The 206,782-nt window shown below is 43.5% G+C and overlaps 1 protein-coding gene across 2 annotated transcripts; it reads right to left on the reverse strand.

Moving 5' to 3' along the window:
- Positions 1-54,958: 54,958 nt before the first annotated feature.
- Positions 54,959-191,129, reverse strand: LOC147124248 (prolow-density lipoprotein receptor-related protein 1-like). 2 transcript variants are annotated; one of them, XM_085984223.1, is made up of 68 exons: positions 190,960-191,129; positions 189,699-189,821; positions 188,719-189,087; positions 188,009-188,128; positions 187,799-187,921; positions 186,922-187,041; positions 186,721-186,846; positions 182,058-182,229; positions 179,174-179,395; positions 178,535-178,653; positions 178,316-178,455; positions 177,250-177,391; positions 176,400-176,546; positions 174,517-174,642; positions 161,979-162,101; positions 160,865-161,236; positions 157,585-157,707; positions 157,389-157,505; positions 154,458-154,577; positions 153,482-153,610; positions 151,147-151,318; positions 150,444-150,662; positions 149,361-149,479; positions 149,141-149,280; positions 138,118-138,259; positions 137,451-137,594; positions 134,536-134,658; positions 129,863-129,985; positions 127,678-128,049; positions 125,614-125,736; positions 125,420-125,536; positions 121,672-121,788; positions 121,461-121,586; positions 119,505-119,676; positions 118,887-119,111; positions 118,185-118,303; positions 117,956-118,095; positions 117,047-117,185; positions 115,189-115,335; positions 114,021-114,143; positions 112,193-112,315; positions 103,883-104,251; positions 102,733-102,855; positions 102,513-102,635; positions 101,052-101,171; positions 100,847-100,972; positions 96,559-96,730; positions 95,689-95,913; positions 93,174-93,292; positions 92,950-93,089; positions 92,165-92,300; positions 87,773-87,922; positions 81,263-81,385; positions 80,113-80,235; positions 78,405-78,779; positions 67,765-67,887; positions 67,563-67,679; positions 64,497-64,613; positions 64,294-64,419; positions 61,639-61,810; positions 60,440-60,661; positions 59,696-59,814; positions 59,475-59,614; positions 59,002-59,143; positions 58,145-58,294; positions 56,152-56,268; positions 55,373-55,447; positions 54,959-55,100 (listed from the first exon to the last, which is right to left on the reverse strand). In XM_085984223.1, the coding sequence occupies exons 1-68, from the start codon at positions 191,024-191,026 to the stop codon at positions 54,994-54,996; spliced, it is 10,476 nt and encodes a 3,491-aa protein (XP_085840349.1). In that variant the 5' UTR covers positions 191,027-191,129; the 3' UTR covers positions 54,959-54,993. The 2 variants fall into 2 exon arrangements, with proteins under 2 accessions (XP_085840349.1, XP_085840344.1); XM_085984218.1 differs by having other exon boundaries at positions 67,563-67,685.
- Positions 191,130-206,782: the final 15,653 nt, after the last annotated feature.

Raw genomic sequence — 206,782 nt, forward strand, 5'->3', positions numbered from 1 at the left:
GAGATTGTTCATTTGTATAGAACTGGTTAGAATGGAAGGCATTCTTTAAAATGAACATTGACAATTTCTTGTGAGATTTAAAAAAAATTAATGAATGTTTAACCACCTCCATACATTGCAGCATCCGATTAAAATGATCCGAGTGGCATTTTCAATATTTGATGTGTCTGATTATTCATGCATGTATTACTCTGTCTGTATACTCGGATGGATATGAAGTGGTGCGATTAATAAGGAATGATGAGAGGAGTAAATTAATAATGGACGTCTACTTAAAAGTAGTTCAAAATATTAGCTTTGATTATGACAGTACATGATGAACTTAAAGGCAACCGAGGTGTTTTATGAGAGTAGGGCAATATTTACTTTCATAAATAAATTGTATACAAGATAGACAAATAATTCAGCATTTGTAGCACAACACATGTTACAGTAGATAGGTTTCTCGTGCATTAGTCGATTTGGGCAATCTGTAAAACACCAGGCCTTAAATATTTTAAGAAGTTGTTTTAATCAACAAAAATAGATGGTGTTGAAATGACAGCATATAACAGTACAATTTATATATAGGGAGCGAAAAGACTAAGGGATTTGACTTCTCGCCCCAATAATGAACTGATAACTCAGCAGCCACAAAGTTATGGATGACTTGTAGCGGTGGTTTACAAATGTTTCTATGAGGGGGAATCCATTAAATGTTAATATTTAGATGGGTCCCCTCCTCAGAACCGTTTTGACACAGACCTCAGGATCTCCCTTCTGACTTCCAAAAGACAGTGTCAGCTACCAAAAGTGAAATATAATTATGGAAAACATGCTTTATTTGTGTGTTTATACAGTATATAGCAACAGAATTAATGTGCCAGTAAGTCAACAAACAAAACAAAAATCAGGACCCCAGTTTTGGAGACCCGGCCTACAGATTGCCACAGATCTGACATGAATTAGATCCCGTAAGTCTGTATAATGTACAATATGTTAACAATTGATTCTAAAAGATTGGTTTAATAGTGCACTATATTTCTTTTGTGTTTTGATTCCAGTGCAACTGGAAGCAGTGTGAATGCTAATTAGTCAATTGTTTTGTGAACAGGTTGTGAATGATTATATATTCCACATTTTCTTACTCTATATTTATAATGCAGAACTGCTTCTGGAAGAAGCTTCATTTACAGCTTAACCCACCTGCTGGTAAGACAGCCTTGTTCACTTTGCAGTGCAGTTTCCCCAACTGGAGGGGAAAAAATTTAAGCCAAAAATCATGTCCATGCTGTTTCTCCCTGTGCTGCAAAGCAATCTATTTTACAACTACTTGCTGACACCATGGCTCTCTCTGGATTAAATTTGAGGAAATAAAAACATGTTAAAATAAAGTAGGAGTGGAAGTGTATATTTTTGGAAAAATAAAATATCTAGGGGGAAAAATTCAGTTGCTTTGTGCCTCCCGTTAGTGCCTTAAGAGGGCGCTAATGGGCCGCAAAGCAACTAGCGCCCGTGCGCGGCGATGTTTGCGCCGCTCACGAAATGAACTAGACATTTTGCGGCAGCACTAAACATTACCACCTCGATCTCCTGCGTCGGCAGATCGTGACGTCAGTCGAGTGCGCAATGCCCCGGTAGCGCCCCAGAGCAGATATTGAGTGGTGCCCCCTGCCTTACTGCCTGCTGCTAGCAACGGCAGGTTGAGGGGAGCGTTTTGCAGTCGGGAAGGGACTGGGTGAGCGCTATTTAAAGGTGGCCGCTTCCTGCCTTTTTTTGTTGGTGACATTTTTGCACCACGCATTCTGAGAGAGAGAGAGAGAGACTTCTGGAGAGATTCAACGCTGTGGGAAGGAGTTTTGGGTACTGAGCAGCACTTTGCAGGTTTATTTTGATTTGCCCTTCCTTGCATCAATTTAGAAGAGATTGTGGGGGTCTGCACTCTGAGCTCTTTCCCATGGACTCTCCATTGTTCTTTCCAGCAGATTTGACGTACAAGTCTCTCCAGGCCGAGATTCAAGGCTGCAATGAACAGGATGTGGATGGAGAGCAAGATCGACTCTCCCCTTTAAGAACTGGCTGGCGCCATTGTGTCTGTGTTCCATTGTTGATTGACATGACATGAGCTTCGCCAGCGCTCTGAGATAGCGCCTCGCTCCTCGGCCTTTGCGCCTTAAGACAGGTGTGTAGTGCCTGATTTAGTGCTCCAATCACCTCCAGGGCGATAAAAGCCAAGTTTGCTGCCGGAGGCGATAATTAGCGCCAGGCGCTAAATTTTGCGCACAGCCGATAATTGCGCCCCAAATGGGGCAATGCTGAATTTCCCCCCCCTATTTCCTCAACCCGAAATCGCAGACATTTGTATATTGTACAACATTGGTTAACTAGCCCCTCCTCCACCCTCTTCAGAAAATGTTGTGGCCTTGTAACCATTTATTTATTTAGAATTAACATTCTAAAGTGCCAAATTGTTTACATACTTTATTCTGGTAATTAATATTTGGTCATTGCAAGCTTCTTCCAAAGATCACTTAACAGTGACTTATTTAGAGTCTTGCTGTGTTGCATGTGTATGTCGATATCAGAAATGCCCACACATTTTCTCTGCAGATTGGCATCAATAACTGGTGTTTACACATTATCACTTTCCTCTTATTGACAGACATAATGTTAAATCTGGTCAATATTTAACTGGTTTCATAATCCAGTAGATTTAACTCTGACACTTAAAGCAACACGACTAGTAAAACAAAAGCAAAATACTGCCGATGCTGGAAATCTGAAATAAAAACAGAAAATGCTGGAAATACTCAGCAGGTCAGGCAGCATCTGTGGAGAGAGAAACAGAGTTAACGTATCAGGTCGTGACCCTTCATCAGAACTGGAAAAAGCTGGAGACGTAACAGATTTTAAGCAAGTGTAGGGGCAGGGAAAGGGGGGAGGGGAGGAAAGAACAAAAGGGAAGGTCTGTGATAGGGTGGAAGGCAGGAGAGATTAAGAGACATTAAGAGATGGTGCAAGGCAAAAGGAGATGGTAATGGGACAAGTTAAGAAACAAAAGATGGCTCTAGATGAAGTGTAAATGGCACTGGCAGAATGAAAGACAGCTAACATGTGGGAGAGAGAAAAAAATAAATGGAAAAAAAGGATAGGGGCAGAGGTTATGGTCTGAAATTGTTGAAATCTAAAATGCTAGTAAAATGCCGTTTGTATATTGTAAAATACTTATGTTTTTCAGTTGTTAATTCTGAATTGGGATTGTGCTTGTGAATTTGGCATTGTAGTTTTCCTTTAAGGGTGTCTCTCTGCACCCGCATGTAAGTGCATGAATGCAACAATATGTACAGTATGGGAACAATACATCCTATTGTTAGGTAGACATTAAATTCTTGAGAGGAGAGCATCTTACTCACATATAGTATGTAGCCAGTGGTCAAAGATGACTGTGCTTTTTTATCTGTTAATGAGTCTTTATTGCACATTTGCTCATAAGAAGAAACATAGAAACATAGAAGATAGGAGCAGGAGTAGGCCATTTAATGAGATCATGGCTGATCATCCAAATTCAGTACACTGTCCCTGCTTTCTCCCCATAACCCTTGATCCCTTTAGCCTTAAGAAATATATCTAACTCCTTGAATATATTTAATGAATTGGCCTCAACGGCCTTCTGTGGTAGAGAATTCCACAGGTTCACCATGCTCTGTGAAGAAATTCCTCCTCATCTCAGTCCTAAATGGCTTACCCCTTATCCTTAGACTGTGACCCCTGGTTCTGGACTCCCCCGCCATCGGGAATATCCTTCCTGCATCTAGTCTGTCTAGTCCTGTTAGAATTTTATACGTTTCGATGAGATCCCCTCTCATTCTTCTAAACTCTAGCGAATATAAGCCTAATCGACCAATCTCTCTTCATACGTCATTCTTGCCATCCCAGGTTTCAGTCTGGTGAATCTTCGCTGCACTCCTTCCATGGCAAGAACATCCTTCCTCTGATAAGGCGACCAAAACTGCACACAATACTCAAGGTGTGGTCTCACCAAGGCCCTGTACAACTACAGCAAGACATCCTTGCTCCTGTACTCGAATCCTCTCGCTATGAAGGCCAACATACCATTTGCCTTCTTAACCGCCTGTTGCACCTGCATGCTTACCTTCAGCGACTGGTGCACAAGGACATCCAGGTCTCGTTGCACTTCCCTTTTTCCCAATCTATTGCCATTCAGATAATAATCTGCCTTCCTGTTTTTGCCACCAAAGTGGATAACCTCGCATTTATCCACATTATACTGCATCTGCCATGCATCTGCCCAATCACCCAACCTGTCCAAATCATACTGGAGTTTCTTTGCATCCTCCTCACAGCACTCACACCCACCCAGCTTTGTGTCATCTGCAGACTTGGAGATACTACATCTAGTTCCCTCGTCTAGATCATTTATATATATATTGTGAATAGCTGGGGTCCTAGCACCGATCCCTGCAGTACCCCACTAGTCACTGCCTGCCACTCGGAAAAAGAGCCATTTATTCCAACTCTTTGCTTCCTGTCTGCCAACCAGTTCTCTATCCAAGTCAGTACCTTACCCCCAATCCCATGTGCTTTAACTTTGCACGCTAATCTCTTATGCGGGACCTTATCGAAAGCCTTCTGAAAGTCCAAATACACCACATCCACTGGTTCTCCCTTATCTATTCTACCAGTTACATCCTCAAAAAATTCCAGTAGATTAGTCAAGCATGATTTACCTTTTGTAAATCCATGTTGACTTTGTCCGATCCTGTCACTGTTTTCCAAGTGCTCTGCTATTACATCTTTTATAATGGACTCTAGCATTTTCCCCACTACCGATGTCAGGCTTACCGGTCTATAATTCCCCATTTTCTCTCTACCACCTTTTTTAAATAGTGGGGTTACATACGCTACCCTCCAATCCATGGGAACTTGTGAAGGAATAAGCCATCATATGAACAGAATTCTGATTTTATTAATACATGATATACTGGGTATAAAAATCTAAAGTCTCAACGACACAAGCTGCGCAAACAGGCTTCTGAGATAAGATGATGTGTTAACACACAAGCTTTTGAAATGGGAATTGGTTATAAATACTAAAACAATGGCCCTATTGAAATAGCAATTTGGCACTTCCAGAAGGTCTGGAGTTTGGGAGAAACACAATGGAATGACCCAAGTAAAGTGTTAAAAACTAACACTTCGAACAGGAACACAGAATATTAAAAAACCACATGCCTTTGTAAAAGTAACATCAAATGAAACAGGAAACACGATATAATATAACCAACCAAGATCGCTAGGAAAACAAACACCCTAGTTGAAGTGTCTTTAATTTACATGTTATAAATATGATACTAACAGAGCACTTTGAAGATACGACTTCAATATATGCACCAAGCAATCACACGGTTTTTGTATTGAACTTGGAACACCACGGAGACAGAAGTCTATGGTTGTAACCAGATAAGATGGTTTTAGAATTAAATGGAAGCCCTTTGATAAGAATGGCATCAAAGAGATAAATCTGTAATAACAATTTTATATGATAAGTTTTTGGAACACCTAAAGGTAGAGACATAATTATGCATGCAGAAGCTAAATTGACAGTAAGTATAGAGAAACGTCAACAGGAAGATGACTAGAGATAATTAGCTTACATCAGCAGAAAACCTCAAAGGATAAACCACTAAAAAAAGGTATAAAAATAGAGCTTTTCTGATAGACAGTCAGAAGTCGCTGGAAAGGGGCAAAGCGATTCTCTCAACATCAGAGGCACGCTCTGTAAGTTTTTAACTCTGTGTCTCGGGGATCAAGGTACTTTTAATTTGATTTTGGTGGATATTCTGGATTAGAATTAAGAATAAGAAATGTAAAAATGTATGAAGTTAAGATTTGAGAATAAGGATCTCCGAGGATAAGAAATGTAAGCTTTTTGTTTTTGAACTGTTAAAGTTGCGATTGACTCACAAGCTGTTAACTGTATATCAGTTCTTAAATAAATCTATATATTTTTAGAATTGTCTCAAGAAGTATTTCTGCATCAATCTCGCAAACTCAATTTCTGTACACTCTTTTGTGAGGAGTTGCAGAATTCTGGGGGGGTTTCTGGACCCTCATAATATCCGGAAGGTTACAGTCTAGTTAAACTTATTAAAAGTGCTTTCTGGAGGATGGTAACATCTTCACGTTGTTCCTTTCCTTTAGGGAGAGATAGTCTGAACATTTAGACCCAATTAAGCGCCTTATAGAATTCGGCTATCTTTAACTTTAGTTGAAGGTGAACATCTGGGGAATACGCCTGATCTGGGGTAGCCTGAAAAGGGCTAGGACTAGTAATTATCCCTTCAAACTGTGCCAGAGTCTATAGAATTTTGGAAGATGACCAGCAATGCATCTACTATTTCTAGGGCCACTTCCTTAAGTACCCTAGGCTGTAGATTGTCAGGCCCTGGGGATTTATCAGCCTTCAATCCCATCAATTTCCCTAAAACCATTTCCCTACAAATACTGATTTCATTCAGTTCCTCCCTCTCATTAGACCCTATGGCCTAGAAATTCAGTGGCCTGCGCCATCAGTTTGCGCCCAAAGAGGGCTTTTGCGCCACTGTGCAAACCTACCGCGATATTTAGCGGGGCGCTAATGGCGGTGTTAGCCATTAGCGCTGCGCCGCCACCGATGACGTCATCGGTGTGCGCAGCGCCCCGCTATCGCCCCGCTGGCCATATTTGGTTGCTGCCGCCTCGCCCGCGCCGGCCGCAAACAGCGACCGGTACACGGGGCCTACCTGTGCCGGTACTGGGGCGAGTTAAGGTGGAGGTGCGGCCGGCCGCTTTTTCGGTGGCTGGGAAGGCAGAGCAAATATGTGAAGGCAAAAGGGAATATGGCAGGGCTGGAAGGCATTTATTTTAATGCAAGGAGTCTTGCAAATAAGGTGGATGAACTGAAGTTGTTGTTGAACACATGGGAGTACGATATTGTTGCTATCACGGAGACATGGTTGAGGGAGGGTCAGGACTGGCAGCTCAATATTCCGGGGTATAGAATCTTCAGGCGAGACAGAGGGGGGTGTAAAAGGGGAGGGGGTGTTGCAATATTAATTAAGGAGTCAATTACTGCTGTAAGGAGGGACGATATATTAGCGGGTTCCTCTAATGAGGCCATATGGGTAGAACTTAAAAACAAAAAGGGGGCAAGCACTTTGCTGGGAGTGTACTATAGGCCCCCAAACAGTCAGGGGGAGATAGAGGAACAGATATGTAGGCAAATCTCAGAAAAGTGCGAAAATAATAGGGTAATAATAGTGGGGGATTTCAACTTCCCCAATATTAATTGGTATAGTCAGAGTGTGAAAGGCTTAGAGGGTGCAGAATTCTTAAAGTGCATCCAAGAGAGCTTTTTGAGCCAACATGTAGAAAGTCCTACAAGAGAGGGGGCGGTACTGGACCTAATTCTAGGGAATGTAGCCGGGCAATTGGTGGAAGTGTCAGTAGGAGAGCATTTTGGCGACAGTGACCATAATTCGGTGAGATTTAAGGTGGTCATGGAAAAAGACAAAGACGGCCCGGAAATAAGGGTTCTAAATTGGGGGAAGGCCGATTTTAATATGATAAGGCAGGATCTGGCCAAAGTGGACTGGGAGCAGCTACTTATAGGAAAATCCACATCAAAACAGTGGGAGACTTTCAGAAGGGAAATAGAGAGAGTACAACGCCAACATGTTCCTGTAAAGGTCAAGGGTGGGACCAACAAGCAAAGGGAACCTTGGATGACAAGGGATATACAAAAATGCATTAGGAAAAAAAGGGGGGCTTTTGGCAAGTACAAAAGACTAAAGACGGAGGAAGCCCTAGAGGAGTATAAAAAGTGCAGGGGCATACTTAAAAGAGAAATTAGGAGGGCAAGGAGGGGCCATGAAATAACACTGGCGAGCAAAATAAAGGAAAATCCTAAGATGTTTTATAAGTATATTAAGGGCAAGAGGATAACCAGGGAAAGGGTTGGGCCCATTAGGGACCAAAGTGGCAATCTGTGTGTAGAGCCAGATGATGTAGGCGGGGTTTTAAATGAATTTTTTGCATCTGTGTTCACTATGGAGAAAGACGATGCAGACATAGAAATCGGGCAAGGGGACTGTGACATACTTGAACATATTAGCATCGAGAGGGAGGAGGTACTAGCGGTTTTAGCAGGCCAAAAAGTGGATAAATCCCCAGGCCCGGACGAGATGTATCCCAGGCTGTTGTGTGAGGCAAAGGAGGAGATTGCAGGGGCTCTGACACAAATTTTCAGAACCTCTCTGGCCACAGGGGATGTACCAGAGGACTGGAGAACAGCTAACGTAGTACCATTATTCAAGAAGGGTAGCAGGGATAAACCAGGGAATTACAGGCCAGTGAGCCTAACATCTGTGGTAGGGAAATTATTGGAAAAAATTCTGAGGGACAAAATTAGTCACCACTTGGAGAGGCAAGGACTAATCGGGGATAGTCAGCATGGCTTTGTCAAGGGTAAATCATGTCTGACCAATCTGATTGAATTTTTCGAGGGGGTGACTAGGTGTGTGGATGAGGGAAATGCTGTGAATGTGGTTTACATGGACGTCAGTAAAGCTTTTGACAAAGTCCCGCATAGGAGACTGGTCAAGAAGGTAAGAGCCCATGGGATCCAGGGTGCCTTGGCGCGTTGGATCCTAAACTGGCTGAGTGGCAGGCGGCAGAGGGTGATGGTCGAAGGTTGCTTTTGTGACTGGAAGCCTGTGTCCAGTGGGGTACCTCAGGGATCGGTGCTGAGTCCCTTGCTGTTTGTGATCTACATAAATGATTTGGATGAGAATGTAAAAGGTATGATCAGTAAGTTCGCAGATGACACGAAAATTGGTGGGGTGGTAAATTGCGAGGAGGAAAGCCTCAGGCTACAGGACGATATAAACGGGTTGGTCAGATGGGCGGAAAAGTGGCAAATGGAATTTAACCCTGAAAAGTGTGAGGTGATGCATTTTGGACGGACAAATAAGGCAAGGGAATACACAATGAGTGGTAGGACCCTAGGAAGTACAGAGGGTCAGAGGGACCTTGGTGTACATGTACATAGATCCCTGAAGGCAGCGGAACAGGTAGATAAGGTGGTTAAAAAGGCATATGGGATACTTGCCTTCATTAGCCGAGGCATAGAATATAAGAGCAGGGAGGTTATGATGGAGCTGTACAAAATGCTGGTGAGGCCACAGCTGGAGTACTGTGTGCAGTTCTGGTCGCCTCACTATAGGAAGGATGTGATTGCTTTGGAGAGGGTGCAGAGAAGATTCACCAGGATGTTACCTGGGATGGAGCGCCTCAGCTATGAAGAAAGGCTAAACAGGCTGGGGTTGTTTTCCTTGGAGCAAAGAAGGCTGAGGGGGAACCTGATTGAGGTGTACAAAATGATGAGGGGCATCGATAGGGTGGATAAAGAGGAACTTTTCCCCTTAGTAGGGGGGTCAATAACAAGGGGGCATAGATTCAGGGTAAGGAGCAGGAGATTTAGAGGGGATTTGAGGAGGAACTTTTTCACCCAGAGGGTGGTTGGAATCTGGAACTCACTGCCTGAAAGGGTGGTAGAGGCAGGAACCCTCACAACATTCAAGAAGCATTTGGATGAGCACTTGAAATGCCATTGCATACAAGGCTATGGACCAAATGCTGGAAAATGGGATTAGACTGGAAAGGGATTGATGGACGGCGCAGACACGATGGGCCGAAGGGCCTCTTTCTGTGCTGTAAAACTCTATGACTCTATGACCTCCTTCCCCGGCCTCCTACCCCACCCCCCCCCCCCCCCCCCGCGGCATTGCCGGCTGTTTCCAGAGAGCCCGGCACTTCTCCTTGGTGCCGGGCTCATTTGCCGGCACTCGCGAGCGGGGATCGCGCTGTTGCAGGCACCTCCCCCTTAAAACTGAGAGGAAGGCCTGCAGTACCGCAGGCTGCCATGCCACAGCGGGTGGCGCTGCGGCACTTTGCACGCTGATATTCAGTTTCAGCGCCCCAAGCGGGGCGCCGAAACCCTTGTTTAGCGGCCGGCTTCCACTTGGGGCGCTGAAAGTGAATTTCCCGCTGGCGCAAGTGGCTCCGCGCGCAGCGGTAATTCCGGCGCCCAGGCGAGCTGGGCGCCCCTAACTGAATTTCTAGGCCTATGTTCCCTGACATCTCTGGGAGGTTATTTGTGTCCTCCTTTGTGAAGACAAAACCAAAGTATGTATTTAATTGGTCTGCCATTTCTTTGTTCCCCATTATAAACTCCCTTGAAATAACAACAGAAAATGCTGGAAATACTCAGCAGGCCAGGCAGCATCCGTGGAGAGAGAAACAGAGTTAACGTTTCAGGTCTGGGACCCTTCATCAGAACTGGAAAAAGCTGGAGATGTAACAGATATTAAGCAGGTGCAGTGACGGGGGGTGGGGGGGGGGCGGGGTTAGGAGGGGAGGAAGGAATAGAAAGAACATCCTGTACTTTTGTAAGAGGCAGGAAAGATAAAATGTTGCAAATGGGAATGGCAAAATCATACAGCATGAAAAATGGGGGCAGGGATAATTATCTGAAATTGTTGAACTCAACATTAAACTGCTCCCAATCCTCAGGTTTGCTGCTTTTTCTGGCCAATTTATATGTTCTCTCCTTGGATCTTATGCAATCCCTAATTTCCCTTGTTAGTCACGGTTGAGCCACCTTTTCGTTTTATTTTTATGCCAGACAGGGATGAACAAATTCTGTAGTTCATCCATGCGATCTTTAAATGTTTGTCATTGCCTATCCACCGTCAACCCCAATCCATCCTAGCCAACTCACGCCTCATACCATCATAGTTTCCTTTATTTAAATTCAGGACCCTAGTCTCTGAGTCAACTACTTCACTCTCCATCTTAATGAAGAATTCTATCATATTATGATCGCTCTTCCCCAAGGGGCCTCACACAACAAGATTGCTAATTAATCCTTTCTCATTACATAATACCCAGTCTAAGATGGCCTGATCTCTAGTTGGTTCCTTGACATATTGGTCCAGGAAACCATCTCGTATATACTCTAGGAATTCCTCCTCCACAGTATTGTTACTAATTTGGTTAGCCCAATTTATATATAGATTAAAGTCACCCATGATAACTGCTGTGCCCTTATTGCACGCATCTCTAATTTCCCATTTAATGCCATCCCCAACCTCAGCATTACTGTTTGGGGGTCTGTATACAATTCTAGGTTTCTCGACCATAACTCCTATTCCTGCTCTGAAACCCCGCCCCAGTGAATATCGGGTGAATAAAAGAGAAATGTTTAGTAAAACCCCTGGAATACCCATTTTTAAATTCGGATTTTAAATTTTCCTTTTATGAACTTCTTTTCCCTGTTGCTGATGGAACTTTTTCAGTTTAAATTTATCCCATTGGCAGCATTCCCTACTGGGCCCTACAGGTGCAATGCTGCTGCTCACTCCCAGTTTTCCACATTATGGCCCCGATATTCACTGGGGTGGGGTTTCAGAGCAGGAGTAGGAGTTATGGTCGGGAAACCTGGAAGGGTGGGTTTCCCCAAAGGCCATGGAGTTTTAACAGTTCTCCAGAAAAGGCTGCAGCCCAAGAGTGGGTAAGTTTTGTGGTTGTAGGGTGTAGAGATTGCGGGGGGGTGCGGGGGGAGCAGGGTATGGGGAGAGGTGGGTACAGCGCGGTTGCGGGGATTGGGGAAGAAGTTGGGCCGGGAGGAAACACTTCTGTTCCTCCTGGCCCACAAGCAGTGCTGTAAGGACACTTACCTGATGGATCTGGCCCTTCACGCCTCGTTTTACCTGCTGGGTTTCTCAAGGCCCAGGAAAACAGTCCAAATAGGTTAAAAATAGAAACTCTGTAAAAATAGATGCACGCAGCCCCTTTAAAAGGTTTCAATGAATGACCCGCCTCCTGAGAGCGGATTGGTCGCCTGTCCCTCCTCCCGCCTCCATTATAACGGGAAGTGGGTGGGTTGGGTTCCTGTTTCAGATTTGTAATATTTTAGCCTCCCACCCAATCCAAACTCACCCATTTTTGGGGATTAGAATTACCCCCTATGTAACTAATCTGCAGTAACCCCTGGGCTCGGATATCTACGGAGATGTGGGGAGGGTGTGGGGAGGGGGGGGTGGTCGTAGTGGCCATGAGACCCGGAAATGTGGGTAACACAGAGATCCTGCCAAATTTAATGATGGTGCCTGATTAAAATGTTTTTCTCTGTTTCAAGGCAGGCAGCCGGCAGATTGAAAGGCTGTCGGGCAGGAAGGCTTGTCAAGGGGGATCGAAGTGTGGGTTGGGGGGATCGGAGCGTGAGTTGGGGGGATCAGAGCATGGGTTGGATGGATCAGAGCGTGGGTTGGGGAGATCGGAGCGTGGGTTTGGGAGATCGGAGCGTGGGTTGGGGAGATCGGAGCGTGGGTTGGGGAGATCGGAGCGTGGGTTGGGGGGATTGGAGCGTGGGTTGGGGGGATCGGAGCATGGGTTGGGGGGATCGGAGCGTGGGTTGGGGGGATCGAAGCGTGGGTTGGGGGGATCGGAGCGTGGGTTGGGGCGATCGGAGCGTGGGTTGGATGGATCGGAGCGTGGGTTGGGGAGATTGGAGCGTGGGTTGGGGGGATTGGAGCATGGGTTGGGGGGATCGGAGCGTGGGTTGGGGGGATCGGAGCGTGGGTTGGGGGGATCGGAGCGTGGGTTGGGGGGATCGGAGAGTGCGTTGAGGAAGATCGGAGCGTGGGTTGGAGGGATCGGAGCGTGGGTTGGGGGATCGGAGCGTGGGTTGGGGAGATCGGAGCGTGGGTTGGGGAGATCGGAGCATGGGTTGGGGGTTGGGGGGATCGGAGTGTGGGTTGGGGGAGATCGGAGCGTGGGTTGGGGGAGATCGGAGCATGGGTTGGGTGAGATCGGAGCGTGGGATGGGGGGATCGGAGCGTGGGTTGGGGGATCGGAGCATGGGTTGGGGAGATCGGAGCGTGGGTTGGGGGGATCGGAACGTGGGTTGGGGGAGATCGGAGCGTGGGTTGGGGAAGATCGGAGCGTGGGTTGGGGGAGATCGGAGCATGGGTTGAGGGTTGGGGGGATCGGAGCGTGGGTTGGGGGAGATCGGAGCGTGGGTTGGGGGAGATCGGAGCGTGGGTTGGGTGAGATCGGAGCGTGGGTTGGGGGGATCGGAGCGTGGGTTGGGGGGATCGGAGCGTGGGTTGGGGGGATCGGAGCGTGGGTTGAGGAAGATCGGAGCGTGGGTTGGAGGGATCGGAGCGTGGGTTGGGGGATCGGAGCGTGGGTTGGGGAGATTGGAGCGTGGGTTGGGGGGATTGGAGCGTGGGTTGGGGGGATCGGAGCGTGGGTTGGGGGGATCGGAGCGTGGGTTGGGGGGATCGGAGAGTGCGTTGAGGAAGATCGGAGCGTGGGTTGGAGGGATCGGAGCGTGGGTTGGGAGATCGGAGCGTGGGTTGGGGGAGATCGGAGCGTGGGTTGGGTGAGATCGGAGCGTGGGTTGGGGGGATCGGAGCGTGGGTTGGGGGGATCGGAGCGTGGGTTGGGGGGATCGGAGCGTGGGTTGGGGGGATCGGAGCGTGGGTTGGGGGGATCGGAGCGTGGGTTGAGGAAGATCGGAGCGTGGGTTGGAGGGATCGGAGCGTGGGTTGGGGGATCGGAGCGTGGGTTGGGGAGATCGGAGCGTGGGTTGGGGAGATCGGAGCATGGGTTGGGGGTTGGGGGGATCGGAGCGTGGGTTGGGGGCGATCGGAGCGTGGGTTGGGGGAGATCGGAGCATGGGTTGGGTGAGATTGGAGCGTGGGATGGGGGGATCGGAGCGTGGGTTGGGAGATCGGAGCGTGGGTTGGGGAGATCGGAGCGTGGGTTGGGGGTTGGGGGGATCGGAGCGTGGGTTGGGGGAGATCGGAGCGTGGGTTGGGGAAGATCGGAGCGTGGGTTGGGGGAGATCGGAGCGTGGGTTGAGGGTTGGGGGGATCGGAGCGTGGGTTGGGGGAGATCGGAGCATGGGTTGGGGGAGATCGGAGCGTGGGTTGGGTGAGATCGGAGCGTGGGTTGGGGGGATTGGAGCGTGGGTTGGGGGCGGGGGAGATGCTTAGCCTGAGTTGGGGGGGAGATCGAAATATGGGTTGCATTGGGAGATCGGAGCATGGGTTGGGGGTGTGTGATCGGATCATGGGTCGCGAGGGGAGATCGGAGCCTGAGTCGGGGGTGGAGATCGGAGTGTGGGTCAGTGGGGAGATCGGCTCGTGGGTCGGAGCCGAGATCGGAACCTGAGTTGGGGGTGGGGGGGGGGGGGAGATCGAAACATGGGTCGTGTGGGGAGATCAATGCATGGGTCGGTGGTGAGATCAGAGCGTGGGTCGGTGTGGAAGATCAGAGCGTGGGTCAGTGTGGAAGATCAGAGCATGGGTCGGTGCTGAAGATCAGAGCATGGGTCGGTGTGGAAGGTCAGAGCGTTGGTTGGGGTGGAAGATCAGAGCATGGGTCGGTGTGGAAGATCAGAGCATGGGTCGGTGTGGAAGATCAGAGCGTGGGTCGGTGTGGAAGATCAGAGCGTGGGTCGGTGTGGAAGATCAGAGCGTGGGTCGGTGTGGAAGATCAGAGCGTGGGTCGGTGTGGAAGATCAGAGCGTGGGTCGGTGTGGAAGATCAGAGCGTGGGTCGGTGTGGAAGATCAGAGCGTGGGTCGGTGTGGAAGATCAGAGCGTTGGTTGGGGTGGAAGATCAGAGCGTGGGTCGGTGTGGAAGATCAGAGCGTGGGTCGGTGTGGAAGATCAGAGCGTGGGTCGGTGGTGAGATCAGAGCATGGGTGGGTGTGGAAGATCAGAGCGTGGGTTGGGGTGGAAGATCAGAGCGTGGGTCGGTGTGGAAGATCAGAGTGTGGGTCGGTGTGGAAGATCAGAGCGTGGGTCGGTGTGGAAGATCAGAGCATGGGTTGGTGTGGAAGATCAGAGCGTGGGTTGGGGTGGAAGATCAGAGCGTGGGTCGGTGGTGAGATCAGAGCATGGGTCGGTGTGGAAGATCAGAGCCTGGGTTGGGGTGGAAGATTGAAGCATGGGTTGGTGTGGAAGGTTAGAGCGCGGGTTGGGGTGGAAGATCAGAGCGTGGGTCGGTGTGGAAGATCAGAGCGTGGGTTGGAGTGGAAGATCAGAGCGCGGGTCGGTGGTGAGATCAGAGCGTGTGTCGGTGTGGAAGATCAGAGCGTGGGTCGGTGGTGAGATCAGAGCGTGGGTCGGTGTGGAAGATCAGAGCGTGGGTCGGTGGTGAGATCAGAGCGTGGGTCGGTGGTGAGATCAGAGCGTGGGTCGGTGTGGAAGGTCAGAGCGTGGGTCGGTGGTGAGATCAGAGCGTGGGTCGGTGTGGATGATCAGAGCGTGGGTCGGTGTGGAAGATCAGAGCGTGGGTCGGTGTGGAAGATCAGAGCGCGGGTCGGTGTGGAAGATCAGAGCATGGGTCGGTGTGGAATATCAGAGCGTGGGTTGGGGTGGAAGATCAGAGCGTGGGTCGGTGGTGAGATCAGAGCATGGGTCGGTGTGGAAGATCAGAGCGTGGGTTGGGGTGGAAGATTAAAGCGTGGGTTGGTGTGGAAGATCAGAGCGTGGGTTGGGGTGGAAGATCAGAGCGTGGGTCGGTGTGGAAGATCAGAGCGTGGGTCGGTGGTGAGATCAGAGCGTGGGTCGGTGTGGAAGATCAGAGCGTGGGTCGGTGTGGAAAATCAGAGCATGGGTCGGTGTGGAAGATCAGAGCGTGGGTTTGGGTGGAAGATCAGAGCGTGGGTTGGGGTGGAAGATCAGAGCGTGGGTCGGTGGTGAGATCAGAGCGTGGGTCGGTGTGGAAGATCAGAGCGTGGGTTGGGGTGGAAGATCAGAGCGTGGGTCGGTGTGGAAGATCAGAGCGTGGGTTGGGGTGGAAGATTAAAGCGTAGGTTGGTGTGGAAGATCAGAGCGTGGGTCGGTTTGGAAGATCAGAGCGTGGGTTGGGGTGGAAGATCAGAGCGTGGGTTGGTGTGGAAGATCAGTGCATGGGTTGGGGTGGAAGATTAAAGCGTGGGTTGGTGTGGAAGATCAGAGCTTGGGTTGGGGTGGAAGATCAGAGCGTGGGTCGGTGTGGAAGATCAGAGCGTGGGTTGGAGTGGAAGATCAGAGCATGGGTCGGTGGTGAGATCAGAGCGTGGGTCGGTGTGGAAGATCAGAGCGTGGGTCGGTGTGGCAGCTCAGAGCGTGGGTCGGTGTGGAAGATCAGAGCGTGGGTCGGTGTGGAAGATCAGAGCATGGGTCGGTGTGGAAGATCAGAGCGTGGGTCGGTGTGGAAGATCAGAGCGTGGGTCGGTGTGAAAGATCAGAGCGTGGGTTGGGGTGGAAGATCAGAGCGTGGGTCGGTGGTGAGATCAGAGCATGGGTTGGAGTGGAAGATCAGAGCGTGGGTCGGTGGTGAGATCAGAGCGTGGGTCGGTGTGGAAGATCAGGGCGTGGGTCGGTGGTGAGATCAGAGCGTGGGTCGGTGTGGAAGATCAGAGCGTGGGTCGGTGGTGAGATCAGAGCGTGGGTCGGTGGTGAGATCAGAGCGTGGGTCGGTGTGGAAGATCAGAGCGTGGGTCGGTGGTGATATCAGAGCGTGGGTCGGTGTGGAAGGTCAGAGCGTGGGTCGGTGTGGAAGATCAGAGCGTGGGTCGGTGTGGAAGATCAGCGCGTGGGTCGGTGTGGAAGATCAGAGCGTGGGTCGGTGGTGAGATCAGAGCGTGGGTCGGTGTGGAAGATCAGAGCGTGGGTTGGGGTGGAAGATTAAAATGTGGGTTGGTGTGGAAGATCAGAGCGTGGGTTGGGGTGGAAGATCAGAGCGCGGGTCGGTGTGGAAGATCAGAGCGTGGGTTGGAGTGGAAGATCAGAGCGTGGGTCGGTGGTGAGATCAGAGCGTGGGTCGGTGTGGAAGATCAGAGCGTGGGTCGGTGGTGAGATCAGAGCGTGGGTCGGTGTGGAAGATCAGAGCGTGGGTCGGTGGTGAGATCAGAGCGTGGGTCGGTGTGGAAGATCAGAGTGTGGGTCGGTGGTGAGATCAGAGCGTGTGTCGGTGGTGAGATCAGAGCGTGTGTCGGTGTGGAAGATCAGAGCGTGGGTCGGTGTGGAAGATCAGAGCGTGGGTCGGTGTGGAAGATCAGAGCGTGGGTCGGTGTGAAAGATCAGAGCGTGGGTTGGGGTGGAAGATCAGAGCGTGGGTCGGTGGTGAGATCAGAGCATGGGTTGGAGTGGAAGATCAGAGCGTGGGTCGGTGGTGAGATCAGAGCGTGGGTCGGTGTGGAAGATCAGGGCGTGGGTCGGTGGTGAGATCAGAGCGTGGGTCGGTGTGGAAGATCAGAGCGTGGGTCGGTGGTGAGATCAGAGCGTGGGTCGGTGTTGAGATCAGAGCGTGGGTCGGTGTGGAAGATCAGAGCGTGGGTCGGTGGTGATATCAGAGCGTGGGTCGGTGTGGAAGGTCAGAGCGTGGGTCGGTGTGGAAGATCAGAGCGTGGGTCGGTGTGGAAGATCAGCGCGTGGGTCGGTGTGGAAGATCAGAGCGTGGGTCGGTGGTGAGATCAGAGCGTGGGTCGGTGTGGAAGATCAGAGCGTGGGTTGGGGTGGAAGATTAAAATGTGGGTTGGTGTGGAAGATCAGAGCGTGGGTTGGGGTGGAAGATCAGAGCGCGGGTCGGTGTGGAAGATCAGAGCGTGGGTTGGAGTGGAAGATCAGAGCGTGGGTCGGTGGTGAGATCAGAGCGTGGGTCGGTGTGGAAGATCAGAGCGTGGGTCGGTGGTGAGATCAGAGCGTGTGTCGGTGTGGAAGATCAGAGCGTGGGTCGGTGTGGAAGATCAGAGCGTGGGTCGGTGTGGATGATCAGAGCGTGGGTTGGGGTGGAAGATCAGAGCGTGGGTCAGTGTGGAAGATCAGAGCGTGGGTTGGAGTGGAAGATCAGAGCGTGGGTCGGTGGTGAGATCAGAGCGTGGGTCGGTGTGGAAGATCAGGGCGTGGGTCGGTGGTGAGATCAGAGCGTGGGTCGGTGTGGAAGATCAGAGCGTGGGTCGGTGGTGAGATCAGAGCGTGGGTCGGTGTGGAAGATCAGAGCGTGGGTCGGTGGTGATATCAGAGCGTGGGTCGGTGTGGAAGGTCAGAGCGTGGGTCGGTGTGGAAGATCAGAGCGTGGGTCGGTGTGGAAGATCAGCGCGTGGGTCGGTGTGGAAGATCAGAGCGTGGGTCGGTGGTGAGATCAGAGCGTGGGTCGGTGTGGAAGATCAGAGCGTGGGTCGGTGGTGAGATCAGAGCGTGGGTCGGTGTGGAAGATCAGAGTGTGGGTCGGTGGTGAGATCAGAGCGTGTGTCGGTGTGGAAGATCAGAGCGTGGGTCGGTGTGGAAGATCAGAGCGTGGGGCGGTGTGGATGATCAGAGCGTGGGTTGGGGTGGAAGACCAGAGCGTGGGTTGGTGTGGAAGACCAGAGCGTGGGTCAGTGGTGAGATCAGAGCGTGGGTTGGGGTGGAAGATCAGAGCGTGGGTTGGGGTGGAAGATCAGAGCGTGGGTCGGTGGTGAGATCAGAGCGTGGGTCGGTGGTGAGATCAGAGCGTGGGTTAGGGTGGAAGATCAGAGCGTGGGTCGATGGTGAGATCAGAGCGTGTGTTGGGGTGGAAGATCAGAGCGTGGGTCGGTGGTGTGATCAGACCGTGGGTTGGAGTGGAAGATCAGAGCGTGGGTCGGTGGTGAGATCAGAGCGTGGGTCGGTGTGGAAGATCAGAGCGTGGGTCGGTGGTGATATCAGAGCGTGGGTCGGTGTGGAAGGTCAGAGCGTGGGTCGGTGTGGAAGATCAGAGCGTGGGTCGGTGTGGAAGATCAGCGCGTGGGTCGGTGTGGAAGATCAGAGCGTGGGTCGGTGGTGAGATCAGAGCGTGGGTCGGTGTGGAAGATCAGAGCGTGGGTTGGGGTGGAAGATTAAAGTGTGGGTTGGTGTGGAAGATCAGAGCGTGGGTTGGGGTGGAAGATCAGAGCGTGGGTCGGTGTGGAAGATCAGAGCGTGGGTTGGAGTGGAAGATCAGAGCGTGGGTCGGTGGTGAGATCAGAGCGTGGGTCGGTGTGGAAGATCAGAGCGTGGGTCGGTGGTGAGATCAGAGCGTGGGTCGGTGTGGAAGATCAGAGCGTGGGTTGGGGTGGAAGATTAAAGTGTGGGTTGGTGTGGAAGATCAGAGCGTGGGTTGGGGTGGAAGATCAGAGCGTGGGTCGGTGTGGAAGATCAGAGCGTGGGTTGGAGTGGAAGATCAGAGCGTGGGTCGGTGGTGAGATCAGAGCGTGGGTCGGTGTGGAAGATCAGAGCGTGGGTCGGTGGTGAGATCAGAGCGTGGGTCGGTGTGGAAGATCAGAGTGTGGGTCGGTGGTGAGATCAGAGCGTGTGTCGGTGTGGAAGATCAGAGCGTGGGTCGGTGTGGAGGATCAGAGCGTGGGTCGGTGTGGATGATCAGAGCGTGGGTTGGGGTGGAAGATCAGAGCGTGGGTTGGGGTGGAAGACCAGAGCGTGGGTTGGTGTGGAAGATCAGAGCGTGGGTTGGTGTGGAAGATCAGAGCGTGGGTCAGTGGTGAGATCAGAGCGTGGGTTGGGGTGGAAGATCAGAGCGTGGGTTGGGGTGGAAGATCAGAGCGTGGGTCGGTGGTGAGATCAGAGCGTCGGTTAGGGTGGAAGATCAGAGCGTGGGTCGATGGTGAGATCAGAGCGTGTGTTGGGGTGGAAGATCAGAGCGTGGGTCGGTGGTGTGATCAGACCGTGGGTTGGAGTGGAAGATCAGAGCGTGGGTCGGTGGTGAGATCAGAGCGTGGGTCGGTGTGGAAGATCAGAGCGTGGGTCGGTGGTGATATCAGAGCGTGGGTCGGTGTGGAAGGTCAGAGCGTGGGTCGGTGTGGAAGATCAGAGCGTGGGTCGGTGTGGAAGATCAGCGCGTGGGTCGGTGTGGAAGATCAGAGCGTGGGTCGGTGGTGAGATCAGAGCGTGGGTCGGTGTGGAAGATCAGAGCGTGGGTTGGGGTGGAAGATTAAAGTGTGGGTTGGTGTGGAAGATCAGAGCGTGGGTTGGGGTGGAAGATCAGAGCGTGGGTCGGTGTGGAAGATCAGAGCGTGGGTTGGAGTGGAAGATCAGAGCGTGGGTCGGTGGTGAGATCAGAGCGTGGGTCGGTGTGGAAGATCAGAGCGTGGGTCGGTGGTGAGATCAGAGCGTGGGTCGGTGTGGAAGATCAGAGTGTGGGTCGGTGGTGAGATCAGAGCGTGTGTCGGTGTGGAAGATCAGAGCGTGGGTCGGTGTGGAAGATCAGAGCGTGGGTCGGTGTGGATGATCAGAGCGTGGGTTGGGGTGGAAGATCAGAGCGTGGGTTGGGGTGGAAGACCAGAGCGTGGGTTGGTGTGGAAGATCAGAGCGTGGGTCAGTGGTGAGATCAGAGCGTGGGTTGGGGTGGAAGATCAGAGCGTGGGTTGGGGTGGAAGATCAGAGCGTGGGTCGGTGGCGAGATCAGAGCGTGGGTTAGGGTGGAAGATCAGAGCGTGGGTCGATGGTGAGATCAGAGCGTGTGTTGGGGTGGAAGATCAGAGCGTGGGTCGGTGGTGTGATCAGACCGTGGGTTGGAGTGGAAGATCAGAGCGTGGGTCGGTGGTGAGATCAGAGCGTGGGTCGGTGTGGAAGATCAGAGTGTGGGTCGGTGGTGAGGTCAGAGCGTGGGTCGGTGTGGAAGATCAGAGCGTGGGTCGGTGTGGAAGATCAGAGCGTGGGTCGGTGTGGAAGATCAGAACGTGGGTCGGTGTGGAAGATCAGAGCGTGGGTTGGGGTGGAAGATCAGAGCGTGGGTCGGTGGAAGATCAGAGCGTGGGTCGGTGTGGAAGATCAGAGCGTGGGTTGGGGTGGAAGATCAGAGCGTGGGTTGGTGTGAAAGATCAGAGCGTGGGTTGGGGTGGAAGATCAGAACATGGGTTGGTGTGGAAGATCAGAGCGTGGGTTGGGGTGGAAGATCAGAGCGTGGGTTGGGGTGGAAGATCAGAGCGTGGGTTGGGGTGGAAGATCAGAGCGTGGGTTGGGGTGGAAGATCAGAGCGTGGGTTGGTGTGGAAGATCAGAGCGTGGGTCGGTGGTGAGATCAGAGCGTGGGTTGGGGTGGAAGATCAGAGCGTGGGTTGGTATGGAAGATCAGAGCGTGGGTCGGTTGTGAGATCAGAGCGTGGGTTGGGGTGGAAGATCAGAGCGTGGGTCGGTGGTGAGATCAGAGCGTGGGTTAGGGTGGAAGATCAGGGCGTGGGTCGATGGTGAGATCAGAGCGTGGGTTGGGGTGGAAGATCAGAGCGTGGGTTGGTGTGGAAGATCAGAGCATGGGTTGGGGTGGAAGATCAATGCGTGGGTCGGTGGTGTGATCAGACCGTGGGTTGGGGTGGAAGATCAGAGCGTGGGTCGGTGGTGAGATCAGAGCGTGGGTTGGGGTGGAAGATCAGAGCGTGGGTCGGTGGTGAGATCAGAGCGTGGGTTGGGGTGGAAGATCAGAGCGTGGGTCGGCGAGAGATCAGCGTGTGGATCGGAGGCAGAGATTGGAGCATGGGGAGAGGTGGAGATCGGAGCGTGACTCGGGAGTGGGTTAGTTTGGGGGGCCGAGAGGAAGTACTCTTGCTCCTCCTGGCCCACAAGCAATGCCAAGCCCTAGGAAACCTGGCCCGCAGCCATTAAATCAGAAAGGCGGTTAAAATTTGAGGCACACAGCCTCATCAACATATTCAACAATCATGTGTTGGATGCAGCCAGAAGGGGCAGTGTCTGCTCGAGGAATAGCTGAAAGAATTGTGTCACTACTTTTCACAAATAATGTGTTGTTAATGGACTCACCTGGGGATCTAATGTGCTCTATTTACCTTCTTGAACAATTAGCTAACCACTGGGATAGGGTGGTAACTGGTGAGTATCCCCAAATCTTCTTCTTAGGCAGTCCCTCAGAACCGAGGATGACTTGCTTCCACACTAAAAATGAGTTCTCAGGTGATTGATGAGTCCAATGTAGGACCTACAGTCTCTGTCACAGGTGGGGCAGACAGTGGTTGAAGGGGCGGGTGGGTGGGGTGCTTGGGTTGACGTGCACTCCTTCCACGGTTTGCGCTTGGCTTCTGCTTGCTCCCGGCGAAGAGACTCGAGGTGTTCGGCGCCTTCCCGGATGCTTCTCCTCCACTTTGTGCGGTCTTGGGCCAGGGATTCCCAGGTGTCGGTGGGGATGTTGCACTTTTTCAAGGAGGCTTTGAGGGTGTCCTTGAAGCGTTTCCTCTGCCCACCTGGGGCTCTCTTACCGTGTTGGTGCTCCGAGTAGAGCGCTTGTTTTGGGAGTCTCGTATCGGGCATGCGGACGATGTGGCTTGTCCATCGGAGCTGATCGAGCGTGGTCAGAGCTTCGATGCTGGGGATGTTGGCCTGAGCGAGAACACTGACGTTGGTGCGCCTATCCTGCCAGTGGATTTGCAGGATCTTGCAAAGGCAGCATTGGTGGTACCTCTCCAGTGCTTTGAGGTGCCTGCTGTACATGGTCCATGTCTCTGAAGCATACAGGAGGGCAGGTATCACTACTGCTCTGTAGACCATGAGCTTGGTGCTGGGTTTGAGGTCCTACAGTAATAGGGACTATGGACTGCTCAAGAGGGATCTCAAAGGTTAGTTATTTGAAGAACCAAATGCATCTATCCCAGTTATTGATTCATAGTGGCATGGAAGGTCTTGATGGATGTCACCTCTAGCCTGATACAATTCATCACACTTATTGAATAGGAGAACGTATGCTTATATATCTAATATTTATTGTCTATCAAGATTGGGCTGCTCAGAGACAAGCTGATGTTGCTGAAGTTCCATGGGCTAGTATTGAACTCCAGGCACTGAATGGGAGGGCAGTGGGTAGAATGTTTGCCCATTCTTGCTGGTGGGAGGCCTGGTCCATTACCATGCTGCTGGCGAGCTGCACACTCCAAACAGGAGGCTGACCCAGCCAGCAGACAGTGCAGCAAATGTTAATTTTAACTGACTTCTATTGAGAATGAGCTCGGTTGCGGGATAGGTATCATGGGCGAGGGAACCCCCAACAGCAGTAATGCACATTAATCATGTGGAGCCTGGAGGAGGACTCCTGTTCTTTCTGGCTTGACAAAAATAATTAATTACTTAAGCCTCTTGGCTGCCCAGTTCAATTGGGTGGCGTGTGCATGGTGAACCCTACACCCAGTTGTCCCGCTAAGTTGCTTTGGGGTTCTGTGTAGGTCATAGGACCCTGATGTGCATACAGTAATGAGGCATCCACCTGATTCCAGCTGACACCCGAGTTGCCCAGTGGAAGGGTGGCAGTGCGATAATGGGGCAGTAAATGGTGTACTGTGATTTTAATTCCACTACCACCTGTTTCCGCTGGGTAGGCGGAGTTAAAATTGGTCCTCATACATCCACATGGTGGATGGAGTGGGTGAGGTATGGTGTGGTTTCTGTGGTGTCCATGTGCTGAAAATAGTGGTCTCAATACATCTTTTATGGTGATGAGTGGCACTCATGAGGAGTTCCTGGTACCTGCTGTCTATCTTCAAAGAAATAAAACACAAGCTTGCCAATTATTTAATGACCTACTAGTGATTATTCTCCTGCATTGAGGAGGGGATGGAAGAAGGAGCAGCGAGTGAGGCCTAGTTAAGGTTGAAGGGACTCCAGGATTCTATGCATGGTGATGGAACATCAGAGCTGAGTTAACCCTCTCAGGGTTGGCTTGGTCATTCAATACTTGATCCAGAAAGATTTGTAATAGAAAAAGATTTGCATTTATATAGCGTCTTTCACAACCCCAGGACATCCCAAAGCCCTTCTCAGCCAATTAAATAGTTTTGAACTGTCGTCACTCAAGTAATCTAGGGTAATGTGGCAGCAAATTTTCACACAACAAGATTCCACAAACAGCAATGAGGTAAATGACCAGGTAATCTGTTTTAATGGTGTTGGTTGAAGGATAACTGTTGGATAGGACAACCCAAGAACTCCCCTGCTCTTCTTTGAATAGTGCCATGGCATCTAGTATGTCCACTTGAGAAGGCAGACAGCACCTCCATTTAACATCTAATCTGAAAGACGACACCTCCAACAGTGCAAGTGTCAGCTGGTGTGGAGCTTGAACCTATGACTTTCTGCTAAAGTCTGCTAAGATGGTACTCTCTTCCATTCAAGCTGATATTGGTCTCTCCCTACCGCCCACCCCCCCCATTCAAGCTGCTACCCTTTTCCCTTTCCAGTTCAAGATAGCACACTTTCCTGGCCTTAATTCAAGCTGACACGCTTCTCCTCGCTCAGTTCATTCTAACAGCATTTTCCCTCCCCTTCAGTTACTGCTGGCACACCCATCTTCTCAATTAATAATGAAACCACCCTTCCTTCACAACACAAGTGTCACTCTCAGCTCCTCTCCTTTTCCCTCTCCCTTTCATAGAATGATACAGCACAGAAGGGGGCCATTCGGTCAATCGTGCCTGTGCCGGCTCTTTGAAAGAGCTATCCAATTAATCCCACTCCCCTGCTCTTTCCCCATAATCGTGCAAATATTTCTCCTTCGAGTATTTATCCAATTCCCTTTTGGAAGTTATTATTGAATCTGCTTCCACCACCCTTTCAAGCAGTGCATTCCAGATCATAACAAGAAGTTCATTGCCATGCATTTTCTCCATTCCCTCTTGGAGTGCTGCTTCTACCTAAGTCTTTCCACTAACAGAAGTAATTCCAGCCCTTGCATACCGTAGGGGAGAACTCTTTCTCTCTATAGACTGCTTCTAAAAAAGTGCTTCTTTGCCAATTCAAGCTGAGTATTTAACCCCAATTTCTCATTATCTTTCCTTACTGCACTAATAAGATGGTCACCACTTCCCAGAACAGCCAAATTATGGGGTGTTTGTGGATAAATGCCAGTAAGAATGGATTCATGTTCAGACTTGGTTACTTGGGGGGGGGGGGGGGGGGGGGGTGGCGTAGAGGGGTAGAATTTCCACAGATTCCTTCTGGTCTCCTGCCATGACTTTGGTAGATCGGTGGAAACCCTGGAGAAACAGCCTAGATTTGAACTTAGGCCCCAAAAGGTGCAAAGACAGTAGGCCCAGAATATCTTACATCGGTGCTATTGACAACTTATGGTGAAATTTCCTGAGAATTGCATTAACATACACTGAAACATATAAACTGCCGTGAAACCTTGGGCACGGAAGTGGCATAAGTAATGAGGAAATGTCAGCAGCACTATAAAAGAATCACAACAAATGTCATTCCTCATTGTGAGGCTTGGGAGTTGCAGGTAAGTGAAGCATGGTTTCCTCTCTTTTGAGGAAAATTAATTTATAAATTGTTTCCAGCATCTCAGCAGCATCTCCATTTTCACAGAGGTGTTCACTGAGGAGACAGAAGCCAGGATGAGGGCCAGCAATTTGTTGAAGGAAGATCTGCAGGCACTCTTGGAGGAGATCGAGCTCAGGAGGGACAGGTTGCTCAGTAGCAAGGACATCAATCCATCCCATAAAGTTAGCCAGGGTGCTAAACAACAAGAAACGTTACATTGGAGAGAGTTTGGAGGTGAGAAGTGAGAAGACGACCTATTACAAAGCAAGCTTTACTCGTTTCATTTACAGGATGTTAGAGAGGTATTAGAGGTATTCAAATAATAGGGCAAGTACAGTCTACTCTGCTCAACAGCTCCGTTTAATAACAGGTTTGATCCATGGTGCAAATTGTGTGACACCCATGGACCCCTAAACAGGGTTGTAAGAAATGTAACAAACTGACCAGAGCTGGCCAGGTAAGACACCCACCATGCTCGCCCTTTCTTTTGGTGAACAGAAATGGTCATAAACAATTTAAAAATGTTCTGAGGAACAGCTACCTAAAAAGATGTTAGCCTTCCAGGAAAGCCTCCTGCTGAACTGTGCCTCCAAAGGCAGGTGACGGGTCTTAAAAATGCAAGATGACCAGTTGTTTTCCATAGTGTTAGATCCGTGTATTTTTTATGTAGTGTGTCCTTCAATAACTAGACACGAGACTGCAGGAACAATCAACAGGTATTTACTGGATGAGGGTTACTCTAAAACTAAACGTACAGATCCCTACTCAGGGTTTATATACAGGTGTGGTCACTGCCGGTACTACAGTATACAGGAGCTGTAAAAAGTAGTTCTCCCCTTAAAGGTACATACACTACAATTCCTCCCCTTTTAGATTGACAGTACCATAACATTCATTTAACAATTAACACTTTTAACATGCACATTAACTGAAAATAGTCCATTTATAAATGCAGGCTTTGGGGCGGCTTCCTGATCCTTTCTGGATAGCGCCTTTCCTGAGTGTCTTGTTCTTGGTGCGGAGGCCCCCTGTCGTCAGTTGGTTCATCAGCTTCCGATGCTACTGTTTCTGGGGTAGATGCTACCTGTATGTCGGATTCATCACCAGATGCGCGAGACATGGGGTTGACTCATTCCTGTGACTCTGGGATCTGGTCGGCATGGCGTCTCACAATGTTTTCCCCAACATCCACTGTGTACATTAGTGGCCCCTGCCGTGTGCATATCGTTCCTGGTTGCCATTTCTCTGTTCGGTAGTTGCGGGCCAAGACTGGTTGCCCTATATTGAAGCTCCTTGTCGGCTTCTCATTGATGTGCTGGAATTGCTTATTCTCAACATCTCTTCGTACATTTGGTCTGAGCAAATCCAGACGAGATCTCAACCTTCGGTTAAAGAACATCATGGCCGGGGTCTGGTTGGTGACAGCCTACAGAAATGTGACGCATGCAAACAGGAAATTGTCCACCTTATGCTGCAATGGAATGTCGTCATCGCACATGGCCCTTACTGCTTTCTTAAAAGGTTTGTACGAACCTCTCAGCCAATCCATTTGTGGCTGGATGATACGGGGCGGATGTGTAATGCCTTACCCCATTCCTTTTCATGAATCTTCGAAACTCTTCGGACACAAACTGTGGTCCATTATCAGAGCAAATCTGCACTGGCAAGCCGTTCCTGGCAAATATGGTCCGTAGGACTGCAATAGTTTTCTCCGTGGTGGTGGGCGACATTTTGATCACCTCTGGCCATTTCGAGTGCGCATCCATGGCTATTAGAAACATTGAGTCCATGAATGGACCAGCAAAATCAATATGCACCCGTTGCCATGGAGATGAGGGCCACTCCCATGGGTGTAGAGGGGCATGTGGTGGTGCATTTTGGAGCTTCTGGCATCCTGAGCAGCTCGTCAGGTCCTCGATTTGCTGATCGATCCCCGGCCACCACACATAAGCCCTAGCAAGGCTTTTCATTTTTACCCCTCCCAGATGGCCTTCGTGAAGCTCATTGAGCACTCTCTCCCTTAACTTGGGTGGAATTACCACTCGGGATCCACACATCAAGGTCCCCTGGCATACTGACAGCTGTTCTCTTCTGGATGAGAATGCTGGCAACAGTGAGTCGCCATGTGTTGGCCATCCCTTCACCATCAAGTCATATACCCGAGGCAGTGTTGGGTCATTTCGGGTCTCCTTCTCTATATCAGCGTCAGTTACTGGCAAGCGTTCAATTATAGTCGAATGAAATATTTCGACAGGGTCCACTGCTGGTGCTTCCTCCGCAGTAGGCAGTGGCAGGTGTGATAGCCCATCAGCGTTTCCATGCTGTTTCGTGCCCTTATACTCGATTTCATATTGGTTTGCCCCTAGAAAAAGCGACCATCTTTGTAGCCGTTGCACAGTCATCACTGGCACGCCCTTCTTTGGATTAAAGATGGAGACAAGTGGTTGGTGGTCCATCAGCAAGGTGAACTTCTGCCCGTGCAGATAGTGGTTGAACTTTTTCACTCCCCACACGAGGCCGAGGGCCTCCCTGTCAATCTGGGCGTAGTTACGCTCGGCTGAGGTTAGTGACCGAGACGCAAAGGCTACCGGCCTCTCCGAGCCGTCCGGGAACTTGTGCGATAGCACCGCTCCAATGCCATAGGGTGATGCATCACACGCCAACCGAATTGGTAGTGCTGGGTTGAAATGAGCCAACACCTCTTTTGATGTGATCAATTCTTTGCACTTCTGGAAAGCTCGTTTACATTCGTCACTCCACTTCCATGGTACCCCCGTTTGCAGTAGGGTGTTCAGTGGGTGTAGTACTGTAGACAAATTCGGCAAGAACTTATGGTAGTAGTTCACCAGCCCGAGGAACGACCTCAGTTGTGACACATTTTCTGGTGCTGGAGCCTTGACTACTGCCTCAATCTTTTCAGGGGACTTATGTAACCCCTCTTCATCAATAACGTGGCCACAATACGAGATCTGCTCCTGGAAAAACTCGCATTTGTGGCGATTTGCTCGGAGCCCATATTCCTTCAATCTAGTGAGCACCTGCTCCAGGTTGGCAAGGTGAGCACTGTCATTTTCGCCCGTGACCAGGATGTCGCCCAAATAACACTGGGTCCCTGGAATCCCTTGCAGGACTTGATCCATTGCCCTTTGCCAAATAGCCGGAGCTGATGCTACCCCGAACACCAGCCGGTTGTATTGGTAGAGACCTTTATGAGTGTTGATCGTGAGGTACTGTTTCGAGGCTTCTTCTACCTCCATTTGCAGGTACGCCTGGGCCAGATCAATCTTAGTGAAGCGCTTCCCTCCAGATAGCGAGGCGAAAATATCTTCAATCCGCGGAAGCGGATATTGTACCGTGTGAAGGACTGGGTTCACTGTCACCTTAAAGTCCCCACAGATGCGAACTTTCTTTGGTTCCCCAGGCATATTACTCAACGACCTCTTCATTACAGGAACGATGGGTGTGGCCCACTCGCTCCAGTCCACTTTGGACAGTACTCCTGAACGTTCCAAACCTTCCAGCTCTGCTTCGACGGCTGGGAGGATCGCATAAGGCACCGCTCTGGCCTTAAAAAAAACTTTGGGCTTGCATTTTCCTCTATTTTGATCGTCGCTGTTATACCTTTTAGTGTTCCAAGTCCCTCCTGGAACACTTCTTGTGCATCAGTTAGCATTTTTGACAGTCGTCCAGGTGTGGCGTCATCATCCTTTTTGGCATCTACAGTCAGTGCTTGTATGGAATGCCAATCTAGCTGTATCTTCCGGATCCATTCACGTCCTAGTCGTGGTGGTCCTCCATCTGGCAATACATATAGGTCCATTTTTGGTGTTTCCTTGCCGTTATATACAACGTTCACCCTTATTTTTCCTTTGGGGTAGACTTTTTGCCCCATGTACGTCTTCAAGACAATCTCTGTATCTCTCAAGGGTATATGTGAGAATAGCCGCTTGTAGTCCCTTCGGTTTATGACTGTTAGGGCTGATCCTGTGTCCAATTCCATTTTCACTTGGACTCCAGCTATCTTGAGCATGACCCAGATAGTTTGATGAATCCTCCATTTGGATCACCTTATGTAGTTTCAGACAAACCAGCTCCTTGCTTCTGGAGCCTGTATCACTTTTCTGTTCGTCTGAACTACTCTCCGTCACCTTATGTACCTTCTTGTACTTCTCCTGTGGAGATTTCTTGCTGCTGGTTTTCTTTCCTGACCTGCAGACTCTTGCTATGTGTCCTACTTTTCCACACTGTCTGCACACTTTGTCCTTAAACCAGCAATCATTATGGTCGTGTGTTGTTCTGCCGCAGCGATAACACTTCACTGTTCCGTATGACATTTCATTTGTGCCATATTCTTGCGGTCTCCGTTGTATCTCTGCAGCGCCCCGTGCGGCTGCTTTGTGTGATACTGCCATGCTGAAAGCCTTTTCCAGCGTAAGGTCCTTTTCAGATAAAAGCCGTTTCTGGGTTCCTTCACTTTGAAGCCCACACACAAACTTGTCCCTTAAGGTATCTGCCAGTCCTGCTCCAAACTGGCAGTGTTTCGATAGCTTATGCTGTTCCGTTAAATACTCAGCATTACTTTCATCTTTATGCTGGTTCCTTTTGTGAAACTTAAATCTTTCTGCTATCAGCAGCGGCGTGGGGTTTAAGTGGTTCTGTAGGGTTGACACTATGTTTCCAAAATCCTTGTCCACTGGCTTCTTTGGGGTTACTGGTTTTCGCAGTAAGCCATACGATTTTGCACCCATGGAAATCAACAATACCAGTGCTTTCCCCTCATCTGGCACTTCATTCGCCTTGCAGTACACTTCTATGCGTTCAACATATGTCGTCCAATCTTCGACTTCATTGTCGAACGCTGTGAGACTGCCACTCTTCGGCATCCCTGGGTGTGGTTAGACTGGCTCAAAATGGCGTTTTCCCATGCTTCCCTTCTTCTCCGCTGCGGCTCAAAATGGCATTTTCCCGCGCTCTCCCTTCTTCTCCGCTGCGGCTCAAAATGGCGTTTTCCCGCGCTCTCCCTTCTTCTCCGCTACGGCTCAAAATGCCGTTTCCCGCGCTCTCCTTTCTCCGCTGCGGCTGCTCGGCCCTTGAACACTGGCTGTGCTCTGCGCGTTTCCCTTTCTTCCCTCTCTCTCTTCTCCTGTCGATGCCGTTCAGTCCTGAACATCGGCTGCGCCCTGTGCGCTCTACCCTCTCTCTTCTCCCGTCGACGCTGCTTGGCCTTTTCTGTGCCGTCGGTCGGCTCTAGCCGCCGCTGTCCGGGAAGGGTCTGCGCCGTACCTGTTGCCAGCCCGTTTCGCTGGACCACCGTGACTGGAGAACCAAGCCCAGCTCTCAACAGCCTCTCCTGCGATGCTCAATCTCTGCTGGATGACTGGGCGGTTGCTCGTGGTCGACGCCCGTGCTTCTGGCCTCAACTTTCTTCCACTCTTCTCCTGGAGCGAATCCCTGGGAGGTAATGCAGAGTTGCAGGTAGGTTCGAATCTGCCTTGTCGCCACTGTTAGATCCGTGTATTTTTGATGTAGTGTGCCCTTCAATAACTAGACACGAGACTGCAGGAACAATCAACAGTTATTTACTGGATGAGGGTTACTCTAAAACTAAACGTACAGATCCCTACTCAGGGTTTATATACAGGTGTGGTCACTGCCGGTACTACAGTATACAGGAGCTGTAAAAAGTAGTTCTCCCCTTAAAGGTACATACACTACACATAGCTTCTAAGCAGTGGCCAGAATGTGTTAGCTATGTTTGTTTACTCAGGAAGACACCTAGCACCCTGGTGTGAAGAAGCCCCTTTAATATATGTTGGTCAGGTAGAAAGAGGTTTTTAAAAGGACATGGACACCCTAAAGTCAACCAAGCAGCAGCAAGCTGCAAGGGGAAAACCTGGCTTAAGGTTACGTCAGTTCCTCAATCATGAAGTACTTTCACCTTTAAAGCTCTCTAATAACACAGCAACCGACTAGCACAATTCCCAAACAAGCAGGCACCATAAAATCTGCACTCTCGCACAACAAGCCAGTGAACTATAAGCCTCACCTACATTCTCTCTGCAATCCAAGTTGGCACACAATATGCAGGAGAGGAAAAGCACTGGGGAAACCCCATACCCAAGAACCCTGACTAGCCCCCCCACGCCCCCTTCATGAGGAGAAAGCCCTCCAGCTCCCTGGCTGCCGCAGTCTCTGATGCGGGCCGAGGTCGGTGGTATCAAGCTGTAGCATGGTGAGTTCCTATACCCCTGGACTCACTCCACCGCAGCACCTTGCGCCAGAACACGGACCCAACCTTGCAGCACCCCCCTGAAATGGAGACTGCATCACAGGAGGGACATGCGCAATCATTCTAACCTCATGCCCAGCAAAGCCCAAGCACCCAGTATTGCATGGGGGAGGAGTACAGGGAAGAAGGGGATGAGGAGGAGATGGAGGAGGAAGACGAGGGAGGAGGAGGAGGGCTGGAAGGAAATTGAGGAGCAGCTCCAGGGGCAAGTGGTGAGAAGAGGCCCAGGCCTTCTCATTCCCACACACAGTGAGGGTGATGTGGAGGGAATAAGCGCACCCGTCCCCTCTCTTCCTCTGGGAGCGCTACTTCCTCACCACCTCCTGGCCCGATGACCCAGCAGCATCATCCTGTTTTCCTGCCACAGGCATCCAGGTACAGCTGGTAAGACAAAGCCCAGTAAATAACCAGGCTGACCAACAATTTGGGGGATCAGGGAGAGCCAAAGAGGGGCGGGTGGGGGGGTGGTGGAAAATAATGTGGCAGCATATATACGGAGGCAGGGTAGAAGGAGGAGAAGGAGCAAAGAGGCAAGGGACGCAGACTTTACAGGCCTGCCCCTTAAAAGACAGGTGCTCTGGGAGAATCACAAATAGGTCTCTCCTTTGGGGATCATCGTCAATCAGTTGTGGCAGCTCACAGCAACATCGTAGAGCCCTCCACGGAAGGCCTTACTGCAGCACTGGGCGACAGGTTGAAGGCAAGTTAAGCTATGCCCTCCAATCTTTAACTCAAGCTGTCACTCAGGGCCTTCAGCTACAGCACTAGCTGTTCAGCTGCAGATCCAGCAACCAGTGGGACAGCATTGGTCCCAATCCAAGAAGCAGATACAGCTGACTCTCAGGATGGCAGCACTTCAAAGGACTTCCTTCCTTCCCTCCCCCACCCCAGCAGCAGGCTATCTGGCTGAAAGGCTCATCTTGGCACCCGGGGGGGAGAAAGCACAGTGACTCGAAGAATTAGAGCGAGTGTCTGCTTTCTGTACCCACCTCCTCCTGCTACTTTTCACCTTGAGGGGCTGCTTTGCACTATGTTATAACAGAGGGATCAGTTTACTGTTAATTGTGTTTGAATTCGAGTATCCCCGATTTTAAATTGCACAACCACTGGCAACCATGCCTTCAGCTGCCTAGGCCCTATGCTCTGGAATTCCCTGCCTAAACCTCTCTGCCTCTCTTTCTTCCTTTAAGACGTTCCTTAAAACCTACCTCTTTGACCAAGCTTTTGGTCATCTGCCCTAATATCTCCTGATGTAGCTTGGTGTCAAATATTTTTTGTCTTATAACATTCCTGTGAAGCACCTTGGGGTGTTTTACTATGTTAAAGGCGCTATAACAATACAAGTTGTTGTTGAATTGCTGACTCTGGCCAGTTTGTTTTTGACCATTACTGTACAGGGTTTACTTTTGTCTGCTGACAGTCCCACTGACTTTTTGCACCTGTAATTAGTGAACTGTTTAATAATACTGGTACTCTGTTTCGAATCTGATGCAGCCCTGTTTGTCCAAGGAGTGTTATTTATTAAGGTTGAACAAACATTTAAAGTGTTTACAGGAAAATATTTTTAAATTTGTGATATATTTTACAGTTGCTAATCAACTACTGCTGCACCGTCATTCATGCTGGCCTTTTGACAATGGTCATATCTTAGTTAAGGTAGAATGTTTACATATTGCACTGAATGTCAGAACTTATGACAGTTCACCTGTTCTATTGCTATCAGCAATATAGAAGAGTCTGGGCCTCGCCCTCTGGGTTTTCTGTTTAAAAGTTTGCTTTTTTGAGGTTTGTTGTTGATTGAAGCTGGTTTGCTGAGTAAAAGTTCAAAGTCACAATAATTTTCTACATTGGTTAGTCTGTTAGACTTTGCAGTCACAATCCCACAGTAACGGCCCACATGGATAGTTGAAAGTTTCTGATGCTGCTGATTTCAGTTCACTGCTTTGGGGGGAAAGAGAGGAAGTGGGGGGGGCAGAGAGGTGGGTGGGGAGGAAAGGGGGGTTCTGAAGGTGGGTACAATCAGTTGCTGAACACCTATGCTAGGAGCTGCACCGACTGTCCCAGCAGCTGAATGTTCATCACCTCTTGGGCCCAGGATGTCCAGGTTGGGATCCTCTGGCTGTTGTGCTTTATGCTTATTTCTAGTTTTAGTTCGAGACCTTCAATGAAATGCTCCACACACCTCAATTCCCCTGCGGTCAGGCTTTATTTTATGTAGCTCCCACAATAATACAACTCATCCAAAATGAGTGCAAGCTATTCATTATGAGAGATTCTACAAAAGGAATACTTATTGTATAATAGTTATAAAGCAAGATCTGTAAACAAACCTAACTGTTAGCAGGTCCAGGAGGCACCAGAAGATATTCTACCCTGGCTGTAGCTATGCATGATCATATCTTTGTTCTACAGAATCCATCCAACTATTTGGCCCTGCCTGCTTAGTAAATCATTTACGGCTGAATGGAAAAGGATAAAAGGGGTCATGGCAGTTTCCCAGATACTTCATGTTGACATGCAGAATAATCTGCACGTAGTGGAACCCTTTCCTGTCAGTGAATGTTTATTCCTGAAACTTATCGGAAGCGGGGTAGGGGGAAAAACATATGATGTAATTAAATCAATGTATACAAACAACAAATGTGCAGTTAAAATTGGAGACAAACAAACAAAATACTTCCCACAGGGGCGGGGGGTGATGCAGGGCTCGCCAATCTCACCGACACTCTTTAATATTTACATAAATGATTTGGCAAAACTACTTGAACAATCTACAGCACCCGGCCTCACCCTATATGAATCCAAGGTTAAATTCCTCCTCTATGCAGACGACCTGGTTCTACTGTCACCAACTAAGGAGGGTCTACAGGAGAACCTGGATCTGCTGGAGTCGTACTGCCAGACTTGGGCCCTGACAATAAATCCCCAAAAAACCAAAGTCCTTGTGTTCCAGCAAAGATCCAGACATCAGGGACCCAAAATAAATTTCACACTAGGAACAACCAAAATTGAACAAACCACTAACTACACATACTTGGGCTTAAAAATCAGTTCTATGGGAAATTTCAAACTGGCTGTGAATGAACTGAAAGAGAAAGCAAGAAGGGCTTTCTATGCCATTAAAAAATCAATCCAAATAGAAATCCCAATTAGCATTTGGCTCAAAATTTTCAAATCAGTAATTGAACCAATTGCACTCTATGGCAGTGAGGTGTGGGGACCGCTAACACAACAAGAATTTGCAAAATGGGACAAACACCCAATTGAGATCCTACATGCAGAATTCTGTAAAAGTATCCTCCGGACTCAAAGGAAAACCGTAAACAATGCATGCAGGGCAGAACTAGGCCAATATCCATTAATAATCACTATCCAAAAAAGAGCCACCAAATTTTGGAAACACCTAGAAATGAGCAACCCCCAATGCTATCATTACGAAGCCCTGAAATGCCAAGAGAGGACCATAAAGAAGAATACCCTCAGTCAACTAGTCCTGGGACTCAGTGAAGTAACTACTAACAATAACCAGCCCCAGGACAGTGACAGCGTAACACAAAGAATTCGACCCAACACAATCGTCGCTAAGCAAAAGGAAAAATATCTGTCATATTGGGCAGAAACAACAAAAACCCAAAGCAAACTCAATTGCTACTTGGCCCTAAACAGACAATACAACATGGCTGATTACCTGACCATGGTAAAGGATAGCAAACTGAGAAAAACTTTGACAATGTACAGACTTAGTGAACATAACCTGGCGATCGAAAAAGGTAGACACAGGCAGACCCGGCTACCAAGAGAGGACAGGATATGCTCCCACTGCAGTCAGGGAGTGGTGGAGACAGAGATGCACTTCCTCACAGCTTGTAGAAAATATCAGGGCATAAGGGAGAATTTCTACCCAAAATTCACAAAAATATGCCCGGAATTCAGAAATTTGAATGACGACCAAAAACTCCCATACCTACTAGGGGAAGAGAGAAATTGTGTACCACTAGCGGCACACTATGTTACAGCTTGCCATAAACAGAGGGACAACCACTAAATATAGGAAATGAGTATATATAAATTATATGAAAGTATATTTATACACTCAGGGATATATCTGTTTATACACTGTATGGATAGATCTGTATTTTTGTGAACAAACATGAATGTTTTTCGATGCTTTGGCAACATAAGATGTAACTTGTCATGCCAATAAAGCGATTTGAATTGAATTGAATTGAATTGAATGTGACTAGGTCCAGAATTGGAGCTTTAAGCACTATTGGAGCTCCATCGATAAGGCACCTGCCCCCTAGGAAAGCCACAGAGCTGGTAGAAATTGATCACGCCATCTTTGCTCTGCAGGGGTCATTTCATATGGGATGAAGTCAGATGGCCTTTAGAAGAGAACTTCAGTCACCTGTTGAATACAGACCCTTGAGCTCCCTGGCTAACCATCACAAAGATCTCTGGTGCAGAATTGAAAAGATGTGGAGCTGTACATATACAATGCCATTAAAAAAAAAGCAAACCAAGCACTTGGGATAATTTCTAGAGGTATAGAATGGAAAAGTCGGGAAGTTGTACTAAACCTGTATCGAACCTTGGTTAGACCACACTTGGAATACTGTGTACAGTTCTGATCACCATATCAAAAAGATATAGAGGCACCGGGGAGAGTGCAGAGAAGATTTACAAGGATAATACCAGAAATGAGGGGGTTGTGGAGGAGCCACAAGAGACTCAGTGTACTTTAGTATAATCCCCTTAATTGTATTATAGTGCCGCCGGGGACTGCACCTTTAAACTGATTGTTACCTTTACAGTGTGTGTTTGCCTTTATCCTGCGTGGTGACGTCATGACGCCGATCACGTGAGCGCCAGTGGCGCGAAGAACGCGGGGACGTCATGACGTCAGCTTAGAGAACTTTCCAGCAGTCTTCGACTACCTGGCATCTTGAACGAACGTGTTTTGATTTCCTCCTTGTAACATCCAGCAAACTTCGTTGTTATTAAATTCCAGTCTTTTAATCCATCGAGTTGAGCTGAATTATTTAGTTAGGAACCTCCATTCCTACATTGGTGACCCCGATCACGTCGAACAAACTTCGAAGAGAATTCAACATGAGCACAAATGCCGTCGCCCTCAAATTGCCTCAGTTCTGGGAGCAGCAACCAGAAGCTTGGTTCCTACAGCACAGTTTCACCTGCGGGAGATCGTAGCGGATTCGACCCGTTATTTTTACGTGGTCTCCGCTCTCGACAACGCTATGGCCTCGAGGGTCGTCAGCCTACTGAGCAGTCCACCAGACGAGGGCAAGTATGAGGCTCTCAAAGCTCGTTTACTGCAAATATTTGGCCTTAACAAATCAGAGCACGCACGCAGGCTCATTGCTATGCCAGGCATCGGGGACTCAAAGCCTTCGGAATTAATGAGCCAAATGCTAACCCTACTTGGTTCGGAAGACCAATGTTTTTTATTCCGAGAACTTTTCCTCTGCCAGCTACCTGACGCGGTGCAGACAGCCTTGGCCAGCTCTGAGATCACCGACTGTGTTAAGCTTGCGGCAGAGGCAGACAAAATTTTTGCAGTCTCACAGCAGTGCTGTGCAGCCACGAGGCACCCTTCTCCTGCGCGTGCGAAGCCCAGCCCTCCTCCAGCAGGCTGGTGCACGTACCACGCCCGTTTTGGCGCCAAAGCTCGATGCTGCAAGCCTCCCTGCAGTTTCTCCCCCCCAAAAAATCCTTCAGCAAGCCATCGCCCTTCGAAAAGGACGACAAGCCCTGAAAAGCGCGTTCAATTTACCATGGCGGTCGGTTCAACGGGGAAATTACTTTATGTTGCGGATTCCACAACGGGGAGGCGATTCCTCTGCGACACTGGGTCCCAGTGCAGCATTTTGCCAGCTTCCAGGCTAGATCTACAATCCAGCGGCCACGGCCCTGCACTCGAGGCAGCCAATGGCGGTGATTCGCACTTTTGGGAAACGGACGGTTACCGTTACTTTCGGCGGTCAGCAGTTCCTCTGGCAATTTATCACTGCCACAGTATCACAGGCCATACTAGGAGCCGACTTCTTTTGTGCAAATGGTTTTCTAGTCGACGTCAAAAACTGCCGCCTTATTCACGCGTCCACTTACCACACGGTGCCCTGCCACCGCAGTGTCCTGGTCGGTCGCCTGTGCGGTACCAGTTCAAGACGGGTTTACACGCCTACTCAGCGAGTTTCCAGAGCTCACCCGGCCTACCTTCTCGGCAGCAGTCATGAAACATGGTGTGGCACACCATATCACCACGAATGGATCACCGGTTTACGCTCGGGCGCGCAGGTTAGAACCCAGCAAACTCACGGCGGCTAGAGCCGAATTCCAAACAATGGAGCGCCTCGGGATCATCTGACGCTCCGACAGTCCTTGGTCCTCTCCACTGCATATCGTCCCCAAACCAGGTGGAGGGTGGCGGCCTTGCGGTGACTACAGACGACTAAATGATGCCACGACTCCCGACAGGTATCCCATACCTCATATCCAGGATTTCTCAGCACATTTGGCTGGAAACTCAATATTTTCAAAGGTGGATCTCGTCCACGGGTATCACCAGGTTCCGGTGCACCACCAAGATGTTCCCAAGACGGCAGTCATCACACCTTTTGGCCTTTTCGAATTTCTGAGAATGCCTTTCGGGTTAAAAAATGCAGCGCAGGCTTTCCAGCGGCTCATGGACTCTGTTTTACGGGATTTGCCTTTCCTTTTCGTATATCTGGATGATATACTCGTCGCTAGCAAGAACCCCAAGGAACACTTGTTACATCTACGCCAGCTCTTCACTCGGTTAAGCCAGCATAGCCTCATTGTCAACCCGGCCAAATGCCAATTCGGTCTCACCAGTATCGATTTCCTGGGGCACAGGATAACATCGGACGGCGCCGTTCCACTAGCCACCAAGGTCGAGGCTGTTACAGCTTTTCCACGTCCCCTCGCTGTTAAGTCCTTGCAGGAATTCCTGGGGAAGGTTCATTTTTACCATTGTTTTGTCCCCAAGGCAGCGCAGTTGATGCAACCGCTGTATGAAGCACTGAAAGGGAAATCTGGCAAAGACCTCATCAACTGGACTCCCCAGATGGACCAGGCCTTCCTAGATACCAAAGCAGCACTGGCAGATGCAACCATGCTGGCACACCCTATTCCAGGTGCAACCATCGCTCTCACGACGGATGCTTCGGACTACGCCATTGGAGCGGTGCAGGAGCAGTGGGTAGACGGGACTTGGCAGCCGCTGGCCTTTTTCAGCCGCCAACTACGCAAGAACGAACGCAAGTACAGCACGTTCGATAGGGAGTTGCTCGCCCTGTTTTTGGCTATTCGACATTTTCGCTTTCTGCTAGAAGGACGCCCGTTCACCGCGTTTGTGGACCACAAACCACTCACGTTTGCCACAGCCAAAACGTCTGAACCTTGGTCAGCGCGGCAACAGTGCCACCTCACCTTCATTTCGGAATTCACCACCGATCTACGACACGTCTCAGGCAAGGACAATCTCGTGGCCGATTGCCTCTCCCGCACTCCTGTCCTGGCAGTTAACCTGGGCGTCGATTTCGCTGGCTTAGCGGAAGAGCAGTTGGCTGACCCCAAAGTTCAAGCGTACCGGACCACGCCTTCCAGTTGGCAAGTCGCTGATGTTCAGTTCCACTCAGCAGGAACCACCCTTTTGTGCGACACGTCCATGGGAGTGCCTCGTCCCATAGTGCCGGTCGAGTGGCGCAAGAAAGTCTTTCGGGCGATACACGGGTTGTCACACCCAGGGATGTGAGCTTCGCAACGTCTCATGTCCCGCAAGTTCGTGTGGAAGGGCTTGGACAAACAATTGTATTGATTGTCAAAAAGTGAAAGTCAACCGGCATGTTAAAGCCCCTTTGACTGAGTTTCCAGTGCCAGAGCGATGGTTTGACCACGTGCACGTGGATCTAGTGGGTCCTCTCCCCGGTTCACAAGGTTTCACGCATCTCCTCACAATAGTGGACTGCACCACCAGGTGGCCAGAGGCGATTCCGTTGGTCGCTATCACTACAGCGGATATTGCCAGGGCATTCCTGTCATCGTGGGTGGCTCGCTTCGGCGTCCCATCCGGCATATCATCGGACCGAAGTCCACAATTCACTTCCGAATTATGGAACGCCGTTGCACACGGTTTAGGTACCAAGCTACACCGTACCACCGCCTACCATCCGCAGGCGAATGGCCTGTGCGAAAGGTTCCATCGGTCGCTTAAGGCATCCCTTCGTGCCAGCCTGCGCAGATCCAACTCGGTAGACAGATTGCCTTGGGTGATGCTAGGGCTAAGGACGGCTCCCAAGGAAGACCTTCAGTCTTCATCAGCTGAGTTAGTTTACGGGCAAACCTTGAGGGTCCCTGGTGACTTCCTGCCTCCACATACAGAACCGTGGTCTGCAACTCAGCAGCTTATCCAGCATCGCGAGGCGGCCAAGAACTTCCTGCCCATTCTGACCTCGCATCATGGCTTAGAGGCCTCACGTTCCTGTGGACCTCATGTCCGCTGATTATGTCCATCAGGCACGACGCGCACAGAGACCCACTTAAACCACCATACGCCGGCCCATTTCGTGTCATATCTGCCGGTGAGAAATATTTCACCGACGACGTAGGCGGCAGACCGGACACCGTCTCCATTGACCGTCTGAAGGCCGCGCACCTCGATCACACTGAAACAATAATGCCCGCCTAGCCACCTCACCGAGGACGACCGCCGTTGCACGCCGATTCATCATTACAACAGCCAGCCGTTGAACCGCCTACAGATGCCTTGTCGTCGTTTTCGCAGTCAGACACTGCGTTCGCCGCACCTGACACGCCGCAACAACCACAGCCAGGCTCCACGCTTTCTCCTGATGTTCCACTTCCGCCGCCTGAGGGTCGTCGATGCTCGGAGAGAACCATCAAGCCCCCTGTTCGTTTGACACTGGCCATTAACGGGGATTCTAGGGGGCGCCTGTGGAGGAGCCACAAGAGACTCAGTGTACTTTAGTATAATCCCCTTAATTGTATTATAATGGAGCCAGGGACTGCACCTTTAAACTGATTGTTACCTTTACAGTGTGTGTTTGCCTTTATCCTGCATGGTGACATCATGACGCCGATCATGTGAGCGCCAGTGGTGCGAAGAACGTGAGGACGTCATGACGTCAGCTTAGAGAACTTGCCAGCAGTCTTCGACTACCTGGCATCTTGAACGAACGTGTTTTGATTTCCTCCTTTTAACATCCAGCAAACTTCATTGTTATTAAATTCCAGTCTTTTAATCCATCGAGTTGGGCTGAATTATTTAGTTAGGAACCTCCGTTCCTACACGGTATACATATCAGGAAAGGATGAACAGATTGGGTCTCTTCTTTTGAAGAAAAGATGGCTGAGGGGTGACCTACCAAGTCTTTAAAATTAATGACAGATTGGATAGGGAATGTTTCCACTTGTGGGGAAGAGTATAACTAGAGGCCATCAATATAAGATGGTCACCAAGAAAGTCAAGAAATCCAAGAGGGAATGCAGAAGAAACTTCTTTACCCAAAGAGTGGTGAGAATGTGGAACTCTACCCCAGGGAGTGGTTGAAGCAAATAGTATAGGGGAGGCTAGACAAGCATATGAAGGAAATAGAGGATTATGCCGATAGATTTAGATGAGAAAAAAGACAGGAGGCTCATGGAGTATAAACACCAGCATGGACTGGTTGGGCCAAATGGCCTGTTTCGTGCCATATATCCTATGTAATTAAAAAGAGGGCCCTGGTGATCAGCATCGCCACTGATAAATATCCTGTGGGAAATAGACCATAGCTTCAGCCTGTAGAATTTCACACAGGAGGCCAATTGCTTCTCTGGTGAAGTACAGTCTCCATCTGAACTGCTCCATGTCCTAATGCCTTTGCACTGCACACACACTGGAGCAAGAGGGTGCAATGAGTGTCTGCTGCTGACTCTTAGCCTAGTGTCTAACTCACTGGGTCCTGAACCTCTGCTCCTCATCCTCCATTAAAAAGCTGAACACAGGCTTGAACACTGCAGCTCCTTTGTTCTTTTGTTCACATTGAGAAGGAGGGGAGTCTGGAAAAATCTCTGGCTCAGAGACTCCAAACTGTGATCAAAAACTAGAAATGTCAAAGAAACAAAGTCAAAAAAAGTGGAGGCAAGGGAAAATCCTCAGCACCAAGCATCGTAAATTACACTGGCAGGTGACTTTGGGCCCAGCTGCTTAGATTTCTTTACAACCACCAGGAAACCAGCATACATCCAGGAAAGCTGGTCTTTTGAGGGGGGGGGGGGGGGCAGAGTTATGTTAATAAGCAACAGAGGGCTTGCAGAAGTGAGAGAAAATTAGTGCAAGTCACTTCTGTAATGTATACAACATTGAAGGGACTACTTTGTTTTGCGGATGTACATCCTTAGTTGCGAGTGTATCTAACAGACGCGTTTCGATTTGTATCGTCAGTGCTGAAGTTCCAGTTAACCAGTAAAGATCACTTGAAGTTACTCTCAGTCTCTGCTGCTTTATTATATGTAGTTGTGTATAGCGGTCCGAACACAACAAATTGGCGACGAGAATTATGAACCTACGTCTTCCTATTCTGGCATCGCATCCAGAGGACACCGAAACTTGGAAGAAAGGAGCGAGAAGGTAGAGAAAACAGAGCACGCTTGCTAAGCTAGGCAGGGGATACATAAGTCAAGTGAAAAGTGCACAGGACTTGCATGACGCTAGCTAACTAGTAAAGAAAGAAAAACGGGTTTGGGGGAAAAAAATGGCGATAATTGGCACTATTGCAGCATTTGATAGCAGCATTGAAGACTGGGCAACTTACTTTGAAAGAGTGGAGTTGTACTGTGAGGCTAATGGAGTGGAGGTAGAAAAGAAAGCCACTGTTTTGCTGAGTGTTATGGGCGCAAAGACATATGGGCTGCTACGTAGTTTATTAACCCCTGAAAAGCCAGCAAACAAAATATTCAAACAAATAGTGGACACACTCCAAGACCATTTAAGCCCCAAACCACTGCTCATAGCTGAAAGATTTAAATTCCATAAACGGAACCAGAGCAAAAATGAAAGCATTTCTGAATATTTGGCAAAGTTGCGCAAATTATCAGAACATTGCCAATTTGGAGTGGGCTTATCAGACGCATTGAGGGACAGATTTGTGTGTGGCATGCAAAGTGAAAGCACACAAAAGAAGCTCCTGTCTGAAAAAGACCTCACATTGGAGAAGGCTCTGGGTATTGCAATATCAATGGAAGCAGCAGCACGTGGTGCTTCAGAAATTCAACAAAAATCCCTGGAATATTCAACAAATAAAATGTCACTGAAACAAGAAAAGTGGTGCTATCGCTGTGGCAAAATGTCACATGACCACAATGACTGTTGGTTTAAAGATAAAGATTGCAGACAATGTGGCAGACGAGGGCACATTGAAAGAGTCTGCAAAGCAAATAAGAAGCCGAAAACTGATACAATACAGAGTAACAAGGTGGTACATCAAGTGACTGAAAACAAGAAACCTTTCAAAGATAGATACAAGAAGGTACACCACGTGACTGAAGACAGTTCAGATAAAGGAAAAAGTGACAGACTCAGAGGAAGAGGATCTGGCTTGTCCAAAACTACACAGTGTGAAAGAGACAGGGGATCACAGAATAATATGGGTTACTCCAGAAGTGGCAGGAGTTAGGCTGAAAATGGAGTTGGACAAAGGCTCATCTTTAACAGTGATCTCTGCACATGACTACAAACGACTGTTTTCACACATACCGCTAAGGCCAACTAAAGTACTGTTAAAGGCATACACAGGACAAAGAGAGTGTGCCCCAAAGGTAAAATAAAAGTGACCGTGACATACAAAGAAAAAAAAATACCGCAATTGAACCTCTATGTAGTGGAAAATGGAGGACCACCATTACTGGGATGCGAATGGCTCAGGAAAACACAGTTGGATTGGCACACCATCCAAGCACTGTTTGCAACACCACTCCTGAGAGACTGTCACAAATACTCTGACTCTCAGGAAGTGTTCAAGAAGGGAATAGGAACACTTAAGGGCATGAAAGCAAAAATTAAGATTGAGGAGAACGCAAATTCAAAGTTCCACAAGGCCAGACCAGTGCCTTATGCAATTTGCCCTTCAGTAGAAGCAGAGCTGGAGAACTTGGAGCAGTTAGGGGCCCTGTCCAAGGTGTATTGGAGTGAATGGGCCACACCTATAGTTCCAGTGATGAAGAAAACCTCCAGCACAAAACCAGGAAAGCCAAGAAAAGTGCGCATCTGCGGAGACTTTAAAGTGACTGTTAACCCAGTCCTCCACACAGTACAGTACCCATTGACTCGCATTGAGGACATCTTTGCTTCCCTGTCAAGAGGGGAATGCTTCACAAAGATTGACTTGGCCCAGGCCTATCTCCAAATGGAAATTGATGATGCATCAAAGTACCTGACAATAAATACGCACAAAGGCCTTTACCAGTACAATCGGCTGGTATTCGGAATAGCATCAGCTCCTGCAATCTGGCAAAGGGCAATGGACCAAGTCCTGCAGGGGATCCCAGGTACTCAGTGTTATCTTGATGACATCATCATTACTGGCAAGAATGACAGCATCGCCACTGATAAAGATCCTGTGGGAAATAGACCATAGCTTCAGCCTGTAGAATTTCACACAGGAGGCCAATTGCTTCTCTGGTGAAGTACAGTCTCCATCTGAACTGCTCCATGTCCTATAATTATGGGGGATTTTAACTATCATTAATTGGGCAAATCAAATTGGGCAGGGCTGCCTTGAGGATGAGTTCATTGAGTGTATTAGGGATGGGTTTCTTGAGCAGTATGTAACTGAACCGACCAGGGGGCAAGCAACCTTAGATCTGGTCCTGTGTAACGAGACAGGATTAATTAAAAATGTCCTAGTAAAGGATCCCCTTGGAATGAGTGACCATAACATGGTTGAATTCCATATTCAATTAGAGGGTGAGAAGGTTGGATCTCAAACAAGCATGCTAAGCTTGAATAAAGGAGACTATGAAGGTATGAGAGCGGCATTGAGTAGAGTGGATTGGGAAAATAGATTAAAGGGTAAGACGATACATGATCAGTGGTGTACATTTAAGGAGTTATTTTACAACTTCCCAAAAAAATATATTCCACTGAGAAGAAAAGGGTGTAAAAGAAAAGACAGCCATCCGTGGCTAAGTAAAGAAATTAAGGATAGTATTCGACTAAAAACAAGGGCATATAAGGTAGCCAAATCTAGTAGGCGGATAGAGGATTGGGAAAACTTTAAAAGACAGCAAAAAATAACAAAAAGATTGATTAAGAAAGGGAAGATAGATTATGAAAGTAAATTAGCAAAAAATATAAAAACAGATAGTAAGAATTTTTATAGTTATATAAAAAGAAAAAGGGTGGCTAAAGTAAATGTTGGTCCCTTAGAGGATGAGACCGGGAGATTAATGGTGGGAAATATGGAGATGGCAAAAACACTGAATGAATATTTTGTATCAGTCTTTACAGTAGAAGACACTAAGAATATCCCAACACTGGACAAACAGGGGGCTATTGGGGGGGGGGGGGGGGGGGGGGGGGAGAGGAGCTAAACATGATCAAAATCACTAAGGAAGTGGTACTCGGTAAAATAATGGGATTCAAGGCGGATAAATCACCTGGACCTGATGGCTTACATCCTAGGGTCTTGAGGGAAGTGGTGGTAGGGATTGTGGATGCATTAGTAATAATTTTCCAAAACTCCCTGGACTCAGCAAAGGTCCCGGCAGACAGGAAAACTGCTAATGTAACATAGAAACATAGAAGATAGGAGCAGGAGTAGGCCATTCGGCCCTTCGAGCCTGCTCCGCCATTCAATGTGATCATGGCTGATCATCCAAACTCAGTACCCTGTCCCCGCCTTTTCCCCATATCCCTTGATCCCTTCAGCCTCAAGAAACATATCCAACTCTTTCTTGAATATATTTAATGAACTGGCCTCCACCGCCCTCTGTGGCAGAGAATGCCATAGGTTCACCACTCTCTGGGTGAAGAAATTCCTCCTCATTTCAGTCCTAAATGGCTTACCCCTTATCCTATGACCCCTGGTTCTGGACTCCTCGGCCATCAGAAACATTCTTCCTGCATCTAGTCTGTCCAGACCGGACAGAATTTTATAGGTTTCGATGAGATCCCCTCTCAATCTTCTAAACTCCAGTGAGTATAAGCCCAATCGACAATCTCTCCTCATACGTCATTCCTGCCATCCCAGGTATCAGCCTGGTGAATCTTCGCTGCACTCCCTCCATGGCAAGAACGTCCTTCCTCAGGTATGGTGACCAAAACTGCACACAATACTCAAGGTGTGGTCTCACCAAGGCCCTGTACAACTGTAGCAAGACATCCTTGTTCCTGTACTCGAACCCTCTTGCTACAAAGGCCAGCATACGATTTGCCTTCTTAACCGCCTGCTGCACCTGCATGCTTACCTTCAGCGACTGGTGCACAAGGACACCCAGGTCTCTTTGCACTTCCCCTTCTCCCAATCTATTGCCATTCAAATAATAATCTGCCTTCCTGTTTTTGCCACCAAAGTGGATAACCTCACATTTATCCACATTATAGTGCATTTGCCATGTTTCTGCCCAATCACCCAACCTGTCCAAATCGTACTGGAGTTTCCCCGACATCCTCCTCGCAGCTTACCCTCCCGCCCAGCTTTGTGTCGTCTGCAAATTTGGAGATATTACATCCAATTCCCTCGTCCAGATCATTAATATATAGTGAACAGCTGGGGTCCTAGGACCGATCCTTGCGGTACCCCACTAGTCACTGCCTGCCACTCAGAAAACGACCCGTTCATTCCAACTCTTTGCTTTCTGTCCGCCAACCAGTTCTCTATCCAAGTCAATACCTTGCCCCCAATCCCATGTGCCTTAATTTTGCACGCTAATCTCTTGTGTGGGACCTTATCGAAAGCCTTCTGAAAGTCCAAATACACCACATCCACTGGTTCTCCCTTATCTATTTTACCAGTTACATCCTCAAAAAATTCCAGTAGATTAGTCAAGCATGATTTACCTTTTGTAAATCCATGTTGACTTTGTCCGATCCTGTCACTGCTTTCCAAGTGCTCTGCTATTACATCTTTTATAATAGACTCTAGCATTTTCCCCACTACCGATGTCAGGCTTACTGGTCTATAATTCCCCGCTTTTTCTCTACCACCTTTTTTGAATAGTGGGGTAACATTAGCTACCCTCCAATCCATGGGTACCGTTCCAGAGTCTATCGAGTTCTGGAAGATGATCAGTAGTGCATCTACTATCTCTAGGGCCACTTCCTTAAGTACCCTGGGATGTAGACCATCAGGCCCTGGGGATTTATCGGCCTTCAGTCCCATCAATTTTCCTAACACCATTTTCCTACAAATACTGATTTCTTTCAGTTCCTCGCTTTCATCAGATCGTATGTTCCCCGGCACCTCTGGGAGGTTATTTGTGTCCTCCTTTGTGAAGACAGAACCAAAGTATGCATTTAGTTGGTCTGCCATTTCCTTGTTTCCCATTATAAATTCCCCCGATTCTGACTAAGGGACTTGTGCTCGACTTCACTAATCTTTTTCTCTTCACATCTATAAAAGCTTTTACAGTCAGTTTTTATGTTCCCTGCTAGCTTACTCTCATATTCTATTTTCCCTTTCTTAATTAATTCCCCTTGTCCTCCTTTGTTGATTCCTAAACTGCTCCCAATCCTCAGGATTATTGCTTTTTCTAGCCAATTTATATGTCCTCTCCTTGGATCTTATGCTATCCCTAATTTCCCTTGTTAGCCACGGTTGAGTCACCTTTTTTGTTTTATTTTTACGCCAAACTGGGATGAACAAATTCTGTAGCTTATCCATTCGGTCTTTGAATGTTTGCCATTGCCTATCCACCGTCAACCCTTTGAGCACCATTCCCCACTCAATCCTACCCAACTCGCTCCTCAGACCATCGTAGTTTCCTTTATTTAAATTGAGGACACTTGTCTGAGTCAATAACACCCTTATTTAAAAAGGGCAGTAGACAGAAGGCTGGAAACTATAGACCGGTTAGCCGAACATCTGTGGTAGGTAAAATTTTGGAGTCCATTATTAAGGAGACAGTAACAGGACATTTGGATAATCATAATTTAATAGGACAAAGTGAGCATGGTTTTATGAAGGGGAAGTCATGTTTGACAAATTTGCTGGAGTTCTTTGAGGAAGTAACATATAGGGTGGATAAAGGGGAACCAGTGGACGTAGTGTATTTAGACTTCCAAAGAGGCATTTGACAAGGTGCCACACAAAAGATTATTGCTTAAGATAAAAAAAAATCACAGGATTGGGGGGTAACATTCTGGCATGGATAGAGGATTGGCTATCTAACAGAAGGCAGAGAGTTGGGATAAATGGTTCATTCTCAGACTGGCAATCAGTAACTAGTGGTGTTCCGCAGGGGTCAGTGCTGGGTCCCCAACTCTTTACAATCTATATTAACGATTTGGAGGAGGGGACCGAGTGTAACATATCAAAGTTTGCAGATGATACTAAGAGGGGGGGGGGGGGGAAAGTAGTGAGTGAGGAGGACATAAAAACCTGCAAGTGGACATAGACAGGCTAAGTAAGTGGGCAGAGATTTGGCAGATTGAATACAATACTGGAAAGTGTGCGGTTATGCACTTTGGCAGGAAAAATCGTAGAGCAAGTTATTATCTTAATGGCAAGAAACTGGAAAGTACTGAAGTACAAAGGGATCTAGGGGTCCTGGTGCACGAAACTCAAAAGGTTAGTATGCAGGTGCAGCAAGTGATTAAGGCCAATGGAATGTTGGCTTTCATTGCTAGGGGGATAGAATATAAAAATAGGGAGGTATTGCTTCAGTTGTACAAGGTATTGGTGAGGCCGCACCTGGAATACTGCGTACAGTTTTGGTGTCCATACTTAAGAAAGGACATACTTGCTCTCGAGTCAGTACAAAGAAGGTTCACTCGGTTAATCCCAGGGATGGACATATGAGGAGAGGTTGAGTAGATTGGGACTCTACTCATTGGAGTTCAGAAGAATGAGGGGCGATCTTATTGAAACATAAAAGATTGTGAAGGGTTTGGATCGGGTGGATGCGGGGGAAGATGTTCCCGATGATGGGTGAAACTAGAACTAGGGGGCATAGTCTTAGAATAAGGGGCTGCTCTTTCAAAACTGAGATGAGGAGGAACTACTTCACTCAGAGGGTGGTAGGTCCATGGAATATGCTGCCCCAAAAAGCTGTAGAAGCTACATCATTACATAAATTTAAAACAGAAATAGACAGTTTCCTAGAAGTAAAAGGGAATTAAGGGTTACGGGGAGCGGGCAGGAATTTGGACATGAGTCTAGGTTCGGATCGGACATGGCCCTGTGGGTAGCGGAGTGGGCCCAGGGGCCGTGTAGCCTGATCCTGCTCCTATTTCGTGTGTCTAATTCTGTTAGATTCAGGAGATGGTTCTGTGATAGTAGATTGGCGGTTAGGATCAGATCAGCCATGATCTTATTAAATGGCGGAGCAGGCTCGAGGGGCCTATTGGCCTACTCCTGCTCCTATTTCTTATGTTATGACCACCTTTCCAACCTCGAACAGGTGCTCATCAGGTTACGGGAGTACAGGCTCCGAGCGAACCGAGACAAGTGAGAGTTTTTCAAAAAGGAAATCTCATACTGTGGACATGTGATTGACAAGGACGGTTTACACAAGTCTCCAGACAAGATTGAAGCTGTGATTAATGCACCAACACCTGAAAATGTGTCTCAGTTGAGATCATATCTTGAACTGGTGAACTACTATCACAAGTTCTTGCCCAACCTATCCAGTGTTACATCCACTAAATGCACTGCTACAAACAGGGTCACAATGGAAGTGGAGCGACAGCTGTGAACAAGCTTTTCAAGAGAGTAAAAGACTCATTACTTCAGAAGAGGTGCTAGCTCACTTTGACCCATCCTTACCTATTCGACTGGCATGTGATGCTTCACCCCATGGCATTGGTGCCGTGTTGTCACAAGTTCCCAGATGGCTCAGAAAGACAGATAGCCTTTGCTTCAAGATCATTGACTACAGCTAAACACAATTATGCACAGATTCACCGAAAGGCCCTGAGCCTTGTGTGGGGAGTCAAGAAATTCAACCACTACTTGTATGGTCAACAGTTTACACTGTTAACTGACCACCAGCCTCTCGTTTCAATCTTCAACCCAAGGAAGGGCGTTCCAGTGATGACGGCACAACGGCTGCAACGATGGTCACTCTTCCTAGGGGCTCACCTGTATGATATTGAATACAAGGGGACCAAGCAACATGGCAACGCCGATGGTTTGTCACATTTACCACTTCGGACCTCAGAACTACAACAGTTGACTCAGCAGAGGTATTTCACACAATAGTTGAGCAGCTACCAGTGACAAACTCCCTCGTTGAAAGAGAAACACGCAATGATCCTATATTGTCAAAAGTTTATAACATCACTGAAGGGACGGCCAGCACATGGTGACTCATTGTTTCCAACATTCTCAGCTAGGAGGGAGCAGTTTTTAGTGTGTCAGGGAACACTGATGTGCGGCTCAGGAGTTGCGATTCCTCCCAAGCTTCGTAACTGAGTGCTAGATGAACTGCATGAAGGCCACTTCTTAGGTACGGTAAAGATGAAAAGCCTTGCCCGTGGATACGTGTGGCAGCCGGGAATTGACAAACAGATTGAGGACCTGACAAAAAGCTGCTCAGGATGTCAAAAGGTCCAGAACGCACCACCACAAGCCCCTCTCCATCCATGGGAATGGCCATCACCATGGCAACATGTGCAGAGACTTTGCTGGACTGTTCATGGACTGCATGTTCTTGATTGCAGTTGATGCACATTCCAAATAGCCAGAGGTCATTAAAATGAAATTAACCACAATTGAAAAGATCACAGTTCGGAGGACCATGTTCGCTAGAAATGGCCTACCAGAACAAATCTGCACAATGGATGACAATTTGTCTGACAAATTCCAAGGTTTCATGAGGAAAAATGGAATCAAGCACTACACATCTGCTCCATACCATCCAGCTACAAATGGCTTGGCAGAAAGATTCATAGACTTTCAAGGCCATCAAAGCAATGTACAGCGAGAATCTACCACTGCAACACAAGATAGATAATTTCCTCTTTGCTTATCGGAACACAGTACAGCAGCCACTAATCAGACTCCAGCGATGATGTTTCTGAACAGGAACCAGAGATCTCGCATGGACATTCTTAAACCGAATGTACGTCATGTAGAGAACAAACAGTTCAAACATTTGAATGCTAAGCCAACAAGAAGCTTCAGTGTGGGATAGTCAGTTCTTGCTCGTGATTTCCGGATGGAAAAGTGGCAACCAGGCACAATATCCACAAGAGAGGACCACTGATGTATACTGTGGATGTGGGAAGAGAATGTTTTGAGAAGTCATGTGGACCAAATTCTGGATGTTCAGGTGAAAAACACCTCTATACCTCACCCAGACATGGAAACAGACACTCCGGATTCATCAGCACCAGCCTCATCCACAGCTGAGAGCTCTACCTGTGCTGATAGCTCACCTGATGCATCTGTACCTGTACAGTCTCATTCCCCAAAGCGAGAGAGTCTGGAGAGACGTTACCCAGAGAGGCAGAGGAGGCCTCCCCAGAGGCTTGACTTGTAAAAGGGCTGTTGACAAAATAAAATGTTGGCATTTGAATTTTGTTACTTAAGAAAACTCAGGTTACTGCAAAGACAGGCTCTGTTAATTATATAAATTTTGCATTAATATACTATTAAACTAAACGGGGAGGAAGTGTAATGTATACAACATTGAAGGGACTACTTTGTTTTGCGGATGTACATCCCTTAGTTGCGAGCATATATAACAGACGCGTATCGATTTGTATCATCAGTGCCGAAGTTCCAGTTCACCAGTAAAGATCACTTGACCCGGCTACCGACCATGGAGCACATATACCAGAAACGCTGTTTACAGAGGTCCGGACCATCAAAGACCCTACCCACCCCAGCCACAGTCTGTTTGCCCTCCTGCCATCTGGGAGACGCTACAGATGCATTTGCACCCGAATGACCAGATTTAGGAATAGCTTCTTTCCCAGGGCTCATCCTACTGAACGCCACAAAAACTATAAAGCCTGCACATCTTCCAATGCACTTTATTATGGTTATGTTAATGTATTACAAGCCAAATGAATGTTGAATGTTTAAATGTCTTAATCTAAATGTACACTCTCGGGAGCCGCAAGCCTACATTTCGTTGTACTGCACTTGTGCACTAACAATGACAATAAAGTTGACTATGATGAAAGTTACTCAGTCTCTGCTGCTTTATTATTTTATGTAGTTGTGTATAGCAGTACAAACACAACTTCCATGAAAATTTCCTTCATTTTTGCACTGAAATATCACCATTGCACCTTCATTACATAATAGGGAGCAGGAGTAGGCCATCTGGCCCCTTCAGCCTGCACCGCCATTCAACAAGATCATGACTGATCTTCTACCTCAACTCCACTTTCCTACACTATCCCCATATCCCTTAATATTCAAAAATCTATCTCTGCCTTGAATATACTGGACGATTGAGCCTCCACAACCCTCTGGGGTAGAGAATTCCAAAGAATCGCCACCCTCTGAAGAAATCTCATCAGTCCGAAATGGCCAACTCCTTATTCTGAGACTGTGACCCCTGGTTCTAAACTCCCCAGCCAGGGGAACATCCTCCCTGCCAGAATTTTGTATGTTTCAATGAGATCACCCCTTATCCTTCTAAACTCAAATGTAGGCCTAGTCTACTCAATCTCCTTATAGGACTATCCCCTCATCCCAGGAATCAGTCTGGTGAGCCTTCGTTGCACTCCCTCTATGGCAAGTATATCCTTCCTTAGGTAAGGAGACCAAAACTGTACACACTACTGCAGGTGTGGTCTCACCAGGGCCCTATGTAATTGCAGTAAGACATCTTTACTGATACTCAAATCCTCTTGTAATAAAGGCCAACATGCCACTTGCTTGCTATACCTGCATGTTAACTGTCATGAATGCAAGGTAACCCAGGTCCCTCTGAACACCAACATTTCCCAATCTCTCTCCATTTAAAAGATACTCTGCTTTTCTATTTTTCCTACCAAAGTGGATAACTTCACATTAATTTGCCAGGTTGTTGCCCACTTATCTTGTCTATATACCCTCTTGAAGCCTCTGCATCCTCCTCACAACTTACATTACCACCTAGCTTTGGATCAGCAAACTTTGATAAATTACATTTGGTCCCCTCATCCAAATCATTGATGTAGATTGTGAACAGCCGAGGCCCAAGCACTGATCCTTGTGGTACCCCACTAGTTACAGCCTGCCAACCCAAAAATGACCTGTTTATTCCTATGAGGACAAAGTTACTGGGGGAGGGGGGGGGGGGGGGGGGGGGGGGGGAGAGGAGTTGCTGCCATGCAGTAATTTTGTAACACTGAATTCCAGAATCAGATACAGGCTGAATAGGTGTATGCATTTAGAAGCTTGCAGCTCAAAACCCAAGTTTAATTAGTTGTAAAGCTTTTAAACTAGTGGGACAAAATACATTAGCCAATTCATTGGAGCAGTGTACCAATTTTAGAAACACTGCCATTTTTGAAAGTCATAATATACAAAAAGGAGGTACAAGTCATATTTGCATCAATAAGTCACCCAAAATGTATCCAGACAGATGGAACAGCAAACTTATTGAACACTAAATCAGGCTATTTTCAGGGGGCTGAGGTAGAATTACATTATAATGCTGAATAACTTGCATTTATATAGCATTTTTGGCCCACAGGAGCATAATCAGAAAAATTGGCACAGCCAAGGGAGGAACCTTTAACCAAGCTTTTGGTAACCTGTCCTAAAGGAGGTAAGTTTTAAAGGAGGGTCTTGAGGAATGGTGGCAGGGTAGTTCCAGAGCATGGGGCCTAGACAGTTGAAAGAACATCCACAGATGGATGTGGATGGCCTGGTTTTTGGGGGGGGGGGGGGGGGGTTGTGGAAATGGGCAAGTGGCCACAGTTGGAAGAATGCTGAATTCTCAGAGGGTTGTAGGCAATGTTTCCCCTAAATTTGTGTGCACGCAGCCCCTTTAGGTGCTGCACAGCCCAAGATTTTGCAAATGCCTTCACATTTGAAAAGCAGTCCTGGGCTGCGTGGGACCAGTAGACAGCTGCGCGGCTTAGAGGGAATGTTGGTTGTAGGAGGTTAGAGAAAAGGGAGGGGCAATGCTATGGAGGGATTTGAATGCAAGGATGATAACTTTAAAGTGGAGGTTCTTGGGGACTGGGAGCAAGTTAGGATGAGCTTATGAAGTTTATCAAGTTTATCCTACAAAATAAATAGTTGTGCAATATTGAGGGGGAAATTACACTAGCACCAGGCAAGACATCCTACAATGAATAAATTAACCTCAAGAAATAATGACTTACATTTACAAGTGCCATCAGCTCCCAGTGCACATCTTGTGTAGCGGACAGTAAATGTAGCTAGCTTACATTAGGGCTCCCAAAGTCATCTGCTAGGACCTCCCAAATATATCTTATAGGACAGATGGAGGCCATTCAGCTTGTCCTTGTGTCAGCCCCTCAAGTTATGCAATTAGTCCCACTCCCCTGCCCTTTCCCCGACAGTTCTGCAAAATTTCCCCCCCCCCCTTTTTAGTATTTATCCAATTCCCTTTTGAAGGTTACCATTGAATCGGTTTCCACCACCCTTTCTAGTTTACTTTGACAGAGACCTCTGCTCGTCATCAGGAGCTCATGTCACTAGCACGGCTCAGTATAAAAAGCTTCGTTAGACTTGCATTCCCAGAAATAGCATGTTAGCAATTGGAGTTTCCCCATCTACAGTTGGGATGTATTTGAAAAGGCAGTCAATGGAAGAAAAACCACTGGACAGTGTGGAGCATAAACATCTGGTTATTTATCTTACTTGTAGTAATTTTATTTACTGTAGGAAAGTAATTGCTGCAAATAAGATTGTATATTTCAATGCTATGTCTGCCATATCAATTTTGAACAAACCAAAATCATTGACCAGTTATCTTTATACAATGATTTGAAAAGTTGTGTCATGAAGATTCCACCCTCAAATTGGAATGAGAAACCAAGCTGGACTGCACTTTTAAATGACTTCAATATTTCATTGTTCTGCTAACTACTAAAATAATTAAACTGACAAAATACACTTAAAAGTGAATTGAATTTTATTTGCTTTCTACAATCAATCAGACTGAAAGGCTGGGTTCTCAAAATACATGCTCTGCTGGGTCTTCCTTTTCCAGTCCTGCCACTTAAAGTAAACAGCTAGACCAGCCATGGTCAAGAGCACTGAAATATAAAAAAAAAGCAGCATTAGGTAGCTCAGGAACAGAATGCATTTTCAGGCTTTGGCTTTTAAATTTGACTGTTCAGTTCAAGAATTATGGTGGTCCTTTAAGAACTTAATTCTTTGATCGAGTCCTCCCTCTTCCAATTTCCTTAAATTTTAGCTGTACAATTGATATTTAATTGAGTTGTACAAATAAAAAAAGTGCAAGTAATTTTCCTACCACTAAAGAGGTAAAAGCCAACTGTTAGTCAATTTTCTATTGAGATCTTACTAATAGCAAGTGCAATCCAACCAGCTCCAGAGCCTTTCTGCAATTTGTTCGTGTCATCGAGTGTAGCATTTGAATCTGTATGGAAATAAATGTGGTAATTGAAGAATTCTACTGAAAGATTAATTTTCATAAAGCTACAAGGCAGCTTGTCATTTGATGGAGTAAAGCACAAGTGAGATTTAGATCGTAATTCTGAGTGCATAGAATCAGAAATTTACAGCACAGGAGGCCATTTGGCCCATCTTGTCCGTGCCAGCTATCCACCCTAAACCCACTTTCCAGCACTTGGATAGGCACTTGAAGTGCTGTAACCTACAAGGCTGCAGACCAAGTACTTTTTAAATGTGATGAGTGTTTCTGCCTCTACCACCTACCACCTTCCAGACCCCCACCACCTTCAGTGAAAAAGGTTCTCCTCAAAGCCCCTCTAAACTTCCAACCAATTACTTTAAATCTCTGCCCCTGGTTATTAACCCTTCTTCCAAGGGAAATGGGTCCTTCCTATCCACTATCTAGGCCCCTCAATTTTATACACCTCAATTTGGTCCCCTCAGCCTCCTCTGTTCCAAAGAAAACAACCCCAGCCTATCCTCAGCTAAAATTCCCCAGCCCAGGTAACATCCTCGTAAGTCTCCTCTGCACCCCCTCTAGTACAATCACATCCGTTGGAGTAACAATAATAACCTTGTTGAAAGCCAAGACTGATTCAAGGTACTGACCACATGTTGTAAATTCAAGAGATTAATATTCATGTATACATCAGATGCAATTTGCATTACCTCTAGAATGGGGCCTAACTGTTGTGTACAAATCAGAAGGCAGGTATTTTGCAGTACCGGAGGACAAGGTAGACACCAGTGTAGTTGTAGTTGCTGTAACAGTTGCATGTACCATTGCTGAAAAGGAATATGAAAAGCAGACTTATGAATCATTACCTAAAATCCAGTAAGATAAAAAAAGATCACATTTTAGCACAACTGGGGTGAAGGCACAGCTAAATTGCCTTTTAAAAGCTCAAACCTCAATTTAGTTTTTATTTCGTGCAAGGATTACAACCACAGGCTTTTAAAAAAAATCTAAAATGGAGGTAGCTTGCATGCATGCAAGTTTCTGCGTAGTGTCCGACATACAGAAACCCAATCGCTGTGGAAGAGTCTCCAACCCAAGCAATTAAAATCCACACAAGTACAGTTTGTTTACCCAAGAAATACAAATCATTTCCCCATCTATGCAAGTCAAGACAGCAGAGTCAGATTGGAAGGACCCAGGCTTAGGGACCCTGGCGTGCACAAGGTTACTATTGGACTTTAGCTAGTTAAAATTATACAACAAAGCAACAGAAAGCACTTGCAAGCTTCATGCAGATTGTCCAACCAGAACCACCTTATCCATTAAGGCACCAACTTGTAAGATTATCTGGAGACAAGTGGGAAAAACTTCAGCCTCAAGTGACTGGTCTACCCTTGTAGGCAAGAGTGAGCTAGCCTGGGTGGTCACTCAGCAGCACTCCGGATACCATAAACCTGCTCAAGTCTGGCACAGGCAGCTGACCTGATTCTGAACTTCTCTCATTAGACACATCATCCTAGAGCCACCAAGACAGCAGAGACCCTATTTATCCCTCTAGGTGATCTAATTTTTCTTTACCCTCAATATACCAAAAGAATGAGATTTTAAAAATTCAAATTGCAATTCTCTCATCTGTTCCCCACACCCAGGTTTCTTCAATATTCTGTAACTGCAGAGAAATCATCCTACACAGCTTCCTTTGATTTGAAGGGTTATGGGGAAAGAGCACCAAAGTGGGAATAATTGGAGAAGTCTCAGTCAGCACAGGCACAATGGGCCAAATGGCCTCCTGTGTTGTATTACTTGAAGTTTGCATGTAAATATTCTATATGTACACTTGAAGACCCAGATTACAACTGTTTGTTTAATTTTAAAACAACTAGCATTCAAGTACCTGTACTTTCTAAAAATAAAAACTACTTACGTGTATACAACTGTAAATATCATGCTTTTCACTATTCTAAATCATAATGGGCCAGAATTTACTTTAAAAAATAACTGAGGAAAACCACTCACCGTTATTTACATGCAAATTGTACAACTTCAGGCTAGGGCAGAGGCACAGTTAAATGCAAAAATCAGGATGTTGCTGTCAGAGATTCACTGCTCTGCCTCACCATTCAAATTCATTAAACAGCATGAAATTCTTGTATTTTTATGGTAGATATGAACTAGCCACAGATAGTTGGGGCTTGTCCATTTCAATCCAGGTACCCTCTAATGGTGTAATAAGTCTGATTACTGCAAAACAACCATCTGTGGCACTGATTACAAGTGTGGAAACTCAACTTCAGCTTTTAATTTTTGGGAGCTTTTAAAAAAATTACATTGTCTTTCACTTACAATTTCTCACTTTCTGCACCGATTTAACATTGAATTAATCATTCTAACTTACACCTCCTGGTTCAGACTCTGCCCTGTTCATTGCACAATATTTCAATCAGATTGGTTAAGCAGATTCACAGTTGCTTGCTCAGTTCACAAATCCAGTTTCAATCTCCTTACAGCAACTTCCAGTGAAATTAAACAGCAAAGGGCAAATCAAGGGCAACATTCTGGGCATTAACCAAACTTGTTAAAAAAATAATTTAAAAGGCTTTATTCCCAACTTCAGAATATAGATTAAAAATGGTGTCCATAAACTTCATTCATGGTGAATCTATAAAGCAGGTGCTAGATAAACAGTATAAACTTCATATATACCCGTTCTACAGAGTTGTCCATTGTGCTCCAGCTCCTTTCCAGATGGACACACACAGGTGTATTTAGGTGACTGACTGTTAAACCAAGGAGCAGGAAGACACATGAATTCACAGCCTCCATTCTTCAAGTTTTTGGCACACCAGTTTTTACCTGTGAATAAAGTATAGATCTTCAATTCATGAGGGGGAGGGGGAAATGTGCTGTAAACAAGTTTAATCACAGTTCAATCTCCCCATCCAAGAAAAAAAAAAGTCAGATCAAAATAAATTAGCAAATCATGCATTGGAAATAGAATGTTTCCCACATGTCCTTGAAATTTGCAATACTAGAAAAATCAAAGTTGCATGAGTAAAAAAATATGCAATGTTCAGTATTTATACTAGGTTAGGTTAAACTTTGCTATCACCCTATTGCCTAGAATATTTTTTTTTGCTGGGTAAGAAAGGTGAAGAGGAAGTAGATATTGAAATGCTACCCAGACAGCAACACGTCAAAGGAGTGTGAGTGGTATTAACAAGAGGGGAGGCAGGGGAGAAAGTAGCATGCAGCCCAAGTACTCCAGAAATTTGTGGATATTTGTGACAGGAAGTAATCAACAATTGAAAACAAGTCAAATTGGTGACCAATTGTTTTGGTACCACAGAAAATTCATTTCATGGTCAACCAAAGTTAACATAGATGTGGTTCTATAGTTCACTAGCAAGTGGTTGTCCAAAAGAATCAAAGCATAGGGTGGGGCTAAAGCAACAGGCCACAGCTTTAAAATTCCATTGCAATCAAATGGATAGATACAAATAGAAGATATGAATTTCCTTTTGCAATGTACTTAAATCCATAATGTGAATGACAAATCATACCAGATGGTTGCAACAGCTCATTGTAAACAATGATGTCCTGAGGCTCATTAAGGTTGGAGGCTAAAACCACCACATCATCTCCTATATACTTGTTGGCTCCATAGATTGTTTTGCTCTCCACATCAGTCCAGAAGACACTATCCTGGAAACAAGATCATTTTTACTTGAGAAACACAGTAGCCCATGCACTGGTCAGCTCAGTACACTTCCTGAATATGAAATTTGATTTTAATTCAGATTAAAAAACACGAGAGTGAATTTCAGTCCAATAATACAGCATGAGATCAGAAAGAAGTTTGGCTTATGGCCTATTTTGTACTGTTCTGAACTAACTAGCTACAATTAATTTGTACATTTTAATGCAATGATTAATCCAATAGTACAATAATCAAGTATTCTGACTAGTATCATAAGTTAAAATGTTTACATTTGAAATTATAAATGAAAAGTTCCAAAATAGAAAAAAGCCTTACTTCAAATACTGAGACAGCAGAAGGATGAATGAGGAATTCCAGTGACCACAGCACTGTTCTTCTATCCTGACCATTTAGGCCTATACTTGATAATGTGTGCAGCTTTGAATCAACCCAATACAAGCAGCTTTTCACAAGATCTGTGGACAAAGTTTAAATGTCTAAACCAGTCTAGTGAAAAAGGTACATCTTACCAACTTCCTGAATAGAAATCTCCTTACCAAGAGTAATGCCACTTGGCCACTGAATCTCTCTGCTAACAAGTTGCTGGCGGACAGCACCATTCATTCCTGCTTTTTCAATCACTGCTGGTTCACCACAGTCTGACCAGTAAAGAAACCTTCAAAAGTCAAAAACATGTCAATCAAAACAGAGTTTTTGATGGGCCTTAAATTGAACTGTCAATTAACTGAAACCATAACATTAACCTCATCTAGTTCTGCAAAGGCTATGGAGAAACTTCAAGTGTTAACATTTCCACGCTCAAGTATACAAAAGCCAAGTGGCACCTTCCAACTAAGATTTCAGATCAGTAAATATTTGCAAACCAAAACCTAATTTGGGGCAATGGCAGACCTAGATGTAATTATTTTGACCATTTGATATTTTACCATATTCCATCTTGCTTTTTTTTTTTTTTTTTTTTTACAGCCAGAGTCTCAGCTAGGACAGGATACAGGCCTTTCCAAAGTTACCAATATTGCGCCCTTTAGTCAGGATAGGACAAACCCCCTGCCACTCTCCAACCACAATACATAATATAAATGGTGTCAATAAAAGCAAAAAAATGGAATATTCATAATGTTGGCATTTTCCCCAACACTCCACTTGACCACAGCAAAATTGTATTCATCAATCCAAAGTGGATATGGCATACATTTTCTAAATAGCATTTTAACTATACATTTGTGAATCATGCACACCAAGCCATACACACTTGCACATGCATATTAACATTTCATTACCCAGTTATTGGATCAACTGCGACAGAAGCTGGTTCCCTTAAGTCAGTGTCAAAGAGTGTCTTCCTTTTGGTTCCATCAAATGTAGCCACCGATATTGTCTTAGTACCCAGATCGGTCCAATAGATGTGCTTGTAGATCCAATCCACTGCAATTCCTACTGGGATTCCTAGATCCTTAATTCTGGAAATCCCAGTTGGGTGTTCCCATTTATCCACAGACACACTGCAAAAAGGTTACATTGTTTATTGAGTCTCCAATATCTTTTGACTAAAGAAAAACATGCATTTTGTATAGTCTTGTCTCATCTAAAACTCAGACATGTCATTTCTTTTGAAGTGCAATTACTTGTGTATGGAAATGCAGCAACTAATTTGCACAGCGAGAGCCTACAAACACCAATGAGATGAATAACTAGTTGATCTATTTTGGTGGCATTGCTTGGAGGTCAAAGGATTATCCAAGACACTGGACAAACTCCTGCTCTTTCAAAATGCCACCAGGATCTTGGCATCCCACCTGAAGAGACAAACAAGGCCTCAGTTTTAAAATTTTATCTGAGACACCACCTCTTGACAACACAGCACTCACGTATTAGTGGAGATGTGCTCAAGTCCTAGAGTGGGATTTGAATCTTTGGCTCCAATGTGTTACTAACAGAGCCAAGCTGGTCAAACTAGATACTGAAATTACTCATTTTAATCCCAGTTGTACACCAAAATTGACAAATCCAGAAAGCCAAGCTTTAGCACATTAACTAGAAGTTGGAGTGACTGCAGTTTTTCCATATCAACACTAATATTTTATGGTTTGAGAGATCCCACATCTCATTGCAATCAGTAAAGAATGTTGCACTATATAGATATGGGTTGCCCATATTATTTGTCACATGTAGTTTGCTGTCTGCAGGTTTGGGCATAAAGGACCATTAGTTGAACTAGCATGCAATGGCAGCTTTTGAGAATTTACTTTTAAGGTATGTTATATGGGCAAGTGGATGGATTGTTGCCTGCTGAATTTACTGAAGTAGCATCTTAAACCTAACCATTATGGAATTCTAGTAAATTTATTCAGTGATATTAAACACTTTATAAGCAAGCGTTTGTTTCAAACAGAATCTTAAAATAGCAAAGCAGTTGCATGAAAGATGCAACAAGATTTTGTATTGCAGTCTGTAGTATCAATTCAAGATTTAGGATTACCTGAAGATTGCCTGCTGACTCAAGTCAGCCCAGAAGATTCTCTGCTCTGCAATGTCAGCATCCAGTGCTACAGCATTACTCAGCTGCACAGCTACCTGGGTGTACTCTTGGCGATTCAGTCCTAGCTTCCGGATATCATGGCGATTAGTGAAGATCAAATAAGGCTCTTTTCCTATGCAGGATTTATACAAGTACAAGAATTTTAAAAAAATCCATAGCAGGTTGTTTAAGCAATACTGCTGCAAAGAAATCTACTTGCATTCTTGTCTTGGTTCTACAAGCAGACTGGTTGTACAGTCCAAACAGAATCTCAACAGCAACTTCTGGAAACCCAAATTACAGCAAAAATACTGAATGTTACAAATCCAGTGAAACTATTGTGCACCTTTTGCATGAAGTTGAACTGAATTAGTTAATGCAGGTCAGATGGAAAAGCTTATCTACTAGCATTTGCAGGGCTCATCTTGGGCATTTTGCAATGAACAGGAGTATTTATTCTTGCCATTTGCAATAAACACTTGGCATCAAGATTCATTTTACTTACAGGAGGCTATAGACAATTCTACTGTAAGGAAAATAATTCTATTGCACATCAGTTTCTTCATTAGAAAACCCAGAAAAACAATTAACATTGTGCTAAGCAAAGTATGACTCAAAGATGGAATGAAACTGTTCATGCACATTACATCCAGATATGCAAAAAGTAGTAAATCAACATGCATGGTTAGAAACAGCATGTACAAAAGAATGGAACTTTTAAAAAATGGATATAATCCCACTACTGTTTCACTAGAGTGGATTAATTGAGCTATCAGGGTCTTTCTAAATTAAGCCATTGCATTCCATTACAAATACCCTGGCTGCCATGCTTTCATTTAATAAAAAATAAATGCAAGTTGCCCTATGGCTATGGAGGAAATGGAACAGCTGTTTAAAATCTAAGTAGGAAACTGTAAACTATACAAGTCAGTGTGACTGGGAACTCAAAGATGCTTCACAAACAAGATAAACAAGCTCATTGTGTCTGTTAAAATGTGTAACCTTTGTGCTCCACAGAGTAGCCAATTTCAGGAAAAAACTGGGAGATGCCTCAAAACTACCCAAGGCAATTAGTTATTGGCAGACTAGAGTCACCCATGATGCATCACTAGATGACTTAATTGTGTGGATTCTACAATCATGAAGAAACTGAATAATGCATTTCCAACAGCTAGTATAGTCCCTTATAAAAAGCTTGGATAAGCACATGCAATGGACAGTCGAAGTTCAGTCACAAATGACATCCTTTGTGACTATGACAAAGGTAAGCTATCCCTCCTCATCCTTCTCGACCTGTCTGCAGCCTTTGACAGTTGACCACTCCATCCTCCTCCAATGCCTCCACTGTCATCCAGCTGGGTGGGACTGCCTTCGCCTGGTTCCATTCTTATCTAATCGTAACCAGAGAATCACCTACAATGGCTTCTCTTCCCGCTCCTACATCATTACCGCTGGTGTCCACCAAGGATCTATCCTTGGCCCCCTTCTATTTCTCATCATCCAAAAACACGGCACCAGTTTCCACATGTATGCCGATGACACCCAGCTCTACCTCTTCTCTCGACCCCTCCACGGCGTCTAAATTGTCAGACTGCTCTGGATGAGCAAAAATTTTCACCAATTTTGGGAAGACCAAAGCCAGAGTTTTCAGTCCCTGCCATAAACTCCATCCCTCACCCCAACATCTGAGGCTGAACCACACTGTTCGCAACCTTGGTATAGTTATATTCGACCCTGAAATGAGCTTCCAACCACATATCCACAGCATAACAAAGACCACCTACATCCACCTCCAACATTGCCCATCTCCACCCTTGCCTCACCTGCTGCTGAAACCCTCGTCCATGCATTGGTTACCTCTAGACTTGACTATTCCAACACACTCCTGGCTGGCCTCCCACATTCCACCCTACGTAAACTTGGGCAGCCAAAACTTGGCTGCCCATGTCCTAACTCACATCAAGTCTTGTTCATCCATCACCCGTGCTCGCTGACATACATTGGCTCCTGGCTAAATAGTGCCTCAATTTCAAAATTCTCATCCTGGTTTTCAAATCCCTCCATGGCCTCGCTGCTTCCCATCTCTAATCTGCTTCAGCCCCACAACCCCCCCCAACCCAGAGATATCTGCGCTCTTGAGCATCCCTGATTATAATCGTTCAACCTTTGGTGGCTGCGCCTTCTGTTGCCTAGGTCCCAAGCTCTGGAATTCCTTGCCTAAACTTGTCCACCCCTCTCTCCTCCTTAAAACCTACCTCTTTGACCAAGTTTTTGGTCACCTGCCCTAATTTATCCTTGTGGCTCTATCAAATGTTTTGTCTTACAATACTCCTCTGCAGTGCCTTGGGACATTTTATTAAGTTAAAAGTGCTATATAAATACAAGTTGTTGAATTGATGGGGATTTGTACAATATAGAGTTATTATGTAGCCTTTTTACAAGTCTTAAAAGCTCAAATATTAATGATCATCTGAAAGTTTTGAAAATGCATCAGTTGGATGCAATGCAAAAGATAATGTCTAAAATTACTTCCATTTCTGGCAGGAACCATTCAAAAGTAATGTCCAACTATCACCTTTTAACCGAGCAGACTGCTTTCACAAACTTTCGACTTACCTACTGCCTTGCAAACCCAATTAGCTGGACCCATGTGATATCCTGTACGACATTCACACTTATAGCTTCCTTCCAAGTTGATACAAATTTGGCTGCAGGTTCCAGGATTTTGACATTCATCAACATCTGAAAATAAACCAATATCACTTTAGATTCATAAAGGAAGCCAATTTTAAGGATCTATAAAAAAAAACTCAACTTGCCTTCACACGTTTTATCAACCAATTCAAAACCAGTAGGGCAGTCGCATTCGTAGCCAATGACAAGGTCGTGACAAATGTGAGAGCAACCTCCATTGTTAGACAAACACTCATTTACATCTGCAAAGGGAACAAATAAAGTACTGTAATGAGTATCCCACTCCTCAGGATCACTTCTAGTCCAGAAGTGCAATCTGCATTACTGGGCACATTATGTTAAAGATTCATCATACGATTGAGGAATAATTATGTCTGCTATATGGCGGAGATGCTGTTAGAATGGTTTACAGTTACAAGGCTAAAATTGAAACTTTGTTTAGGTGCAAACATGAATGCATTAACTCACTTCTCAGAATACACAAGACATTTACAAGTTAATTCCCAGAATAAAAGCCAGTAACCAAATCAAGCATATCATTTTAAATCCGGTCTACCATTTGATTGAGTTTAATTATTAATGCTTACCTATAATAAATGAGACTGCTTATTTTTCAACTAAAATTGGAAAATTTGCAAAAGATGATTGACAAAATGCTGAAAATATGTTATGCTCAGTGAAAGTGAAATTAGTACAAAAATCTGCAAACACGAACATGGGAATGAACAAAAGTACCCTGGAAGGAATGGGCCTTCTGGAAAGGGTGGTTTTGGGGGGGGGGGGGGGGGAAAAGAAGAGAAGAGGGGGAGGGAGGAGGAGAAATAGGTGGGGAGGAGAAGGGGGAAATGAGTTTACTGAGATCATGTAGGGCCTGGTGGGGTAGAAACTGAGGATAAAGGCAACCCCAATACCAGATGGCTTGTGTGTGGGAGGGGGGGGGGGGGGGGGGGGGGGAAGAGAAAGAGAGAGGAATGGAGAGCAAGATAGTCCAGGGGCAACTGAAGGATAACCTGGTGTTTTCTTTGGTGTGTGGTTTTGGGGGGGGGGGGGGGGGGGGGGGGGGGGGAAAAAGAGAAAAAAAAAAGAGCACAAGAGGGGGAAAAAAGAGATACATTTCAGAAGGTCTACTAGTATTCCTGCTTTCTCAATGAGGTGAGCATGCTCACTTCAGAGGTCAGAAGGCTGTGGGTTCAAGTCCCACTCCAGAGACTTGAGCACAAGAATCTGGGCTGACACTCCAGTGTAGTACTGAGGGAGTGCTACACTGCTAGAGGTGCCATTAAACAGAGACCTTGTCTGCCCCCTCAGGTGGATGTAAAAGATCCTATGGTACTCTTTGAAGCCCAGCCAATATTTATCCCTCAAATCAACATCACAAATAGATTATCTGGTCATAATCACATTGCTGTTTGTGGGAGCTTGCCAAGCACAAATTGGCTGCTGTGTTTCCTACACAACAGTGACTACTTAAAAAAAAAAGTACTTCATCAGCTGTAAAGCACCCAGTGGCAGTGAAAGGCACTATATTAAATGAAAGTCTTCTTTCTCAATAGGCAATTCCGTAGCCACCCAAACTTCCTGTAATTGTAACATCAGTTTTGTTTTTTTTTTTTTTTTAAATTCAGCACTATTTAGTACACATTAGGTTTCAGTTGCCAAAGGGTCCATGCCCAGAACATTGATCTCTCCTTTACAGATGCTGATGGACCATGTGTGTATTTCCAGCTTTTCTGTGCAAGTGTTTGCAGATAAATGCACAGAGCAATGCAACACCAAAGTCCCATTTCAGACACCCAGTTTTGGCATTAAAATGATTTCCAGATCAGATGTAAAGTAAGCCAGTTACTCTGCCCAATAGTTTAACACTGACCTAGAGCACAACCTACTAGAAATTTAGCATTTTCCATACAAACCACCCTTGTGGCCTCCAAGCAAGATTGCCATTTTAGTATCAACTTAAGGTAGTTTGGGCTGAGAGCCCACACCCTCAGCTGGTTTGACACTACCAAGTTCATTTTACTTGTAACTCAAACCTAGCAAACATTGAGTCAAGTTTGATCTGGATTCAAAGATACTGGATGTGTAAAGAGTGGTCAAACCAACTCCATCTCCACAAGCACAGATCCTTTGAGGGGAATCTCAAGTATTCAGTTATCAGAGTGACAGATGAATGCCCTTGAATTGAGTAAAGCATTAATTGTGGCACCAACACAATAGTACATTGCCAGTTAATTGTTGATGGCTGACTTAAACTAGTAGCAATGCTTTAACTACAGGATTAAGGCTGGCCAAAGTGCTTAATTCACAATCATGCATTCCCTTCATCAGGGAAGAATCATATTTCTCTATAGTAATTTTCTCCCATGTCCTCCCACCCTTCACCTACCTGCCCCACCCACAGTTAAACTTTGGGTCAAGAGTTCTGATAACTGGCCTCATTAGCTCAATTAGAACTTGGGTCAAATATTTCATACGAGACTTTAAAGCACTTGTAAGATTTGATGAGCATAACATATTCACACTAAGATATCATGCAGGGGAAATTTTCCCTGATGTTAGTACTGCACAATGCCAGTTCTGGACTTTGTACAATTGCCCTAACTCAATAGTCAAATTTAAAATGCAGGTTAATTTAGTGGTTTGATCAAATAAAGCAGTCAAAAAGCATCTAGATCACTCCTTTGCCTTTCTTTCAGATTGAGATTACAACTCAAAAGGTCTTACAATAGCTAATCTCTTATCCACATGCAGTTAGTGTTCATAAATCTTGATTATTTGTATTCAACAATTCACAGCACTATTGATCCTGCTGCAATGTCATACTAAGATGCAAGTTAAGAAATACAGAAAGCCATTAAATACTAGGATGTTTTGCAACAGAACCAGATTAGGAAGCAGCTTTTCCAATATCATTTCATTCAACATTTATATTGCGATTACCAAATTAGTCGCTTAACTACAACAGCAACCAGGCAAACTAATATCCGCAAGGTGCTGGGATAATTTTGCCAAATCAATTTCTGAAGTGGCATACTACAATAAAGATAAATTATTCAGTTTGATTTGACTAGTGCCAAACTTTCAAAGACCAAGAAAATATTTAAAGCCACAAGAGGTCATACCTTGTAGGTAACATGTTTGAGAAACAGGACCAAACAATTCAGATTAGATTACCTTTACAAGGCACTTACTGCATTTCTCCAGGAGTTCATCACTCCAGTCCTTGCAATCCTGCTGTTGATTACAGACTTGCTTTAAATTTATGCATTCACCACTTTGACACTTGAAGTCCATGGGTCCTGTACACTCTGCAACTGCCAAAAGTAAAATATAAAATTGAGTTTAATACCTCAAAATATTTAAGTCACTAAAAGAGTATATTGGTGCACTCACCCTTCTTACAGTTGATTTCATCATCACCATCAGTGCAATCTCCAATTCCATTACATTGGCTACTTCCTGGGATACAGCTACCATCACGGCAGCTAAAGTGATCTGGCCTACATGTTTGAGTAGCTGAAGAATCAATGAAAAACCACAATTGTGCATTACAACTACAAGAAATAGGACTTTCATTGCACATTACAAAGCAATATAGTTTGCAGACAATGCTACAGCACAGAAAAAAAAAGACATTCTCCACAAAAAGTCACCAGATAAAAATACCACACCCTTCAAGTAGACATGGAGATAAATGTTGGCTCATTTGGGTGACAGCAGGGGTGTAGATGAGGCTACAGATTTTGGATCCAGAGTTGATGGAGCAAGCGAGGACAAAAAAAAAAAAAAAAAAAGTGGGTTTCTGCAGAATGCCATACTAAAGTTGAATTTTTGTAACAAAGTGGAAGGTTAAAAACTTCAGGCCAGATTTTGCTGCAAATTAATGGTGTCTGAACACCACATGCCATTAGTGATGCACAAAAATCAGCCAGCAACTTGTAGCTAGGAAGAGAGATACCGTGAATTGCAAATCACCACAAGTTGCTGGCTGATTTGCACCACTAAGTTAACTTTGCGAAAACAGCTTAATCTACTTGATCTTAGGAAGTTGCTGCATTTACGAATTAACTGCCCATTAAGCTCACCACAAAGTCAAGTTAAGCATCAGCAAACTTACCCTTTTAATAGGGTGATAGTTAATGACTGCCAATCAACCTCTTGCCTAGAAAGTTAATAAGCAAGTTTAATCTACATGATTGGGCTAACCAAATTAGTAACAATACTGTGGAGGAGGAATTCCTGGAGTGTTTACAGAATGGTTTCCTGGACCAATATATCGAGGAACCAACCAGAGATCAGGCCATCTTAGACTGGGTATTATGTAACGAGAAATGATTAATTAGCAATCTTGTTCTACGAGGCCCCTTGGGTTGGAGCAACATGATAGAATTCTTCATTATGAAGAATTAAGTAGTTGACTCAGGCTATGGTCCTGAATTTAAATAAAGGAAACTACAATCGTCTGACGCACGAGTTGGGTAGGATTGATTGGGGAATGTCACAAAGGTGGATAGGCAATGGCAAACATTCAAAGACCGCATGGATGAACTACAGAATTTGTTCATCCCAGTTTGGCATAAAAGTGACTCAACCATGGCTAAGGAGGGAAATTAGGGATAGCATAAGATCCAAGGAGAGGACACATAAATTGGCCAGAAAAAGCAGTAAACTTGAGGATTGGGAGCAGTTTAGGATTCAAAGGAGGACAAAGGGATTAATTAAGAAGGGGAAAATAGAATGAGTGTAAGCTTGCAGGAAACATAAAAACTGACTAAAAGCTTTTATAGATATGTGAAGAGAAAAAGATTGGTGAAGTCAAGCATAGGTCCCTTGCAGTCAGAATCAGGGGAATTTATAATGGGGAACAAAGAAATGGCAGACCAATTAAATACATACTTTGGTTCTGTCTTCACAAAGGAGGACACAACCTCCCAGAGATTTTGGGGAACATAGAAGATAGGAGAAGGCCATTCAGCCCTTCGAGCCTGCGCCACCATTCAATGTGATCATGGCTGATCATCCAAATTCAGTACCCTGTCCCTGCCTTTTCCCCATATCCCTTTAGCCTCAAAATATATCCAACTCTTTCTTGAATATATTTAATGAACTAGCCTCCACCGCCCTCTGTGGCAGAGAATTCCACAGGTTCACCACTCTGGGTGAAAAAATTCCTCCTCATTTCAGTCCTAAATGGCTTACCCCTTATCCTTAGACTATGACCCCTGGTTCTGGACTCCCCAGCCATCAGAAACATCCTTCCTGCATCTAGTCTGTCCAGACCTGACAGAATTTTAGGTTTCGGAGATCCCCTCAATCTTCTAAACTCCAGCGAGTATAAGCCCAATCGACACAATCTCTCCTCATAAGTCATTCCTGCCATCCCAGGTATCAGCCTGGTGAATCTTTGCTGCACTCCCTCTGGTAAGGCAACCAAAATTGCACACAATACTCAAGGTGTGGTTTCACCAAGGCCCTGTACATCTGTAGCAAGACATCCTTGTTCCTGTACTCGAACCCTCTCGCTACGAAGGCCAACATACCATTTGCCTTCTTAACCGCCTGCTGCACCTGCATGCTTACCTTCAGTGACTGGTGCACAAGAACACCCAGGTCTCTCTGTACTTCCCCTTCTCCCAATCTATTGCCATTCAAATAATAATCTGCCTTCCTGTTTTTGCCACCAAAGTGGATAACCTCACATTTATCCACATTAGTGCATTTGCCATGTTTCTGCCCAATCACCCAACCTGTCCAAATCATACTGAGTTTCCAGACATCCTCCTTGCAGCTTACCCTCCTGCCCAGCTTTGTGTCATCTGCAAATTTGGAGATATTACATCCAATTCCCTTATCCAGATCATTAATATATTGTGAACAGCTGGGGTCCTAGGACCGATCCTTGCGGTACCCCACTAGTCACTGCCTGCCACTCAGAAAACGACCCGTTTATTCCAACTCTGCTTTCTGTCCACCAACCAGTTCTCTATCCAAGTCAATACCTTGCCCCCAATCCCATGTGCCTTAATTTTGCACGCTAATCTCTTGTGTGGGACCTTATCGAAAGCCTTCTGAAAGTCCAAATACACCACATCCACTGGTTCTCCCTTATCTATTTTACCAGTTACATCCTCAAAAAATTCCAGTAAATTAGTCAAGCATGATTTACCTTTTGTAAATCCATGTTGACTTTGTCCAATCCGGTCACTGCTTTCCAAGTGCTCTATTACATCTTTTATAATGGACTCTAGCATTTTCCCCACTACCAATGTCAGGCTTACCGGTCTATAATTCCCCGCTTTTTCTCTACCACCTTTTTTGAATAGTGGGGTAACATTAGCTACCCTCCAATCCATGGGTACCGTTCCAGAGTCTATCGAGTTCTGGAAGATGACCAGTAATGCATCTACTATCTCTAGGGCCACTTCCTTAAGTACCCTGGGATGTCAACCATCAGGCCCTGGGGATTTATCGGCCTTCAGTCCCATCAATTTTCCTAACACCATTTCCCTACAAATACTGATTTCTTTCAGTTCCACCCTTTCATCAGACCCTATGTTCCCCAGCATCTCTGGGAGGTTATTTGTGTCCTCCTTTGTGAAGACAGAACCAAAGCCTGTATTTAGTTGGTCTGCCATTTCCTGGTTTCCCATTATAAATTCCCCTGATTCTGACTAAGGGACCTACGCTTGACTTCAATCTTTTTCTCTTCACATATCTATAAAAGCTTAGTCAGTTTTTATGTTACCCGCTAGCTTACTCATTCTATTTTCCCTTTCTTAATTAATCCCTTTGTCCTCCTTTGTTGACTCCTAAACTGCTCCCAATCCTCCAGATTATTGCTTTTTCTAGCCAATTTATATGTCCTCTCCTTGGATCTTATGCTATCCCTAATTTCCCTCGTTAGCCATGGTTGTCACCTTTGTTTTATTTTTATGCCAAACTGGGATGAACAAATTCTGTAGCTCATCCATTCGGTCTTTGAATGTTTGCCTATCCACCATCAGCCCTTTGAGCGCCATTCCCCACTCAATCCTACCCAACTCGCTCATCAGACCATCGTAGTTTCCTTTATTTAAATGGAGGACCCTTGTCTGAGTCAACTACTTAATTCTCCATCTTGAAGAATTCGATCATATTATGATCGCTCCGACCCAAGAGGCCTCGTACAACAAGATTGCTAATTAATCCTCTCGTTACATAATACCCAGTCTAAGATGGCCTGATCTCTGGTTGGTTCCTTGACATATTGGTCCAGGAAACCATCCTGTAAACACTCCAGGAATTCCTCCTCCACAGTATTGTTACTAATCTGGTTGGCCCAATCTATATGTAGGTTAAAGTCACCCATGATGACTGCTGTGCCCTTAGTGCACACTTCTTTAATTTCCCTTTTAATGCCATCCCCAACCTTCACCTTGCTGTTTGGAGGTCTATATACCACTCCCACTAATGTTTTTTTCCCCTTAGTATTTCTCAATTCTACCCATAGATTCCACATCAGAGTTAATATCCTTCATTACAATTGTATTAATCCCTCCTTTAACCAGTAATGCTACCCCACCTCCCTTTCCTTTTTGCCTATCTTTCCCGAATATCAAATACCCCTGGCTGTTGAGTTCCCAGTCTTGGCCATCCTTGAGCCACGTTTCTGTAATCCCAACCAAATCGTATTAGTTTACCTCTATTTGCGCAGCCAATTCATCCACCTTATTACAAATGCTCCTTGCATTAAGACAAAGCCTTCAGGCTTGCTTTTTTTTTTTTTTTTTTTAAATAAACACTTAGACCTATTGGAATTATTATTTACTGCGGCCACGTTTGATTTAAACCATTGATTTCTGACTGCCACTTTTGTTTTTCTCCTTCCTATCTTTTGCTTTTATCCTGGTTTTCCTTTCTTCTGTCTCCCTGCTCAGGTTCCCAACCCCCTGCCATTTTAGTTTAACCCCCCCAAACAGTGCTAGCAAACCTCCCCACAAGGATATTTGTCCCGCTCTGGTTCTGATGAAAGGGAGGAACTGAAAGAAATCAGTATTTGTAGGGAAATGGGGTTAGGGAAATTGATGGGATTGAAGGCTGCTAAATCCCCAGGGCCCGAATCTACATCCTAGGGTACTGAAGGAAGTGGCCCTAGAAATAGTAGATGCATTGCTGATCATCTTCCAACATTCGATGGAATCTGGAATAGTACCCATGGATTGGAGGGTAGCTAATATATGTTACCCCACTATTCAAAAAAGGTGGTAGAGAAAACGGAATTACAGACCGGTAAGCCTGTCATCAGTAATGGGGAAAATGCTAGAGTCCATTATAAAAGATGTAATAGCAGAGCACTTGGAAAACGGTGACAGGATCGGACAAAGTCAACATGGATTTACAAAAGGTAAATCATGCTCGACTAATCTACTGGAATTTGAGGATGTAACTAGTAAAATAGATAAGGGAGAACCAGTGGATGTGGTGTATTTGGACTTTCAGAAGGCTTGATAAGGTCCCGCATAAGAGATTAGCATGTAAAGTTAAGGCACATGGGATTGGGGGCAAAGTATTGACTTGGACAGTGAACTGGTTGGCAGACAAAGCAAAGATTTGGAATAGACGGGTCTTTTTCCGAGTGGCAGGCAGTGACTAGTGGGGTACTGCAGGGATCGGTCCTTGGACCCCAGCTATTCACAATATATATTAATGATCTAGACAAGGGAACTAGATGTAATATCTCCAAATTTGCAGACAAAGCTGGGTGGGCGTGTGTGCTGCGAGGAGGATGCGGAGAAACTCCAGGATGATTTGGACAGGTTGGGTGATTGGGCAGTTGTATGGCAGATGCAATATAATGTGGATAAATGTGAGGTTATCCACTTTGGTGGCAAAAACAGGAAGGCAGATTATCTGAGTGGCAATAGATTGGGAGAAGGGGAAGTGCAACAAGACCTGGGCGTCCTTGTGCACCAGTCGCTGAAGTTAAGCATGCAGGTGGTTAAGGAGGCAAATGGTATGTTGGCCTTTGTAGCGAGAGGGTTCGAGTACAGGAACAAGGATGTCTTGCTGCAGTTGTACAGGGCCTTGGTGAGACCACACCTGGAGTATGGTGTGCAGTTTTGGTCACTATGAGGAAGGATGTTCTTGCCATGGAAGGAGTTCAAAAAGATTCACCAGGCTGATACCTGGGATGGCAGGAATGACTGAGGAGAGATTGGGCTTATACTTGGAGTTTAGGAGAGGGGATCTCATTGAAACTTATAAAATTCTGACAGGACTGGACAGACTAGATGCAGGAAGGATGTTCCCGATGGTCAGGGAGTCCAGAGCCAGGGGTCACAGTCTAAGGATAAAGGGTAAGCCATTTAGGACAGAAATGAGGAGGAATTTCTTCACCCAGAGAGTGGTGAACCTGTGGAATTCTCTACCACAAGGCGGTAGAGGCCAATTCATTAAATATATTGAAGGAGTTGGATATATTTAAGGCTAAAGGGATCAAGGGGTATGGGGAGAAAGCAGGGACTGGGTACTGAATTTGGATGATCAACCATGATCACATTGAATGGCAGAGCAGGCTTAAGGGGCCAAATGGCCTACTCATGTTTCTATGAGTCTCATTCATTCAGGCTGTGAATTGGAGATTTAAGTCAAATTTTATTGTTTTACTTCTTAGTCTGTCATTCAATCCAATTTCTTTCCCTCCATTTCTCTACTTGATTTGACATTGAATTCACCCACTCTTAATTCAACCTTCTCGGCTTCCTCTGTTCACTGCTTAAATCTCATTGGAGGAGAAACAGTTGGTCCCATTGGTCACCAAAGTCCCAGATGCCCTCATTGTGCCATTAACAGTTCACACTTTTGGCAACATTGGGCAAAAACTTAAAACCTAAAGCAGCAATTTAAGTCTAGATAGTGGGGCACACCACAAGGTGCCTCACTCCAGCAAAATCTGGCCCATCCACTTTGCTCCTCATTAAATTGAAGCCATGAGCACCAGGCATTTAAAGGATGCTTTTGGGGCAAGTGGTCAGATGTAAATATTGACAAAGCAACTGTAGACTATATACACATCCTTTTATTGAATCACTGCAATTAACTTGCTCAGTTCTATTTTTATATGTACAATAAACCTTCATCCCTGCAGGCAGATTTTAGGGAGTTGAGATTAAAATGCAGGAACTCAAAAAAAGGTAGCAATCTCTGGATTACTCCCAGTGCCATGAGCTATTGAGTATATAGAAATAAGGATAGAGCAGATGAATGCATGGCTGGAGAGATGGGACAGCTTCAGATTCCTGGGACATTTATAGGCCACACTTCAACAGAGCCAGAACCAATGTCCTCGCAAGGGGTGGGGGGGGGGGGGGGGGGGTGGTGGAGGGAAATAGGCACCCAGATATAGCATTAGAAAAGAGAGGCACCCAGATATAGCATTAGAAAAGAGAAACAAAGTGCACAAAGCATTGGGAGACAGACAGCACTAGAGTAAGAAAGTCAGGTATTGGGTGGGGTCAGACTAATACAAGTTCTAAGATAGATTTACAGTGCATGTGTGGAAACACACAAAACATGGTAAAAAGGTTCGTGAGCTGCAGGTGCAAATAGACATGGGAATATGAGGTCATGGTGATTAGAGCAGGATTGGATTGAGAGAGAGAGAGAGAGAGAGAGGAGGAAGGAGAGAGGGGGAGAGAGGAGAACAAGAATGAAACTGGTGCAAGAATGTTGGAGTAGTGGTGATAATGGGGGACTTTAAATTATTGTAATATAGATTGCAATAGTAAGTGTAAAAGGGCAGAGGAGGAAAGAATTTCTGAAGTGTCCAGGAGAAATTTAGATCAGTATATTCCTAGCCCAACAAGAAAGGAGGCATTGCTGGATCTGGGGAATGAAGTGGGTCAAGTGACAGTAGGGGAATATTTAGGGAACAGAGATCATAGTATAAGGTTTAGACTAGCTATGGAAAGGACAGGGAACAATCTAGAGTAAAGTTACTTAATTGGAGGAAGGTAAATGTCACTGGGTTGAGAACTGATTTGGCCTGGGTAAATTGGAATCAATGATTGGTAGGCAAAACAGTCAATGGACTGCCTTCAGAGCAGAGATGGTTTAGGTACAGTCAAGGTGCATTCCCACAAGGGGGAAAGGTAGGGCAACTAAAGCCAGAGCTCCCTGGATGACAAGAGTGCAAGATGAAACAGAAAAAAACACATGTAGACAGATGTCAAGTTGAGAATACAATATAGAAAGTTCAGAGTGGGAAGTGAAAAAGAAAATATATGGGGCAAAGTGTACGAGAATAGCTTGGCAGCTAACAAAAGGGAATTCAAAAGTCTTCTAGGCATATAAACAAACATGTAGTAAGGAGGGGTGGGGCCAATTAGGGACCAAAAAACCCTTGCATGGAGGCAGAGGGCATAGCTGAGGTACTAAGTGACTACTTTGCATCTGTCTTCAAGGACAAAGATGCTATCAAAGTCAGTGAAAGAGGAGGTAGTGCAGATACTGTGAGATAAAAATTGATAAAGGAGCTACGAGAAAGACTGGCTGTACTTAAAGTAGATAAGTCACCAGGACTGGATGGGATGCATCCTAGGATGCAGAGGAAATTGCAGAGGTACTGGCCATAATCTTTCAATCCTCCTTAGATATGGGGTGGTGCCAGAGGACTGGTGAATTGCAAATGTTACACCCTTGTTCAAAAAAGGGTGCAAGGATAAACCCAGCAACTACAGGCCAGTCAGTTTAACCTCAGTAGTGGGGAAGCTTTTAGAAACTAAATCAGGGACAAAGTTAATCACTTGGACAAGTGTGGATTAATTAAGGAAAGCCAGCATAGATGTGTTAAAGGTAAATCATGTTTAACTTGAGTGAGTTTTTTGATGAGGGCAATGAGTTTGATGTGGTGTACATGGACCTCCAAAAGGCATTTGGTGAAGTGCCACATAATAGGCTTGCCAGCAAAGTTGAAGCCCATGGAATAAAAGAAACTGGCAGCATGGATACAAAATTGGCTAAGTGACAGGAAACAGTAGTGGTGACTGGTTGTTTTTCAGACTGGAGGAAGGTGTAGTGGTTTTCCCCAGGGGTCAGTACTAGGACCACTGCTTTTCTTGATGTATATTAAGGACTTGGGTGTACAGGGCACAATTTCAAAATTTGCAGATGACAAAACTTGGAAGTATGGTGAACAGTGAGAAGGATAGTGATAGGCATCAAGAGGACATAGACAAGCTGGTGAAATGGGTAGACTTGTGGCAGATGAAATTTAACGTAGAAAAGTGCAAAGTGATACATTTTGGTAGGAAGGATGAGGAGAGGCAATATAAACTAAAGGGTACAATCCTAAAGCAGGTGCATGAACAGAAACCTAGGGGTATAATGTGCAGAAATCATTGAAGGTGGCAGGGCAGGTTGAAAAAAGTGGTTAAACAGCAAATGGGATCCTGGGCTTCATAGAGTACAAAAGCACGGCAGTTATGATGAGCCTGTATCGGCTCGGCCTCAGCAGGAGTAGTGTCCAATTCTGGGCACTGCACTTCAGGAATGATGAAGGCCTTAGAGAGGGTGCAGAAAAGATTCACGAGAATGATTCCTGGGATGAGGGGTTTCAGTTACGTGGATAGACTAGAGAAGCTTGGGTTGTTCTCCTTAGAACAGAGAAGGTGGAGAGGAGATTTGATAGAGGTGTTCAAAATCATGAGGGGTCTAGGCAGTAAATAGAGAAACTGTTCTCATTGGCAGAAGGGTAGACAACCAGAGGACACAGATTTAAGGTGATTGGCAGAAGAACCAAAAGGAGACATGAGGAAAAACTTTTAAAAAAATATAAATGCAGAGAGTGGTTAGGATCTGGAATGCACTGCCTGAAAGGGTGGTGGAGGCCAACTCAATCATGGCTTTCACAAGGAATTGGATAAGTACCTGAAGGAAAAATATTTGCAGGACTACAGGGAAAGGGTGGAGGAGGGGGACTAGCTGATGTGCTCTTGGAAAGCCAGCATGGGCTTGATGGCCTACTGCATGCTATAACTATTGAGATATTCTATGATTCCACAACACATATTGGAGCAGTTGGGAGCCTTATGAATTTTAGATCTGTGATGAAATATTCCATTCATCACTCATCAGTATTTCTCTGCTTGTGACGGTGGTTGGTTTCAGTTTCATTTCCATTGTATTGTACTGTGTAGGGCTCCGCCCATACCTGGCTCCTATGTAAGCTGGCCCAGCCTGCAGCACATCCAGTACGGCAGACCTCTGGATGGAAGATACATTCTCCTCTGTGTTACCTTCTAAGTCAATAAAAGCCTTGTTTTGTTTCGCTAACAGAGTCTCGGATTTATTGAGGCACATCAAGATCTGTTCCATGATTCGGCCTTACTGTGTGGCTGACTGACACTGCTTATGTCTAATTCAGTTGGTCAAGTGTATAACTGCACCACCTTGGAGAACAAAGTATATGACCTATCCAGTCTTAGAGGTTCCACACTTGCTATTTGATGCTGCATGGCATTTTGAACCATGTATATGGCAAGATTAACTAGATTTGACTATTCCCAAATTATAGCCAATAATCCAAGGGCTTGTTGGCTGTAATTTGGGAATTATTCCAACAAGCTTAGTGGAAAATGAGTCTTGGGGACCCCCTTTCCAGAATGTGAACTTGTAGATGTAGGCCACTCCACATCCTAATTGTTTTCTTTGTTATTTTACATTGGGTGCTTATCTTTGCTAACCACCTTACAAAACATTGGCAGTTTCCCTTATATTCACTCAGGATGGGACCTGCAGTGACTTGGGATATTATGGTTTAGGAAATCTTGCCACCAGAAACAACATTACCCTCACCCCATAATGCCCATTTGGGAAACAAGATTTGTGAAACAAATTGACAGCAGGTACATTGCTGGAGTCAGAAAACAAACTTTACTCCACATGTGGCTGTTCTGCACAGAATCAGTGTCGGTTGTGCCAAAAGTTCCTCTAATAATGTCCTTCAAGTAGATGAAGGAAATAAGCATAGAAGTCATTTATAGAAAATAACTTACGACAGTTGGCTTCGTCACTTCCATCTTTACAGTCAATATCCCCATCGCAGTACCATTTATGCTGGATACATTCACCTGAACCACACTGGACTGCATTAGGAGAGCAGGTGACAAGTGGAGCTGCTGTGTACCCACAGTTGTCTGGGGATTCATCAGACCAATCAGCACAGTCGGCATGGTGGTCACACACCCAATTCAAGGATATACACTCTGAAGAATTACTGCACTGAAACTCATGTGGGCCACAGGAAGGTGGAGCACAGTTTTTCTCATCACTTCCATCACCACAGTCATCGGCACCATTACAGATAAATTCCTTGGAAATGCATCTGCCACTGGAGCAAGTGAACTCTACTGGACTACAAGTAAGGTGGCCTGAAAAAAAGGGATGACGACAATATTTTAAAAGGGGGAAAAAAAAGTCATGTTTAAAAGCCATTTAAAAGTGTTTAAAAGACTTAAATGCCTTCAGAAATGGAAAATCGTTAATGCAATTCATTGTTAAATCTGTTACCCAATGTTAGAATTTACTTGACTATATTTAACTGAATTTTAAGTGAACCATTTTGCTATTAATCACATTACTTGAGCCTAGGATATATTTACACAGTATGGATAAAGAGTATTGAGAGCTTCAGGATACAAAGATAACACATTATGTCACAGGCTGGACACAGTTTAAGCCTGTGCCAAATTCTTCATGTGTTGCATGGGAAGAGCATCTCTACCAACTTATTAGTTACCAAGAGTGGCGTTGGTAGCAGCCTGGGAGCCAATTATCTGCAGGAGGTACACAGGCCAGAGGACCAGTCAAGTCTCCATAATTAGAGAATGAGCCATACAGCTATAAATGCTCAGCAACAAAAACCAAAGGTCTTGTCCAACACCAATTAACTTGAATATATCAAGTCAAGGAATAAACAGCTTCTCTACAAATGTAACTTCGTAATCCTACGGTAGTGTAGGGCTGATTACTGGACTAGTAATCCAGAGGCCTGGGCTAATAGCCCAGACAAGAGTCCAGTTTGATCATTTGAATTGTTTAAAAAACCTGGCAATAAAATTTTAAAAACTGCTATCAGTAAAAAACACGAGCTGTTGGATTGTCATACAAACTCAACTGGTTAAATGTCCTTTAGGGAAGGAAATCTGCCATCCTTACCTGGCCCAGCCTGGCGGAGACTCCAGTCCCACGCCAATGTGGTTGACTCCCAATTGCTTTCTGACATGGCTTAACAAGTTGTATTAAACACTTAACTGCCCTCTGAATTGGTCCAACAAGCTACTAAGTCAAGGCAATTTAGGGATGGGCAATAAATGCTGGCCTTGCCAGCAGTGCCCACAGCCTGAGAATGTATTAAAATCAAATGCACTATGCAAGACCATTTTCTCCAATTATGCAAACAGATCAGCCATGCAAGCAGAATGCTGCAGACAGATTACCTTATGAATACAAGATTGTGAAATGTTACTCAACACTAAATGGGCTGAAGTGGAAGGAGTAGAAAATGGGCACCCATGCACTATTTGGACACAGTTGTGCTGGAAAACATCACCCATGTACATCAAGAAAGCATAGCACGTAGTGTCAATCTTCCAATTGTGTAACCAGCACTTTGAGGGTGAATTGGAAAAAGGAGAACATAAAGGGGCCAGGCAGAAAGATGAAACTGAAGAGACCAGAATTGAGTTTCCTCAATTAACTTACCACAGTTTTCTTCATCATCACCGTAGTCACAGTCCTGTACTCCATTACATTTCCAGGAAACTGGAATACACTGAAGAGATCCAGAGCCACATTTAAATTGATCAATGGGGCAGCTTTTCAGGTCTGAAATAAGTAATCAGGTTTCAGTTTAAGTGCTTGGCTTTCTTTGCCTGGAGTGTAGGGTTGCTTCATGATAGGCATTGAAGAATTATAGGAAATTCAAGGGGAACAGTTTAGACAAAATTTAAAAATAAAGTTTGTACCAAGATACTAATCTTTAAAAGAAAGTCAGCACTGATGTTGAGCAACACTGGTTCTATCCTTTCCCCACCCTAAAAAGCTGTACAAGCATCGATTTCCACCCCCCCCACCCCCAGTTAGCAGTACTTTAGTCCTTTTTGCTCACTATATAGCTCAAATAGCCTGTTTTCCATTTATAGTTTCTACAGTAAAAGACGATGAACATTGAATTTTCTACATTTACAGAAACATCTCCCTGGATTAATGCTGGTTCTCTTGCCTGTTGATTTAAAAAAAAGAAATTGGGAAATGTTAGAAATGGCTCATCTTTTTACTTCCATTTAAAAAAATCTAATCTCAAATAAAATTTTCAATGGCTCGAACTAGAATTCTGAAAGCCAGATTCTGTAGATTGACAGCTGATGATCATTTTACTACAACCACTTGCAGTTAGAGTACCTTTAACATTGAAAAACAACAAAAGGGCTTGCTGAGGCACAGGAGCTCATTTTAGAAGAGATGACCAAAAGCTTGGTTAAAGAGGAGGGTTTCAAGGAGGGAATGCCACAGCATGGAGCCTAGGTGATTGAAGACATGGCTATTAATTTTTTGGGCAGGGGAGGGGGAAAAAAAGAGGAAGAGGGGGTGTGAAGGTGAAGGAAGCACAAGAAGCTAGAGTCAGAAACAAAGTTTGATGGATGTTGCAAGGCAAACGAGTCGGGAGTAGAGGAAAGCCACCAAGGAGTTAGCTTTGCTCCACAGAAAGCAAAATGTGGACATTTGAGGTTACCTAATCCATGCAGACTCCAAAGTACTGAAATAAGCAGCAGATAAATATAAACCCTCATTAGGGAAAATACTCCCACTAAGTTTTATAATAAATAGATTCCATCTAGGTACAGCTACTTACAACAAACTTCTTGACTTTCATCAGAGCCATCATGACAGTCAGCTTCACCATCACATTGCCACCCATTAGGTATACATTGTCCATCATAGCACTTGAACTCAGTTGCTCCACAGGTAGTTTTAGCTAGTAAGAGACATTTAATTTAATTAGAAACATGTACATTGAATGATGTGCTATCCAACATTACTAGTAAAGTGAAGAGCAGCTGATTGATGAGCAAGTTTTATTCAGATTAAAAATGGAAATTGTGCAGGGTTTAATCTAGAAATGCCAATTAAAATTAATCTAAATCTGTATAACATGCCAACTTTCAACCTCGTTATCCTTCCGTTATTTCACTAGTTAGTGGAGTCAGTTTAAAAATTCAGGTGACAAATTTTGCAGTACAGTATTAAGGTTGTAAAAGCAAAAATTGATGAATTAAAATTTGACTTCAGCAAATAGCTATCTTTTCTTCCCTGAAGGTGTTGAATCCTTCCTCGGGTATAGTTCAATAAGTGAACCCATTGCCAATACCTTAGCGGAAACATTTTTTTAAAAATCCAGTTTGCCAAGAATGGATAAGCTACGGACCACAACCAGGCTTGATCCAGACCTTCAACATCCACACCAGTATACTTCCAGCAAGAAAATCACAAGCAGAATCTCTTCCCTTTCTTTACTACTACCCTCAAACTTAATTGAGGTACATTCAAGCCAATTGCAGCACCTCCAACTGACCATAGCCAAGATGGGAATAAGTTCAGTCCAGGATTGTCTTGGACTCTATGGCTGAATTGTTCATGGTCAAATAATAGGGAGCTAATCACTTGTTTCATTGGCAAATTTCCTACAGGAAGTGCTCCCCCCCAAAAAGACTGAAGGCAATCAAAAATCTACAATTTTATAAGAAATTGCATTTTCAGAAGCCAGCATGTCACGGACTCCTACATTTGGCTTTTAATACTGCTGCACCCAATCAGGAGGTGTTCAGTCCTGCCAGTGATCTGCCCTGCAGAGAGTTTCCTGCTGCTATAATTAGGATGCAAATGTGTGAGTAAAGCTCATCAAATATAGTATTCAAACTGCTTAGAGGGCAATGCAGTAGCGTGACAAAGCACAATTTATGGCCTTTATTCGACCAAGGCATTGTTGAAAATTGCACTAAGAAAATTTCACACAAGCTTTTGATATTCTGCTCAGAGAAGCTGCAGCTGAATTGAAGCTATATAAAATTCAATTTAAAAATTCATAGATTAAAGTCAGATCAACCTACACATGCCTGCAGGCATTCCAATTCAAAGTGAGATTTGACTGCATTAACTCAGACAGCAACTAGAAAATAAAAATACTGCAGTTGTCACAAGCAACACCTTTGCAGCTTTAGAACCTACTTTTTATTCATGATTAAGAGACTTGCAGTATGTACAAATGCCAAAGCATGCATCACTAGCAAGGTCCCAAGTTGTACACTCCCAACTGCATAAATCCTCACCATTAGATGTTTAAGCAGGGTCTCGCTGGCACCGAGGTAATATTAGGATGGGAGATTTTTTTACCAAAGCAATGTGGCAGACCTGCCTGGCTGAAGTACTGATTACCATGTTCCAATGCTACAGATAGCTCACTAACATCCACTTAATTCAGAAATGAGCAACCTCCCACATGGTCCTAGCTCAAAACAGGAGGAAGCTTCCTAGTACTGGCCAGTGTTTGCCCAAATTATCTGGGCTTATATAGCTGGCAAGTGTTCTTAGAGAGAGAATGGGGAAAATGGCTTCTGAATTTGTTTATAGTTTCGTCTCAGACTCAAGCATGGTGATCCCACTAGTCTTAGCATTTGGGAAGTTTGCCAAGCACTAAATTACTTTGCAGTATTACTACAAGAAAGGTTGAAGCAGTAAGCGCATGCATCTTCAGACAGGTTCTCAGTAAGTGCATTTTAGGTCCTCTAGCTTGAGCTGATTACTCCCTGGAGGTCAGTCAACTCAATTAGATGTTGGCTTTAAGGAGAAATATTAATCACTGGCAGGGACAGATGGTCACATTAAGCTTACATATACCAATCAAGCATTCAGAAACAGTACAACAGGGCATAGAAATTCAAACAGCCTTCAATGATTACATCCATCAACACTGATATGAAGCATTGAGCTGGTCAGTGAAGAAAAGTTCAGCAGCAAGTGACAATGGTTCAGTAGACTAGATGAAGCCAGATTAGATTGTCTACCTTAAGGTAGACAAACATTTGTCTATTAAAAAGTTGCACTAATACCATGGTTTTCCAGAACCCAATTGCTTCCCATTGAAGTTAAAGATCTAATCACTTATCAATGGAATTGTTATTTTCCTTATACTTGTAAGTGAAGCAATGACACTTTCCATTCGGACCAAAGCCAAGATAAATGAAGTAAAATTAGACAATTCACAGCACCATTCAATGGATTAAGTCATCCAGAATTTAGGAACACTGCTTCCCATGTCCTAGTATTTCTATAGAATATATATTTCACTGCACAGTACTCTGCCATGATTGTAGGGATACCCATGATACTGGAGAGGCCATTATCCTTTGCATAACTAGTTACAAGTTTAGGGTCACACCACAATTTAGGAATGTACCCATGCTGTTCACTAACTAAATAGTAATGAAACTCGGGTGTAACAATAACCCTGGTGACCTGAACTGGAGCTTCACATCTTTTGCACATGCCCCCAATCTTTGAATGTGGGCTGAAACCACATGGTAAGAAAGCCAGATACAAAAATTAGTAAACTGCTTTAATTTGGAGCAAAATGATCAGGCTCACTCAATGCAAATCAGTACAAGTTATCTTCATGCAATACAAAAATGGAGACATAAGAACATTAGGAGCAAGAGTAGGCTGTACGGCCCCTCTAGCCCACTCCTCCATTCAATAAGAGGATGGATGATCTTAAACCTCAACTCCACTTGCCTGCCCGATTGATTCCTGATCCCTGTAGAGTCCAACAATCTATCGTCGCCTCAAATATACTCAATGACTCAGCTTTCACAGCCCTTTGGGGGTAGAGAATTCCAAAGATTCACAACCCAGTGAAGAAATTCCTCATCCGTCTTAAATGGCCAACCCCTTATCTTGAGACTATGCCCCTAGTTCTAGGCTCACCAGCCAAGGGAAACAACCTCTTAGCATCTACCTGGTTGATCTCCCTCAATCTTATATTTTCAATTCTTCTAAAGTCCGTATAGGCCCAACCTACTCAATCTCATAGGGCAACCCTCATCCCAGGGATCAAGCGAGTGAACCTCTTGCACTGCCTCGAAGGAAAATATATTGTTACTCAGATAAGGAGACCAAGGCTGCACAGTACTTCAGGTGTGGTCTCAAAGCCTTGCACAATTGTAGCAAGACTTCCTTACTCTTATACTCCAACCCCCTTGTAAATAAAGGCCAACATTCCATTTGCCTTCCCCATTGCTTGCTGTACCTGCATGCCAACTCTTTCTTGTACACCTAACTCTGAACATGTGTCCCACCATTAAAAACTCTATTCTTCCTACCAAAGTGAATAACCTCATACTCCATCTGCCACCTTATTGCCCACTCAACTAGTCTATATCTCTGCAGACTCTTACTTGCTCATCTAGATTTGTATCAGCAAACTTGGATACATTACTCAGTCCCTTTAAGTCATTATAGATTGTAAATAGCCGAGGCCCAAGATGCTACATTTTCCTACATCAGTGGTTATCTTATTTGATTAAAATAATTGCCAGCTATCCTTCTGTATTCTAAATCTGTCTGGTGAAAACTTGCACTTTTCTTTACAACTTGTATTTATATAGTGCCTTTAACATAGTAATACATTCCAAGGCACTTCACAAGAGTACTCAAACATAAAATGACAATTTAAAGTGAGTTCTGAAGGTCATTGACCTGAAATGTTAAATGTTTCTCCACAGATGCTGCCTGACCCACTGAGTATTTCCAGCATTTTATTTTTATTCAAGTTTCCAGTATTTGGCATTTATATTAACATTTTAACCCAGTTGCAGAAACTTGTGAATACTCTGAACAGAAAATTGCATTAATATAGCACCTTTAACATCAAGACTGAGGCAAGAGGAAAAATAAACACTAACCCAAAAGTTAGGTGGAATAACAAAACATGGCCAAAGATGTGGGTTTTTGAGGAGGCAGGAGTTTAGGGAGGGATTTTGAGCATGGGGCTTAGGCAGATGAAGGCACTGCTGCCAAAAGTGGGGTGAAGAGGATGATGAACAGAACTTGAGAGTGGGGGCAGCTTTAGGGCTGAAAATGGTTAGAGATAGGAGCAAGTGAAGAGTGTCAAGTTTGATGCATATGTTGTGGGGGGGGGGGGGGGGGGGAGGGGGGGGAAAGAGGAGAGGAGAAAGGAGATCATGAGCAATGGGGACACACAAGGGTAAGAGTTTCAGATGAGCTTAAGCTGAGGGGGTGGGTGTTGGGAGGCTAGCCTGGAGCGCATTGGAATAGTCAAGTCTGAAGGTGACAAAGGCATCAATGATGTTTTGGCAGCAGATGGACAGAGACAATGTTAAGTGAAGTAGGCAGTCCTTGTGATGGAGGATATGGGGGTCAGAAGCTTAGCTCAGGGTTGAATAGGATGCAGAGGTTGCAAATAGTCTGGTTCTGCAGAGACAACTGCCACAGATGGAATTGGTGGCAAGGGTAGAGTTTATGGCAGGCATTGAAGATGGCGGCTTTGGTCTTACCAATGTTTCATTGGAGAAGACCAACTGGCTGACATGCAGTCTGATAGGAGGCAGTAGAAGGGTCAAAAATGGTAGTGCAGGAAACTTGAGATAGTGTCACCAGTGTACATGTGGAAGCTAACCCCATGTCTGTGGATGATGGCACAAAGGGTCAGCGTATAGATAAAGAGGGGCTCGGAGGATAAATCCTTGGAGGACAAGATAACAGTGCAGGGTCAGGAAGAAAGCCAATGTCAGATACTTGTACAATCATAGCCAGTGTGAAAAATGAACCAAATGAGGTTAATCCAGAGCTGGATAGCAGAGGGGGAAAAAAAAAAAAAGCATTGGAGGGTGGTGTGGCTACATAGAATTCACAGCAGAAACAAACCATTTGGCCCAACTGGTCAATGCTGATGTTTGTGCTTCCTCCCACCCTACTTCATCCAAATTCTATCTGCATATTGTTCTATGCCTTTCACCCTCGTGTACTTATCTAGCTTCCCTTCTATGCTATTCACCTCAACTATTCCATATGGTAGCAAGTTCCACATTCTAACCACTCTGGGTAGAGTAGTTTCTCCCGAATTCTTTATTGAATTTATTAGCAAGTATCTTACATTAAAGCCTCAATTCTGGACTCCCCTACAAGTGGAAACATCTGCTTCTAACCCATCAAACCCTTCATAATTTTAAAGACCTCTTAGGTTATTCATCAGCCTTCTCTTTTCTATATTCATCAGCCTTCTCTTTTCTAGAGAAAAGACAGTCTGTTCAGTCTTTTGACAGGTACAACTTCAGTTCTGATAGACTTGTAAACCATTTTTTGTTCCCCACACCTTCTCGTGTCTCTATCCTTTGTAATAGAGACTAGAACTGTACACTACTTCAAAATGTGGTCTAACCAAGGTTCTATACAAGTTTAACAACTTCCCTGCTTTTCAATTCTATTCCTCTAGAAATGAACTCTTGCTTAGTTTGTATTTTTTATGGCCTTGTTAATTTGTCACTACATTTATGATTTGTACATTCATATCCCTATACTCCTCTACTCCATTTAGACTAATTATCCAGAGAGTATGGCCCCCTTATTCCCCTACAAAAAAGTGTACCACCAGACACTTGCCTATATTGAAATTAATGTCATTTACACCCATTCTGCTTTTATTTTGTCAGTCTTCCCCTCAATTACACACCCCAATTTGGTATCCACAAATTTTGAAATTGTACTTAAGATTCCAAATAATTTGTAAGTGAGGAACAGCAATGGTCTAGCACATATCCCTCTGGAACACCACTCCCTGCCAGTCTGAGTAACTACCTTTAACCTATACTGTCTTCTGTTCTATAGCCAATGCTAGCCATTCTACTTATCCCCCCTGACTCCACATGCTCAGACCTTAGTCATGAGTCTATTATGCAATACCTTGAAGGTCTGTTGAAAATCAGACTGCATTACCCTTGTCTACTCTTCAAAGAATTCAGTAAGGTTGGTCAAGCATGACCTTCCCTTTTGAAATCAGTGTTGACCATTTGATTTCTAGATGCATTGTCTAGGTTTACCCAGTAGTTGTAAAAGAGGCAGAGCAGAATGAAAAGGAAGCTACACCAGTCAGTTTGAGGCTGTAACTCATGACTTGGTTTAAGCCAAGACATTTAATTTTGCAAATCTTGTCATGTTTGGAATAAGAACATAAGTGGGATTTCCTGCTCTACATCTACTCTACCAATAGATGACTTACTGTGGAGATTAGATGTATCTAGGTAATAAAGCAATTGTATGAAGTAGCAAATAAACCACTTCATGCTCATACCCATTCTGCAGTGCTGTCCATCCTTCTGCAGCACCATTCCAGATGGACACACACAGGTGTATTTTGGAGAGTGACTGTTGATCTGAGGAGCTGGGAGACACATGTATTTACACCCTCCATTCTTCAACTTCTCATTGCACCAGTTTTTGCCTGCAAACACAAGTTTTCAAAATCAATGTTGACAGAAATCAGCATTCTTCTCATGCAAGACAGCTCAAAGTCCAAGATATTGATAGCCAGATCTAATCTTGTAGCCAACAGGCCAAGCTTCAAAGTATTGCAATACAAGATTTGCTTTCTCTCATTGGAAGAGTTTATTTCATACATTCCCAACTGCATATAGCAGTTAGGTTAGTGATTACTTGCTACAAGCAATGGATGGCAAAACCAATCACATCAAAAACTGATTACCAATGCCGCATGATTGAGACCAAACAGCAAAGCATGTACAGTTTAAATCAAGCAAACTGAAATTAATGTAGTCTCATTCATCTTCATGCATTCCATCAAGGCTAGATTAAAACTTGCAATATGTACTCCAGTCTACAAGGTCTGGCTTTTGTAATACACTAGGTTCTAGCGTAGATATTTTAATCCAATCTTAGTTTGCTCCCATACAACTCATTTAATTCTGAACAGTGTCAAAAATTCCCAGTGTATAAAATATGAACATCACAGATAGAGGGGCGTTAGTTAAATCTGCAAGATTAATGAGCAGTGAAGAACTCAAACTGCCAGAAATAGCCACTCGCTTAATGGGGTAAATTGGGCAGTGTAAATTGCACTGATTTAAGTTTCTCAACTTTCCACTCATTTGCATATCACCAACCACCAAAATTGGCCATGGACCAGTGTAAATCAGGCAACGTTTGCAATATGCAAGTTTAAAAAAAATTTGCTTTAAAAATATTCCAGTGCACTAACTTATTGGTTATTAATACAGCAGTAATTGGTTTACCCCACAAAAATTACTTTAATCACTGTTGATCCACCACATAAGTAACTGGATTTTAAAGTCACTGACTGACTTCATACAGAACCATTTGCTAGTTACATTAGGGCACAGTAGTGAAAAATGACATTCAAAAGCTTTTAAACACATGCCAGTGTGTCCTTGCACCCAAAAGAACCAGCTTAAGAGCCTCCTCAAAGGCCTGCAAACAAGTGAAATTAGCAGAAACTCCCAATGGTAATTAATTCATCCTGGGGGTGCGGTCAGGGCTGGCTTCTAGCACAATGGTTTCTAAACCAGTGCAAGAGATCGGAAACTATTTGCGCTTAAAATTCTGTGAACCTTTGCTTGCATTATGCTGATTTCAGGTTAATTGCGCAGACAAAACTAGCGCAAGAGTGGAAACACTACCAATGTTAGTTGAGCGCTGCCTCTTCATTTACTATGGTACTGGCAAATGGCCATCACTGTCAGATATAGGCAGCTGCCTGTGATAAATGTGGATGGTAGAAGTGTTGGGGACTGGATTAAAATTCTCAAACTGCAGGCATTTTGCTGCCTGAAAATTCAGGCTCAGGTTTCTTTAAAAAAAATAAGTTTGATGTTAAATTTGGCATTTCTTGCCAGTTTTAATGCAAGATCAGCAACAGGAATTCACCAAAAAGTCAGTTTATTTTCTTAAACCTGGAGTACTAAAATTATATATTTTAGTATTGTTACATTGCATTTACAATCCTTCGATGAGGGGAAGGCTAAAAGCAATCTTTGAATATTTTGTTCAAAGACCAACAAATGGCAGTGTCAGTAGTTAAGCAGAACAGGGTAGCCAAAACTCTACCATTTCCTTTATCTATAGTTAATATGCTGAGTGGGGCAAACTTGCATTAAACATGGATATTCGGAACAAAAAAAAACATATCATCATGTGGTGAGCAGAATCCAATAATGCATATTTGCATTTTGAAACATAAAAATAAGAAATTGGCCCATAATGTGTGATCAGTGGCAAAGCAAAAGCATTTGCCACTGGCCCCGAAGTAAGCTTCCCATAAAAATCTTAGTGATCTGTGGCAAGAAGTTTGGCTTTTCAGATATGCAATTGAAATAAACAAATTAATGGGGAATCCCTAATGCGAGCTGTAACATCAACAGGCTGCCTAAGGAGTCAGTCAAAATGCAGAATTCTCAGACAGCAAACCAGGAAATTGTTCTTGTTAAAATTTATTCCTGGCATGTGGGCATCACTGGCAAGGTCAACATTTATGGGGTGGGGTGGGGGGGGGGGGGGGGGGGGAGACAGTGGTTAGACTCTCTTATTGGAGATAGGTAGAGTGTAACACTTGTGCCAGGCAATGACCATCAGCCCAAGCCTGAATGCCATCCAGGTCTTGCTGCATGTGGGCATGACTGCTTCATTGAGTTGCAAATGGAACTAAAGAAACACTGCAATCATCAGCAAACATCCCCACTTCTGACCTTATGATGGAGGGAAGGTCATTGATGAAGCAGCTGAAGATGGTTGGGCCTAGGACACTGCCCTGAGGCAATTGACCAACAACCACTTTCCTTTGTGCTAGGTATGACTAGCCAGTGGTGAGTTTCCCTCCAGATTCCCATTGACTTCAACTTTACTAGGGCTCCTTGATACCACAGTCAAATGCTGCCTTGATGTCAAGGGCAGTCACTCACCTCTGGAATTCAGCTCTTTCATCCATGTTTGGACCAAAGCTGTAATGAGGTCTAGTGCAGAGTGGTCATGGTGGAACCCAAACTGGGCATCAGGGAACTGGTTAATGGTGAGCAAGTGCCACTTGATAGCAGTCAACGACACCTTCCATCACTTTGCTGATAGAGTAGACCGAGAGCGGTAATTGGATTTATCCTGCTTTTTGTGGACAGGACATACCCTGGCAGTTTTCCACATTGGCTAGAGGCACGGCTAGTTCTGGAGCACAAGTTTTCAGCATGACAGCCAGGATGTTGTTGGGTCCCATAGCCTTTGCTGTATCCAGTGCGCTCAGCCATTTCTTGGCATCACGTCGAGTGAATTGAATGGGCTTGTGATGGTGGGGACTTCAGGAGGAGGCCAAGATGAATCATCCACTTGGCACTTCTGGCTGAAGCTGGTTGCAAATGCTTCAGCCTTGTCTTTTGCACTCACGTGCTATTAATTGAAGGTGGGTATATTCATGGAGCCTCCTCCTCTCTTAATTGTTTAATTGTCCACCACCATACATGAGTGGATGTGGCAGGATTGTAGAGCTTTGATCTGATCTGTTGATTGTGGGATCACTTAGCTGTCTATAGCATGCTGCTTCTGTTTAGCATGCATGTAGTCCTGTGTTGCAGCTCCCCCCCCCCCTCTCTTTTTGGTACACCTGGTGCTGCTCCTGGACTCATTGAACCAGGGTTTGTCCCTTGACTCGATGGCAATGGTAGAGTGAGGGATATGCTGGGCCATGAGGTTAGATTGTGGTGGAATACAAATCTGCTGCCCCTCATGGATGCCCAGTTGAGCTGCTAGGTTTGTTCTGAATCTATCCCATTTAGCAAGTTGGTAGTGCTACACATGGAGGGTGTCCTCTGAAGAGTGGACTTAGTCTCCACAAGGACTGTGGTAGGCACTGCCACCAATGCGGTCATGGATAGATGCACCTGCAACAGATAGATTGGTGAGAACAAGGACAAGGTTGGATTTTCCCGAGCGTTTGTTCTCACCACAAACCCAGTGGCAGCTATACCCTTCAGGACTCTGCTACCGAGTCACACTTTGTAAGCTCCTTTGATTTTAATTTTTAAAAATATGAGTGCAAAACAGAGGTTGGGGCTCACATGGGGAAAAAGGCAAACCTGAAATAATGAAGAAACTATTAAGATAAATTTGACACCTTACAATAAAAGTTAGTGTTTCAGGGCCAATGTCTGTAGCAGTCAATATGCTGTTAAAACCCCTTTGGATTAAAGTGTAATTGGGTCTAACTTTTAATGGGGTATTTAACAGCAGAAGAGCCAAAGTTAAATTAGTTTCCAATTGATAGATTACACCGATTGCCAGCTGTCCAGGGTGGGTGGTCCCCACAGCGCAGCCAGTGTTGGAGCAGTGAATGACTGACGCAACTTCATGATTCACATTAGGATGCACATGTGCAACATCCTGGAGGTTGGTCAGTTTCCCACCACAAATGCTGGGCCAAAAAATGTAACTGTAGGACAATTCAGAATTTGGAGATCTAATTTTGATCATTTTATTGTTTGCAAATGCAACCATGGCTGTCAAAAAACTGGTTTAATTTCTAGCTAGAGAGAGGCTACTATACATTAAGTGACTGATCCATGAAACTGAACAGTAATGTTACCATAGTATAATCTTATTTTGAAAAGACTAATTTATAAGCAGTTTTTCCCCATTTAAATTGATGTTAAATTGCTTGACTTCCTACCTGATGGCTGTGCTAGCTCATGATAGACAATGATGTCCTTAGGTTCCTGAAGGTTGGAGATTAATGTAATCAGATTTTTTCCTGTGAATTTATTAGCTCCATAGATAGCGTTAGACTCAGTCCAGAAGATACGATCCTGAAATAAGACCACTTTCAAAGTTCATATCAGGCAAATGGAGTCAATGTTAATCATGAAAATCCACATTCCAGTGGTGGATACATTTTCTAACTTCACATGCTTTGCACTATAGCTAGGGTTACTGGGTAGAATTGCTGTACAGGCATTTACAATTAACTTTACAGAGTTTGTGTTCACTTTTATAACTGATGTTTAGTAGAGTCACCTAGAATGCATCACGTGAAACTTTGCCCACACTTTCTAAAAGCCAAAATCCATCAATCGCTACACTCAATATTACAATGCTCCACACTACAGTTAATGTACATGAATATGGACCAGCAGCCATAAAGATGCTGAGTAGAGGCCAGATGCTCCTGAAGGACAAGATTGTAATCATCCTTGTGCAGCCTCAACAGACCATCTGCCCTCTTGGCTGTGGGCAGTTGGGTATTAGAGGAACAGACAAGAATGCAATTCACAGAAAAAATTCAGATGTATCCAATACAAGCTGCTCAGTGGAGTTTCAGTAAAACCCAAGAATCTTCCAAAACTTCATAGAATCTCAAGTATTATTTCTTAATTTTTTTTGAAACTGGAATATTCAGATATAGTAACTTATTTAATACTGCTGCAGTTATACAAACTTTAATATCAAATACCTTACCTCAAATATTGACACACCAAAAGGATGAGCCAGAAATTCATGCGAGGAAAGCACAGTTCTTCTATCCTGTCCAGCCACATCGACACTCGACAGTGTGTGCAGTTTAGAGTCAACCCAATATAGACGGTTTTTCACATAATCTGTAGGCAAGTGGAATTGAATAAACCAGGCTGTAGTTTTAAAACAAAACCAAAAAAAATCTGTCCTTTCAAGAGTCTACTCACCAAGTGCAATGGCATTTGGCCATTCAATGTCTCTAGTAACTAGGAGCTTGCGATCAACACCATTCATTCCTGCTTTTTCAATTACTGATGGTTCACCCCAGTCTGACCAATAAATATACCTGTAAATAAGTAGTAACAATTAATGCAATCAGAGTTGTCCTTGATGACTAGAACAGTAGAATTTAAGAAATAACATTGCTGTTCCACCTAGTTGCTGCATTACACTTAATGGTGGCACACCAACTTTTGATTCCTACCATCTGAAAGTCAAGGTATACACCATACATCAGTGTAGCTCAATGAGATTACCATATAAGATTGAAAATTGAACTGTGCTTCAGATTACTGGTTTGAAGATTTTGGCATAGCTAATTTACAACTTCAGATGAAGTGGGCACAATTACTTTGCATGTTTACATGGTTCCAAGTGTGTATAATTTCCTACTTAAGTATACAAGTTTCTTTTCCCCACCAAGTGAGTGCTTTGCTATGGTGATACATGCAACTCACTCAAGAACTTGGACAAAAGCAAGTAACTGCAGTGATGAAAGCTACATATGGAATCCAAGTCCAAAAAATGTAATATGAAGCCAGAAATGGAGATGCCCATGATGGTTACACAAAGTCAACCTAGAAAAAACCAGAACAGCTTAAAGCACACCATCAGCCAAGGAAACTGCTTTTATCTTGGGGGGGGGGGGGGGGGGGGAGGATTGGGTGAATTGGTTAAATTCAATGGATTTTCTTTAATGTTTTGGGGATATTCACACATTTTAGTGTAAACGGACTCCTGGACATCAGAAAATTAGTTAAGAGCTTAGTGGGACACAAGCTCATCATAACTCAAAATGATGGATAATGGGTAAACTTGGTTGGGATTGCAAAGGATGATCTGCATATACAGCCTCTAAATTGATTTCAAATTACTTTGTTGCATCTTCCAGCATGGAGATCTAATTTTGAAGCAAATTTTTTGCCAGAAATCTGTAACCCATGCAAGAGATTGGATTTTTAAATGCAAATTGTTTGGAAACTAGTTTCCAATCTTTTGCACTAAAAGCCAGCCTTGTCCACAAAACTGGCCACACCCCCAGGGTGAATTACCATTGGGAGTTTCCACTATTGCACTCATTTGCCAGCCTTCAAGGTGGCTCCAAAAAATTAAGTTGGTTCTTTTGGGCACAATTTAAAAGTTTTAGAATGGATTTCTTTTATTTACTAAGAAACTGACTACTGTACCTCAATGTAACTAAAAAACAACCATTTGCTAGTCATGACCAGTAATTTAAAATCAGTTACTCAAGTGAAGTGACTGATTAAAATGCTTAGTAAAAAACCTTCAGTTGTATTAACAAGCTGCACAAAGTTACCATTTTTAATAGATCAAGGAATTTTTTTTGAAAGCAAAATTTAAATTATACTATGCTACCTGATTGTGCTGGTGCATTCCAGATTGTCTGTTCAGTGATAAGTGAGTTTGAGCAGAAACTAGGTGGAAAAAACTAATATAATCTGGGCATAAATTGCACCCAAAGTGGAAATTCTAGTGTCTAGTAGATCGGATTTAAAATAATTTTGTAGCATAAAAAACAGAACAGTGCAGCATGCATATGCTACAGCGGTGTGATAATTAAGCAGATCCAGGTCTTCCAAAAAGGGCTGCTTCTAGCCCATGTGCAAGCGCTGAACCATGTCTTTGAACTAATCTCTCTGCAAGTTCCAATGCCGATTAAGATAAAAAGATCAATGCACTCACTGCACAGCATGACCCTGAAGAACTGCACAGATTGAAGTTGGTATCAATCAGAAACTTCAGATACCAATATAAAATTAATTGGATACAGATATAGATGAAAATGCAGCTAGAAATAGGCCATAAAGTAAGTGGCATTCTACATTTTATCCATGGAGCAATGAATGTAAATGCAGGGAAGTGATGTTGAATTAGAGCAAGATACTGGTTTGGCTACAGTTGGGAATGTTGTGCGCAGTTCTGGGCATCCTCTTTATAGGAATCATTAGAACCATGGAAGATGTACGAAAGATTCACTAGAGTATGAATTGAGTGGTCAGTTATGAAGGCTAAAAAGGGTTTTCATGGATAGAAATAAGGCTAAACAGGTTTTCAAAATTAGGAAGGTGGTTTTGGTTAGTAAATCAGGAACAGACTGAGGATTAAGTGAAGGGGAAGTTAGAAATAATTAAGGGTTATGATAACAAAATGCTTTACAAGTGGCTATTGAGGTACAGACCAGTCATTTAAAAAGGGAACGACATTAATTTGAATATAAAAATAAGTGTGCAAGGAAAGACAACTCCTGTCCAAGAACAAGCATCAGCACCTGCATAAAGGGGGAAAATGGCTCCCGTGCTGTAAATTCTGTAATACAAATGCCGACTTTCTGCATAGTTAGCATCTGTGGTTATCTGATCAAAAAACAGTCTTAAATACTTAAAACTACATGTGCTTTGAATTGCATGTCAATACCCTGCAGAACATTTAAGAGCTTCATACCCAGATAGTGGATCAACTGTTACAGAAGCTGGCTCCCTCAAGTTGCTGTCAAAGAGAATCTTCCTTTTGATTCCATCAAAGCTTGCCACAGATATGGTTCGAGCACCCACATCAGTCCAGTAAATGTTTTTGTAGATCCAGTCCACAGCAATTCCCACGTGAATTTGTACATTGTTAACAATCCTGGAAATATCTGCACTGCCTTTGTGCTTATCCATCAGCATACTGTGGAAAGGCTAAATGGTTAGAATCTGTTTACTCCAAATTTAAAAATTAATACTCTTGAACTGGGGTGAAGTCATGTTAATTCATGACTGAAATGCACAACACAGTGCCAGTATAGTTATAACTGATCTAGGTGTGTCCAAGTCATCACCATGCAGGCTGCACCATTACCAGATATTATGCAAAGAACACAGCCATAATTTTAATCAAAAGATGAACCACCAACTGATTTCCCTCCCCCACCCCAAAAAGATAAGCAAAAATTGAGACATGTCACAAAAGGTTTGTGGCACATTTAGCATTAAACCATTTTGAATGTTCTCACTGGGCCACTTAGTTTAGATCGTGGATGCGATAGAAAAAGTTTAAATAAAACTTAAGGCACAATTCAAAGTAAATTTAGTATGCCACTGGGATTACTAGTCCCATTTAAAATGCCAATAAACTACCATTTTGACTCAATTACAAATCAGCCAAGAGAAACTAAACATCTGCAATTACAACAAAAATCAAATCAAAGCAACTATTCAGCCATAAAGTGTTCAATACAAAAAGTAGGCACTTTGTCGATGGAGCTGACTGAACAAAAGTTTACAAATTGGATCTTTTACAACAGCTACAAGGATTCAACAACATTTGAATTACCTGAAAATTGCCTGCTGTCCCAAGTCAACCCAGAAGATTCTCTGCTCTGCAACATCAGCGTCAAGCGCCATAGCATTTCTCAGCTGCCCAACCACCGGACTGTACTCTTTGTGGCGCAATCCCAGTTTCCTGATATCATGGCGATTAGTGAAGATCAAGTATGGCTCCTCTCCTACAAAGAAAATTTAAACTGAATACATGAAAGTGGCCCTAAAAAAAAGTAAAAATCAGTTCCACTGCAAACTTCACTCAATGAACTGACATGTAGCTTGGAACCAAGGCATTTGTTCCTCTTGCAGAAGAACAAAAAGCAATTCACAGTAAACCGACATGAAGTCCAAAGTGACAAGTTAGATGAAGTGAGCCATTAAATTAGTTTATTTGCACCAAAGTCCTCATGCTGTGCTCATTAGAATCAGGCAAGTAAAGCTGGAGGAATTCAAGAGTCTACCAGAAATTTCTATGCAGGAAGACTGTGCAAAATGCCCAAGGCATTTTCATTCCTATTATTCTCTTGGCACTAGAGAGATTGATATACTGGTGAATTGTCTACACTGAAGCAATTACATTAACCTATGCCCTGCAACATCTGGTGAAAGTCAGCTTGTGGGGGAAAAAAAAAGCTCAGAGCAGCTCAGAAATATTACTTGCATTGAGGAAATAATTGTAACTTAAATGAGCAGAGATTGTGCTTTTTTAAACTCGTCACATTGTACCAGAACTTCACACCCCTCCCATGATCATATCTGCCCCTTTGTTTAATTGAATGAGAATATAATTTAAACAGTTTAATATAACCAAGCAAAAAATTCTGCAAACTGAACAATGTACAAATAATTGGCCACTTAAGCCAAGAAACAGACTGGGCAGAAGTCAGCTCAATACTTTTCATTCGGCTGAGGTACACGAAGTAAATGAGATACCAAGGAATACTTTTCACAGTCAACACTCTAAAATAGGCTGGCGATGTTTGCTGAGCATGGATTTGCTGCAAGCATTCAAAAAGGGATATGGACAAATTCCTGCAACCAGAAGTCAGTAATGGGAAATAGGTGGGCTAATGGGGACTAGTGATTAATCACTGGCCTCCTGGAGCTTACTTGATTGCCTTAGAGGGTCAGAGTGCAGTTCCCCAGGAGTTTGTTTTCCTGTAATTGAAAAAGGTTTTTTTGCTTCTCCCAGGAGATTGCTGCTCTGTGCAAATTGCATGGTCAGGATGGAACAGACTTGATGGACCAGCTAGTCATCTCCTGTCCAAATGTAGTTCCTACAGGCAAGGTCAGCATGGTTTCAAGAAGGCATGAAATGCCAGGGAAAGTGTTGGCTTTTGAGGATAAGTGTGTTAATTGCATCAAGTACCAGTTTGCTAGTGATGAAATCCATGAAAGCTAAAGTGCATATGGTTACAGGGGGGGAAAAAAAACACTAAACATTTTGCATTGGAGGAAAAAAGGCAGGTCATGTATGAAATCACACCTTGCCCATAAAAGGTATCATTCTGAAGTCATTCAGACTATACAAAGTTACCAAAAACATCAAGAGCCCAATATATACTACAGGTTTGTTTAGAGACTATTTAACTAGTTATATACAAATGCTAAAAAGGGATCACAAGAGATGCCCTTTATGATCATTGAAGGGGGAAGGGGCCATTAGAAATTCACAACAGATTCAGAAAATAGGTCCTGCCTTTTGAGTAAGTCACTAGGGTAGTGGACAAGGACAATCTGGTAGACATGGTCTAGCTGGACCTTCAGAAAGCCTCGATAAAAAAAAGGTACTGGGGGAGTGGGTCACATTAGCAACCAGCATTTAATCTAGATAAACAATGTCATGCACATTGGTAGGCCCACAGAATATACACAATTTCCAGCAAACAATACTGAAAGTAGTATTATTGTGCACAGATCATTGAAAGTTCATGACTAATGTAGAGAACTGTAGCTAAAGCCAATAGGGTATTGGATTGTTTTAATAAAACCAGTGTAAAGCAAAGGACACAATTGTCACTGTACAGATTGCTGGTCAGACTGCATATGGAGTACTGCACCCAGTTTTGGTCCCCTCACATGGTGGGTGATAGTGGCCTTGGAAAAAGTCCAGAGGGGGAAAGAGTTACAAAAATGATTCCTAGCTTAAAAAGACTCTCAGCTACTCAGATAGGCTCAAGGACCTTAGTCTATTTACTTTAGAGCACCATAAAGTTAGGAGACCTGATGAGGTCTATAAAATAAAAAAGGACTGGATAACACCCAGATTGATATTATTCCAGTTTAATAGATTTTTTTTTTTTTGGGGGGGGGGGGGGGGGGGGGGGGAAGGGAGGCAAGGTGGTGTTTCATCATCATGTGGGGCAGGCTTGATGGATCAGCTTGCCTTTTCATTTTCATATGTAAGCTATTTGATGCTCAAGCAGTGATGTCAACATCAAGTACATCCAAGCCAGGTACATCACATCTATCTTCAGAAACAGATAGGAGCAGGAGTAGGCCAGTCGGCCCTTTGAGCCTGCTCCGCCATTCAATGAGATCATGGCTGATCATCCAAATTCAGTACCTGGTCCCTGCCTTCTCCCCATATCCCTTGATCCCTTTAGCCTTAAGAAACATATCCAACTCTTTCTTGAATATATTTAATGAACTGGCCTCCACCGCCCTCTGTGGCAGAGAATTCCACAGGTTCACCACTCTGGGTGAAGAAATTCCTCCTCATTTCAGTCCTAAATGGCTTACCCCTTATCCTTAGACTATGACCCCTGGTTCTGGGCTCCCCGGCCATCAGAAACATCTTTTCTGCATCTAGTCTGTCCAGACCCGACAGAATTTTATAGGTTTCGATGAGATCCCCTCTCAATCTTCTAAATTCCAGTGAGTATAAGCCCAATCGACACAATCGCGCCTCGTACGTCATTCCTGCCATCCCAGGTATCAGCCTGGTGAATCTTCGATGCACTCCCTCCATGGCAAGAACGTCCTTCCTCAGATAAGGTGACCAAAACTGCACACAATACTCAAGATGTGGTCTCACCAAGGCCCTGTACAACTGCAGCAAGACATCCTTGTTCCTGTACTCGAACCCTCTTACTACGAAGGCCAACATACCATTTGCCTTCTTAACCGCCTGCTGCACCTGCATGCTTACCTTCAGCGACTGGTGCACAAGAACACCTAGGTCTCTCTGCACTGCCCCTTCTCCCAATCTATTGCCATTCAAATAATAATCTGCCTTCCTGTTTTTACCACCAAAGTGGATAACTTCACATTTATCCACATTATAGTGCATTTGCCATGTTTCTGCCCAATCACCCAACCTGTCCAAATCGTACTGGAGTTTCACAACATCCTCCTCAGTGTACCCTCCCACCCAGCTTTGTGTCGTCTGCAAATTTGGAGATTTTACATCCAATTCCCTCGTCCAGATCATTAATATATATTGTGAACAACTGGGGTCCTAGGACCAATCCTTGCAGTACCCCACTAGTCACTGCCTGCCACTCAGAATACAACCCGTTTATTCCAACTCTGCTTTCTGTCCGCCAACCAGTTCTCTATCCAAGTCAATACCTTGCCCTCAATCCCATGTGCCTTAATTTTGCACGCTAATCTCTTATGCGGGACTTATCGGAAGCCTTCTGAAAGTCCAAATACACCACATCCACTGGTTCTCCCTTATCTATTTTACCAGTTACATCCTCAAAATTCCAGTAGATTAGTCAAGCATGATTTACCTTTTGTAAATCCATGTTGACTTTGTCCGATCCTGTCACTGCTTTCCAAGTGTTCTGCTATTACATCTTTTATAATGGACTCTAGCATTTTCCCCACTACCGATGTCAGGCTTACCGGTCCATAATTCCCTGCTTTTTCTCTACCTTTTTTTGAATAGTGAGATAACATTAGCTACCCTCCAATCCATGGGTACTGTTCCAGAGTCTATCAAGTTCTGGAAGATGACCAGCAATGCATCTACTATTTCTACTGAGGCAGTTTTTATCTGCCTCAACAGCTTACTTGAATCCCAAATTCAGAAAAGCAGTCCTACTGCACAAGTGGAAGTGTTTCCAATTCCATGTTAGTCTTTTCAGCCAGATTACTAAATACCAAATTGTGCACAGGTCTGAGTCACTTGAGTTAAAATGGAGTGAGCATTTCATTGGTCCCCTTTACAACTAAACAGCTTCTCAGTCTGGGCTAGTTTCAGATAAAATTCCTAGTTGTGAAAGAGCAGTGCACCAACCAGTTAATACCCAATATCCTTAACAGATTTCAACTAAAGATATTGTACTTGCCTACAGCCTTGCAAACGCCATTGGCTGAATCCATGAGATATCCAGTTTGGCATTCACACATATAGCCTCCTTCTAAATTGATGCAAGTTTGACTGCAGGTTCCAGGATTTTTGCATTCATCAATATCTGCAAATAAAGCACCAATAACCCTTGAACTTTATGAAGTGAGTCACTAACTTCTTGTAGGACAGCAAAGTCAACTTACCATCACAGGTTTTCTTATCAATTAACTTGAAACCAGTGGGGCAATCACATTCATAGCCAATGACCAGATCCCTGCAGATGTGAGCGCAGCCTCCATTGTTCACTAAGCACTCATTCACATCTGAGGAAAGAATGAAGTTACTTAATACTCCTCTCCCAGGATAAAATCACTCCTACTAAATAAAGTACATTCAAGGGCTTCATAAGCTATAAAACTAAACATACTTATTGCATGATTAAAGTTTGAATATCTCATACATTCTGATGTACTTTCAATACCATAACCTACAGATTTAAAGCTGGTCCTCATCAGTGCCATGCATCTCTGTACTGGTGAACAAATACCTCAGTGTAGGGCTAGGTACAAAGTTGTAAACAAATGTGAAAAGAATTCCAGAGTGCTGATTGCTAAATATAAGATGCAACCTAATTTTTTTGTCCAGTTGCAGAATTCATGACCTAGCTAGAAAACATGTAAATAAAAAAAAGGTTGTGTTCCATAGATATCCTGCATAGGAGTTCAAAATGAAACCATGCATGCTAACTGAAGTCCAATATTGCCAATTTGAATTTTACTTTGCCAAACATTTTTGAAAAGGAATTTGCAATACAAGTTTACTGAAAGTCAGCAAGTCCTCTATTACATTAATTCTTAATCACACCCAAAGCCTTCAGGCTTAATCTGCTTGTTTTCAGAGATGGGAATGTTAGGAAAAAAGATCTGAAAGACTGCAATAGTGCTACTGTGGCGGTACCACTGGTTGTACCTTACATGAAGACAATTCCCTTTAACTTAGCTTTTGGGGCCGTTGCCCCTTTAAGACACGCCCTAGCGCGCTGACGTCACATCACGTACAACGCGAGTGCGGTGGCTGCTGGCCCGACCTTCCAGGACAGCCGCCGGCACAGCCCAGCCTCTTCTGCCTCAACGGCTAGCGACGCGCATCACGTGACGCCCTAAGCGTGGGAAACGTGAAGTCACAACAAACGCAATGACGTCATCACTCCACAGGACTGCAAACTCAGTCCTCGTTGTAATGATATCAATACACTCGTGGAGTCCCCGCTGGGACAAGACCTATACCACGGTGCTCCTACAGTCAGCCATCTTACCTGATGTAATTAGTCTGTTCCTGTAAATAAACAACTTGTTAATAGTTTGTCGAAGTCAAACTCTCTAGTGGCGATCTACACGAACCGCTACACTACACTTAAATTGCATCTTTTTGTAGATAAATCAATTTTTAATGAAAACCAAGGAAGATTGTCATTTAAAAATAGATTTGGGATAAATCAAACTACATCTGACTGCAGAATGCTAGGCACAATAAAGTTAACCATTAAACTTGTTATAGCCAAGTACTATACAGGGTTTGTCCCTCAGCAGCAATATTAGTTTTAAAACCAGCACACTAGGAATTAAAGCTTTGTATGCCTGCATTATAACCAATTCACTACTTACTACATTCTTTGGAAGATTCATCACTCCAATCCCTGCAGTCCTGATGCCGATTACATGCTTTTGTTATATCTATGCATTCTCCACTTCCACATTTGAAGTCAGTGGGTCCTGTGCACTCTGTAGCTGCAGAAAAGAAAACAAACAATTTTTAATGAAGAGCTTGTTAACAGTCAGTCAGTCAGTCAGTCAGTCAGTCATTCTAATGATGTTGTACACTTACCATTTATACAGCTGGATTCATCACTGCCATCAAGACAATCGCTCAGTCCATTACATTTCCTGTCATTATGGATACAGGCACCATCGCCACATCTGAAGTAATCTGGTCTACATGTTTGAGGAGCTAAAAAGCAAAGTTAGAACAGCTTGCTCACATTTAGGTATTCCAGCCAGTTAAACTACTAGTGGTTAAACAGATGTACAATATCTGAAAGCAGTAAATGCTGTTCCTGCTTCAGCCCCACCTGAAATCAGAAGCTAAACTTTCTGGTCCTCTTCAGGACAGCTTTTGAAACTCAAATTATATTTGATAAAAGGAGCTAAAATCTCAATTACATTTTGGTACCATGGTTGCTAGAACCATCCCCAGGATTATTCTTGAGCACTTCAACAAATACAAGTAGAGCAAAGAGGCAGCATTAATGTGAAGGTAGGTCATATCTGACTAATCTAGCTCAATTTTGAGGATGTCACCAAGTTGCTCGATAGGCAGTGTCTATGGATGTTCTATCTATATTAGAGACTTGCAGAAAGCATTTGATAAAGTTCCAAACAAGAGCCTAGCAGCAAAAATAAAAGCACCCAGAATTGGAGATAAACTCATGACATGGGTAGGTAGGAGGGAGAGAGAGAATGTTACTGTATAAAAAGTGATGTGCCCTAGGGATTTATACTGGGCCTCAGCTTACTATATAAAATGGTGATTCAATAGGGCAGTTAGAGGTAGAGAAACAATTTTCACTAGTGGTGGAATCCAGAACAAAGCATGGTCTTAAAATTCAAGCTAGGCCATTTAGGAGTGAATTCAGGAAGCACTTTTGCCACAGGATAGTGAATCTGGGATCCTCTTTCCCCAAAAAGGCTGTGGGTTCAGGACAATTGAATCAGTTTTTTAAAATTAGGAAACAGTATATGGATCAAAGGCTGGTAAATGGAATGGTGACAGATCAGCCATGAAGTAATTGATTGGCAGAACAGGTTCAAGGGGCTGAATGGCCTAATCCTAGGTTCTTTGGATTTGACCATTAGGTGGTGCCTGGGTTAACATTTGCTGACTTTTTCACATCACACCTAGAAGACCCACAACACTGCTGAACTGAACAGGAAATCGTTCTTTAAATACCAAAAGCAGAAAAGGTTGGACAACTTACAGCAGTTGACTTCATCACTTCCATCTTTGCAGTCAGCATCTCCATCACAGTACCATCGACTATGGATGCATTCACCTGAACTACATTGAATTTCATTTGGAGAACAGATCAGAGGAAGATGGATGTGCCCACAGCGGTCTGGAGATTCATCAGATTGGTCAGCACAATCAGCATTTGTGTCACACACCCAACCCAAGGGGATACATTCCAAACTATTGCACTGAAACTCATGTGGGCCACAGGAAGGTGGGACACAGCCTTTTTCATCACTTCCATCACCACAGTCATCCGCACCATTGCAGATAAATGCCATGGAAATGCATCTGCCACTGGAGCAGGTAAAATCTGTTAAGCCACAAGTAAAAGTACCTGAAAAATGATAAAGACAAAATTAAGATGGCTTGAAAGATAGATATGTCTATTATTTGAGTAACTTCAAAAGACACTTACTTTTCAAACCAATTAAATGGACAGTAGAATAAAAAGGCATTGACATTGTCTTGAGCAGTCTTATTTGGGTGGCAAATGGGTTATTTATAACCATATTAATTGTATACAGGAATGCATTTGCAACATGTAGTTTGAATGGCAAAATTAGATTCCATTAGCACTGGCGCGAGATCAAACTAACCATATTTTGTACCTACTACAGATTTAGAGCATTGTTGTCCTACTCTATGGTAGAGCTAGCAAAATTAATGGGACTAAAGTCAATAAATCCCAAGGACCAGATGATCTACATCCTAGGGTTTTCAAAGATGTGGCCATTGGGATAGTGGACACATTGGTTGTCATCTTCCAAAATTCTATAGATGCTGGAACAGTTCCTGCAGATTGGAGGATAGCAAATGTAACCCTGCTATTTAAGGAGGGAGAGAAAACAGTGAACTACAAACCTATTAGCCTCACATTAGTTGGGAAAATGCTGGAATCTATTATAAAGGATGCAATAACTGGGCACTTAGAAACTAATAGTACGATTGGGCAGTCAACATTGATTTATGAAAGGGAAGTCCTGTTTAACAAACCTATTGGGGAACAAAGTTAGGGCACATGGAATTGAGGGTAATATTAGCATGGATTGGGAATGGTTAACAGACAGAAAACAAAGTAGGGATAAACAGGTCTTTTTCAAGATGGCAGGCTGTGACTAGTGGGGTACCGCAAGGATCAGTGCTTGGGCCCCAGCTATTCACAATCTTGATCAATGATTTGGATGAGGGGACCAAATGTAACATTTCCAAATTTGCTGATACAAAGCTAGGTGGCAGTGTCAGTTGTGAAGAGGCTTCAAGGGGATCTTGACAGGCTGAGAACATGGCAGATGGAATATAATGTGGATAAATATGAAGTTATCCACTAAAAACAGAAAGGCAGAGTATTTCCTAAAATGGCAAAAGATTAGAGAATGCAGATGCTCAAGGGACCTGGGTGTCCTTGTACATGAGTCACTGAAAGTGAATGTGCAGGTGCAGCAAGCCATTAGGAAGGCAAATGGTTTGCTGGCCTTCATTACAAGGGGATTTGAGTACAGGAGTAAAGAAGTCTTACTCCAATTATATATGGCCTTGGTGAGACCACACCTGGAGTAGTGTACAATTTTGGTCTCCTTACCCAAGGAAGGATATTCTTGCCATAGAGGGAGTGCAACAAAGGTTCACGAGATTGATTCCTGGGATGGCAGGACTGTCGTATGAGAAGAGATTGAGTAAACTAGGCCTGTATTCTCTTGAATTCAGATGAATGAGGGGATCTCATTGAAACATACAAAATTATTACAGGGCTGGATATGGTGGATACTGGGAGAATGTTTCCCTTGGCTGGGGAGTCTAGAACCAGGGGCCACAGCCTCAGGATAAAGGGTAGGCCATTCAGGACTGAGATGAGAAGACATTTCTAGAGGATGGCAAATCTTTGGAATTCTCTACCCCAGAGGGCTGTGGAGGCTCAGTCGTTGAGTATATTCAAAACAGAAGTCAATAGATTTCGGACTAGCAAGGGATATGGTGATAGGGCCGGTGAATGGAGTGGCCAGTGAATGGAGTGGAGGCAGATCAGCAATGATCTCACTGAATGGCAGAGCAGGCGCGAAGGATGGAATGGCCTACTTCTGCTCCCATTTGTTCTTCTGTATTAAACAAATTTCCTGAAGTAACTGCTTAGCTGGTGTTAAGTCAGTTTCTCCCCTCCACCCTTTTTAAAAACTCTAGTACTAGTGGTATTGAAATGTGCCACCACAATTAAGCACCTCCATTTGAAATTTGGCACAGAAACCCATTTTTACACTTAGTCTTCACAAAGGAGGACACAAATAACCTCCCAGAGATGTCAGGGAACATAGGGTCTAATGAGGGAGGAATTGAATGAAATCATTTGTAGGGAAATGGTGTTAAGGAAGTTGATGGGATTAAATGATAAATCCCCAGGACCTGATAATCTACATCCTAGGGTACAGAAGTGGCCCTAGAAATAGTAGATGCATTGCTGGTCATCTTCCAAAATTCTGGAACAGTTCCCATGGATTGGAGGCTATCGAACGTAACCCAACTATTTAAAAAGGGTGGTAGAGAAAAAAAAAGGGAATTAAAGAACGGTAAGCCAGACATCAGTAGTGGGGAAAATGCTAGAGTCCATTATAAAAGATGTAATGGCAGAGCACTTGGAAAACAGTGACAGGATTGGACAAAGTCAACATGGATTTACAAAAGGTAAATTGTGCTTGACTAATCTACTGGAATTTTTTGAGTATATAACTGGTAGAATAGATAAGGGAGAACCAATGGATGTGGTGTATTTGGACTTTCAGAAGGCTTTCAATAAGGTCCTGTGTAAGAGATTAGTGTGTAAAGTTAAAGCACATGGGATTGGGGGTAAGGTAGTGTCTTGGATAGAGAACTGGTTGGCAGACAGGAAGCAAAGAGTTGGAATAAACAGGTCTTTTTCCAAGTAGCAGGCAGTGGGGTACTGCAGGGATTGGTCCTTGGACCCCAGCTAGTCAATATATAATGATCTAGATGAGGGGACTAGATGTAATGTCTCCAAGTTTGCAGATAACAAAGCTGGGTGGGCATGTGCTGTGAGGAGGATGCCAAGAAACATGACAGGTTGGGTGATTATGTGCTACTGCCCAATGTGGATAAATGAGGTTATCCACTTCAGTGGCAAAAACAGGAAGACATTATCTGAACGGCAATAGATTGGGAAAAGGGGAAGTGCAACAAGACCTGGGTGTCTTTGTGCACCAGTCACTGAAGTTAAGCATGCAGGTGCAGCAGGCGGTTAAGAAGGCAAATGGCATGTTGGCCTTTGTAGGGAGGGAGAGTACAGGAACAAGGATGTCTTGCTGCAGTTATACAGGGCCTTGGTGAGACCACACCTGGAGTATTGTGCGCAGTTTTGGTCACCTTATCGGAGGAAGGATGTTCTTGCCATGGAAGGAGTTCAGTGAAGATTCACCAGGCTGATACTGGGATGGCAGGAATGACGAGGTGTGATTGGGTCAATTAGGCTTATGTTCAATAGAGTTTAGAAGAATGAGGGGGGATCTCATTGAAATGCATAAAATTCTAACAGGACTAGACAGACTAGATGCAGGATGTTCCTGATGGTGGGAGAGTCCAGAACCAGGGGTCAGTTTAAGGGGTAAGCCATTTTAGGACTGATGAGGAATTTCTAGATTGGTGAACCTGTGGAATTCTCTGCCACACAGGGCAGTTGAGGCCAATTCATTAAATATATTCAAGGAGTTGGATATATTTAAGGCTAAAGAGATCAAGGGATATGGGGAGAAAGCAGGGACAGGGTACTGAATTTGGATGATCAGCCATGATCTCATTAAATGGTGGAGTGGGCTCAAGGGGCCAAATGGCCTACTCCCATCTTCTATGTTTCTATGTAAAGTAGACCAGAATCACTGCCAACACACTTCTAGCACCATACTTGGGGAATGGAGAAGGAATTAACATAGGAACAGGAGTAGGCCATTCAGCCCCTCATGCTGGTTCCACCATTCAATTAGATCATGGCTGATCTGTGATCTAACCTCATACCAGCCTTTGGCCCATATCCCTCAATACCTCTGGTTAACAAAGCCATCAATCTCAGATTTAAAATCAAGTGATCCAGCATCAATGGCCGTCTGCAGAAGAGAGTTCCAAACTTCTACCACCCTTTGTGTAGACGAGTTTCCTAATTTCCCTGAAAGGTCTGGCTAATTTTTAAGACTATGCCCCCTAGTCCTAGAATCCCCAACCAGTGGAAATAGTTTCTATCTATTCCCCTTAATATCTTGTAAACTTTGATCAGATCACCTCTTAACCTTCTAAATTCCAGTGAATACAACCCTAATTTGTATAATCTCCTTGTAACTTAACCCTTGAAGCCCAGGTATCATTCTGGTAAACCTACACTGCACTCCCTCCAAGACCAATATATCATTCTTAAGGTGGTGCCCAGAACTGCACTCAGTACTTCAGGTGTGGTCTAACCAGGGTTTGTACAGCTGCAGCATAACTTCTACCCCCTTTTATTCTAATCCTCTTAGCCTTTGATTTTCTATACCAGTTCATGACATTTTAATGATCTATGTACCTGGACCCTCAAGTCTCTTTGGACCATCACTATTTAGAAAGTATCCTGTTCTATCCTTTAGGTCCAAAGTGAATGACTTCACATTTGCCTACATTGAGCAAAACTATGGCAAATGGATTTCATTCACTTAATGTCAATATGACTGTCTATGCAATCATCCAAGTAGTTAATAAATACTGTGAATAGTTGAGTCCCCAGCAGATCCCTGCAGGACATCACTAGTCACCTCCTGCCAATTGGAGCAACTACCCATTATCCCTATTCTATCTACCATTCAGCCACTTTCCTAATCAGGTCAATAATTTGCCCTCGATTCCACAGGCTTCTACTTTAGATAACAGTTTCATATGAGACTATCAAATGCCTTCTGGAAGTCCATATAAATAACATCCATAGACATTCAATCAGGTTTGTCAGGTATGACTACTTTTCACAAATCTATGCTGGCTCTCTGCTAAAGTCTAAGGATAGGGTGACAGAACACCACAAATTTTCAGTTGATCAATGTCCCAACAGATGTTAGGCTAACTGGTCTAGAATTCCTTGGTTTCCCTTTCACCATTTTTAAATAGAGCGACATGCACAATTTTCCAAACTAAAAGGAATGGCTCCTGAAAGAAATTTGGAACATTATATATACTTAGAACATCTGCAAGGTACTCTCCTACTTCCTTTATAGTCATGGGATGGAAGCCATCTGATCCTGGGGATTTGTCACTCTGGTGCCATTATTTTCTTCATTAGTTATTTTACTTACATTAATTTTTTTTGAGTTCCTGTCCCCAATTTAGTTTTGAGATTTCTGGCATGCTTTCCTCTGCTGTAATAACTGACAAAGTAATTATTTCCTTATCACTGCTTTTAAGGGGCCAATATTGCACCTTCTTTCCTAATAATTGTAAGAAAGTGTTGATTGCTATCCCTTGCAAGTTTCCTTTCATAATCCCTTTTTGTAGCTCTTACCATCAGATCTGTGACCCTTTGCATCTTTGCCCATTTGCCAGAATCAGAGATTTGCATTTTTGTATGCTTTTGTTTACGCTGTCCCTTATCTCTTTAGTAATTAAAGGCTGTTTTAATTACTGTTATTTAATTAAGTAATAAAAGGTGAACTAGACTGCAGTTATATTCTGATGGATGGTCAGACCTGAAATGTGAACTTCTTTCCCTCCTCACAGATGCTGCCTGACTTATTCTCAGCATTCAGTTTAGATTTCAGATTTCCAGCATCATAGTATTTTGTCTCTTGCATTTTTCATAAAACTAGAAAGCAGTTTCAGGTTCACAAAAACAATGTAGCAGTAGGTCAGTCAACTTCGGATTGGATTCAATAAAAACTTAAGCACTCGTATCAATTGGGTTGGGCACAGGCTAGAATATATTGTAGACTGGTATAAAGTGGGTGGTTCAATGGACCTCCCAGGTCTTTTTAAAATACATATGGTACATTAAGATTACATAGCCATTGGGAAAGCCAAGTGCTAGAAACCTTCAAGTGCAGGATCTCTGAAAAGAGTACAAGTCATAGCCTCCAGTATAAACTGGGCCATGCTGCAGCCTTGGAGACTTGATGCGCTAAAATTTAGCAAATCACAGGAATGCAGTTGCCACTGCAAATTCAGTGGGATGCAGAATAGTAAGAGTTTGAATTCAATAAAAAGACAATATTAAAGCTAAATTGGATTAATTTGGAACAAGTTTTTAGTCTCTGGATAAATGGTTGAGTTTTTTTCCCCCCTGGTGACAGATCCAGAGGCACACTGTTTTAATTTACAAGAAAATTAAGTTTAGGTAGGCTCTGCACTATAGCAGTTTACAAATGGTTCGTCTCACTGCTTGGAGAAGGGAAGTTTGCCTGTATGATGCTAGAATACAGATGTTTAGGTCGAGGCTCCTTATTCAACTATTCCCCTTTCTCTTTCCTCAGCACCATGCCTCCCTCAAAGCTATTCACTGGCAGAAGGCAGGCTGGGCAATGGCAACCACCGTCTCAGACTTCAGCCCTTTCTAAGAGCTCACTACTGCCCTCTATCCTTTGCTATATCAACCATGGCATGCCGTCCCCATCTTTTGGCAGTTACTCTTCCACTGTCCTGCCCTACACTTGCAGCAATGGCTTTTCTTTCCTGCATCACTAGCTCCCTTTTTCCTCATCCATGTGCTGAACTTGTGACATCAGGGGCAAAGTCAGATTGTACATATGTCAACACCTAGCTCCATCAATCCACCACTGTTCTAGACTCCACAACCACTTCCAGGTCATTAGACCACCTGACAGCAAGTCCTGGATGAGTAGGGACTTCTTTAGCTGAAAGTAGACAAAAGCCAATGTTCTTGGCACTAGTCACAAACCCACTGCCTCAGGCTGCAGACCTTGGCATCTTGTGACTGAGTTGCACTTTAATCCCTGCCATTTCCATCAGCAAAACAGCTTATTTCCATCTCAACGCTGTCTATCTCTGCTCCCCATCTTAGCCCCTCAGCTACAGAAATCCTTATTTGTGCCCTTTATCACATCCAGACTCTTGCTAGTGCTCCCCTTGCTGGTCTTTATCCATGTTCCATAAACTACTGAAATTGCAGTTGCCCATATTTGATCTTGCACCAAGCCCCACCTTGCAGAACTATATTGGATCCTTGTCCCACAGCACATCAATTAAATTTAATATCTTTATCCTCACCTTTTGATGGCCTCTCCTCACCCTAGCTCTAATCTCCTGCAAATTTACCTTTCTTACTGCACCCTGGCCTCATACATTTCTTCCCCTCCCCACTGCTTTCATGCCACTGAGTCAACATTCCTAAACTCTTCCAGACAGCAATTGGTTCCTCTTCATCAAATCATACAGCACAAGAGACCATTTGGCCCAATGTGCCAGCGTTGGCTCTCTGAAAGCTATTCAATACAGCTGCACCTGTATAGTGCCTTGGGGCATTTGTAGGATTAAAAAGCATTATACAAATGCAAGTTAATCATTTTAAATTAGTGCAGAAAATATGCGTGACTGAATTAGGCTAGGTAGAAGTAATCTTGCCCAATCTGAATTATGCTGAAACTATGTATAACTTTGAACTAGGTTAAGGTAGCAATTTTCTTGATAAGTTCAAGAGTCATTATCTGCAGGTCAGTCAGCTATATCCTAAGCTAATGTTTATGCTTTGTTAAAGTATTAGATACCCAAGACCTAAATTAGGTGTAGATCAATATTCAGCTGATGTAGATTTTGGATTAACAGCCTGTAATCTGACCAATACCCATGAAATCTATTTTAGATTTAGTACTATGTCAAAAAGGAAACAGACTGCTGGCCCCTACATAGATTGGACACTTAGGACACTTGGATCATCATGGACTTGAGCTTTCATTGTACTTGGAACAGATGGTGTTAGCTACTGCAATCCATCAGTTTCGCTCTTGCTTCTGTAATTTTATTTCAAAAAATTAGTTTTTGCCCAAGCTACAGTCCAACATCATATTTGCCATGGAGATCCAAAGCAGTAGGTAGGTCACATTACTTCTGGTGCATTCCCAAAATGGTAGAACTGCTCATTTACCCCATGTCACCAGTACTACAGATATTTCACAAGGTCAAATTTCAGTTCATGGGCTCGTCTGCTCTTCCATGGCACACAAAATATTGGAAAGAAACCAAAAGTGACTACACCCCCTTCCCTACCCCTAGAGCAACATGTCAAAAGTTTTGTTCAAGGTCATATTACCACAGTTTTCCTCATCACCACCATTATCACAGTCCTTTTTGCCATCACACTTCCAAGAGACAGGAATGCATTGGAGAGATCCAGGGCCACAGCTGATTTCATGGATATGACAAATTTTCATATCTGAAACAACCAAAAAATTTTTAAGTGCAAGATTAGTTATTTTAGAAAAGCACATGTACACCAAATAGGAACAGAAGCAATTTGCTTTGTATGACTGTTTACATGGCCAAAGGGAAAGTTTCTGGTGCAAAAAATATATTGGAAACAGCAAATCTATCAGCATCTGTAAAGAGAAAAGACAACACTTTGATGTAGACCCTTCAGATCCAGGCAGGATACAGCAAAGGCTATGGGCTGTCAACATCCTGGCTGTAGTGCTCCAGAACTAGCCAAACTGTTCAGTACAGCTACAACAGTGGCATCTACCCAACAAAGTGGAAAATTGCCCAGGTATGTCCAATTACCACCCCGTCAGTCTGCTCTCAATCAGAAAAGTGATGGAAGGGGTCATTGACCATGATATCAAGCAGCACTTACCAATAACCTGCATACCAATGCTCAGTTTGGGTGCCGCTGGGCTGATAAATGGCAAGTAACATTCACACCACACGTGCTGGATGACTATCGCCCGAGAGCGAGAGCGTCTAACTACCTCCTTGACATTACTAGTCAAATCCCCCACTATCATCCTGGGGGTCACCATAGACCAGTAATTTAACTGGACTAGCCACAAATACCATGGCTACAAGAGGTGTCAGAGGCCAGGTATTTTACAGCAAGTGACTCACTTGACTCCCCAAAGCCTTTCCACCATCTACAAGGTACAAGTCAGGAGTGTGATACTCTCCACTGCCTGGAGTGCAGCTCCAACACTCAAGAAGCTTGACACCATCCAAGACAAAGCACTTTGCTTGATTGGCACCCCATCCACCATCTTAAACATTCACTACCTGCACACCACATCTGCAATGTGTACCATCTACAAAATGCACTGCAGCAACTCGCCCAGGCTTCAACAGCACTGCCCAAATCCAATGACATCTACAACCTAGAAGGACAAGGGCAGCACCACCTCAAAGTTCCCCTCCAAGTGTCACATCATCCCGACTTGGAAATATATTGCTGTTCCTTCATGGTCACTGGGTCAATATCCTGGAACTCCCTCCCTAACAGCACTGAGTGTACCTTCACATGGACTGCAGCAGTTCAAGATGGTGACTCCCCACCACCACTCCAGGACAATCAGGGACAGGCAATAAATGCTGGCCTTGCCAGCAAAGCCCACATCAAATGAATAAACAAAGACAGAAAGTTCAAGACCCAATATGTTAACTTATTCTTTGTTTATAGACTGATTGGTGTATTTCCAATTCCCAGATTTTCTTTCAATTTATTTCTATTGTTAGAAATAATGGAATTCACAATTCAGTATGTGCATTATTGTGGTCATGTGCCACAAATCTTAGTGTCTGCTTAGTTGAGTAATAGGTCAGTATTGAATTGCTCACATTTCAGCTAGTCATTTGAAAGCTTGTGTCTCACCTGATGCAATAATCACTTCACATGTGGACACAAATAAATATTCCACTGGTTGATTTGAAGGATTGCCCCATTAAATACCAATTAGTGCAGGTGGATCAAAAGGTTAAATGCATATTCTGATCAAGAATACAAAATTATATTTAATTTGAAGCAATGGAAGCACATGCAAAGCCACCATTGGTAAAAGTACTAAGACTTTGAAAGTAAAAAAGGCAAAAAACCAAGATCAAATATGGTATGTATAAGTTATATCGTGCCAGTTAGATACAAATTTGGTACTTACGACAGATTTCTGGATTTTCATCAGATCCATCTTTACAGTCAACATTGCCATCACAGTGCCATTTATTAGGTATACATTGTCCATTGTGGCACACAAAGTCTGATGGTCTACAGGTCATCTTAGCTAGTGAATAGAAGCCAGAGTGTTAAAACCATACCTTTTATTCTGTAAACTTATGCTATCCTATCATTTTGACCACTAAGCAATGACAAATCACAGCTGCTACAACCAGTTATAAAACAACCTGCAAATGGAACGTGTCAGTTTGCAGAAATTAATTGGATATTCTTTTCCTAGAACTCTGGTATTAATAGGTAGTGGATATAAGTGAATAAATCTGCCACTTAAGCCTTGCTCTCCTGAATAAAGCAAAGGTTAAAAAAAAAAAAGGGATGTGGACCATAAGGATTGCACATCAAGATGGAAATTGAGAATACTACTATAACCATTGCAGACAAATTTAGTTTCTAAATACAAATAGGAGCAAGCCAAGTTAATGCAAGAGGCCAAGGATCTACATGTTGAATTTAAGACTAAATGCAAACATTAAACCTATAAATTCAACAGCAAGACCAATTTTACTTTGCATTATGAACAGTCAGGTGATCTAGATTTTATGCTCAAGATGACTGCAGATCAGGCTTCAGAATTAGCATATGCAAATGTTGCACCCCCCCCCCACCCCTAAGGCATCTATACCAAGTCACTTTCTCCAGATTGCAAGTCTCAACAGGGTACAGTAGCATAGTGGTTATGTTACTGGACTAGTAATCCAGAGGCCTGAATTAATGATAGAGTGTTCAAATCCCACCACTGGCAGCTGGGGAATTTAAATGGTTAATTAAATAAATCCAATTAAAAAGCTGGTATCAGTAATGGTGACCATGATACTACTGTTGTAAAAACCCATCTGGTTCACTAATGTCCTTTAGGGAAGGAAATCTGCCATCCTTACCCAGTCTGGCCTATGACTCCAGACCCACAATGTGGTTGATGCTTAACTGCCTTCTGAAATGGTGGCTCACCACCTTAAAGGGCAATAAATGCTGGCCTTGCCAGCAATGCCCACATCCCATGAATGAATATAAAAAACCTTAATGTGCTGTTTGGTTATCTCCTTTCTTCAATTTTGTCATAGACATTGTACAAGAAAGCTGCTCATATGTACCTGGCCTACAATACTGTCCACCCTCCAGCAACATTCCAGATGGACACACACAGGTAGATTTTTCTGAATAACTGCTAATTTGAGGAGCAGGCACACACATGTATTCACAGCCTCCATTCTTCAAGTCCACATTGCACCAGTTTCTTCCTGTTAAAGAAAGTTTAGATCAACCAACAGTTGGACATGTGAAAAGTTGAGAATTAGTCTACTTTGTATCTTAAAGCAACAGGTTTTCCTGGAAGTGTCATAAAAGGAATGCAGTGTCAGGCTTTCCAAAATAAACAGGATGACATTGAAGTGTCTAAGGCATTGCTTCTGAAATGCAAAGTGCTCAAGTAAGGTAATGTGTTAGTGATGACATCACCTGTTAATGTTTAGTTTTAGGGTAATAAACATGGGAAGTAGGTATCCATTTGATACAGAAGTCAAAGATGCTAGAAAATGTCAGGAAGTCAAATGGTTCCGAGGTAAACAATTGCAAACTGTTTACATAGATATACTTGCAGTAAGATTAAAAAGTGAGCGTAACAGGGCACGTTTAGTAGAACGCAATTGCAGCAGCAAAATGTGTAAAGATGTACTAATTATTCTATGTTTAATTGCAGAAATGACCATACCAGTTTAGAGAGATGAAACTTACAAAAAGACACTGACATAACCCTTTTCTGGAAAAACAAAACTTAGTAGTGGTCAAGAGAAAGAATGACTCGTTTCTCAGAAATCACATGTCCTGGATGACTCATTTCCAAGAAATCAGAGGGTCTACAGGCCCCTTCAGTGAAAAGTGAAACTTGTTATAGGCTACTTTGTATAAGTTAGACACACCTAGTTAGTGATTAATGTATAGACTTTTAAATCGATTGGATCTCTGAAGGAGGGATTGGAAAATGTGTACAATTGTGTGGACTTTGAGAAGCTTGTTAGAGTTCGATTCAGACATGATCTGGAGGCTCTCCTCAGGCCTGAGTAAACCGTTGACTTCAATTAGTGGTCTGTCTTTCGACAAGCTAGTGACGTCGACCTTGTATATCACTTGGTCTGCACTTCGGGGGCTTACATCAATACTTTTCCCAAATCCTCTGGAAACAGACTAAGTCAGACATTTTCTTTTGTTGTAGTCAAAATATGGTGTATAAAAGGAGCATGGTTTAGTTTGTCAGTGTACTCAAAGATAGAAACTGAATATCCACACTATGCAGTTAAGACTGATCATCTTTAGTCATCAATAGTCTGTTCCATATACCCCATTACAAAGTCTCTTGCTTACTCAAAATGTGTTGTGAACTAGAGAAAGTAGGTTGCTTAACACCAACGATGCCAAAATATTTAAAATTGAAGTACATAAAAAAAGTGAATCAAATTTTGATTGCCAAACCCAAAAGGACAACTTTCATGCTATTGCACATCAAGCTTGTGAAAATTTTACAGATGCTGGCTGTATCATTTGAATCACAATTCAAGATCAGGGAGATTTACAACTTCCAATTATAATTGATGGATTTACAACATTTTTGACAAACTAGCATAAAGCCATTTCCAACTTAATGTGACAGCATTACCAGTCACAAAAGTGACACTTCCACAATTGCTATGGTACTAAAATCAAGGAAGCACAACATATGCTCCTTAATGTCCACTCCTCCTGCCCCACAGAATAAGAACTGTTCTAATTTATCTGAAATTAGGACAGCAACATGCCATTGGCAAAAAGACAAAGCACCCAGGTCTGCAGAAACCTCACTTCCTTAATAGTGACTGTCCATGAAGAGTGACAGTCCATGAAGGGTTTTTTTAAAAAATTGCGCTGTAAATGTACAAGTCTTGCTTTCCCTTTATTAAAAAAACAGCCCAAACTTACCAGATGGCTGCATTAACTCATGATAAATAATGAGGTCTTGAGGTCCATTCAGATTAGAGGCCAAAGTTACTAGATCTTCACCAGTGAACTTGTTGGCTTCATGGATGGCTTCATTCTCATCAATCCAGAAGGCACTATCCTGGAACAGAAATTTTCTAGTTACTTCAAGCTCATTAACCAAAATATTTCCAGTGCCCCATTCCATGCCCAAGTTTGAGCAATAGGTGCAACCCTTGTACAGTTGCATATCTAAATCAGCACTGTATCCCAGAAGTAATTGAATCTAAAATGAACATAATCCCTAAATGACTACACAAGTAGCAAGCACAGCCAATTGTGTAGTGTCCAAGGTGCATATTTTTGATAATAATTGTACCCAAGTCAGAATGTTGTGTTTGAACTTCACAGGACCTACAGATGGCAATGGTCTTAAAAAGCACCATGCCATCATCAGGATCTTGCAGTAAAGTGTTCCATGCAAAGCTTTGACCTAGCCAGTTTGATGATTGTAAGTTTTGAAATAGATTAAATATCATTGTAGGATTTAAAGAGTGAAATAACTGCAGCCTTTGGTACATGCCAGGAAGAAAATGTCTTGCATAGTATGAACTTTAACAGCTCAGTAATTTCAGATTTCTGGAATTGCAGCATTTACTCAGGTCATTTTAATCTTATTTTGGATCACAATACATTCAATATTTAACACCCCACCACCCAGTATGGTTATACATTTAGCAGCATCATTGTTCTAGACAGAAGAGTCATGGCAAGATTTGAGACGTAACAATGGAGATTCTAATTAAATTACTGAATTAACTACCCACAATAAGTTTAATATGCAATCTTATTCAATTATAAAAATTAGTCTACTTTACATATTTTGGTAGAATTTCTAACTTGCAATCTCACCTGAAATACTGCAACAGCAAAAGGATGAGCAAGGAATTCTTGTGACTGCAGCACTGTTCTTCTATCCCGACCATTTAGGTCTATGCTTGACAACACATGCAGCTTCGAGTCAACCCAATAGAGACGGCTTTTCACAAGGTCTGGGGGCAAAGCAGGTGTTTAAGTCAAGTCAAGTTTCAATTAGGTGTTAATTATGTTTATCTCGTAAAAGCAGGTTTTAATTACTTACCAAGTGCAATTCCATTTGGCCATTGAATATCTCTGGTAACCAGGAGCTGCCGAGCAGCACCATTCATTCCTGATTTTTCGATCTTTGCTGGTTCACCACAGTCTGACCAATAAACAAACCTTTAAAATACAAGAGTCAAAAAGGATGTAACCTACATTGAAGTACCAAGCTAAACAATGTTTTGCTGCTTACATCTAAACTTAAAGCAATTGCAATATTTGGAGTAGGAAAATCACATCCAGCTAGTGCTAGGGATAGTGCTACCCAATGTTCAATTGAAACAGGCTTATGGCTAATGAACCTTTTGAGAGAGGGGGTAAATATAACTGGTAAGCCTTTCTAACTCATATTCCAATCACATTTGCATTCAAGCCAGTGCATCCAGCCTTCAACTAACAGCTGATGAAGCTGCTTTTGACTGGGAGGTCAGTAAACTCGGACAATACTAATTACACCTCCAACTGCACTACCTTCCCGTTTCCATGTGTTCATCTACAGTTCCAAATCACCGGATATTCAAAAGTAATTTAATTAGCTTCAATATGCTCAAGTGAAGGCTCAAGAGTCAGTGTGAACATGCAATTTGTACCAGTTTTGGGCACAAAATCTTCCACCTTTTACACAAATTCAGATTACATTAATCACAGCACTAAATGTATCTGAACACTAGCACTAAAATTATAGAAGGTAAAACATTCATACCCCGATAGTGGATCAACTTCTATAGAACCTGGCTCCTTTAGGTCAGTGTCGAAGAGGATCATCCTTTTGGTTCCATCAAACATAGCCAGAGATATAGTTTTAGCACCACGATCAGTCCAGTAGAGGTGCTTGTAAACCCAATCCACAGCAATTCCCACAGGGATGCCTACATCCTTGACTACTATGGAAATACCAGCTCTGCCTTCCCACTTATTGATGGATACACTAAACAGGATGAAATTAATTAACTTGAGCATTCAGTTCATTTAGAGATTATACCAAATCAAATGCTTCATTTCAATGTGACACCTTAATTAGTTCCCTCTTAAGCAGCTTAATGCAGAAAAATGCAAGCAATTTATGCCTAGACAATAGTTGGTGTTGTGTAGTTACTGTGGGAATCTGTGATCCATTGCCACACCAAAGAATCAGAAAGCATGAGTTAAAGGACAGGATTACCAGACCATGGGAAAAATTGCTATAATTAAGATTGGTAGTCAATGGTCTTGATCTGAAATTCTCAACATCCAGCACACCACACATTAACTTGAAGGCTGCACAAATAAGGTAGGCAAGTTTTAGCATTAGTCTAGTATTCATGCTCAGCATTTCATTTACCTGAAGATTGCCCTCTGGCCCAAGTCAGCCCAGAAGATTCTCTGCTCTGCAATGTCAGCATCCAATGCTACAGCATTCCTCAGCTGTCCAGCTACCTGGGTGTACTCTTGGTGATTCAGTCCTAGCTTCCGGATGTCATGGCGGTTTGTGAAGATCAAATAAGGCTCTTTTCCTATGCAACATTAAAAATACATAACTGGCTTGGAAAGCCAATACTTAAAGCAAAATCCCAATGCAACTTAACAAAATGGTGCATTTGGAAATAGGCTGAGCAGTAAACATTAGGATCACAGTCAAAAACTAAAAGCAGGTAGCCATTACTATAGCTCCAGTAATTTCATACTGGATACAAGAACTGATAAGTAGAAATTGCAAGCTGAGCAAAAAAAAAGTTTATTTTTCCACAACAGTTATGCTGAATGGAGACAAAAAAAAGGTTCCCATGTCCAGTCTATCCAGCAAGTAGCCAAGTCTCATACCAGAAATCCCAGGTTCAACCCTTGGCTGTGGTCAGCCTCAAGTGCTACCAGGCAAGGTAGAAGAGGAGAAAAAAAAATGATTCCTGCTCATTTTCTAGTGACCTCTGCTGGATGTTGCACATGTGGACATTGGGCAAGAACAGAGCAGGCTTGGCTATAATGAGATAATAAAACTAAGTGCAAAACATGAGCAGTCTTAAATAAAACAATTAATGCAATCAATGAACTCATTCTAAAGCAGCAAGTACTTGCACATGATATCCATGTTGTTGGGACTAGCATTGAATAGTTGAGCTGAACTAAGTCTGGAGCTTCACAATTTCCTTTGCAATTAGGGAATATTTACATGATATGGGTTTCAAAGGGCAAATTGTGTATGGAGCAAGTAATACCTTTCATGTATACCCATTTCATGGAGAAAGTGAAATTGAAGATGGTTTTTCCAAATTAGCTGGGAGCAGAGCAGAAATCAAAGTCACTGCACCTGGTGTAGGGGCTTCCCTGTTTAAAGGCACTGGGGACAGGATAAATAATTGCAAGGGCTGTTGGAGGCATTTCAAAACTATAGCTGGTTGTGGATTTTTATCCAGAATTTAAAAAAAAAAAAAAAAAGTGTTGATCATTTATACAGCTGGGTCAGATCAAATGGAACCACACAATTTAAAAAAAATCAAAGCATTTCAAAAAAAGGAGCTTGACTAGTTCCTTATTGTAATTAGTATCACTACATACAAAGGGTAGGGAGGCTGTTGGGCCTGTACCACATGGTCAAGATCATCTACATTTGTTTAGATTTCCAAGAGGTCAAAAAATATTTTCCTACTTTGTTTCCCTGAATTGGCAGAGTTTAAATTAGATTTTTCTCAATTGATTACATAACTGCTGGTAGGAGGGAACACTAGGGATGGTTGTGATGCTTGGTTGCATGTGACTGGTACAGGTGCTATTGACTAGCCTGTCTTTTCTCATCCATCTTCATGTTTGTATGTGTTTGTGATTAGTTGAAACTGTAGTCTTGGCTGATCAACTGTCAGCAAAATCAAAATGGAGCTGGATTCTCCAAATCTCCTGCCATAACTTCAGCAGAAACACCAGAGAAGTGCTATAAATGGCCATTTCTCCATTGTTTCCACTGAAGATCAACTGAACCCTTGCAGAAATTCTACCCTATGTAGACGCTGTTTATTTCGGCCAGCAAGAAATGTCGCTGATTTCCCTCCTCCCTGCAAGACACTAATGGTATTACTCACTTAAATAGATGACAAAAAAATTAATGTAGAGATTTGTTCATTTACAGCCAGAGATCCAATTCCTGAGACTTAGTCTGAATCTGGATAAATACTGAAGCTTGCAGACTGCACAAGTATTTACAGGCTAGACAGAGATGGAAGCTCTGACAAATCAGAAACTGGTGTTGATCAAGCAATTTAAAGTTACTTAAATCTTCAACTTACGCAAGCAACTGAGTTGTACTTACCAATTGCCTTGCAAACCCCATTAGCTGGATTCATGCGATATCCTTGATGACATTCACACTTGTAGCTTCCTTCTAAATTTATGCAAATTTGACTGCAGGTTCCAAAAGTTTGACATTCGTTAATGTCTGAAAAAAAAAAAAATTAAACTCACCAATTTCATATTGAAGAGGACCCATTTTCCATTAGCCTGTTTATAGGAACTCAACTTACCTACACAGGCCATTGCAGACAATTGAAAGCCTGCAGGACATGCACATTTGTGACCAATAGGGAGATCCGTGCAGATGTGAGAGCAACCTCCATTGTTCATTAAACATTCATTCACATCTGCAAAGACAAGAAATCCAGATAACTTCAATATGTCCACTCCCCCAGAAGAGTCTTACTCCACATGGTCCCCCGATGCAGTGTTTGAGTATATTTATAGTCTTCAAAAGCTGTACAAAATGATAACATTGCTTATTAAAAGTTTGAATTTTTAAGTTTTATGTAGTTATGCCCTGTGTATTCATAATTTAAAGAATGTTCTGGGGTAGTTGCATCCTATCTAGAGGCAGGTGGCAAGTTGGTTAAATAATAAAAGTTGTACTGCAATTGCAGGAAAGTGTAAAAAGATCAAACCTCCATAATTTAAATGTTGCTCAAAATCTAGAGGAGTTTGTAATAATCAGTGTAGTCAAGGATTGTAGTAACCCAATACCAAGTCAGCAGCTTGAATGATGTGCAAGACTTAAGCTAGAGCAACTGCCAAGACTAAATTCCTAGCTATCCTAGGATCAAGATCACTGGTTGAGATGCATCTGGAAGCAAAAAAAGTCCTGCAGTTGATGGCAGAACCATGAGTAATGTATTACTGGAAACCCCCCACCTGAGCAATGGTTAAGGTTAATTCAGTAGCAGAAAGAATAAGTTTAGACATTTGAAACCAAGAGAAAAGTGAGGAGCCCAGTTGAGAATGGTCAAAATTGAATGTATCCTAGAAGGATCAGTTGGGCTCAAGTCCATTTAGGGTGGGGGGGGGGGGGGGGGGGGAGACATTGCATGAAGGTACCATTAACTAGTAGAAAGAAATTTACAATTTTGTTTAAATTACTATTTGAGCCATTGCAATTAAAAGACTGCACAAGGTCCTTGGATAGCCAGTATCAGTTGAATCACCACTAGTTTGACTAAGTTCAACCAAGGATCAAGAACAGTCAATCCACAAACATGGATTATTTTTTTTGAAAGGGTTAAAGCCATTACTTGTATAAAAAGGACTTTTCTATATTTTGAAATCCCAATTCAAAACTCCTCAATGGGTAGTTACATGCTCTAAGAAATTGAGGATATGCATCTTCTGAATAAAATCTGTCAAAGCCTGTACAAGTCTGGCTTCACAAAGCAAAAGCCAGAGACTATGGTGATGAAAGTCAGCAGAGAGAAAATATACCATCCAGCCCACAGACAGACAAGGAATTCTAGTCATAGGTGGTCAGTGTATAAATCCACAAGAGCAAGTTAGGTTAGGGGTGAATTGTAGCTTAAAATAGGATCACAGGAATTGCTCCCATAAGATACTTGGATTAGATGCTACCTGGGAGATCCAATTTTTCCCCAGAATGTCCTTCAACCCCTCCAAGATTCAGATCAGAAGGCTGAAATGGACATTTTGGATAAAACTAAAGCAAGCACAGCAATGTCAAATAAATAGTGCAAAAAGACACTAGCTGTTGCTACAGTTAAGCTTTATGGTCACTGCTAGAATTTAGAAAAGTTTGTATCTTCAACACTGAGGATCCAAGGTTGTTCAATTCTTCTTGCTTCCTGGCTGAACTAGAACAGAAGTTTCCATAGATGCATACTTTTAGAAGCTGAACTTCAGTAAGGTTAGGGTGGAGGGTTATCAAAAGGAAGATAGATTCTTGAACTATGGATTGGATGTGGGCCTAAATATTTGCAGATAAATACTGTGGGCTGTATGTTCCGATGCCTACGGGTGTGTACACACCCATAGGGACATTGGAAATGCCGGTTTCAGGCATGCAAAGTGCTGAAAACTGGCATTTCCGATCGGTCAAGAAAGCTCCCGACAGATGGGACGCCTGCCCTAGAGAAGGGCCTCTGCGGACAGAGTTCTGCTTTCTGGAGAACATCTGCCTGCAGAAAACCCCTTAGAAATCTTACGCCTGGTAAAAGGTGCAAGGCCTGCTTTTTACTAGCATAGGAGTTGAAAAGAGTTTTAAAAATTTAAATTGTTAAAATTTTGCCTTGTAAAAAGCTTTATTTTCAAAAAATTGTATATTTTCTAATTTCAACTCATTCTTAAAAAGTGTTTAATTTATTTAATGTTTGTTTTTTGGGTGATCTCCATTCATATTTGACAGGCCTGTCAGTGTATGAAGGGAGATTCTCCTTGATTGGCTCCCCATGGCCATGTGATCCAGGGATGCTTGCAAACCACCTGCACCTCTGGGATACGTGGGCCCTGCACATCAAGTGGAGGGGCCCAGGAGCAGAAGTATATGCACTTCAGGAGCCCTCCAGTAAGTTTGTAGATTTTTTACAGATACGAGGCCTCTGCACGCAGGAAGCCTCCGATCGGAAAATACAGGCCTGTGAGTTTCTGCCTGGCATTGACCCAGAGACCCTTCACAAATTAGGTGAAGGGGATAACCATTACATTACAGAAATGGGCAGAGATAAATATTTATGTACATACTTGGTGATGCTCTACTTTGGCCCTACAAGGACAGAAGCAAAAGGTTCAACTAGGTGCTGGGCTTAAGAATTCAACTAGCTCCAGAACAGAAGGATCCATCTGCTGGGCTAAGGAATTTAGAAGTTGCAGCATTTTGGATCTGATGCCTTGGATGGATTACAGCAAAAGCATTTTTTGTTGAATATATCTGTATAATTCAGTGCAATCACAGATCACAAATGTTGCAAATCTAAGAATCAAAGGATCCAGGGGGGGGGCACTTCAATATAAAACCACCTGAACTTAATTTACTGTGGTACAGACTGAAATTAGAAAAAAAGACATCTGCCTTTTGTTAATTACCTCAGTTAAACTATAGCTCAGACTCATGGGATTAAAAGGCATGCCTGTAATGGAAGTTACCTTGAGCATCCTCAACCCAATCTAAATCAGGCATAGGGCCACAGCATAAAAATTGCCTGTAACTATGCATTGGCCACAGCATAAAAATAAAATTGCTTGTAATTTTGTAATCTCAGGACAGTTAGTGAGGGTAATTGAAAATGTTAGTGAGCAGGTGCTTCCTTGGAAGTTGGAGCAAAGGCCGACTCAGGAATGTATGACAGCCACTATAATATTGGATATTTCACCATCTACGACTAGAGCCCAAATTTTAAATAGACCAAAACATGGGAAATGGTCTTTAATAGACTTGATCTGAACACACTTTACCCTGGAAGGCCTCAAAATTTCAACAATCAGCACAAAGTTAAATGCTAGTTCTTGCAGATGTGTCTAAATATTTCAGCTGCTGAACTCAATTGTGATTTGATTGAGTAAACAGCATTGAAAGTGTTATTCAGGAGTAGTATTTATTTGCAGAGTATATACACCATATTGCTTCAATGGGGAAAGATTCTAGTAGGACTAAGGTCTTTCCATTGACTGACAAGACCATTTCACATCACCATGTGTCAAGGCCTATATTCAGGACTAGTAGAGCAGTCAATTCAAAGCTAGGTCAGCTCCTGCTAGTTTTCCCAAGTTGACATGCTTGGAGCAAGTTTGTTTACAAAAACCAAATAGGCAAGCAAGTTCTTTGAAAATTTATTACCAATTTTACCTTCAATGGAAATTTAGAGCCAAGGAAGAGTTTGTACAAGGCTAATTAGATTTACTGATCAGATTAGGAATTGGTAAAATACTCACTTTCAGCAAATCTAAATTCAGAACCATTAGTCCCAACAGTGGCTACAAACTAGATTTAAAACCACTTACTACATCCTTTAGGGGGTTCATCACTCCAGTCCTTGCAGTCTTGATGTTTATTACATACTTGAGACACATTTATGCATTCTCCACTTTGACATTTGAAGTCATTGGGTCCTGTGCATTCTAATAGAAAAGAACAAGCATGTGAAAGTGCCAAAAATGTCTTAAATGTTAATTATTTTAGTGAATTATAAACCTACCACTCTTGCAGTTGAACTCATCACTACCATCAGTACAGTCCCTAAATCCATTACATTTTTTACTTCCAGGGATACAGTTACCATCACCACATCGGAAGGCATCTGATCTACACGTTAGAGGTGCTGAAATCAAAATGGAGACCATTTGTAATGTTCAATTTATAGCACTGGCTATTCAGTATTTGTAGATATGTACTTCAACTATCCAAACTTGATTTGTTTGAAATTTCATTGCTGTACTGAGAATGTAATTTAGTAATGACTAGCATTGACAAGGATACCACATTTGATCAAGAAAAAAAAAAGTGGACACTAGCTTTGGCAGTTATTGTGGACACAAACATACAATTTTGGCCGGGGGGGGGGGGGGGGGGGTTCATTGAACAAGTGAAAAACTTTATTTTCAATTATGGTCTATGCACAAGGAACTTAACTGCATTCTTAGCACATTTTTACCCTGTAATTATGAACTAAAAATGTCCTAAAATTTAGAATATTCACTTGGATTGCATCTCAGAAATGTGAACCACCTCTATTCCCAAAACTGCTGTATTCATGCAGAAAGTTTAAAACTGCAAAACAAAAATTCTTGGTTTAAATTTGGAAGCAGTGAATGTTGGAACATGGATTTCCAGAAAGCATTTCACAAGATTCCATATTAAATAGCTAAAGTAAGGAGTCACAAAATAATGGATAAAATGCAGACCTAAAGAACACAGCTTACTCACTATGTGGAAACTTTCAGCCTAAAGTGGTTGAATATCCAGACAACCTACTGTCTTGAAAACCAGATGATTGGGGCACATCAAGGCAAGAATTTAGATGGAGCCCTAAAAACATCTGAAAAAGGCTCTCCAGTTAAGGGTGAGCTGATTAAGAACATGGGTCCATGCTGTCAACCAGAAATGAAAGACTCAAATTTAGGCTTCCCCACTGCATGATACTTCTTGCAAGACAGAAGGCTGGAAATGCTGCTGCACACAGGTGAAGTAAGCAAGTTGTAGTACCATGACAAGGTCAATCTTGACTTCTGCTCCTTGTAATATGACTATAATGAGGACCTCTTAATTCAAAATTTGCAGATAGCAGCACAGTAAATGTCCAATGCAACTAGGTTCAGATGGATTTACATTTAATCCAACTGGGCCAATAAATGGCATACACTGTTCAATGTGGATAAGTTGAAAATTGTAAAGTTAGCAGTAGGGCAATGAACTAATAAAAGTGTATGCATTAATGGAAGTGAGCTGAACTGGAGCTATTCTGGATAAAATGCATGAAACATCCAGCTAACAGCTGGGCTGCAGTGAAAAGGAAAGATAGTATTAATATATTCTAATTAGAGATTTATTGTTGCTGTATAAAGAGATGTCATACATATTAGATGACCAGAATTGTGCGCACTGAGTACAGAAGGATTAGATGATGCCAGGAATTTAAATTGAGGAAAGGTTAGAGAATATTGACTAGTTTTTCCCCCACAAGGTGAAAAAAGCTATAGCTAAAATTTTAAATGACAAGATTGTGAAATCTTACTATTCTCTGGTTTTTAAATCCTTTACAAGTTTAAAGATACATCAGAAGTTGTGTGGCATTGAAAAATAAAGTTGAGCTAAGTTACCAGAGAAGACCATGCCAAGAGATCATACAAATGGTTTCAATTGACAATTCTATCCATTTCTGTAAAAGGGATTGAGTGTTGGTGATTCTGCAGGTAGATGGATTGAGATCACAAGATAGGAAACTAGCCTTTTCCTATTTGTTCTTAAAGTTGCACACAATGCCACCCCCCAACCTGGTAGCCAAAAAGTACAATTAACTGATGAACAAAATAAATCATAAGACATAGTTTAAGAGCATCCACCCCCCCACAATCTCTTCTAAAGATTAGCATGCCAGTTACACTGCAGAGAGTTACAAATCTCTTGCACCCAATCAATCAATGGTATTCTTGGTGGCTGGGGTTAAATTACCTACATATTTTCCTCCACTATGGAGGGCAAGTCACAACCAGCAGATTTATGCAAGGAGTGCAGATCATGAAAATCAGATGTTAGAACTTACGGCAATTGATTTCATCACTTCCATCTTTGCAGTCTGCATCACCATCACAGTACCATTTGTGGCGAATGCATTCACCAGAGTTACACTGGAATTCACTAGGAGAGCAGGTCACGGGAGGAAGGACGATGTGCCCACAGCGGTCTGGAGATTCGTCGGATTGGTCAGCACAATCAGCATTGGTGTCACACACCCAACTTAAGGAGATACATTCAGAACTATTGCACTGAAACTCATGTGGGCCACAGATAGTTGGAGCACAGCCTTTTTCATCACTTCCATCACCACAGTCATCTTTACCATTGCAGATAAATGTTTTAGAAATACATCTGCCACTGGAGCAAGTAAACTCTTCTGCACTGCAAGTAAGGTTACCTGAAAAAAAGGATAGCACTATTAAAATTGAGGGTTAGCTTTTAAGTCTATTACCTGATGGGTGTCAGAATTTTGACTCCTAATATACTTCAAATTCAGAACTTGTCAAAATTCTCAAGTACATATGCTTTAGATTAGTGCTATTAATTGCTGAAGCTAGATATTAGCATTGCCTGGAGTGAGGAGTGGGAGAGATCAAGAACCACTAAGCCAGCTTCCCCATTTCAATTGCAGGCCTGGATTAGAAATTTGAATTGGTCTGTGCATCAACCCTCAACTGCTCTTGTCCTTTCCCATTTCACTTTTCCCCCATCCTCCACCCAAAGACAACTTGAACACATTCTTCCCTGGCCAACCCCACAACCTAGTGGTGAAATTCAGTCACCTGAAAGACTGAGGTAATAGTTACACATTCAATTAACATAAGAAATAAGAGTAGGCCATTCAAGCCTGCTCCACCATTCAATGAGATCATAGCTGATCTGCTTCAACTCCATTCACTGGCCCCAATCACCATATCCCTTGATGCCCTTACTAGTCAGAAATCTATCGACTTCTGTTTTGAATATGCCCAATGACTGAGCTGCCTCCACAGCATTCTGGGGTAGAGAATTCCAAAGATTCACCACCTGCTGAAGGAATTTCTTCTCATCTCCATCCTGAATGGCCTACCCTTTATCCTGAGGCCCCTGGTTCTAGACTCCCCAGCCAAGGGAAACATTCTCCCAGCATCCATCCTATCAAGCCCTGTAATAATTTTGTATGCTTCAATGAGATCCACTTGTTCTGAATTCGAGAATACAGGCCTAGTTTACTCAATCTCATGACAGTCCCGCCATCCCAGGAATCAGTCTCGTGAACCTTTGTTGCACTCCCTCTATGGCAAGTATATCCTTCCTTATGCAAGGAGACCAAAATTGTACAGTACTCCAGTGTGGTCTCACCAAGGCCCTATATAATTGGAGCAAGACTTCTTTACTCCTGTACTCAAATCCTCTTGTATACCATTTGCTTTTCTAATGGCTTGCTGCACCTGCACTTTCCATGACTCATGTACAAGAACACCCAGGTCCCTTTGGACATCTGCATTCCCCAATCTTACCATTTACAAAATACTCTGCCTCTACCAAAGTGGATAACTTCACATTTAGCCACATTATATTCCATTTACCATGATCTTGCCCACTCACTGAGCCTGTCAAGATCCCCGTGAAGCCTCTTCACAACTGACACCGCCACCTAGCATTGTATCAGCAAATCTGGAAAGGTTACTTTAGTCCCCTCATCCAAATCATGGATATAGGATTGTGAATAGCTGGGTCCCAAGCACCAATCCTTGTGGTACCCCATTAGTCACAGCCTGCCATCCTGAAAAAGACCCATTTATCCCTACTGTTTTCTGTCTGTTAATGCACCAGACACTCATGGTAGGAGTATGCCATTACAACCCAAAAAATTTTACTTCATGTTCCAGGTTTGGGACAATGGGTTATTCCAACAGCTGATGTTCTGCCAAGGAGTCTACATCAGCAGATTAAACAAGTTCATTACTTAGTGTTGGTGTTTAGTGCTAGATCTTAGCTTAGATGGTACTTTTGGCAAAATGCTTAATTGTAGCCAAGTTAAAAATTACCAAATTGCATATCCTTAAAAATCAAAAACAAGATTTGTATAGTAGAATGCATTTGCTCAGTTTTAAATTGAAGCATTTTCTTCTCTCCCCTCTTGTTGGAATGTCCACTAACACTTGCAGGCTACTGACAAATCTGAATGTACTTGGTGAAAACTTGTGTTAAGGCTAGTATTGACCTACCACAGTTCTCTTCATCACTGCCAGTATTACAGTCCTTTTCTCCATCACATTTCCAATACACAGGAATGCACTGAACAGATCCAGAGCCACAGCTGACTTCATTCACACGACAGATTTTAATATCTGAAAGGCATATTTTGGAATCAATTTAAAATTAGGCTCAAGAAATACAAGTGTACAGTGATGGAGGCAAACATTCAGTTGATCAAGACCAATACAGAAGCTTGCCCAATGATACACAAAGATGACTCAGTACTCAATGCAATGTGTGCAGCCATATAGGTGTCCAGGATCAGGTACTTTCCCATCAGAATACCCATAACTGACTCAGTTAGGCAACCTTAGTACAGTTTCTTTCCCGAATTTCAAATAGCTCTGGGCCAACATATGGGGTAATTTCAATTATTGCCTGACGTAAAACAGACTAGTGAATCAGCTCATTTTACATAGCTAGTCAATGGAAAATAAATTTTAAAATTGGGGTGTATAAAAGGCAGCCGATTCACTATTGCCCAATTAAAATTACCTGTGAGTATTACTCATTTTTGCATCCATCTTTCTACCCATTATTGGTCCAAATTAGCAGTTTGATTTTAAAATCACAGTAAAAAGCTGAGGGGGAGGGTGAACAGCCAGTGGTCGTGGTCCACATTGGTACCAACGACATAGGTAAAAAGAGGGATGAGGTCCTGCATCAAGAATTTAGGGAGCTAGGTAACAGATTAAAGAGCAGGACCTCAAAGGTTGTAATCTCTGGATTACTCCCAGTGCCACGTGCTAGTAAGTATAGGAATGGGAGGATAGAGCAGATGAATGCGTGGCTAAAGAGCTGGTGTAGGGGGGGGGGGGGGGGGGGGGGGTTTACTTTCCTGGATCACTGGGCCTGCTTCTGGGAAAGGTGGGACTTGTACAAGTCGGACGGGTTGCACCTGAACCAGAGTGGGACAAATATCCTTGCGGGGAGGTTTGCTAGCACTGTTTGGGGGGGGGGGGGGGGGGGGGGTTAAACTAACTTGGCAGGGGGATGGGATACAGAGGGGAGCTGAAATGGGGGGGGGGGGGGGGATGTGCTGCCAATTATAGAGAAAAAAAAACAAGTCAGCTTGGTAGACAGGGCAAATATAAGGGCAAGGCTGGATGGCATCTATTTTAATGCAACGAGTCTTGCAAATAAAAAGGTGGATGAACTGAAGGTGTTGATAAACACATGGAGTATGATATTGTTGCTATCAGAGACATGGTTGAGGGAAGGGCAAGACTGGCAGCTCAATATTCCAGGGTACAGAATCTTCAGGCGAGACAGAGGGGAGGTATAAGAGGAGGGGGGTGTCGCAATATTAATTGAGTCAATTACTGCAGTAAGGAGGGATGATATATTAGCAGGGTCCTCTAATGAGGCCATATGGGTGGAGCTTAAAAACAAAGGGGGCAAGCACTTTGCTGGGAGTGTACTATAGGCCTCCAAACAGTCAGGGGGAGATAGAGGAACAGATATGTAGGCAAATCTCAGAAATGTGCAAATAATAGGGTAATAATAATGGGGGATTTCAACTTCCCCAATATTAACTGGGATAGTCAAAGTGTGAAAGGCTCAGAGGGTGTAGAATTCTTAAAGTGCATCCAGGAGAGCTTTTTGAGCCAGCATGTAGAAAGCCCTACAAGAGAGGGGGCGGTACTGGACCTAATTCTAGGGAATGTGGCCGGCCAAGTGGAAAAAGTGCTAGTAGGTCAGCACTTTGGTGACAGTGACCATAATATGGTGAGATTTAAGGTGGTCATGGAAAAGGACAGGGATGGGCCGGAAATAAAGGTTCTAAATTGGGGGGGGGGGGGGGGGGGGGGGGGGGAGGCCGATTTTAATAGGATAAGGCAGGATCTGGCCAAAATGGACTGGGATCAGCTACTTGTAGGAAAATCCGCATTGGAGCAATGGGAGGCTTTCAGAAGGGAGATTGAGATCATACAATGGCAACATGTTCCCGTAAAAGGTCAAGGGTGGTTCCAAAAACCACAGGTAACCTTGGATGTCAGGGGATATACGAGAATGGATTAGGAAAAAAAAGAGGGCTTTTGGTAGATACAAAAGGCTAAAGATGGAGGAAGCCCTAGAAGAGTACAAAAAGTGCAGGGGATACTTAAAAAAGAAATTAGGAGATCAAGGAGGGGCCATGAAATAACACTGGCGAGCAAAATAAAAAAGGAAAATCCGAAGATGTTTTATAAGTATATTAAGGGTAAGAGGATAACTAGGGAAAAAAATAGGGCCCATAAGGGACAAAAGTGGCATTCTGTGTGGAGCCGGAAGATGTAGGAGGGGTTCTAAATGAATTTTTTGCATCTGTTTTCACTATGGAGAAGGACGATGTAGACATAGAAATAGGGCGGGGGGACTGATATGCTTGAACATATTAACATTGAGGGGGAGGAGGTATTGGCGGTTTTAGCTGGCCTAAAAATGGATAAATCCCCAGGCCCGGATGAAATGTATCCCAGGCTGCTGTGTGAGGCAAAGGAGGAGATTGCGGGGGCTCTAACACATTCAGGACCTCTGGCCACAGGGGATGTGCCAGAGGACTGGAGAACCGCTAATGTAGTACCATTATTCAAGGGTAGTGGGGAAAAACTGGGGAACTACAGGCCAGTGAGCCCAACATCAGTGGTAGGAAAATTATTGGAAAAAAATCCTGAGGGACAAAATTTGCCTCCACTTGGAGAGGCAAGGATTAATCAGGGATAGTCAACATGGCTTTGTCAAGGGAAGATCATGTCTGACTAATTTGATTGAATTTTTTGAGGGGGTGACTAGGTGTGTGGATGAGGGTAACGCAGTGGATGTGGTATACATGGATTTCAGCAAGGCCTTCGATAAAGTCCCGCACAGGAGACTGGTCAAGAAGGTAAGAGCCCATGGAATCCAGGGTGCCTTGGCACATTGGATACAAAACTGGCTTAGTGGCAGAAGGCAGAGGGTGATGGTCAAAGGTTGTTTGTGACTGGAAGCCTGTGGCCAGTGGGGTACCACAGGGATCGGTGCTGGGTCCCTTGCTGTTTGTGGTCTACATTAATGACTTGGATATGAATGTAAAGGGTATGATCAGTAAGTTCGCGGATGATACAAAAATTGGTAGGGTGGTAAATAGCGAGGAGGGTAGCCTCAGTCTGCAGGACGATATAGATGGGTTGGTCAGATGGGTGGAACAGTGGTAAATGGAATTTAACCTGGAAAAGTGCAAGGTGATGCACTTTGGGGGGGACCAACAAGGCAAAGGAATACACAATGAATGGAAAGACCCTAGGCAAGACGGAGGGTCAGAGGGATCTGGGTGTGCAAGCACACAGATCCCTGAAGGCGGCAGAACAGGTGGATAAGGTGGTAAAAAAGGCATATGGGATACTTGCCTTCATTAGCCGAGGCATTGAATATAAGAGCAAGGAGGTTATGATGGAGCTGTATAAAACACTGGTTAGGCCACAGCTGGAATATTGTGTGCAGTTCTGGTCGCCACACTACAGGAAGGATGTGATTGCGTTGGAGAGGGTGCAGAGGAGGTTCACCAGGATGTTACCAGGGCTGGAGCACTTCAGCTATGAAGAGAGACTGGGCAGATTGGGTTTGTTTTCCTTGGAGCAGAGGAGGCTGAGGGGGGACATGATTGAGGTGTACAAAATTATGAGGGGCATAGATAGGATGGATGCTGAGGAGCTTTTTCCCCTTAGTAGAGGGGTCAATAACTAGGGGGCATAGATTCAAGGTAAAGGGCGGGAGGTTTAGAGGGGATTTGAGAAAGAACTTTTTCACCCAGAGGGTGGTTGGAGTCTGGAACTCACTGCCTGAAAGGGTTGTGGAGGCAGAAACCCTCACAACATTTAAGAAGCATTTGGATGTGCACTTGAAATGCCATAGCATACAAGGCTACGGGCCAAATGCTGGAATATGGGATTAGATTAGACAGGGCTTGATGGCCAGCGCGGACACGATGGGCCTCTATCCGTGCGGTATTACTCTGACTATGACTATGACTATGGTTCCAGACCACTGAAGAAATCAAGTTTGTGTTTGAAGAAAAGCCCTACAGCTAAAATTCATAGTACATCGAGATTTTGCTTTGTACTGTAGATGGCGCCAACTGTTCAATTTTAGTTCCACTCCAATTGTGCAGTGAACTAAAAGCATGCAATTCAACATAGACCAAAAGACTAGTTAACTTCTCACCATTAACCAAGAATTCAATAAACAAAACTAAGGAAGCTAATCCAGTTCTCAAATGGAGATTAAAAGCAGACTAGTGGTCAAAGTTAGTCAAATGCAGTGGTGTTGAGACTAATCTTTTGTAGAAAGATAACTGGCAATAGACATTCCATCATAGCACACATTTGTCAGCACCATTAGGTGAACACCAAGGACATAGAAACCTAGGTAGAGGAACACTACACAAACTAGTTCTTAAAAGCAAAATACTGCAGATGCTGGAAATACACCAGTCAGGCAGCATCTGTGGAGAAAGTAACATTTCAGACTGATGACCCTTAGTCAGAATGTTCTGACAAAGGGTCATTGGGTCATCAACCTGAAACTTTAACTTTCTCTCTCCACAGATGCTGCCTGACCTGCAGAGAATTTCCAGCATTGTGTTAGTTCTTGATCTTACCTAGATTAAGTAGAAAATACTTACGACAGACTTCTGGGGCTTCATCAGAGCCATCTGCACAGTCAGCATTACCATCACACTGACACTTACTAGGCACACATTGCCCATCATGGCAAATAAAGTCAGATGCTTGACAGGTTGCATTAGCTAGTGGAGGGGGGAGGAAAAAAAAAGGGAAATCTTACCTTAAATTCTATTCAAAGCTATAATTTTAAACTAGTGCTGACTGCAATTGACTCAAGGTACATTGCCAAGTTGAAAATTTAGCAAGACTGCACAACTCATTCCTTATTCAGTATCAGCAATGGTCAAGCTACATGAACAGAAGCCATTGCTTAAATTCAACATGTTTGGCCTGTACCTTTGCATTTACCCCAATCCAAAAAGGCAAAAGCCAAAAAATGCAACATTGCTGAATTCAGAGTGCAAAGCAGTACAAATCTGCATTTAGTGATATAGCAACTTTTAATACAAGGTTGAGGTTAACAGTTTGTTGACTGAGTTTACTAAATTTTCCATGTGGTTTTATTGGCTTCCTTTCAGGGATTTAAACTTGCCTAAGTCAGTTGAAGCCTAAAACTTCATTTGGCCATTGTTACATTAGCCTCAAGAACAGTAGGGGTGTTACATTTGGACTCAGCTTTGCAAAGCAGGAGAGTCAGGGCAACTGCCTCATCAGGTATACAAGTCTTTTCAATTATTCACAAGCCAATGCATCAGGCAAGGCCAAAATTAAGCTAGGCATTTTGGTTGAATAGTTTACTAAACCAAAATCAGTTTTCCTATGAGAAATGTTAATTTGCAAAAGCTACCAAAGATCTTCCAGCATCTGTGGAGCCATATCATCTCAGCTCCTGGGCATCGCTACAAGAGGCCTTTATGGCAGTGTCCTAGGCCCAACATTCTTCAGCTGCTTCATCAATGACCTGCCCTCCCAACAAAGTCAGAAATAGGGATGTTTGCTGATGACTGCAGTGTTCAGCACCACTCAACTCCAGATAATGAAGCAGTCCATGCCCACATACAAAGACCTGGACGACATTCAGGTTTGGGCTGAGGTGTGGATGTTACTTGTCACTTAAGTGCCAAGCAATGACTATCTCCCAACAAGCGAGTCTAACCACCACCCTTTGGACATTCTATGGCATTACTAATCACAAAATCTTCCATCAACATCCTGGGGGGGTCACATTGACCAGAAACTTAACTGGACCAGCCACATACAGGTTGGAGACTAGGTATTCTGTTGAGTGTGTCTCACCTGACTTCCCAAAGCCTTGCCACCATCTACAAGGCACAAATAAGGAGTGTTATGGAGTACTCTCCACTTGCCTGGATGAGTGCAGCTCCAACACAAGCTCAAAACCATCCAGGACAAAGCAGCCCACTTGATTGGCACCCCATCCACCACTTTAAAACATTCACTCCCTCCACCACCGGCATACTGTGGCTGCAGTGTGTACCATCTACAAGATGCACTGCAGCAACTCGCTAAGGCTTCTTCGGCAGCACCTCCCAAACCAGTGACCTCAACCACCTAGAAGGATAAGGGCAGCAGGCACATGGGAGGACCACCACCTCCAACTTCCCCTCCAAGTCTCTCACCATCCTGACTTGCAAGCATATCACTGATCCTTCATAGTTGCTGGGTCAAAATCCTGGAACTTCTTACCCAACAGCACTGTGGGAGTACCTTCACCACACTGACTGCAGTGGTTCAAGGCAGCTCACCACCACCTTTAAGGGCAATACTGGCCTGGCTAGCAATGCCCACATCCCATGAACAAAAACATTTGCACCAAAAAGTGCCAGGTAATGACCATTTAAAAAAATTCAGTCAAGTTTAGCATTGTGTTTTATTGTTCCTATCTGCAGAGTTGAAGAACTTACAATATTTTCAGTTTGGGCTGGGAAGAGTTAAAGTTATGGCACTGAACAAAGCAGATCTCAGTTGGGGTAGTTATTGGCACCAGTACCCCCAAGGCAATAGTGGAAATTACACCAGGGTTCTCACCGATCTCTATCCAGTGACTTGCAAGTTCTGTAGGAGCATTAAATAGGCAGGATTCCATTTATCCATGATGCTCCCACATTTGGTATCTCGACTGAGACGTGGGTAAGGTACAAGAGTGCAATCTGCAGCTGCAGAGCTCTAACCTACTTTGGGGAATTTGAGAGGGGGGGCAGTAATTCTGGCAAGGGATATTTCTTTTGTTTAAAGCAAAAAATTCCAGCCTGCTTATCCTTCTCCCTCACAGGCTATGTATAATTAACATTACAACATTTCCAATCCCAAGGAGCAAAATCTTTATACACAAAATTTCATTAGATAAATCAGCTTGTCCAGTTATTTTCTGCAACTGATTGTCCATGGTTTCTGAAAGGAACTATGTGTATGGAGCATTGGAAATTCTATAACCTTCAATACCATTTTTTCCACCCCAACTACATACTGACTTCTCCAGTCTCCTCACTTGAAATAAAGTTTAAAAAATCATAGCCCAAGTCTAGCACTGGATCAATCACCTGCTTGCAACATCCAAAAGCACACTGGTTTTTGCATACAATACCTACTGGAATTAGAGGCATGAAGTTGGAAATAATGAAAATTCCAGCCATAAAGTGAAATTATAGATCTTATGCAGGAATGAATGTGAAGATAAAAAATGGAAATCAATTGAGGTTGAACAGCAATAATGGAGCAGAGTCAAGTTGAATTTTCACTGAACTGCTATAATTGAGTTGCTTCACACCAAGTCTCCGGTTGTGCCAAATGGCCTGTTTACAGGTTATTTCTCTATCTCTTCATGCAAATTTTAAACAACTTGTCAAGCTCAAGAATTTGGGATCTACTTCATTATATTCATGCAACATGCTCACAATTTAGAACCTATATACCTCCCACTGCAGTAGTGAACAAACTTCAAACCAATATTTACCTGATTCACACCATCTTCCAGCCTCCAATTCCATTCCAGATGGGGACACGCAGGTGTATTTTGGCAACTGACCAATGTGCGGAGCAGGGAGGCACAGGTATTTACAGCCTCCGTTTTTCAATTTCTCATCGCACCAGTTTTTGCCTGTTAAGAGCAAGAATGCAAGTTTTCAAAGTCAGCAATTCAGAGATAAGACCCCACAAGATAGAAGTTCTCAAACTGAACCAAACATTGGGTGATATTACAAAATTCAAAGTTACACCAGTGTGCCTCAAATTCCATAATTGATACACATTTTGCAGTGGGATGTCAAATTTGTAATCCAAGAGTCAACAGTATTTGCAACTTTAGTCATACATGAACAATTCCAATTGAGAAGAAAAATTGGAACAAAAGTTATGTTAGCTATAAGACAAATATTCATTCTATACAATTGGGATATTTGATTCTACATACACTATTCAGATAACTGAAATGCAAGCAACAGCCAGCTTACTAGTTCTAGAACAGCACTGACCAAATCTGCTGATCTCCAGCTATTGGAGAGTTTACACAGTAGCAGTTAGCATCATTTACCTTGTAGCACAATTGAGAATATTGGAAATACACAGCCAACAATTGCAAAAATCTTCCTAAAAAGGTTTTAGAAATTTGCCATATTTCCTACCAGGTGGCTGTATTAACTCATGATAAATAATGACATCACGAGGCTCATTAAGATTGTAAGCCAAAGTCACCACATCTGCTCCTGTATACTTGTTGGCTCCATGAATGGCTTCGTCTATTGCATCAATCCAGTATACTTGATCCTGAAACAAGACCACACATATTTCAGGGTAAATTCAGTCAGTTGACAAAACAACTTATTTTGAGCCTTCAGGAATTTACAAGATTGTGCTGCAATAAATTGGCCATTTGTGCCACAAACTATAAATCAGACATCTTAAAGATGCCCCATGTGAGATATATTGAAATCTAAAGCAGATACAAGAGATACACACATCTTATGCATTCGGCTCAATTTGTCTCTTGCTTTTGTGCCAGTGATTTGTCTCCATTTATATTTTCCAACTAATAACTAATTCTGTCCAAGAAGCCACCAGGCAGGCAACTCCTTGCCAGTCTCCTTTCCAACCTTATCCATCACTATCCCTAGTCTCCCCCATTGCCCATCACCGTCCTTCAGGTGGAAGCTGCTTCCAGTCAGGATTTACTCACCTTCTGATTACCAGAGACTCTGCTACTAAACTAGTAGCCTGCCTGTCAGCTACTGTTAAGTAACACTTAGTTTTACTTCAATTTATTGCCTGGGCTGAAAACATCCTTAGCCCAGGAGCCAGTACACTGCTATACAGTTCTCTGGGGCTTCAATCCTGATGCAAGGATGAGAGGGGGGGGGGGGGTGGGGGGAGGTGGTGAAGACAGCTATTGGTCTAGAAACAGTAGAGCAACAATCTCTGCTGGCTTCTGGTCCATGCTTCACTCAACATCTACTCCATATGTTTCCACTTTAAGTCCTGGATGAATTCACATTTCCCCACCAATATGGGAATCTCCAAAACCATCAATTATGACCATTAACTTTTTTTTATAGGGCTGAGTCACTCATTCACAGTGCACAACCATTTGCTAAAAACCAGCACTGCATCCCCTTTCAGAAATCTGCACTGCCAGCCTATGTCATAGCTGCCAGGTTGTTCAGCCAAAATAAAAAACTCAAGGCTTTCTAATAACAATTAAACACCTCACCCATTGAGAGAAGTTAAAAGAACTGATTTATATTCTAAGAATCAAAGCTAGCTTAACATCTTAATTACCCATAGCTTTGGCTGAATACATGGATTTTAAAAACACATTAAGTAACTTTTCCAAATCCATTGTGGAAAATGGCCAAAGAGCCCTGAAACATTATATAAATGCAAATCATTTCAGGAAGTGATGTAACAAAAGTTGTAGGTCTTAGTAGGAAATTAGTGCAAGAGCTTTGATTGAATGTTATTATTTGATGCCCAAATTAGATATTCAAATGCCAATCAGGCATTAAAGAGTGACACCTAAATAACTGGTAAAATTGCACAAATTATAGGCAATGCAAGTCATGTCGCTGCAAAAAGGCATAATCGGAAGCACAATGAGGAGGAATTAACCTTTTACTACTGCCTCTTAGTAGTAAAGATGAACATTTAGATTGTATCAAGACTAAAGTTTACTGGCACAAAGTAATTAAGCTTGGATCTAGACAGACATTGCATAAGAATTAGCTGCAGGAGTAGGTCATACAGCCCCTCAAGCCTGCTCAGCCATTCAATATCATGGCTGAACTTAGACCTCAACTCCACTTTCCCACCTGATCCCCATATTCCAATTCCCTAGAGTCCAAAAATCTATACTTGACTCAGCATTTCCAGCACTTGGGGTAGAGAATTCCAAAGATTCACAACCTTCCGAGTGAAGAAATTCTTCAGTCTTAAAAGGCTGACCCCTTATCCTGAGACTATGCCACCCCTAGTTCTAGGTTCTCCATCCAGGGGAACAACTCAGCATCTACTCAATCCCCCTCAGAATCTTTTGTTTCAATGAGATCAACTCATTCTGCTAAACACCAAAGAGTATAGGCCCAATCTACTCCATTTCACCTCATAGGACTACCCTCACCCCAGGGATCAATCTAGTGAATCTTTGTTGCACCATCTCCAAGGCAAGTATGTCCTTCCTCAGATAAGGAGACCAAAACTGCACAGTACTCCAGGTATGGTCTCAAAGCCCTGTACAATTTACCAACACTTCCTTACTCTTGTACTCCAACCCCCTTGCAATAAAGGCCAACATGCCATTTGCCTTCCCAATTGCTTGCTGTACTTGCATGCTAACTTTCCTGTACAAGGACACCTAAATGTTGAGACTTTAGTTTACCATTAAAAAAATGGTTTTTCTATTCTGCCTACCAAAGTGAATAACCTCACATCTCCCCACATTATACTCCATCTGCCACCTCATTGCCCACTCACTTAACCTGTCTATATCCCTTGGCAGCCTGTGTCCTCCTCACAGCTTACTTTGCCACCTGGCTTTGTATTGTCAGCAAACTTTGATTACAGTCCCTTCATTTAACATTATAGATTGTAAATAGCAAGGCCCCAGCACTGATTCTTCTGGTGCCCCACTACTTACAGCCTGTCAACCCAATAATGACCAGTTTATTCCTACTGTTTGTTAGCCAATCCTCTATCCATGTGAATATTACCCCCAATCCCATGAGCCCTCATCTTGCATAACAACCTTTTATGTGGCACTTTATTGAATGCCTTTTGGAAATCCAAATATGCTACATCCAATAGTTTCCCCTTTATCTACCCAGCTAGTTACATCCTCAAAGAACTCAATTTGTTAAACAGGATTTCCCTTTCATAAAGCCATGTTGACTCTGCCTAATATGATTTTCTAAGTGACCTGTTAACACAGATTCCACCATTTCCCCCAACAACTGATGCCAGGCTAACTGGCCTGTAGTTCCATGTTTTCTTGCTCCTCACAGGATTACATTACCTTCCAATCTGCTGGGACCATTCTAGGGAATTTTGGAAGATCACAACCAATGCATCCACCATCACTGCAGCTACCTCTTTCAGAACCCTAGGATGCAGGCCATCAGGATTTGTTGGCTTTTGTCCTATTAATTACTTTAGTTTCCTCACCATTAGCCCTTTGGTTCCCTACCATTTTTGGTATGTTTTTTATTTCTTCTACTGTGAAGACAGATACAAAGTATTTGTTTAACGATTGTCATTTCTTTAATCCCCATTATGATTTCTCTCATCTCAGCCTACAAGGGACCAACACTTCTTTGCTACATACTTTTCATATGGGTAGTACCAAAGCAAACCAAAATGTCAATATCCAAGTCAGATATCCAGGCCAAAGTGGATATCTTGTAGACAGCTTGTGAATTTCCTGAGGGCAGTGCTCAATGATGTGCTCCAAGGTCTGATTAGGAGCCCCAGTCACATGATGGGTATGCTTTAATCTTCCATCTATGGAGAAGGTGGCAGCATCTACCATGACTAGTTGGGAGGTGGTTGTCCACTGTTTGCAAGGAAGGTTTGATCCTTCAGGTTATACTGTGGGGTCCTCCAGAGGGAATCCATTCCATAGGTTAGTCTTTCCAAGCATTTTGCCATCAGTCAAGGCTGTTGAGATTGCTGAAGGGCTTTGGCGACCATCCAAAATGGCCTTCTGGATTGGAGAGAGACAGGTGGGTGGTAGGTTGTTAGTTGGCCTGAATTGGCATGTCTGCTGGTGTAGCATTACATTCTCTGGAGACTTCATATTCATGGTGCAGGTGTTGAGGTTTGCCAGCACAGGCAGCCAAGGTGTTGGTTGATAAAAGCATACTGTAATAATTCAGCAGGACATCAACAGACAACATGGCCATGCTGGAGAGCAGTACTCCACTTAGAGTACACTAGGGCAAGTGCTGCCTTAGGGTTTTAATGTCTGCTCCCCATATGGATCTAGCAAGTTTAGATCAAGTTGACCCTACTCTTTAGTTTCTTCCCAAGTGTCTGGAGATGCTGTCTATACGACAGGGTGCTATCGATCATGACTCCTAATTAGGAGGGATTTTTCAGCATGGTGTACCTCTGCACTGCAAAAGGAGACTTAAGCTAGATTTGCTTGATGGTGGAGGTTGAATATTGAGATGACAGTCTTTTGCAGGTTTGGCCAAAGTCATTGATGGAAGTAGGCCTCCATCCTCTGCATCACCAAGGAGACCCTGACCAGTGATTTTCACAGATTAATGTTGTGTGGCCAAGGCAATGTCATCAGCATATACAAACTTTGGGACTGGCAGGTCACTGGTGTAGTGTATGTACCCGTCTACCTTTAAGAGAACTATTGTATGTAACCGTTCACCTTTGAGAACTATTTTAGGTGTGGCACTACTTTGTTTGGCTTCTGTATACGGTAATACCGACAGTGACCACACCAGTATACAAGTGTTGTGCCAGGAGTTATTGGGCAGATTCGCCCTGACCTTGGAATAGTAAAGTCCTGTTTTAAGTTACTCTTGGAGTCTGTATTAATTAACTAAACAACCCACAGACTTTACAACTGGTGTAAATGTTGAACAGGGGTGCCAGGACATAACCCTGTGAGAGTCTGTTGTTCAATGTCCTATATCTGCTTGGTACTACAATCTGTTTATATTGCTAGTTTACTCATTCTATTTTCTGGTCATCCTTTGCTGGTTCTAAAGCTCTCAATTCTCAGGCTTACATACAATTACATAGGATATACACAGAAACAGAAGATAGGGGTAGGCCATTTGGCCTCAAGCCTGTTCTGCCATTTAATGAGATCATGGCTGATCATCCAAATTCAGTACCCTGTCCTGGCTTTCTCCCCATATCCCTTTAGCCTTAAGAAATATATCCAACTCCTTGAATATGTTTAATGAATTGGCCTCAACTGCCTTGTGTAGTAGAGAATTCCACAGGTTCACTACTCTCTGGGTGAAGAAATGCCTCCTCCTCAGTCCTAAATGGCTTACTCCTTATCCTTAGACTGTGATCCCTGGTTCTAGACTCCCTGCCATCAGGACCATCCTTCCTGCATCTAGTCCTGTTTGAAACTTATAAAATTCTATGAGATCCCCTCATTCATCTAAACTCTAGTGAATATAAGCCTAATCGACCCAATCTCTCCCTGCCATCCCAGGTATCAGTCTGGTGAATCATTGCTGCACACTCTCCATGGCAAGAACATCCTTCCTCATAAGGTGACCAAAACTGCACACAAGACTCCAGGTGTGGTCTCACCAAGGCCCTGTACAAGATATCCTTGCTTCTCTCGAATCCTCTCGCTATGAAGGCCAACATACCATTTGCCTTCTTAGCTGCCTGCTGCACCAGTATGCTTACCTTCAGCGACTGGTGCACAAGGACACCCAGGTCTTGTTGCACTTCCTTTCCCCCCCCAATCTATTGCCATTCAGATAATCTGTCTTCCTGTTTTTGCTACTGAAGTGGATAACCTTCCATTTATCCACATCACACTGGAGTTTCTCTGCATCCTCCTCACAGCACACATGCCCACCCAGCTTAGTTTAATCTGCAAACTTGAGATATTACATCTAGTTCCCTCATCTAGATAGTGAATAGCTGGGGTCCTAGCACCAATCCCTGCAGTACCCCACTAGTCACTGCCTGCCACTTGGAAAAAGATCTGTTTATTCCAACTCTGCTTCCTGTCTGCCAACCAGTTTTCTATCCAAAACAGTACCTCGCCCCCAATCCCATGTGCTTTAACTTTGCACGCCAATCTCTTATGCAGGACCTTATCAAAAGCCTTCTGAAAGTCCAAATACACCACATCCACTGGTTCTCCCTTATCTATTCTACCAGTTACATCCTCAAAATTCCAGTAGATTAGTCAAGCATGATTTACCTTTTGTAAATCCATGTTAACTTTGCCTGATCCCATCACGGTTTTCCCAGTGCTCTGCTATTACATCTTTTATAATGGACTCTAGCATTTTCCCCATTACCAATGTCAGGCTTACTAGTCTATAATTCACTTTTCTCTCTACCACCTTTTTTGAATAGTGGGGTTACATTAGCTATCCTCCAATCCATGGGAACTGTGCCAGAGTCTATTGAATTTTGGAAGATGACCAGCAATGCATCTGCTATTTCTAGGGCCACTTCCTTAAGTACCCTAGGATGTAGATTATCAGGCCCTGGGGATTTATCAGCCTTCAATCCAGTCAATTTCCCCAACACCATTTCCCTACAATTACTGATTTCATTCAGTTCCTCCCTCTCATTAGACTCTATGTTCCCCGACAGGTTATTTGTCATAGAGTTTTACAGCACAGAAAGAGGCCCTTCGGCCCATCGTGTCTGCGCCGCCCATCCATCCCTGTCCAGTCTAATCCCATTTTCCAGCATTTGGTCCATAGCCTTGTATGCAATGGCATTTCAAGTGCTCATCCAAATGCTTCTTGAATGTTGAGGGTTCCTGCCTCCACCACCCTTTCAGGCATTGAGTTCCACATTCCAACCACCCTCTGGGTGAAAAAGTTCCTCCTCAAATCCCCTCTAAATCTCCTGCCCCTTACCCTGAATCTATGCCCCCTTGTTATTGACCCCCCCACTAAGGGGAAAAGTTCCTCTTTATCTACCCTATCTATGCCCCTCATTATTTTGTACACCTCAATCAGGTCCCCCCCTCAGCCTTCTCTGCTCCAAGGAAAACTCCAGCCTGTCCAGCCTCTCTTCATAGCTGAGGCGCTCCATCCCAGGTAACATCCTGGTGAATCTTCTCTGCACCCTCTCCAAAGCAATCACATCCTTCCTATAGTGAGGCGACCAGAACTGCACACAGTACTCCAGCTGTGGCCTCACCAGCGTTTTGTACAGCTCCATCATAACCTCCCTGCTCTTATATTCTATGCCTCGGCTAATGAAGGCAAGTATCCCATATGCCTTTTTAACCACCTTATCTACCTGCTCCGCTGCCTTCAGGGATCTATGTACATGTACACCAAGGTCCCTCTGACCCTCTGTACTTCCTAGGGTTCTACCACTCATTGTGTATTCCCTTGCCTTATTTGTCCGTCCAAAATGCATCACCTCGCACTTTTCAGGGTTAAATTCCATTTGCCACTTTTCCGCCCATCTGACCAACCCGTTTATATCGTCCTGTAGCCGGAGGCTTTCCTCCTCGCAATTTACCACCCCACCAATTTTCGTGTCATCTGCGAACTTACTGATCATACCTTTTACATTTTCATCCAAATCATTTATGTAGATCACAAACAATAAGGGACCCAGCACCGATCCCTGAGGTACCCCACTGGACACAGGCTTCCAGTCACAAAAGCAACCTTCGACCATCACCCTCTGCCTCCTGCCACTCAGCCAGTTTAGGATCCAACGCGCCAAGGCACCCTGGATCCCATGGGCTCTTACCTTCTTGACCAGTCTCCTATGCGGGACTTTGTCAAAAGCTTTACTGAAGTCCATGTACACCACATCCACAGCATTTCCCTCATCCACCCCACTAGTCACCCCCTCGAAAAATTCGATCAGATTTGTCAGACATGATTTACCCTTGACAAAGCCATGCTGACTATCCCCGATTAATCCTTGCCTCTCCAAGTGGAGATTAATTTTGTCCCTCAGAATTTTTTCCAATAATTTCCCCACCACAGATGTTAGACTCACTGGCCTGTAATTCCCTGGTTTATCCCTGCTACCTTTCTTGAATAATGGTACTACGTTAGCTGTTCTCCAGTCCTCTGGTACATCCCCTGTGGCCAGAGAGGTTCTGAAAATTAGTGTCAGAGCCCCTGCAATCTCCTCCCTTGCCTCCCACAGCAGCCTGGGATACATCTCGTCCGGGCCTGGGGATTTATCCACTTTTTGGCCCGCTAAAACCGCTAGCACCTCCTCCCTCTCGATGCTAATATGTTCAAGTATGTCACAGTCCCCTTGCCCGATTTCTATGTCTGCATCGTCTTTCTCCATAGTGAACACAGATGCAAAAAATTCATTTAAAACCCCGCCTACATCCTCTGGCTCTACACAGATTGCCACTTTGGTCCCTAATGGGCCCTACCCTTTCCCTGGTTATCCTCTTGCCCTTAATATACTTATAAAACATCTTAGGGTTTTCCTTTATTTTGCTCGCCAGTGTTATTTCATGGCCCCTCCTCGCCCTCCTAATTTCTTTTTTAAATATGCCCCTGCACTTTTTATACTCCTCTAGGGCTTCTTCTGTCTTTAGTAACTGCCAAAAGCCCCCCTTTTATTTCTAATGCATTTCTGTATATCCCTTGTCATCCAAGGTTCCCTTTGCTTGTTGGTCCCACCCTTGACCTTTACAGGAACATGTTGGCGTTGTACTCTCTCTATTTCCCTTCTGAAAGTCTCCCACTGTTTTGATGTGGATTTTCCTATAAGTAGCTGCTCCCAGTCCAATTTGGCCAGATCCTGCCTTATCATATTAAAATCAGCCTTCCCCCAATTTAGAACCCTTATTTCCGGGCCGTCTTTGTCTTTTTCCATGACCACCTTAAATCTCACCGAATTATGGTCACTGTCGCCAAAATGCTCTCCTACTGACACTTCCACCACTTGCCCGGCTACATTCCCCAGAATTAGGTCCAGTACCGCCCCCTCTCTTGTAGGACTTTCGACATGTTGGCTCAAAAAGCTCTCCTGGATGCACTTTAAGAATTCTGCACCCTCTAAGCCTTTCACACTCTGACTGTCCCAATTTATATTGGGGAAGTTGAAATCCCCCACTATTATTACCCTATTATTTTCGCACTTTTCTGAGATTTGCCTACATATCTGTTCCTCGATCTCCCCCTGACTGTTTGGGGGCCTATAGTACACTCCCAGCAAAGTGCTTGCCCCCTTTTTGTTTTTAAGTTCTACCCATATGGCCTCATTAGAGGAACCCGCTAATATATCATCCCTCCTTACAGCAGTAATTGACTCCTTAATTAATATTGCAACACCCCCTCCCCTTTTACACCCCCCTCTGTCTCGCCTGAAGATTCTATACCCCGGAATATTGAGCTGCCAGTCCTGACCCTCCCTCAACCATGTCTCCGTGATAGCAACAATATCGTACTCCCATGTGTTCAACAACAACTTCAGTTCATCCACCTTATTTGCAAGACTCCTTGCATTAAAATAAATGCCTTCCAGCCCTGCCATATTCTCTTTTGCCTTCACATATTTGCTCTGCCTTCCCAGCTGACTTGTTTTTCCCCTCTGTATTTGGCCGTAAATCACCCCCTACTATAGCTCCACTCTGTACCCCAACCCCCTCCCCAGCAGTGCTAGCAAACCTCCCCGCAAGGATATTGGTTCCCCCCTGGTTCAGGTGTAAACCGTCCGACTTGTACAAGTCCCACCTTTCCCAGAAGCAGACCCAGTGATCCAGGAAACTAAAGCCCTCCCCCTTGCACCATCCCTTTAGCTCTCATTAGACTCTATGTTCCCCGACAGGTTATTTGTGTCCTCCTTTGTGAAGACAGAACCAAAGTATGTATTTAATTGGTCTGCCATTTTGTTTCCCATTATAAATTCCTGATTCTGACTGCAAGGGACCTATGCTTGACTTCAATCTTTTTCTCCACATAGCTCAAGCTTTTACAGTCAGTTTTTAATGTTCCCTGGAAGCTTACTCTCATTTCCCCCCTCCCTCTTAATTAATCCTTGTCCTTTGCTGAATCCTAAACTGCTCCAATCCTCAGGTTTGCTGCTTTTTCTGGCCAATTTATATGTCCTCTCCTTGGATCTTATGCTATCCCTAATTTCCATAGTTAGCCACGGTTGAGTCACTCATTTTATTTTTATGCCAAACAGGGATGAACAAATACAGCACAAACAGGCCATTTGGCTCAACTAGTCCATGCCAGCATTTATGCTCCACTCAAGCCTCTCCCATATCTATCAGCAAGACCCTCTATTCCCTTCACCCTCATTAATCTAGCCTCAAATGCATCTACACTATTTGCTTCAACCACTCCCTGGGGTAAAAGTTCCACATTCTCACCACTTTACCCAAAGTAGTTTCTTCTGAATTCCCTATTGGATTTCAGAGTGACCATCTTATATCGATGGCCTCAGTTATGCTCTTCCCCACAAGTGGAAACATTCGCTCTGTATCCACTCAAAACCTCAATTTTATTGACCTTAGGTCACCCCCTCAGCCTTCTTTGAGAAAAAAAGAAATCCAGCCTGTTTCTTTTCCTATATGTATACCTTCACATTTCTGGCATCATACTTGTAAATCTTCTCTGCACTGCCTCTATCCTTTTTATATGGTGACTTGAACTGTATGCAGTACTCCAAGTTGGTCTAACTAAGGCTTGATACAGGTTTAGTATAACTGGTCTACTTTTTAATTCTATCCCTCTAGAAATAAACCCTAGTGCTTGGCTTTTTTTTTTATGGCCTTACTAACCAACCAGTGTTGCAACTTTTAATGATTTGTTTTTGTACACCGATCCTTTTGTTCCTCTACCCCACCTAGACTCGCTTCTCCAAGTAATAAGTGACCTCCCTATTCTTCCTATGAAAGTGTAATACCTCATTTAAATTGGTGAACTTAATTTGCTAATTATATGCCCATCCTTAAAGTTTAATAGTAATTTGTTGCTGTCCTCTTCAGTATGGACAATCCCCAAATTTCAAAATGGTGTTCGAGTCCAAAGTCTAAAAGGCTTAATACTTGACATAAGCCTCAATCTAATACTATCCTTAATTTTAATTAGCCACATCTGGTTCACTGCCAGTGGAGTTTATTTCTCAATGGAATGTTTTAGTTGAGAATATTTCCTAAATGTTTGCCACTGCAGATCTACCGTCATACCTTTTAATCTAATTTCACAATCTACCTTAATTGGCTGGATGATTACTGCATACCATGACCTTAAGGGCAAACTTGGCCGAGTTGCTGGCACAACCACTAGATACAGGAAATTGTCCTCTCCAGCAGCACCAGTGATTCAGAATGATAATCAAAATATATTGCAGATTAATTTAGACCAAGGCTGCAAATTTTAGTAACACTACTTCTTGCATCAAGTATGCCCAAAATCCAGGGTGTACTAGAAGCAACAAATACACAATTTCATCACATGATTTGATCAACAAATGACATTTTACCTCAAATACTGAGACAGCACAAGGATGAGCAAGAAATTCATGAGAGAAAAGCACTGTTCTTCTGTCTTGTCCATTGAAGTCTACACTGGACAACGTGTGCAGCTTTGAGTCAACCCAGTAGAGTCGGCTTTTCACAAGATCTGTGGGCAAAGTATGAAGTATTATTAACCAACCTCAATTTGGAAAAGGAGAAAAAAAAATTGATTACTAGCCTACTTACCAAGTGCAATACCATTTGGTGACTGGATCTCTTGGGTAACCAGAAGCTGCCTGTTCACCCCATTCATTCCTGCTTTTTCAATCACTGATGGTTCACCCAGATCTGACCAGTAAATAAACCTTTGAAAAGCAAAGGACCCCATTTAGTCAAAAAACATCACCCTGAATTTTCTCAAGGTGAACAGGGGCTGCTCAAGTCAAATATAATTTGCATTACATCATGCATTATAACTAAAAATTTAATACAAGTTTTAAGATATAAATTGAGGGAAGTTAATGCTGGGGAATTGAACACTTTCAGGCACCCAATGTCAGCATCAAGCCTAGTTTAGTTGGATTCAATACTTCACTCTACTTGGCCCCAGAGCAGAGAACAGAAAAAGCACCTTGCCTGTACCATTTCCTAATTCCTGCATCAGCTACCTTGTGGTTTTCAACAAAAAAACCTGTGTTTATAGGCCCATGATCTGCAACAGAAGACCTCCATAGCTAGAGAAGACTTCCAGCCAATTGGACTGGCTAAATTTGAACCAGTAGTGAAAGACTATCTAAATTCATTGCATCTAGTTCTTTATTAAAAAAGTTATACAAACTTAGCGGCTATGACTTTGCCCTCTTCCTCAAAATATTTTCCATAACACTTAGCAAGAGAAAAGGAAATTGTTCCACTTTAATTGCCTTCCAGGAAAACACTAGTGTTTAGGACTGCAAAATATTAATGGATTATTTGATCACCAGTTCTGCAAGCTGAGCATGGAGGTCATCAATGGAAAGAAGCCAACCAATATCTGATGAAAGGTGCAAGTAGAAATTAATTCTAGAGTAGAACTAACTAGGTAGAATGGCCTATTGTCATTCCAGAGAATGCAATCCCACTGATGAGCACTGGAGTTCTTGCATATAGCTCTAATCACTTACACATCCCTGATCAATTCTGGCTAGAGATTCACCTATGTCCCATCTCTTCCTATAATCTCACCAGCACATTTAAAAAAGACCCATTACAGATTTGAACAACAGTACAGGGTGTGCTATTTTACAAGAGTCAAGAAACTTTAGCACTGTAAAAGGTAAAATTCAGTACCCAGTTAGTGGATCAACTGCCACAGAAGCTGGTTCCCTTAAGTTGTCAAAGAGAGTCTTCCTTCCAGTTCCATCAAGTTTAGCCACAGATATAGTTTTAGTACCACGATCAGTCCAGTAGATGTGTTTGTAAATCCAATCCACAGCAATCCCCATAGGAATATCTACATCAAGAACTTTAGAAACATGAACTGTGCTTTTCTTTTCATACATTGATAAACTGTGGAAGAAAAGGAAACAGGTGGCCAAATTTGGTACATCAGCTATACTAGATTTGAGTCTCAGCACTTGGAAATCTTCACTACCAAAAATGAAGTTGAATTGTGTTTTTCCCTCATTTAACAAATCCCCTTAGACTGTACATATGCAAAATGAAGTAATGCTGTAATAAGTGATCACTGTTGGAAGGCATCTTAAGCTAAAATGTAAACAGGCAGACTTTAAAATATTAAAATTAGATGCTGTAGTGTGATTGCTGAAAGTTCTAAAAGATTTTGCAACAAGACAAAATCTATGCAGTTTAACAAAGTACTCATGACACTGGATTAAGATCAGTTAAAAGTAGTAATGACTGCTCTCATGTTACCCACAGCAAGTATATGAACATTTTACCCAAGGCAGTAGCCTTGTATGAATGAAATAGTTATTTGAAAGGCAAAGTTCAATACTGCAATTGGCACTCATAACAAGTCAGGATTCATTACCTGAAGATTGCCCTCTGACCCAAGTCAGCCCAGAAGATTCTCTGCTCTGCAATGTCAGCATCCAGTGCTACAGCATTTCTCAGCTGCACAGCTACCTGGGTGTACTCTTGGTGATGTAGTCCGAGTTTCCGGATATCATGACGATTGGTGAAGATCAAATAGGGCTCTTTGCCTAGGAAAGGTCAGAATTACATGATTTAAGAGAACAAATGCTTAAGGATCACTTTCCTTGCTTAAATTTCATGGGGCTTTTGAAGGTAAATTCAGGAATAACCTTCAACATTTATAAATTTGAGATTGTGTATTATGTATAGTCCAAAGATAAATCCATGACAGCTACTTTGCCTTAGACCCAATTTCATGGTAACCCTAAACTAAAATTCCATGCAACCAGTAAGGTAGATATCTAGTTAGTTTTCCCCTTAATTGCTACATGCTGTGCATTCACATGGCAAGATTTTCAACATCTCCATTGAACTGTAGCAATACCCAAGGTGCATTATGCATTTAAAGGAGACATAAATCAAAAAATCTCCACTTGCTTAAAAGGGTGCACTAGATGAATAGCAGATTGTTTGGATGCCAACACCAAACTTCTTCAGCTAAATATTTAAGCCAATTGTGAAGTTAGATTTTAAAATACTCATCCTGGTGTTCAAATCACTCATCCTTCAAATCTCAGCCCTACAAACTTCAGATTTCCACACTGCTCCAATTCTGGCCTATTGTGCATCCCTGATTTCCTCCACTATTGGCAGCCATGACTTCAGCCATCTAGGCCCCAAGCTTTGGAGTTCCCTCCCTAAACCCCTCTCCAAGTCACTCCTTAAAAACCTGCCTCTTGGTCACTGGTTCTAATATTTGTTGCTCGGTGTCAAATTTTGCCTGAATGTGTTAAAAAGGTGCTATATGTTGGGAGCACAAAAGTTGCATTTCAGACATTTGAGTTTCCATTTATGCAACTAGTATGATTCAGGGACAAGAGAACCATTTACATCCAAATTATGAATCATATTGGTCTCAAGCACAGCTCAAGATGCAGAGACATTTGATTTCCAGGAATGTGCGCATCTGGAGGCAATGCAGCATAGAATTGGAGGGGGACACATACAATTGGAGAGATTGCACTATGGTTTAAAATGGAAATGTTTTCAGCAGATCATGAGTGGACCACTTTTCTAGCCTTCACAACAGGACAGGAATGAAACTGCATTCCAAAGTTCAGCAATCCATCACAGTAACTCACTGCATCTTGACATTGTTACAAAATACTGCAGATGCTGAAGTCTGAAAAATAAAAGCAGAAAATGCTGGGAACACAGGTCAGCCAGCATCTGTGGAGAGCCCAGACATTTTTTGCTTCCAATATTCTACAAAATCAGCTATTTTTCCCTTCTCTTCCTACCCAATATTTATTGGAATCTAATGTACCAATTTTTCATTCATGCCCTCGTCCTACAAGGGATGTTTAAGCAATAACCCAGGTTTACTTCATCTGTCATTTTTATAACCTAGGAAGACCTTTTAAAGATTGTCTTTTCAACTTATCCCATTACACAGTTATACTTTTCTAAGGGGGTTTTTAAATCTTGTGACATGTTAATCAATACCAGTGTTCCAAGTATGGCCTGATTAGTGCTTGCAAAGGCCTGTGGCCTTGTAATTTAGTGTTAACATTGTAACATTACTTGCCATATTGTCCAAACCATGAACATGTGTTACTATTGCTGCCAAATTCATTCAAGTCTCTTGACCTCTGTTCCACTTCTGCATGGTTTAAAATTAATTTACCTAGTGTCTGGTCAATTGCATAATTTACATTATTCTGCCCTCAGTCTTTACTGCTTTAACAAAGGATGCCTTAATATTGGAATATATTCTACAAATGTCAAGATTAGACATATGAAGTTACTTAATCCTGCCAAAGTGTGATAAGTGCATGGTCTGATATGCATTACCCATGCAGATTAGAAATGTTCCATGTTAATTCTAATCGTGCTTTTAACTGAAGCAGGGGTGGGGCAATACTATTGATGTTCTAGGCTAGGGATGGAAAAAGCACAGCAAACACTTTTCTTGATTAATCTATTTCAGGCAATGTCAACAAGCATTCTAAGTAAGGTATTAGATGTAGCACAAAACTTTTGCTTCAACAATGTGCCTCAGCTCCAGCCGGAGGAACACTCCTTGCTGCACTAGTGTCAATTACCTTTCCCCCCCCACATCAAGCATATTTAACAATTTTTCCACTTTGATATAGCAAGTGAAGCCACTTCAAAGCTGCCTCAATTTAAAAAAACTACATTTTGTAGTCACTTGGAAATGTAGTACTTGCCTCCTACTGCCTTGCAAACTTGATTAGTTGCATCCAGGCGATATCCTGCAAAGCATCCACATTTATAGCTTCCTTTTAAATTAATGCAAATTTGACTGCAGACTCCAGGATTTTGACATTCATCAATATCTGTTAAAAAAGAAATCATTTGTGAAGGAGGCAAACCAACTGATCTGCACTTTTCCAACCAGTTAATCTGGGCTAGGTTCATGTGACTTTCAAAGTCACGTAAAAGTGACCCTATTCAGGTTTGTCACTACCTCCCAAAGTGCTCTCCAACCTTCAGATCACTTTTCTTTACCCAGAGTTAAAGTTAACACTGCATCTGGTCTTGGCTATGTTTTAACATTAATTTTGCCCATCTAGTTGCCCAAGGCAGTTGCTTTCTTGAAAGACTGCAATCCATGTGGAGAAGGTGCTTCCACAATAGTGTTAGGTAGGGCATTCCAGAATTCTGACCCAGCGATGAAGGAAGGGAGATGCATGTACAAGTCAGTATGGTTTGTGATGGAGAGGACTGTGTTCCCATGAAACTGTTCATCTAGGTGGAGATCATTGGCTTGCAAGGTGCTGCTCAAGAAGCCTTGGCAAGTAGCTGCAGTGTGTCCTACAGAGTGTACACAACTTGTGGCAAGAGGCTTGGGGATTCAGGTGGTCAGCCACTCCCTGCAGTATCTCTAGCCTTTGACCTGCTCTAGTAGCTATAGCATTTATGTGGCTGTTGCAGTGGAGTTTGTAGTCAATGTGACCTTCTGGATGTTCAGACTAATGGCAGTACCACTGAATGTCATGGGTAGGTGTTTAGGCTCTTGGTTTGGCCATTGCCTAGCACTTGGGCTAGTCAGAGCACCACCCCCTCTTCCTCAATAATTACATCACTTACTACTGCAAATCTCTAAACTGCCTACAAAAATCACCTGCCTTTCAGTATGTGGTTTGTAGTATGCACCAATGTGGTGATGGCCAGTTATCTTACCTCCACAGTTTTGTCCATCAATCAACTCAAAGCCAGCAGGACAGTCACATTCATAACCAATGACAAGATCTCGGCAGATGTGAGAACAACCACTATTGTTCATTAAACATTCATTGAGGTCTGCAGAGAAAAAAATCATTTCAACTCAGGCCAATTTAAAAAAAAAAAAAAAACCAGTATATACACAGCATAAACAGGCTATTTGGCCTAACCAGTCCATGCTGGCATTTATGCTCCACTTGAGCCTCCTCCAGTCTTTCCTCATCTAACTATCAGCCCTCTAGTCCCTTCTCATATGCATCTAAACTATTTGCTTCAGCCTCTGCTCGCTCTTCCAGATTTTTAAAATGTGGGGATGCAATCCATCCAGACCAGGAGTTTAGTTCACTTAATATTTTTCCTCTATTTTAAATGCATTATATCTTTTCTAATATCTTGATATCATGCCCACCTAATCAGTCTCCCTGGTAAATACTGAGCCAATGAAGAGCACTTGCCATTCCCTCTAAAGGGTTCTGTATGTTTTCTGAATTTGAGGGGCAACTATACACAATCTTTAGTTCAGAATTCATTGACAAAGATTGCTCAAGTACAGCCCTACAAGATATTCTTTGTCAAATTATTTTGTCTATGGTAATCTATACATTTCATATTTACTTGTAGCAGGATTTCAAACTTAGCTACCCAAGCAGAACATGAGAAATAGGGTCTTGCTTGCAATCTTTGCTGTAGCCTTGCTAAAGACAAATGACCTCATTGTCAGAATCAATTACTGTATCTAGATTCTGTAAGTTTGTATAGGACCAGTTACAAATTCAGATTTGCCACAGAACCTGCTCATGTTGTGCTTTCAAGGGGAGTGAGAATTTACTCTTGTATATTTGCAATAGAACTGATGATCTGAACCACATCTTTTGCAGATTTCTTCAATTTCTCTGAAGGCATACCAAGTTACCACTATGAAGTTATTCCACAGCAAGGTGAAATGGACAGAGTAAAGGCATGCTCAGATTCACTTAGTTCAATTACTTGGCTTCATGCAAGTAATGTTAAAATGATGGGATGCTATCCAATTGGTGGGTTGTCAGAATAACTTGCTGCACAAAAGTGTAAAAAAAATGGGCAGGGACCTGTGAAATGTGCACCTATTTCAGTTCCCAACACAGTTCTGTTGAAAAGTCAGGAAAGGGTCTTGAAGTATCAATCATTCATGCAATTTAGGAAGTTAACAAGGAAGCCAGAAGCTAACATGCACAATTTTTAAAATGCAGTGAGCAAGATTACAATTTCATTGCTAGGACAAAAAGGAACTTTTTTGATGTCAGATGAGCTTGAGCATTGACAGAAACTCAGCTGCACATATGCCCCATTGTTCATTAACATTTAGAATGTGGCAAGACAATCAAGTGGAATTCACTGTATTATGGGTAATGTCCCAGTTATATATTTAGTCTTGGCAGGGGGACAAGGCACATCACAAAAGCATAAATCAGAATAAAAGGACACAATCAAAAAGGAGATTATAAGAGGGGTGGCTAAAAGCATGATTAAAGGGGGTTTTAAATATAGTCTTAAAGCAAGCCAGAGGTTTAGGGAGGAAATAGCCTAAATAGCTGAAGCCACACTGCCAATGGTGGGGATGCACAAAGTCCAGAGTCAGGAATGCAGAATTCTTGAGGTTTGTAAAGCTGGAAGAGGAGAGGTGCAAGGCCAGGAGGGGGTTTAAAAACCATGAACAAACATTTTAAAAAATATGAGGCATTAGGGGAAGCAGGAGCCAATGCAAATCAGTGATCACAGAAGCAAGTGAGATTTGGTGCAGAATATACAGGTAGAGTTTTGGATGAGCTGAAATTTATGGAGTGGAGGATGAGAAGCTGGCCAAGAGCACATTGGAACAGTAGAGTCAGGAGGTGACATGATTGAGTGTTTCAGCAGATGGACTGAACCAGGGGCAGGTGATGTTTGAGGTGCAAGTCAGTTCTTGGAAAGGATATAGGATCAGCTCAGCTTGGCGAGTTGGGCAGAGGAGCGCAGCACAATGAGCAGCAGCAGACTCACGACATGCTGCAAGTCAGCCAGCAGCTCCATTTCAGGTAACTCGCAGTCCAGATGGGAGGGGAGCCGGGCATGGTGGCCAGAGCAGGAGAAGCAGGCCACCACATGTGGAGCCGGCAACAGTGAGGAGGCCACAGTGAAGGAGGACAGAGCGGCTGAGGGACATTGGCTTCCCGTGGGAGCACTTTGTATGGACTCTGAATGTGGCGCTTATGTATAGCTGACATGTCCCTATGGGGAACAAGCATTCCATTGTACTTGTTACATATGGCAAATAAATTAATCTGAAATCTGATGCTGAGGTTGTGAACAGTCTGGTTCAACAGAAGGCAATGTCATGGAACTGGTGGCAAAAGTACATAGTGTATCAGGAGCCAAAAGATGGCAGCTTGTCTTCAAGGTTTAACAGGAGGCAACTCATCTAGGCTTGGATGTCAGACAAGTAGTTGGACAACACAAGCAGTGGAGGACTGGATAGAGGTAGAGATGGTGTCATCAGCATACATGTGGAGCCAGACCCCATAACAGATAAAAAGATAGATCCTTAGGGGACTTGAGGCAATAGTGCAGGGCAGGAAAAGACTGGAGATGCTCTGACAGATTGTCTAGGCAAGAGTGGAACCAGAGAGAACAAGCTCAAGTTAGACAATATAGAGGATAATGTGGTCAGTGTCAAAGGCTAAAGAGTTTGAGAAGAATGAGTGATGTGCACCAATTGCAGGATGTAATTTCTGACTGATTAGGGCAGTTTCAGTGCTGCAAGGGTAGAATGCAGATTTGGGATACACAAATGCAGATTTGGGAGGAAAACCATGGGCAAGTTCAGAATCAATTTTTAAAAACAGCTACAAGGCATATCTAAAAACCACTTACAGCATTGTTTGAGGGGTTCGTCACTCCAGTCCTTGCAATCCTGATGCCGATTACATACTTTGATTTTATCTATGCATTCTCCACTTTGACATTTGAAGTCATTGGGTCCTGTGCATTCTAGATGTGGAACAAACCAGGTCAGTAACTCAGAGATGAGATTGTTAATTCTAGTTGTCTAGTGGAATTGTACACTTACCATTCTCACAGTTCAACTCATCACTGCCATCAATGCAGTCTTTTAACCCATCACATTGCTTGCGTTCTGGAATGCAGCTACCATCACCACATTGAAGATAATCTGGTCGACATGTGAGAGGAGCTAAAAAAAAAAAATGACCATTTGCATTTATGGTGCTCAATCCATTAATAGGAATTGAACAGCTTTACAAGAGTATTTTTCTAGATGTACATAATTTGTCAATCTCCATTTGTCTGGCATCTTACTGTTACAAATTCCAGGATAGGGAGAGCAAACGCCATGGTTCTTGCTCCTGATCAGTATCCACTGAACAAGTGAGCAGAATCAAGTTGGGCTATCCTATTCAAATAACCCACCAACACCTCACCACTTATTCCATCAGATTTAAGCTATGTCATGGAGTTGATAGAAGACCCAGCTGACAGCTGCCATCTTGTCAGAATGTAAATTGAAGGAATGTTCTGGTAACCTCTTGCATTGGAAAGTGAATAGGGGTCTGAACCCCAAACTAGATCAATCACTAAACCACAAGTCCATTTGATGTAGCTGGTATTTACTTATGCTGAGCATCCATTGCTTTGTCCAAAGGAAGAACCCAGTGCAGAATATGCACAACCCAACTCCTGTAGCAACTTAGTCATCTATCTACATTCAAATCTTAGCTACAGAAGGAATGTGTATAGTAGCTGCATCAGTCTGGGTAGCCAAAATGGGTAGTTTACAAAAAGATGTTATACCCAATTAACAGGCACAAAGTAGAGCATAACTAATGAACAGAGATCTATTATGCTAGATTTCTGTCTATTATTGTGCTCCATCCTCTAGATATTTCATCAAGACTAGACATTCCCACCAGATACAATTATATTGAAGTTAATCCTAATGACCACAAAATGTTCCTGCATTTTTGCTGGTAAAACACTCAGCTGTCTTTTGATGTTCAGAGCTTTTGGGTGAGTGTTTTAAAGAACCCTAAAGCAGGATTTGCAGTAGAAGTCATTTCTGAACTCAGTTTGTTTCCACTTCTAGTTCACCAGGAAGCTGTGTGCCAGGGTATATGGGTTTCCTAGTAGGAATCCTCCTGCCCAAGAAAGGGAAGCCATTACAGGACAGTGATTATCTAGATACCTGCCCACCCACAATATTCAGCAGAGGCACAGTTAATGTGTATCCAGTTTTGCAGAATCCAAGCTTCAGGCTAGTAGAAAGCAAGATGCAGAGCTGTTGCCAGCAGCTGCAAAGATACCTGCAGTCAACATGCCAGCCATTTTTTGATCCAGGCCAATTGTGCAGTAACTGTCAGCTGCATCCTCAAGTGCTGTACCTCCTTCCAGGCATGCTGGAAGTGTCCTATGGGGAAGGTAGCCTGGAGTAGAAAACAAAACCCTCCCCAAACCAAACACCCTGCAGCCCCCCCACCCCCACCTCTATTATGCCAGCTATTGGTATGATGCAAATAGTTTGCAAAAATAACCTCTGCCAAAGTGGAAATAGAGCATCAGCAGCTTCTAAATGTTAACATTTTTATCCTCATGCTGCCAAACTTTAAATGGTCCCCTCAAATTAAACCACAAGTTTTGTAAGCAGTTCTTTCCCAATAAGCTCCCAACTCTAGGCCCACAAGTGGATGCTGCAAAAAAAAAAAAGTCAGCACACCAACTAGCAAATGGTCCATTTAGTGCCCACCTGACTACACCCAGTTTGCAAGTCTATTCCACTAGAATCAATGAAGATTACTTTGCCTCGGTAAATCCCAACTTTTCCTTGGCTGACTAAAATGTGGAAAAAATACAAAACTTCTCCCCAATTAGCCATGATTATTGAGATAGCCTAAAATTGCATATCAACCCAGTTCCACAAGTGGAAAATCACCTTATGAACATAAAGGGGTATATCCAAGACTAATTGCCTTGTAGGAAGGAGTTGCCCCATTTGTATGTGGCAGATACACAATTTTGGCTATTGAACATTTTGTAGCACAAGCACTTGCATGAAACCATTTACTTAAAGCTAGCCCAGGAATTTGGAAAAAATACCTGGACAAATGATTTTTGAAAAATCTGGGTAAACAAAACCTCTATTTTCAGTTCTTCCATTACACCTCAACCCACATGCCTACAACACAATTCAGCAAAGAGCATCTTTGGAACCAGAGGCATGTACAACCTGAAGTACATTTAGGCAACTTATTTCAAAGATTTGCTAGGGATGGTGTTTCTATAGCTTAATATTGGAAGTCTTCATGAAGACTTTCATAAATCAAAGTAAAAAAGGGAAATTACATTTATAATAAAGGGAGATGTTTAAACATTTACTATTTGTGCCTACTAATGAACCTATCAATATTTATAGGAAGAATTGGATTGGCATTAGCCATTTTGTACATGTCATTACTTAAAATTGCAATAGTTTGGTTCATGAAGTGACCTGCATAAACTCAACTATGATTATCACCACAATGCAGTACTGAAAGATTCACTCTCATTCTTACCACACTTGATCAAGGACATCTTAACTTGGATTAGCTAATTAAATGCATCAAGGTTTAAAAAGTCCAAAATGTTACTGATATGCTTTCTGATCAAGTATCTGTTTGGCTACCTCACTTAACATCCTCAATCTTAATGTAAAAAACCCTTCTCCAATCTCTGAACATGCAGCTACTACAATTGACCACCTCTTGATTAGACCAGTTTAGGAGGGAGGGGGGGGGGGGGGGGGGGGAAAAGAGAGAAATCTGAAGTTGTAGATGTCAAAAGTTCATCAGTACAATTTTGACTATTACTGCATCCATTTGGTAACATTTTAATGAGCCAGATAACTGCATCAGCTTTCTCTACATGAAAAATCAAATGTAATGGGAAGACAAGGATATCCTCATCAAGATAGATATCCTGGCAATTGATATTCCTTATCCACTCAAATTTCAAGTATAAAATGAAATAATGACTTATTAATTTTCATTTGACTAAAATTTTACTATTCCACTTAAAATATTTGAAACAATTGACCTCAATTCAGTCCATAAGCTTTTACCAAAGATCTTCTCAGTTTGTGTCAGTCATTAAAATAATTACTTCTGTTCAACACTACCTAGTGTGACTAGCACTGGCATTCTGGAAACATGCTTGGTCAAGGTGATCAATAATTTGCATTTATATAGCACCTTTAATAAAATGTTCCAAGGTGCTTCACAGGAGTGTTAAATAAAATTTGCTCAATGAGGGATACATACAAATAAAAAAAAATAAAAAAATAAAAAAGTTAGACCACTTACGGCAGTTGACTTCATCACTTCCGTCTTTACAGTCAGTATCGCCATCACAGTACCATTGACTATGGATGCATTCACCAGAATCACAACGAATCTCATTAGGAGAGCAAGTCACAAGAGGAGGAAGGATATGGCCACACTGCACTGGAGATTCATCAGATTGGTCAGTACAGTCAACATTGGAGTCACACACCCAATCCAAAGGGATACATTCAGAACTATTGCATTGAAACTCATGTGAGCCACAGGAAGGTGGAGCACAGTTTTTTTCATCACTTCCATCACCACAGTCATCCTCACCATTACAGATAAATGCCATGGAAATGCATCTGCCATTGGAGCATGTGAACTCTACTGCACTGCATACTAGGTTGCCTGAACAAAAAAACAAAAAAAAAAGTTGATTACAAATATTTTGGCATCAAAACTAGAGCTAAGTGCATCTTCCTTGCCACATTTTCAGTGAGCAATTCTAAGGATAGCATTTTTTTGAAGGACACCGTTTACTATTAAAAAAAACATTTTAAAGATTAATTTAGAAACATTTTAAATCTTGGTTATGCCACAATTAGAATGTTAACCATTTTGGGCACTACTTTAGAAAGGGACAAGACACCAGAAAAAAATAACCAGGGATCAGAGACTTTACCACAGGACTGGGGCTATTCACAAGGGAAAGAAGGTGTACAAAATTTAAAGTTATTTTGATAAGGTACAGAACCACTTAGTGAATTCAGGGGGTTACAAGTTTAAGATCACCAGTGATAAAAGGAGTTAGGAAAGAAGTTCCAAAAATACACTTGTTCGGATGTGGAACATCCTCCCAAAGACTATGGTCGAAGCACAATCCATGACAGTTTAAGGGAAGTCTATCACATGCAAATGGATTTGTTGTGGGGGGGGGGGGGAAAGAATTAAAAAAAAAAAAAAAAGGGACTAGAGGAATATACTGGTTACAGCTAGTGCAAGCTGGACAGCTTCCTTTTGTAATAATTAAGTGACATTTACAATGCATAAAGATGCACTTTATAAAAATCAGGATAGGAAGCAAGAAGAAACTATTCTGCAGCAGAAGTAAAAAATCTTCTGGCTTGAAATAAGCCTGGCATCTACTTACCACAATCATCCTCATCACTGCCAGTATCACAGTCCTTTGCTCCATCACACTTCCAAAATACTGGAATACACTGAAGCGACCCAGGGCCACAGCTGATTTCATTGACAGCACAAGTGCTCATGACTGAAAGAAAAGCATATTATACCTATACTTAGTCACCTTAATTGTCTACTGAAACAGGTAGAATGTCATTCTAGGTTTGACTGTTAGGAGCACATTGCTTTATGGATTGATCTTTGTACAAAGAAAAAAAAAGGTACATATCTGAAAGAATGCATTTGTAAAGCTAAAGAGTCATTCTGAATGTATATCCTTCAGAAACTAACATAGGACAAAAAAAGGACAATCAAAATCATAAGCATCATAGAATGGTTACAGCATAGGGAGGCCATTTGACCCATCGAGCCAGTGATGGCTCTCCCCACCCTTTCCCCATAGCCCTGCAAATTTGCTCTTCAGGTATTAAATTCCCATTTGAAAGCCACGATGGAATCTGCCTCCACCACCCTCAGGCAGTGCATTCCAGGTCCTAACCACTCACTGTGTAAAAATAATTCTTCATGTCACCTTTGGTTCTTTTGAACACCTGTCAAATCTCTGCTCCAAGGAGAACAACCCCAGCTTATCCAGTCCCTCATCCCTGGAACTATTGTAAATCTTTTCTGCACCCTCTCCAAGGCCTTCAAATCCTTCCTAAAGTGCAGTGCCCAGAATTGGACACATACTCCAGTTGAGGCCAAACCAGTGTTTTATAAAGGTTAACAACATCCTTGCTTTTGTACTTTATGCCTCTATTTATGAAGCCCAGGATCCTGTATGTTTAACTGTTCTCAACCTGCCCAGCCACCTTCAATTTGTGCATATACCCCCCAGGGGTCTCTTCCTGCACCCCCTTTAGAATTGTACCCTCATTTATATTGCCTCCTTGTTCTTCCTACCAAAATGTATCAAGTTGCACTTTTCTGCATTAAATTTCATCTGCCCATTCCACCAGCCTTGCTATGTCCTCTTGAAGTGTATCCCTATCCTCCTCACTGTTCACTATACTTCCAAGTTGTGCCATTTGCAAATTTTGAAAGTGCCCTGTACACACAAGTCATTATCAAGAAAAGCAGTGATCCTAGCAGACTCCTGGAGACCACCACTGTATACCTTCCTACAGTCCTAAAAACCACCACTATGGTTTCCTGTCACTTATATCCATGCTGCCACTGTCCCTTTTATTCCATGGGCTTCAACTTTGCTGGCAAGCCTATTGTGGCACTTTAGCAAACACCTTTTGGAAGTCAGTGTACATCAACCACATTGCTCTCATCAACCCGGCTATACTTTACCAAAAAACTCAAATCAAAGCAGTTAAACACAATTTGCCTTTAACAAATTTGTGCTGGTTTTCCTTAATTAATCCACACTTGTCCAAGTGACTGTTCGTGTCCCAGATCATCATTTCTAAAAGTTTCCCCACTACAAAAAGGTTAAACTGACTGGTCTGTCGTTGCTGGGTTTATACTTGCACCTTTTTTTGAACAAGGGTGCAACATTTGCAATTCTCCAGTCCTCTGGCACCAGCCCTGTATCCAAAGAAAATTATGGCCAGTACCTCCACAATTTCCACCTTTACTTCCCTCAGCATCCTAGGATGCATTCCATCTGGTCCTGGTGACTTATCTACTTAAGTACAGACAGTCTCATACATCAATTTTTTTTTTTTTTTTTAAATCTCATCCATTATCTCAACTTTCATTAGGACTTTGACAGCATCTTGTTTGGCAAATAGATGTAAAGTACTCATTTAGTACCTCAGCTATGCCCTCTGTCATCATGCATAGGTCTCCTTTATGGTCCCTAATCAGCCCCACCCCTCTTACTAGCCATTTACATGCCTAGAAGACTTGGATTCCTTATGTTGCTGCCATTCTACTCACTCATTTCCTTTTTCACTGCCCCTCCAAACTTGCTAGAGAGCCTGGTTCTCACTTGTATTCTCAACTTGACTTGTCATACACCCCTTTTTCTGCTTTATAGTGATCTGGGTTGTTATGGTTGGGTTGTCCACTAGGTGGTGCTGTAGCCAATGCTGCTGCTAAGGTCAGGGGTTTTACTTCCTGTTAAGGTCAGCAAAGGTTGAATGCTAGGATGCAGGCCTGATGTGTTTCCCAGTTGTTAATAAAGTACTCGTGTTAATTCTACGATATCACCGAGTCCTTGTTCCACTTAATGGATTTATCACATTTGGCAACGAGGCAACTAAAAGGACACTGCATAAAGAAAAGTCTGCCAGGACGTTTAAACAAAATCACGAGCTAAAGTTAGCTACAAGCTGGAAGAGCATGGCTGCCATGGTAGGAACGGTTTCTGCTTTTGATATTCAAGCGCAAACCTGGGAAGAATACTGTGAAGTGTTGGGGTTTTTTTTGAAGCAAATTAAATAAATGCCAGAAAAAGGAAAGCCATTCTGCTTAGTTCAGTGGGAAACCAAACCTACAGTTTGATGAACAATCTGCTCAGTCCTGAAAAGCTTGGAGACAAATCACTTGTTGAATTAGTGGCCTTGCTAAAGGAACATTTCAACCCTAAGCCTAGTGAGATTGTACAGCAGTTAAAGTTTAATTCAAGGAACAGGAAAGAGGAAGCGAGCGTAATGGACTATGTAGCAGTGTTCCATAAGTTAGCACAAGATTGCAATTATGGGAACAACCTGAAGGAAATGCTGAGATAAGCTAGTTTGCAGAATTATGGACAACCGGGCTTACTTATGAAAAAGCATTGGAACTTGCTCAAGCCAGAGAACCGAGATGTAAAAGAAACAGGGTTCAGACAGAGCTAATGCTACGCAAGTTGTAAGTCAGGTTGTTGTGCACAAGTTCAACATGTGTCAGAAACCACAACGTGAGCATGTGAAGGCATGTTATAGATGCAAGGGCAATCACCTGGCAAGTGAATGCCAGTTTCTAGAGGAAAAGTGCTACAAGTGTGGGAAACAAGGACACAAAACGAGCTTGGGAGCAAAAAATCACCTGTGGAGGAATCCAAACCAAAAGGGGAGGACAGCAAAACCAAGGGAGAGAAGTGAAAAAACATGGAGCACACCACATCAGCAGGGAAGCAGAGGAAGAGGACATGTATAGCATGTTAGAATATTCCAAAAGTGGCTCCCATCACATTGCAACTGACAGTAAATGACTCCAAGGTGAACTTTGAAGTGGATACAGGGTGCGGCATGACCATAATGAACAAGGCAGAGTACTCAAAATTGTGGAACCGTGCAAAAGTTGCTCCCTCATCTTAAAACACAGGTGAACGAGTAATGACATTAGGTACAGCTAAGGTAACTGCAACATGGACGCAGTGGAACAGCTACATGTAGTTATAGTATCAGGTACCAGACCAAACTTGTTAGGTCAGGGCTAGATAAAAGAACTTAAATTAGACTGGGGAGCAGTACATCAAATAGATGCAGGCAAACAGTTGACTTTGCAAGAAGTGTTGAGTGAACATGAGCGTGTGTTCGAGGAACTTGGCACATTTAATGGCCCCCCAGCTAAGATTTATGTAGACAAGGCGGCACCGCCAAGGTTTTTTAAGCAACGACCTGTGCCTTATGCCATGAAGCCAAAGGTAGAGGCTGAGCTTGACCGTCTATCGAGAGAGAGAACATACTGGAGCCAGTGAAATGTTCAGCATGGGCAGCTCCCATAATACCAGTTTTAAAACTAGACAATTTGGTAAGACTCTGGAGACTATAAATTGACTGTCAATTGGGTGTCCAAACTGGAGCAGTATCCTATTCCCAAAACAGAGGATCTCTTTGCAACCTGGCTGGAGGAAAGAAGTGCACAAAGTTGGGTATGAGTCATGCCCACTTGCAGATTACACTGGATGACGAATCAAAGTAGTATGTCACCATAAATACACACAAGGGCTTGTTTACATATAACTGCTTACCATTTGGTGTCTCATCTAGTCCAGCTATCTTCTAGAGGACAATCGAAGGTGTACTGCAAGGGATTCCACATGTTTCCATATATCTGGATGACATTCTGGTGACAGGAAGAACTGACTAGGAGCATCTGAGCACTCAGGTACTAGAGATTGGAGAGGGCAGGGTTCCAGCTCAAGAGGAGCAAGTGCACTTTCCTGGGGAATGAGGCAATGTTCCTGGGACACAGTAGATGCCACCGGGCTCCATCCACTCAAGAAGGTACAAGCACTGCAGGACACCCTTGCTCCTACAAATGTGGCTGAGTTAAAAGCTTACCTGGGACTGCTAAACTATTATAACAGGTTTTTACCAAACTTGTCAACTGTTAGCACCTCTTCACAAACTACTGTGCAAGGAGTGTGGCAGTGGGGAGAGGAGCAGAGGGATTTGAACAGTCCAAGAAACGGATGCTGTGGTCAGATGTGCTGGTTCACTACAATGCAGAGAAAGACATCATTCCCTTGTGACGCTTCACCTTACGGGGTGGGGGCAGTTCTTTCACTGCATGGAAGATGGAACTGTAAGACCAATAGGGTTTATGTCCCGAACGCTAACACCAGCAGAAAAAAAAACTATTCCCAGTTAGACAGAGGGGTTAGCAGTAATGTTGGGTTACAGAGGTTCCACAACTACATATGGCAGGAAGTTCACCATATGCACTGATCATAAACCTCCCTCTTCAATGAAATGAAAGCAGTTCCAGAGATGGTGTCACCCTGGATCCAGAGGTGGGCCGTGACGTTGAGGGCATATGAGTGTCATCGTCTAAAAGGCGGGCAAGTACCATGGGAACACAGATGCCTTGAGCCATCTTCCACTGCCAGGCACACCTATTGGCACTTGTGACTGCAGAGCAAGTAGGAACATGACAGGTAAAGATCCAGTACTGTCTAGAGTTCAAGAATATGTGGTGAGAGGATGGCCACAGCAGCCAGAAGGGGCTGACTTCACACCCTACAGTGTCAGGAAAACAGGGCTGAGTGCAGGATGGTTGTGTGGAGCACAAATGATTATTCCACAGCCAGCACAACAGTCTATCCTAGGGCAACTACATCTGTCATCCTGGGGTCTTGCAAATGAAAGCCTTGGCTAGGAGTTACTTGTGGTGGCCAAAGCTAGATGAGGAGATAGAAAATCTAGTCAAGACATGCAGCACATCAGGAACACCGGAAGGCACCAGCAGCAGCTCCTCTCCACCCCTGGGAGTGGCCAGATAAACCATGGAGAAGACTGCACTTAGATTTTGCGGGTCCATTCACGGGGAAGATGTTCCTCAATCATTGATGCACATTCCAAATGGATGGATGTTTATCCTGTAAATTCTGCTTCCGCCACTACTACTATAGACTGCCTGCGTCAGAGCTTCAGTAATCCAAGGGCTACCGGAGATCGTGGTAAGTGACAATACCACTTGTTTTGTGAGTACAGACACAAGAGTGAGGAAAAATGGCATAGTGCAGGTGATCTCGGCTCCATATCATCCGTCCTCAAAATGGACTTAGAGAGCTGTACAAACATTTAAAGAGATGAAAAAAAGTGTAGAAGGGAGTTTAGCAGCCAAAGTGTCATGGGTTCTGTTCAGCTACAGAATAACACCTCAATCCACCACAGGACTCTCCTGCTGAGATGTTTAGGTCGTAGACTACACTCCACTCTTGACCTTGTCCACCCAGACCTAAAAAAAGGAAAATGGAAAACAGACAAAAAAACCAAACCATGACAAAAGAACAAAGCTGAAGTTTTGGAGGAGATGTGGTCATTACCAGGAATTTCAGTTATGGACCAAAATGGATTCCTGGCTTCATCGACTCAATGACCGGTCCAGTATCATACAAGGTCATGTTGGGAGATGGTAGGGTAGTGCAGAGATATGTAGATCAGATACTTCCCAGACATGGGGAAATTGAAATGAAGGTTCCAGATGCAATGACTGAGGACAGGTTTACCCCCCGTTATCCAAGTGCATCTGTGGTGCCACCACCAGGGACCGAGAAAATTTCACAGGAACCCATTCGTCAAGAGGGAACCATCGCTGCAGAGTCAGATACTCTTGAGCACTGCTCAGGAGCAGCTGGTGGCTTCACCACAAACAAGCAGGGACTTTACTGTTACAGTCACTCACCATCCACCAGAGATTGATACTGACCTGTTAGATTCATCAAGTATGGAACATGGTGAATGGAGACTTCATGTGACCCTTAGGAATGGTTGTTAGTTAATACATTCATACTGAAATCTCAAGGGGAGGGGGGGATATAGTGATCTGGGTTATGGTTGGGGGTTGTCCACCAGGTGGTGCTGTAGCCAATGCTGCTGCTAAGGTCAGGGGTTTTACTTCCTGTTAAGGTCAGCAAAGGTCAAATGCCAGGATGCAGGCCTGATGTATGTGTTTCCCAGTTGTTAATAAAGTAGTTGTTAATTCTACGATATCGCCCGAGTCCTTGTTCCACTTAATGGATTTAGCACAGCTTAATTCCAGGGAGCTGACTTTGGTTGCCCTACTTTTCCCCCCCTCATGGGAAGGTACCTTGACTGTACCCAAACCATCTCTTTAAAGGCAACCCATTGTTCCATTACAGGTTTGCCTGCCACTGATCAAATTTACCCAGGCAGATCGGTTCTCATCCCACTGAAATTGGCCCTCCCTCCTCCAATTAAGTATTTTTATTCTCAATTTCTCCATAGCCAATCTAAACCTCATCACTGTTCCCTAAATGTTCCCCTGCTGACTCTACTTGACCCACTTAATTACCCAGAATCAGATCCAGCAATGCTCCTTTCCCATTGCCAGAAACACTGATCAAAAAAAGTTCTCTTGAACATAAGAAATTCTTCCCCCTCTACCTTTTACACTATTACTATCCTAGAGTCTGGAGTTTTGTGCTAACAATGAGGCCATTTCCAAAGTCTGCACATGCAGTTAAGCACAGAAATTTGGAAGTTGCTGTCAGATATCCTGCTCCTCCATAGGATGTGATGAAACAGTCCTCGTCAATAGACTCAGCATTGAAATCAATGTAATGGTTTGAATTTGGGGGGTACATGCTCACTAGTTCACCACTAAAGATGCCAGAAAAAAAAAAAAAAAAAAAAAAAAAAGTTAGGGCCATGCATTCAGGTGCAAGTGAAATTTTTAACAGCACGATAAGTAATTACTGCCAAACAACTTTTGGCCCTGAAAATTTAATTTTACAAGTGTGGAGTCTCATTCCTTAAGTACATATTTTTTCCCCCTTCTCTTCACTCAATCCCATCCATCTTTCCAAAACTATTTCTGTACATTTAAAACCAATTATAATTCCTACTTTATACTTCCTGATTTAGACTAGAGAATCAGACATGCAATCCAATTGCTTGAAGAGCCTCGCTGTTTCTTGCCCCTACTCACTGGCCCTAGCAGTCCTGAAGGACATGCTGCCAGACTGGGCCAGTGGCAAGAACCAACAAGAAAAACTATACTTGACCTCATTCATCTACTTGTCAAAAAGGTGACCACCAGTCCTTAATAAAGCCTCTTCACATGGAGGATACACTTAATGTGTGGCACTACCAGCATGCTAAATGGGATAGATTCAGAACAGAACTAGCAGCTCAAAACTGGGCATCCATGAGGCACTGTGGGCCATCAGCAGCAGCATTGTATTCCACCATGATCTGTAACCTCAAGCCAGAGAACCAACCTTGGCTCAATGGAGTGCAGAAGACAATAGCAGGAGAAGGCATACTTAAAAGCAGTGCCAAACTACTAAAGCTGCAACAGGACTGCATACATACCAAGCAGAACAGCAAGCTACAGGCAGAGCCAAGTGATCCACAATCAACAGATAACACATTCTGCAGTCCTACCACATCCAGTCATGAATGGTGGTGGACAATTAAACTACTAACAGGAGCAGGAAGCTCCATGAACATTCCCATCCTTCAATGATGGCAGAGCCCAGCACAAGTGCAAAGACAAGGCTGAAGTGTGCGCAATCATTTTCAGCCAGAAGTGCCGAGCAGATGATCCATCTCTGCCTCCAAAAGACCCAGAGAAGTTAGTCTTCAGACAGTTTGATTCACTGAGATAAAGAAATGGCCGAGTGCACTGGATACAGCAAAGGTTATGGGGCTTGGCAACATCCCAGCTGTAGTGCTGAAGACTGGTGCTCCAGAACTAGCCACGCTGTTCAGTACAGCAACATTGGCACCTACCCATCAATGTGGAAAACTGCCCAGGTATGTCTGGTCCACAAAAAGCAGGACAAATCCAATCTGGCCAATTACCACCATCAGTCTACTCTATCAGCAAGTGATGGAAGGTGTCGACAGTGCTATCAAGCAGCACTTGCTCACCAATAACCTGCTCACTGATGCCCAGTTTGGGTTTCACCAGGACCACACTGCTCCAGACCTCATTACAGCCTTGGTCCAAACATGGACAAAAAGAGCTGAATTCCAGATGAGGAGAGAGTGACTGCCCTTGACATCAAGGCAGCATTTGACCAAGTGGCATTAAGGAGCCTTAGTAAAATTGATGTCATGGAATCAGGGGGGGGGGGGGGGAACTCCACTGGCTGGAGTCATACCTAGCACAAAGGAAGATGGTTGTAGTTGTTAGAGGCCAATCACCTCAGCCACAGGAGTACTTCAGGCAGTGTCCTAGGCCCAACCATCTTCAGCTGCTTCACCAATGACCTTCCCTCCACCATAGGGTCAAAAATTGGGATGTTTGCTGACAATTGAAGTGTTCAGTTCCAGAGAATGGATTAATTAACAATCTTGATGTAAGAGGCCCCTTGGGTCAGTGTGATATGATCGAATTCTTCATCAAGATGGAGTGAAGTAGTTGACTCAGACTAGGGTCCTGAATTTAAATAAAGGAAACTACGATGGTATGAGGTGCAAGTTGGGTAGGATTGATTGGGGAATGTCACCCAAAGGGTTGATGGTGGATAGGCAATGGCAAACATTCAAAGGCCACATGGATGAACTACAGAATTTGTTCATCCCAGTTTGGCATAAAAACAAAAAAAGGTGACTCAACTGTGGCTAACAAGGGATATCAGGGATAACAAGATCCAAGGAGGAGACATAAATTGGCCAGAAAAAGCAGTAAACTTGGATTGGGAGCAGTTTAGGATTCAACAAAATGAGGACAAAAGGATTACTAGAGGGGGAAAATAGTGTGTGTAAGCTTGCAGGGAACATAAAAACTGACAAAGCTTCTATAGATGTGAAGAGAAAAAGATTGGTGAAGTCAAGTGTAGGTCCCTTGCAGTCAGAATCAGGGGAATTTATAATGGGGAACAAAATGGCACACCAATTAAATACATATTTTGGTTCTGTCTTCACAAAAGGAAGACACAACCTCCCAGAGATGTCAGGGAACATAGGGTCTGATGAAAGGGAGGAACTGAAAGAATCAGTATTTGTAGGGAAATGGATGAGATTGAAGGCCGATAAATCCCCAGGGCCTGATAATCTACATTCTAGGGTATTTAAGGAAGTGGCCCTAGAAATATTAGATTCATTGCTGATCATCTTCCAACATTTGATGGAATCTGGAACAGTACCCATGGATTGGAGGGTAGCTAATGTTACCCCACTTCAAAAAAGTTGAGAAAAAAAGGAGGGAATTACAGACCAGCAAGCCAGACATTAGTGGGGAACATGCTAGAGTCCATTATAAAAGATGCAATAGCAGAGCACTTGGAAAACAGTGACAGATTGGACAAAGTCAACATTGATTTACAAAAGGTAAATAGTGTGACTAATCTACTGGAATTTTGAGGATGTAACTGGTAGAATAGATAAGGGAGAACCAGTGGATGTGGTGTATTTGGACTTTCAAAAGGTCCTGCATAAGAGATTAGCATGTAAAGTTAAGACACATGAGATTGGGGGCAAGGTATTGACTTGGATAGAGAACTGGTTGGCAGACAGACAGCAAAGTTGGAATAAACGGGTCTTTTTCTGAGTGGCAGGCAGTGACTAGTGGGGTACCGCAGGGATCAGTCCTTGGACCCCAGTTATTCACAATATATATTAATGATCTAGACAAGGGAACTAGATGTAATATCTCCAAATTTGCAGAAGACACAAAGCTGGGTAGGTGTGCGCTGTGAAGAGGATGCAGAGAAACTCCAGTATGATTGGGATAGGTTGGGTGATTGGGCAGAAGCAATAGAACGTGGATAATGCAAGGTTAGCCACTGGTGGCAAAAAACAGGTAGGCAGATTATCTGAATGGCAATAGATTGGGAGAAGGGGGGGGTGGGGGGGGAAAAAAGAGAAGTGCAATGAGACCTGGGTGTCCTTGTGCACCAGTCGCTGAAGGTAAGCATGCAGGTGGCAAATGGTATGTTGGCCTTTGTAGTGAGAGGGTTGAGTACAGGAACAAGGATGTCTTGCTGCAGTTGTACAGGGCCTTGGTGAGACCACATCTTGCCATGGAGTGCAAAGATTCACCAGGCTGATACCTGGGATGGCAGGAATGACAGAAGAGATTGGGTCGATTGGGCTTATACACACTGGCGTTTAGATGAATGAGGGGATCTCATTGAAACTTATAAAATTCTGACAGGACTGGACAGACTAGATGCAGGAAGGCTGTTCCTGATGGTTGGAGAGTCCAGAACCAGGGGCCACAGTCTAAGGATAAGGGGTAGGCCATTTAGGACAGAAATGGAGGAATTTCTTCACCCAGAGTGGTGAACCTGTGGAATTCTACCACAGAAGGCAGTAGAGGCCAATTCACTCAATATATTCAAGAAGGAGTTGGATATATTTCTCAAGACTAAAGGGATCAAGGGATATGGGGAGAAAGTAGAGACAGGGTACTGAATTTGGATGATCAGCCATGATCTCATTGAATGGTGGCACAGGCTCAAGGGGCCGAATGGCCTACTTCTGCTCTTATCTTCTATGTTTTATTCACAACTGCTCAGGTAATGAACAGTCTGTGCTGACATGCAGCAAGACCTGGTTGAAATGCAGGCTGGAGTTGATAAGTGGCAAGTAACATTTGTGCCAATCAAGTGCCAGGCAATAACCAACCCCTCAACATTCAACAGCATTGCCAAATTCACAGCACCCTAGGGGTCACCATTGATTAGAAAATTAACTGGACCAGCCACAAATAGTGGCTACAAGAGCAGGTCAGAGGCCAAGTATTCTGCAGTGAATGACTAATCTTACTTCCCAAAGCCTTTCCACCATCTACAAGGTAGAAGTCAGGAGTGTGATGGAATACTCTCCACTTGCCTGGAGGAGTGCAGCTCCCACAACTCAAGAAGCTAAACACCATCCAGGACAAAAGCAGCCTACTTGATTGGCACCCTAGCCACCACCTTAAACATTCACTCCCTCAACCACTGGCACACTGTAGCTGCAGTGTATACCATCTACAAGATGCACTGCAGCAATTTGCCAAGGCTTCTTTTGCAGCACCTCCCAACCTCTACTACCTAGAAAGACTAGGGCAGCAAGTACATGGGAACACCATCACCTCCAAGTTCCCCTCCAAGACACAGCATCCAGACAGAAATATCACTGTTCCTTCATTGTCACTGGGTCAAAATCCTGGAACACCTTCCCCAACAGCACTATGGGAGTTCCTTCACCACAGACTGTAGCAGTTGAAGGCAGTGGTTCACCACTACCTTAAAGGGCAATAAATGCTGGCCTAATCAGTGACGCCTACATCCCATAAACAAAAAAAAATTCTCAAAAACCACAGATGTCCTGTAGAGGGCATAGTGCTGGATCAGACACTGCTCTACTCAGAAGCCAAGAAGCACAGTGGCATAGTGGTTAGCACTGTTGCCCCACAGCGCCAGGGACCTGGGTTCGAATCCGGCCTCGGGCGACTGTCTGTGGAGTTTGTACATTCCCTGTGTTTGCGTGGGTTTCCTCTGGGTGCTCCGGTTTCCTCCCACAGTCCAAAGATGTGCGGGTTAGGTTGATTGGCTATGATAAATTGACCCTTTGTTAGGGGGATTAAATACGTGGGGTTATGGGGATAGAGTGGGATATGCGTTGGTGTAGGGGTTACAGGGATCGGGTGGGATATGTGTCGGTGCAGGCTCGATGGGCCGAAATGGCCTCTATCTGCACTGTGGGGTTTGTGTGATTTCTGTGAAAACTGGGCAGCTGTCAGCAAGGTCAACAGCAAATGCCAGTCACCACTTCTAGGCCATTTTTAGTAAGGAAACAAGGAGTAGACACTGCAGTGAGTTTGATTTGAATGACCAGTAAACTGCTCACTAGGAATCAAACATCAAGGCTGCCTGAATAATATCCAGGCAGAATGGCAACTCCCATTTTGGGAATGTCATTAAAATGGACTAAAGTTCAAAAGCAAAAAGCAGTACCAATCTTCAAACAGATTTAGGAATTCAGTGTTCACCAGAATCATTGAAGGGCCTAATGAAGTTTAATTATTTTTGATGTAATCAGTACACATTTGCTCACCACCCAGGCAGTCAATGTGAAAATTACCTCCTATTTCAGCTTTTACTCAATCCACAATTTAACTGAGAAATGAACTATTTTTATACAATAGAAAATACTTACAGCACAGTTCTGGGCTTTCATCAGATCCATCTTCACAGTCAGAATCGCCATCACACTTCCATTTACTAGGTATGCATTGTCCATTGTGGCACACAAAGTCTGATGCTCCACAGGTGGTGGTGGTAACTAACAGATGAAAGTCAGTCAATTAAAATAAAGTCCTACTTAAAACCTAGCTAACAAGTAACCCATGAGAGAAAAAGTGAGTGGTTTAATCAATCAAGATTTGTATCCAGGCTGGACTCTATCTCCCATAGTTCCAATAGCACTGGTTATTGTTCCAGTAGCACAAATTAACACTTAGATTTACCTGGACAAGTGCTCAGCAAACTAGCCATTTACTCCATCTATCAACAAAAGCACTTCAACTTTAAGACAAAGTAGAAGAAACTGGCCTATCAGACAGAAGTAACTTTTACCAAACACTGGAGCAATTTGGAAAGGAACTTTAAATCTGTGCTTTGCCTTGAACCTGATTGATAGGGTAGCATAACAAGATTGTACTGGCATTTGCTTTCTCTTCCTGCTTGATGCATTTAAAAGTGTATAGGCATAAGGTTTTTGTACTTGCCTGCAGAATCAAATTGTTTAGCATGCAATAATGTTTAGATTGATATTCTAAATATGGATTAAAAAGCTAAAGTTGAGAACAGAATACAGCAAAGAAACTGCAAAATTCATTTATGATCAACCCAGATGCATAACCTGCCAAGTGCTTTGCAAGCTGAAGACCATCCGAGTGTACAGGTATTTCCCCAAAGTTGTCACTTTTCATGACAAGTAATTTATTGATTTTGGGAACAGCCCAAATCCTCTCATTGACTTCTTCCTTGCACCAGTTTAGTACATAGCTTGCTCCCATACCAATGAGCTCAAGATCAAAATAAAAAATCCCTTATGCAAGATTTACTAGAGGCCTTTGGAAGTTTAAGTAGGAGTCATCTTAAGAATAGTAATAGTGAACTTACTTCCCTTCATGTGTCTAAAGAAATTTTCAGAAGTGTCACAGTTCAATACAGCAATCACATTTCAAATTCAGTAGAGTTTTTAAACAGTGACTGACTCCAGATAGTTTATGCATGTTTATGTATACCAGGACCCACCCCACAATCACTAGGGATCAGCCTACACCAGAATTGCTTTCTGCTCCCAGATGCAGAAGATTTCAGATCTCATAGGCCTGGAGTTCACACTTGGTTTCCAGTAAGAGATCAGCACAATCTGGGTGGAATTGAGTGAAACACAAGATTGCGAAATTTAAAAATGCAAGAGTTGCACCCATAACCACTCACTTTAGTTTGTGATCTTTAATGCTGGTTCAAAATTCAATTTGCCCAAAGCAATCACTGCCCACAAAACTTGCCCCACCTGCAGATCAGCATGGCAAGTGTCAATTGTGCTCATCTAGGTTGTTTTTTTAAAAAAAACAGAGGCTTTGTTAAAAACCAGGCAATTTAATAAACAATTACTAGAGTATTGGATTGGAACACATTGCGACCAGAATTTCAGGCCCACAGACATCCATGATCACATGAATCTGTATGTTAATGACCTGCAGTGACCAGTCAACTGAAGCTCATTTCAACTGAATTGAGTCAATTGATCTGCCTTTAGCACACGAGAACTGTGACCAGCAATCAATTGAAGCCATTGCTAAGTCAGTTCCTTCAGCAATTATTTGAACAAATTCAGTAATCTTGAGGCCCCATTCTAGTCAATAATAATTACATTCAATGATTCATGGGCATTTTACATTTGAGCTTATGCAAATGAATTTGGGTGGCAACATGGGCATAACTGGTGCAATTTCCCCAATTGCACACCTAGCAGAAACTCCAGGCCGTAATAGCCAATGTTACAGACCAATTGTGTTTTTTTTTTACCAGTTATACACAGCTTTCCATCTTTCTTCAGCTCCATGCCATTTGGACAGACACAGGTGTATTTTAATGAGTGAATACTAATCTGAGGAGCAGGTAGACACAGGTATTCACATCCTCCATTCAAATGCTCATTGCACCAGTTTTTGCCTGTTGAAAACAAGGGCAATTTTAAAAAACAATCACTGGGAGCCACAGCATTATACATGGTGCCACATGCAAAGTCAGAAGTGTAGATATTACAATTGAAGTTTAAAGCTGCGCAATCTTAACACTGAAACTTTAAAGATGCTCAAATTTACAAAACAGTGCATTTAGGAAGTCATACAGCAAATTCACAAACCAAGATATCTCCCATTGTTTATTTTCTATAGTACAGTTGGCTGTTAATTGAAAGTTAGAAATTGATGTCAGTCATCTGTCAATATAGAAGTTAGAGAAACCAATTGGTTTAAATCTAGTCACTTGATATAGGGTGACAGGAAGAGGAAGTGGGTTGATAAGAGGAAGTGGGTTAAGGGCAAAACTACAGTGGGTTGATAAGAGGAAGTGGGTTAAGGGCAAAACTACAGTACTGCAGTTACAGGTGATGTACCGATTGACAAGTTATTAAACTGAAGATGGATTGTTACTGAGCATTATTTCAGCACCAATCAAATTCAAAACAAGGACTGTAGGGCAATTCATTATTCTCTAAACCAGTTAAGTTAGTTTTGGTAGTGAAATATCACTAGTTGAATCAAAGTTTGTGAAAACTGCAGAGTATCCATTGTAAACTGAAGTATTGAGGAAATTAAGATTTCATAACTGGAAAGTCTTATTTTTAAAATAAAGTCAAGCTCAGACTTCCTACCTGATGGTTGTATTAACTTGTGATAAATAATAATATCTTGAGGTTCATCAAGATTGGAGGCTAAAGTCACCACATTGACTCCCGTGAACTTATTAGCACTATAAATGGCTTCTGTCTCTCCATCAAGCCAAAAGATACGATCCTAAAACAAGACCATTTTCACTTATTTCAAGGCAGGCATTTCAACCAAAAATCTTCCCAATGCTGGTGATTGCACAAACATACCAATGATGAATTGAATGCAGAATTAATCAGTTAACATCCCTTAAAGACATCAAATTTAAACATGCACAAGCAGAAAGGTAAGTACATATTGTACACCATTCTTGCAGCCAGTCATCAAACTCCTTAGCCCCATAAATAACTAACCACTTCTTTCAAAACAGCCTCTAGGAATGACTCTGTATAGATATACCTTAGTTTGCACATACCATTGGACAACTGAAGTTACAAATGAAGTGCATTTGATGGCTTTTTGTGCAGCCAATGGATTTTTTCCTCAATTGAAAGACTGGGCAAGATGGTCAAGTGCATTGTTTTTTTGTATAAAAGACAAAAGTCCATTAGTACCTACACAGCTTATTTTTGGATTTCGTCAACAGCCTTACCCTTGGAGAATAAGAGTATGCTTATTAACTACTCAAATTGGGTCCATTTTCACTGCAGATAATTGTATTGCCAATTTGAATTCTAGCATAGTCAAACACAAAACTGAAGGAGTAGACTATCCAATTACCTTCCTACACAATTGAGAAAGTGTTTGTTCCCAGTCTCGAGGAATTAGCACCACCCAACTACTTAAAAAAGGTGGAGTTTTACAGATAATGAAGTTCTACTCAGCACTATTTAGCCATTAGCTGCTTTTAGTTGTTGAGGATGGTACAGGTATAATCACCCAATTGCTTATAGTCCACTATATTTAGAACCGAAAGCTTCAAGCTTAGCACAAAGCTCTGTCGGTCATGTAGTACAGGTACTACCAATTTGGTTAAACTAGTTTAAAAGCACAGGTTGCTCTACTTCAACCCTACTTGCACTGCAACAGTGTTGATTAATGATATCGTACCTCAAACATGGATACAGAAAGAGGATGACCAAGGAATTCTTCAGACTGCAGTATGGTTCTCCTATCTTCACCATTTACATCTATACTTGACAACGTGTGCAGCTTTGAATCAATCCAATAGAGACGGCTTTTCACACGGTCTATAGACAAATTTAAAGTAATGCATAAATAAGACTCCAACATGAATGCTGCAAAAAATATGTTTTAATGGCTACTTACCAAGTGCAATGCCATTTGGCCATTCAATCTCTCTGGTAACCAAAAGCTGGCGGTCAGCACCATTCATTCCTGCTTTTTCAATCTTTGCTGGCTCACCCCAGTCTGACCAGTAAAGAAACCTTTAAATCCAAACAAAGAGGAGCCAGCTTTAATTAAATCAAAATGCTTTGCTGTAGTTGAAATGGAGACCCTAAATGATCATTTTACAATAGAAGAATTTTACATTTTATTGGCTCTAGTTTGACATGTCTTCAGTGAATCTAGTAGGCACAAGAGCCTACATAGATTATCCAAGCTCACTGGAAAATAGCAAGTATGCACTCAAGGGGCTAGCACTCCAAATTGAATTATAGCAAATTAAAGCTCAAATTCTAGATCAGATATAAACCATGAACACTTTCCACATTAGCTCCTTATCCCAACTCCCAGTTTCTTCAATGCTATACATGTTTTATCAATTAAGAGTAAGATTTTGGGAGATTCTAGCTCACCAAGTCAGCATGGCTAGTTACCTGGTCACAAATTTGCATTCAGTTGGCTATACAGCAAGCTTGGTTTCTGAACTACCCCAAAAACCCTTTACATTATGTGCTGGTATGTAGATACCCTGCATTATACAAGTTAAAAATTGTTTAGTACCCAGTTAGTGGATCAGCTACTACAGATGCTGGTTCCTGTAGATTGGTATCAAAGAGGATTTTCCTTTTGGTTCCATCAAAGTTGGCCACAGAGAGTGTTTTAGGGCCCACATCGGTCCAATAAATGTTCTTGTGGATCCAGTCTACAGCAATTCCAAAAGGGATTTCTACATTCTTGATGGCTCTGGAAATATCTGTTGTACCTTGTTTATCCATTGATTTACTGCAATTAAGTCAGTAGTTAATATAAAAAAAAGAGCAAACTTCCAGAAAATGTATTCAAATTAGAAAAAAGATCCTGTAAAAAAAAGTGTTTCACATTGAGAAGTTTAACCAACTGAAATTTATAATACATTTAGAAAAAGTTACAATTGTAATGATTTTTTATCTTGAACACAGCCCAGAACAGTATTGGACATTACTGGATAGGCTCCTCTGCCTGCCATCAGGCACTAGATATCATTGGGTGTATTTAAAGTTAAAATATTCAGAGTTCTGGTCAAACTGTAGTGTAAAATAATTAGCTTAAGACTTTAATAACAGTGCAATGATCTAGAAGTTAGTTCCGAAGGTCTCAATTCAACCTTTTCTTCTCCCCCACCAACCAAGACCTTATACTTAAACCAATTAAGAATTTGAGGGGTACAAAACAGTTAGAAACATAGGAAAAATAGGAGCAGGAGTAGGCCATTCAAGCCTGCTCTGCAATATGATCATGGCTGATCCTCAATACCATATTCCCACTCTTCCCCATATGCCTTGTGTCTAGAAATCTATATCTCCTTAAATATATTCAGTGACTTGGCCTCCACAGCCTTCTGTGGAAGACAATTCCACAGGTTCATCACCCTGTGTAAAGAAATTTCTCCTCATAGTCCTAAATGTTCTACCCTGTATCCAAAGACTGACCACTCGTTCTAGACCCTCCAGCCAGGGAAGCATCCTCCCTGCATCCAGTCTGTAGAGCCCAGTCAGAATTTTATATGTTTCAATGAGATCCCCACTCATTCTACTGAACTCTAGTGAATACAGGCCTAGTTGACCCAATCACTCACGACAGTCCTGCTATCCCAGGAATCAGTCTGGTGAACCTTTGCTGCACTCTATGGCAAGTATATCCTTTCTTGGGTAAGGAGGCCAAAACTGCAGTACTCCAGGTGTGGTCTCACCAAGGCCCTGTGTAACTGTAGCAAGACATCCTTGCTCCTGTACTCTAATCCTCTTGCAATGAAGGTAAACATACCATTTGCCTTCCTAACAGCTTGCTGCACCTGCATGTTTGCTTTCAGTGACTGGTGTACAAGAACACTGAGGTCCCTTTGTACATCAACATTTCCCAATCTATCACCATTTAAATAATACTCTGCCTTTCCATTTTTCCCTACCAAAGTGGATAACTTACATTTATCCATGTTATACTGCATCTGCCCACTCACTTGTCTAAATCACCTTGAAGCCCCTTTTCATCCTCCACTCAATCCCACTTATTTTGTCAAAGTTGGAAATAGTACATTTGGTTCCCTCATCCAAATCATTGGTATATATTGTGAATAGCTGGGGCCCCCCCCAAGCACTGATCCCTGCAGTACCCCACTAGTCACTGCCTGCTGCCCCCCCAAAAAAACTATTTATTCCTACTGTTTGTTAACCAATTTTCAATCCATGCCAGTATATTACCCCCAATCCCATGTGCTTTAATTTTGCACACTAACCTCTTGTGGGACTTTATCAAAGGCCTTCTGAAAATCCAAGTACACCACATTCACTGGTTCTTCCTTATCTATTCTACTAGTTACATCCTCAAAACTCCAGTAGGTTTGTCAAACACAATTTCCCCTTCATAAATCCATGTTGACTTTGTCCAATCCCATTGGTTTTTTTTTTTTATATAGTGTCCTGTTACCACATCCTTTATAATAGGCTAGCATTTTCCCTACTACTGATGTTAGGCTAACTAGTCTGTAGTTTGATTTTCTCCTTAAAAAAGTTACATTTGCCACCCTCCAATCTGCAGAACTGTTCCATAATCTATAGAATTTGAAGACAACCACCAATGAGACACTATTTCCATGGCTACTTCTTAATACTCTGGCTCTTAGTACTCTGGCATGCAGATCAGGCCCTGGGGATTTATCAGCTTTCAGTCCCATTAATTTCTCTAGCACTATTTACCAATACTAATTTCCTTAAATTCCTCCTTCACTATACCCTTGGTTCCCTAGCATTTTAGTAAGTTATTTGTGTCCTTTTCCATGAAGACAGAACCAAAGTATTTGTTTAATTGCTCTGCCATTTCCTTGTTCCCAATTATAAATTTTCCTGTTTGTGTAATTTACCACTAATCTTTGAACATACTTTTAAAAGCAGACTGTAAAAGCTTCTATGTTTCTTGCAAGCTTACTCACTAATTTCTCCTCCCCTTAAGCTCAGTCCTTTTTTGCTGAACTCTAAACTGCTCCCAATCCTTAGGCTTGCTACTTTTTTGGCAACTAGGACCTCTTTGGATCCAATACTATCCTTAATGTCTTTTGTTAGCCATGGTTGGGCCACTTTACCTTGTTTTTTTGCACCAGAAAGGAATGTATAACTGTTACAATTCATGCATTCATTCCTTAAAATGTTAACCATTGCCTATCCACTCATGCCTTTTAATGAAGCTCCCCAAGCTATCACCAACTCACTAACTGGGTTGACCACCCAACATTTTAAAATAAAGAAATTTAGCATTTGCCATGTGATTTAATGTTGAAATTGTTAAATTGTTTTCAGAAGTAGAATACCTTGGTGGCTGAAAATACAAAATGTATATTGTAAATAGTTCTTGAACTGAAAATTCAGATTAAAACAACAGCATGATTTGGTACTGGAGACTTCAGAAATATTACCTGAAAATTGCCTGCTGTCCCAAGTCAGCCCAGAAGATTCTCTGCTCTGCAATGTCAGCATCCAGTGCTATAGCATTTCTCAGCTGGTCAACTACCTGAGTGTATTCCAAGTGATGCAATCCGATTTTCCTGATATCATGGCGATTAACGAAAATCAAAAACGGCTCTTCTTCTGTTTGAAAGAAACCAACTGTGAACAATAATTCCCTCCAGTACTAAAAGTTCCTAGAATCAGATCTTTACAGTACAGAAAGAGGCCATTTGGCCCATCATGCCTGCTCTCCAAAAAAGGCAGCCCCCCAAAATCCAGCAATCAGGGAAATCAGTGAAACTGACACTTCGGTTTCTGCAGAAAAGCCGAAGATAGGGGCAGGAGTAGGCCATTCGGCCCCCTCGAGCCTGTTCTGCCATTTAATGAGATCATGGTTGATCCAAATTCAGTACTTTGTCCCTGCTTCCTCCCTATATCCTTTTAGCCTTAATATATTTAACTCCTTGAATATATTTAATGAATTGGCCTCAACTGCCTTGTGTGGTAGAGAATTCCACAGGTTCACCACTGGGTGAAGAAATTCCTCCTCATCAGTCCTAAATGGCTTACCCCTTATCCCTAGACTGACCCCTGGTTCTGGACTCCCGTCATCAGGAACATCCTTCCTGCATCTAGTCCCGTTAGAATTTTATAAGTTTCAATGAGATCCCCTCATTCTTCTAAACTCCAGCAAGTATAAGCCCAGTTGACCCAATCTCTCCTCATACATCATTACTGCCATCCCAGGTATCAGTCTGGTGATCTTCACTGCACTCCCTCCATGGCAAGAACATCCTTCTTCAGATAAGGCAACCAAAACTGCACACAATACTCAAGGTGTGGTCTCACCAAGGCCCTGTACAACTGCAGCAAGACATCCTTGCTCCTGTACTCAAATCCTCTTGCTATGAGGGCCAACATACCATTTGTTTTCTTAAGCACCTGCATGCTTACCTTCAGCAACTGGTGCACAAGGACACCCAGGTCTCGTTGCACTTCCCCCCCCAATCTATTGGGATTCAGATAATAATCTGCCTTCCTGTTTTTGCCACCAAAGTGGATAAATGATGTTATCCACATTATACTGCATCTGTCCAATCACCCAACTTGTCCAAATCATACTGGAGTTTCTCTGCATCCTCCTCAACACACATGCCCACCCAGCTTTGCGTCATCTGCAAACTAGCAACTAGCTAGGGTCCAAGCACAGATCTCTGCAGTACCCAACTAATCACTGCCTGCCATTTGGAAAAAGACCATTTATTCCAACTCTTGCTTTCTGTCTACCACTTCTCTATCCAAGTCAGTACCTTACCCCCAATCCCATGTGCTTTAACTTTGCATGCTAATCTCTTATGCGGGACCTTATTGAAAGCCTTCTGAAAGTCCAAATACACCACATCCACTGGTTCTCCTTTATCTATTTTACCAGTTACATCCTCAAAAAATTCTAGTAGATTAGTCAAGCATGATTTACCTTTTGTAAATCTGTTGACTTTGTCTGATCCAGTCACTGTTTTCCAAGTGCTCTATTACATCTTTTATAATGACTCTAGCATTTCCCCCCCCCCCCCACTACCGAGGTCAGGCTTACTGGTCTATAATTCCCCATTTTCACTACCACTTTTTTTTTTTTTTTAATAAAAAATAGTGGTGTGGGACCTGTTAGAGTCTATAGAATTTTGAAAAATGACCAGCAATGCATCTATTTCTAGGGCCACTTCCTTACGTACCCTAGGATGTAGATTATCAGGCCTGGGGCTTTATTGGCCCTCAATCCTGTCAATTTCCCCAACACCATTTCACTACAAATACTGATTTCATTCAATTCCTCCCTCTCATTAGACCCTATGTTCCCCAACATCTCTGGGAGGTTATTTGTGTCCTCCTTGGTGAAAACAGAATCAAAGTATGTATTTAATTGGTCTGCCATTTTGTTCCCCATTATAAATTCCTGATTCTGACTGCAAGGGACCTATGCTTGATTTCACCAATCTATAAAAAGCTTTTAGTCAGTTTTTATGTTCCCTGCAAGCTTACTGTAATACTCTAGTTTCCCCCCTCAATTAATCCCTTTGTCCTCCTTTGCTGAACCCTAAACTGCTCCCAATCTTCAGGTTTGCTGCTTTTTCTGGCCAATTTATACTATCCTTAATTTCCCTTGTTGGACACAGTTGAGTCACTTATTTACATGCAAAACAAACATGAACAAATTCTGTAGTTCATCCATGCAATCTTTAAATGTTTGCCATTGCCTATCTACCATCAACCCTTAAGTAATGTTCCCCAATCCATCCTAGCCAACTTGCATCTCATACCATTTTTTATTTAAATTCAGGACCCTAGTCTGAGTCAACTACTTCACTCTCCATCTTAAAGAATTCTATCATATGATCACTCCTCCAAGGGGCCCTCACACAAGATTGCTAATTAATCCTCATTACATAATACCCAGTCCAAGATGGCCTGATCTCTAGTTGGCTCCTTGACATTGGTCCAGGAAACCATCCCGTATACACTCCAAGAATTCCTCCTCCACAATATTGTTACTAATTTGGTTAGCCCAATCTATGTGTAGATTAAAGTCACCCATGATAACTGCCGTGCCCTTATTACACATCTGTAATTTCCTTTTAATATGATCCCCAACATTACTGTTTGGGGGCCTGTATACAACTCCCACTAATGTTTTCTGCCCCTTGGTATTCCTCAGCTCTACCAGTTCTTTAACCAGCAATGCTACCCCACCTCTTTCCCTGTCCTTCCTGAATATCCCTGGATGTTGAATTCCCAGTCTTGGTCATCCTGGAGCCATGTCTCTAATCCCAATTATATCATATCCGTTTACATCTATTTGCGCAGCTAATTCATCCACCTTATTACGAATGCTCCTTGCATTAAGACACAGCCTTCAGGCATATTTTTTTTAATTTTTTTTTATTAAAATAAACTCTAGTCCTTTTAGAGTTATTTACTGTAGCCTGGTTTGATTTACACCCTTGATTTCTCAGCCTTCCATTTTTGCTTTTCTCCTTCCTGTCTTTTGCTTCTATCCTTGCTTCCCATTCCTCTGTCTCCCTGCACAGGTTCCCAACCCCCTGCCATTAGTTAAACACAATAGCACTAGCAAACACTCCTAGGACATTGGTCCTGGTCTTGCCCAGGTGCAAACTGTCCAGTTTGTACTGGTCCCACCTCCCCAGAGCCAGTTCCAATGTCCCAGGAATTTGAATACCTCCCCTTGCACCATTCCTCTAGCCACATTCATCTGAAATATCCTATTTCTACTAACTAGCATGTGGCACTGGTAGTGAGGTCCTATTTTTAATTTACCACCCAACTCCCTATATTCAGCTTTTAGGACCTCATCTGTTTAACTATTATCGGTGGTACCTATATGCACCACAACAACTGGCTGTTCACCCTCCCCCTCCAGAATGCCCTGCAGCCACTCGAGACATCACTTAAATACACCATTAAAAGTTAAACCCTTGTGGATTAGGTGCAACTGGGCTTTAACAGCATATTGACAGATACTAAACAAATGTTATGGCCCTGAAAAACTAATTGTTGAATGTCAAATTTATCCATTTTAATAAAAGTTTAAGTCTGTTCATCTTTATTTCACGTTTGCCTTTTCACCATGTGAAAGCCCTGATTTGTTTTGCTCTAACATTTTTAAAAGTTAGAATCAGAAGGAGCTTACTCACTTCCTCATTCAGTCTGAATTTTGCATTTTAACTGGCTGCTTTGACAGCTTGTTGACATCACAGCAGCTCACATTAGGGACTCACTTGCACCAATTTCAATTGCACTTCAGAAAAGCCAAACTTACACCAGAAATCACAAGGTCTTTGTGGGACACTTACTTCAGGGTCAGTGGCAAATGCCTCTTTCACTGCTGACTGCAAATTATGGCCATTAATTTTGACTGAATGTGGAACTCGATCCACTTAAACAAGCTTCAAAAAAAAAAAAAAAAAAATTGGAAGAAATTCCTTCTTTCTACCACCCCTTCCTCAGGCTAGTAGAGGTGTGCTGCAGAGCCCCAAAAAAGGTTAGTGGCTGCAACATCAATAAAGCCTTCAAAATTACATTGGGCAATATAAAAGACAGACTTGCATTTATATAGCACTTTTCACCAGACATCAGTGCTTTACAGCCAATTGTATTTTTTGAAGTGTAGTCACTGTTGTAATTTAGGAATGCAGCAGCCAATTTGCACACAGCAAGCTCCCACAAACAGCAATAATAATGACCAGATAATCTGTTTTAGGGATAAATATTGGCCAGGACACTGGGGATAACTCCCTGCTGTTTGAAATAGTGCCATGGGATCTTACGTCCACTTGAGGGACCAGCTGGGGCCTTGGTTTAAAGTCTCATCTGAAAGACAGCACCTCCGACAGTGCAGCACTCAGCCTAGATTTTTGTGCTCCAGTCTCCAGAGTAGGACTTAATAGGAGATTTTGGGGTGAAGAAAATATTCAGGAGTTTTGTTTACTTTCAGATAGTCTTTTTGCACAAGTTTCCATTTAGGTTAGATACTTGGGTAGTGTGTATAACTAGCAGAAGAGGTTTGGCTTCAAAAATAGTCACCATTAATTGAACATTTACAAATGTTGTACTTGCCTACAGCCTTGCAAAGCCCATTAAATGGATCCACATGATAGCCTTTATGACATTCACATGTGTAGCTTCCTTCTAAATTGAAGCAACTTTGACTGCAGGTTCCTGGATTTTGGCATTCATCAATATCTGCAAAGAGAAAACATATCCCTTCAAATTGATGATCTGGGCCAATTTCAAAGGAGAAAGTGAACTTAAACTTGCCTGCACAGGATTTTCTATCAACTAGTTCAAAGCCAGGTGGACATTCACATTCATAGCCAATGAGAAGATCTCTGCAGATGTGAGAACAGCCACCATTGTTCACCAAGCATTCATTCACATCTGTAGAACAAAGTAATTTTAGTCCCACACTAATGAGTGACATCTGCTAATGATACTTTCATTGACTTCAAACCAGAAGAACCCATTGAAGATTGTTTGAGGCTATTACTAGACAATGTAATTTCCAATATGCAGACCATAAAATTGGAAGTTGGCATTAGCCATCTACATACAGTTCATTGAAATGTCCAAGATGCAACCCCTGGATAAAAAAAACCTTAACCAATGAGGTTACTGTACTAAGTGGAGGAAATTTAAACTTTTAATTTAACATTTTGCCCCATCATTTGTTTCTAGATGCTTTGCTTAATCACATTATTGGAATTTATGACATTAGGAACTGACACCATTTAGTTTAAATAGTGTGACTGGTCTAAGTAGATCAAGATAACTTTACTAAAATTATATTTGACTTAACAGAAGTTGGAGTTCAAGATACCACATTTCAGAAGTGAAACAGGTTGTGAATCTTTCCCCCTGCAACCCCCCCCCCCCCCAAAATCCCCTAGAGTAGCATTACACTGCAAACAAAAGGTACTTTAGTTCAGTAAATATCCTTAGACATTATGTCCCAGTCTTGAAAAAAGTTTTGAATAGGTTCATTAAAATTTTAAAGAAGCACAAGAAATAAAGTAGGATCTCCTGTACTAGAATGTTGGAACGATAGGCGAGAAACAAATGATCTGTCCCACTTTCAAAACAAGTATTGCTATTTTACTGTAATCTCAACTGGAAGCACCCCCTTTCAGACACTTACTACATTCTTTGAGGGGTTCATCACTCCAGTCCTTGCAATCTTGTTGCAGGTTACACACTTTGGTTATATTTATGCATTCTCCAGTTAGACATCTGAAGTCAGATGGCCCTGTGCACTCTAGAGCTGGTAGGAGGGAATCATGTTCAAATATGAGTTTTGAAATAAGGAACTCAATAAAATGCATTCACTGATCCAAAGTTGTGTACTTACTCTTACAGTTGAGCTCATCACTACCATCACTGCAATCTATAATATCATTGCATTTCTTGCTTTCAGGAATACAGCTATCATCACCACATTTGAAATAATTAAGTTTACATACTGGAGGAGCTGAAATGAAAATGAAATTCAACATTTAAGAAACAGGAGTCTTTGCATGGTAATGACATTATCTAGAAAGTTGAGACTTTATATTTAATGTGTGCATAACATTACAAAACACCTGGAACATTCTCTAGTATCTACTGGAAGTCAAAATTAAGGCACAAACTGGATTGAATTAGATCAGACATCATTGAAGCTACTTTAAGCAAATGAAGCCAAATTAGAAAAGTCATAGGATGCACTACAGGTACAGCAACTGTACCAATAAATGCATCTTTTACCTTCCTTTGAAGGAAGACAAGTTCAGTAACTTCAGAAATCAATATTTAGGAATTACTCAAATTGGGCATGAGTCCGATGCAATTTGTTTTATCACACTGCCTTTAGTGCTCCACATCAGCCTTGCTTCTCCCCCATTCATACTGCATTCAATTATCAACCTTATTAATTCTTGCTGAATCCAAGTGTACCAGAAAGCAAGCTATTGGATTAGAGACAAGATTTTTAGCATACACCCACCAGTCAGTGAGGTGGTTTAGACAGCAAAAACTACTAGTTAAGAGTGAATCCCACAACCTAGAGAAAAGAAAACTTACGACATTTGGCTTCATCACTTCCATCTTTGCAGTCAATATCTCCGTCACAGTACCAGTGACTGTGAATACATTCACCAGAATCACAGAGGAACTCATTAGGAGGGCAGGTCACAGTTGAAGGAGGCATGGGCCCACAGCGGTCTGGAGATTCATCAGACTTATCAGCACAATCAGCATGGGAGTTACACACCCAAGCCAAGGGGATACATTTAGAACTACTGCACTGAAACTCATGTGGGTGACAGGTATGTGAACAGCTTTCTTCATCACTTTTATCACCACAGTCATCTACACCATTGCAGATAAATTTTTTGGAGATGCATCTACCACTGGAGCAAGTAAACTCTAATGGACTGCAAGTAAGGGTGCCTGAAAATAAAATTAAAAAAAATCACTATTTGCATTACAAGTCATTCATTTTCTTAAAACTGACTACTTTTGATGGTACTCAAGTTCCAACATTTGTCCTTCCAAACTTGCATTTATAATACAATAAAAGGTTGCTCAGTCACTATGTACTACTATCATCACCACCACTATTATTCAGTAGCACACATCCTGCAAGATACTCCATGGCAACAGTACATGGGCCCAGCATCATGAGAGGGGTACAAGTGGCACCAGTACACTTTTTTATTAACTACAAGTTTCTTTGACACTTAATCATAGTAGACAGAGGTTGCAGTTGATTTTGCTTTTATTTGGTACAAAGCAAATAAAGGCCCAGATCTTTACAAAACAGACAAGTAATGGTGTCAGCCACTATACAATTGTGTATCAATACTTCTGGATGTAAACATTCAGTCTTGCACATCCAGTATCTTAAACAATCATTGTTATATGGAGCAAAGAATTTAAATGTACATTGTGCTACAGATCATGATTGATCATCCCCTTCTTTCTATTCTCTAACCATCCGAGGTCTTGGTAACCATTAGATTGGGCTGAACCAAGTGTCACCAAATAAACTAGCTACCTACCACAGTTCTCCTCATCGCTGCCACCATCACAGTCTTTTACTCCATCACACCTCCAGGAGATAGGAATACATTGAAACAATCCAGAGCCACAGTGTATTTCATTGACTGGACAAGTGCTTATGCCTGAAAATGAGACACAGCCAAGGTTACTTGCAGTACTACTTCTACATTCCCTTCCCAAGAAGAGGGAAGTGCAAGGTAATTTAATAGATACTAAGTACCAAACAAGAACAAAGTTTAAAACGAATTTTGAGCTCAACAGATTACAAATGAGATCCTTAAGGAATGGCACACATCAGTAAGTAGTACCAGGATGCATTACTATGGGTTAAAACTCACTCAGACTATCTGAACTTCCAAACATACTGCATTAGCCTAGCATTTCTACTTCTCAAAAGGTTCCTATCTTCCACAGCCAACAGCCCCCTTAAAACACACCTTTCTTCAGCCCACACCACCTTCACTTCCAACACCAAATGGCAAGAGCACATGGAATTCTTGGTCTCCAAGGTGGAGACCATCTTCCCAGCTGCTTTTCACTGTCCATTTCACTTGCTCACAAGCTAGAAGGGGACAGGGGTGGAAGCAGAAAATACTGGAAAAACGCAAGTCAGGCAACATCCGTTGAGAAATTTGAGTTGACGTTTCGGGTCAAAATCCTTTTTCAAAAAGGGGTGGAAGTAGTTTGATGAATAGATGGGCACCGACTCACTTAAATGGCTAAGACAGAACTTTAATTTAAACTAGATCAGAAAAAAATGTGCATTGCTTCTGGGGAAAAAATAAAGTACACTTTTTAAAAAGGCATCAGTGGTTACAAAACAGACAAGCAAGATGTTACAGGATCTGTGCAGGCTTTATATACACACATTTTCCCTCCTAAACTGTACTCCCCAATTGGAGTAATCTTTATTACACATTTTAGTGGCAGCTGCAGGTTTAGACAATTCAATACCTACACAGGAGGCTACTAACCTGACTTTTACATTGTGTGTTTGATAAGCACATTGTATTTCTTTTAAAGAAGGTAATAGATAAATTATTAACTACATACAGGTTACCATAGATACGATAGACCTGAAGTTTCATACAAAGCATTCTATAGTGCGAAGGGCTCCTTGCTTGCAAGTAAAAGTTGTGAAACGATATTCACTTCTACAGATAATACAAGTATTTGCGGTGATCTTTTATTTGTTCAATGGTGTTTTCACATTTACTACTGGACGTCACATTTTTTTAAAAATTGAGTCATATTACTCACCATTTGTATACGTGGGCGAATATGAACATAGTGCTAACAGCAATACAACCAATCGAAAGGGAATCATGTCACTGCTTTTACCCAAAGCAGGAATCCAAAAGCTGCCGCTGCTCCTAGACGACTGTGGTCACTGAATTTGGTTTTTACTGTCCCCCGAGCCAACTAAACTATACAGACGTACAGAAGCTTGCTATTTTATCGTGTTTCTTTATACCCTCCAACCTTGATTGGTCGTTGTGTATCTCCGAATCCAATTGCTTCCGGAAAGCGGACCTGTTGATATATTCATTCACATTGCTGCTTGATGAAGATTGATCAACTGGATATCATTAATCTTATTGCAATCTGTTCTTATTGCTAATTGGAAGGGGTCCTGATTGTTATATGAGCGACCACTGATTTTTCATTCTTTTCAGCTGCTCTTTTTGGTGCAATCAAGAAACAAAAAAAAACTGTAATTTAACAAAAATACATCAAATGCATTCTTTTCAGCTGATTTGCTGGACCCGCATATTTACCACCTGAGCTTACTCGGTTTCCACATGAGGCTTAACCTTGCATAATGATAAATTCGGTGTTTTGTTTATAGATATTGTAAGATTCCAGATTGCCGCATGTTACTATCTTGCGAAATTGATAAGTTATGCAGAATTGAATGACTGGAAGGAGCGCTTTGAATTTGAAGCCTTCTATATATTTATTCAATGTAATGCATTACAAAGCACTGTCCTTTCACACTCATCACCATGGGGGGGCAACATTATTTCTCACCATTCACTGTAACTCACTAAGCCACTTCCAAAGGTGCACACAAATCTGTCCATGAACGCAAAGTGTTGAAAATAAAGGTTTCAATGTTTGACAACACATTAACAGAAACTTTACATGAAGATTGCATAAAACACCCAAGTGCCTACCCTTGTGTGTTAGTTGGTATGATTGGACTAGGATGAGGGTGAGTGTGAGGGGTGGCTAGTGAGATGGGGATGGGATAATGTAGATAGAGAGGGATGGGTGGAGGTGCAAGTAAGGATGTGCAGGAGTAGGGTAGGGAAGGCAGAGTGATGGGGATTTGATGAGAGGCACAGTAGGATGAGGTTGAGTGTGGCTTTGTACTAATGTTTTGTGATCTACTGAGATCATTGAAACGTTTGCATCACTGCAGCCTCCTGACCACACTTCTGCTTGTGTCCCCCTCTGCAATGTGCAACCAGGCTGCGTTGATCTCCTAGGGAGGTCTCTTCCACCCATGGGAAGGGAAAAGGACCTCCTTGTGTGCTGTGACTCCCTCCATAAGCATATGGAGGGAGTCATGCGAGAGCCTGGGTACAGCCGTGCACCTCTGTACAGTGCTTGTCAGTGTTTGCAGCACCTCAATGCTATAGAACACTGACAGCTCAAATGTCAAAAGAAAGTTGGCCATGGTCTCTTTAAGGAAACCGGCTGATGACGCGTTATCAAATGATGTCACCAGACTCGCTTCCACTAATTGGCCGGGAAACTCGCTGGGTGGGCTTAACAAGCCCAATCAGGGAAATTCATTTCGGAGGCCGGGATGGAGACAGCAGCGGGGTCGGGACCCGCCACCGACATTGCCCGCCACGGACCCACCAAGGTTTGTAAAATCCAGCCCCACGGCTTCGGTCTTCCCAATATTTAGTTGGAAGAAATTTCTGCTCATCCATTACTAGATGTTGGACAAGCATATGACAAATCAGAGACAGTGGAGGGGTCGAGAGAGGTGGTGGTGAGGTAGAGCTGGGTGTCATCAGCGTATATGTGGAACCTGATGTGTTTTTGGAAGATGTCACCGAGGGGAAGCATGTAGATGAGAAATAGGAGGGGACCAAGGATAGATCCTTGGGGGACTCCAGAGGTAACGGTTGGGAGTGGAAAAAGAAGCCATTGCAGGTGACTCTCTGGCTATGATTGGATAGATAGAAATGGAACCAGGCGAGTACAATCCCACCCAGCTGGGCGACGGTGGAGAGGCCTTGGAAGAGGATGGTGTGGCCAACTGTTCCCAAGGCTGCAGACAAGTCAAGAAAGATGAGGGGGGATAGATTACCACTGTCAGTCATGTAAGATGCCATTTGTGACTTTGATAAGAGCCGTTTCAGTACTGTGGCAAGGGCAGAAACCTAATTGGAGTGAATCAAATGTGGTGTTGCGGGAAAGATGGGCACAGATTTGGGAAGCGACAACAAGTTGAAGGATTTTGGAGAGGAAAGGGAGGTTGGAGGTGGGGCAGTAGTTTACAAGGACAGAGGGGTCAAGGGTGGGTTTTTTGAGGAGGGGGTAATGACAGCAGATTTGAAGGCGAGGGGGACAGTACCTGAGGAGAGGTAATCATTAACAACACCAGCTAACATGGGGGCCAGGAAGGGAAGTTAGATGTCCAACAATTTGGTGGGAATAGGATCCAGTGAGCAGGAGGTGGGTCTCATGGACAAGATGAGCTTGGAGAGGGTATAATAGAAGATAGAAGAGAAACTAGAGAAAGATGCAAGATCAGGGTAAGGGCAGGGAGGAACCCTAGGGGAAGTTTGGCCCGGTGGGCTAAATAAAGGGAGAGAAGGGGCAGAGGCAGCTGAATGAGTAGTCCTAATCTTTGTGACAAAAGTCCATGAGCTTCTTGCACTTGTTGTTGGAGGTGAGGGTGAAGGAGGTGGGGGAGGGTGGTTTAAAAAGACGGTTTGTAATAGAGAAGAGAAGCTGAGGGTTGTCTTTGCATTCCACGATGATCATGGAATAGTGAACAGTTTTGGCAGAGGAGAGCAGGACGGTTTATGTGGCCCAACCAGATCTAGCGGTGAATGGTTAAGCCAATTGTCCGCCATAGTCATTCAAGTCTGCATCCCTTGGACTTATGGGAGTGGAGATGAGGGCCGTACCAGGGGGAGCGACCAGGGTGAAAAAGAGTAATGGTTTTAATGGGGACAAGGGCATCAAAGGTGGAGGTGAGGGTGTGATTGAACAGATCAGTAGTTGCACAAATGTCATGATGAATGGAGGGCCAAAGTTGGGAAGTTGAAAGTGCGGCTGTAAGTGGCTTGAGGGAGAGCTTTTTCCAGGGGTGGATACAAAAGGAAATCACCTTAGCAACTCTTGCTTTAATAACTTAGCAAATTTAACTTGGACAAATGCAGCTTTATGGCATGAACTGGAGGAGGTTGTATGAGCCCTTGAGGACTCTGATACCTTTCCCTAGCTTTTCGAGTGAATACAGAACATGGGACAACTGATGCTTTCAGTTTAAATTGTTTCTGTGAATGCTCTAACCTAACAAAGAATGCAAAAGAGTTGAAAAACATACTAATGACCTGATGCTTCCATTTCCCATGTTCAGTGCCAGATATTCACAGAAATCATTGAGGGCTTTTAAAGTCATAGGCCTAGAAATTCATTAAGGCGCTGCCAGCTTTGCGGCCAGTTACCGCCTAAAGCGGGCTTCTGCGCCAAAAATGAGTTTGCGCTGATATTCAGCGCAGCGGTATTGGCGGCGGTAGCCATTAGCGCTGCGCCGGCACCGATGATGTCATCGGTGTGCGCAGTGCCCCGGTTCCGCCCCGAATCCGGCCTGATCCCCATATTTAGTAGCGGCCGCCTCCTCCGAAGCGGCCGCAAACAGCGACCAAAAAACGGGGCCGTGCTGTAGCCTTAGTGGGGCGCTTTAAAGGGGAAGGTGTGGCCGGCCGCTTTTTCGGCGGCCGCCTGCCCGCACCTCCTTCCCCGGCCTCCTCCCCCCCCCCCCCCGCGGCATTGCCGGCTGCTTTCCGCGAACCCGGCACTTCTCCGTGGTGCCGGGCTCATTTGCCGGCACTCTCCAGCGGCGATCTCCCCGTTGCAGGCAGCTCCCCCTTAAGAGAAGGAGGAGGCCTGCAGTACCGCAGCCTGCCGCTCCGCAGCGGCTGGCGCAGCGGCGCCAAGAGCGCTGACATTCAGTGTCAGCGCCCCAAGCGGAGGCGGGCACACCCTGGTATAGCGCCCGGTTCCGATTTGGGGCGCTAACACTGAATATCTGACGATCGCTAATGGCTCCCCGCCCAGCGCTAACTTTTGGGCGCGTGCGAGCTGGCCGCCCCAAAGTGAATTTCTAGGCCACAGAGTTATACAGCACAGAAAGAGGCCCTTCGGCCCAAAGTGGGTGCTGTACTGCAGACACCTTCAACCATTTCAGGTAATGCACTCTTAAATAGGAGTGTTATTATTTGCTGCAGTTCATTGTCATGCACGTTTTTTGTTATTTGCTGCTGATGTGGTGTACGTTTTCATTTATTTGCACTCTTTTTTTCATTTGTGGCTTATTGACAGCTGCAATTTAAATGACCACGACCATGAACACAATTCTGAAGATAGGCGCCTCGTTGGGTGTGCCTGTTTGCTGGTTTTGGAGGAGGAACTGAGGTGGCATGAGAGGGAGCGACATTTACACCTTTTGAAGCATCCATTTTTAACCCAACTACTAGTGCAGTGGCGGGGGTGGTGGTGGGTGGGTACATGCTGCAAACAAGATCATGGTTGCACATGTGAATACAAAGGATCAGATGGTAGGACAGACAAGGGGACGTGCCAAATATACCCTCACCAGTATCTCAAAGGCCATTGGACAGCTTTGCCATGGAGGCATTTTTGGTTCTGTCTTCACAAAGGAGGACAGAAATAAACTCCCAGAGATGTCGGGGAACATAGGGTCTAATGAGAGGGAGGAACTGAATGAAATCAGTATTTGTAGGGAAATGGTGTTAGGGAAATTGATGGGATTGAAGGCCGATAAATCCCCAGGGCCTGATAATCTACATCCTAGGGTACTTAAGGAAGTGGCCCTAGAAATAGTAGATGCATTGCTGGTCATCTTCCAAAATTATATAGACTCTGGAACAGTTCCCATGGATTGGAGGGTAGCTAATGTAACCCCACTATTTAAAAAAGGTGGTGGAGAAAAAACAGGGAATTATAGACCGGTAAGCCTGACATCGGTAGTGGGGAAAATGCTAGAGTCCATTAGAAAAGATGTAATAGCAGAGCACTTGGAAAACAGTGACAGGATCAGACAAAGTCAACATGGATTTACAAAAGGCTTGACTAATCTACTGGAATTTTTTGAGGATGCTACTGGTAGAATAGATAAGGGAGAATCAGTGGATGTGGTGTATTTGGACTTTCAGAAGGCTTTTGATAAGGTCCCGCATAAGAGACTAGCATCCAAAGTTAAAGCACATGGGATTTGGGGTAAGGTACTGACTTGGATCGAAAACTGGTTGGCAGACAGGAAGCAAAGAGTTGGAATAAACGGGTCTTTTTCCGAGTAGAAGGCAGTGACTAGTGGGGTACCGCAGGGATCGGTGCTAGGACCCCAGCTATTCACAATATATATTAATGATCTAGACAAGGGAACTAGATGTAATATCCAAAGTGATCCCACCACCAAACACATCTTCCCCTCCCCTCCCCTTTCAGCATTCCGTAGTGGACCGCTCCCTCCGAGACACCCTAGTCCACTCCTCTATCACCCCCAACAGCCATTCCCCTTCACCTGGCACCTTCCCATGCAAGCGCAGGAGATGTAACACCTGCCCCTATACCACCCCCCTTCCCACTGTCCAGGGCCCCAAACACCCCTTCCAGGTGAAACAGCGATTCACTTGTACTTCTTGCAATCTAGTATACTGTATTCGCTGCTCACGATGCGGTCTCCTCTACATTGGGGAGACCAAACGCAGATTGGGTGACCGCTTTGCGGAACACCTCCGTTCAGTCCGTAAGCGTGACCCCGAGCTTCCGGTCGCCTGTCATTTTAATTCACCGCTCCATTCCCACTTGGACCTCACCATCCTTGGCCTCTTGTATTGTTCCACGGAAGCTCAACGTAAACTCGAGGAACAGCAAATCATCTTCCAATTAGGCACTTTGCAGCCTTCCGGACTCAATATCGAGTTCAATAATTTCAGATCGTAACCTCGGCCTCTCTTTTTTCCTTAAAATTTTTTCCACCCCTTTGTTTTGGGTCCTCCTTTCCCCCCCACCCCCTCCTTTCCTTTTGTTTCTCTCTCTCACCTGGCAGCTGTCCTTATCCTGCCAGTACACTTCACACCTAATCTCAGCTGCCTTTTGTCTCCATGGGCCCATTACCATCTCATCTGGCTTCTAATACCTTTTATTGTCTCCTTTTCTTCTTTTGTTCGATCGCAGCTTTGCCTTCGATCTTTTTATTTTCTTTCCAGTTTTGAAGAAGGGTTTCAACCCGAAACGTCAACTCAAATTTCTCTCCACGGATGTTGCATTCTCTGTTGTTATTTTGGATTTCCAGCATCTGCAGTATTTTGCTATCGTCGTAGATGTAATATCTCCAAGTTTGTAGATGACACAAAGCTGGGTGGGCGTGTGTGCTGTGAGGAGGATGCAGAGAAACTCCAGTACGATTTGGACAGGTTGGGTGATTGGGCAGAGGCATGGCAGATGCAGTATAATGTGGATAAATGCGAGGTTATCCACTTTGGTGGCAAAAACAGGAAGGCAGGTTATTATCTGAACGGCAATAGATTGGGAAAAGGGGAAGTGCAACGAGACCTGGATGTCCTTGTGCACCAGTTGCTGAAGGTAAGCATGCAGGTGCAGCATGTGGTTAAGAAGGCAAATGGTATGCTGGCCTTCATAGTGAGAGGATTTGAGTACAGGAGCAAGGATGTCTTGCTGCAGTTGTACAGGGCCTTGGTGAGACCACATCTTGAGTATTGTGTGCAGTTTTGTTCGCCTTATCTGAGGAAGGATGTTCTTGCCATGGAGGGAGTGCAGCAAAGATTCACCAGGCTGATACCTGGGATGGCAGGAATGACGTATGAAGAGAGATTGGGTTGATTAGGCTTATATTCGCTGGAGTTCAGAAGAATGAGAGGGGATCTCATTGAAACTTATAAAATTCTAACAGGACTAGGCAGACTAGATGCAGGAAGGATGTTCCCGATGGCCAGGGAATCCAGGACCAGGGGTCACAGTCTAAGGTTAAGGGGTAAGCCATTTAGGACTGAGATGATGAGGATTTCTTCACCCATAGAATGGGGAATCTGTGGAATTCTCTACCACAGAAGACAGTTGAAGCCAATTCATTAAATACATTCAAGAAGGAGTTAGATATATTTCTTAATGCTAAGCGGATCAAGGGATATGGGAAGAAAGCAGGGACAGGGTACTGAATTTGGATGATCAGCCATGATCTCATTGAATGGCAGAGCAGGCTCGAGGGGCTGAATGGCCTACTCCTGCTCTTATCTTCTACGTTTCTATGTTTCTGTCTACCTGTCCTGCTGCCTTCAGGGATCTATGTACATGCACACCAAGGTCCCTCTGATCCTCTATCCTTCCTAGGGTCCTACTATTCATTGTGTATTCCCTTGCCTTGTTAGTCCTCCCAAAATGCATCACCTCACACTTTTCAGGGTTAAATTCCATTTGCCACTGTTCTGCCCATCTGACCAACCCATCGTTGTGTCGTCTGCAAACTTGGAAATATTACATCTAGTTACCTCGTCTGGATCATTAATATATATTGTGAATAGCTGGGGTCCTAGCACCGATCCCTGCGGTACCCCACTAGTCACTGCCTGCCACTCAGGAAAAGACCCATTTATTTCAACTCTTTGCTTCCTGTCTGCCAACCAGTTCTCTATCCAAGTCAGTACCTTACCCCCAATCCCATGCTAATCTCTTATGCGGGACCTTATCGAAAGCCTTCTGAAAGTCCAAATACACCACATCCACTGGTTCTCCCTTATCTATTCTATTAGTTACATCCTCAAAAAATTCCAGTAGATTAGTCAAGCATGATTTACCTTTTGTAAATCTGTGTTGACTTTGTCCGATCCTGTCACTGTTTTCCTAGTGCTCTGCTATTACATCTTTTATAATGGACTCTAGCATTTTCCCTACTACCGATGTCAGGCTTACTGGTCTATAATTCGCCGTTTTCTCTCTACCACCTTTTTTACATAGTGGGGTTACATTAGCTACCCTCCAATCCATGGGAACTATTCCAGAGTCTATATAATTTTGGAAGATGACCAGCAATGCATCTACTATTTCTAGGGCCACTTCCTTAAGTACCCTAGGATGTAGATTATCAGGCCCTGGGGATTTATCGGCCTTCAATCCCATTAATTTCCCTAACACCATTTCCCTACAAATACTGATTTCATTCAGTTCCTCCCTCTCATTAGACCCTATGTTCCCCGACATCTCTGGGAAGTTATTTGTGTCCTCCTTTGTGAAGACAGAACCAAAGTATGTATTTAATTGGTCTGCCATTTCTTTGTTCCCCATTATAAATTCCCCTGATTCTGACTGCAAGGGACCTATGCTTGACTTCAGCAATCTTTTTCTCTTCACATATCTATAGAAGCTTTTACAGTCAGTTTTTATGTTCCCTGCTAGCTTACTGTCATACTCTATTTCCCCCCTCTTAATTAATCCCTTTGTCCTCCTTTGCTGAATCCTAAACTGCTCCCAATCCTCAGGTTTGCTGCTTTTTCTGGCCAATTTATATATCCTCTCCTTGGATCTTATGCTATCCCTAATTTCCCCTGCTAGTCATGGTTGAGTCATCTTTTTTGTTTTATTTTTATGCTAAACAGGGATGAACAAATTCTGTAGTTTATCCATGCAATCTTTAAATGTTTGCCATTGCCTATCCACCATCAACCCTTTAAGTAACATTCCCCAATCCATCCTAGCCAAATCGCGCCTCATATCATCGTAGTTTCCTTTATTTAAATTCAGGACCGTAATCTCTGAGTCAAATACTTCACTCTCCATCTTAATGAAGAATTCTATCATATTATGATCGCTCCGCCCCAAGTGGCCTCACACAACAAGATTGCTAATTAATCCTTTCTCATTACATAATACCAAGTCTAAGATGGCCTGATCTCTAGTTGGTTCCTCAACATATTGGTCCAGGAAACCATCCCGTATACAGTTCAGGACTTCCTCCTCCACAGTATTGTTACTAATTTGGTTAGCCCAATCTATATGTAGATTAAAGTCACCCATGCTAACTGCTGTGCCCTTATTGCACGCATCTCTAATTTCCCATTTATTGCCATCCCCAACCTCAGCATTACTGTTTGGGGTTCTGCATACAACTCCCACTAACATTTCCTGCCCCTTGGTATTTCTCAGCTCTACCCATACAGATTCCACATCATCAGAGCTAATATCCTTCCTTACTATTGTGTTAATCTCCCCTTTAACCAGCAATGCTACCCCACCTCCTTTTCCTTTTTGCCTGTCTTTCCTGAATATTGAATACCCTTTGATGTTGAATTCCCAGCCTTGGTCACCCTGGAGCCATGTCTCCGTAATCCCAATTATATCATATCCATTTACATCTATTTGCGCAGCTAATTCATCCATCTTATTACGAATGCTCCTCGCATTAAGATGTAAAGCCTTCAGGCTTGTTTTTTTAACACTCTTAGTCCTTTTAGAATTATTATTTACTGTGGCCATGTTTGATTTAAACCCTTGATTTCTCTGACTGCCACATTTGCTTTTCTCCTTCCTGTCTTTTGCTTCTATCCTTGCTTCCCTTTCCTCTGTCACCCTGCACAGGTTCCCAACCCCCTGTCATTTTAGTTTAAACCCTCCCCAACAGCACTAGCAAACACTCCCCCTAGGACATCGGTCCCAGTCCTGCCCATAAGGTGGTTAAAAAGGTAGATGGGATACTTGCCTTCATTAGCCGAGGCATAGAATATAAGAGCAGGGAGGTTATGATGGAGCTGTACAAAACGCTAATTAGGCCACAGCTGGAATACTGTGTGCAGTTCTGGTCACCACACTATAGGAAGGATGTGATTGCATTGGAGAGGGTGCAGAGGAGATTCACCAGGATGTTACCTGGGCTGGAGCGCTTCAGCTATGAAGAGAGACTGGACAGGCTGGGGTTGTTTTCCTTAGAGCAGAGAAGGCTGAGGGGGGACCTGATTGAGGTGTACAAATTATGAGGGGCATAGATAGGGTAGATAGAAAGGAACTTTTCCCCTTAGTAGAGGGGTCAGTAATCAGGGGGCATAGTTTCAAGGTAAGGGGCAGGAGGTTTAGAGGGGATTTGAGGAAAAACTTTTTCACCCAGAGGGTGGTTGGAATCTGGAACTCACTGCCTGAAAGGATGGTAGAGGCAGGAACCCTCAGAACATTCAAGAAGCATTTAGATGAGCACTTGAAACGCCATAGCATACAAGGCTATGGACCAAGTGCTGGAAAATGGGATTAGAATAGACAGCGCTTGATGGCCGGCGTGGACACGATGGGCCAAAGGGCCTCTTTCTGTGCTCTATAACTCTATGGCCTAGAAATTCGGTTGGCTTTGCGCCCAGTTTTCGCCCAAAGAGGGCTTTTGCGCCACTTGCTAAACTTCCCCCGATATTCAGCGGTGCGGTAATGGCGGCGTTAGCCAGTAGCGCTGCGCCGCCACCGATGACGTCATCGGTGTGCGCAGTGCCCTGCTACCGCCCCGCTACCGGCCCGACCGCCATATTGAGTTGCGGCCGCCTCTTTCGCGGCGGCCGCAAACAGCGACCAGAAAACGGGGCCTACCTGATGCGGTAGTGGGGAGAGTTAAGGCGGATGTGTGGCCGGCCGCTTTTTCGGCGGCCGCCTGCCTGCACCTCCTTCCCCGGCCTCCTCCACCCCCCCCCCCGTGGCATTGCCGGCTGTTTTCCGGGAGCCCGGCACTTCTCCGTGGTGCCGGGCTCATTTGCCGGCACTAGCGAGCGGCGATCGCGCTGTTGCAGGCACCTCCCCCTTAAGAGAGGGAGGAAGGCCTGCAGTACCGCAGCCTGCCGCTCCGCAGCGGGTGGCACTGCGGCACTTAGCGCGCCGATATTCAGTTTCAGCGCCCCAAGCGGGGGTGCCGAAACCCTTGATTTGCGGCCGGCTTTGACTTGGGGCGCTGAAACTGAATATCCGGTGGGCGCAAGTGGCTCCGCGCGCAGCGGTAATTTCTGGGCGCAAGCGAGCTGGCCGCCCCAAAGTCAATTTCTAGCCCTATGACTCTATAAACATAATTAATGTCATACGTTAAAAGTAGACAAATTGTGCGTACTCTTAACTTGCCAATCTTGAATGGTCCAATTTTTTTAAAAAACTGCTTGCACAACCTATGGATGTGGGAAACTGAGCTGACTTGCTTGACCTCACCCACCCAGGCAGTTTTAAAACAGTGCTCCTGCTCAGAGTGTGCTCATCAGCTCCAAAGAAGGCAACCTTCTAAAGCAGTCCTGCTTCTATCCTCAATTGCTAGCAGTTGTTAATACGCAGTTCTGCTTTAACTGTAAGTAACAGTCCTTTTAAGAGCTGCTAGCGTACTGGATATCCCACCTTACGAACCCAGCACATTCATTGTGCCTCAGTCAATCTACACAGGGACCACATAATTAATAAGCTCACCGTGTGAAGATCATAGTCAACTATCAACTCTACTCCCACGCAGTGCTCTGCGGTTCAAACAGCAATGTAATGGGATTGCATAATCAACTGTATAATTCTTCTCTTATAAAAGAGATTTTCTAGGTTTTTTGCCACACTTGAAACTTTAAAGTGTCTGCTGAAAGCATTCTGTAATGCACGTATACTTCCACATTTATTAATAATAATAATAATAATAATAATAATCAACTTTATTGTCATTGTTAGTGCACAAGTGCAGTACAACGAAATGTAAGCTTGCGGCTCCCGAGAGTGTACATTTTGATTAAGACATTTAACATACATTTGGCTTGTAACATAAACATAAACATAATAAAGTGCATTGACAGATGTGCAGGCTTTAGAGTTTATTAGTAGAGTTCAGTAGGATGACAGCCCTGGGAAAGAAGCTGTTCCTAAATCTGGTCATGCGGGTGCGAATGCATCTGTAGCGTCTCCCAGATGGCAGGGGGGCGAACAAACTGTGGCTGGGGTGGGTAGGGTCTTTGATGATGGTCAATGACCTCCGTAGACAGCATTTCTGGTAGATGTTTCTGGTAGAAGTAATCAACTCAGAGGCAATGTGGCAATTTGCTTGGTGTCCAAGCAATGGCCCTCTATAGGTATCTGGATATATTCCTTCCATATGGCAGTAGTGTAAGGAGTGTGTAAATTTAGAGTTTGCCACTTAATACATTGAACAAAAGGGTTGGAAGATTGTTCTGACTGGCCCAAGATTTTCAGTCCTTCATTGCCAGCCACGGATTCATTAGATGGTTCTGCTTAAGAACTGGGACACACAATAATTAAGAATACTTATTATGCAGGAGTGTCAAATCAAGAATAAATTCAGATTTCTGTCAGATGGACCTGTGAAACTAATGAATCTGCTGAGTAGCCAACTGAGCAGTTGTCAAATGCACTGATTGTTTGATAACCTAATGTATGTAGTTGACCAAGTACCTGACGGGACATTGACTGCCGCAAAACTGCTTTCCATCTAACATAGATCATGAAGAGCTACACAAGAACCTGATCTCCTGCAAGTGAGGGAGTCTGAAAAACGTAGTTCTCCTTGGTCTAACACCAAGATGGTGTTGATCAGAATAGATCCTGAAAATTGGTGACATCCACCACCTTTTTAGGACAAGTGCAACAGGTGCATGGGAACAGGATCACCTCCATGTTCCCTTCCAAGACACACATTATCCTGACATAGACATACATTGCCGTTCCTTCATTGTCACTGGGTCAAAATCCATACATAATAACACTGTGGGAGTACATTCACCATATGAACGGCAGCGGTTCAGGAAGAAGGCCCACCACCACCTTCTCAAGGACAACTAGAGATAGACAATAAATGCTAGCCTTGCTAGCAACATCTACATCCAGAGAATCAATTAAAAAAATAGGCTGTACATTCAAATGGGTCAAAGATCCAAGGAGAAGCATGGTCACTGGACTCCTACAGCACAATTCCAAAGCCAGCAACAATTCTTGGTATCGGAAGTTGGATTCTAACATGTTTGGCTTTGGCATGCAAGGGTCGTGCATGCTGCTCATGAGCAGCTTAACTCCAGCAGTGAAGCCAGGTCATCGTCAAGGTGGTGGGTGGAGCCTATTTTAAGCTTTTAACAGAAGCTTCTTAGGAATCTTTATGCACTTGGTCTGAAGACTCCTCAGCCTGAATCAGCTAACAAAGCATAACCTTGAACTTTACCTGTACTGAGTTGATGTAAGTGCTCTTGTGGAATATTTGGCCATTTAGAAGTCTCCCTACTTTCCTCAGTATCTGATATCCCAAAGTGGGCACAGTAGGTTTTTTTAAAATATTACTTCTTTGTATATGGAAGTTGCTCGCAAGGCCAGCATTTATTGCCCATCCCTAGTTACCGTTGAGAAAGTGGTGGTGAGCCACCTTCTTGAACCGCTGTAGTCCGTGTGGTGATGGTAGGGTTAGGTAGGCAGTTCCAGGACTTTTACCCAGCGACGATGACGGAACGATGATAACGTCAGGAACTTGGAGGTTATGGTGTTCCCATGCGCACGCCCCAGAGAATACCCAGCCTCTGACCTGCTCTAGTAGCTATGCCATTTATGTAGCTGGTCCAATTGAGTTCCTGGTCAATGGTGACCTACAGGGTATTGATGGAGGATTCAGCAATGGTAATGCCGTTGAATGTCAAGGGGAGGTGGTTAGACTCTCTTATTAGAGATGGTCATTCCATGCATTTTACTTGCCACTTATCAGCCCAAGCCTGACTGTCATCCAGGTCTTGCTGCATGCGGGCATGGACTGCATCATTATCTGAGGAATTGCGAATGGAACTGAACACTGCAATCATTAGCAAACTGCCCCACATCTGACCTTATGATGGAGGGAAGGTCATTGATGAAGCAACTGAATATAGTTGGGCCTAAGACGCTGCCCTGAGGGACTCCTGCAGTGATGTCCTGGGACTGAGATGATTGGCCTCCAACAGCCATCTTCCTTTGTACAAGGTATGACTCCAGCTACTGAAGAGTTAAGGTCAGAAATGGGGATGTTCGCTGATGACTGCACAGTGTTCAGCACCATTCACAACTCCTCAGATAATGAAGCAATCCATGCCTGCATGCAACAAGATCTGGATGATGTTCAGGCTTGGGCTGATAAGTGGCAGGTGTGGCGACACGCCACCACTGGACATAATCCGCTCACGGTGGCACAGACAGTCTAAGCAGAAGCCCCCAGCCAGGGGCCCTTTCCTCCAGCAACTTGTTTCCCGCAGGGACAGGCTGCCGGGAGCACTTCCTGTCTGGGAAGTATTTAAGTGGATGTGCGGGCTTTTCTAGTTCCTGTTTGCCATGTGGTCAGAATAAAGCAGTTGTGTTTTCAATAGCTCTGTCTCGACTCCCACGTTTGCCGCGGTATCTCAACACTGGTGACCCCGACGCTCAGGACGAATCCTAAGCTAGCATGGCAGATACAAACGTAGTCACGGTTAAATTACCTGACTTTTGGGAGAACCTCGCCGAAGCCTGGTTCGTTCAAGCTGAGTCCAGATTCCGGCTGAAAGGCATTACAGTCGACGCCACGAAGTACGACTACCTCGTCGCCTCGCTCACCTACGCTACAGTCCCCAAGGTTTGGGCAGCGCTGCAGAATCCACCAACGGAGGGCAAGTACGAGCATCTGAAGGCTGCGCTACTTAAAAAATTTCAAACGTCCTCTTACCAGCGCCACTGCCAACTCCTGGACCTCCCCGGCCTTGGTGACGCTTCACCATCAGACCTGCTTTCCCACATGCTGTCCCTCTCCGACGACAAAAATCCCGGTGCCCTTTTTCGCACGCTTTTCATTCGGCAGCTCCCCGCCAGCATCCGCCCGCTCCTTGTGGAGTCTGACTCCACGGACCTGAATGAGATAGCTGAAAAGGCCGACCGGCTGCTCTCTGCACAGGCCGCTCGCGACGTCGCGCCCGACCTCACGGCAACGACCACGCGGTCTTCCCGGGCCGCTAGGCCCGACCGCCCTACCACTCCGGGTCACTGCTACTACCACACCCGTTTTGGCGCGAGGGCTCAATGCTGCACGCCACCGTGTTCCTTCAAACCCCCCCCCTGCACCGGCCCCCGCGATGGCCGCGGGGCAGAAGCAGCCCCTACTGTACGTCACTGACGACAGAACCAACCGCCGATTTCTGTGCGACACAGGGGCCCAGCACAGCATCACCCCCGCCTCCGCCCTCGAGATCCAACGCGGCACACGGGGTATCACACTGGCTGCAGCCAACGGCTCTGAAATCCGCACATATGGCACCCGCATGGTCACGCTCGACCTCGCGGGCCGCCGCTACCGCTGGGAGTTCCTGACAGCCAAGGTCCTCTGCCCACTCATTGGCGCCGACTTCCTACGCGCCCACGGCCTCCTTGTCGACATTCCGAGGCACTGCCTCGTCGACATCAACACTATGGCCCCCATCCCCGGCGCCTTTACCCCGGCCCGTTCGGCCGGCCCGACGACCTACTGCCTTGCCAGAGCCACGGACGACTACTCGGCACTCCTAGCTGAGTTTCCCGCCCTCACTAACCCGACCTTTTCGGCCAAAGCCGCCAAGCACGGTGTGGAACACTATATCCCCACCACCGGCCCCCCAGTTTCTGCCCACGCCCGCAGACTCAACCCGGCCAAGCTGGAAATCGCGCAGGCCGAGTTTACCAACATGGAACAACTCGGCATCATCCGCCGCTCCAGCAGCCCTTGGGCCTCGCCCCTCCACATCGCCCCCAAGCCCGGCGGAGGCTGGCGCCCTTGCGGGGACTACCGCCGCCTCAATGACGCCACCACCCCCGATCGGTACCCGGTGCCACACAT

Source organism: Somniosus microcephalus, chromosome 1 (genome assembly GCF_052327205.1).
Source record: "Somniosus microcephalus isolate GS21.2 chromosome 1, FLI_Smic_1.0, whole genome shotgun sequence".
NCBI classification, from domain to species: Eukaryota; Metazoa; Chordata; class Chondrichthyes; order Squaliformes; family Somniosidae; genus Somniosus; species Somniosus microcephalus.

Bases quoted from the DNA above. Each gene is read 5' to 3' on its own strand.
- LOC147124248 (XM_085984218.1), bottom strand. From the start codon at position 191,026: ATGATTCCCTTTCGATTGGTTGTATTGCTGTTAGCACTATGTTCATAT. The intron at 187,922-188,008 runs GTAAGTACACAA...CCCTCCTACCAG, and splicing joins TGATGAGCTCAACTGTAAGA to CTCTAGAGTGCACAGGGCCA. The intron at 78,780-80,112 runs GTAAGTTAATTG...CCTTTTTTTCAG, and splicing joins TGATGATGAAGAAAACTGTG to GCCACCTTACTTGTAGTCCA.